The sequence below is a fragment of the Catharus ustulatus genome, chromosome 6 (assembly GCF_009819885.2).
Source record: "Catharus ustulatus isolate bCatUst1 chromosome 6, bCatUst1.pri.v2, whole genome shotgun sequence".
Lineage (NCBI taxonomy): Eukaryota > Metazoa > Chordata > Aves > Passeriformes > Turdidae > Catharus > Catharus ustulatus.
The window spans coordinates 28,079,403-28,367,760 of NC_046226.1; the positions used below are offsets into that span (position 1 = coordinate 28,079,403).

At 37.2% G+C, this 288,358-nt stretch overlaps 1 protein-coding gene across 4 annotated transcripts; it reads left to right on the forward strand.

The window, feature by feature from the left end:
- The first annotated feature begins 88,767 nt into the window (after positions 1 to 88,767).
- On the forward strand, positions 88,768 to 214,158 carry PRKD1 (protein kinase D1). Of its 4 annotated transcripts, none has more exons than XM_033063450.1 (19): positions 88,768 to 89,020; positions 153,056 to 153,194; positions 170,446 to 170,577; positions 171,269 to 171,429; positions 174,614 to 174,637; positions 183,155 to 183,365; positions 186,042 to 186,119; positions 189,030 to 189,234; positions 191,617 to 191,740; positions 192,506 to 192,583; positions 193,141 to 193,420; positions 195,706 to 195,758; positions 196,840 to 196,912; positions 197,890 to 197,996; positions 198,417 to 198,578; positions 199,902 to 200,000; positions 201,770 to 202,037; positions 211,262 to 211,347; positions 213,188 to 214,158. In XM_033063450.1, exons 2-19 carry the CDS (start codon positions 153,080 to 153,082, stop codon positions 213,404 to 213,406), a joined length of 2,475 nt encoding a protein of 824 aa, XP_032919341.1. In that variant the 5' UTR covers positions 88,768 to 89,020; positions 153,056 to 153,079; the 3' UTR covers positions 213,407 to 214,158. The 4 variants fall into 4 exon arrangements, with proteins under 4 accessions (XP_032919341.1, XP_032919336.1, XP_032919337.1 ...); XM_033063445.1 differs by lacking the exon at positions 88,768 to 89,020 and adding an exon at positions 89,307 to 89,744; XM_033063449.1 differs by lacking the exon at positions 88,768 to 89,020 and adding an exon at positions 114,040 to 114,103.
- Positions 214,159 to 288,358: the final 74,200 nt, after the last annotated feature.

Below are 288,358 nucleotides of genomic sequence, written 5' to 3' on the forward strand. Positions count from 1 at the left end.
TATTTACTACTGAGTGTTATACATTATACAGGTATTGTCACCCAAAGTTTGTGCACAGAACTAGAGTTTGAAAATTTAAATGAGAAATTTGAGAATGTTTTTGAGATAATTTTGTCAGAAGATATCTCCTTCCATAGAAAGAATGTACATTCAGCATCTTAGAATAACCCAGGTTGGAAGGTATCTCTGGAGATCTTGCATTCCAGTCTTCTATGCAAAGCAGGGTCAACTTTGATGTCAGAGACAAATTCCAAGGTAAATTTCCAGTTGAATTTTTAAATACATGCAAACATGGACATGTCACAACTTCTCTACCAACTTTGTATCCAATAAAAAAAGTAACATTGATCTTACCAATGTTCTCCTCCTCAGCTCAACGACTAGAAAGAAAAAAGAAGCACTTCTCTGACAATGGACAGCTCTCTGTGGACATAAAATTATTTTTCTTACAAGTTACTATTTTGGAATCTCCCCTGATACAGGAAATATATCTTTAGCAATTACTGAAAAGTGAAAATAGAAATGATGGTTAAAAATGGGTTATAGCTGCTGCAGATTTTAAGCTGTGTCATATCAGAAATAGCTGTCCCTTGGTAAATCTCTGAAAGGAGATTGGAAATTAGGTTATAGACTCTTAAAAATGCACAGAATTTAATAGTCCAAATTTTGTCTTTTTTTTCCTTATTCTATATTCTCTAGGCTACAGATTACTTACTCTATGAAAATCAACCCTGTATCAACATCAAATAGGTCCTTTGTCCCTTCATCGTCCCCACTGTAAAATGAACTAGAGGAGCTCATCCCCCTGGGTAAAAGTGATTTAACACACGTGCTAACATAATGAGCACTTTTTCTCATCAGTTAAAAAACTGAAAATTATTCAATACAAACACTTTGAAAAAGTCCACAGAAATGACAGTTTTTATGTCTTGTTTTCTTCAAATTTGATGGAAATGTAACTGTGGAAGACTCTTCACCTTCTTACTGAAAATTAACAACTGTAAATTAAATTAATTCCTAAATAGATACCCTGATATTCCTCTTCAGCCTCATATGACTGTTCCAAACCGCTCTTTTAGATCACACTTGTGTTCCAGTAATGATGTATATTGTACGTATAATTTAAAATGGGATCTTTAATAAATACATTTAAATATCTTCCTTTGCACTTTACTTGCACTGTTCTACTGCATCTCTTTACAAGCACTTTATAGAAAACATTTAAAATCACACTGTACAAGAATTGTCAATCATGTAAATTATCATTGGTTTTAATTTGAAAAATGTTGGTGGTGGACTCTGAGTCATTTTCTGTATCATCAGTAGAGATAAAATTAAAGGGAATGAAGCAGACTCATGAACAAAATTTAGCAAGAGCTATAAAGAAACAGGAACTACTCTTAGATATACTGCAATATTGAAATGCAAAATATCCAGGTAATTGAATCACACAAAACTGTAACCTTATAGTTATAGTCAAAACTTAGAATCATGTGGATATATATCAAAGACTGAATATGTGGTTGCTATTAAAGTCCAAAGGAGTGAGAAACTCCATCATATTTCTGATTACAATTTTTAAAATTAAAAATTGCAAAAAAATAATTCCAAACTAATCAATTAGGAGAAAAGAAGGAAACCAAAGGTTGTTACTTACAAAAATTTCGAACTGTAAGCTTGAGCAAAGTTTCCCTCTATGCACAACTTTCAGAAATATGCAAACATAATTAATCCAAAGTAGGTTTCAAGCATGAAGAAAATGATAAACCTCTAACATATCTGTGTAGATTTGCTCTAGATTGGTCACAGTCTCTACAGATGAAGAAAAATTAGGATGACTATCAAACAGTAGCAGGAAAACCAACAGTGTTCTAACTTTTATTTTCAACATATGCTTGTAAAATGACAGTAAATTTTAGAGGAAAAGACAAAACATGATACCTTGCAAAACATGATTCTTTATCCTGTATAAAAGCCAAATTGGTTTAATAAACATTCATTGCTTCAAGAACAGAATTTAAAAATAAAGAAAATATATTCACACACTACCCAAGAACAAACTTAAAAAATGCTATCCTAGATTATTGGTGGTGATATCAGTAATCCTGTCTATATTTTTTCCTGTAAATGGCAGACTAAAACCCCAAACATTTTTGCATTCTTTTAAAGATTTTGTAGCGCTTGAAAATTGACAGACTACAACCCATCTTGAATTTTGGTGATTACGAATGAAGGCAATGCACTATTGTATTGGCTAAGCTGATATAAGAAAGGATACAATTACAGAAATTTGACTTCAGATTCTATAAACCATTGCTAGACAGTTACTGAGTACAGTGGCTGTGTGACACTGTACTAAAGACTGAGGCTGGCTCTAAGATAAGCCAAGAAATGAAAAGAAAATATTAAAGGGAATCTGGCTACCAAAATTATTCCATCTAGTACCTTTGAGAAAGGCACAACTCAAAAAAGGGTGTACTAGGACACAAGTCATCAGAGAGAAAATGCTAAGCAATATTAGGAAAAAAGGTAGTGGAGGAAAAAGTGAAGTGAAATCCAATTCAATAACAGCAGTGTTTCAGTGCTCAAACATCTGTGGAAAGGTATAGCTTCATTAAAAGGATTAAATGGTTAAATGGTTTGGGCTGAGAAGCCAAGTAACAAATGCTTGGCTTTCTGGAGTACTGCCAAGAAAATGCACTTCTTAGAACAATTACCAGGCTTGTCCTAGAACAGTGTGTTTATTAAAGGATCAAGTATATTGTCATAATTCAGATTTTTAAAGTATGCATAGGCAGTAATTCCAAAATGGATAAGATTACCAAAGAAATAATGGTAGCTGTTCTTTCTCCTAAAGAGTATTGGGATTAAGAAATGCAATTGGGCCTCAGTGATGGTGTCTGTTCAGGAATGAATCTGATGCATAAGATCAAGGAAAGCATCTGGGGCTGCAGAAATGTCCTTGCCTTTAATTTCAGACCATAGTCTAACTACAGTAAATTCACGAATACAAGCCACACTGAATATAAGCCGCATCTCTGGGTGTTGGCAAATATTTCGGTTTTTGTCCATAGATAAGCCGCACACGAATATAAGCCGCTCTGTCGTTCGCAGCGAGGACCCGCGCGCAATTAGTAACAGAACCGCGGGAGGGTGGGGTTTACTGGCTGAGCTAAGGCTGTGCAGGCTCGGCCCGCTAGGGGTCGCTGACGGGGCCAGGTGGCCCAGCCCGGTGCTGCAGCTCGGGGCCGGCCGCCGCTGCCACTGGGTTCGGTCACCCCGGGTCGGCGCTGCCCCGCGGTGGCAGGCAAGGACGGAGCTTCCCCCGCTCCTACGGCAGCGGCGGCAGGCGGGGACGGAGCTTTCCCGTGCCCGTGGCACCGGCGGCGGGCGCGGACAAAGCACCCCGCCTCCTCCCCGAGCCGCGGCAATGGCGGCGCGCACTTCCCGCCCCCCCCCGGGCCGCGGCAATGGCGGTGCGGAGCTCCCGTCGGCTCCCGGAGCCGCGGCAATGGCGGCGCGGGGCTCCCGCCGGCTCCCCGAGACGCGGCAATGGCGGCGTGCACTTCCCCCCCCCTCCCCGGGCCGCGGCAATGGCTGCGCAGGGCTCCCGTCGGCTCCCGGAGCCGCGGCAATGGCGGCGCCCCCCCCCCCGTCGGCTCCCCGGGCCGCGACAATGGTGGCGCGGCCCCCCCGAGCCGCGGCAATGGCGGCGCCCCCCCCCGTCGGCTCCCCAGGCCGCGGCAATGGCGGCACCCCCCCCCCCCTCCTCCCCTGGGCTGCGGCAGAGGAGGGAAGAGAGCTCTCCCGCCTCTCTCCCCACCCCCCATGCTGCCTGCAGGGAGCCAGGGCAACACGGTAACACTGTAACAATTGCGAAATGCCGGCTTTTACTGGCCGGTGCTTGGCTCGGCACTCTGGCTGGCACATCTGGGGTTGTAAATGTCAGAAAATTATTAATATATTAGCCGCACCCGACTATTAGCCGCACTTCCGGGTTTCCACCAAAATTTTTGTCAAATTGCTGCGGCTTGTATTCGTGAAATTACTGTACTAAGATATTTTCATTGACTGTCATCTATATTGCTGCTAAAATTTTCTGGTGAAGTCAAGCTTTTAATTTAACTTTAATGACTCTATGATTAATATGCTTGTAATGATCTTGCTCTTGTGCTAATAAAAGTAGAGTAGCACATAATACTGGGAAGAATGAAGGTCGTGTAGAAGAACCTGGCATTCTTCCACAAGAGGGAAAAATGATAATGTGGGTACCAATATCATACTTTGAAACTAGATTCAAATTATTTCTAAGGTGAAAATGATCTCATACTAATTTCTGAAAGTTCTTATCACAAACCCACTACTCAGCTGGCATGAGTTCTTGTTGACAAACCTGGGACTGACTAAAAGAGATAGCACAACTATCCTAGCAAAACTGGTACTGAAAAGTATTGGCAGGATGAGGAAGCCTGCCTACAACTGTCTGGAGTCAGTACTTCTCTTCATTTTAATATCACAATATCCTAGCATGATTATCTAACCTAAAGAAAATCCCATATAACTTTGTAGTAGCACAACCCAAATGAGTAAAACTGAAAATATGCCAACCTACTATTAATAACTGACAGTCTTGGATAGCAACTGCTGTTAATAGTTTCTCAGATTGTTTTGGGAGGAAGACAGCATGTCACCAAGCTTCTAGGTAAGGCTAGTTTACAAGACAAGCTAAACAGAAGGCTTTCTGTAGAAGCAATACACAACGTTGTCATTACAAAAGCTTCATGTTTGGCAGAACAATCATTCTCCCCTTTGATCCTGGGATCTGTAAGACCCTGCAATTTTCAGCTAATAATGGCACAAGATCAAGGTCAATAGTATTTTTTTAAGATAACATTTTTTTAACAAAAGGATAGAAGCACAGAAACAGCCAGGCAGCAGTTGCACATGTGGCATTCATGTTTTGTAATAATTTCAGTTTGAATCCTGCCAATATCGCTTCATCTCAAGCCACTTGCTGGGACACTGAGCACATCCATCCTCTCCTGTAGGCGTTATTTCTACCCAACAAAGAGACTGTGCTTGGCTCCAGAGACTGTTAGTCTTCAGTTTCATGGGCACAAAAACAATTCAAAACGTACTATGAATAGTGAATAGGAAAAAAACAAACTCTTAGCTGTCAGTAGCAGGCACAGCATCATGGAGGGCCTCTCCATCAGTAGATAGCTGTCTTGTAAAAATAATCCTTGGCAGAAACAGGATTTGGAGCACGTATAAGAAAGGAAATTTTCTAGAAAGATTCCATGATTTTCTAGAGATTATCCTAAGATTTTTTTTGACTAATCTCCAATCATTTTTTATATGCTCACTTAAGACTTACAAAATTTCATAGAATTTCTACCAGAAGCTTTGGTGGTACAACAGTTACCATCATAAACATTTATAAAACACAAGGTAGTATTTCTGAATAGGAAAGCACACTAGATAAACCCAGCTTCTGTTCTTAAAAAAAAAAAAGTGTTTGTGTGAAGAAACATAGATTTTTTAAAAAGTCTGCAATAAAAATGCAGTTGCATAAAAAAGAGTGGGAAAATAATTCGGAAGATACTATAACTACACTTTTTTTCTTCACATTTGTATAGGACAGAGTTCATGCCTAATTCTCTTGTGACTGATACTGCTGTAATACAGCTGCAGAACATTGTGTGTCATGGAAGATGTGGAGTTTCACATACACACATCACTCAAGTGTTCACTGCGTGCATCAGATATCCTGGTTTTTTTTCTGAGATCACGTGTAATTTAAGAACTGTTTTTAGCCTCAAGAGAGCAGTCTGCATGTTCCCCATACCTACGGCCAGCATGTGGTATGATACCCTTCTGGGAGCTCACACAGCACAGGTAGGAAGAGGAGCAGCCTCTGCAGCACCCTGAGACAAGGTGACAAGTCTTGATCCTGTGACAAGTCTTGGTGGCCCTGAGGAGACTCCTCTGCCTTCTCCACATATCCCTCCTCCCGTGGGCCAGGGGTTCTGCTCAGACACAGGTCTGTGCTCTCACTCCTGGAGGCTGGGAGGTACCTGGCCCCAATTATCCTCACCAGCCTCATCCTGACCTGTGGATTGCCATCCTGGCTTGACCTTGCCTTGCCTTGTTAGCAGGCATGGCCTGGCCTCTGGCTGTCCACTGTGCCACTGTGGGTCTGGGCTCTGCCACCCGGGCCTGTGTTGTTGGGGTGGGACCTCCAATACACCTCTGAAACCATAGAAAACAAACAAACTGTTAAAAAAGTGCAGTTTCAGCAGTTCAGGGATGTTTTTATATTTAAGAGCCACCACATAGCACCTGCTCCTTCTAGTAAGTATAATGAACTGGAGCAGCAGGTTGTACTACCCAGAGACAAAATATTCCTTTGTCTGATGTGAAGCTTAACATAAATTCTGAAGAAAGATTTCTCTCTCTCCAAAAAACAGCATGGCAGAGGAAATATTCTTCAGTTTTAACAGAAGCTTGTCTTCAGCTTTATTACATGTATTTCACTGTATTCCCAGTAAGAGCACACAGAAGAAAAGCACCTGAAAAGAAGCCATGTAGTGACATGTGGTGGACTATGTCTCCAGAATACATGATGAGTGTCAGCTTAGGTGCAGGCTGTGCACTGAGGCATTAATGAAAACCCCATCACTTCAAGATCAACATTGTGCCTTTGCTTGTACTCAACATTTGGTAAATTGAGAGGACAACCATGACATCCCATGAACTATTGCAGCAACAGACGTCCTAAGTATGGCACTCTCAGTAAAATCTGGATACAAAGGACTGAGATAGTGTTCAGCACTGTAGAAAAGAAAAGGTTGAATGTTTGTTTAAATTTATTCTCATGTCCAAAAATAATATGTTGTCAGCATACACTTCATCAATATGCATATCCTTCTACAGAAGAAATCGTTCCAGGGACATTTGGACAATATTTATCTTGATGAAAGATTACTCAGTCAAAAACCTGATATTACTTTTGTGCTCAGTTATACAATGCAGTATACTCAATACAACAATGGACCATTATCCCTTGTTTTCTAAAAGATGCCTTGAACTGCAGATAGAAACTTACATCTCATTATAGCCTTTGCTATGTTAATGCAAAAATCCAAAACACTGTTGCCTCTGCTGGAAGGTGGATTTTTCATTTTTACACTTTGTTATATACTCCTAAAATCCAAACCTTTTTTGGTTTAAAGGACCTCAACTGATGTGGTTGGCAGATTACACCTAAGCTCCTATCGATGAAAGTGTACATATCATATATCCAAATACCATGCACTTGTGTCCCATTTACACTGAATTTACTTCTAGATTTTAAGTTTCTTCCCATGCCTCTCTCTGATTACTCAAATTGCTGAGTAGTTAACAGTGAGCTGAACTGTTCCAATAATAATTGTCCTTTACTTCTAGTCCATGATAAAACTTGTGAACAAGAGGATCTTAAAATCACTCAGTCAATAATTCTGTGATATTGGTTTGAGTATTCTATTGTGTTTAGTCAATTCCTTTGGCATGCAAACCAGGAAATCAAAATGACATGTCTACACAGAGTATTAGAGTGCAACTCCTGAAGATCTGGGTTTTTACAGCATATAGGAAGTGAGCTTTCTTCTCCTGCAGGTATCATCACTGAATGGTGAGAACCTTATTCCATTTTTGGTAGAAATTAGGTGTAGTTATCAGATGGAGATTACTTAAAAAACCCTTTAATATATTAGTCCTCTTTAATTGGCATAAACCATTGCTCTGGGTTAAGCTGGCATACCAATGCATAAATTATAAAGAAGAGGAATTATGTATAGCCAATCTCATCTGTAAGTACTGAATTTGATTCCTCTTGTTAAGAATATCTGAGTCACTCAAGTAGACGTATTTGATGGGCATGTGATCTAATTGTGTTACTGCTAAACCTCAAACAGTTGCTATTACAAGCAAATTAGCAAGAGACCTTTGGATAATTCTACCACTCAAATCAAAACCTCAGTCAATTAGCCGTTTTAATAAATAACAGTTCCCTAAAATGAGACCAGAAAAAGAGACTAAATAAATATGTAAAAACCCTAGAAGGTGAAAATTTTAACAATTTTCCAAAGGTCAGGAAGGAAGTTAGGATCCAAATTAGATTAGAGGTTTGGTTTTTCTACTCTTTTATCTTTATTCAGGCATATTAAAACCTAAATTAAATTTTTTCATTGTGATCACAGGGCATATCTTTGTAAAGAATTCAGTTCTGCTCCATGTCTTGAGAATCAGGAGAGCAGCTTAGAGCAAACAGTTTCATCAGAAGAAATCACCAGGTAACTGGAGGCTTTTGGCTTTTTGCCACCCTTTAGTTATCCTGACTGTCATGAAATAGGAATTGGTGCTCTAAACAGGAACAGTTTCCTTCTCCACAGCATTAGTGCTTGTCTATGCAGAGAATGCACATTATCACATCCATGCAAATATAGTAGCTCTCTCTGTCCCTTGCTTTGATTTTGCCCATGTTGTTCCAGCAATTTGCACCATGTTATTTGTTGTAGGTCTTGAATTCAGTCCAGCCAACAGGTTGTTAATGGGGCAAACTAACTATATATTCCATTGCTCTGGAGTGTGTCTAAGCGAGATTCATGTCTAAGCATGATTCTAAGCAAATCTTTTGGGGGATATGATGCTGCATATAAATATACTGTTTTTTAAGGGGAAGGTATGTAGAATAGTTTGAAGAATGACTTAAAATATCATACCAGCCTGTTAAAAAAAAAGTAAATTAGAGATGAGATAAAATATGCCTTGCAATTGTGCAAGTGATAGAATTGATGATACTGTATAGTACAGGTTCTCATGATTTGGAATTGAATCCATATGAAGCTCCCTCATATGCAGAGAAGAAACAACACTTATCCCAGTGTTGCTGCTGAATAATGCATTTCATACTTGTATTTAAAAATCTACATTTAAAATACTGACTTGGCTGACAAAAAATGCCCAGCATAGAGTGACTCCATTTCAGCAAGAGAGCTCTGTAAATACAGACTAAATAGGGGGATCATGTCATAAATCACTGCACATATGGTTACTGGCACCGGCAATTTATAGGAATTAACTCACCTGATAACCTAATTCTGCTTCTGTTAAAGACAACGGTAAACTCCTTCTGTCTAACATAGAAACAGAACTGAACTTGAAATATGCTGAAGAATTGATAGCTCTACACTCTACAAATTATAATGCTGCACCTCATTTCTTCTTATTTGAACATGTTTTAACACTGTGATTAAATAGATTGAATTAAATAAAAATATTTTTAACAAAATAGTCACAAACTTAGTGGTCTTTTCACCTGAATATATATTTGTGTACCCTCACTTATCACATATAAATGCTCAGTCTTTAGTCATAACAGTTTATCTGCATATGTAGAATATTATTCATAATGTATGTTTCATTCATATTACAACATAAACAAGATACATATCGAAGAATTAAATTAATTTAAAGTTCCAGTTTCACATACTTTTATTACAGCTGATTTAAATCTATAAAGAGCTACCTATTAAAAAGTCTTCAGTAGGTTCTATAAAAAGAAGTTAAATTTATGATATTTAGTATTACACATTATACAGTTCCTTTATTTTTTTGCTCACTTGATCATGCTGTGAAAAATTCATGAATATTTAGCTATTAAATGAAATGCAAAATTTTCATTACCATTTTATTGAAAACTTGACATCTTAAAATACCATACATACCATTAGTATTCTAGTGCATTGTCACCTTATTGAAAAATGCTGCTAAAAAACAATACCACCATTCAGAGAAAAAAAAATTGTCCGCCCAAGGCTATTAACTATAGTTCTACACATACATTAGTGACAAATAAGTGAAGCAGCCAATGCTCACAAAAGATGTCACTAAAATGCTAGGAAACAACTGTAACCATAGAAACCATCTCACACTGCAATCTGAACATCTTTTGTCAGTGTTTGACTAGAAATGAGATGCTTAAAATCATTAGGCTATCAAAAAATCTGAAGTCTCTTCATTGAAATTTACATATTTAAATATTTTGAAACCTGCAAAAACTTCAACATGATACTTTCATAAAATATTGTTTCAGCTCTTAGTCCTCAACTATCACTTTTGATATAATAACAAGTATTATAGAGAAAATTACTCCCTCCCCCAAAGTCTCCCCCAGCAGACCCTATCTTTACTACATATACCATAGAAGAAGACAACCTAAGCATCTAAGAAACCCCAAAACAACCCACCATGAAAAACTGAGATGAAAAGTAAGGACAATTTACCCAACTCTCCTTAATCAAAAATGTTCATAGGCATGGCATTTGCTATCTCTACCTACTGCTTTGATATTTTTTAAAATATCATCATAAACACCATCCCTACCCCGCCTCTCCCTTTAACAGAATTAGAGATATGGTATAACCTTCATGATATTATGCATAAAATTTTCTGCATTCAACAAAGTATTTGAATGACAAATTTTTTCATCTGACTTTCAAAAGTCCGAGAACTTTTGAAGATTAAATATCTCTGCATTATGCTAAAGGCTTATTATTAACTAATGAAAATGACCTATACAAACTGGCCTTCAGAATAATAAAAATGGCCTATACTTCTGGGCTATAATGCAATAGTACAGCCCAGCCTTTCTACAGTGACTAATCCTGACTGATCCTATGTTGGGCTGGGTGAGATGTAGGAAGGCAACCTTAGTTCATTTTGCAGTTGAAATCAGTGTTGCAATAAATCTGTGATAGTCTGAAAATCCACTGTAAAGAAAAAAAACAGGAGCAAAAATGGTGATTAGTCCTTTAATACAACAAATTTCAGTGGTACAAAGGGCAGCTAATAATGGACATGCTATTACTTACAAGGAAGTCTTGCGGATATTTAAGAGAAAAAAAATTTCCAATTGTGTATGTTCATTAATTTAACTCTTATGAACTATGAAATTTTGGGAGATTACAGAGAGAAAATAGTTATTGGCAAATCAGAGGACTGAAATAACTTGTACAGTTTCCTTCCATTATCTTTGCAATAGGTCCTTAACTTTCAATATGTGTGTATGGGCTGTACTACTAAACCAAGTCTCTGTTATGTAACGTGTTGCTCAATTTCTGTTGTTTTTCATGGCTTTAAGTAAAGTTCAATGGCCTTATTAAAAGGCTGTGAGTTGCTCCTTTAAAGCACTATTTGCCAATGTATTGTGATTGAACTCTTGTAAAGGAATGTGGAGAATTTAAAATTCCACCTCTTCTCACCACCCCCATCCTTTGTGGCAGAAAAGGTCGGATTTCAAGGTCATCAATCTCATGCTTTTGAAAGTACTACAAGACACGTTAGAACTGGCAAGAATGTATTTCTTCTGGTTGGCAAACAAAGGTAGTACAATTTACAAACTAGGAATCTACTATTTTTATCAGTAAACTAGGTTGCAAGTGAAAAAAGGCAGAAGAGGAAGAAATTAAGAAATACATTTATACATTTTTACAAAGTGTTTTTATTATATTTGTTTTACCAATAAGCTTCACAGAATTAAACAGACAAGAACTGATATATCTTAAATGATATCTAACTCATTCTGTAATTAGTGATTGATTGACTTAACATATATCTCAGGAGGTTGTGTATACATAGATATTATCCTGCAGAATTTAAAGAAATAACAATAATAGAAATTGTAAGATTATATTTTCTGGAGGGAATACCATATGCGTAAGTACAAAGGTAAAAATATTCTTAATAGGTTTTCTGAAAAAGAATGTCTTACGGTACTTTAATGCCGATGAAGTAATCCTTTTGGGATGAAGTACTGCATGCAACTACCCAGTCATATTCATCTATAGTTATAACGAGTTTTAATTTCTGAACCCAAGCTTGTCCTACAACTTATCCACATGTATATTTAAAGTACCTGTTAATACTACACTGTTTCTTTCAGTTCATTGTCTTATCACACAAAGATGTTCTAAGATTAATGCCTTGCAGAAGAAAGAGGAAAAATTATGACCAAGTATCACAACTGTTCTTGTAGTTCTAGTAGTCTTTACTGGTTCTGATATTCTGATGGTGAAATAGCAAGTATCTTGATTTTACCAAATCACATTCAAAATTGTTTCTTTGGGTGCCTGATTCGTTTGTCAAACATGTTTTTCTACTTAATATATTTTACTGAAAAATTCCTTAAGTAGGAACCATTTGGCTTTTCCTCACTAGTAAGTCTTGGTTTAGGTTTATCAATATATAAGGATAACACACACACCATAAGAAAGTGACATATATCACTATATAAATTCATAGATAATACAAATATATATTATTAACAAAGTCATCAACTTCCTCAATGCTGACAAAAAAATTGACAACTTATTACCTTCAAAATCGTTAGCATTACAGGGGTATCCACACATCCAAAACTGGAAGCTAGCTAGTTCTATATCCAGGGCTTGTGTCATCTGCATTAATTCTTCTTTTGTTAACTAACTCAAAAGTTTTTCTGCCCTGAAAAATGTTGACACAAAATTATGGAAGAGCAGGTCTGTTCCATTGGCAGAAGAAGGTCTTTGTCTGATTCACAGACATATGTTGTTACTTCCTTTCATATCTGATAAGAGTCCCAAGAAAAATAAAATCGTATTTAGGCAATCTCTATATTTATCAGGACCTTCCTGTGGCTAACAGAAAAGTATTTATTGATTATACTGATTATACTGATTTTACCAAGGAGAGCAATTTTAAAAACTGAAACGGTAATTTCACGATTATAAGCCGCACCATTTTGACTAAAATTTTGGTCCAAACCCGGAAGTGAGGCTTATAATCAGGTATGGTCAATATATGGATGAAGTTCAGAAATTTTCCAACCCGGAAGTGCCAGCCCACAGCAGCCCTGAGCCGAGCCGGAGCCCGCCCAGCCCTGGCGGCGGGGCAGCGATGAGCTGAGCCCGCACGGCCCCAAGCCCAGCCAGTAAACCCTGCGTTCCCACGATTCTGTTACTAATTGGCAACTTTGTGAAAGTCGCACACGGATCCTCACTGCGAACGAAAGTGCGGCTTATAATCCAGTGCGGCTTATATATGGACAAAGCACGAAATGTTGCCGACACCCCGACGTGCAGCTTATAATCAGGTGTGACTTATAATTGTGAAATTACTGTAAATTGTGCTTCTTGCTATTTTGACCTACCTTGAATCATACTTTGTCACCTATACTAATATTTTTCATCAAAGTGAATTCTGTGGTCAGTCAATCACTCGAGAAGGAGGTATTAGTTGCTAGCTATTTTTCTTAAATATCAGTGTGTCAGCACTAAAGTATTTTTCCTGGGTATTTAGTATAAGGTTGTAAATAATCTTCAGTGTTGCTAGGTCCCTACAACTCCCTTTTTTGACTGCAAAGTGCAACAGTATACCATCTTCTCACAGTTCTGGATTATTACACATTTTTGATCTAGTAATGTAGTAGATACACCTTGCCTGATGTGATACATACAGTGGTTTCCTGTTTGTTTTCAGGTACAATCTAATAATTTATTTGCTAAGTTACTTTATAATTATTATTCAGTAACAAGGTACTCAACCATTGGCTTTGGTTATATGACTTTTCTTTGGGCAGAAATTAAAATCTGTTGAGTTAACATGAAGCAGTTCAATGTTATGGTTTGACCTTGGCTGTAGACCAGACGCTCACCAAGCCTCTCTATCATTCCACTTTCTCAGCTGTACAGGGGAAATAAAGGTGGAAGACAACTCGTAGGTTGAGACAAGCAGTTTACTAAAGCGAAAACTAAAGGCTGCATTTTACAAAGAGAAAAAAATTCTCTACTTGCCATTGACAAGTCCTGTTTGGCCACTTCCCAGGAAGCAGGGCTTCAGGCTGTGTGGTGGCTACCCTGGAATGTTAACATCATAAATAACAAATGCTCCTTGCTTACTCCATCTTTTCTTAGCTTTTATGTCTGAGTTGGTGTCATGTGGCTTGGAGTATCCCTTTGGTTAACTTGTTCAGCTGGCCTGGTTGTGCCCTCGCCAAGGATCTTGTCCACCCCCAGCCTACTGCTGAGAGGCAGCGTTGATGGTGGCCAGGGACCCTCACCAGTAGCTAAAACACCGTTTTATTGTCAACACCTTTCTTACTACCAATGCAAAGTACAGCACTGTAAGGGCTGTTGTGGGGAAAGTTAATTGGACTCTAGCACATGTCCAGGCTCACTTATTTTCAGTAAAGGTCATCTCCTATTGCTGTTGTCAGAGACAGAGTACTCTTCCAGATGGCCAAACTTACTAGCCCAGCCCAAGCAGGGCATGTCTTGGTTATGTCTTGATGAATTGGAGGCCTCCTGTCTTGGCTCATAAGGCTCATTTTAAAGTCCATTTACTTATTTATTTATTTATTCATTCACTCAAGTTTGGCTAAAACAGATTGAACATTAGCAAGAATGTCATGGGTTTATTGGATTCAGTTATGCATCTGTAATGCATTATTTACTTCATTTATACTCTTGAATATTCAGTAATCTAAATGATAATTCAGTTCTTTCAGCAACTGATCAATGACATTGTATCATAATAGTAAATTCTGTATACCCATGACTGTCAAATAATATGTGGATTTCTATTCATATAAATATTTCATATTTCAAGATTTTCCAGCAAAATGTAACAATAGATTTTTTTCAGTAAAATTGATGCTAGCATGCCTAATATTTTAATATAAAGAGGTATTATTTACAGATCAGTTACTTAATTTTATTTCTTTATTCATTGCTTTGATTTGAAAAAATAAATTAGATCAAAAATTCATACTATCTTAATACTTTTTTATTTATATTTGCAATAAATATTTCACATGTTTCTGTATTAATATGAAATGAAACATTTTACTTAAAGATTAATGCTATCTTGATAGATTATGTATACAGTAACAGTTCAGATCTGTGCATACTCATAATTGTTTGATGTTTTGGACTTCAGACTTCATATGCTGTTGTATAATTAAATGACAACATTATAATATACCTGACAACTACACAGACCTGAAACAGTGTTTCCCAGCCTTTGTGGGTGGGCCTGTCTTGACATTCGCAATCATGAGCCACATTTGTAGACACAGTTGTTGGTAAACCGGAAGAACACGTATACCCCTCATTTTCTGTGATAGGAAACTTGTAGGAATGCTGTCTGATGTACAGCAAAGGTTGCTGTGAATTCTGTGCATGTCAATCTTTTTAATTGCTGTCACTCTTCTGCTCCGTACTACCACGCTCACACTTCAGACTTTTTTTATTTGATTAGGATAGAATGGCATTATCCAGACACCAAACATTTCAGACATGTACCGTTATTTCCAAAGTAAGGAGAGAAGACTTTAGGTAAAATCTCAATACAATCATGCACATAGCTAGACATTAGACTGTGTAGAAGCAACCTATATTGCAAGTAAACGGACTCCACACAGTCCATGAAAGAAGCAAATTCCCATTTTTACCAAGCATTTTTTGAAACATACACATCAACCACAAGTTGCAGAAAGGCGATTGTAGTAGGTGATGAAGTAGGGAGTTTGGCTACACTGAATATCCACCTTTCAACCCTTTTATATTTAATATTTTTTTATTGTTGACACTCAACAGTTGAGCTAAGCAAACCATACCCTTACCTTTATTTACAAAATCAATCTAGTTTTTAGGATGAAGGAAAATACAAGGTTTGAATTTTTTTCAGGTTTTCCTATGCCACCATTAGTGCAGTATCTTCACTCAGAATTAAAAACAATAGCTATGCCTAATGGCTTCATATAACCACAGGCATATTCTTAATATCTTAATAGTGGCAATTTCTGATTTGAAACCCAAAGTGTTTGTAAATATCCATTATTTATACCTTTACAGTCTATCAAGTGAGTTTACACCCAGCATTTGTGCTCCTTGACTTACATGTACTGGTGCTTATGCTAAATAGGTTAAAATATTTATATAATACTTCATTATTAACAGTCTTTTTTCAAGACAATTACATCAGCAAATTTTGTTACTCATGCTTGTATAGCGACTGAACTTTCACAGTGCATCTTCAGACAGCATGCCAGGTTACCTTGGTGGTTAACATGGTGGAGTCAAACTAGAAAATAATGAAATGGTATTCCAGGACTCAGCAATATAGCATATTGCTTACACGCAGAAAATGTTCATAATTTCATTTTTAATGACATAAGATTGCATTCTGATATAGATATTACATTCAGCACACCACTGAATAGACAAAGATATTTCATACAATTTATAAATGATAATCATATTTCAGTTTCAGCTGTTGTTATTATCCATAATAATGGGTTCAAAGTTTGCCTACAAGTATAAGGAAAAATACTGAAACCCAAGAGTATTATCTGAGATTTTCCCTGAAAGCTATTTTCACTGATTTTTTTGATGACATACAACCTGTTTCACATTAGGTATCAATATGCTTTCACTTCTGTAGTAAATCAGGAGCAGGCATATGTATAATCTCTACTGTAAGTTTGCTGATTTTGGCTAGAGTAGAGTTAATTTTCTTTGCAGTGTTTAGTGTGGGGCTAGGTTTTGGATCTGTGATGACCGAAGGGATATTCCAGACCGTGTGAAATCCTGTTCAGTACATAAAATGGTAGGAAGAAGCTGGAAGAGCGGAGCATTTGGAGACATGGTGTTTGTCTTCCCAAGTCACTGTTACATGTGATGGGGCCCTGTTCTCCCAGAGATGGCTGAACACCTGCCTGCCCATGGGAAGCAGGGAATTAATTCCTTGCTTTGGTTTGCTTGTGCGTGCAGTTTTTGCTTCCCCTGTTAAAGTGTCTTTTATCTCAGCCCATGAGTTTTTTAGGTTTAACCCTTCTGATTTTCTCCCCAGTCCCACTGGTGAGGGAGTGAGCGGGCAGCTCACTGTGGCTTCTGGGTAGAGTTAAACCACCAATTCAGGACTTGAGTCTGGCACTCTCATGTGATCATCCATATTGTCTAACAGTTTGTTGTGGTTTTGGCCTGGATCAGCTGGCATTCTGTTTGCCAGGAGCAAGCATGGTGTATGATCTGGGCAGGGAACATTTGGTGAAGATTTTAGCCAGTGGCCTAGGTAGAAAACTGCTGTCTCTGGTATGGCATGTTCCAGGTAGGTTTAAAAATCCCTGTGTTACCAACCAAACCAAATGAAACCAAATGAAATGAAACTAAACCAAACCAACCTGACTGATTAATCTATTTGCAAAGGTTGAAGTGTTACAATGGTTGGGGACCTCAAGATGTGAGTGATCTTTTGTGTTTCTGGGTGTTCAGCAGAACATTTGAAATTTAGATTATTTAAGGCTTATGAAGTAATGAGAGGAGATGAAGAAATGAGTGGGAGATGAAGCAAAGTTCTTAAATGTTGGAGGTGCTGTTTAAATATATTTGGGGAATCTCATCCTAAATGTTTTTACTATGCACATAGTCTGAAGGACCCCATGGCTGAATGCCAGGAAGTACTTGGAATGGTATTTTCAGAAACAGTGAGGCATAATGACAAATAGACCACTGCAAATGTAGTTTCAGCATCTGATAGAGACCTTCAAATTACACCACAAGTATACTCGAATTCATTATTTTTTTTATAAGTGCTCTGGATCCAGCCCTCCTGCTACCAGTTTAAAAAGCGGTTTCTCAAAGTGAAATCGAATTCCATCATTAGGGGACAGATTGTTCTAGCAAGCTGGATTAGAGCAGCATCAGCATGAATTTCAAAAACTTGCATGGAGCTATAAATATAATGTGCAATATTTTTGCAATATCTAATGTGTTTTGGTCTAATGTTGAACATGCCCCATTGTTAAAGCCAGCTGTGTTCTTTCACTTTTCATTCCGATAAAGCTATGATAAAGGCTGTCAAAGCAAACCCTGCAGCACCAGCCTTTCTTGATAAAAGTTCTGTGTACACAGTACACAGTAATCTCAAGATGGAACTTTGTTTCAAACCAGAACAAAATCTTCAGCTAATTATAAGTGAACTATATTAAGCACAAAAGGCAATTTCAATTTATACTGAACAAAGTTGCATTTTACTCTTTCAAAATGCATTTGCCGAGGTTTCTGGAATTAATTGAAAATTCATTTTGCTTAATTTTCTAAGGTTATTTCTTTTATTGCTTTAAAGCAGACTGTGTAATACTGTAACATCTAAATCTCCCCCAAAGAAGATTAGTGGGGCTTTTTCTTTGTGTTAATTTGTATTTAAAGCTTTGGAATAAGAAATGAATCATTCTTTTCATTCCTTACATCACATTAGTGCAGCAATCACTAAACTAAGAGTCTTATTATGAACACATTCAAAGCACTTGGAGGAAAATTGCCAACAGAAGTTCTACACAAAAATAGGTCTGCTGTTTAAACAGAAGAGGATTAAAAAACAAATTGTAGTTTATAGGTGACTGGCATAGAGTAAAAAAAAAAATAAATTGTGCACTTCTACTTGTTTTGACTTTCCTGTATATGGTATAAAGAAAACATGTGATTTTAAAAATTTTTTTTATTCTCTTAGCTATTTTTTTGGGGCAGGATTTCATGGAAATGCCATAGAATTGGCTCTTCTCCTTTTCCTGAAAGATTTATAACCAGTGGGTAATTCTCATATCCCTTTGTAATACAGGATTTTTCTGGACCCAGGCAAAGACATAAGGGTTAAAATGTCCTACATATATTGCCTTGGCTCTTCATTGTCAAAAAACCTTTGATTGGCTATGGTTTTTTGCCTCAGAGATGTCAACAGTAAAATCTATGAGCCAGAATTCAATTCACATTTTTGGTGGGATTGATCATGTCAACAAGAAGGACATTGTTAACTCCTTACAGAAACTGTAGGGTGGCATGTGGCTTTCTCCCTGAATGCAGAACTAATTTGCCAGTCACCCAGAACTTCATGAAGTAGCATCAACCCAGGATGTGAGCAGGGTTTTCCTCGAGCCTCTTGAGACTCGAACTGAGTTCTTCATATTCCCTGGTTTGTTTACTGTGGGTAGGAGCTGCTCTAATCCAGCAGCTAGCTTTCTGAAGCCCAGGTACAGGAGGCAATGTTGATGAGCAATTCAAAGTTCCAGACATTTCCTCTTGCCTTTCAGATTGAAGGAAAATCTGGGAAGAAACATTTTGAAACTAAGTTAGGAAAAAAGCAAAAAGACTGAAGGAGCAAAGGAAATTTATTTTAAATGCATCACATCATCATTGCAGTTTCATCTGCCTACTCTGGGGTCTGCAGTACTTCTAAAAAAATAGGCTTACTTTCAGTGAGGAACTGCTGAACAGAATTCAGAGGCTGGCAGAAGTGACTCAGAGACAGCTCAAGTCTTCTCAGCAGTGGTAACTGATTTTAGTTCCCTAATGCTAAAGATGAAACTATCTCTGAGGCTATAAGATAGGATAAGAGGCATAGAGAATAGTGATTTGTCTTTCTACTATTAAAGGACTATTGTTTAATTTTGATGATTACTTCATGTTCAGGGGCTAATGTACAGCCATATTGAGATCATCAGAATATGCAGGTAGGAGGCAGAGATCAATAGGCTGGTTTGGTACTTTTGGCAAATGTGAACCAGAATGTGGAACCTGTTACTTGAGCCAATGTGGTGTCCTAGGAAAATCTGAAATACCTAAATCTACCTCTGGTTTGGCATTTCCAGTACATTGTTACAAGAGCTATCAATTGTGTGAGAAAAGAGAGGAGTAAGAATCAGGTAGGACCCAGGGCAAGCAGGGACCAGCTTCTCCCCTCAGATCCCCTGAGATGCATGGAACTCAGACCCAGAAAGCAAACAAGATGTATGAACCTGTGGTTAACCTTACCGTGGTATACTGCAGACTTGCTGTGTGCCTGGTGAGCTGCGTAGGAAGCAACGCTCTACCTGACAGGACTTTCATTTCAAAATAAAGTCATCAGGTGTTAGGACACTTCCTGTTACAGAAGACTGGGACCACAGGAAGGTTCTTGCTGTGTTCAGAAGTTGTCAACCCGAGATACATGAGTCTTCTCCATTGGTTTGATGGTTAGAAATGGCCAGACCAATACAGGCTGATTTTTATCCCTGTAGTAATTCACTATTTGGTAAATGTTGCAAGTGTCACACACCAGTGGTATGTCATTAATTCTATTTGGTCATGACCAAAGTCTGGACAGTTGTGTCTTATGAATTGTCATATTTAGTCCTCTTCCTTCAGTTTCAGTGTGTAAAGTTACAGATTTATGGGTCAATGCTTTTCTGATCAGGTTGTCATTTTCCATTTTATTTCAATATTTCAATGGCATAGCACAATGCTGAAAGAGGCTGAATCTGGCAAGCTGGTAGTCTCAGGTAATTCATGACCTCGACAGATACCTGTTTGTAGGCAAGCCTGAGATCAGCAAGTATGATATTTTTCAGCTGTATTTCTGGTTATCAGACGTATATCAGGAAAAAAAGGATTTTAAACCTTCTTTCAGAATAAGGAAAAAAGTAAAATCAGAGAGTACCTTGGGTGAATCCTATCTTTGATAGAATATGATATAATCTTAGAGCTTTGACCTTGTAGTGGAATTAGATAGAAAAATATTAATTGGGATTTTAAGGTTTCTTTTGCAACCTTGTACTTGACAAGGGTACCTTCTAGAGCATTTTGTGACAGATGGTTTTGGTATCTTTATTACATCAGAATGATGAAGGCGATGAGGATGAGTCTGGACAATAGAACAAATTTCTGTATTAATTTAAAGGGTTTTTATTTTGGCATTTAGGTTTAAGCAAGCAGTAAAAAACAGAACGTGACCTCAGATACACCAGAAAGGTCATTTTTAATTTCTATGACCATTTCCAAGTAGGGCAGTGTGCCCAGAGGTTCCCAAGGAAGCATGGACATTGCTGAGAAGGAAGATTTACTAAAAGCCAGATTCAATTTTATATGTGACAACAACCAGAGAACCTTGTTGGTCCTTTAGTCAACTAGTGCTTTTGTGGTTCTCATCTTGCACATTCTTTTCTTGTATGGCATGACAGCACAGCAGGGACTCTGTCCCACTTAGATGGTGGATTCAGTACATTCTCACACAGGCAGTGAAGCACACTTAGGGAGGTAAGAGTTAATGAAGAAGAACCAGTATTTTTGTCAAAGATGTTGAAGGTATATAAGTCTGATCTTTAGGTGTTCCAGACTGTGTCCAGGTAGATGTCTCCACTCTTAGGGATGGCATGCCACGTTACAAACCTCTAGGGGATGACAGCATTCATCTTGCTGAGCAGGTTAATTCACCTAAGCTTTGGTTGCATTGAACAGGAATTTTGGATATGTACCAGGACAATGAAGGAAAAAAAAATAGTTGAAACTGTCAAACTGAGGGAGGAAACATACTGGTAGATTTTTAAAGACCCTTGCTATTTAATTCAACTCTGCTGGCATTTATAAATGCCTAAACAACAGTTGAAAGAAAAATATTTTTGTTGCATTCTTCACATTCTCTGATGCTGAAAGAAGGGTTCATGGTTTGGTTCTATAGAGAATGTTATAGTCTCTTCTTAATCGGTACAATAATATATTTAAAACAAAAAGTAGTCATGCTGATATCACTTTAACTATTCACATACTAAATTTCATGCAGGTATCAAGGCAGTTTGGGTTACAGCATTCAACAAAGAGTTTATCTTTAAAACCCAGCTCTGTAAACCCTGTGGTTTTATAAGTACAGTAATTTCACGACCATAAGGCGCACCGGACTATAAGGCGCACCTCCAGGAGCCGGCAAATTCCGCAACTTTGTACATTATATAAGGCACACCGGACTATAAGGCGCACTTTTTTTTTGCCGCAAAGATCCGTGCTCCGCTCAACAAAGTAACTAATTAGTGACAGAAGCCCACAATCGTGGAGTTTACTGGCAGGTGCTCAATTTGCAAACATTTTTCACAGATTGGTGTAGCCTTTAAAGGCAGCCCCAAGCGCCCTCCCCGTGCATGGGGCCCGGCACTCCTACCCACCCCCAGTTGGTGAGGTGGGGCTCAGGGTGGCCACAGCTCACACCTCAGGGTTGCCGTGGTTCAGGGTGGCTCAGGGTCATCCGCGGCTCGGGGCGGCGCGGCGCTACCTACTCCCTCTCTCCCTGTGCGGCTCCTGCTGGCTGGGGGCTGCCCGCTCCCTCTCTCCCTGTGTGGCTGCCGCTGGTCTGGGGCTGGGCGGTCCCACTCAGCCCCCATGGCTGCCGGGGGCTAGGACCGGGGGCTGGGTGGTCCCGCCCCCCCTCGAGGCTCGGTGCTCCCATGGCACCACTGCTCCTCACGGCTCGGCTCACGGCTCGCGCTTTTTCTTTGCCGCAAGGAGCTGCACCACGTGCAACAAAGTAATGAATTACTGGCAGGTGTTCAATTTACAAACATTTTTCACAGACTGGTGTAGCCTTTAAACGCAGCCCCAGGGTGCCCTCCCCGTGCCGCAAGCCCCTGCACCCCCTGCCCGCCCCCGGCAGCGGCTGGCGCAGCTTGCAGCTCCTGGCTACCACCGCATGACCTCGGGTCCCGGCTTCCCTGCCTGGCAGCTGCAGCTGCCGCAGGCCCAGGACTCCCGCCCGGCGCTGGCTGGCACAGCTTGGCTTCTTCTTCCCCCTGTGCCTGGGCCAAGGCTGGCGCTGCTCGGCTTCTTGTTCCTCCCGCGCCCAGCGCAGCCCGACTTCTTCCCCCCGCATCGGGGTTGGGGCCAGCGGCAGCTCCCGCCCTCCCGCGCAGCTCCTGCCGGCTGCGGTTGGCCGTTCCCGTCCCCCCTCGCGACTCGGCGCTCCCGCGCACCACCCCCCCATTGCGGCTCACACTTCCGGGTTGGCAAGTTTCACAACTTTGTACATTATATAAGGTGCACCGGACTATAAGGCGCACTTCCGGGTTCGGGGAGCATTTTAGTCAAATGGGTGCGCCTTATAGTCGTGAAATTACTGTAGTATACTATATTACAAGCTTCAACTGACATATTCATCACCAGGTCCCTCCTCCCCTCTCCTCCCTCCAAACCCCCCATTTCCCCCCAGGATTAATTTAAAAAACAAAACACGAATGATAAAGTTTCAGGGTTTTTTGATGTAAAGATATTCTTAGGTCCTAAATTCTTTGCATTTCATTTTTGGAAAATTCTTCCGTAGTACACAGGTAGTAGACATTGAGTTGTGCAATTGTATTTTGAAGGTACTCTATGGAGTTTGTCCTCATTAAAAAGATGGTGAAGGGAATGTAGAACTCCATTTTAATTTTATTTGTGTTTGATTTCTTAGGGAGTAGGATGCCTTAATGTGTTTAATGCAAAATTGGTATATGTTCTCTCAATCTTAAAACACCTAAAATGGACAAGATAATCTTCTGCATCTATCTGCCCACATTTATCTGTATACTCATCATATATTTGTTAACTGCATGCTGCTTTGTGGTTGACTTGGTTTATGTCTTTTAAGTAATTTTTTTTGTCTGTTTAATTTTTAAAATAAATTTAATTAAGGAGGATGCTCCTGTCTTATTATCTTCAAAGGAAAAATAGGAGATAGTTTAGCAAAACACATATTGTAAGACTTGTGAAATCTGTGGATGCCATATCTCTTTCCTTAGGTTCTGAGAAGAAAAGTTGTCTCCCTGCAATTTGGCAGAATAGGACAAAGAGTTGGAATACCATAGCAAAACCCTAACAGAAATGAGAGAGGACACACACACACACACACACACTCTTACACACATGAAATTGCTCTTGTGATCCTCTTAACAGTGAGTTATTGCTACAAATTTATCATTGTTCCAAAGTGCATATTAAGATCAACAATATTGCTTCTCTACATACTACCAGTGAATTTTTCTGTCTCAAAAATCAAAAAGAATACTGAATTGCATGTGGCCATAGGTGCTATTGAAAATGAACTGGGAAAGATTCAGAATAGATGCCCTTCTTTGGATGCTGCATTTTTTAAATATTTGGGGATACATTTGATTACAGGTTGAGATCCGCAACTCATTGGTGTATGCTTAATTTTAAGCACATGGATAATTTCACTCATTACAATGGAATAATTCAAATATTTACTAAAATTATTTTGCTGAAATGGTAAAATTAATAAATTGAACTATACATGTGAGATAAAAGAACCTTTGCCAATTTCTTCTTTTCCTACTTTAGTTCTACCTCTAGTTTCAAGGTGTTCCAAACAAAATGTTGTTCATGGTTTCTCAAGGTTCTTAAGTTTACTGAAAATGGGATATTATGTTCTAACTTCTTTACCTATTTAAAAACAAAATCTAATTATATGAAGCTTTTCTTCTTAAGGAAATTCTTTTTGTGAAGTTGAAAATATATTCCTTTCTCCCAGGAAATAAGAATCATCTTTATCTCTGAAGGCACTAGTGTTGCCATCTTCTTTCACTTACATATTCCTTCACTTGAGAGAAAATACACATTTCATTTTTCTCTCCAGCTGTTTCACTTCTGTTCGTGTTTTCTTTGAATGTATAAGGAAAATATCATAACTGTAGCTTCCCATTGCATGTAATCTAATTTGAGCCTGATGACACATTTTATTAAGACTTCTAGATGATTGCTTAGATCTTAAAAGACATTTATATTTTTATTTAATCTGTAGAAGTCATAAATGCTAATCATCAATTTGAACACCTAATCTTTAGCCTTGCTATGTAAAAAATGTGTTCTTTAGATAAATCTTGCTTCAAATACTCCATTACATCTTTCCGAAAGGTTACAAAAAGAGTGTTATGCAAAGCAATAAAGCAAATAAATATTATCTGCAATATATTTAAAACACTTAGGTCGGTCGTACCACTTTTAAATATGGAAGGTACAAATTCACGAAGGGAGTCATAGTAAGATAAATAAGTAGTAGTAAAATTATGGCTTATGATTCAGTAAGATACGGCTTAAAACTGGAGATGCAATTGTCCATCCAGGTGAGGAAGCTCATGTTAAAAGTCACTTCATGGAACAAATGTGCACATACAAATCTTTGACAAGAGAAGAAGCACACAAAACCAATCGGGTCCATGAAGAGCAAATAAAAACCATGGAAAAACAATCTGCCAGTCATCCCACTTTGACAACAGACTTCTCCTTTTAACCTTTCATTGTTCCCATTTAGATGAAAATCTACTGTATTTCCAGGTCTATAGTGAATGGTTAGTGCATATATGCATAAAGGACTTACTATTTCCATCGCGAGTCAAATATGTCATGAATAGATCAAATCCACAGCATGTGCACAGTAAATTCCACAGTGGTTGAGCTGAATTTTTCCCAGGATGCCTCAAATACACAGTTCATTTACGCAGCAAGTTCACCTTGGTGCATCTCTATATGAATGAATTCCTGCATAGGAGAATGGAGCTTCCCTCTGTCCTTTCCTCACCTCAATCCCACAACTTTAATACTTGGCACATCAAGAATCCTGCCTTGGTTGGAATCTTTGGAAGTTTTAAGCTCCATGAGTGGTGCCATGACACAAGCAGAAGCAGCACCACAATTTATTGTAACTTGAGACCCTGTATGGTTTGATGCAGCTCCTCCCAAGCCTTACATTCAGGGTCGGGAAATCTGGAGAGATGTTGTGGCACCATACAGCAGGAAAACTGAATATGTGGCACCCAACATTCGCCCTCCTTTCATCCTAGAATTCTCAGACAGTTTTCTACTAAGCAGATGGGACAGGCACTCTTTCTCCAGATACAACGTATGTATGGCACCTTACCAGTGAGAAACAGGAAAATTAAGAAGTTTATGCCTCTCAAAAGTTGTAACTTTTGGAAGCTGAAGATAAAAATTATTTTCTTGGCTAATCTTTCTCATAAGCTGACAGTTTCACGGTATTTAGTCTAGAGAAATATATTAATTCAAACAGCCCAAATGCATAAGGCCACAATGCTGCTAGCTGAGTGACAAAATCCATGGGAAGGTGGCTAAGGCTAATCAGCCAAATAAAAATAGAAAATAAGTAGGTTAATCATAAGAAAAGTTCCCTGTCAAAATGATACACTCTTCAGTGGAGTGGTTTCCTGAGGGAAATGATGGAAATGCCATCAAAAGGCAATTTTTAAACTGAAGTTGACAAAAAATGTGCTTCAGGAAAAATCCTGTATGTATCCTATGCCAAAGAAATGTGCAGAGTATATTTTTATTTCTTAGATTTCTCGGATTCAACACTATGTTTATGCTATGTAATAGAAAAAAGCATTGTTTTCAAGATGTAAGCTGACTATGCAAACCCAAACAAAATTATTTTCATCATTCTTAGATAGTATTTCCATATCATCCCTAATGGCAAGATTTTGTTTAAAATAATGGCAGTATATTCTAGTGCTTTTTGTCTTAATGATATAGATTTAATATACATACTTGACTCTTAAATTAAGCTTAATTTCTAGTCTTTTCCAAATAAGAGTCCTAGTTTTCTTACTTTAACTTACTTTTTTTAAATCTCAAAAACCTTTAATTCCACAACATACATTATGACATGACTCCAATAGTTTGAAATCTATTATAATCAATAATATCGTGCAAAGTTCTTTTTCTCAGACAAATTCAGAGCCAAATAAAAGGCAGATCAAAGACACCACAGCACGTGTCCCAGCACAGGAGGGTGAATTTTCTGTCTCAGACTGTGTTGAAAGACCTCACTACAGAAAAGCTGAACCGAAATTATTCAGGAGAGATTATCTTGCTTCTCTCCATCTTGTTGATGTTTCCTATATATTTTCTTTTTCATTTGTTATTTAAAAATTATATGTGCTCTAATGGAAATAAAAACTCAATGTCATTAAATTGTCAACTTCATGGGAGATTTCTGAGACTCTGCTTAATTCTCCACAATTCATTGCTATTCTGTGAAGTGGAATAACACTTCAAGATCTTTGGTGATGAAGGTAATTTGAGTTTTCAGAAAATTCCCATAGTTTCCCTTGTTGGACGCTGAAAAAGATTAATGCAATCCCAGACTGTTTTTCAGGTATGTTATAAATCTCTGCTCAATCAGTTCTGCTGCAGTGTCAGGAGAATGTCTGTCACAGAAAAATATCTGCTGCAGAACAGTTCATAAAAATGAAAACCTTTTCATTTTGCAATGCAGTATTGCAGAAACAAAATGGCAATTTCTTCATATTTAACAGACACTGTTTTACAAGTATGCTGAATAACAAACAAATCTCCAGAGAGCCAAGTACAACATTCAGGAATACATTTGAGAAGAGGCCAAGATATGCATTTTTAGAAAATTGCTATGTAGGTAACCAGCTACAGTAGTTGTTACAGACAGGATGATGCCTGACACTAAAAGGCTTAATTTTGTTAAGCAAAGGAAAGGCTTATTTGTTCACGTTCCTATCAACCTGTTCTGCATTACAGTAGTTTGTGTGTTTTAAGGAGATTTTCTCCAGGGAATTGCCTTACTCTGTAAAGAGTGGAAAGAGAGGAAGGAAAATGGAGCAAAAAAAAGGCTCTTCCTCACATGAATAATCTGCCTGGTGTGAGGCGGAATTGCGTTAATCCTGTGAATTTTAAAATCCTGGATATTTTTCATCTTCTTCTGGGAAGTAGAGAAGTATGAGACCCAAATCCAGAATCATAACTTAATGAACAAAGCATCAAATGTGAGCAACAACCTACTTTAGGTTGGTGGTTAGAAATAAAAATTACTTAAATCTGATGTAATGTAGATTGTAATTTTTTGTTGTTGTTAGAGTTAGACCTGAACATTGCTGATATAAAGTGATGCAATTTTTTGTTGTTGTTAGAGTTAGACCTGAACATTGCTCATATAAAGTGATGCCTATAAATCACTTTTAAAAATGGTTTAAAAATAGTTTTAAAAATGTTTATTGATAAGGTACAGCCACGGGAAGCGCAGCCCCCACTAGATGTCACTGCAGGCTGCGGTGACAGAGCCCCACCGGCAGCTGCTGCCCCGGGAAAGGAGCGAAATATCAGCAGTGACATAAACACTACTGCAGTTTAGGACTGGGAAAATAATACTTTGCAAGTGCTAAGCATTAGGAAAGGACACACAATTCTTTATTCGGGATATTAGGAGGTGTTTGGGTAAATATAGAAGAAATCTGAGGGTTTTTTCTATGAAAAAATATAGTTTTTTAGGATTAGTTTACAAATTAATGAAGAACTGAATAAATGGAGGACGATATATATTGAAAAATACTTAATATTTTTCCAAACTGGACATTCAAACGGCAAAGTTTATCTCAGCGGTCTACAAATATAATCAAAATAGTTTTGCAGGCATGTTGTTCATCAATATATCAATTAATTACTTAACCTTCTCTAATGTTGCTTCAAAAGTTATTTAAATTACTATTTGAGCAGCATTCTGCACTTTTATTACAAACCATCCTGCACTTTTATTACAAATGCAACATTTTTCTGGATAGTGTTTTCATGAAAGCAATCAAATTTAGAATTTTTCATGCTGAGAGTTAATTCTGCTTTATTCTTTCACCAAGCTATGGTACATTTGTGGAATGTATCTTTGTACAGGAAAAGGCTGCACTAGGGGTAAGCAAACACAACACTCCATATGTGTACAGAGAGGAACCAAAGAGAGGACAGTGATGATTCATGGCATAGAGAGAAAAGTGGAAGATTTTTTTCCTTCTGAACACATTGGGAACACTTAAACTTATGCATTCATGTGTGCTTAAACATGTCTGGACTAAATGTAGCCAGTAAATGTAAGGGGCAGAGTGGGATATGAAAATGTACCAGTAGCATGACAGCAAAATGTGTGTACATGAAGGAAGGATATACTGGAATAAGGGAAAGAGGAAGCTGTTAAGAATTATTGTAGGGATACTCGAAAAAAAGGAACTCAGACAAGTATATCTTGGAAGATTAATAGAATCCTAGAAGCATTTAGGTTTGAAAAGACCCTTAAGGTCATTGAGTCCAACATTAATGTGTACTAAGGTACACTAAGTCATGCCCCTAAGCACAACATCCACATGTCTTTTAAATACTTCCACACACAGGGACTCCACCCCTTCCTTGGACACCCTGTTCCAATGCTTGACACAGCTTTAGGGGATGATACACTTCCTAATATCCATTTGAAACTTCCTCTGGTGCAACTTGAGACCATTTCCTCTTGTCCTATCGCTTGCTAGTTGGGATACCAAGACTCATCTCACTACCACCTCCTTTCAGGTAGTTGTAAAGAGCAATAAGGTCCCTCCTGAGCCTTCTTTTCTCCAGGCTAAACAATCCCTATTTCTTCAAGTGCTCCTCATACGACTGTGTACCTCAGCTTTTCATAGCTGGAATGTCATGTATGGTTTGAGTTCTTTGAATAAAAGCAGTACTTAAGATCTAGTACAATGGACAGACTTCTGTGCCAGAATTTTATGGAAATCATAGTTAATGGTTTGCCATGTAAAACAATGCAAAAAATATTGGTTTAAATTACTTCTGTGTCAGCATGGTCATGTGTTTGGGGTTGCATCATAGTAATACAAAGTGTGTAATTCTTTAATATGACTTCTTCTAGGCATTTATTTTAATAAGATACCACATCATTCAATGGTAATTGCCATCACTTTCTCCCCTCACTCATTATATGATTTTTTACTAAAGTCTATTTAGAGACAATGCCAGTTTAAATTAAAATGATCATCTATAAGAATCCAGGACTATGTGTCCTGTGTAAATGTAAGCAAATGCTAATTAGGGGTGTTGCTAAGAAATATTTCCAAATATTCTAACAACTGTACATGGTATCCATTACAATTAATAGGAGCTGCACATGCATACTGAAGAGAGATAAAATAACAAGTATTTAAATAATTTAACTTGACTCCTTACAGGAATCCTCTAAGTATGGAGAAGAATATTAAATAGGGAGAACACCGGATCATAGAATCACAGAATCAATCAACTTTGGAAGAGACCTTTAAGATCATCAAGTCCAAAAGTCCACCCAGCACTACCACTGTAAGCCTTAAACCACTAAAGCATCACCCAGTGCCAGATCCAGATTCCACTTAAATACCTCTAAGGATGGTGCCTTCACCCGTTTCAATGCATAACCCATTTCAATGTCTGATCATCCTAATGAAATTTTTTTCCCAATATCTAATCTGAATCTTCTCTGTCCTCTTAAGGTTGACTCTGGTCCTTTCACTGCAGACAGGGCAGGAGAGACCAGCCTCACCTCTCAACAGCGTCCTTTCAGTTGTAAAAACTGATGAGATTCCCCCTGAGCCGCCTTGAGACTGAAAAAGCCATTCCTCATGAATCTCTAGTCCTTTCATGAGCCTTGTTGCCTTTTAATTTCAGCTGGTTTTAGTAAGGTTTTCTAGCAGTTGGGACAGTGCATCTTGGATAAATGTGCAGCTGTGCTAAAGTTAATGTGTTGAAAAAGAATTGCAAAGTGAGCCCTGGAGGAGACATGAAAATGTTTCCAGTGCCTCTAAAACATGCATGTTGTTTACATTTTGCAGCAGCAAAATACACTACAAGATGCAAAGATTTCAGTGGCATGGGACCTCCCACATTAGGAGCTGTTCTCCAGCTCTAGGATTGCTAACAACCATTTGAAAGGCAAGATGACACCATGGGTATATGGACAAGCCAACCCGCCACTTGGCATCCAAGCTTTCATTTTTAACAAGTCTTTAGAAAAAAACAGTTGTGAAGGAAACTGAGAAAGCGTGCCTCAGTATAAATCACAGAACAATGCCTTTCCGAGTTAGCACAGAGGTGAAGCAATAGCTGTGATATGTGAAGAGCCCATATTTATTTAGTACAGAAAACAAGCCTTGGAATTATTGTAAATGACACTGACTCTCAGAGATGAGCTGTTATTGTTCAGACTCCTGCAGCTGTTCCATCTAACAGTTTCCAATTAGAATGAAATTACTCATAATCAAAACATGGGCCAAAGTAAACTGAAATCCCCAACTTCCAATATAACATGAAAAGAGAGTGAAGGAAACAGAAATACATTAAAAAACCCTACCATAGAAAGCCATAGAAAGCAATTCACTTCATCACACAAAACAAACCAATCTATCTTTTCTGCAAAGAGGACTGAGTTCAATTATGGCATTCTCATAGACTTTCAGTACAACTAGTTCTGCCTCTAGATGCTTGGCCACACACGGCCAATGTGAGAAATATTAATTTAGCTTATTCATTTGCTATTTTAAGCTGTTCCTTCATACCTCAGACTCAGAGGTAGTAGATGGATGGAGTCATCCTGTAGGCTACATTCAGTGAACCGTTCCCCTGTTATAAGAAGGAGAATGAACTCCACAATCAGATATAACTAGAGAGTGCATATGGCAATTCATGTCATTCCTTTCCTTTTAATTACTATTATTACTATTACTATTTATGAATAATTGTAACGAAACTTTGCGTGTTGCAGATGGAAGCAGAGTCTTCTTGAATCTATGAGTGCAGAAGGCTATTGGAATAATACAGTTGCTTCAGACTGCTGAAGAGGTTGCTCTTCTTAACATTGCTAGTATACTGACATTCCCAATAAAACCACAAAAAATATGTACCAGAACATGTGAAAAATTCTTTGCTCATTCTCTGGTTTTCACACTTGTCAGTAGCAGGATTCAATATCCTGAATTGCTGCATGTTATTTCATTACAAAAGCAGAAAGCAAAAGTTGAAGTGCATCAGCAGAGTTGGGAGGTCTTGCTAGGTACATAAAGTCTCTCAGGGAGAACTTTAGGAAGCTGGAGAGAGAATTTGTACTTAGGTGGTGTGCTGCTTAAATCCCTAGTTATTTCATACTTCCTAGCAGCGTAGAAGATAGGCTTACCTTTTTTTTTTTCAGTTTATGTGTCATTTCACTTTAAAATTACACCTTGCAATATTAGAAGAAGAAATATTAAATATAATGTCTGCTTTCTAGCATTGTTAGAGAAGCTAGAATTAGAGATAGCTCTGGAGTCTATTGAATTACACTCAGCTTGACAAACAGAAGCGTTTCCAAGGTTATGTCCGGTTAAAAAAAGTGTGAGCCATGTTCCCTGGGAGACTTGTCCAATATGTAATTACCATAACTGAGGGCTTAAATCAAGAGAAAGTGACTACATTACTATTCTGCATGGGTATGCCAGAATTTTTTTCCTACTTTAGGCAGGTTCTAATTAACAATGTTAGAATTTGTAAGTAATACTAACTGCTGTGGGTTAAAATTGTATTTCTCCCCTCAGATATCAAAACAACTTAATAATAAGGGAGAATTTTAAATGTAATTCAAGACTTTAAGACCATATTTACCCCTTCTTAGTAGAAAGGATGGAAGTCATCTTTAAAAACTGGCAAAATGCTACAGAGCTCACCTAGGAAAAAAGTGTTTAATCAAAGAGAAGAAAAGCTTCCTGTAGCATTGTATATACCCTCTGAAAGACATCCTCAAGCAACTACTCAATTCAGACTTGACAGGTGATATGATTTGTGGGAAGGACTACACGATGGCTGCGTGCTTTACTTTTTGCCATGCAGGTACAGCACCTTTGTCCAACAAGACAATAAACATGGGAATTCCATAACTACTAAGTTGAGAGGGGAAATACTCCAAAATGAAAAAGACACTTTTGCAAAGGACATAGGCTGCCTTTTTTACTGTTTTGTTTTGCCTTCTGTCTGCCTGAGAAAAAAGCAGAGATGGGAGTCTGTTAAATTTTTTGAGCTTGTGTCAATAGGTATGAACAATAAAATTCTTGAAAAATAGAACCTGTGTGTGCGTTATTGATGCAAACAGTAATACATCATCTGTTCTCCTGGCTTTACTATATGAGATGTTGTTTGTATTGGGGCTGCTGTTCTAAACAACTCTCCAAGAAGGCAACCATAATAATATGCATCCAAGAAAAACATTACCAAACTTATCAGTAAGTAAATAAAGTAGATTTATGTATCCTGTTACAAAAAAGAATCTCATCTAGTAAGACATTTTACTGATTTTCTCTGTCATCATTTTTTCCATGGGTTGATGTATGCAATATCAACTTCTGGCTGAACTTAAAGAATCTTTATGCATGGCATTATACGATGTTATATTAAAAACCTGCTTTAATTCTTACTTTCTATGGAAGCAGCATAAGCTCAAAAAAAGTTTATTTCCTCAGTGAAAGGACAATGAGTTCATGCTACAAGTTTTTTATCAAGTTTTGATGACCTGAATTGTGTTGACATCCAGAAGAGATGCATTTGACCATGTGAAAAATTATTTTTTATTATAGTTTAATATAACCTACATTTAAAATAATCAAGGTATCCTGAAGAAAATGTCCAGCATTCAATGGAATAAACATATCATGAAATGTATGACCAGCTGGATCACAGGTTGGGCACAAAGGGTTGCAGTGAATGGGGTGGCATCAGACTGATGACCTGTCACTAAAGGGGCTCTGCAGGGCTCTATCCTCAGCCTCGTGCTCTTCAACATCTTCATAAGTGACTTGGCACAGGACTGGAAAGCGTACTGTGCAAGTCTGCCACTAATACAAAACTGGGAGGGGCTGTTGACTCTCTTGAAGGCAGGGACACTCTGCAGAGAGACCTCAACAAGGACAGGAGAGCTGGGCAATCACCAACCATACAAAGTTCAAGAAGGGAAAGTGCTGGATTCTGCACCTGGGACAGGGCAATTCAGAACAGGAAATGAGAGGCTGGAGACCAGTGCCATGGAAAGGGTTCTGGTCAGTGGCAAGTTGAATGCGAGCCAGCAGAGCCCTGGCAGCCAGGAGGGCCAACCCTGTCCTGGGGTTCATCAGGTACAGCATCACAGCCAGGCAAGGGAGGGGATTGTCCTGCTCTGCTCTGAGCTGGGGCAGCCTCACCTCCAGTGCTGGGGCCAGTTTTGGGTGATGCAATGCAAGAAAGATATAAAATTATTGGAGAGTGTCCAAAGGAGGGCAACAAATATGAAGAACCTTGAGGAAAAGCCATATGAGGAATGACTGAGGTCACTGGGTCTGTTAAGCCTAAGAAAAGGAGATGGAGGTGAGACCTCGCTGCAGTTACAACTTCCTCATGAGGGGAAGAGGAGGGGCAGACACTGATCTCTGTGTGGTGACCAGTGATAGAACCTGAAGGAATGGTGAAGTTGTGTCAGGGGAGGTTTAGGTTGGATATTAGGGAAAGGTTCTTCACCCAGAGGGTGGTTGGGCACTGGAACAGGCTCTTCAGGGAAGTGGTCACAGCACCAGCCTGACAGAACTCAAAATGTATTTGGACAATACTCTCAAGCACATGGTATGACTCTTGGGGCTGTGCTGTTGGACAGGGCTGGGAGTCAATTTTCATAATCCTTGTGCATCCCTTTCAGCTCAGCATATCTGTTATTCTGTAATTAAAAACCTGTATTGCTCTATTTGTTTAACCATGTAATTATTTAAGTTATTCTGAATCCATTTTCTTCTAAATTCTTAGTTAGTGCAAGAATGTTAAGAGAAATGTCATTAAAATGCCAGGACATGTACCGGCAGAGTAGTCATTGCTTCTTGCCTAATACCAGTTTGTCTTTTTGCTAACTTTTAGGAAAATCAGAAAATATCTATGTCAAGCATCGGCAGTCAGCAGATAATGAATGTCTGTCATGTTCTGATAATCTTCCTTCCTTGGTAAATCAACTTTTATGTTCACATAATACTCATATAATGCTCAAATAATACAGTCTATACTCTCTCCTGAAGGAGTCTGTGTCATTTAAATGAAAAACATGGAGTAGTTCAAAACATGACATCAGAAAAAAGTCTTACAAACAGAGGCATTTGAGTTCTTTCTCTCCAAAGATGCACAATATACTGAAGCATTATTTCATTAACTGTATATGGTAGTGACATGGAATCAGACTTCCAGAAAAGACTAAAAAAAGGAATTAAAACTTGCAATTCAGATCAACCTATGTAAAAGGAAGGAATAAATCAAGAATCTACCTGTCAAGAGGACTTTTTCAGAAGGTAAGTGGGAACTGAGGATGAGATTATGGAAGGCCAGAGGCAGAGGTACAAGAGGCACTTGAATCAGAGCTATTCCAGACCTTGTAAGTGCATGTTGAGCAACTGAAGGGCTTCACTTATACTGCTAATGGATGGTCCATTACCAGTTAGACTTACAGTCAGTTGCAGATAAACTGCTCTCAGCTTCTGAAGAGATTCAGTGTAATCAGTTTCCCAGTCAGCTTTCTCTAGGTGGCCTATTTATTCCTTACTTGGTGACACAAATTTGCTTGAGCATATCAGATTATGTCACATGGACTGTTGTCTTTGCAGGTAACTAAATAGAAAGTATTTACTGAAATTCTCTCACAGGCCATGCAATGCAATCTTTCTCTGGACAAACTGAAGGGAGGGTAGCACATGAGTGATGCATCCTTGTCCATACAAGGCTTAAACTAAGACATGAGAAATGGTGGTAATGTAGTGTAGTTATTGTGTAAATTGGTGCAAGTTTTCACTAGAACAACTGGTGCATCCAAAGTATCCCTTCTCCAGGCAGTGAGACAAAGGGACAGTTCACTTCAGTGGGTATTTAGCAGGTTCACTAGGTACATTCAGCATTATAGTCTATTATTTTTTAAACTGTACCAAAACTCTCCGAGCACATGAAGGACGAGAAGATAATAGGAAAAAAAAGACATTTCCTAGAACACAAAAGACCCTCTGTACTTTTTTGCCTGCAACAGTACTTGACAAACGCTGTGAGAGAATGGATTTCTTTAGTTGAAGAAATCTAACCATTTGATAGAGTATTTCACAAAATTTATAAAGTTTATATTATGGGGAAGGGAAGGGAAGGGAAGGGAAGGGAAGGGAAGGGAAGGGAAGGGAAGGGAAGGGAAGGGAAGGGAAGGGAAGGGAAGGGAAGGGAAGGGAAGGGAAGGGAAGGGAAGGGAAGGGAAGGGAAGGGAAGGGAAGGGAAGGGAAGGGAAGGGAAGGGAAGGGAAGGGAAGGGAAGGGAAGGGAAGGGAAGGGAAGGGAAGGGAAGGGAATGACATTCATGAGATTGAATAGAAGAGTTGTCTTGGTAAAGATTCCCCTCTCTTGTTCCCCTGCTGAGAGTCCTGACAGGGAAAAAATCACAATTCTTGAAAGATAATATATCCTTTCAAAAATTTTAGAGACATGAAATTGTTCTTGCTCACATATCTTTTGCATTACTCTTCGCACAAATATCTATATACTTTTATGGATATTTAAGAAGTTGTTTGTACTTTGTAAGAATGTCCTAAAGCTTTTTAATATTCCTGTTGTTCTCCCTAAGCTATTTGGCTGCTACCATTTTGATGTTGGTGCATTTTAATGTTTCTGCTTCTGTTCAGCTTGCAAACATTTTGAGGAAAGCAGTCCTGATGAGGGAAGCTATACACTAGTAAATGTCAAGTATTTATAAAAAAGTGGCTCTCCAACTTTAATTATATTTCAAAATTAGATGCTAGTGTGTAAGATCTCTGAAAAAAAGCAAAACTTTTTTCACTGGTGTATTTTGGGATGCTGCTTTTGTGTCACAGGAGTAGTTTTGAGCCAGCTCTCATACTCTCATCTATCTAAACTACCTGTATTTCATGTAGCCAAAATAAATGCCAGGTCTTCTCAATTAACCAACATTTTCCCAACTCCCCAGCAATACTGCTGCCCACTAGGAAGTGGCCTTGTTATTCTACAAAGTTTTTTTTTTTTTTTTTTTTTTTTCAGAAGATGAAGGGTAGATATTTTTTGTATATGTTTATACATTAAATATGTTCTAGTGTGCTATCCACATGGTGCATAAATTTTCTGTGGGAATGCAATGTAGATTCAAGTGCCATTTCTTATCCCTCTCAGACCTCACAATGCATCAGACCATTAAGTTAAGGAGAGCATTCCTTTCTATACTAAGCACACTTATTGATTCCACATTAAAAAAAAAAAAATTGTATTGGAAATCTAGATTGTAAAGATGATGATTAAGCTTTTAAAAATTAAAATGTCTGTGCAGCACTTCCTGTTGCTCTCAAAATTACTTATAGTCCTATTCTCTTCTAGAAGAATTGTTTCATAGATGAATGTCATCAAAAGGCTACGCTCTATACTATTTTAAGCTAAGTGCTTCCCTTTCTAGCATTTTTCCCATAAATTTCAAAATTAAATGACAGGTAGTGTTTTGATGTGGAAAGTAGTCCCAATTCATGTCATTCCTTATCCCATTAGTTTTTTCAAGTACAAGTATCCTACCAAGATGAAAAATTAATTAGTCTTACCTAGAGTACTTAGGCAGAGGTAAAATATCCTATCAGGACTAAAAATATCAGTAGTGACTATTACACTCCTATCAAATCTCTGTGGCAGCAGCTCCCAAAGTAGGTGCATAATACACAAGCCATTTTTCTCAAAGCAGAAGTAAAAGCTGTTCATAGTGATGGTTTTTAGTAACTACAACTACTGCCTGCTTACACAAAAAAAATTACAGAGTTATTCTCCAAAGTCTCTCCTTAGTGTGAAGGAAGTATTTGTAGTTATATGATTGTAGAGACTATTTCATTTTAAAAATAATGTTTAGAATTGTCACATGTTTCTTTATATAAATTATTAGAAAATAATTTGCACTTTAAGTATAAGAAAACCATTTACAATATTCACGATTATAAGCCGCAACATTTTGACTAAAATTTTGGTCCGAACCTGAAGTGTGGCTTATAATCAGGTGCAGCTTATATATGGACAAAGAACAAAAAGTTGCTGTTCTAGTTTGGAGAACAGGTGTCTGCTGAGAAAGGCAGGAACTTCTCTTTGAAATGATGAATGTAAACCCCCTCCCTCCAAATTATTATAATTTTGGAATTGAGGGGCTCTCAGGCAAAAATACGGGAATTAGGAATAACAGTTCTTTTCTAGGGAAATTAAATCAGAAATATAGTACTACAAAGAAACAAACTCCAAACCCTGACAAAGTCAGAGTACAACCTGACACCCTGTCAGGCAGGGTGTTGGTAGCAGTCCCATTAAATGGTGGCTGCATCCTCCTGCAGTGACAGATGTGATTCAGTTGGAGCAGTGCTCCTGTAGAAGGTGCAGTTTCCCTCCAGAGGTCCAGTGGTGATGTGGAGAAATCCAGTCTTCCTCTGGAGTCCAGTGGAGAAAGGGGCTCCCTTAGTGTCCCAAAACCTCTGTTTTTTTTCTTGGTAAGAAATGTTGGGCTCTTCCCCCTGGCTGGAGCAACTTCCAATGGGATTAAGCAATTTTATCAGTTACACAGGTGGACTCAATGGGCCATTAGCAGAAAATGACTCTGGAGGAAGGATGGGTTGTGAAAAGATAAAGAACAATGCCCTGCCTGGTTTCAATGGATGGCCCATTAGCAGAATATCTGCCCCAGAGATAAGGATCACTGCCCCCACCCTCAGGAGATGATGTAGAATAGATACCTTTTATCACACTCTATATTGTAACCCAAGATAGTTGCCAATACCCGGACGTGCGGCTTATAATCAGGTGTGGCTTATAATCGTAAAACAACTGTACTTATGCATATAAAATACCATATTAGTAGTAGATCATTATATTAATTGGGAAACTATCTGGTAATCTAGCACACTTCAGTGATTCCTTTACAAATCTGTTAAATGCAAAGAAAATTTTCCAAATTTTCCTAAGGAGATTTCGTAGACCATCCTAATGAAAATATTTTTGGTTTTACCTTTAGGGAGGTCATGGAAGAAACTCCAATTTAGGTGCTAAAACTGCAAGAGAGAATGTCACTGAATGATACACAGAGAGAAAAAAAAAGGGCTGTCTTTTTAGTAGAACAATTACGAGATTTCATTTTAGATAAGTACTTCATAAAACTTAAAATAGTGGGTTAGCTCCATACCTTTAGTGTCCCAGAAGATGTCTGTGAAACAGCTAGTGGATTCAAAGACACCAGTAGTATTGCATACCTGACATGCCAAAGAGGGAAAAAAAGAACATGTAAATTTGATCCAAATTACTAAATTTAGCTTCTTTGTGAGTAAATCAAGATGACAAGGTAATGTCATTTCATTAAAGAAGGTCACTGTTTCATTGTTTTGACAGGTTTAATTCAACCTACAGTAATCTGATCAGCCTTCAGAGTGTAGAAAGTCTGAACCTGACTTGGCTTTATCTGTTTTGGCACTTAAGCTGTTTATTAATTAGTAATGTGAACTTTGAAAATTTAAGGCAGTTTTCATCATATGCTAACAAGCAATCTCACATCATAGTGTCTCTTTGTCAATACTAGCTTCATATTCTACATCCACAACTTTTCCAAGTATTTTGAAATGCCACCCTAGGTTCTTAATCCTTCTCCAAATTAATGTTTTTGTCGCACTAGAACTTGCAATGAACAGAAAAAATGAATAATTAGCAGTTTTTGTCATTGTTGACAAACTAATAATGCTCAAAAACAAAGAGGCTTCTAGCAGTAGGGTAAGTCCATTAAGTTTTCAAAATCAATACAATTAAAAGGAACTGAAAGTCACACAAAATGCATTGCCTCAAAGTCCTCTTGTATTAAGTTTATAATGAATTTACATTGTGGTTTGCACTTTTTCCCATTTACATATTGCATCTTAACTGCAAAATCTCTACCTGTCCTTTAACTCCGCACAGAAGTAAAACTGTGAGAATGTAGCTGCCTTCTAAGAGGGTTCCTGTTACTGTAACATATTGCTGTATTTAGATGATTGCATCCATGTAGACAGGTCATCTTGTCTTTCATAACTGTTGTGTAAGCAGATACATGAAAAACTTTCAGAGAGCTCCTCCTCCAAACCGAAAATGTAAAAACATTAGGTTTTTTAACAGGAAAATGAAGATTTTTGTTAAGTGGTTGATAGAGAATACAGAGCAGCATAGGAAATGAAAGTCTGTTTAAGTAAGGTTTGTTCAGGTTATAGCCAAGAAATCTTTTACTTTGTTCAGTCTTATGACAGGCACACTCCATAGAACAGCCATTCACAGTGATGACAGTTGTGCCCTGACAATGACAAGGTTTTGGTAATAGATTTGCAACTCAGACTATTTCTAAAAAATTTGGTTGGAATAGCCACTTCCTTTAAAGTATTTAAGCCAAACATAAAAGTAATTTATCCGACATGACTTTTCTGTGTCTGAAAATCATCAGTAGTTATGATCCTCCTGAATGCTGTTGCATGGACAGTCACCAAGCTGCTGATCCAGCCTGTGGATCCCTTGTGCTTCTAAAATGAGTGAACACTCAAGATCCTGAATTTGGGGCTTTCCCATCAGATATGGCCACAGTTGCAAAACCATGTCTTGTGCAGGACAGTGTAAACCCCAAAACTGTCCAGAAGCTTAACATGCTCCCTTAACAGAATCTCTACATGCCAGATATTATTTTATGGTAGATGGTTGAAGAAGCTAGCATCACAAAGATGAAAAAATCAATAATATAAAGCTTTAGAAAGGGAGAAAAAAATTTTTTTAGTCATGCAAGTAGAGAAGAGTAGATCTAGGACCTACTGTACCAGGTTACCTATGCCACACAGAGATTTCAGAACTATGCTCTTTTATTCTTACTATTCTGTCCAATCAAATTTTTCATTTGTCAGTAAATGCTTTCCTTTATAAAGTTTTTCTTCTGGTACTTTGTATTACCAGACCATGCCTTGTGATTTCTAACAGTAGTGGGGCAATGCCACTGTGTCACTTATGGTTTCTACTGCCTATTCAGAGCAGGATGGCAATCCAGCAGATACATCCTCTCACCTTAATCTCTTGGACGACCCAGGCACAAGTAAATATACTTAAAGCTACAGTCTTTCAGATGCTTTTTAAAGAGAAAATGAAAGTCAAATTCCAAACCAAGCTTAAGATTTACTGGCTGAAAAGAACATGTGTACAGAGTTAATCATAGTTCAGCAAAAGAAACAAATTACTCTGATCTGTAGCCACTTTCAAATCATGTTTAAGTGATAGTGGCATTAAGTTGTTTAGAGTTACAAATTAAATTAGTTTAATTAGTATAACTTATTTTTAGAGGCAAAATTAATTGATTTTTGGGGAAAAAAAAGAAAAAAAGGATTAAATTTCAAAGTTGTTGTCAGGTGTTTGTTATCTCTTCTAAAACATTTCATACTCTGAAATGAACTAATGTCGGGTTAATCTATAACATAAAGGAAAACAGAAGCGTGAAACAAACTATTGGAATTTTCAATGAATATAGGACAAGAATACAGAACGACAATATAATTTTTCCATATTTCACTGTATTGGATATCAGGCATTTTCCTTTAAAATCTTGTGAAAGAAGTGCTTACCAGGTGTAAAATTTCATGTAGATCGACTCTTCTTTCTAGAAGTATGAGAGGCAAATTTTTAATCAAACATTCCTGACATACCTTTATAAATTAACCCCTTCATCTTGTTTTTTGAATATTAAGTCCCAGAAAACGCTTGTTCTGTTATATTTTATATAAATGACATTTGTTACTTAGACTGACTGTATTGTATTTATGATGTTATTTTTTAAAATGGGTTCAAACCCGTGGGTTTAAAGTCTTTCAGACATGCCAAGACTTAAACAACAGAGTGCTGCCTGTATTCTCTTGACCTGAATCACATTAGCATCACTGATTATCTTACAAAAAGAAAAAACTAGAAAGATGAGGCAAGGCACTCCTCTGAATAAAAATAATACAGCCTGCCCCCTGAATTCCAATATCCTTTGTTCAGATTTCTTATTTGTTACACAAAGAACTTAGCTTAGAAAAAATCAGTTTGTTATTTTCAAATAGTAAAAAGTTCCTTAAGATCTACATTCTGTTCCATTTTTCAGATAAGACTAAGACAAAAACCAAGGTTCACCAGAACAAGTCTTTTCCAGCCAAATAGAACCATCGCTTTTAAGAACTGACTGAAGTGGTTCCATCTGCATTGAGAGCTGCACCTGAAGCCTGTGTTGGAGGTTTTATCCTGCCAACATTTTTATGCTGATTACTTCTTTAAAACTTGAGAGTCATTTCGCCAGCAGCACCTGGAATAATTGCAGAGTGACTGAAGGCACTGTTAAGTGTGCCAGTCACTGTTCCGCTAATAATTCTCCAGAATCAACACGAAACAACAGCACATGACCTTTTGCTTCACTGCAACCCTGATTTTGTATCCCTCTTACTTGACTTGTTTGTTGCTGCTTACAACAATGACAACAAAAGAAAGACCAATCCAAACTAGATTATTTTTTCATGAGAAGCAACTATATTCATTAAAATGAAGAATGAGAGAAAATGCTGCTAAATCCAAAAGGATTTTTATCAAAATAGATGACTACTTATTGTCTGAAAATACCTTTTACATCGACTTGCACCAATTGTGCTTTAGCTCTTCTGCTGAACTGCCAGTTAGTAAAAGGTGTAACTTTCTTCTAAACAGGGAAAATAAAAAGTGTAATAATGTCTAAAAAGTTCAGGACAATCACTTGATACAAAGAAGTTCTAAGCAGGGGTGCACTGGAATAATTTGTAAACGTGTTTATCATCAGAGAAATGTGCGTCAGTGAAAAATGCTTTAAATTTAAAAAGATAATTTTAAAATATACATGAATACATATAATATTAAAAGACATAATTTATGCATATATAATTTCTACAGGAAAATGAAGGATGAGATTTTCCATAAGGATTCCCATACCCAGATAGACACCCTAAATTCTAGTCTTCTCTTTTCTTTGCATTACACCTCTTTTGTCAGATCACATTTTTCATTCTGTTTCTGGAAGCCTTTTGTTTTCTCTGATGCAGGATGAAATAGTTTTACAAATCTCAGAAGTATCTGAAAGATAAAAGTTTGATTTTCTGTAAGGTCTTGATTTAAAACAGTATTACAGAAACTGCCAAGAAAAACACCTGTGATGACCAGAGAAAGAAATTATGACAGCTATTGGTCCCTAGTCTGTAGGTCTAGCTGTATTTTAATGGAAATAAGGGCAAAGGGTTTGGGGATCAGGATAATATAACTGATATTAGATCAAGATATAATTGAATGCTATCCAAGAGAATGGTTTCCACCTATTCTCTTATTTGTAATGGGACTCAGTGGCTTCAGAGCATGTATAGCATACAATTCTACTGCAAGTGCAGGATAATTAAATTAGGAAAATGTAAATTTTGTAGAATGTTTGGGTTTTTTTTTTTTACCTTGTTTATAAATCCTCACCTTGTTTTTAAATCTTCATTTAAAATGATGATTCAGAGTAGTGCAGTTACCACAACCATAATTAAGTGATCTTTCTTTGCTTTACCTGACGGCCCAAATGTAAAGAAGACACAAATACTCTGCACAACCATGAATCCTGGGAGCCTTGGCAGTCTCATATTTCCACCACTATAGTTCGAAATACCTTCTTGCTCCTGTTTTGAAATGACCGCTTCCTGGTGTTCTTCCATTTTCTTTTCACTCGCCATAAGGTCCATAAGGTCCTTTGGAAGAATCCTGTCCCAGCTACTCCTGAAGTATTCCTGGTGCCTAACTGATAAGTAGCTATGGTGGTACAAGCAGCCGCTGCTAGGTGGGTCCTCCTTTCCAGCTAGGGAAAGGCGTCACTCAATGTGTCACTACAAAGGCACCTCAGGCACACACACCCCAATCCTGGAGCTAGTTGTGAAAACATGTAAATGTACCCATGGAAGTCTGCTTTAATGCTCTGTTAATGCTCCTGGCTTCCCAAGCCTTGGACCAGCAGGATTAAGCCCAGAACTAACAGATGTGTGTGCCAGTGAGTTGAATGAATGGTGATGGTGTTTGACGTTGTACAGAGAAACTCTCATATATTAAGGGACAGGTACTTTCTCAGTTTCATATGTTCTTACAGAAACATCTTGGAAATTGCAGCTACTATTTTTTATCCTATTATTACCAATTATTTAAATCAAGTTTACAAGGTCCATGAAATATGCTGTAGTTTAGGAACTTCTGCTCCAGTGCTTGCATTTTTTAGCTTTCTGGGAAACAAGTCAGATCTTCCAGATCAATATTTGTTTCCTCTTTGAATGCTTTCTCTCTCAGCAACAACAAAAAGTGTCCTGTGTGAAAAATGCTTCTAGTTATGTGTGGTGGCAAAACTCTCCTGAGCCAAACAGGCAGTAAAAGGAAGAAAGTCTGAGTTTCACTGCTAAAAATGGGGAGAGCAAATGAATAGCCTTTTGACCAACATGAACAGACTCAGCATAAATTCTAAAGCAAGTCAAAAAACAGAGGAAGATGTATTCAGAACAACAGGGGACAAATGTTTACAGCTTAGTTAATATGTGAGACTGGAGGTAAGAAAAGGGAAGCTCATACCCCCTACCTGCCCCTCTGAGCCTAAAGCACACCTTCCCATCTGGAAACTCCTATGCAGGCCACTTGGATGGGACATACAGGCTGTGTTTGGTATAGGGTTGTTTTCTTTAAAATCTCCCTGTACAATAAGTTAGTGTTTTCTCTTTTTCCTAATGCACCATGTACACCTCTAAAAATTCTCATATAACTGTTTTGTCACACTGCTACCAAGACCATAAAGCTTCTCCTTCATAATTAAGTATTTTAAATCTACTATATAAACAAGGTTACTGTTAGAAGAAAACAGGATGAATAGCAAGGCATGCATTTTCTTTCTTAGTGCATCAAGTACAATATTTATATATTCATGTAGCTGCCTGGTTTGAGAGGCTGCCATAAATGGGCTGAAGATTCTTATGAGAGGCAGTCATTGAAGGAAGTTATAGAAGCTCCTCCATCTTCCAAGAACAACCTCCCAATTAACTGCTTCAACATGAAATTGTGGAATTCTTAACGTGATAATACCAAGAAGCACAACATTTGGTGAAGATATTTTGATATGAACAGAGCTGGTAGCAGTAATACAGCAATAATTGCTAGCTCATTTACGGCCTATTTAGCTCGTGCAGTGAACCAGATGAGAACAGCTAATGAGCACAGCTTCTTGCTGTAATTAGTAGAACAGTAGTGGCTCGCAGATGATTTACAGTTTGCAAAAGTCAGTGTATTTACTGAAAAGCTTGTGTTCTCTGTGAAGCTGTGCCATATGATGAACTGAGGATGCCATGCTTTACTTTCTAATAAGCCTTAAGATTTGGTTTAGAAAAATTTCAGAATTCATCTAAATCTAACAGAAGTACAGCACTGAAGATTTCTGTGTGCTGTCTCTTAGTCTGCAGTCTAGTCTATCAGAACATATTTTGCCAGTTGATGTATTTTCTTTAATTTCTTTTGTTGCAGAAATATTTTTTTTTTAAATGGTACAATTCTTGCCCTACTGGCAGAGCAAAGACCATTTTACGTTGTGGTAAATCACAGATATATGTACTGTGCAAAGCTAGAATTTAAATAGGTTAAAAAAGGGACAATAAAATATGAGAGGAAAATGTTTGCAAAAGATCAATACTGATATTTATAGACCCCAAATTAAAAAAATAAGTATTTTTAAGAAAGAAAATTCTCTTCCTTTCCTTGACTATTGAATGGAGTGCTTATAGACAAGAATGCAAGTAGAAATGTCAGACAACTACACCCAAATGATATCTACTAAATCTATGCAGAAATATTAAATATTCTTATGAAATGTCCAGCTCAATGTTTCAGATTCATAGAACTCAGCCAGAACCAAGACCAATCTTGGGTTTCTAGAGTTTTATCTTCACTATTATTTTTAACAATGTGAATGCTTGAGTGCTACTTTTGTTCTTGAAGGATAGTGACTGAAACTGTGAAACTACTAAAACCTAGTAAAACCATAGCAGAGGCTTTCCTTTTGCAAAAATCTGTACACCTAAAAATCACACCTCTAAGAGCAACCAACAATAATGCAGGATGATGGTGTACAAACACATACTAATTTAACAAACACATGAATAAACTTTTTAATTAAAGAACAACATAACTTTTAAGTAAAATGTACTTCTATTTCAAAGCACAATCAAGGCAATGACAACTCAGTAAATTATATTCAAAATTACTGGTCAAGTTGAAAGGAAACAGAAGTAATCCTGTTTTAAATTTCAAACACAAGCAAATGGTCTTTTAAACATCTCAAATTCAGACTGTCATAAGCACTTCATAATAGTATGCTTTACTGATGATAGTTTGTCATTCATTTAAGTGTCCAATTATTGTGTCTTATATACAACATGAAAACCTCGGGTCCTTCCTGAGGGTTTCTGAGTCTTCATCAATGCGTTCTGTCCACACTGTTGCACTGTAAGGACTGCTTGTCACATTTCTCATGCTGACCTATTTGCTTTATCTTGCAGGTACTACTTAATTATTTAATGAGTTGGAGTAAAGGAATTCAAATGAAGACATTTGACATACTAGGAACATACCAGGTTCACTACCTTAATCAATTATACTTAATAGCTCAATGAAATTTTAGCAGTGGTGAAAAGATCCCTCCATCCATATGACGCTGATAACATCCCTAAGTTAAATCCAGTTGCTCTTGTAAGTCAGTGAAATGGGTTTGAATACCTTTATGAAGGGAGAGCAGAATATACTTTGACTTCTGCCTGAATGAGGAGAATGGGGAGGTCAGGCAAGATGAGCTCCAGAGGTCTCTTTCAACTTCTACCATTCTGTGATTCTCAGCTTATGTATTGTTGGGGTTTATTATTATTTTTATTTTATTATTTTATTTTTTAGCATGTTGCAAAACAAGAAAAAGTACTAATTTGTAAAGGTCTGACATGCAACATATAAATTGTCCACTTGCTGGTTGGACAATTTAAATTCAACTGTGTAAGAAAATGCACAAAAATAGACTAAGCAAAATTAAGAAGTGTTTATTCTCATATTCTCTTTACACTTCCTACTCACTCTTTTTCACTACTTCTTTCATGTTTTCATTGTATTGCATGTTGGATGAAAATTCTGAAACATGAAAAAATGTCCTTAAAATGTTTAGCAACAACCCTTCAGCAAAATAAGTAGAAAGCAATGCAAGGTCCACACAGGATAGAGACACATTATCAGTCCCCATTTGTATGCTAATAAAGATCTGCTTCATATAATATGGCACCTGTCCATTTCTAGTTGGAAAGTGTTTTCAGCAAATTTAGCAATATTTGATGCAGAGATGTTGAATACTTTGGCTGGTGAAACAGCCATAGAATCATAGAGATTTGTCCTGCTTTTAAATATTTGATCTTACACCAGTTTAATTTACTTGTCTATACTCCCTAATCACCATGGTTTCTTTCTTACTTTTGTATCATTTAAGAAGAGGAACAGAATGTTTGCCTTTCTCTGTACATTTATTTCCTAGTCCTGTTTGGAATCTTGGGTTCCTTTGTGACTCCATAATGAAAAAAGCTGTCATGGTCAAAATGCAGAAATCTCCCTTTTAGCCTCTGCAAACAACCCTCTCAGTTCCAAACACTACTAAAAATTTTGGCAGAGTGTGACTAGTCTGTCTTGTTTGACTTAGTGCACCCAGAAGCATTGATTATGTGCTTAAAGGTAAACAAGGGAGAACAGTAATTTTGTAGGAAATCTGCAAAATGCAGCTTCCTGTTTACCAGCAAACCCCCTAGATCTTCTCTGGGTTTGTTTTGCCAGTTTTTCTTTTTCTGTCATGTCTTTACATTTATCTTCAGGAGTGTATTCACTAGAAAGTGAATAAAAATGTTCTCCTTATACACACAGACTTTAAGGACTTTTCTTTGTAGGGTTATATGAACAGAGATTTTTTACAGATATAGCCACTGCCTGGATTCAAGTGCAATTGTATGTGCTTGGTGCAAGTCACTTGGCTTTTACCACCCTGCCCTTTACCACAAAACTACAAGTAAATATAGCAAAACTGAGGAGTTAGACTTTCTCAGGAAATGATGTTTAAGAGATTAATAAAATTATTTTCTCTGGGTTTTTTTTCCAACCTTATGCAGGGTTACTGTTCAGGAAAATCAGAAGAAAAAATTACAGTCTGGCATTTACTGGAAAAGTAAATACTATCACATGTACGTCCTATAATTATATTGTATGCTTTTTTCCCAAATATACAGTTATTAAAAGGAAAAAGGCTTTAAATGCTGATAAACTCTGCCTTGAATAACTTTGACATACATAGGTGAACCTTACATTTATTTTACCCAGAGGACAGTCTAGATTACATAGTATAATATCATATTTAAGGATTATTTACCTATAAGTTAATACAAACCTACGGGAGTAGGACGCAAAATAAAATGTAATAAGGTAAAAATTTTTTCCTTGGAACTTCCAAATTTGTGAACACAAAAAAAAGCTTTGTCTTTATGCACTCTGTTTGGCAGAATTCTTTGTTCCAGCAACAGTCACCGACACTTCCCCAAACTTTCTGTTATCAGTATGTTCACACTTCTGTAAATGACAAATCACAGCACAGTGACATCATGCTCGGGGCATCCACTAGGAATTCAGACTGGGACAATGTGAGAAGACAGTTGTGAGGATGCTTGCTTGCCTGTTTTTATTCTACAAACCCCCCTTCAGCCAGTACTCTTTTCCCCTTCAGATCAATGAACTGATAGTAGCACACAACAGGCACACGTCCAAACCCACTCCTGGTCTGAGCCAACCAGTTCAGACTCTTCCCATTGTTGACACTGACTGCTCAGAGCTGGCCTGGACTGCTCAGACTGGCCTGGACTCAGCAGCAGGCTCTGCTTGGAACCCCAGTTGCTGTACAGGTCCAGGCAGAAGCAAATAAAGAGGACTAGAAACTTTGGTCTGAAGCAGTATAACTGGTGTGTCAACATTGCTTTGATCCATGTCATTTAGTTTTCTGCATTTAACAAAACCTCTTATGCCTCAAATATTATATGAGAGACAGAAAATAATCATCTAATCCATCAGGGTATTATATCACAAATGACATTTCACATGGAGTTTTCATTTATATTAGGACATAATTTTGAAATAATTGTAGGATTGTTTTCCAATTCACCACTAAAATGTAAGTATATTGTCAAAAAGTACAACAGTTTAAAAAAAAATTAATGCCTATTCAAACTATTATTTTTTTTCTGAACATTTAAGTGATGTGTAATACCTCTCATATTGTCAAACTGTTATATATGATAAAATTTAAGAGTAGTATTGAATGTAACTCTTAAATATCTTTAAATAGATCTCTTTAAATACCAGTATGTCCATTATTTGGACTATTTTAAACTATATGTGAAAAGATTTATGTAATCCATAGTTAGAGCTGTACAATCAGAATTCAATTACATATATTGAATATAAAATTTCAAATAATTGCACTTTTAAAATCTTGATATAATTGCTGAATATGAAATGACAACTAAATGACTATAACATTTGTATATATATTTTGATTTTCAATGCTATAGCTTTAAATTAAAAATTCATTTTAAAGAAATTTCTACAAGGAAACAGCAGGTCTTTAAAGGCAAGAAAATATTTTCTTCACACTTTGGAAGCTGAATACAATTTGAATATTATAGAACTTATGTTTTTCAGATGTTATTTAGGCAATGGTTTTTGAAGAAATGGGAAGGGGCAATAAAAAATATTCTATATACAGGAGTATCACTACCAACTCCTAAAATTCAGACTTTCATCTATGTAATTAAAGTAGGCAAGAAGAGTACTTGCTTTTTACAAAAAGTTCTTTCCCAGAGGGCAAGAGTCTCTCACAAAGCAGTTTCTATAAATTCCTTGGTCTTTCTATCATAATCATTGAAATAGATCCTGTAGAGTTAAGTAGGTATGTGTGTATACAGTATTTCACGATTATACTTAAAGACTTAATTTAATTGACCCATTTTTTTGGGAATTAAAAAAAAAAATCTCTGGAATTCAAAGTATTATTTAAAAAATATGATGGAAGCTAGGAGTCAACATTCACTGCAAGTGAAGGACCATAGTTCTCTACCTATAAGATATAAAATCAGACAAGTCTGCTACTAGAGCACTGTTACTGCTTTTTAACATATTTAGTACAGTAATTTCACGATTATAAGCAAATTTTCATTCTTTGTCCATATATAAGCTGCACCTGATTATAAGCCGCACGTCTGGCTGTCTGCAACTGTCTTGGGTTACAATACAGAGTGTGATAAAAGGTATCTATTCTATCATCATCTGTTGAGGGTGGGGGCAGTGATCCTTATCTCAACAGCAGATATTCTGCTAATGGGCCATCCATTGAAACCAGGTGGGGCATTGTTCTTTATCTTTTCACACCCCATCCTTCCTCCAGCCAGTCATTTTCTGCTAATGGCCCATTGAGTCCCACTGTGGGACTGATAAAATTACTGCATCCCATTGGAAGTTGCTCCAGCCAGGGGGAAGAGCCCAACATTTCTTACCAAGAAAAAAACAGAGGTTTTGGGACACTAAGGGAACCCCTTTCTCCACTGGACTCCAGAGGAAAACTGGATTTCTCCACATCACCACTGGACCTCCGGAGGGAAACTGCACCTTCTGCAGGAGCACTGCTTCAACTGAATCACATCTGTCACTGCAGGAGAACTGCAACCACCATTTAATGGGACTGCTACCAACACCCTGCCTGACGGGGTGTCAGGTTGTACTCTGACTTTGTCAGGGTTTGGAGTTTGTTTCTTTGTAGTACTATATTTCTATTTTAATTTCCCTAGTAAAGAACTGTTATTCCTAATTCCCAGATCTTTGCCTGAAAGCCCCTTGATTTCAAAATTATAATAATTTGGAGGGAAGGGGTTTACATTCTCCATTTCAGAGAAGTTCCTGCCTTTCTCAGCAGACACCTGTCCTCCAAACTAAAACAGCAAATTTTCCTTCTTTGTCCGTATATAAGCTGCACCTGATTATAAGCCGCACTTCCGGGTTTGGATGAAAATTTTAGTCAAAATGGTGCGGCTTATAATCGTGAAATAACTTACAATCTATCATATTGTGAAAATTATCTACTATAAAATTAGAAAAAAAGGATTAAATATATTATGTGAATGCTAAATTTCATGTCTGCATACTATTCTTCTTGGTCATGATCAAGGAAGTTTCTGCTATGAATGATATGTCCTTTTTGGATTTTCTTAGATCATTATTTTATTTGGGCAAAGTATTCTTAAGATCTTGCAATTCAGTCATTTTAAGAGAGATGAATGAATTATGGCTTGAAAAAAAATATTTTTTTTAAGTTGTGTCATTAGATGCACTTGTTCAGATGGAAGTTTTTCCTCCTAAAAATGTGCTTGCTAACACCTGGATTTCAAATCTAAATAGAGATACCCAAATCCTAAAATTGGTACCTTTGGTATTTCTGTTGGAAACAAAAGCAAAGAAAGAAGCTGGCAGAACTTTAAGAAAAAGCTTTCATGCCTGGAGTTGCAGAATAATGTGCATAATGATTTCTCCAGTGTTGCACAGTGTGCATCTTTGAGAATACATGAGTCCACCCAACTTAAAGTCACACACGCACCGCAAAACAAGTAATGAATAATGAGATGGTGAAACTGAACTGTCACTGAGGTTGTAATTCTCTGTGTCTCATTTTTGCTTCAGTGACTCTTTTCTTTTAGCCTGAGACACAAGCAGAACAAACAATTAGTGCAATAATTGATGATCTGTGCCTTCAAACCTTGTGGTGGCCATGCTCATGTTTTATAAGTCTACTAATGCAAACAGCTCTTCCTTGTGATTAGCATGCTGCCTCTTGTTCAATGATAGTACTTGGGAGGTACACCTGTGTCAGACAAAAGATTTTTATCTGCACTTTTTGGTCAGTGAATAAACTATCTTTTGTTCCTTTCTGGTTTTAGATTCCAATAACACTTATATCTGCAATTGGTGAAATGATTACATATGTAGCTCATCTTCTAGAACCTTACCTTGCCTTTTTATTGGGCTGAGTTTTACTTGAGATATTGTAAAATAATGCTGCAAGTATAAAAAAACCTCCAAGTTTATGGATCTGGTTTTGATTTCCTTGATTATTGAAACATTGATATTTCTTGAGTCTGATTTTATCTAGTAAACTTCCATTTATTATTTAAAAAATTCCTAGCTTCTTTAAAAGCCAGCAAAAATCAAAGATCTGTAATCTTATTCTTCATCATTAAGTTACAGGGTAGGATAAAATGAAATTATATGAAAGAAGAGTAATTAAGCTGATAAACAGCATGCTGTCTTTGCAAGAGAATATCTTTCATAGTATATTCAATTCCTTGATTTAGAGACTCGGATCAGATAGGAATAAGTTTGGAAAAAAGTTTTATTATGGTCTAAAACCATTCCACAATAAATAAAAATGTAATTGATGGTATGCACAGAACTATTCACCATTGATTTTAAGCCTCTCCAGCACATACACCTTTCCCTAAGGCTGCTTGTCAATACTTCTATACTTACTTGTTTTCCTGTTTTACCTAATAGACAAAATAAACCTTAATTATGGCCCATATTGTCAAATAAGGAAATTAAATCGCCCTTAGAATCTTATTAAAATCTTCCTGAATCTATAAAATAAAATAATGATACTCACAGGAACCTGTTTCACATGGATGAGTTTTGATCGTTTTGTGTATGATTAATCTAAAAGAAAAGTAAAGAAGAAAAAAACCCTGTCTGTTTGCAATAATGGGAAAATCTCCCTACTGAAGCAAATCCTTTAAAAATTATTAATTTATTCATTTGCAGATATCCAATTTTTTCATACTTCTGTACATGTAGAAAGACAGCAAAAAGTTTAAAGGACCAACAACTGAGATTCTGTAGTATCCCATTTTCAATTCTGCAAAATTTCATACTTATAGAAAGTGCCACAGATTTGAATATTCTGTATTAATGGTGCTAATACAGGCAATTCATATATTTAGAGCTCTCAACACTTGTGTCAAAACACAACACACAGTGCTAACAAAGCACTCTGCAGTTCCTGGGTAGACAACACTAAGTACAGTTATCCACTGTAGGTGCAGTGACTTCAGATCTGTGACTTTTGGATAACAGGGGATCCTTGCTGGAGGTTAATTTTCTTCCTTCTATCATCTACCACTCAGAACTTCATCTTCCTTTATCTACTTGCACACCATAAATTCCAATTCTTTGCTGTCCTTGTTCAGCATGACTTATAAGACTGTTCTAAAGGTAAGCTGCTATGTATTCGGAGAAGCTAATATGTTCTAAAAATTATCAGACTACTGATTCATGAAATGGCAGCTATCTGAGATAAGATTTATAGCCACATTAAGGCCAACTCTGACATGAAATCCACCCACAGAAAAATAGATGTGCCATGAGTGGGAAACACAGCATAAAAATGTTACTTGTAACATTTTGATGGTCTTCCTATTGATAGGTAAAATCTTATGCAGCATCATATTAAAATAATGAGGAAACTTGAGGGGAAATTCAGGAAACAGAAAACTAGATGTCTGAACTAAATCTGAACTTATCTTTCAAATGTTGTTAGAAAGTTTGTTATTTATACATGAAACAAGAACATTATACAAGATAAGGTTTACACAGCAATGTCTACTGTGATATCCAAGATCTTGCTGAGTGCTTACAGTTGCTTCAGAACTCAGTTAAACACTTGAACTTCTATTGCTTTTATTCTTTTCAATGTTGTTTCTTTTCAGTGAATTTATCTATTACCACCTTCAGAACATTTACAGTAATTTCACAACTATAAGGTGCACCCTTTTGACTAAAATTTTTCCCGGAACCCAGAAGTGCGCCTTATAGTCCGGTGCGCCTTATCTGATGGACAAAGTTAAAAAAATTTTCCTACCCGGAAGTGAGAGCTGCAAGCCACGGGGGGAGCCGGCAGGGCCATGGCTGCCAGGTGGAGGCGGGTGGAGTGGCGGAGGGCACGCCCCGGCCCCGTGGAGGCGGAGCTGCCCCTCCAGAGGCACCCCCCGGCCCCGTGGAGGCGGAGCCGCCCCTACACAGGCACCCCCTGGCCCCGTGCAGGCGGGACGGCCCCTCCAGAGGCACGCCCTGGCCCCGTGCAGGCGGCACGGAGGGGTGGCGGCCATAGCCTGGCCCCGCCGGATACAGGCAGGCCTGGGGGCCCGCAGTGCCCCTCCTGCCGGGTACAGGCAGGTCCCGGGGCCAATGGCTGCCGGGTGGAGGCGGGGCCTCTTCCAGCAATCGCGCGGAGGGAGTTGGGGACGGACCCTCGCTGCAAAAAAAAGTGCACCCTGTAGTCCGGTGCGCCTTATCTGATCTACAAAGTTGCGAATTTTGCCGACTCCCGGGGGTACGCCTTATAGTCCGGTGCGCCTTATGGTCATGAAATTACTGTAGTCTTCTTTTTTTCACATAGCTAAATATTTTTCTATATAAATTGATGTAGAAAAATTCCCATTGTTCAGTTTAACCAGAAAATCAGATCATTTATGCCCTGATGCATTTCCAACTCAAGTTGCTCTCATTTTTTATCTGATTTACATCCCTATTAAAAAGAAGGGTTTGTGATTCAGAACTGTAAATTAAGTTTCATTAGATTGACTCTGGTCAAAAAATCTCAAAAGATTTTTGACTATAGATGGTCAGCCAGATAAACAATTCACATACTCTTACTCATAAAGACTAACAATATTTGATTTATTAAAATTTTTAAAAAGTCTGTGCAGGATTCAAATGCAAATCCAGCATATTGCTACACATAACTATGTATGATCTTACTGGGTTCATACTGGCTGTGATATGAAGGACACTATGTAAACAATAGATAAACAAATGTGTCAGCTTAATGTAATGTCAGAGGATCTGCTGTTATCTGTGATTCACAACAGCAAACATGGAACACAGTCTATACAGCTTCAGAGAATTCTGTGATTATTTATAATAACATATACTCATTATCAAGCTTGCAGTGTGTTTAGTTTGGTCTCTGAGCTTTTGTTTTGGCAGATTCACTTTGGTCGCATCATTTTGAAATCCTAGCTCAAATTTTCTCAGTTCCAGCTACTGTTCCCATTGTGTATGCCTTGAAGAGGAGAAAAAGTAGGTGACAAAAAAAAGGAAAATTGAACAGATCTCAAGATGTGACATTTTGAATTCAGAGAACATTTTTAAGCACAAAGTTTTGAAAAAACTTTCTAATGCTGTTTCAAGGCCAAGGTGAGATTAATATCTTTCTGTTGATAAACTGAAAGGATCCTTGGAATCCATTGGACCTAAAGCTTCTTACACTGATTGAATTTTAACCTCTCTATTAATATTTGACAGATGCAAATATTTGATAGAATAGATGTCATTTTATTGGGTTTGGTGTGTGACTGCAGAAGAGTACTCAACAAAAAATCCCATCAGCAAACTCTAACTGCATCATCATAAAATTTTGCTACAAACATGAAATGTCTTAAGATTTTTTCATATTTATTATATCTAAGAATACAGTGCATCCAAATTACATTTTTCACTCCTTTGTGGAGAAGTTTACTTTAAAAAATATTTTAGATAGAGCAAGCACAAAACAAAAACTTGTAGAGATTGGTTGCAGAGTGGACATCATTTACTAGTTTGTTAGTCCTCTTATTCACAGACACATCATATTTAACATCAATCAGAACATTCAAATTACATAGCAAGACGGTAACACTCTGCACCTTTTTCTGAAAATTTACTTTAAATATTTTTCGTTATGCATATGAAACACTAAAAGACAACATAAGAGGCAGGTGATGAGTTTTCATGTTTTGCCCAGTGGTCAAATTTACAGTAGTTTCACGAATACAAGCCGCACGGATTATAAGCCGCACTTCCGGTACCTCGACAATGTTGCTGTCTTTGTCAATAGATAAGCCACACCCCGAATATTAGCCGCACTTTCGTTCATCGCGAGAATCCGTGCGCAGCTTTCACAAATTGGCCAATTAGTAACAGGATCGCGGCATAGCGGGCTTTACTGGCTCGGGGCGGGGCCAGGAAGGCTCGGTCCGCTCATGGTTGCCGACGGGGCCGGGTAGCCCAGCTCAGCGCCACGGCTCGGCGGGGCTGGCCGGGTGGTGCTGCCGCCGCCGCTGGGCTCGCTGGCCCCCCTCTCCCGTCAGCACCGCCCCGCTGCCGCGTTTCCTAGCCCTGCCGGCGGGCTGCCGCCGCTGCCGCCCGGCTCGCCGGCCGCGCCACGCCGCGTTCCCTAGCCCTGTCGGTGGGCTGCCGCCGCCCGGCTTGCCGGCCGCGCCGCGCCGCGTTCCCTAGCCCTGCCCGCCGCCGCCCGGCTCGCCGGCCACGCCGCGCCGCGTTCCCTAGCCCTGCCCGCCGCCGCCCGGCTCGCCGGCCGCGCCGCGCCGCGTTCCCTAGCCCTGCCGGCGGGCTGCCGCCGCCGCCGCCGGGCTCGCCGGCCGCCCCCTCCCATCTGCACCGCCGCCGCGTTTCCTCGCCCTGGCCGGCACTGCAGGCCCCCGCACCGCCGGGCTCCCCCATGCTGCTGGCCCCGATTCTGCTGGGCTTCCCCTGCTGCCAGGCAGCCCCACCCGCCGGCCTTCCTGCTTCTGCCATGCTCCCCTGCACTGCTAGCCCCAGTTCTCCCGGGCTCCCCCGCCCTACTGACCCGGCTCTGCCGCCCCCCTGCCCCGCCCTGCTGGCTCAGGCTCTGCCGCCTGCCCCCCACACTGCTGGCCCCGCCTCTGCCAGGCTTTCCCACCTCAGCCGGGGCCGGCCGGGCTCCAGCTTGGCTTGGGGCTGCCGCGGGCTCTCACTTCCGTGTTGGCAGCTTTTAGAATTTTGTTAATGTATTAGCCGCCCCGGAATATTAGCCGCACTTCCGGGTTTCCACCAAAATTTTGGTCAAATTGGTGCGGCTTGTATTCGTGAAATTACTGTACAAAGACCTATCTATGACACTGCTTGTTGCACATCTTTAAATTACTTCCTGAGCAAGCCAGCACATAGTATTTAGTGTTTCCATGAAATTTTATCCTGCACTACATCCAAAGCAGTGTGGCCAGCAGGGTGAGGGAGGGAATTCTGCCCCTCCACTCTGCTCTGGGGGCCCCAGCATAAGAAGATTTGGACCCATGGCAGTGGATCCAGAGGAGGGCCACAAGAATGATCAGAGGGCTGGAGCACCTCTGCTATGGGGAAAAGGTGAGAAAGGTGGGGTTGTTCAACCAGGAGAAGAGAGAGGGCTGGGGACACCCCTGCAGCACATTTTCAATGTTTAAATGGGGCTTCTAAGAAAAATGGGGAGTGTCCTTTTAGCAGGGACTACAGACTGATAGGACAAGGAGTAATGCTTCTAAAATAGACCACAGATTTAGAAGTAATTATTTTTAATATGAGGGTGGTGAAGCACTGGCATGGGTTGCCCAGAGATGTGGCAGATGCCCCATTCCAGGGAGAATCCAAGATCAGGTTTGACATAGCTTTGAGCAATGTGATCCAGTTGAATATGACCCTGCTCATTGCAGGTGGGTTGGACTAGATGATCTTTAGAGGTTCCTTTCAATCTAAATTATTATATAATTCTATGATTCTACAAACTGGAGCTGTTTTAATGGTGCTGACCTAAGAGAGTTTCATGTCTTGCCTGAAAAGAAATACCTCAGAAAACCTCAAAAAATTCTAGTTCTTGGCTCACCTGGCAGATTAAAATTTTGTAGAATAACCACAAATAAAGTAAAAAGACAGCAAGTGGAAACTAGAATAATTTCTATTTCAACTTCTATTCCATATTTTTCTATGAAAGACAGTCCCATGTCTTCTGGCAGGCCCACTATGGTGGTTAGCAATTTTTAATAAAGGGGTACCTTTAATTTTTACATTTCAGATTGATTTAGCACCGAGAGATAATGTTGGCCATTTGACAGATGTTTTCTAACTGCAAACCAAAAAATTTTAACTGCAAAGAGAGCATAGAGGCACAACATAAATCACAACAAGGAAGAGAATTACATCTTTTCCTGAAGGACAGTGCATGTGCTGAATGCCTAATTCCACCAGAAAACATCCCTTTAAACCTTGCAGAGCAAGAATGATTCACTTGCTGGAGTGGTACCTGCTGCTCCTTCTCAGCTCTGCCCTCGTGCTGCAACAGCAACAGCTGGGCGCATGAGGAAGGTGAGCCAGGCACACAGGGCAGGATTTGTGTCACACTGTTTGGTTTTGAATTTCTTACAGGTCCCACCTAGCAAGTGTGAGTCCTCTGTGCAAAACTAGTTCTAACAATCTAATAAAGCGTGGTTTTATAAAGCTGAGCATTCCAGTGGGCTGAAGGGTTTAAAGTAAATGTGTGACAGACTATCCAGACCAGAGTCTGTTTAGGGTCCTGTCACAAGTTGCACAGTTGAAGCTGTAAAAGTAAACAATGAACAGGCAAGGTGTCACTGGTGTCCCAAGTAACAATTTCTTAAGGAGATGGTAAGTAAATCTTCACAGAATGTTTAGCATATATGTGCAGTTTCCTGATTTTAATGTCTTTTTCAAGCAGTCAACTTAGATATAGATATTTATATAATTATATTTATTTAGTAAGTTCAAGGGCATCTTAATTGGCTAAAAGGGAAGGAAGGGAGAAGGTAATCAAGTGAGGAAGGGTTCCATGATGTCTGATCCTATGTTTTCCTTTTTTCCAATAATCCTTAGTGTGACAGTGTCACATTAGAGACTTATCATTTAGCTGCTGAAATGCACAGGCACTGGAAACAACACATAAAGTACATCTCAATATTAATTATTAAAAAAACCCAGGAGTTTACAAGTATAGTTACTTTAATCAGTTTAGTGAGAAGGTGTTAAAAAATTTAATTTATCTGTTTGTGCACCCTTGTTCCTACAGTACTTTGAAAGTGAACATCTTTCTTGGCAAATTATCCACTAGAATTTGGAATAAAAAAGTATTTAAAGTGATATTTGAAGTAAGGACTCAGATTCCTTGGTTACACTTTTATTACCACTTGTCTTCTCCAATTTTGTTTTCCTGCTTTACATGTATTGTAAAAAGAAGCTGTGATGCTAGTCAACAAAATTAAAAACATTTCCCATCTTTTGTAATAAATTTGTCCAGTAAGAGGTGTGCAATGAAAATTGATCACTTAATCACTGTGTGATCTAAACACTGTGCATTCTTGGTCATGTTTGCAGCTGATACACCTGAAAATGGATGGATATCCATTATTTATGTTCTCATCTGGGTAAATGGGTGTATCCATTTCAGTGCCATGCCCAAATCTGAATTTAGGAATTCTAGCAGTCATTACAAAGAAAGTACGAAATGTCTCAGAAAAAAAAGGAAAATCCCTGAACCCCCTAAAATTGCATAGAATAGACTATTTCAGTTGGAAGGGTTCTACAGCATCATCTAGCCCACATCCTGACCAGATCAGGACTCACAGCTAAAGGGGATTGCCTGAATGTCTCAACTACTGACTGACTTGGGGCATCAACCATGTCTGGGGAGCCTCTTTCAGTGTCTGACTACTCTCTTGATACAGTAATGATTTCTGTTATCCACTCCAAACCTCCCTTGGCTCGGTTTTAAATCATTCTCACATTTCCTGTCTCTGGATCTTTGGGAGAAGAGATCAGTGCCTCACTCTCCGCTTCCCCTCCTGAGGAAGTTGAAGAGAGCTAAAAGGCGGTACTTTTCCCCTCACTTCCTAAGCTTTCTTCAGAGCCTTTCTCTAATACTTTTGCTCAGGTGGGTGGAATTCCAAGAGTGAATGACAGGTCTCTCCTGCATGGAAGAAACATTTGATAAATATATCTTCTGCATCTTTCACCATATGAGCAATTAATAGTGTTAGCATCTAACTAATCAAAATCAGAGTTCACAGACTACCACATTCATTTATATGGGGGAAACCTAAGACTTCTTGCAGTGTTATTGTTTCAGATAGATTAGGACAAGAATGCTAAAAGTTCTCTAAGGGGATAGTTGTGTTTCCTGTGAGCTACAGATGAATTCAGGTTTCTTCTCAATTCCTTGTGAAACACTTCATGATATCAGCAATAAGCCTGGTGATTAAGGAAAATATCAGACTGATTTTTTGGTATTACCTTTGTGCAGTGCCTTTATATGACATGCAAGATCCCTGTGAGAAAAGAGTTAATTTTAAAAGTTACAGTTTTATTTTTTCTTTTCCTGCTATTATATTTTCTCAATTAGTTAATATTTGTTTCTGTCCTAATTCATTCCTTCCTTCTATATTTTATTCAATGAAAAAGTCTTCATATTTCTCAACAGTTTTGCCTCCTTTCCTTCTGTGGTATGTACATGAAAATAATCACTCCTAAGACAGTGAATATGGTTGCTAACAGAACATCATCGGGCTTTAGAGCTAAATATCACAATGAGGTTAATGACAGATGGGAAATGCTCATACATTGCAGTCATGGATTCAGTCTGTCTGCAAACACAGTTTGCATTGCTTTATGTTTTGCTTTGAAAGAACCTCAACAGCTTGGGTTTCTTTTTAAGGTTAAGGTTAAAACCTATGAAATCTGAATATACCATTGCGTCAATACTGAAGCAAAGCAAAGCACGTATGTCCTGTTGTATGGGTGTCTGATTTTCCTCAGCTGAAAGCTGAAGCCAGAGATGTAGATTGTTTTTTGGTTTTGTTATTGATTTTTGAGGGGGTTTTTTTCACAGACAGTAATAGCCAAAAATTCTTGGTTTACCACATTCGTGTCAGATATATAACACTCCTATTTTTCTGAAAAACTGTCATTTTGCATCAGAGGGAGACCTGTCCTCCATTAAAATTCTTAATCTATAATGTCTAGGGGGAGATGTCAGGTGTCCTGCCTAGCAGCAGGAGGGCAGGTCCTCAGGGATGGCTTTGGCACTCCTGCATCCAGAGTCATCCATATCCCTTGGCCCAGCCTGCCTAAGAAGGACTTTATGCCAGGCATGGAAGAGTAATCACACTGCCTTCCAGGTCACCTTCACATAGGTAATATTTTTTCCTGTGCTCTCTTCAGATACCCCTTCACCTCTGTCTCTATTGTCCCAGACATTCCTTGCCTAGGTGAGAATGGTTTCTCTTGCACTTTCCTTGTTCTGTCAGTAGGTCTTACAGTAGGCAGCCTAATAATGCCAAATCCCGCATTTTACTATAAATGCAGGACTATAAGATATATAGACTACATATAGTCTTAAATCATTCAGACCTCAAGCTTTTCTACTATCAGGAAGTGGAGTTAAAAAACCCCAAACTGATACACTAATCTTGGAAGTGTTTGATGACACTATATGCCTGTTAACACATGATGTACTGCACTGCTGTTCAGAGAGCAATGTGTGTGACACACAACAGATGCCCCATAGCCAATCCTCAGTAAACTTTGCAAATGTCTGAGTGACTGCCTGAGTCCAGTTATATCTATTGCTTTGCAGCCCTAGAGATGAGTTAGCAAAAGAGGTCCAAGGTGACATAGCAGCTACAGGCAAGTATGCATGGGCTTAAGTCAGAAGGCAGAGCCTTGATATCAGTGTTTCTATTCCTGTAGATGTCTAATAGACTGCAGGAAAATAGAGCTCTAGTGAGTACTGATGAGATGAAGAGGAAAAGAAGAAGACAACCTGCCTCCTTTAGTAAACTGTTAAAAGTTCTTCCTTGCTGGGGCTGATGGAGATTTATTTTTATAATATTACACAAGGAATGGGCATTTGGGTTTAATACTCTTAGAAATATAATAAGATCTCTCCAAACCCATACAGTGAGATCCTTTAAGGGTAGCTAGCATCTCTTACATTCTTGGTGCACATAGAGGGGTTAAGAAATCAGCATATTCTATGGCCACAAGGATCACATGGGTAGGATTTCCCTCAAGAGAAATATTTAGTTCATCCCAGAAGGGAGCTTGCATGCACATTAACATCTCTGCAGCATGAACAATAGTAGATTAGGACCCTGGCAATAAACAGGGAGTGGGCCAATATGACAGTGTAAACATATCTTTTGCATCTGCAACGTTCAGTAACATTCCACAATTCTTCTCTTCCATCTTGTCCAAATGAGCTTCTTTTGGCTTTAAGCCATTTCTCCATGATAATGTCAATGGCTTTAGCAATGCTAAACAGGCTGTGCCTGTTATCTTCACATCTTTTTTTTTTCTTTTTTGCATTTTTTCATTGTTACAGCTGCTCAGCCAAACCATCAACAATTTATTTCCCACAAACTAAATTGAGCCAATAACATTGTAATCCAGTATAAACAGAGAAGCAGTTGATTCCAATTAGGCAAAAGTTTTAGTATTTCCAGGCTTGCAGCCAGTTTGTGGTTTATGAAATTTAACTAAGTTACAGCTTAATCAGTTTGCTACAAAAAAAAAAAAAAAAAAAAGAAACAACAAACCAACAAAAAAACTCCAAGCCCACCCCCAACCAACTACTAAATTTCTAGCCAACAATATCCTGATGATCTTGGTGATGATTTTTTGCAACAGCCATACCCAATCACTGACAGTAGGGAACAGCACAAATAAGAACTTTACCATTCCACAGGTGAACCAAGTTACATAACAGCAAGAAGCAGGAACAAAGTCACAAAATTTCTGTCTTGCTGTTACTTTACAGTTACCTAAATGTGGAAAAGAAAGCAGCCAGGTAGACAATTCTCACACAAATATGGTCTAAAGCTGGTGCTGTAGTTAAGATAATGAATACATTTAGAAAGCTATGGTAATCATTCTAGTCCTGAAAGACAGTAAAATTAGAGCTGGAAAATCTGAGAAAAAAATATAATAGTCTAAGTGGTTTAGAATCAACATACAAACATGTAAATGAAGGTTTAATGTTAATGAAGTTAGGAAAGACTGAATAACTCCTGATGATACTCTTGAAGAATTACACTGTATACTCTAATGTTTACACTATTGCAGAATACCAACAATGTTTTTCAGACTGAAATACGGGCAATGCTGTTGGCATAATAACTGGATAACAATTAAAAAGCATGGGGTTTATACTCATGCAAAATTCATCACTATAATGTTGCTAATAGAGCAAAATCGAAATGAAAGTCGTCCTCCTTCATAGCTATTTTTTTGCAGCACTATTCTGACAATTATAAAAAGATGCACTGAAATATGCTGTGCAAAGTTTAGATGGACTACTCCGACAACCACAACAATGTGTAGAATTTGAGAATAGTGAAGTCCAGTCAACCCATCTTTCTTTTTTTATTTTTTTTTTCCTAGTTGTGCATTTGGAACAGATGGCCCAGAGAGAATGTGGTATCTCCCTCACTGGAGTTATTCAAGAACTGCCTGGAGACAATCCTGTGTCATGTGCACTAGGATGACCCTGCTTGTGGACCCAGAGAATTAGGAGTGGACCCACTCTGATTCTGTGGTTTGTCCAATGCTTAATATTTCTGTCTTTCTGTTCAAGGTAATCTCCAAAAGACACAGAGAGGTTGGACCCAAAGAGGAACTTGACACTTAGTGACATTTAAGGAGATTTGCAAAATGCAAACACTAAATGAGACCTTAAAGCCCAAAAAAAGATTTGTGACAGCAATAATGTTGTCCTGCTTTACTCAGTGGATGGTCAGGACTTTCATTTATCAGAGAGCCCTGTGAGATCAGAATTTGCATCTAAGCAGCTTTCTCTTCTGTTATTCTGTGCACATGCAGAATATCTACTGAGATTGTAAGATATTTTGGGTCAAGCTTTCATAGTTTTACCTGTGCTGCAATCTCATTGTCTTGAAGTACCTACAGAAGGGTTATCATACATCAGTGACCCACACTGCTTTTAAATAAATTTCCTCCAGCTCTCCAGATTCAATGTGAAAGAACAGGGAAGAAAACAGCTTAAATTTATAGGAAATGCTCGTATGAATTATTGTTTTAATCCCATTCAGAGCCCCATTGAAATAGATTGCCACATTCAGCAAGAACACCTACAGAAGTCACTTTTTCAACTACTGTAATGTAATATCTAATTTATCTAGCTGAAATGCCTGGGGCAAGGGTTAATTTAGGGCTTCCTCATTCTTCCATAAAAGATGTTATGAAAGTATCTATACTTTAATTTAAAGTTTGTGTCTGTGTAATTGTTTCAACAGTGCACTAACAAATCTAAATGCAGTTTGAGTAAATGTTGTAAACCTAAACACAGCAGCTGTCAAATCTCTTAACATCTGTAAAGCTTCTTTTAAACACTGGGAAACCTGCTCTCTCTCATGATTAACTCCTTGTTGGGTCATGTAACATAGCATGGATACACCAACTGGTGGGATGTTTTTGATTTCAGGAGTTATTTTCCCACGTTATTTGTAAACATGCTTTTTTTCCTTTTGTGAGGCTGTAACCTAGCAGGAGTAGTAGTGTACACATTTTATTTTCTGAGAGAAATTAAAACCGTGCTTCTAATATATGTTTTTCCTTATTTAACATTATATATAATCACAATAGTTCTAAATGTTCAGAAAGAACCAGGAAATATATGGAAATAATAAACGGGATGGTACCAGTTTATTAATATTATTTTTACTAAGGCTTTCGATAAAATTACTGTTTATTTCCAAACAAAAATCTGTGTACCTTGAGAAACAGAAAATCAGAATCCTTTTTGGCACAGTAAGTCAACACCAGAGTCAATAGCTTTGTTCTTCATTTATAGAGATCTACCTCTCAACAGTGAATTATGAGACAATATAATAAATCTACATCAAACTGTCTTTACTTTTATACAAACTGAGTCTTACTGTGTCAGTCTTGTCAACACTGCTGAATATTAATGGGAATAAAGTTAATTGCTGGGTGTATAAAGGTCTGATGCAGTCAAAGTGAAAAAAAGCACCTAACAGAAATCTGTCAATTTTGACAAGCTGTAATTTATTTCTACTTCCTGATATGTGCTGACACGTTTCAAACCTTACTCTAGTCTTTACCATAAATTGCAATTATTATAATTCACAGTGACATTTGACACAGAGGTTGGGACCTAGTTTACCATACATAAAAGAGTTTACATTTCAGGGAATTTACTTGTAAACTCCAGCATATATTTCTCATTGTAAATCCAATTGTTTCCATTCACACGGAACATGCACAGTAAATTTTGTGACTTGCATGGCTTAAGAAAAGAAGTAACACATTGCTTTTGCTGAAATATAAAGTGTTTACGACAAAATATTTACAGATATTTAAAAACTAAGATTTAATTTCTATGTGACTTTGCAGTTATTAGTAAGTTTATAATATTAGACACTGGTGACATATAAGCCTGATGGATTTTTTGAGTATTTTTATAACCAACCAACATTGATGATAATAAATGCTGTTAGTGGTACCATCAACAGCATAATGGAAGCTAACTCAGTTTAGTCCCTGAACTTTTGCTCCTCTCTTTCTCAGTAGAGTTTATAAGAAAGGTGTAGATGAGTATTCTGTTCTTGGACAGAAGAAAAATTCCCAAGATGACTGAGTTTATGCTGAATGTGTCTACATCTATAAACCTAGTTTTGAAATGTGGGTTTATTATGAACCTCATCATTTTTAACGCTTAATAACTGTAACTTGCAAATACAAAGATCTCTGTTTAAAATTTTTTCAATTTATAAAAGATCACAAAGATTGTAAAGGTCATCATATGATGCAGGCTATAAGAAGAAATGTGCTACCTCTAAAACATCAGCCTCTTCAAAAGCTTTAAAATTCTTCAGAAGAAAAGGTAATTTTAATAGTAGCACCTGTGAGTTATGATTGCTGCATTCACTTAATTAACTGCACAGCTTTATTTATCTTGACTGTACATTTGCCTTCTCAGGCCAATAGTTTGTCACCAAGCAACTATCAATGTTCTTCCTGCCATAAAAGTACCTTTGAAGAGAAACACAATTTGCATTTTCGCAAAAGCTCCAAATTCCAATTTAATTCACCGAGATCAGAGTTAGTATTTTCTTCCTGCTTCCCAAGACAATTGTGCTAACAGTCTAGAGACATTTAGAGAACCATAAACAGACAAAACAACAACAACAACAAAAAAAATAATAGTAGTAATAATAATTATTTCACAGGGAATAACAGAAAGACACCTGTGTAAGATATCCACTTATCTTCTCCCAACAGGGGACATTTTCAGCTGCTTCTAAACCATTAGCTGGGTTTACTGAGAAACTAGGAGAGACATCCACAGCATCACACCAGGGAAATCATATATGGAGGACTAGATTAAGCTGAGACTTTGAATTCTTTTTTTCTTAGCAAGACTTTGGGCTTTCTGTGGATTCCTATTATGGCAGAGCACAGAATAGTAAGCTGAAACTCTTACTAACATGAGTCTATTTACATAGATAGTGTTTATATACATAGATAAATGATAGATGTCAAGGAATGGTGTTAGAGGAGAGAGGAGTAGGAATGTTTTCTATAAATAACATGGACTAAATCTAGAAAAGTTTAGGGTCACCAGAGGAAGGGAGAAGTGAAGAATAGTTTACAATATTTCAGATATAATTACTGATATGATTTTTTTTCAGAAAAAACTGTAAAGGGAAGATTTATGAAGCTAATATTGTTTGAGTCGTACACATGCTTGTTAGCCCGAACCCCTTCTGTCTTCCTTTCCTTTTGCAACCATTTGTTTTTCATCAATACAAGAAAACAGAAAAAATAAATGTTTTAAGTACTCCAATTCTCTACAAACATTTAATTATATACAGGAAGAGGGTCTTGATTTGTTTCCATGATAAAGAATACTAGTTTTTGACAGAAATATAATGGAATAACACTGTGGTGAAATCATGTTGCCTTAGTGGCCATCTCTATTTTGCATTTCTCTGTGAATTTTATTTAAAATACTGAAACTGCCTTACAATGAAGGCCTTTCAATGCTTTTTCCCCCCATCTTTTTCTATATGGTGCTAGAACTAATAAGATTTAAAAGTTGCATATTGAAGAGGTTAGTGGTTTACATCATTATTTTTAGACACATAGGTAACATAAGATGAAAGAAATACTGTAAAAACAACATCAGGAGAAAACCCATGTATGAAAATTCAGATTCATATATGAGTTTTTAAAAGTGATTAGGTATTCCAGGGAGAATTCTCCATTTTGTTATTTGCTGTACTACACTAGAACATCAAGTTTACCAAACATATGAAAAGCTGTGACTTGGGTCAGTATATGAGAACAGGAATATCTAAAATATTTTCTTTTTTGTTTTTATAGAATAATAAACGTTTAAACATGGAAAATATTAACCCTGCAATTTAGAACTGTAGTAAATCTTTAGTGCAAGTTACATTATTACCTCCCCATGATGATGGTGTCATTCTGAGTATCCACTGTGCCAAGATCCCATTTAACCGTGTGACCAGGCCAAGATTTCTACAACCTTTACCAAAGATATCTCTGAAACCATTCCCTTACGACAAACAAGCAAAAGCAGTACATTCCAGGATTAATACATTTCACATACTCTCTCTTTCTGAATGATTTCACTTGAACATGCCTATATTTACTGAAATCCAGATTGATTAGAATGGAAGTCCCTGATGTATTGTTCTTCTTAGCTAAAAGGATCTGGATGAAACATTTAGAACTGATCCTGGTTTAGTTGCCATGATCTAAAATCATTCCAGCAGACACTTGTAATAAATCCCTGTATATAACAAAGCTAGTTATGGCAGCTACTTTTCTAGAATTCACGATCTTATCCCACTGCCTACTGAGCATGTCAGAATAAAAAATAATGATAAATTATATGTTTGTAGAGCAATAGTGTGTCAAAATTTGGACTGATGTAGCACATGACACTTCTGTTCTTCACTGGCTGGCCCTTCCAGCCACGGTTTTGAAACATGCTTATTACAATAAGGTAAAAGTTCCACCTTTTTTGATCCTGAAAAACGGTGTTTCTAAGAATTAAATCTTATTACTGCCAAGAACTTATATTAGTCATAATTTCTTAGCACTTAGGGAATTAAGCAAAGAATTCATCATTTGTCCACGGGATCAAATCTACTATACATAAACACTGCCAAAAGACATACATATGAACCGCAAGATTTTTTTTTTTTTTTTTTTTTTTCTAGACATGCTAGGAAATGTTATGCTTTTAATGACGACCTGGCTTATTTTCCGGCTCATCTTTTTGTTAAGGCAGAACTGAAAGCAAAAGCCTTGGAAGTAGTTAGAAAACCAGCGTAATCACCAAGATACCATTATCCTGTATCTTGCAGCTTTTATACTTGCACTTCTCGAAGCTATGGACAGGAAATTACTCGTGATACCTGAGCTGCATAAAGAAGATTGAGTCTGGGCTGTTAATGATCTTTTCCCTCTGTTTAGGCGTTTCTCTATAAAAGCTCACATGTAGCTCAGATGCTGTGTGTCTATATATTATTCCTAGATACCCAACAAAATACAGAGATGGAAAATGTCCTTCATCTTATATACACTACTGCTGAAAGAAATCTTATTTCTGTATTGAATGGAGTTTTTTTGAAGAAGGAATTGGTTTTCTAGAACACCAGATACAACTTGCAGAAAAATATTAGGTTCCACTCTATTTTTTGGTTGTGACACACATTACTAGATTCTTTAAATGAATAATCAAATCAAATGAAACAGAAATTTTGGCTAGCAATTAAGGTGGTGAAAATAAGAATATAGACAAGTAAATTTTTATTCAAAACATAGTTATCCAGGTAGTATTTTTATGCTTAATTTTTAAAAAATAATTTAGACAGAAATTAAATGTATAAGATAAAAGATCACTACTTCTTATTTGGCTAAAGAGGCAAAGCATTTTTAAAATTTTTGTTTGTAAGTTCCATGTAGAACTTTTTACCACAAACTTCACCCAGAAACTCCAGAGAGATAGGAAAAATATCATTATCACTGATAGTACAAAGCTGGAGCTTACAAAAGATTAACTGGTGTGCTCAAAGTCACACAAAATAATGGGTGGGCTGGAAGATCAGGTTGGGCATGCAGGTTTCATGTTGCGACCAACCATAACCATCTCACCAATTTATGACTTTGGAATGCTTACAGAATTCTTTAGGGAACATTTGAAAAGTAGCATTTCTAATTTGTTGGAGTTTTGTTGGGTTTTGTTTTCTTTTTCTCTTTAATTTGACCAATCTCTGTTTTAAGTATCTTTTTGTATTTTCTTAACTTTCAGAGGAGTTTTCAGATCTTCAGTCAAGGATGAGGAAGGAAGTCATGCAGTGCAGGTAGCAGACTTCTCAGCAGTGTGCCCTTAAGGCTCCTCCAGGTATTTCGATTTATGAAATAGTGGGATCATATATTCCAGCAAATACAGAGTTCATTCTAGTAGAACACCTTGATGAATAAATAAATTTTCAAGTTTTAATTTCCTCTACTAAAAAAGACACCAATAATCTCTAATTTCTATCCTGTGAGGGTTTAACATGGAAAACCTATGTAAAAAGAAAAAAAAAAATGTGAATTATCACAAACTGAAATGGTTATAGGAAATCCTGTCAAACTGCCCCAAATTCTTTCTCAAGAAAGCAAGATTAACATTGATGATCTTCATGCTGTTTTGATAATTACATTAAGTAATAACAATATTTATTCAGGAAATTTTGGCAGACAACTCCTAGAAATAAAATAAAATAAAATAAAATAAAATAAAATAAAATAAAAATTTCACCTACAGTAAACTCGAAATCAGTTGTTTGTTTTTTTTTAATTAATAGGCTAAGTAACTTAGCAAAACCCATTGAGAATTACAGTGTTATAGGTAGACAGCATAAAACCAAAACTGTGCTTTTTTCTACTGATTTTTTTTCCTGGAATCCAACCCCAAAGAACAACCTAGAATATTGAAAGAAAAGGAAAAAAAACTATTTGCAGACACACAGTTTAACTTAGTTAAGTTAATTTTAGTTCAGAAGAAATAAAAATTTGCATGCATGAAGTTAATGGAAGCATTTTGTTTTGCTTCTTCTCTGATTTCAGTAAATCTAACTGGTAAGACCCTTGCATGCTTGGAAACATCTCACACAGTAGGTCTCCATGATGAAAAAAGTAACTTCAGACAATTATAGAACAAAGTGATTACAGAACCTTTACAGAGTATTTGTGGGGAATCACTTGAATAGGTAGTGATGAACCCTTTCTCTAGTAGGTGGCAGAAATGCACATTTGTGGAGAAGCCAATAGTACAGAAACCTGCCTGGCATAAAGTAAAAGAGCAGCTCTGATTGGGAAATGTAGAATGAGCATATGTCTGCTCCACTCAAATATTAAACTTGGGATGAAATTTTCCTTAAAAAAGAAAACCGTACTTTAATATTTCCTCTTTTGCTGTGGCCTATCCACATGACTCCTTTGAATAATGTGCGAAACATCCCTCAGGCACCATTTAACCCATCTAAATGCAGAAAGATGAATTTGGAATACTATCAAAGCACAAATAGAATAAAGGAACCATTCTGTTTCAGCAGCAGCACAAGAGACATGTTTTTCATTATGCATGTGAAGTGTTTAATTTAAACTGGTAATGGTTAACCAGGTCTGGCCTTGAGCTATGGAGATCTGGGCAAAACATCCATAAACAAAATCCCTTCTATTGACCTTCAATGTTTTCTTCTCCAAAGTTAAAGAGAGAGAGAAAAAGTATTTCTGGAAAATATGAAGATCGCTTATGTGATCTATCTTTCTCCCAGAACGTGCAGATGAAAAAGATACAAAGTGCACAGTTCATACTGAGAAGCCTAACAGCCTTAGGGTTACCTGCACTAAATTTGTAAGGAATACCTTACAGTGGAGTTTGGAGTTAGAGGTCATCAGGGGAGCATACACAAAGCATTCATGGAAAAGGTACCTCAGACGTCTATGACTTACAGATGTTTAGATGCATGTGGTTAGCTTTGCACACAGGAATCCCAGCCTCTCTCAGATTGAGGGAGTTTGCCACTATTCAAGAGGGGGTTTGTATATTTTATTAATAAACTGCACTATTAAAATGCATTTATAGTTCACAATAACTGAGTTTATTTTAATAAACAAGCAAATATTACTTCAATAAGAAAATAAATAATATAGAATCCAGGCCCCGTATATGCTTCCAAAATTAAACTAGCATATATACAGTTCAAACAGAAGGCAAAAGTTCAAGATCTTCTTTGCCTAAAGCATTTATATTTTCCAGTGAGAGTAACTATTGTCCAACTCTGTCTGTTAATGGCACACAGAATTCAATATCTTCTATCCCAGTGTAAGAAAGAAGAAATTTAATTTTCAAGAGACTGAAAATTAATTTTACTGTTTAATCATTCTTTCTCTAATAAAGTGATAAACTATACTGATACAGGCAATAAAACTAAAAGAAAGCAAACATGGAAGAATAAACATACATAATTTCCTTCCTTAGCAACAGTTCTAGAAAAGCATGGTAATTTTAGTAATAAATTATTCAGAATGCAATACTCTCAGAGTACCTTAATAATGGAAAATAAAAGTGAGCATTACCCAAAATTAAATAGTATTCGGTATTATAGTCTTATAAAAGAACCTTCCCAGGGCTGAAAAGGTTTATTTCCATAAAAATCTTTTAGGAATTCAGCAAACTTCCTCAATGACAACTGGTGACCTTCTTGTTTTCCTTTCAGGTCTGTCATGGTTTGTTTAACTACAATTTAAAAAATGTAAATAGACAATTATTTCTCTTCCTTTTTGCAGTTTTATCTGATGGAAACTCAGCTTACCTAACATTTGATATTAAACTTTGTTGTTAATATGCAGGCAAAATACTGTTTTGCATATCAAAAAGGACCTTGGGAAGTCTTATTTCTTGGAAGCTGTAACTAATCTTTTTTTTCTTTGTGTTTCAAGTAGTTTGCAATTAGTAAACCAAATCAAATGGTGTTTTAGTCACTGTCCCAAATCCAATGGCAACAAAAGACTAATACACATCTTTACATTTTAATGACATCTGATTTTTAAGCAGCCTGAGTAATCATGTGGAAAGAAATTACTGTGATTTTTGGGACTGGAACTAAAAGTCAAGAGATGAAAATGGACCTAATGTAATCTGCTAGTCTCTTAAAAGCGAGACCTGCATCAGAATAAAATACTTTCATAACAACAACTCCACTTGCTTATGTAAGTGTATTTTAAAATACTGTAACAGTTCTTTTCAAAAGCAGTTTTAAAATAAGTGTCTGAAAATTATTTTCCCACATTTAGTTGTACACATTGCACATATAATGAAGTGTATGGTCATGTGGAATGGGTCAGGAAAGAAAGCAAAGTTTTTTCTTACACTTGATTCTTAGTATTTGTTTAGATGAATTTAATTAATTAACAATCTGTAAATTTGAGGACTTGAAAACTTGAGTTAAATTTTAAGACTTCTATTTCTAATTAAAGCAATAAATGAGATAATGCATGTTTAGGTTAATTTAATTTTTTTTTACTGGAAAAAAGCCAAGTAATAGAGTAGTAGAATGATGCATGTATTGGCTGCACAGCTAGCATGATACAACTTAAATGCATTGTCCTCGTACTTCCAGTAGATGGCAGGTATAGTACTTCAAACTTTTAAAAAGTCATAAAACTAACTTTTTTAAACAATAAGATGCCATTATCTCGGAAATTTTACTTAGAATACAACCCTTTCCATATGCGTGTATTTTTACATTTAATATCATAATGGAAGATACGCCAAGATGAAAATAAATGTTTAATACAAACACATTAAGTACTGAAAACAAATTATAAATTAATAAAAATAAAACACACTGAACAACATCCATAGAGTACTGGAATGCACAGAATAATATTCATAATATAATAAAAGCTACAAATGGCAATCTGAAATAGGAACTTAAAAAACTTTGTATTTATTTTTCCTTTTCATAAATCTCCCTCTTTCTAAAGCAATGGTTGTATCTTTTTCTATAATGGAGCTTCGAATTTTCTGTTATGTGCCACTGCAAAACTAAGAACCATGTTATGACAGTCAAGCATTTATAAATTCAGAGATTCAAGCAGTAAGGTTGTTGGTTAGACCACGATAAACAAACACATGAAAAGATTACTTCTTTACTGCAAGAACGAGTTATAAAGTCCTGCTTAAAGGAGAGGAGTTCCTCTTCTCTCGAAGTACAGAACAGCTAATATTCAGTTACAGATTAGGGACCCTTAATTTTCTTTCCATTGTTCAGTGTATGACTCCATGCCTTGTTTGCACATTGCTACAACTTCAAACTACTCTGAAGTCTATCTTATTAAGTAAGTGCTTTTTTGCATGCTACTCGGCTTAATAGTGTCATCAATGCCCTTTTCTTCACCGAGTTTTGGTTAGTCGGCTTTCTGATATCACCTCTGTTTTACAAACAGGGATTCTTTGATATTAAGGTCAAAAGTATTTGGAAATGTTAATTGGATTGTTTGTGATGGTTTTTGGTAGTGGTGGTACATGTAAAACATTATAATAGTACAAGTATGCCAAAAAGATATTTCATTAATTTCTTTTCAGTCATGAGTGCAAGGTGAATGCAAACCAAAATAATTCCACACCTAGTGAGAATTTCTGAGATGGAAAGGAAAAGAATAATAAAACACACAAACTGCCATTAAAATCATAATCTAAATAGAATTTTCCAGGCAGGTTTCCCCATTATCATAACGAAACCATGTCTTGTGTTATTTCTATTCCATGCCTCATTACATCTTTCACACAAAAGAGAACAGTACCTACTTTTTAGTCCTTTTCTGCAGTTGTCCACTGTTTGGTCACACAGCACTGAAAGAAGAACTAGAGTAATACCAGCAGCATGTTTACTGCCCTTGGTTTCTCATCTCAGACTCACTACATGAATATTAATTATGCTGCCTATTTCCTGCCTTGGACCTCATGTCCCCCAGCCACCTCTCATGAAATTACAGACAGTTTATCTTTGTGCTCTTCTGTCCTCTAACCAATATTGGCATTCATTGCTTTGCCTGTTTGTTTTCTTTCCACTCAACCTTCTCCCTGGCTTCTTATGTCCAACTATTTGCCAGGCTATTTCACTTCTTCCTCCATGTCCCAAGTCAGGTCAAAATATCTTCTGTAGTACTTATCTCTCCTCCCACCTTCCCTGAAAACAATGTACTGGTATCTTTTTTCAATATTTCCATGTAATCCAATTTCACTTTGTTTTTGTTTCAGCAATTCATTGCCCATCTTCAACATCCCACAGTTTAGGTACCTGTGTCCTTTCTCCTGCCTTTACTGGAGTTTCTTCTACACTCAGGAGCTTGGAGTCCCTTCAGTTCTAACACAGCAGACCTGAATGAGATGCTTTCCTTATTTCTTTTGCCTGAAAATCACAAAACAAGGCATTACACCATATAATGAAATAAACATGTAACAAATGATCATGAACGCATCAATACCTGTTGTGCTCTTCAGTCCAGAGCCTAATATTGACTCTCTAATTGAAGAAGCTTGTACAAGGAAACCTGGCTTTTGTCATGTACTCTAATTTTGCCTGCTCATTTCCACAGTGAAGATGGCAAAAGTCCAATCTTGTCAGTAATAAGAGGTGTAAGAGACGTAAGCAATGATGGAATCAACAATTATGAAACAACTAGCGAGCACGTACAAAGTGACATTCCCTAAAATCCTGTTACTTTAACAATTTTCCTATTTAAGATATGGGAAGACTTTTAAAATGAGTAAAATGCTGCCAAATCTCCTCTTCTGTCTATAAATATGTGAGTTGCAAAGTTTTTCATGGAAAAGATCAGGAAAGTTTTTTTCCCCGGCTTCGCTCTTGGAAATCATGCAATTAGTTTTAACTGAATTATGAAATAAAACAAATTCTCATGCAGGTGCCAAAGACTTCAGTGGAATAAATTAAATAAAGTTGTTTGACACAGATAACAGAGAAGTAACCTTAATAAAAAATAGAAAACCTTGATGATAACCAGGTCTGCATTTAATATGTGTTTATAGAAAGCACAAGGTAGCCACAGTTTACAAAAAATCCCCACTTCTCATACCTTTCCCAGTGTTTCATCTGCACTCTGCGTGTTTCCTGCCTTGGCCATTGCACTGAGATCATAACTTGGATCACAGGAGTTGTTTTGATTTGAGTAGGAAAGTGACTTCTAGAGAAGAAAATTATTACTTTAATGCAACCTTATTTATTTATCAAGAGTACAAAAATTTTTCCTTTGTACTTAGGAGTTACAATCTCTGTCTGGGCTGCTATGCCCCAGTTAAGAATCAGAACAAAAAGCTGCTTCCAAGCTTGGAATTCTGCAGCATCTCATTTTTTGTGATACATTTTGCTGTCCCATCACACACACAGATATAACATACAATATAATCTCTTAATTAATCCACCTTCAGATATATTTTTTAAAAACATTGAGACGTTTACTCTAACTATATCAAAAAATATAGGTGCCAATTATACATCCACTGCAACTGCTGAAGTCCTCAGACAGTAGCCACTTCTACAAGAATGTGAAACCAATACTAGCTTTTTAAAAGTGGAACTTCTTTAGATAAAAAAGTGAGTTTTCACATATCATAAAAAATTCTAGCTAATCAATTTTTATTTAAATGGGCTACTGCATATACATGTTCCATACAGGCTATGCAAAATACCAAAAGGACACCATTCAAATGTGAAAAGGATTGTATATTTTTGGATAATAAAGATGCTCAATGATGATAAAAGGACATGATTTTTCATTAGAACTAAGTAGTAGTATTAACCTCAGCCATCTTCCATATTTTTGGTCACTTGACTTCACTTGGGAAAAAATAATCTGTCCCTGAAAATATAGGAAAAAAAAGTGAGAAATAAAAGAACAAAAGACTTCAGGAAGTAGGCCAAAACAATGTTCGCTACCTAATAATATTGCAAGACTTTGTCAGCCTGATTCAGTCCAGAGGCTTGAATCTATTCCCTGTGAACATATTACTGTTAAAAAAAGAGAGAATGGAGCTTTAACATGGCACTCTGTAGTCAGTTTATTTCACAAGTGTTGAAGGCTAGTTGAGAAAGTGGAAAATTTTTGAAGATCTTGTCACATGCTCTAAATATGTCAAACAGATCTAGAACTAAAGCTTTGAATACGTATTTAGGGATAACACTATACAACAATAACTTTTTTTTTTACACTCCTCTTGCAGCATGGTAGCAGTCAATGTATCCTGAATGCTTTTTCCTTTGTTTGATTATCAGCTGCAAAATATTTTTGAGGAAATAATTTCCATCACATTTTTATTCTCTTTCATATTACCATACAGCAGGACCAAAACACAGAAAATAGTAAAATTCTCCTGTAATGCAAATCTACAATATGTCACTAGCATATAAAGCAGTAAGCCCCACAGAAGATACACAGTAACACATGACAAAGACAAAAGCAAAAGAGAACAGGAATATCTGAAGCCAAACTAATTTATGCCATATCCTGTGTACTTCAATGTAAATATACTGCCATGTAAATTTTTAGTAAATACCATGACATGCTAAAATTAATGACAATTGAAAAAACCTCTCCACCTAACAATGAAAAAACCCAGAAATCACCTTGTTTGTGCAGTTTCAATAAACTGCAATGGGATACTGTTTAGTGTTACAAGCAATCTAGGGATTAAAAAAAACAACAAATAACCACAACCCCTAAAAAAACAGACACAAAAGCCAAAACCTAAGTAACCCACAAATCATGGTAGTCAGTATTTTAGTCTTTTTACTGAAAAAAATGCACAGTTTTACTATCTTATTTCCCCTGAAATATTGAGTTCAGTCTTTTGTCACCTGCTCTGTCAGCAGAGTATAACAAAGATATTTTTCCCCCTCAAACAAAGATCATCAACTGAAATGTTCCAGGCTGCTACACGTGTGGTAGAAATGGGCCTGGCCTTATCATTTTATCTCCCTGTTCTGTGACAAATGCAGCAGAGAGTATCACTACCTCTAGAAGCCCTGCCCAGATAGATCTGTAAAGCAGCCCAGGGTTTCTTGTTTACATGTAGATGTCAAAAACAAGTTTCCTGTTCTCTAGAGGTTTAGGCCAAAAATCTAATCACAAACACATGCATGGAAGTGGTAGCCATCAGTCTTAGGAAATTAGGTCATTGAATTATAATGAAAAAAGGTTCTGAAGTGGACATTTACTGGAATTTTCAAAATCATATTGAAAAACAGCAGCTAGCTTTCTCTGAAACGGAGAGTGTGACCAGACTAACAAGGCCATTTTGAAAGCACTATTTTTTTAAAAAAGCATGAATGAATGCTGGCAGAAATTCCCCAAACAATGATTGCCGAATGCAGGACTGGAGAATGTGTTTATTCAACGTGCCTGTATAGACAATGGAGAGAGACAAGAAGTCCCAGAGGCTAAGTTAGTGAATAAAACAGAGAATGTGCCTCTCTCACTACTGACTATATAAGGCACCAAAAATAATTCACTTGTAGGAGACTTTTCTAAGTGCATTGAAGAGCATCTCTCTTCAAAGAGGTATTAATCTGATCTAATGGACAAATGGATCTCTAATTTGGTGAGTTCAAAAAGTTAAAAAGGAAGGATGTAAAGTTGTTCAGTAGTAGCGTGGACCAGGATTTTGGATAACTGTTCAATAGCACTGAAACAGAGAAGGAGCACTTAATCAAAATATCAGGCACAAACCAACTTCATGTGCATGGCCTTAGAGATCTGGGATCTTATCAATTCGATTGTTTCTGAAGTCACTGTCAAACTTTTCCAGAACAGAGATGCTTTAATGAGGGAGTAAAGAGAAATAATAATTTTCTTGATATTACGAAGACTGAAATATTACATGTGAGCAACAAATGAGGACAAATATTTTCAGTCCTGCAAGGTTTCAATGTTTTTGTCATATGAACAAAAAGATAGCAGAATAAAGAAAAGAAGCATATGGAAAGTGGGGTGAGCTGACCTTAGGCAGACACCAGATGCCCACCAAAGCTTCTCCATTACTTCCCTCCTCAGGTGCACAGAAAAGAGAGACTATAAGGGAAGGCTTGTAGGTAAAGATAAAGACAGTCAGAGACAGTGACTATCAAAGGCAAAACAGACTCGACTTAGGAAATTAGTGCCTACTTTGGCCACATCCATCTGTTTCAGAGTGGGCCCCTCCATGATCCACAGCCTGACTCACCATGGTCTTCATCACGGGCTGCAGAGGGGTCTCTGTTTTGGTGCTTGGGGCACCTTTTCCAGCTTCTTCACTCATCTGGATCTCTGCAGGGATGTTCTTCCCACATAGTCTCACTCCTCTCTTTTGACTTTTGTGGGTGTTGTGCAGGTTTTTTCCCCCATTATTAACTATATTTTCACAAAGGTGCTTCCACCATCGCTGCTGGGCTCGGCCTTGGCCGAGGGTCTGTCCTGGAGCTGCCATCCCTTCCTCTACCAGGCCCCCACAGCAGCAGTGCCTGTAGACTCCTCTACCAAAACCCTGCCACACAAACCCAACATGAAGGCATGAGGTTACAATCACCACAGACGATTCTGGCCATGCATTTTTTCTTTGAGAATAGAAAGCCTATTTACCTTAACCATCACATCACCATGGATTTTGCTGTGAAACACACGTAACTATCTCCTCTGTACTGAGTAACACTGTTCTAACTTAGGGAAGTGATCATGTTAAAAAGGCTTGGAACAAATGAAAGAGAAAATAATAGTCTTAATTCTGAATTAATTGCTTGCAAACTAAAGTCAATGAAACTATTTCTCTTCTTACACTGAAGTGCAGTTAATTATCTGTAGGTCATAGTACTCTGACATAAACGTGGAATCTGCAGGTTTTGCACATAAACTAGCCTATTAATTTTGTCTTCACCTCACTGCAACTAATTGAATTTTCAAATTTTCCACGATAACTATATCCAGCTGACATTACATCAAGGTAATTCTTGCTGTGAGCCATGCTAACAATTTTTCCTGTGTTTGTTATAGAGTCTCAAGTGTCACAGACTGGAATGTGACAGTTGAATATTTCTATTACAATGATCTTTCAGTCCACATGTTTCAATGCTGGCTTTTTAATTATGCTTCAGACCTGGGCCAGATCACAATTTATATCTTTTCTTTTGGTCAGGGCATAGTCAAAAAGAATCAAATATATCTCTACTCTTTTAGTTAAGAACTGCATGTAAGATTATGAGCAAGTGAGTGTTGCCAAACAGATGATTGATATGCCTTCATTATCATTTCTTCTTATTTCTAACCACCATTTCCCCCAAGGCAGAACAATACCAGCATCATGGAGATTTTTGATGCAAAGCAACCCATGTAATAACCTTCAATCAGGAAATATGGTGGGTTTTAATTTTGTTCTGTATCTCTGTAGTTTAATTCACTGCAAGTGAAGTGCTGAATTTACAGAACAAACTGCCAGACAAATGCTACCCTCAGTAGGCTGTTCTTTGCAATATGTTTATTTGAATTAGAAAGGTTAACTGCATCCAGAAAGAATGTTTAGAACTTTTGAAATCTTTAGTATCAAAAGTGTACAATGTACATAAACACCAGAATCTCATATGAGAAATATCATGTTGGTATAAAATCTACAGTTTTCAAGTGTAGAATATTTACAAGATCTCAAAGAAGTACGATTTTTTTCCCTCTACAGAAAGATCTTTTTCTGTGGAAATGTCTTTAAGCAGACCACAGTTAAGTACAGGCTATTCTTTAGCCAAGATCACCTAATGGCTCTTTACAAACTACTTTTTAAACATCTGTTTAACATGAAAAGACATTAAAATTTGCTATTCATTCTTGTTTAAGTGTGATACCTAAGATAAACCTTAACTGAATGAATTTATTGTAAGTTATATTTCATGTGCATATGACTGTGATTGTTGAAGATTATGTCTGCAAACATTTTTGTCATTAAAAATACATAGTACTGTGCAAAAAGAATAAGTATGCACATCAATGAAAACTTATTTAAAGTTTAAAATAAATTTAAGAAATATTTTTGAAATCCCTAATATTTATGTAGCACTTACAATTTAGTGAGACCTAAAAAGAAAATACAATTCTGTAGACTCAGCTAAAACTTTGAAACTGCATTTTCAAAATGGTAATAAAACCCTGCCTCTCTTCTGCAAATAACAATCCATTGGATAATGTTTGTGAACATCATGTGATTCCTATCCCTCCAAACATTTGTTATTGTGTCCCTGAAAGGAATAAGGGAAGTGGTCTCAGACCTTTACAATGAAACACTTCTGTGACAACAGCTGAACTTTCTCCCACGAAGAATAAACTTTTGACGAAGCATTCTGGCGGAAATGTTGAACATCTATCTTCATGAACAGTATACAGAATAAATAATCAAAGTGATATTATTACAAGAAGCACTTTGTGAGTGTTAACTAGAGAATTCAGAGTTTAATCCAGCTTCTTACCATATATTCAACATAAAGATTTAATTTAATCTAGTGCTATAGATGAAAATTTAAATATGCCAGACTCAGGAAATATAAAATTGAGGTTCTCACAGCCATTGGCATTGAGCCCCTTTGTAGAGGCATTGAATTTTATTAGATCAATGCCGTAAGGATATGCTGCTGGCAACAATGCAGTTAAGTGACAGGTGCTGTGAAAAACATAACATTCAACCCAGCTTCCCCACACTTTTCATATACTCTTGAATTAACATAAATATTTGTAATGAATATAATATATGGCATTCCACACTGAATTATTTTGGCTTTTGGAAAAACAGATAATTTTTCATTGGAAAGTACCTCTGTAATCTACCAACTACTGACTCAATTTAATGAGGTGCTATATACTAAATGTACTTCAAATCTTCATTAATAGCTGATATTTTCAGTTCCTGGTCTGTATGGGTTCTCTACTGCAAAATGCCTAAAAAGGTAACGTATTCTAAACTTTAATCGAAACCCATGAGGAGGTGGGATTTGGGTTGATGGAAATGAGAAAAAAAATGTTTTCTGATAATTTGCTTCTCTCTTTTTTCTTCAAGGTCCCTAGAATTTCTAGCAGAGCTTTGTACCTGTGTGCTTCGTATTTGCTTACTTTGAGATACCATGTTGCTGGTTGAGGATTAACATAGTTTATGAAATATAACTGAATGTATTAAAGTGTTGTGGTGAATACAGAGAAGGAACCTTATGATGAGAAACAGTTGTAAGGGTCTGCAGTGCCCAAAAATCAATCATCCTAATATTAAAGATGTGAGTCACTGAAAAAATATAATTAACTACTTCCTACCCCATATCACCTGAGATTAAGTCAAAGTAATACAGACCGGCTGTTTCATGATCCCCTGACCCCAAATGTCATTGCTGTAATTAATATGGACCAGCCAAACGGGACCACCTAGAATCCTGATGAACCAAGCTTTAGACAAATGTCCGTTCTTTGCTACATCTGTGACGACTTTCACATCTCAGCCTTTTAAAGAAGGAAGATACAGAATTATCTAAAACTATTATTTCAGCAAATTTCTTAAATCAGATTTATTATAAAACTCCAACTTGTAATACATGTATGCAGACATTTATAAAGAGCTGCCTTCGATGCTGTGTGCTCAAGGCTGAATAAAAAGCAGCAGCTGAAGTTTTGTCCCAACATACACACATGCATGCACAGTCTCCTCAGAGGAGGAGAGCATCTTCTTTCTTTCTAGGCAGGAGGCAGGTAAGGGGGCAAGTGGTTATTGAGCTAATTTGATACCGGTCATACCTAAATTCAATTCCCTGCTCTATTACAGAACAATGGGGTCCATAATTTATGAGAAATTTTCTCAGCTGTAAAGCTCAGAGCACTGGTATGAGATTCAGTTTTAAATAAATTAATTTACATCTCTGTAACTGCAAAAGTAGAACTCTTACATGTATACTATGTCTTAATCATGAGTGCATATCTTTGTATTCATAAAGTATCATGAATTAAAAATACGCTCCATTCCATGGCACTCAGTATAGAAATAATGGTCTTGCTCTGATTTGCAAAGCTGCTGTAAAAACATACTTCAGAACAAGTGGTGTATTCACATGGCATAGGATGAACATATAGAACTCATGTTTGGAAGATATCCTCATACAAATTTGTCTACTTTCCTAGTGGGGAACTCTAAGGGGAAAAATGAAAAAAAAAAGTGACTTATTTCTATGTTTGATTTCCATGTGCAGTTATTTTTAAATAGATTTTTTTTTTTAAAAACCCTTTATTCTGGATCATATAAACCATGATCAAGATCAATTACGCATTTTTTTATAATTCTTGTGTTTGTCTATCTTTATTTCTAATTTCACATTGCTACATTCTTTTGTATCCCCAAAAAACATTAAATTTAAGCATAATCAAACACAGTTAGAAATCTGTCCGAAATGTCTTTCTACTCTATCTTATGATTTCCTTGTTTATTTAACCCAGGGTGACAATTCTGCAGCATTGTGTAGATCTTCATGTTGAGATGTTTGTCTATTATGACAGGAAAAAGATACACTTTTTTCTCCCTGTGACTAAGCCTAAATCATGCTTTAAATGAAAGAGCCTTTTATTACTTGAAGAAGTTCACCAGCTAAGTCTTTTTTACATTTAGTTGCTTTCTTTATGTTGGAGCAAGATACGAGAACTGAGGTTTTGTCTTCTGCGTGTATTGAGTTCCATGAGGTTATCCTAAACAAACATGTGATGCAATTGGTGTAAGAGTGAACTTCCATCATTTACAAACTTTTCGCATTCATACAGAATGTAGTGTGTTTACGAGTCTTTTATTAGTTGATAATAAAAATGAAATGAAATATTTCTTAATTTGAACCCCAAACTGAAAAGCTATGATAAGGTAAAGCTAACACTGCAAGGCAGTGACTGTAAATGAAAGAAAAATATAGTTTTAGCCATCGTAAAACAGAGTCTGCTCAATTGTTAGGATCAAATTTTTAAATCTGAACATTTTCAAGTAAGAAACTATGATGTACAACAGTAGTACTCCTTGCAATATGTTTTTTTCTATGAATCTTCTTTCTTTACATTTTTACCTTCCTCTCTCCTGCAGTTTCCTTGTGATCCCCTGCACCATTCCATTCCTTCATTCTCCTCTGGTTTAAAATACTAGGTTCCCCCATAATGTTATTCTTAGCTCTGGCTTTTCAGTGTCATGCAGTGAAACCAAAGCAGCAGCAGTAACCAACATCAATAAATATTAAAAGATCAATGATAATTTAGGTAAGAAATCTATTGATTCTCTGTTCCTATACGCAGTCTCTCTTAACTCATTAAATCATCATAAGTGAGGAAACTTGCACTTAAGAACACAGGAGCAGTATCTGTCGATTGTCTTATACCTTTGTCTCAACAATCCCACCTGTTTTACCTGGACCTGTGTGTGGTCTTATTATTCATGCAACAATCATTATATAATTTAGGTTAACCACAATTAAATTTATTCATATTATATTGGACAAAAATGTTGTTGTTCTAAATATAAAAATATCAAACCCCATAAAAGTATGTTAAAACTAGTCATAGAGAAACTAATCAACATGACAAGCTCAGTTAGCATCTTTTAAAATATCAGAGCAGAAATTCAGTAATCATTTCAGACATATCTAGCAGTTAGATAAATTTCTAGCTCAATTTTAAAACTGCTTGTAAAACTCTGTCCTTTCTGTACCATGAGACATTGCTTACCTCACAAATAAGACTCTGTTACCCTTACTTTCTCTTGGCCACTCTGCTGGTTCTCTACTTTGGCTCTATGAGCTTTGGACACAGCTGTTGATGGATAGTTAACAGACTCTTTCCTCAGGCTGTATCCACTCACAGAAATACTATGACAATGACACCTATCCCTACAGGTCAAAATCATGCATCAATTACAGAATACATATCTGATTCTGCGGTGCCAGTATTTTCATTCCCAGGACCTGATGAAGGTCCCTTTTGAATGGATGAAGAACTTCAATGATAATGCAAGGAGACTTGGACAGTAGCCACAAAAATATTAGTGTTGAGTAACAATATAATACCCTCTTGATGTGTAAAAGAACAAAGATTGTAAATTGGTTATGTTTCTATGTACTAATTAGAGAATAGTACTTCAAGAAATTTGCTATCATAATAAAAAAATAACTAAAATACTGTATAACTGATTTTCAATAGCATACATCTTTAACTAATGGGATTAATAGCATACATCTTTAACTAATGGGATTATCAATCTAGTTTCAAGAAAATTACCAAAATGCAGCAAACACACTAGCTGCTTATTGAAAATTATGCCCAGCTAAAAAGTGAAAATTATGCAATCATTTCTGAAGTGGAAATACAAATTATATACTATTAGAAAGTACATAGCTCTTGGATCCAGAGATTTCACGTCACTGTAGAATTGTAAAATGGTAGCATTCAGGACTGTTTAATGAAATGTAAAATATTTCACTTGATCTGTGAATAAGCCTGTGCTGTGTCTTCCTTTAAGCACAATGACTACCTCACTTCAGTATCCCCAGAATGGGAAGAGTTTCAGGCAGCAATGACCATCTTGTTCCAGGCATACTGTGCTCCTAAGAACCAGAGAGCCAGTGAGGACAATTTGTACAAATATGCACAAACAATGCCAAGATGGTCATGCTTATCTGAATGCATCAGTTATTCTATCATCAAGCCATAGCAAACATCCTCACTTCACACCTTGGGATAAACAGAGCCTGCTCTATGCCAGAAGTTTTCAAGTATCATGAGGTCAGTTTGGTGTACAGAGAATAAAGAAAACCAAAGAAACATTTTCCCTCTCAGAGCAGCACACTTCTTGCTCAAAAAAACCCAGAAGATGCAGATACTTGACATAAAAATGCTTTATCCTGCAATATCTCAGATTCTATTTTTATGTTATCTACCTTTTCTATGACCAGTTTGGTTCCGACTGGCAAAACTGTTTGCTGACTATGGAAGCCTATCACTGGGCAGAGTTTTCCTTCCATTTCCAAGACATAAGAAGAGACAAAAATCAGAATTTTTTGTGAGCCGTGTATAAAAAATGCTACATTGAGTTGTATCAGATTTTTTAAACTTGAATTTTAAATTATTAGGCTTAGTGCTTTAAAATGTTTTGTCCCAATTATCTTCAACATCTAGCAGAAAGTCATGGAAGGTAACACTCCTTCTCTTTTAGAAATGATGAAGCATTTTCAATGATTGGAAACATTCTTTTTTTAAAAACAACAGAACCAAAACAACAAACAAAAAGTTTGGGAGATCTACTGTATTCACAACAACCATTTAGATCTTGAAATGTTATAATTTTCTCATGGACATAAGCAGCTTATCGGGAAATCCCTGAGCAGTTGTACAGCTAACATCTGCTTTTTCTCTCCAAATAAATACCCAGGAGCTTATCTGTGAAGCTATGCTGTCACTGTTTCAGATATCAGCTCCATTTGGCTTACCAGTTCAGCCCTAACACAATACCAATCCCAGATTCATTTGCATTTCCAGTCCTAGTATCCTTTTACTTTCCATCACAATCTACACATTTCTTCCCAAATTTTATTCCATTGTATTTACCAGTCAGTTTTTCTCCTTTTTCCCTTGGTTAATTAGTTTTCAGTGCTTTGCTTTTGTTTCAGGAGAGAAATTACAGGTGCATGCCGACCACTTTAAACATAATTTCAGCATCTGAAAACAGGAGGAAAAAAAAACCTTTTCATTTTTGTAGACTTGTCTTTAATAAAGCATTTTGTTGCTTAATAAGAATGCAAATAATACAGACTGTATTCAACTGCAGAAACAGGATATGTTCACTTATTCTTATCATAAACAGAATTGGCTGCATATTCAGTCTTAAAATCTAAGTCTATATAGAGAATATGTAAACCACCTCTAGACATGAGAGCTACACCTTGTAAAATTTGTGGTTTTTGCTCTAGCATAGAGATGTATGAGTAGATTGGGAATGCATAAGATGAATGAAACTGAAAAATTTTAGGGTCAGAATGCAAAAATGGGTATTGGTCCGATTCACCAACAGTGTCTTTGCCTACTTTAATATTTGATCTTTTGTTGCACACTGAAGAGATAAAGCAAACAAGAATGAAAAATTTTTATCTTCAGTAGTGGCTTGGTAATAAACTCTCCCACGGGTTTCTGCTTTATGTTGAACTGCTTATGGAGTCCAGCAGAAGTGTACGTGTGAAAGCGACCTAAGGCTCAAAAGGATTTATGCCAAATCACTCTCTTCCTAGACAGAAGATGCTTTCCTTCCGAGAAAAGATACATTTCTTACATGGGAGAAAGAAAAATTATCATTTTTACATCTTTGAATTCATGTGGTCTGTCTTTTCTGGATCCCATTAGGAACATAACAAACAGCTAAAGGCAGATTATCTTCCTCTCTGACCTTGGGAAACCAAAGAAGTTACCACACTATTGAGCCCAAAAAGCTTGTGAGTAAACACTCAGTCTAAACTTGCAAACATCAGAAAAGGTTCCCTGTCACTTTCATGGTTTATTTATTCTAATGACTACTTGTTTTCACAGTGAAATTTTGAACTTTATTTTCAGTTGCGCTTTCTATCCAGTTTCCAGTGACTACTTCTTTTTACGCTTTAGTTGCTTTTTCCTATTATTTTCTCCTTGCTAAGATATACTTATTGAGCATGTTGCCAAGCAATCTATTTTTCAAAATACTGATCATAGAATGAGATAAGATATTCCACTATCTGCCTCACAAAACCAGCACTAAACATCTCATTGTAGTAACCTGTGTCCTACTCTTTTTGTAAACATACAAGAACTAAATTTCAGGTCAACAACTTTAACGTAGAAACTACCACCACCTAGGTAAAAAAAAAAACTGACTTACAGAATATTCTGCATTGATCTTTGTTGGTTGATTTTTTTTTAATTAAAACATATGTGCCATAAAATCACTTCTGTTGAAAAGACTGAAGATAAATGAACCGTTCAAAAAAAGGACCAGTTACAACATGGACAAAGAAAGGAATAAAAACTTCATGAAGGGGATGGTACTCACTCCTGATGAATAGAACAGAAAACCACGTATGCAATGCAGAAAGCTGAAAGAATATCACAGATTCAGAAACACATCGAAGTGGAGGGTCAACTATACAGTGTATGAGAACATACAAAGACCACTATTCACCCTTCATAGTCTGGCAATGTAGAGCAATTAGAAATAACATTACAGCAACTATACCTTCAGGGCAGCTTGGAGATGCTTTCATAATGTGAAATAGTGACAATAGTGATATCCTCTGCTAACTGCCCTGTTCCTGTACATAGCCAGATGCATAAAGTCATGTGTGGCAAATTCGTTTTTCCCCTGCAAGTTCAAGGTGGCAGTTCATGCACTGCTGAATTGAACTGTACAGGTGCAGCAAAACCTAACCTTGCAGTGGTTTTTCCACCTGTGCATGCACAGATTAGCAACCAGGCATGCACTCTGTCTGTATGAGGCCAGATACTGCTGTGAATGATTTTTTCCCTTCCCTGACATCAGCACAACAATTCCCTGATCTGGAAGGATCATGAAACAGATGACATTTCAGTAAGTACAACAAACCAGGCTGTACTCAGGATCACATCATGTGGTTCCACTGAATCCTTTTATAAATGGCATTTGTATGACTGGCTGACACAGCACAGAAGAAATCCTGCCCTCATCTATTCTGACTACAAATGTGTATTCAACACAGTAGACCCACTAAACAAACAACTCAGCAACCTGCAACTTTTAAAAAATACTGTCATGTTTCTTCTTGAAAAAAAAAGTTGTAACTGTACAGAGGATGTGGAGTTGCAGGTAAGTCATGACATACAAGCTCTATCACTTAATTTCACGTACATGAGAAATCCAAGGGCATGTAGTTCTCAATATTGTTACTGTTACCTCTGCTCTGGTTATCTGAGGAATTGCAAAAGAGCTGTGTCATGAATGAGTGGTTTAGGTTGCTCAAAGAATCGCCAAACACATCAGCAAAAGTAGGTTTGATATGAATTTGTAAAAGCACAACTCTAAGTCTAATGGCAAGGTTCACTATATCCCTTACTGTACGGATGAAATATACAAAAGAAAATTGATACAGAATTGAGCTTGTCTAGAAGAAACAAAAGTGTAAGGGAGACTCCCATTGAATGCTTCAGGTATTCTTTATATCCTTTAAGATAAGAGCCATTGACCATGTCCGAATCGAAGATTCAAACTAGCCCTCATTGGGCATAAGCTCTCATTGGGAGTTTAGGAAGCAGAGGGTCCACTCTGGACCTCAGATTCAACAATGAAGCAGGGCTGTAGGATTTTCTTATATGTTTTTTCCCCCATTGACTCCTGTATAACTCCTGTATAGAAAAGCTGGCTCGGCCATGGGGTCATGGGAAGCCTGCAGTACTTCCCAGGCTGGAAATAAGCGCACAACAATAAAATGGGTCCAACAAAGCCAGAATCAAAACAAAACATGTAAATTTTGGCCAAAAAAAAAGCAATTTGCAAAGAAACAAATTGCAAATCTGATCACCTACTGAATTTTCAAACACAAATGTAGTATTTTTAAACACACTACCTGTAGTAGTTCAAACAAACCTACAGGTACCACATATATCTAGTTTAAGAGTATTTCCGTTGGTGTTTAAAACATTTACGGCTCACACTTCCACTGCTTTTGCACATCTTCAAGAGGAGGTGTATCAGACTAAATGTTGCCCGACCATGGATGCTGCTTGCGCAAACGGGTGGGGTTCGCACCGATCCCAAGAGATGGGAAGATTAATTTATCCTGGTTTGGGGTGGCAAGGTGCTCCTACTTAACACAGACTGAAACTAGAAGCTGGTTTAGAAAAGAGGTAGGTGCAACCTGTTCCTTGCTTCTTCCCAAAACCAGGAGGACGCTGGAAGCGGCGGCACGGTGCGATGGAGTTGAGGCCAGGCAGGAGAGCCGCAGTCAGACGGGAGCTCCCGCTTCCCTGGCACTGCTTTCCTTCCTCGGGGGCAGCTGCCGCCCTGCCGGGAGAGGCCACCGTGCTGCCTGCCAGCAAGGCAAATCGCCGACTCTCCTCGGGCTGTGCCTCCACCTGCCTCTTGAGGTACTGCCCAGCGGGGATCACGGGGGAAAGGAGGCTCACTGAGAGCTCTGGGCCAGGTGGGGAGACCAGAGCGGGCTTAGCTAAGCTCTGCCGTTCGGAACCAGCCGACGCCGCTGCGCTCGCTGCCGCCAGGGCCACTCGGCAGGACGCGGCGAGCGGCTCGGCTCGGCTCGGCCCGGCCCGGCCCGGCCCGGCTGGGCGCGGGCCCGTCCCGGCGGAGGGCGCGGCCCGTCCCGCCCCCGCGCCGCGCACGGCGCCAACAGCCCGAGCGGCGGCACCACCTCGGCGGCGCTGGGCTGGGCTCCCCCCGCGCGTCTTTCTCGCCGCCTTTTCCTGTCTGCATCCTCCCCGGTCCTCCCCCCATCCCCCTCGCCATTTTCACCCGGGAGGAGCTCGGCGGGACTTTCCTGAAACTTCGCGGGGAAACTCTCCCGGCGCCTCCGGGGCGGCCGCAAACTTTTCGCGGCGGCGCCCGACTCTGCCCCTCCGTCCCTGACTCCCCGGCTCCGGCGGCGGCTCCGGCGGGAAGTTTGCGATGAGCGCCCCTCCGCTGATCCGGCCGCCCAGCCCGCTGCCGCCGCCGGGGGCTGCTGCCGGCGGCGGCGTCGCCTTCCACCTCCAGATCGGGCTGAGCCGGGAGCCGGTGCTGCTGCTGCAGGACTCCTCGGGGGACTTCAGCCTCGCCCACGTCCGGGAAATGGCTTGCTCCATCGTAGACCAGAAGGTAAGAAGGCCCCGAAGCGAGCCCCCTCCCGCCACCCCGGACCCGCTGCCCGCGGGCGCTGTTGTTGGCTGTGAACTTTCCTTTCCCGGCGGCTCTGCTCCGGGATAAACGAAACCCATCCCAACTTCCCTGCCGCCGGCCCTGCTTCCTTCCCCTGGCCAGTCTCTCTGCCGTGCCCCCCACGACCCCTCTGCGGAGGAGGTTCTGTGCGGGATGCTCGCATGGGAGCTCGACTTTTATTTTGCTGGTAGGGGACGTAAGCGGCCGTGCGGAGTAAAAGCCGTTATTAAAAACAAACTCCGGCCGGATCTATCCGCTGCTTTTTAATGCTGCGGAAGGGAGGGCGCGGGGGGCAGAAAGCTGTCAGCTGTGATGGCAGCGCGGCGCCCCGGGGCAGTTCACTCTGTCCCGGCCTGTGCTGGGAAAGGAAAGTTTCCACTGAAAAAAAAAAAAAAAAAAAACGAACAGTAACAAGGAAAAGCCAACCCCGACAGCCCAGGATTCAAAGCGGCGCGCTGCGCTTCGCACGCCTTTCCTTGTGCCGGGCAGAGCGGCCGGCCGGGCTGGGGCCCCGCGGTGCCGGACGGTGCCGGCCGTAGGGGCGGGAGCGGCGCCGGGCAGCGGGGAGGGCTGGGGGCGGTGCCCCCCGAGCGGGCAGGGGACAGGCGCTGGGGGCCGTGCCCCCCGAGCGGGCAGGGGGCCGCGGCTCGGGGGGAGCTGGGTCAGCCCGGGCTGGGGGCTGCTGCGGGTCCCTGTGCCGGCGGGGGAGCTCCGGTGCTCCGGGGGCGGCACTCGGCGCAGCCCCTCCGCAGCGGCACCATCGTCAGGACGGGTCACCTGCGCTGCGCTAGAACTCGCGCTGTACGCGGAAATCCACCGGGCTCCTGTCTGACCCACCGCTGCCTCTGCCTTTTGTGATCCCTGTTCTGACGATCGTGTTGGAAAATAAAGTTTTGCTTTATCCGTGTTTGTTGTGCGAAAGGCCCGGTTAAAAGTAACATAGTGCTTGCAAAGGAGAAAAAAGCTGTCCTAAATATTTAGGGTAATTATAATGGAAAAAACATTGTCTTCCTCTTCCCCTTGTTTTTACTGAAGTAAAATAACTTCAGACAGGAATTTTTATTTGTGTTTCTTTTGTTGTTGTTGTTTTTTGAGTTGATAGCTTTGCCTTACATCTCTTCATAGGATATCAAACTGAACTTTACTGTATAGTGGAACTTGTCTTTTGTTGAAGGGCAACTAATTGAAGTTGAACTAATTGTTGAAATATTTTCAAAGAAAGTATAAATTGTGCATCCTCATTTCTAAATTTTGCATTCTTTGTAGTTTAAGAAATGGCTACCTGCTTTTTAAAATTAAATTTTGGAGAAATTTCACATTACTGTACTTGTTTTTAAAGCTAGGCCAGCACTTGTCACTTGGTCACATACATGTTTGAAACAGCTTAAATGCTTTCTGTGTTTCACCATTCAGAAGTTATTGTGCTAGCAGTAATGGAAAAGCTAAGATTGCTGTATGCGTTTCTGTTTACTCTTCTTGACTAGTTTATTAATTAATGGGCTTACCGTAAGCTTAATTTTTAATCTCATTTCCTAACAATGTACCATTGTGCAAAGAAAGTAAGTGTGCTGGCCTGTGGTCAAGCTGTCAAATTTACTTGAGTGAGTACTGACATAAAAATTTTGAATGCTAGTTTGTTGCAGTTTCTTAATTGCATGAAAGAAAGCATCATGTAGCTGCTTCTCTGCAGGGCACACTTGAATGAGGAATTATCTTCTAGTCACAGTTTCTCAGAGCTAAAATATCTGCTTTCCTACGACTGTTGAGAGGGAAGTGGCTCAAAGAAAGGGAAAACTGTAAGAAAGATAGGCTTTGGTTTATTTTTTTTAATTTTCTTTTCTTGTTGAATGGTGGCCTCTACCACCTCCACCCTGCAGAGCAATTTGTATGTTATTTATTCCTTAGAGTCTCCATTTTCAGCTTAAGACTGCAAGTGTGTCTATGTACATGATTTTACTAGCATGCATTGTTTCACTAAACCTGATGGAATTGTTTGTGTATTCAGAGTTACTTGGCTTTCTGGCAGAGACTTTAAAAAAAATGATGTGATATCTAGAACTGTTACAAGGTAACTATTTGTGTGTTGTAGGTTCGTGATTTTATCTTTTCCTGAAATGATTTGCAGTGGTGTCTACACTTGATTTTATAACAAAGATGTATTTGGTTATCACAGTCAAGCAGGAGGCTACACTGAGAAGAATTTTACATTGAGATTTCATGCTATTTTTGAGGTTTCTCTGGGTGTGTAGAGTAGCGGTCAACCAGGTAACAATTTCCTTCCAAACTTCCTATTTGCTCTGGACTGTTGAAGTGGTATCTAAGGATGAGAAATTGTGGCTTTGTTTTACTTAGTGGTTGTCATCTTAGACTGCTAAAATCAACACTGTGTCTGTGGTGTGCTGTTAAATATTTAAGCAGACCTCTTGCACACTGCTTTATTTTTGGGATTGCGCTGACTTTTCTTCAGTATCAGAGTCAGATGATCGGTTTATAGGCAGCCTCTTCCATGGTAATGTGGGCATACCTGATTGGAGATGACAAGGCCCTTACTCTGCACAGGTTTATACACTTAATTTTTTCCTGCTCAAAATTTATCTAAAGTTGGAATGAACTTCTCAAAGTGTGCACAGTGGAGCACATGTAGGCCTGAGTAGAATGCTACTACATAGTGTATGTGTGTATATAGATGATTTTGAATATGTGTATACATTCCCTATTTCTCTATCTTTATATGATGGTTATGCATATAAATAATATACATGTGGGTTCAAATGTATAAAACTTAATGCTATGTATAATTTAGAAGTTTTTATTTCCTTATAAACATGTGTTTGCATTTACTTACATTAGAGTACTTTAACTTTTGCACTTCAGATGCTGTTTAGGTTTTTAATTTTGGTAGAGAGTATAATTATATTGATGATTTAATGTACATGATGTGAAAAATGGAATGAGCAAATTGTAGCTTTTTCTCTATTTTCCATGAGAGGCATTCTTTCAGAATTTTTATCCTGGAATAACTCCTTTATGCATCTGAAGATGCACTGGTACATTTCATGTTTTCTGGCATAAATTCAAAGTCATTTTAATCTGTTAGGAGCTGTTCTGAAGACAGCAAAATTTGATTCCTTTGAGTTTGTGTGTTTTGTTCGTCTTGTGTAGAGCCAGTGACATGAAAACCTTGAGACTTGTCAATGTGGGGTTATTCTTTCTTCAGTTAAAATGGATCTTTAGCATTTAAATTATGATATAGTTGACAGGAAATGAGGATCAACTTTAAAATATGTGCCAGTGTTTGACTTCTAGGCTGACTCCCCCACAAGAGCAGTGGGAAGATATTGTAAAATACAATCTTTGTTTTGTGAAGACAAATACAATGTATTATTGTCCTTTTTTGAGTTAGTTGCACACAATAAAACCACTTCTCCAGGACAAAAGTGTAATCCAAAGTGCACTTTAATTATATGGAATTGCCATATTACCCAAGACTTTCTATACTAAAAAGACAAAGAAAATAATCTTTATACAACTTTTTAATGCAAATTCATGCAAGTTTAATTCAAAGGGGATATTATTATTTGTATTTTGTGTTTATTGAAATTCTTTGTTATAGCTCACCTATCATGAGCTGGGGTACTGTAATGGCATTGCCAAGTTTTGGAAACTTTGAGTTCTCAAGTAAATACATGAGGCAGTGTTATTTGACTTGAGAATGTGTATTTTATAAAATAGCTCTTAGGTCAGCCATTAAGATCATATGCTGGCTAGACCTTCAGCACTTAAAGATTTAGAAGTTGTGAGGAGTACAAAAATCATAAATACTAGAAAAAAAATTGATCAGAGACAAAGGAAATAAGATTTGAGCTGCACAGGCTGTATAGTTCAGACTGATTTATGAAAGTAGTGTTGCAGATGATTCAGTGGTTTGAATAATTCTGAAATTTTAAAGTAGGAAAAAAGAATACAGTAATTTCATGAATACAAACCGCACTGAGTATAAGCCGCATCGCTGGGTGTTGGCAAACATTTCGTTCTTTGTCTATAAATAAACCGCGCCTGAGTATAAGCAGGGAGGACCCGTGTGCAACGAAGTTGCCAAATAGTAACAGAATCGTGGCATGGCGGAGTTTACTGGCTCGGCTTGGGCCGTGAGGGCTCGGGGCTGCCGACAGGGCTGGGTGGCCCAGCTCGGCGCTGCCGCTCAGAGCCAGCCACCGCTGCCGTTGGGCTCGGTCACCCCGGCCCGGCGCTGCCCCGCGGCGGCAGGGGGGGCACAGAGCCCGCCGGCACCTGCGGCGGCGGTGGGAGGCGGGGATGGAGCCTGCCTACTCCTGCGGCGGCGGCATGCGGGGACGGGAGCACCCTGAGCCGCAGGGCCAGCAGCACGGAGCCCCCTGCCTCCCCCCGGGCTGCAGGGCCAGCAGGAGAGAACTGCCCCGCCTTCCCCACCCCCTGTGCTGCCTGCATGGAGCAGCTCCACCCGCCGTGCAACAGAGTAACCAATTTGCAACAACCGCGTAAATGCAGGGTTTTACTGGCAGGATGCTCGACTTTGCAGTTTGCACTGACTCGGTTTGCACTCCCGGAGTTGAAAATGTCAGAAAATTATTCACATATTGGCCGCCCCTGAGTATAAGCCGTATTTCCGGTGTGGGAGCAAAATTTTGGTCAAAATGGTGCGACTTGTATTCATGAAATAACTGTAATAAAGGGAGAGGCCATTTTGGAAAGGACAAAAAGAAAAATACTTGGTTCAAGTAGCATACTGCAACTAGAATACTGTGCCCAGATTCATCTTTATGTAAGGTTTTCTGGTGTTAAATTAGGAGAATTGCTACAAATCCAATCAAATCAAGAGCCGTTTTAAGATTATTCCTGAGAATTGAACCAAACACATTCAGGAACAGGTATGCATCCACTTTTACTTCTAGTTGTCATAAGGCAAATCTAACTTAAATAAATGGAAAAGGAAAACAAAAATTAACTCAGTTTTGTTTTCTCCGGCTGGGATCTCTTGTGGTCTGAGAAAAGAAAGGAGAAAACCTTTTCCAGAGGTTGATGTGAAAATATATTTATCTTTTTCTGCAATGCTTTTAAACAGTCATAGAAAACATATGGGGTTTGTTTATATGAATGATGGGGGTTTTGTTAGTGGGTGTTTTTTGTTTGGGTGAGTTTTTGTTTGTTTTTCCCCCAAACCTACACTTCTGAAATAAACAAGAGCCTGGTGGCAATGAAGTCAATTTATTTAGAGTTGGATAGAGACTTGGTATATGTGAGGTACTCTGAGATTTTTAGCTTCAGGGTAAACAGGGAAACTGTCAGGTTTTTACCATGCTGACCAAGAGTCATATATCTTCATTCAAGCATAAAAATATAAACATTTCTTGTATTCACAGCACTACTGCTGTAGTCACAGTCTTTATATGTTCTGGAAAATTATTGCAGATGTGGTGTTTATTTGTGATAGTTAAATTCTCATGATGTCTTTTACTGGTGTACACCGGTTACAAAGAGTTAATTTTTTTTTTCCCATGGAGTGAGTTTTTCTTAACACCAAATGCTTTCCTCTGCCTGTGTTGTGGAAGTACCAAGTTGTTAAATTGAATTTGAGAAATGCAAGGTGCCTTGTTATGCGCATAAACATTTTCCAAACTCGGGAGACTTTTGATGTTTACAGTTTAATCTTTATTGACTTTACATTTATTGTTCCCCATCCTGGAAACTGTAAGTCGGTGTATGTAACATTAGTTTGTAGCTTAGTTAAAGTTACTTTTGTATCCTATCTGAGAAGACGCTAGAACTTCAGTGAAAGGGAGTCAGTCTGAATTAGTTTAAAGAAACCAGGGTTTTAAAGAAATGTTAACTCTGTTATGCAATCCATCATGCATCCAGATAAGGAAAATGGGTCTGATACCACAAACCTGTGTAGAACATTTGAGAATTTCCTAGCTAATGATTAAAGACTATTGAATGCATTGTCATAGAATAAAAATTAAGATAGAGCTCTAGATAGAGCTTGTAACCAAAGCAGTTCACATCTTACTTTTTAAAGGAATTACAGAAGGAATGTGTTCTTGTTATTTCCATTGATGCTTTCCCCAGGAAATACATAATTTCCGTAATGATTTAAAGAAAGTAGAGGATGAATAGGCTTATTAAATGCTTCTCTCAATGCTGATGAGATTCAGCTCTGTTGACAGAGAAATGATGGAATTTATTGAATGAAGTTGCAACATTTCTCAGACAGAGGTGCCATGTGGAAATAGTGTGGCATGTGCTCAGTGAATTTGAAATACCCAGGGTCTGACTGTCCCATAGAAGAATTACTGAGTGTAAACCACACGATGACCTGAGAATGCACAGAAAGCCCAGTGTGTCCTGAAAGTGTGGTAGGTTTGAGACCTCTGCTGTGGGTTGTGTGAAACACCCTGGCATGTGCCAATTCTCTGTAAGGATTTCTGCAGACTTTGACCATAGGTGTTTCCCTGTGAATTCTGGAAATCTCTCACAAACATCTGAAACTAACTTGTTCTTCTTACCTAGGTTTTCTTTTCCCTCCTCTGTATTTGGAGAAATCTGCCTGTATTGTTACCATACTGTGGTTACTTGCAAGTAAACAAACATGCTTAGTGAAGTCTACATGTTGTTATTTTTGCTTTTTTATTTTTACTGTATTTTGTATATGAAACTATTTCAGCTAAAAACTTCCTGCCAAATGTGTATTTGCTTTTTTTTTAGTCATTATGCTAGCAATTATTTTAAGAACATCTATGGAATTTTTAAGATTAAAAAAAATAGAATTAAAAATTGCAATAGAGACAGCTCTTAGTTTGAATGTACTCAGTGTATATCTCAACCAACTTGTGATAAGCACATGCATTGTTTGTAGATGTTTTAAAATTACAGTTGTGTAGGTCATCTCTGGCTTCTTGACAGGTTGACATCAGACATGTTTATGTTGATGTTGTGTAATATGGTTGCAGTTACATAGTTACAATCAAACATATAATTAAAATGTCTCTTTCAAGTATTTATCCAAGGTATAGGTGAACTGTCCTCTAAGATACTTGATTAATCTTCCCTGTAGAGCAGTGTGACTGTATATACAGTACATCTTTAAGTATCTCTTTAGTCAATGCTAGAAGTTGACTTATATACGTCTCTTGCTGCTTGGAGGAGGACGTCCCTTTCTTCTGGAGCTGCTACATGCCTTTTGCATACTGTCAAATTGTCATTTGTAAAGACTGCCTTATGGTGTGTTCTGGGAAAATGATTAGTGGTTGGAAGGCACCTGAATGATCACAGAATCACAGAATGGGTAAGGGTGCTCAGAATTGGCTTCTGTGCTGCAAATGCACATTGGCAGCTCCTGTTGAACTTTCTGGCCCACAAATATCCTGAAGTGTTTCTCCCCAGGGCTAGTCTTGATCCTTTCTCCACTCAGACTGTACTTGTGCTGGGATTGCCTCAACCCAGGTGCAGGACCTTGCCCTTAGCATCGTTGAATTTCCTGAGGTTTGCACAAGTCCCCATCTCAAGCCTGTCAGGGACTCTCTGGATGGCATCCCTTCCCTCCAGCTTGTCCACTGCACCATACAGCTTAGTGCCAGCAGCAGCTTGCTGAGGGTGCTCTCAGTCCCACTGTCCGTGTCACCAACAAAGATGTTAAAAATGCTCATCTCAGTACCACCCCCTGAGGAATATCACTCCTCACTGCTTTCTGTTGGATATTGAGCTGTCATCCCGACTGAGTGCAACCATCCAGCCAGATTTTGTCTACTGAGAAGTCTGTCCATTAAATCCACATCTCTTCACCTTACAGACAAGGATGTCATGCAGGGCAGTGTCAACTGCTTTGCACAAGTCCATGTGTATAATGTCCTCTGCTCTTTCCTCACTGCTATTTTTTTTTCCTTACTGCTGCTGTAACCTCATTGTAGAAGGTCACCAAATTTCTCAGATATGATTTGCCTTTAGTGTCACAAATCAAGTTGTTATTTTCCGTGTACCTTAGCACAGTGTCCAAGAGGAGCTGCTCCATGATTTTGCCAGGCATTGAGGTGAGAAAATAGTTATTTCATTTTTCTGTATCATACTGGAGTGTCACTTTTGCAGGGTTAATTGAAGAGGTTCTGCTAGAAAGACTACCTAAATTTTGTTATCTCACTTGCTACACAAGATCCTGCTCTACTCTGATATCCCCTTTGTTTGCATTTTCCTGGCTTGTGGTTTTGGTATGAACATCCAGGATTGTGCAGACCCAAACAGATTTCTTTCACAGCCTTTCAACATTTTTATTCTTAATATACTTTTAGTACTACTAAATGAGCTCTTGCTTTATGAGACTTCTCTTTCTTTTAAAATATTTCTATCCAGGAAATAGTCTAAAATAATGGCAGAATTGTTTCACTCAAAAACCGTGTTTATGATTAAAATAAATTGTGCATATCAGCTTTTGATCTTTTAAAGTATAAAATACTGGCATGTGCACTTCAAGTCAGCTACTTCATGAAGCAGATTTTTGCTTTCTAAATGCTCTTCTAGTTTTATCTGCTGAAACAACATGTGAGGTTGTAAGTGTAGTGTATCACGTTGTGTTGAGATAATACTGTGGATATATTGCAGTGATTTATGCATAGACATAAAGTTAGGCATAAATTCCAATGTATATCTCTTTTGTCTACTTTCTCTTCCTCCACCTATTTGTGGCTTCCTTTTTCTTGTTCCTTGTATGTGTTTTGTTCTTCAGCTGAGGAAAACTCAGAAATAAGCTTTCACTTCTCCAACTGTACAATGTGTATATTCCTGTTGCTTGTGCTATGTATTACTTACATAGCCTGTTGTGTGTGCCTCTTCTGCAGTCAGAACCACATCAGAAACAGTGTTATGATGTTCAGGATAAAACATAGGCAATCATTTTGATAAAAAATTATCAATATTTTTTCTTTTTTTAATTTAGAAACATGAATGTACATCATCTAATCTGGTTTTTGGCTGTTTCCTAAGAGAAGAAAAGAGGTGTTTAGAGACTTATTACTAGTGGGCATAAAAAGGTCTTCTCTATGTGACTTTAGGCACAAGATATATACTAAGATCTACTAAGAGAAGCTGCAAACCATGACCACAGTTGCCAGCTCTGAACCTCTACCTTCAATATTTTGAAAGAGCTGCATTTGAACATGTCCTGTGTAGTCTGAAAGCATGTTCTATTTCTTTCTTCAAATTATTTTTTAAAAAGTCAACCTTGAGAAATAATTTTCCCCAAGTGTTAGAAATAGTTTTTGTCAACAGCTTGTCAGATGAAAAAGCACAGGCAAGACACAGCTGGGTCTGGGAGACACATTCTGGCTATGAGGCAGTTTGCCTGAAAGATACTTGTCCTTAAAAATGTCAACTTTACCTGTTGCCTGATCTTTCCTCCTGAGAAATCCCTTTACATAAAAGTAGAAATTACTAATGTATGTATGTAGACCACAGTGGTCAAGCATACCCTGCTCTCCCTCTTGGCAGCACTGTATGTCCTTATGTAATTTATGGGTGCTAGGCTAAGGACTGTATTCAGGCAAAACATTTCTGAAAGACCTATAGAACCTGGGGCCACAAAGGCTTAAACTTCTTAAATTGTGTTATTAATCCATGGTGTGAGGGTCTGTGCCATGAAGGAAACCTCACTGATAAGGAGAAGACAGTATGAGTTATGTTTTCAGTTTAGCTGTAATAATTTTCCCATTTTGCCCTGAAGTTCAGCCCCCTTCTGCCTCAGCTTTTAAGGGCTGGGTTACAGGTTTGCTGTCTGTTTAGGTGACAGGACTCCAGGTGTGCTGACCATGCTGTTTAATGTTGTAAGTGCTGTTCTTACCTCTGCCACCCAAAGTCAACTACATCTAGGAAAGTGTGAAACTGGCATACCAGAATAATAAAAGCACACTTATTGTAGATATCTGAAAGGTTGAACTCCTGCCTTTGTTCTCTTATTTTTACTATACTTACCTCTAAATAGAAGGAATGCAGCAAAATATGTAGAATATGAGTAGGAGTCTGTTCAATTCCAAACCCACACAGTTTTCACTGCATTTTTTCCTGAAGACTTGGCTGCCCTACACTTAAAAAAAAACAAAGTTAAGTGAAAATTGAAACAATCTGGTCAAAGTCCGTGTGTGCTTGTGTAGGGATGGAAGGAATTAAGTTAGAGGAAAAGATCTCTTGATTTTAGACTATGTGATTTCCTGATTTCTGGAGGAAAATTAGACATTGCAGTCTGTATGTTATCCTTCTCATGTAAGAGTAGGTCTGCAGACCATTTTGTCACAATGCAAATTGTCATAGCAGCATGAGTTCAGGTAACTGTAACAGACTGTAAGGCAGAAAATATAGTAAAATCAAAGAGTTTGGAAAATAAAAATACTTGTCCTCTACATCTAGAAATGTCTCTCTAGTGTGTCTTTAATCTATGTCTATGATCATGTATCATGCCATGTGAATTGATTGTTGATTGACATGTTTTTCAAACCTTACAAAGAAATGCTAGTGTCCCAACTTCCAATTCTTAAACTAGCTTAAATGGTCATCCAATGTAAACCTCCTCTTTCTTTCCTTTGACTACTTTTATTTACTTTTAGCAGCTCTCACAGAACTGTAGGGTGGGTTCTGAGCTGTATTCTGGTGCTGTGCAGAATTGGTTCTTGATGTGAACTCTAAAGAAGAACTTACAGAGCTGATAGAGCTGAACTCTTCCAGCTGGTGACAGAGGCCGAAACTAAGAACTGAGAGCTGTGGTTTGAAAGAGATTCAGATTGGACATTAGGTAAAAAATTCTTTGATAGGAGAGTAGTGCAGTATTGCAACAGGTACCCAGATAGATGGTAGAGACTTCATCCTTTGTTTTTGGACTCAGGTAAACAAAACCTTGTGTCGGTGGTAGTTAAGCTGTAGGAGACAAGTCAGACTGGATAGCTTGCAGAGGTTCTGATGTTTCTGTGATTCTCAGAGTATGCAGTGAATCTTTGTTTATACTTGTCCATTTCTTACATTAATGCCTAATAGATATTAGGCAGCCTGTAGTGTAATGGAACCTTATTATATATTGCTATATTTTTCTGTACAGGGAAGAAGTCCCTTCCTTCAGTACTTTGCAGTCAAGGTGTATTGGACAGCTGGTGATTACACCATGTCTTAAACTGCATTGAGTGATATCTCAGCATATTAACCCAGCAGTTTATTGGCTGTGTCTTTGAAAAAAGAAACTATTGTGAGAAGTCCATCTTAGGGGGTGGTAAAAATACCACATTAGGGAAATTTATTCCTTAGGGAAAATTGTTAATAAAAACCACACCAACCCTTTCCTTATGAAATAAAGACCTCAAATCTTATCTTACAGGTTAGACATAAAAAATAGAGGAATGACCCGCTGAGTTATGTATTGTCCTGGAAGGGTGATGGGTTGGTCTGTGCAGAGATTAAAGGAAGGAGATACAATGAAGCAACACACATCTGCTGCAAAACTTGTTTCAGCTGGAACAATGCAACTTTTCAAGGAAGATGATACACGGCTTGAGAAGTGAACTGATGAGCGCGTGTTTGGTTTATCTGTCTTTGCAGGGAGGGCACGTGCATGTTAGGGAAGTTTTGCAGGGTGAAAGATGCATTATTTAGACCTCACCTTGCTCTTAGTGCTTAGCAGGAATACCAAGGTAACAGCCGAGCTAAAATTGATGTTTGTTGTATTACTTCTTATTTTAACTCCTCTTTGACCTGGGCTCGTTTTTCCTGTGCTTCTTAACAGGCTCTTGCTGACTGGTGATATTATGTAATTTAAGCATCTAAAGTTAATATCCTGGACCGGTGCGCGGTTCTTGGAGTGGTGATTGTCACAGTAACAAGGCAACTTTCTTATAGGAGCAAGAAAGAGCATTTATTGAAAGAAATAATGGATTTAAATAGTGTACATAGTAGAAAACAATTTACAGACGTTTTATTGGACAGAGGAGAAGGCACCTCATTAGAAACCTAGTCCGTGAGGCTACTCACGTACACCGCAGGTGTTATATCTTTGTTTTGGGTTTGTGTCCTTGAAGAGCATGAGAGCCAGGCTCGAGCAGCCTGAGAAAGAATCCTGGCTGCTTTCTTGGTTCTCAGGCCAACAGACTGGTAGGCAGTTGAGTAAACTAAGGGCACACAGTCCAAGCTAAAATTTGGATGCTGATTTTTTAGCATATTTCAATGTGCTGTGCATTCACAGTTAGCACATGTGTGCAATTATATGTTTAAATTGAAGAACATTAACAATGCTTGGTAATATTCAGAGCACTGTTTCATATTGCAGTCACATAATTTTGTTAAATACCTTGGTTTACTCAGAAGAAAATGATTTATGTTATTAAAAAAGGGAAAAATAAATTCGTGTCAGTTTTACTAATAGTTGAGCAAGTCTCATTTTTTGGGTATAATATAGCAACGAGAGTAAAAATCCTTTTGAAGACTGTTTTAAAGCTACTGAAAATCATACCTGTTTGTTTAAAGGTGGCCTAAGAATAAAAAATTTCATCTCATCAATTTAGAAGGTCAGTAAATATCTACTTCCTTATTCAAGAGGTAAATAGTCAGTATGTAAAAACTTGGTAGAATATATGTGGAGATGCCTCAGGAAAAGATCTGAGGGGAATAAAACTTGTTTGTTGTTCTCACTGATATACTCTCTATATCTCCAGTTGCTGGTGTGTGAAGATACATTATTCATTTAAGAAACCATATTTTTATACTCTTAACTGAATTTTTGAGTAATAATGCCACCATTTCCTCTATTTAGCAGTACAAGAGAGAGGAACTTTCCAAAAGAACAACTCATACCTTAACTTTGATCTTTTGAATAGGGACTCATTAAAATCTTTCACTAGTGGGATTGTTATCCCCTATCAATATTGCTATTGATTGTTATCCCCTTCTTTTCCTTACGTGTTTCAAACAAAAATGGGTGGTGATTGTCAAATGCATGTTGAGAACATGCTTCAATGAGTACAGGTAAACAATAGGATAAGTTAAAAAAATATTGAAACTCTACCTTACGATAACCACACTTATAAATCTTAACTGTTTCCTTTTAACCCAAGAAAGGTGCTATTTTTTTTATTCCAAAGTTTGCATTCAGATTCTTAATAAATGATGATGATCAACTCTGTGACAATTTGAAAATACGAGAAACTTTAAATTAGATTAATCTGTATTTTTGTTCTTTCTCTGGATGTCAGTGGGGGAATGGGCATGTATGACAGGTGAATTGAGTGGACTTTATTGAAAGAACTTACGTTTAATAAAAAACCAGTAATAGCAAAGAAAACTTGGTTCTGTTTTTTTCAAAGAGGTTAACATCTGGATAGAACAAGGGGCCAAGTAACCTTACTGAAGGTAGGCTGCCTTGGACTTCAGGCTTTTAGTTTTGAGAGAAATCATTTTAACAGGCTTAAGCATAGAAAAATTTGTCAAAATTCACAAACTGTTGTGAGACAAATACATTGGAAATCAAGCTTTATTACTACCAGGTTAAACGGATGCAAATCATTGGACATCCTTGGATTTAGTTTTGCCTTCTAATATGTCTCAGCAGATAACACTAAAGAAGCTTGTTAGTAGGTTCTCTAGTTCTATGTAAATTCTTAATAGAATAATTAATGTGCTTTCCTAAATTAGTTGTTTATTGTAAAGGCCTTTCATCACATTATTGTACAACTAGGGGACTGTGCTGCTGTTGACCCAACACTACATGTTTACTCAGCTTACAGAACTGTCTCTATGGATAGTACAGTTGTAAAGATGAAATATAACTTCTTGCAGGCTTCAATAGCTTTTTTGAGCTTTCCTGTGATACCCGGAGTGTTTGAAAGTTTAATTCTGAAATCAATTTAGACTTATTAAAGATACAGAAAGAGTAGTCCTTCGAGTTAATAAACAATCTGAAAGTTCTGTTAAAGATCTAAGTTATTGATCTGTTGTAGGCAATATTCTCAGTTTTTGCTGTCTTGCTTTTTGACTTCCCCCTTTCCCCGTCTATTCTCCAGTGTATTTGGTATCCACCCTCTGTCTGCTAAGTTTGCTTACTTGGGCTGTGTATGATGTTAAGGATTTCTGAGTGGTCTTTGTCATTTAAGGGGCTGCCAAGTGCAAATGAGTCTGGTGCACTCAGCCCAAGAAGGCTCTTGGTATCAATTGGGTGGAGAAAGGTAGATAAAATGGCCATTGGAGATTTCCTTGATTAGGTGTTTTACTGTAAGTGAACAGGATATAGGTAACTGTTGTCTCATTTAGGTAATGATCAACTGATTATGTTTGTTAAATACAAAAAGAAGCCATAAAGCCTTTGAATACATACATTGAAGTAAATTGTCATGGTGAGGGGAGGAAGTTTTTTGATTTTTTTTTTTTGGTTGAATTTTTGCTCAGGAAATAAAAAGCAAGACACACTTGGTCTTGTGATCCTTGTGTAATATGTATATATCTGCTCTGTGTCTTCAATGATGTGCCAGTTTGTAGTACAGCCAGGTGAGTTGCTATTGTTACAAGCCAAATTTCAGCTAGCAGCTCTAGAAACAGGGGCATGAGTTGGAAGTGGTTGTTTGTCTTAGTAGATATTTGTTTTCTTCTGACAGGGGAAAAAAAAATCTTTCCACCACTTTACCTGTATTTATTTTCACATTTCTGTTTCCTTGTGCGCAGACTTGATTATGTTGCACAGTTTCAAAACACTGTTTATCTTCTGCCCTCTGATTTCTGCAACTACATTGATGTGTCTCAGCTGTCTTGTCTTCTGCCAAATCCCTAGCTAATGACAAAATGGTGCTTTAAAAATTAATCAGAGTGTTTCTGGGGGAAATGAAAGAGTGATCTGCATGTAATCACTTCATCCAAAGAGAAGAAAAATAGTCAAACACATAAATTAATAGTACATTGAAAAGCTTAAGACTTAGAAGTCACTGCTGCATCTTTTTAAAGTTTTTTTAAAAGTTCCTACAGCTTCTCAATTTTATTTTTCAACCCATTTTGAAAATGTATTACTACAAGTGAATCAAATGTGACTCATAAATCTGAAGGCATATTGGATGTAGTCATGTTAGAGTATTCAAAAATGTCTTCAAATTCAAATACTGAATTTCAAAGTGTTCATAAAACTGCATAGCATCTGGTTTTCAAAGCAGAATGCTCTCATTTTCCACTTTTTTTGGTCCTTCTTAAAGACTTGAAAATGAATTATATATTTTTATTTCTTATCAGCAAGTACCAACTTGCTACAGGTGCTTGTTATTTGAACAAACTAGTTCTAATAAATTACTAGTTTGTCTTGTGTTATTTTTCCTACCATGTGTTTGCATTTTTTTCAAGTGTCATGATGGCTGTGCTGACCCCTCTTCTTAATACAAATAATAATAATAAAGTATCTATTTCACTGTAACTGAAAGAAAAGCTGAAAGAGTTAAGAAAATATGATGAATTTTATATTTTTCCACATGTTTCCACTGATTGGTTTTATATATAGATTTGAGTGAAGGTATGGATCATCTCAAACAATAGATTATCTTGTCTGGATTATGTGGAAATCAGTTGTGTTTTCCCTGAAGAAACCCTGCACTTTATAGTTTTTTCAGTAAAATCTGGCAGAACTTTTTGCATATGTGAAAATTTTGCATACTTTTTCAATGATATTTTATGCAATCTCTCTAAAGGCTTTTTAAAAATAGATTTAATGTAGTTAGGATGCATCAACAGAAATCCATACATATGAAAACTATAATTATTGTAATTGTGATCCCTGTTCCCCAAAATCAAGAAAGTGAAAATCAGTTTAATGAACCTGAGGGCTACGTGAACATGTTTGAGTGACAACTTCATATCCATCAGTAATATTCTCTGTAGGAGCTGTTAAGTGAATGGGATGGTTGTTGAACAATGCTTATTCAGGCAGCTTGACATCTACAGCCTAAAACTGTCTCTCAGTATCCTAACTGTCTCCTTTTTCTTATTGGGCAAGATTTCAGAAAAGTGCAGCCTTGACTTTTGCTAAAATATTTAGGATGTCTCCAAGATCAGTTAGACTGACTTTGCAATAAGGTAGCAGGTGCCGATATGTTGCATATGGTAAGGCATACTGTGTTTCAGTTGTAAACTGAAAAATTTTTGTGTTTGTGAGGTTGCTTCTCAAAAGGCTGGAAAATCCTTCTGGTTGAAAGCAGCAAACTGGAGTGATTTTCCAGAATCTTCTGACCTAAACTGATCAGTATGTCAAAAAGTGCAGAAAATTGCTATGCTTTAATAAGATAAGTTGGTTCATGTTTCACATTTATTGGGCACTTTATGATATAGCAGTGGAATATAAATTTAAAATTATAAATTAAATTTATAAATTGGTCATATTTTTTGTGCTTATAGTTGTAAACCTGAGCAAAAACTAGATACTCTGAAGTTATCTTCAATTTGAGCATTTTGTTTTTGATATTAGTATGCATGAATGCTTATGAAAGAGTGTGCAACTGAATGGGTGTGCTCTTGCTCATATACTAAACCTAATTTGTTTGGTCTTTGTCTCATGAGATGTGGAGGGAATCTGAAGTAGAGTTCTAATAATTTCTGATTGCATCTGTTTTTTTTTCTCTCTCACCAATTAAAAATGGAATTACAGTTTGTGTGACCTGCTTGGGATGATCGTGAAGCGAAAGCTGTGTTGTCGTGACATGAGAAATCAGTTGAGTCAGCAATGACCAATGCAATTAGAATAGGTAACTTAATTTGGAAAGGAGGGAGCAAGATGAGAAAAAATGGCTGCAAATGTGTTTATGTTTTGGGAATATTTATGACTAAGAGCAAGGGCAATATTTTTTGAACTACAGAAACTACAAAAATATAGGTCTAGGTTAGATGTTTTGGAACATTTTGATTTGTCTTTATGGAGAAGGGATTGTAGAAGAAGAATTCTGCAACAAAATTAAAGATTCAGCTTGCCAAATTATTTTAGTTCAAAAAACCTTTACAACTCAATCTGAGGAGCATAACTGAAGAGTATCAGTTACATTTTTATTCCTAGCTTTTTGTTAAGAGGATGTAATTTTTTCCCCATAGACAAGCATAAATATTACATTTCATGAAATGTACAATGTATAATTAAACTCAGAAATAGTGTACTAAAAAACATACAAGGAAATGCTGTGCACAATTTTAGTCCAGAATGAATCTTATGTTTTAATCCTGACTGTGTTTTTTGAAGGAGAACAAATTGGATTTAAATTGATTTGGGTAATGCTGCACTTTTACCTTGGTTAGAGTTTGAAGCTGTAAAACTTTAGTGTGATTTGACTTTGCATCTTAAAAATATAATTATATTTAAAGTGAGACTTAATCTGAATATAAATATAGTAATGTCCTTAATGTTCTCTGTAGCTGCCACAGATTTTCTGTTTCTGTCAGGATGAGGATAGTCACCTGCATTCCTTAAAGTAAATTAAGCAACAATAAAATAAATACTTGAGCCTGGGTGGAAGTGGTCATTTAGATCTGTTCTCGAAGCCTTGAGAAATAGTTGCCTGTGAACCTTTTAATTTGCCATACACTTCCAGTGTTAGGTTGTTTTGTGTTTGTTTTTCCATCAACTGTTTGCACATGCATGATTCTTGCATAGCTCGCTGAATGTCAGCCAGCACTCGAGGGCACTTGAGATTGTGTATCTACAAAAGGAATCTGTTTCCTGGGGAACCTGAAGTTTTTCCTTCTTTTACTTTTAGGATTCTTTTTGTGCAAGCCCAACAATTCTTTCATGTAGAAATACTTAGATACTGGTTTTAGGAGATGCAAGTAATATGTGAGTGAGCTCTTACTAGACAGTGCATGTGCTACTGTAGCTGCAAGAAACAATTATTGGAAGAAACAAATTTTCAGAGCCTCTCCCCAGAATCAGATGATTGAATAGGATTTTTAGAATGAAAACTAAGGAACAAAAACATAGTGGAATTTACTGACTGAAATAATGCATGAAGAAGTATAGCCATTTTAAAAAAAGTAATATCTATTAACTTTTTTTTTAACCTGGGAATAAGATAATCTATAAAATATGCAAACCTTTGAAAAAGTAGAAGACAATTAGGGTAGAGCTGTAAAACTATTGACATCTGGTTCTTTATGCAAGATCTGTATCTGGAACCACTTACATGCTGTGTTCTAATTTAGTTGCAATAGTGGAGCAGGAAATCATGTTTGTACAGTTCACTGCACAAATACATTGAAGTAGTGAGTATCTAGTAGATTTAAAGCGATAGGTCCATGCTGGATGTTTCACTGGTAAAGAAAGCAATTCCCATTTCTTTCTTTGTTTCTTTTTTTTTCTTTTTTAATGAACAGAAGATGAGCAGAATTGTCTCTAGAAGAAAAGCAGTATCATGAACCTCAGTACTTAACTAAAACAAAACTTGAAACACTCACAGGAATGCAGATGTGTGAAAATTTTAGGGCTGTGGCCCTGGAGTTGAACTGAGACTGAATAATGAAGACGGTCAGCATGAAAACATAGAATCATAGAATGTTAAGAGGTTAGAAGAGACCTTAAAGATGATCTGGTCCCACCCTGCTGTCATGAGCAGAGACACTTGCCACTAGACGAAGTTTTCAAGGCCTTATCCACTCTGGCCTTAAGCACTGCTGGGGTTGGAGCATCCCCAGCCTCCCTGGGCAACCTGTGGGTTGTCTAACCACCCTCACAGTGAAAAATGTCTCTCTAATATCACACTCAAGTTTCCCCTCTTTCCGTGTGTACCCATTGCTCCTTGTCCTGTCACTACAGTTCCTGATGAAGAGTCCCTCCCCAGCTTTCCTGTAGGTCCCATTGAGATACTGAAAGGTTGCTGTGAGGTCTACACACAACTTTCTCTTTTCCAGTCTGATTTTTTGCAAATTTTGAAGTGTATCTGGTGAATAAGACAGAGGAAAAACTGGGAAAAGGAAGAGATAATGGCATAGTTTATAAAGTTGAGTGCCATTTTTTGTATTTGCATTTATCCCCATAGCTGCTGCTAAATTTCTTTGTGGAGCTAGTCAAGTAACTAATACTGCACTGTTGCTTTCTGTCTGCTCAATCCATGAGACATGCCTTGCTTAAGTGTCAGAGCTTGCACTTGCTACTTTAAGAAGTGCTTTGTTTTGAATGAATTAAACATGATGTAAAAAATACAGACTTATTTTGGGCATAGGGAAGGAGCAAAAGGGAAGAAAAAGCCACAACACTGTCTTCTCAATTATCCTCCATCACTCTTCAGCTCTGTAACCGTGTATATATTTACATAAGTGTATGAAAAAGTGTTTTCCCTCAGTGTTCAAGCTGTGGCTCTAACCACATCCCTTCCTTATATTTTGCAACACAGAGGGTGTGTCACCTTCATTTCTCGGTTTGCATTTGCTACGTATAATGGGAAGTACTTTGGAAGGCACACAAAAGTGAAAGATCAAACTGGGCACAGGCAGCTACTTTCAGCTTACTCTTCCTTGGATTAAGTTCCTGACAATTCACAGACCTAGTCATATTTCTCATTTCATGTACCTGTTATCACAGCAATATTTTTAAAAATATTAATATACTCTAGCAAACAGTATCATGCAAAAGTAATTGAGAAATTTTTTAATTGTTATTTAAAAAATGATCAGCATCTTCAAATAAGTTCCTCCGTACTGTATCCAAACAGTAAGGGGAAAACATACCAATTAATCCCAGGCACAGATTGATGGAGGCATCACAAGTAGTATAATTATAAGTGTAGTGACTCAATAGTATGGTCCTGCAGAGCAGATGGAGTTTTCATAGACAGCCTTAATTTTGGCACTTTGAATTTTAAAATGTCTGGCTTTGCAAACTTAAACATCTTTTTGTGTATATTCAGATGTATATACTGTTATACTGATTTAGAAACACACAAAGGAAATGGAACTTATTTGTACCAATGTCTATGTGCTTTATCACTAGATTTGAAAAACTGAAATACTCCTTACAGTTTGCCAATTGACCTAATAATCTAGAGAAATATGTGTAATGTTTTTGTTTTTATCCTGCAGCTGGTCATACCATCGTATTCAGTGATGAAATATTCTGTGTTTAGGAAATATCTGCAAATGCTTCATATTCACTTCTGAGGTAGTATTGTAGTTAAATATTTTTGCCAAACTAGTTTTGGGTGAGTTGTTTAGGTGATCAGACTTTCTGTTTCTCTTTTACTGGGTCATCTGTTGAACAGTATAACAGAAGAAAATCAGTGCCAGAAAAGAGACTTTCTGATCAAGTCGTATGGTTCTTATGAATTGCACTATTTGTACATTTGTCAGATTCATACTCAGAAACAGTTCTAATTTGTAGTTAGGTTCTCTAATAAAGAAGTATATTGTATGCATTTAGTTTAAGAGCACTAGTATCTTAAATGAATGTATTGTATATAAAATTTTCTCCTAGTGTATGGTATCTAATGCTAATGAGCAGCATAGTAGATTGAATCCAGCCTCATAATCTTAGGTCAAGTCCATCCGTCACTCATTCCAGTGACTTGGAACTACATGGTGCAATTAATTTTACTACTTCTAGGCAATTAGAAGGCTGTCCCTTTTGCAAATCTGTGCAGGCCTTGGAAGTTTCTCTAATATGGATTCCCTGAGGCAGGTACTTTCTGTACTAGGAATAAGGTTTAAAAAATTGCCTGCCTCATGAAGGATGTTAAATATGGATGCTATTACTGACATTCTTCTACTTAAAACGGAACATGTGCAGTAGGAATTCTGTTTCCTTTCTCCTCAGTTGCCTCCACTTATTTTTGCTTAAGGGAGGAACATAGGAAATGGATTGAAATGACCATTGCATTTGTAGCTCTGGTGGTGAACAATTAAAATGTTTCTTTTGGGTTTTTAAATTTTATAAAATGATACTTGGTTTTTCTTCTGGTCTCCATGCTGCACTAGTGTGCCTCTTGGACATAAGTCTTTCTGTCAGAAATCTTCTGAGTCAGACGAGCAGTTTGTCTACCCCAGTTACACTGGTCTCCAACAGTAATAGGAGAAGCTCATTAAGGAGGAATCTCATGCCTGGTCCCCTCTTATGACCTTATTTCTCATGCTGCCCACCTATCCCAGGTCCCTGTCATTTATTAGTGATTTTTAGAAAGCATGTCCATTCTTATTTCAGGATCAGCTTTAGATCTGTGGTTCATTTATTTGTGTAATTGTTTTTGATGCAGTTGATACTTCTGCTTCCACACTTTTTTCATACAAATTCCAGAAGATCCCTATATGATCTGAAAGATCTAAGCTCTAAAAGAACTTAGAAATTTTCTGTGAGTCTTGTGTGCTCTCTGTGTAACAAACCTGAGACATTTCTTGCTAGAGTGATATTTCCAGTTAGAGGGAAAGGGTTGTCAATACTTGTCGGATGGAACATTCTGAGAATTGTGTGTGTAAACCTTGTTCTCCCATTTTCTCATATCTCATAATCCTCTTACATACTTTGCACTCTATTCTGGGAGTACCCCAGAGGGTTTTGGAACTATGGGCCTGAATAAAGCAAATGGTCAACACTGCCAGATCATTTGGTGTGATATGTCACAAATGTGCCTTGCACCCTGTTTCATCAGTTCCTTGCAGGTATTCAAGAGTCCTATGTATGGTTTTAATGTGGGGAAAAGTGCAGTCTTGTCTTGTGGTGGCATTACTGGTAGGGTATGAGGATAGTCACATGAGTCTGAGGAGTAGAGAAGTCTGCTTAGGTTGATTTAGTCTGAGCTAACTGGGCAGTTATGAAGCAAGATTAAATTATCTTAGCCACATTTGATGCTGTAACTGTCTTTTTAGCTCATCTCAATTGCAAAGTAAAACATGTTGTTTAAACCATAATGGAAGCGTCAATCATTTGTTCATCCATCGATCAAAATTAATTATGACTTGGGGTCTTTGGTGCTGAGTTGAATATGCAAGAATACTAGATTGTTCCGTGTTTGTTTTTCCAGGAAGCCTGAAAAACTCAATACATGTGATGCCTCACTGTGATAGTGTATATGGAAGCCTTCTGTATGTTTACCATAATTGTTGCTTCTGAACAGGTTACTAAAAATCTACTTACATTTTTGGCTAGGTGGGAGTGCCATACAGGAAAACAACAGTTTCCAATTTGATATTTGTCATGCCTTTTTTTCTGAGATTTGTTCTTCCTTTTATTTTAATTTCTCCTGGTTTTAAATTAAATGTTTCTTTAAATTTTGGAGTTTCCTTATGCATTTCTATGGTGTCCTAATTCAGAAAAATATGTAGAAAGAGATATAACTGAATGTATACACTAGCAAACATGCTTGCTTTAAAAATATATTTATTAATGTAGGTAAAGAATAGAGACTGAATTGTTCAGGAAGAAAAATTTCTGGGTGAAACAATAATTGGCAGCATTTTTTGTACCTTGATGTATTTCAGGATTGTATTATTTTTGCAACTCAGTTGATCTCCTGTCAAAAAAATAGTGACTTGGACAATTACAGCTTTTTCAGATGAGGAAATAAAAGGAATGTCTCTGCTGCAGTAACATAGAGATTTGCCTTCTGAAGACCAGTGTGGATATATGCTGCTCACAAGGTGGTAGGATGACTGTACACTGGAATTTGCACTGGACAGGCTATTAAGATTTTTATGCATTTTTCTTTTCCCTCATCTCCCCAAGAGAGACCACCAATTAATTTTTACATCTGTCTTATCAGGCTGTGTACTCTGTGACATGTGCTGTAGAGATATGGTTCTACAGCTGAAAAAGACAATCTGTCAGGTTGGTTTGGTTTTCAGCTGTTTGACTACTTGCTATGTATGTAAAAAACAGTAAGTGGAAATAGAAGTAGAGCATATGAATTTTCATTATCCTGAAATAAAAGCCTCTACTCAAACACTGCTTTTTAGAAAAAGAAAAAAAAATTATGATTTAGCCTACTGATAAAGTGGCTTTTGTTTTTTCACGGGGTAGATTAGATTCTTTCTTTATGTATTTAATGTGGAATTAATGTCATAAGATGACCTTCCAGCTTTTGAATCACTACTTACTTGAAAAAAAATTGTTCCTAAGAAGTTTGGCTATGTAGCAACAAGGCGTTTCAGTATGAAATTACTGTATTTTTTGGGGAGGCGAGTATTGCATATTACTGGGATCAAAACATACGTTATTTTGTCCTGAATCTCTTTAAAATGTTTTGGTTTCCAATTTTTTTTCTCTTCTCTCCTTTAGTAAAGAAAGCTTATTTGACGTACTGTCCTTTTTGAAAATCCTTAGGAAATTTCCTTAATTGTCTTCTAAAGATTTCACTTAAACAAAGAAGGGAATGTACATACACTTGTTTTGTATGTGTCTGGCTAATGTGTTTCAAAGTGTGCCTAAAACTTGTAAAAATTTTAAAATGGAAGCCTTTCTTCCTGAAGTCTTTGATCTCTGTTTTGACACACTACTGCAGATAGAACTGACCTTACATGTGGACTGTGGTGTGAAATGTGGCATGCAAGTGCCAACATTAAGTTACTATTACTTTCAATATTTTGTCTGTGTTGTGAAAATTTTACTCTTTGACATTTTCATGTAAGTGACATTACATCACTCCGTGCCATGTATTTATTCATGTTTGGAAAGGACAATTACATTTCTGTCTTTCTTCAGTTGTGTACTTTGAGATCAATGGGCAAAGCTTACAGCAGCATTACTAGTAATACTATTAGTAATTAGCTATTAAAAAAAATTCTATTCAGAATAAGAATAGGTGATTAATAAGGTGTGTAGAAACAACAGTGCTATGAGGGCAAAGTTTATATGTTCAGTTAATCATTATATATGGAAAATGGGTGTTTTAAAGATGTATATTTAATAATTCTAGTAGGAATACAATTTCTTATGGTGCATATCAGGGAAAAAAAACTTCAAATTTTAGCTCATATCAGTTCTGAAATCATAAAAGGGAAGACTGATGCTTTAGGCTTTACTATAAAGAAGTAACATTTCTGTTTAGATTTTGGAATGCTAAGCTGTATCTTTGTGCTACCCTGTCTCTTTTTTGTCATAGGTCGTGTACTTGACTCCTTGCATTCATATTCTTTCAGTGATGCACATTTAGTGTTTTTGTAAATTCAACTGGGGGCCAATGTCACTGCTTCTGCTTGTTTCACAGGGGGTATTGCTAAGCAACATGTGTACAAACAACAGTCTTTGCTTTCATTTTATTTCTTTCCTGTCCCACTTCAGCCCCCCACTCCACTAAATAGTGACACAAGTTTGAAAGGTATGTATTAGCTTGTCAGGCAAAACAGTAGTTTTAGTTCATAGTTCTGAAAAATGAAAGATGCAGTAGATACTGAGGATTTTGGATGTTGGATGTTATTCAGTTTTTCTACTTAAATATTGATCGCATTCCCAGCAATTACTTTATTGTCCTTGCAATCTTTCTTTTTTTCTTCCTTCTGGAAGTAATAACTCCTTAGGATATTTTTACACATCCTTAGCCATATTTACTGAGGAAAATAGTTTTGAAATACTGTTGCTCTCATGTATGCGCCTGTTATATTCTACCTGTACACGGTATGGATAAATTGTAGATGTGTGTGTCTATTTTCAATATTGCTGGGGACATTTTATTTCACTGTCTAGATTCCTGACGTTTAAATGGTAGAACATGATACAAATGTGTATGTGTGTGTATAAAGAGACAGGATTTCCTATAAGAAGATTTTATAGCATATGGCATTTTACATTCATATATAGCAAATTAGATTCTGGTGAGAGAATTGAGGAGAGGAACCTCAATAGTCAACTGAGTTGAAAAACAACTTAGAGTCAATGGAGTTCAGAAAAAAAATGGAAGTAAAGAGCACATTTTCTTGCCTGAGCTATCACTTAAAGGCAAAACTCAGGAAGGAGATATATTCAAAGATATTTTATCAATTTCATTTTTATTTTCTGGGCAATAATTTTATTTTTCAGTGTTAATTGTACTTGCATAGTAAAAAGAATGTCTAAGATTCCCCTCGACTGTGTGGACTTCCCTGCTTACATTTTGCTAGGTTCTTACATGGTGGTGTGTTCTGACCACCTGATCTTATTTTTTCTTGGTTTTCTAGAAGGAACAGTTTTTAAATTTCTGAAGATGAGCAATCATTGCTAGTTCTGCTAGATTTGGACTAAGAGCAGTTAAGTGTATTGTTTACTGATGGCTTGCTTTGCAACTATACTGGATTTTAAATCTGGTATTCAAAATCTGAACTGCTTTCTCAGATTTTACCATTAAAATTATCTTACAGCTAAACGTATCTTACATACAGCTAAACGTGATCAATAGTAAATTTAGAGTAATTTCCCGATTACAAGCCACACTGACTATAAGCCACATCTTCGGGTGTTGGCAAACATTTTGTTCATTGTCCATACACAAGCTGCACCCAATTGTAAGCCGCTCTGTCGTTCGCAGTGAGGACCCGTGTGCAACAAAGTTGCCAAATAGTAACAGAATCGCAGCATGGCGGGGTTTACTGGCTCGGCTCGGGCCGTGCAGGCTTGGGCCACTCAGGGCTGCCAAGGGGGCCAGGTGACCCAGCTCGGTGCTGCCACTCGGCGGGGCCGCTCGGGGCCAGCCGCCGCCGCTGCTGGGCTCGCTCACCCCGGCCCGGTGCTGCACCGCAGTGGCAGAGGGGCACGGAGCCCGCCGGCACCCGCGACAGTGGTGGGAGGCGGGGATGGAGCCCGTGTCACCCACTGTGGTGGCAGGCGGGGACGGGAGCCCCACACCTCCCCCCGGACGCGGGGCCAGCAGGAGAGAGCTCCTTGTCTCTCCCCCAGGCTGCGCTACCCGAAGCAGGGAGTCCCCTGCCTTCTCCCCCCCCACCGCTGGCTGCACGGAGCCTGACTCCACCCACTGCACAACACAGTAACCAATTTGTAACAGTCGTGAAATCCTGGGTTTTACTGGCAGGTTGCTCGACTCAGTTTGCACTTCCAGGGTTGTAAATGTCAGAAAATTATTCATATATTAGCCGCTCCTGAGTGTAAGCCGCATTTCTGGTGTAGGAGCAAAATTTTAGTTAAAACGGTGCGGCTTGTAATCGTGAAATTACTGTATTTTATTTACAGTTTCTAGTTTTATTGGAAGACTGATGGTAGCCTTGTTCCCATTTTGCCTTTCTTTTTTGATTTTCATTTTTGAGGAGAAAAAGGATGTCTTTCCCAGAATGTTTGATTATACAAAGGTGAACTCCATTATTCTTCTCATTTGATATTCATAAATTTGCATATTAATGTTTTCAGTGGAGACTAAATATGCTAATTTCACAGCTTCTTAGCAGATCTTAATCATGAAGATATTTGTATGTTTAAAAAGAAAAGAGGTAAACTGCCAACATTGCTTCATAAAATTAGGTTAGAGGTCAATCTGAAAATCATGACTGCTGCAGGAGCCTTGTCTCCATAGGGACTAGAACCAGCTGTCACTGAAATTGAAGTTAACTGTATGATTTGTCTTCTGGATTGGTTGATTCCCCTGTCTTCTACTATAGTTTATGTAAACAGTTAAGCAAACGTTCAGTCAGCAAGTCGGTCAACAGGTCTTCCAATTTTTTCTGTGTATGTTCTTCAAAAATACGTTGGTACATGTAGTAAATATAGGTAGCTTCTTTACATTATATTGTTATTAGATTGATAAGGACTTCAATGTTTTTGTCAATTGTAAAATGGAGTTAACCTGATAAAAGCCAAGAAGTAGTGGTTTAGAATTGATACAAGTCAGATAAACTAAAAAGATGTTGATAAGATTTTCAAAACTTCTCTTATGAATGAAAAACTGAGTGTAAAGTTAATTCTTTCCATGTCTGCAGAGATAAGACTGTAATGTCAAGCTGCAGTAATCTAAAATACATTAAAATTATAGTACAATTAACAGGTTTGCTGTCCTGGTAGCACTGTAGGACGTTCTACTGTCGGGTCGGGAGGATATTTGAGATACATCTAAAATAATTGGGCTCCTCTGCACGATTTCACGATTATAAGCTGCACCTGATTATAAGCCGCATGTCTGGGTGTCAGCAACTGTCTTGGGTTACAATACAGAGTGTGATAAAAGGTATCTATTCTATCGCCATCTGTTGAGGGTGGGGACAGTGATCCTTATCTCTGTGGCAGATATTCTGCTAATGGGCCATCCATTGAAACCAGGCGGGGCATTGTTCTTTATCTTTTCACAACTCATCCTTCCTCCAGCGAGTAATTTTCTGCTAATGGCCCATTGAGTCCCACTGTGTGACTGATAAAATTACTGCATCCCATTGGAAGTTGCTCCAGCCAGGGGGAAGAGCCCAACACTTCTTACCAAGATAAAAACAGAGGTTTTGGGACACTAAGGGAGCCCCTTTTTCCACTGGATTCCAGAGGAAAACCAGATTTCTCCACATCACCACCGGACCTTTAGAGGGAAACTGCACCTTCTACAGTAGCACTGCTCCAACTGGATCACATCTGTCACTGCAGGAGAACAGCAACCACCATTTAATGGGACTGCTACCAACACCCTACCTGACGGGATGTCAGGTTGTACTCTATGACTTTGTCAGGGTTTGGAGTTTGTTTCTTTGTAGTGCTGTATTTCTATTTTAATTTCCCTAGAAAAGAACTGTTATTCCTAATTCCCATATCTTTACCTGAAAGCCCCTTGATATAAAAATTGTGGTAATTTGGAGGGAAGGGGTTTACATTCTCCATTCCAAAGAGAAGCTCCTGCATTTCTCAGCAGACACCTGTCCTCCAAACTAAAACAGCAACTTTTCTTTCTTTGTCCATATATAAGCCACGCCTGATTATAAGCTGCACTTCTGGGTTCGGACCAAAATTTTAGTCAAAATGTTGCGGCTTATAATCGTGAAATTACTGTAAGTTTCAGAAAACAATTTAGCGTACCTCTGTTAGGATTTACCTTAATGACCTGTATTATCTCTAGTATAGTCACCCTCCTGGGCAACTGGTGATGGTGGGACTGAGTCCTATCAAATGACTGGGAAATCTTTAAAATGTATTGAAGTTTTCCAATAGTATTAGATCACAGAGCAGTTTAATTTGAACTGTTTGCAGAACATTATTTCTAACACTTGCTGGATATCGTTTGTGTCACATTATCATTGTATTTAAACTTGATTAATAAGTCTTCTGACTTAATTTTCTTATACGGTATGGTAAATGCTGAATAATTATGTCTGTAAATTCATGCAGTTTAGAGTTTATTCATTGCATTTCGTAGTCAAATTTTACAATTGTCATTCAAATGTCCTCATTTAAATGAGATATGCATCTCATGAGGCTGTCCCAATAAGAAAAATTTAAATAAAATGTATATTGTCTTGTCATTATGATCTCTGTGAAGAGATTTTTCTCTTCAGCTGCGTTTCAGTGTTAACCCAATTCTTCATCATGATTCCAGTAACATTGTTGTTTCAAAGGGACAAAATGTTTATTATATGTTTTTTCTTTAAAATGTACAGCAACCTTAAAACAATAATCTATAATATGTTTTAAGCACTGTTATTATTGTAATAATTAGTTGAACCTTGACTGTAGACTGATGTCTGGAAATTAATATTTTGGTGCCCCTTAAATGGTTCATTGCAAAAAGACATTACGAAGGCCAACTGATACCATACAATCTCTTGGAACTAAATTCATATTTAAAAATCACATTTCTTAAACAGTGTCTTAACAGGAATAATTTGGTAACCTTTAGTAAGTAGATTTGAGGTGAATCTCCTTTTTCAGACCAGACTTCACATAAGACTAAGTAAAATCAATACTTTAAAAAAAATGCATTCAGCAGAAATAAGTGCGACATATACTGTTTCAAACCATTTCTATGAACAGACTAAGATAGATTTTTATTCTCTAATCATATGTTTAGGGTTGGCTATTTAGCAGATTTTTAGCTTTCCAGATGCTCAAACAATACACTCTTAAATACAGTATCCATAGATTATCTCCAGAATGCAGTAGATTAGCTATTTTAAGATTTGAATTGTGACTAAAAGCTGAGAAAAAGCAACAGCAGTTGCAGTTGCAAATGTGTTGTCTCCATTAGCTCATTTAAAATGTATTTATCAGGGAAAGAGACAAAGTAGGCTGTGTCTGCATGTAACACTGTTACTTCATTAATATTTTACATACATATGTGTCTGTCTATAAATAAAACCTTTATGTGAATTCTGTCAACAGCAAAGAGTATCCAAATGAGAGGCCGGTTTTGTTTGTTTATTTCCCTAGGAGGGCAGTACAAGTTGTGATCACCAAGGACTGATTAGCAAATTTTGGACAATAATGAACATAGTTAAATTTTAAGTAGAGCTTCTTTCTGTTTGTTTAGATACACAGAATTTTACAGTATTGGCAGATAGGTTATTTTGCTGCCAATTGGGACAGTATTTTTAATTTGCCTTAATTCAGTAATTGTAACTTACAAAAATATTTTTTTATTGAATCCTTTGTAACATGTAATTTTTAATACTTAAAGTTAAGGATAAAATCTTTCATTTAAAATAATTTGGTTTAAATGTTTTTCTTATTATTTTCTAAACTGTACTTGCTGGATCTATGTCTTGTTGGGTAACCTGACTTAGCCAGCTTAAGGCAAATCAAGTTTGAAGCTCTGCTTCTTAAAATATTTAGGTTGAAGAAATATTTGTTAATTAAATGGGTTTTCTGATGAAAATAATTTGCTTCCAAACCAGTAAGCTGCACAGATACTTTAATGAGTCAACAAAGAGTTGTAATAAGCTCTCTACACAGAGTAAAGCCAACCCAAATCTATTTTTAATAACTTATGTTGCTAAAAGTCTGTAGAGCTTGATTTCAATTATAGGAGCTATCTATACTCCGGTTGAGTATGTTATCAAATACTTTTTTAAAATGAGAAATGACCGACCATTCAGTAGTTGTTTAGTTTTCTGACTTATCTCGGTGTAGTAAAAATTGTATCTCAGTGTACCTCTCCTCCCTGATACATGGTAAAAAGAGTCTCCTTTTGTTAATTTAGCCTTTCTGAATTCAAGTAGACTTTGGGCAGGCTCCTGCAGAACGTGCTGGTTCCAGTTCTTTTCAAATTGATGGAGGACAGTTGCAGGCAGAAAAGAGCCAGTATATGTAAACCCAAAAGCGCTGAGTGGCATTGTTATTGCCCTGCTCTAGTGACAAAGATGACATGAAAAATTGCTTTATTTGGTCATTTGTTTTAACCAATAATCTTATTTCAGAACCACTACTGGTTGGTTGTTAGCAGTATTGACAATGTGTTGTGTATGTTCCTTTTTTTTCCCCTGATGGTTAGATTTTAATGTCATACTGTCGTAGAACAACCCAGGTTTGAAGGGATCTTGAGCGATCATCTGGCCCAACATTTTGTGGGAAAGGCAGCCTAGGTGACATTTTCTGGCATCCTCTCCAATCACATCTCAAGAGCCTCCAGTGATGGGAACTCATGTTCCTGGGGAGGTTGTTCCAGTGGGTTGATGCTGGCTTGATGCTAGGCACTCACCAAAGCCACTCACTTGCTTCCACAAACTGGACAGAGGAGACAAAATTTAATGAATGGGTCATGAGTTAAGGTCTGGGAGAAAGGTCATTCATCAAATACCGTAATGAGCAAAACAGGCTTAACTTTGTGATATACATTAAATTTATTGCACTAACAGGATACTGAGAAGTAAAAGAAATCCTTAAAAACACCTTCCCCCACCCTTTGCTGCTTCCCAGCTCTACCTCTTGTCCCTGTGGCACATGGAGGCACAGAATGGTCAGTTCATCACTTGAGGCTTCTCCTGCTGCTCAGGGAGAGGAGTCATTCCCCTGCTGCCCTGTGGGGTCCCTCCCACAGGAGACACTCTTCCATGTTCTTCTCCAATGTGAATCCATCTCATGAGGAGCTGCTGCAATGTGAGTCCATCCCATGGCAGCAGTCACCCTCAAACTTCTGTGCCGTGAGTCACTCTTGCACAGGATTCAGTCCTTGAAGGATAGGCTGCTCCGGCATGAGAGCAGGGCCCCTCTATCCATGGATCTCCCATGAGCTAACAACCTCCTCTCAAACATCCACCCGCTCCAGTGTGGGGCTCCTCTTCCACAGGCTGCAGGCTGATCTCTGCATCAATATTGTCCTCTATGGGAACAGCCAGTTTTCACCATGGTCTGCACCACAGGCTCCAGAGGAATCTCTGCTCCTTCTCCACTGATCTTGGGCTCTGCATGTTCTGCCCATATATTCTCGCTCTTCTCTGACTGGAAATAAAACTGCAACATTTGTTATGATTTCTTCTTAAATGTGTTACCATAAATGGAGGCATTGCCATAATTTTGAAGTGGCGCAGCCTTGGCCAGTGGTGTCCCTATCTTCAGGGCCATCAGGGATTGTCTCTGCTGGACATAAAGGAAGCTTCTGGCAGCTTTTCACAGAAGCTACAGCTTCTTTGTAGCCCCCCAGTTCCAAAAACCAGGCCATGTAATCCCAATAGAGTTTGACTGCTTTCACTGTAGAGAACATTTAGATTGAGGTGTAACATTTCTTCATGCAGCTTCTGCCTGTTGCACATATCTTTCTGCATGGGCTCCTTGTGAAGAGGGAAGTTTCTGTCCTCATTGTGCCCACCCTTTAAGTACTCAATTATGAGTATGAAATGGTTAGTACTGTTACTATTTTTGCCTCTATTGGAGAATTTTCACCCAAGTATCTGGGACACTGCAAAATATAAATTAAGAAAAATAAATCTCTAAGCAAGAAGAGTATGACAGTTAAGACATTTTTTGCACTTCTTCCAAATTTAAAATTTTAAAATTGTGTAATATCAGCATCCTGAAAGTTAAGCTTCACTGTTTCTTGAGCAGTCCAGCTGCAGTTACTGGAAACAATGGTACAGATACATCAGATTTGTATTGTCAACCTGTAAGTCAAGTGTCTTATTACTAGCTGTATCTCACATCCAGTGCTGACTGTGAGTTAAATGCACAGAGGAGTTGGGGCCAGCGAAGTGTCAGTGGAGCACTGATAACCATCTGAAGAGTATTAAAAAACAAAGATTGTGTCATTTTTTCCATACCTCACATTCTCTAATAGGAAAACATTTTTTGCTCTCTGTTTTTGCTCAGAATAACACTGTAAGCACTGCTGGGGCTATACCACCATTCCTGTTGCAGATAACTCACTTGAAATGCGCATGGATTGATTAAACTGCTGAAGTGCCCTGAGCGCTGACTCCCAGCTGTGCTTGTTCTGATTGCTGCTCGTGGTGTGTGCTGGGAACTTTGCTCATGGAGAACTGGCAGGCATTTGGTATAATCCTGCTCAATACTAATTGTGTAATAAAACTGGTAATAGAGAAAAATGGGCTTAATATTCTCAGGTATTAATGGCCTTCTGAAAGAAAAGGAAAAACCTGGCATTACTGCATAATTCAGTGTGGAGTAGTTCACTTTTAATATACTTTCTATATATAAATGCTAGCTGTATAACTAATAGCAGAAACTAGATAGTTCACTGAATCCTGTTGTCATGGCTGAGTTTTTCCTCAATTTTCCTTATCAAGGCTAATTTTTAGATCTCATGAGGTTTTCTCTTTTTAATTTACTGGGCTGATCTTTTTTGCATTCTTGTTGACTGAAGAATACTGAAGGCAACATGACAGCGATTTCTGAAGGAGGTGCATTAGTTATTTTTAATCATAATCATACTATGAAATTGGAAATTACAGAAGGAATCCTATTATAGATTATCATATTTTATTATTAAGGTGCAAACGATGTTGCTGCTATTTAAGATGAGCAGATGATTCAGTGATACCAGATCATCACATTGTGAGACTTAGGAGGCAAAAAGACCATAGTAAAGCTATTGTGCTAATTGTTGGAGTTACTAAACTTGATCTGCTGGTGACTGAGCTCTTAATCTTGAACGTAATGAATACTTAGCACTAAACAACTATGTATTATTTATTCAAATCTTTCATCCAGAAAACTAGATCATTTTCTGTGCTGATGGCAGAAGAGTGACTGTGAGTATAATCCATGAGCTAGATAGTAGAAGCAGAGTCAAAGAATAAATATCCTTAAATAGACAAAGAATTGGATTCACTAGTTCACAGTAATTGATTACAAGTATGTACTTGTTGTATAAGTACTGATTCTGACAATTAATTGGTGTGAGATGTGAGTGAAGAAACCAAGACTGGTCCTCTTTTTTTTTTATGGTATTTTCTAAAATTTGTACATGTGATTTAGTTCCAGTTAAGAATTTTCTGGCTTCTTATGTTTTTTAATACAGAAATATTTTGTATTTTGCTCTGCAAATAGAGAAGTTTTATGGAAACTACTAGGCTTTTTTTCTTTTAGAAAATCTAGCTATTGGTTAGTGTCACTGTTTGGAAATGTAAAAGATTTCTCACCAACACTGTGTTGGATTTTTCACTTAAACAAGCTTCTCAGTGTTATTACTGAATGAGTAGTAAATTTACAATCTAAAATCCATTAACTAGTGCATGATTTTATTTTTACCTCTACATGCATTTAACATTGAAGTTAAGGTAGTTAAAATTAGTGTTATATTAAAGAACTGTTTAGCCAACCCTCTTGCTAGTAAATGACTGGCAGTAATAGTTCCACTGTCTTTATTAGTGTTTAAGAGAATTAGATTTCAAATAAAGTTAGTAATGAGAAGTTAGTAATGAAGCCCTAGGTTTCTCTGGTAATGATCATATATGACTTAAAATTATTTTGCTTAAAAATGGGTTTGAGACTAGCAGCAGTTCAATAAAATTGCTTGCAGTTTCCTGATTAGTCGATGAACTTTTGGAGATCACATTTAGTAGTGTCTCTAGCAGGCCTAAAACTGCAGAAATGAAAGACGGCTCTTATTTCACTAAAGCTTTGCTGTCGTACCTTTCAACTTTCGAGCCTGCCAGTGTGTGTGATAGAAGGCATCAGAATGTGTGAAAAATGACCCAAATGCAGAACTGTTATTTGCAGTTATCAATACAAACTGTTATTGTGCCATAATTGACAGATGGTTTTGCACTCTAATATCTGTTTTTAAGGATATTTTTACACTGATTTAGACAGAGTTGTGTTGCGGGTTGTGGGGGTTTTGTGTGGTTTTTTTTTTTATTTTTGGTGTGCATTTTTTTTGTTGTTGTTGCTTTTGTGGAGGGAAGGGTTTGGCTTATTTGTTTTGTTCTTTTTTTTCTCCCTAACACAGCAGATACAAAACCCAGGAATTAATGGGACTCGGCAAGAAGGAATTGCGCTGTAAAAAAACTGGGGGCATATGGTAAAAAATCAGAATTTGTTGTTTGAGTTGGGGAGCATTATGGCCAAAACCCATTCTGAACCCCCCTTAAAGTGCTGGTGAATAGCTGTTGGATGTTCTAATTTGAAAGATATATTTTTCTTTCTGTAAAACTCTGTAAGATCTGAAATGTATTTTGCTGCAGAGAGAAAAAATACTTGAGAATTTGTGAAGCTAGATAAAATGAGAGCTGATTTGTTTCTAGTTCCTTGGCAAGCACATTTTGCTAAAGCAGTGACAAAGTCTACTGTTAAAGTGACTTCACTCAGTTCTTCCCTCCTGTCCAGTCATTTACTTGGAGTGAACAAATGGTAATTGTAGCTTTGCTTGAACACTGGCATTAAAATTAATGTGTTCTTAGAAAGTTCTTAAGTTCTTATTTTCATACAGGTCACATCTTGTTTCTCTTAGGTGTTTTTTCAATTTCAAACCTAGTGTCAGGACCAAATATGGATTTCTCCAATTAGGTGTAATTTCTACTTGAATCTTCTCAGAACATTAAGCTATATATTTTAAAACTAAATTAATTATTTTCTTGATTGAAAATCAACAGTTTACTTGCTTGAGAACAGCAGTAACCAGATGTTTGTACTATAGAAAAGAATTGTAGTTAATAAGAAGGTGGATGCCAGGGATTTGCTGGCCTATCATGAATATTGCAGTGTTTTAGTGGAGGGTGTTGTTTTTTGGGAAAAAAACCACACACACACACATATATATATAAATAATATATATAAAGAACCACATGGTCTGCAATTATGTTCTGTTGCAGAGAATTTTGTAATTTACACTGTGCTCCTTGGATAGATTGGATGATCTTTCTGGCTTATGTTTTAACTGCTTATGGATAAGAAGTTAATGTGAGCAGTAGAACAATGCTTCTCCAACACTATAAAATTTCCATGGATCCTTTACTGGTGTTTATTACAGCAGAATTCTCCTATAGGAAGAATATAAGTGACCGTCTTGAAACATCATCAACCTCCCTATCAGCAAGGTTTTCTTCTAATGATTACTTCTGCAAAGTAGAAATGCAGGAAGTTGTGTTGGCTGTGGGAGCTGTGATGTTGCTGTGGCTCTTGATTGAAATGGTGATGGAATTAAAGAACCTACTGATAGTCTGAGGACCTACCTGCATCTGGAGCTTGGTGTTTCCACCTGAAATGTGGAGGTTTTTTTGGGTATTTTTTGTGGAGAACAGAAGAAAGTTGATCTTAAGAGACATTCAAGTGAGGTAAAATGATACTGTCCAGGCCAGGGAGGCAACTGTTTGAAAGAAATCTGAGAGGAGAATTTGAAACAGAAAGGAAGAGTCGTGTAAGATGAGAAAAAGATGGCAAGGGATGTTAAGCTAGTGTACAACTACAGGAAGTACAAACAAATGGACTCTGAAATGTTTTCTTTTTGTCTATGAAACAAGCCATATTAGGTATTGTGGAAAAGACAAAGCCCACAAAGAAACCCCAGAAGCAGAGTGAGATAAGAGGCATGAAGGCAGACCAAATACTGACTTGTCACCATTTCTTCATACTGCACATGCCTGCAACTCTTCTTTCCCTAATGTGGGCTTCTTGTATAATTGCTGGTCCAAAGTTGTTTATATGCAGAACTCTCCTCAGGACTTATGTGTATCTGTAGAGCCATTTCTGGTGTTTAAAAATCCACAAAATTAATTTTTGAATACACCTATCCATCTGTCCAAATTCCAGGTCTGCAGCTTTGCTTACTCCCAGTGGGTTTTAGGGGTTTTCCTCAGCAAATGTTAGTGTGTATTGGTGATAACTGCATGGAATGTGTTCACAGCAGCCACCTTGGAGCCTGTTTGAAATTAAAGTAATTTCACGATTATAAGCCGCACCATTTTGACTAAAATTTTGGTCTGAACCCGAAGTGCGGCTTATAATCAGGTGCGGCTTATATATGGACAAAGAACGAAAAGTTGCTGTTTTAGTTTGGAGGACATGTGTCTGCTGAGAAAGGCAGGAGCTTCTCTTTAAAATGGAGAATGTAAACCCCTTCCCTCCAAATTATTATAATTTTGAAATCAAGGGGCTTTCAGGCAAAGATATGGGAATTAGGAATAACAGTTCTTTTCTAGGGAAATTAAAATGGAAATACAGTACTACAAAGAAACAAACTCCAAACCCTGACAAAGTCAGAGTACAACCTGACACCCCATCAGGCAGGGTGTTGGCAGCAGTCCATTAAATGGTGGTTGCAGTCCTCTTACAGTGACAGATGTGATTCAGTTGGAGCAGTGCTCCTGTAGAAGGTGCAGCTTCCCTCTGGAGGTCCAGTGGTGATGTGGAGAAATCTGGTTTTCCTCTGGAGTCCAGTGGAGAAAGGGACAACCTTAGTGTCCCAAAACCTCTGTTTTTGTCTTGGTATGGGCTCTTCCCCCTGGCTGGAGCAACTTCCAATGGGATGAAGTAATTTTATCAGTGCCACAGTGGGACTCAATGGGCCATTAGCAGAAAATGACTCGCTGGAGGAAGGATGGGTTGTGAAAAGATAAAGAACAATGCCCTGCCTGGTTTCAGTGGATAACCCATTAGCAGAATATCTGCCATGGAGATAAGGATCACTGCCCCCACCCTCAACAGATGGTGATAGAATAGATATCTTTTATCACACTGTGTATTGTAACGTGCGGCTTATAATCAGGTGCGGCTTATGTATGGACAAAGAATGAAAAGTTACCAACACCCGGAAGTGCGGCTTATAATCAGTGCGACTTATAATCGTGAAATCACTGTATTTGGATGCATTTCCTGAAATTAGGTAAAAAACTGTCACCCAATATGTTTAGCGTTTCTTCATACGTGCATGCATATAAATATATATATATATTGGGGGTGTGTGTGTTTTTTCTCTTGGTGTTTTTTTTCCCTTTAACCCATTGAAGATCTAATGCTTGGAGCTGTTACAGGAGGTTGCTTTGTCTCCTGTCTGTTGCTATAAATATTTCTGTCATAATCTTAACAACAATCTGTAATGATATAAAATTTGCCAGTTTGCAAAAGTATTCTCAGAGCTACATTTACGGCCTAACAATGAGTTTGGTATTAAAAGAATAAAGAATGAGCACCAGAAATAGCTTGTTTGTGATCTAGTATCACTTCCTACCCTTGCATGCATGGATTTTTTTTATACTGTGGGTTGGTTTTTTTTTTCCTTCTCTGTTTTATATACCTTCTGGGGAACTACTGGAACCTTTGTACAGGGATTAAAAAAGTGATAAAAGCAAGTGTCAAATATGTTGGTGCTTTATGTAAACCAGAATTTTAATATGATGAACAGCAACACCTAGCCTTTAGGCATGAATGTTCAGCTGCTGAGAGCTTCAGCATTAGGTACTAATGTGGGCATTCATCCCCACTGCCCCTTGCTGTAGTAATTCCCTGTAATTTATTTACTTTATCAAAGACACCAACTCTAATCTGACAGCATTTGCAATCTGCCAAAGTGTAAAACTGTCACAAGATGCATTTACATATATAGCAGAATCTGCATAGCTGTACAGGAGGTGAAAATAAGTCGATATAAACCTGTGTCAGTGAAGATGGGATTTTGTGTACAAAATCTGGCAAAACAGTTTATCAAATTTTGAGCTGTCCTTGGTGCCAGATGAGAAATGGGAAATTTTATAAGGAAAAAAAGGACAAAATTTTGTATCAGTTTATTATAGGACAAAGTGCAAAGTACAAACTCAAGTATTGAAAGCTCGCAGTACATGGATATTAATCACTGCCTAGAACACATTGCTAAATTATAATTCTTTCAGAAGCTAGCTATTTTTCAAGGTGACCATGCGTTTCCTTCAAAGCTTTAACTTTATTTTCAGGTTTGATATCTTGATGTAGTTCTTGAAATGCTCAAAAAAAGATAAAAATAAAGCAAGTAAAAAATCCAAAACAATATTATGAAATGTGAGGACCAGACTAATGGTGTTGATTTTTGTTTTGGGTGTCTTTTTTTTTTTCTTTTAATTATGCTTAGTTTTGTGAGTTTTTTGTTGGTTTTTCTTTCTATTTTTTGGGGTTTTTTTTGTTTTTTGGGGGTTTTTTTTGTTTTCTGCTGTCTTCTCTAAAGATGAAATTTGGATTTCTGTCACATGCACAGATAAATGAGTCTTAGCAGCAGATTACCTCAAAATAAAGATTTGTACTATGAGCTGTTGTGCTTACTTCTTATATATGTTTCTTTTGTAAAATAATATACTGGGACAAAAAAGGTGAGGATGTCTGAAGTGTTATGCCCCTTTTTGCAATAGAGGAGTTAAAGTAAGGGCAACTTCCATGATGTGCCAAATCACAGGCAGTTTGTTACCTTTCCAGCTGTTTGTTATTTGCTCCGCATGGATCACCACAGATGGAAGAGATATGCTCTGGATTTTAGTGCTCCTTCTCTGCTTGCGTTTGGGAAGATGCTACCCTTTGATATTAGTTTATATCCTCCTGAAATATTCCAGTGATACTGACAATATGGGATGGCGTAATGAAGATAACTGAAATTTAAACCTCAGGAAACTAAGAAATGAAACATTATTTTATGTATCTATATATATAGCATGGTCTATACTGTTGTTGGAATACAGTGCAGGAGCTTTGGCAGAGCAGCTGGTGGGCAAGGCACATGGCAGCACAGTCCTGGGTGATCCCAGCAGGGAGGCAGATGCAGGGATTGCTCACCATGTGATAGAAGCTGTGTAGAGGAGCACTGTTCTGTAAACTGTGTTATTACATCTGCCAGGAGCAGCTCTGGCTGATTGCTGATGAGCTGGTAATGGACTAATAAGAATGAAAATGTTGGGGAAGATAGAAGTAGCCTGAAGCTGCAGTTTGGACAATGAAGGCGAGGAACAGGTTGCCTATCACAGATGTAAAATCGTGCAATAAAATGCTTCAGATATTAAAATACAAGGCATGTCTGTGAATCCTCTGTCTGGTAACATTAGCAAGTATAAAATGAATGTTGCACTGTGGGACTATAAATACACATCTATTGTGCTAAATTATCCTGGATGGAGTAGTAACGTGGAATTGCATAGCATCACATAGCTTTTTAAATGCAAACTTGTGAAAATTGTAACTAATAGAATCATCATTAGTTTCTAAAATTACTATTTCTATTAAAAGATGTTGAATTCACTGACTTTTTTTGCTCAAAATGTAGCTGTTTTTGCTAGATAAAATTGTGAGTTGTTGCAGAAAGTAGAGTGTCAGGAAACTGAAACTTTGGAAAACAGGAGATGAAGCATTAACCACCATGCTGATATGGGAAGGTCAAACCCTTAATTTAACCACAGTTAGCTTTACTTAGAAGGTGGAAATAAATATACTTTATATTGTAATGAGAATTCATGTAGATTTGTTCCAGACTCACTAATTAAGTACCACTTGAAATTAATGATTGTTTTATGCTGAAAGCATATTTGTATTTTTTTCTTTTTGTTGTGGCAAGGGATAGTGCAACATGAATATTTATTATAACTTTTCGAGTTATTTAACATTTTACGCAGTACTTCTTAATTAGTGCTTCTTTTAGCAGTTTGTTTTTCCCATATAAATTTTAGAGCAGGAATGTGAGGTGAGATTTTTATTATGATACTAAAATTGAGCAAAAATTTTATTCCTTGTCCCCCCTGAGAAAACAATGGGGAGTTATGCGCTTCATTTTTTTACTTTGGTTTGTTTTAATGTTTATAGATTACATACACAATTTTTTTAGTAGATGTCAGACCATGAAATAACTGAATAACACATCCCGTATTCACACTTTCAAGTTAGTAGTATTTAACCTTTCAATTTGCAATACTTTTCATTACAAGAGACATTTAATGACATATGCATTACTCATGGGGATTTTGAATGTATATTCTTCAGATGTACTCTGTCTTTGCATAAAAGCGCTCAGAAATTGCTCTTAATTTTTCAATAACAGATATCTAAGGAGTGGAATGATTGATCATAAAACATTCCTGTTTAATGGCCACCTTAAATTTAGTAAACCTGAAAATTTAGGTAAATTATAGATTTGGTAGTGTAATATACTATAGTTTTTTTTCAAGACTGCTATGGAGAAAATACATGTTTTGATCTCTATCCATTATTAAAATCTGTATTACAGGTGAGATATGTAACCTATATAATTGATACAAAAAAAGAGTAATAAAAGCTTTCCTCAGCTACCAATACAAAACAGAAATGTTATAGTGGAATGATGACTTACAGTGAAATCTAGTATTATGCAGGTATGTCTTTGTCTTGTCTTAGCAAAATGAATGTTAAAAAGATGATAGATTTTTATTTTAAAATTCTGCTGCATTGGTTTTGGTGGTTCAACAGGTAATTCAATTTGTTTGTCCATTCCATCATGCTTAGTGTTCTCTTTTTGTATCTCAGCCATGCTATTAAAAAATGCCTCTGGTTAGTGCCAAGCAGCATAAGTCCCTGTGGAGACTTACATATATTACAGAAGGTTATGAAGACTTTCTTTGGTGTAATTACATGAAAAACAAGTGGTCTGACTGTCTGAGTATTTATCATTTCAGTGAGTCTTTATGGTGGGCACTAGGTGGGTGTGACAGGTGAGAAAGGACTGGAGTACCAAGATCTGTACTGAACTGATGCTGTGGTCTCAGGCAGCTACTGGATGGGTCATCAGCAAAATACTCTGCCCAGAAACACAGACAGTGCCTTCCCATGAACTTTACCCTTCTCCTTCCCCCAGTCTTTGATGAGGTGTGAGTGCTGGTCCGTTTAGTTACAAAGATGTGGCAAACAAGAGACATCAGAAAGCGCCATCAGTGTGATGTTTTTATGGAGCAGAAAAAGAATAACCAGAGTTAATGCCTTCCTCCAGTATTCTGTGGCTAAAGAACCCTTACTTTTCCTTTTTCTCAAGCTGAAGCTGCAGGCTGCAGCCTGTCTCCTAAGCAGGACTCTGCTGCTGCTCCATCTTTCTGCTCTTAAGGAAAATTGTTTGAACTTTCTGGCTTGGACTTCTTGACATTTATATTTCTGTTCAATGTAAATTTTTATGTTGATGTGTAAAGTAAGACCTAAGTGTTGGCATACCAAGAAGACGCCAGTGTCTTGGGGGGTTGGACTATGCGTTGTGCTCTGGATTGTAGTGGTTTGCCAAAGGAAATACTAGTCCTCTGCCAATGGGATCTCTTTCATCCCTCTCTTAATTTTTACAAATGCTAAGCCTAAATTTATTTTATTTTGTGTATACAAGCATGCATTCAGATGTAAATACATACATATGTGTATATATAACAATGTTTAAACTTTTGTCATCCACAAGAGAGGACTGGGGAGAGTGATGTTAAAACTTGCCACATATATTCCGCTGGGAATGATTGCTGTTGGAAAGTCTGTTGGGTGCAATCATGTAGCCAGTCAGCTTAATTAGTCAGTTCTTAATAATTTTTTTTTTACTTTCCCTATAACTCTTTGTGCCTGATGGCACTTAAATTATTGGATGTAGTGTCAGAGAACTCTGCTCTTCAATGGCACACATCCACTGATGGTGTTAGCTGCTGGAGAGATGTTAATTTGTTTCTGTGGTAACCCTGTTCTGAGGAGCAGGAGAAAGAACAGGGAGGACTTTGTATAACAATGGCTTCTGGTTTCCTTGTGGTGCTAACTATGTACAAATGCCAGTGAAAAATGAATATTCCTTAAGCCACCATGGATGTTCTAGAGATCATCATATTCATTTAAAAAAGAAATGGGAGATTTGGCTTTCTAGAAATACAAACTCAATTTTGGTTTTAGTTTCTTAGACTGAAATGCAACATTACTTTGCCTTTTGTTTGCTTCAAGGCTGAAGTTCCCATGGGGAGGAATTTCTGGCAGTAAGTGATTAGGTATTGTGTCAGGTAGCTTTAGCAGGCAAAGAAATACACTGTTTATTCAGAGGGCAATCAAAAGTTATGTGATGTTACTGCAGCCTCTTCAGCTTGAGGTGCTTAAAACTCAAAGTATTAACTGAATTCCCACAGAGAAGTGTAAACCCCTCAAAGATTGATACCCCTTATTGTTTCTCAAGCTGTGACAAAATGCTGCTTGTTGTTTCTGTTGTTGGTATTGCTAAGCATGTCTGCATTCATTGTGGTGTAAATACAGAATGTGGTTGTGCTACTGTAGCCACTTTCTTTAAGTTTGATTTCACTGTTTTCAAAGGTATAACTAGGATGGTGTTAATGCAGAAAACTGCCTTTAAAAAAATAAACAGTAGATCATTCTTTAACAGTGTGTACACTTCTCAAGTATAAGGTTAAGACCTGATTCTGCAGATACATGTGACTAAATGCAGTGATGCAGCTTTGAGTCTCTTTAGATTACAGTTGATAAGTATGTGGGGGAGTTGTCAGTAGACTTGATGGAGATGAAAGATACAAGGTTATGAAAAAAACTAGATAGGAATAAATGCTTTTAAAATACTAAATAAGTGTATGTTTTAGAATTTTAAATTATTAAAATTGTATTCAAATCAAAAGAAACTATAAAACTATGAAAGTTGTATAAGCTGTTAATAATTCTCATATGAAGAATGCACAAACCGTTAATCAGAATTTTGTAACAGTTACCCATTGGTATGGGCAATTGCAATATCCAGCCCACAAAAAAAACCATAATTTCACACTAGAAGAGAATAAAACTTAAATCAGGAAGTAATGACAATTTAAATGATATTTGAAGTACCACAGAAGGAATGGAGAGAGTGGTAACAATTGCGCTTTGTCGGAAATAAGTACTTAAGCCTGGTGAAGATAGCGCCTCTGTTTTAATGACTGAAGGCTTTCCAAAGTATTAGGGAAGATTTATGTAGTTTCATTATAAAATTAAAAAGAAGGACAGAAAATACGGTCTTTGACTTCTGTGTTGGAAGCGGTAACATTTTTGTGTGTGCATTAACTGATATATTTGGATATATGGCAGCCCTTCATTAGGGCTAAAACAACTAAGTGACTGTACAACTAATTACAACTGAGAACATCTGCTCTGAATTTTTGTTAGTTGCAGTAATTTCACGACTATAAGGTGCACCCTTTTGACTAAAATTTCAGCCCAAACCCGGAAGTGCGCCTTATAGTCCGGTGCACCTTATATGATCTGCAAAGTTGCGACACTTGCCAACCCGGAAGTAGGAGCCGCAGTGGGGGGGCTGTGCTGCGGGAGCGCCGAGTCGCGAGGGGAGCAGGCGGGCGCAACCGGCAGGAGCCGCTCGGGGAGGGAGGGAGCCGGCACCGACCACTGCATGGGGAAGGAGGGAGCTGCCGCTGCTGGCCCAGCGCGGGCAGCGCAGAGGAGGAGGCAGGGAGCAGCTGCCGCCACTAGCATGGCACAGGCGGTGCGGAGGAGGAGGCAGGGAGCAGCGGCCACCGCCGACACGGCGTGGGCAATACAGAGGAGGAGGGAGAGAGCAGCCACCGCCGCCAACACGGCGTGGGCGACACAGAGGAGGAGGGAGAGAGCAGCCACCGCCGCCAACACGGCACAGGCGGTGCGGAGAAGGAGGGAGAGCAGCCACTGCCGCCGACACGGTGCAGGCGGTGTGGAGGAGGAGCTGCACCAGCCAGTGCCGGGGGGGAGTGTGGGGGCCCGCGGCGCGGGGAGGGCACCTGGGGCTGCGTTTAAAGGCTACGCCAGTCTGTGAAAAATGTTTGCAAACTGCCAGTAATTCATTACTTTGTTGCACACGGCTCAACTACTCGCTGCAAAAAAAAAGTGTGAGCCGTGAGCCCAGGCGCAAGGGGGGGCAGGAGCGACCAGCTCTCAGTTCCAGCCCCCAGCAGCCGCGTGGGCTGAGAGGCACCCCCCAGCCCCTGCCGGCTGTGCGGGCTGAGAGGGACCAACCAGCCCCCAGCCAGCCGCAGCTGCACAGGGAGAGAGGGGGCGGGCAGCGCTGCGTGGCCCCGAGCCGCGGACAGTCCCAAGCCACCCTGAACCGCAGCAACCCCGAGGTATGAGCCATGGCCTCCCTGAACCGCCGCGGCCACCCTGAGCCCTGCCTTCGCCAGCCGGGGGCGGGCAGGAATGCCGGGCCCCGCGCACGGGGAGGGCACTTGGGGCTGCGTTTAAAGGCTACACCAATCTGTGAAAAATGTTTCCAATTTGAGCACGTGCCAGTAAACTCCACTATTGGATTCCGTTACTAAGTAGTTACTTTGTTGCAAGCGGCACGGATCTTCACGGCAAAAAAAAAGTGTGCCTTATAGTCTGGTGCGCCTAATGGTTGTGAAATTATTGTATGTTAATCCAGTTTTCAGTGAAAAGAAGGTTCGAACCTGTGGACAGAGAGAAATATTAGCAAAGGGAGTGCCGGTAAGTTTATCAGCCTGTATAGAAAAACAGGGCAAGACAAGTGGTTATTGCTTGTACAACAGTAAGAACTGTTTCAAGTCCTACATCATCACGACTGCAGCACTGATTTATTTTTCTTCACTTCTTTCTGCCAGTAGCTCATTTATCAGCACTGGTAAATCAGTCTGGTTTGGCATTCCAGTTCACCTGTGAGATGGCACTTCAGAAATAAATCATCTGTGTACAAAAACTCGCTTGAACATTACTATTAACAGAAGTAGCTTGTTATAAAAAGGCCTAACAAAATTTTCATTCAGTATATAGATATCAAAACAACAGAGAGAATATAATATATATATTTTATATATATATATATATTACTATAATGTAATGCAACTAGGTATATAGAAAAAGGTTATAAAAGTTCTCAGGTCAATAGGTAAGAATTTCTAGGCTGATGAAAGTAGAATTAATGAGTTTGGGTTTATATTTTTATTAATTGTTAAGAAGTTTCCAGAGGAAAGCTGCATTTTTTTGAATTACTTATCATACATATTAAAGTATTTGAACATTAGCAAAAGTTAATGCTTTCTACATTATTTCTTTGTCATAAGCCAGTATAAAACGTGAAAATTTAACTCTGGGAGATTTCAGTAGATTTCAGCTTTAATATTGGCATGGTTCAAAAGATTTTCCATTGCTTCAGCAGCTTATTCTTTATGCCTGCTTCTAAGAGGATAAAACTGATTAACAGATTTAGTAATAATTTAGTATTTTGGTAAGATTAATAACAATGTGGATGTCTTGGGGATTTTTGGGGTTTTTCCTTCTTAAACTTTAAATAGGATTCTATGACTGGCAAGGATCTCCTGTGCTACCATCTGACAGTCGTATCATTTCACTTTTGTTGTAAAATTGTCAAACTTGACTTTTAAGAAGATTTGGGTTTCTGCCCCTGGGGCTTTACTGGGAAAAACTCTCCAAAAGATGAATTTCTTTGGAGCTATGGGATTCTTTTTAAATATGCAGCCTGGTTCTCTTGCTAGTCACCTGATACTCACTTTTGTTGGTTGTATCTTGGGTTTTCTTGTTATTTTCCTTCTGTTCTAGATCAGTACCTGTGGGAGCTTGTCTTACTTTCTTTTTCAAGTTCATGGAGACAGATTTACCAAGCAAAACTTTGTCTCACCCCAGAAGATACATTATGTATTTCTGTAATACTATTAATTTAATCTTCTTTCCAAATAATCTGTTTGACATTTTATTTATTAAATTATTGGCAGTGGAGTTTAAGGATTATGCATCATACCTACATTGAATTCTACCAGTGCTTTTTACTAGAGCATGAATAGATTGCTCTACTGAATATACTTGTAGTCAAAGGTACGGATTTTTGTTTTCTGGGACACACCTCCATTCTCATACTTAGCTTCTATAAGCCTTGTTAAGTGCAACACTGTACTTCATGGTAACTTTGTGAGTTAACAATATTAAAGTTGGACTATGTATCCTCATCTGGCATATTTTAAGAGAGGTGTTGCTTTCTGGGCTTGGCTTTGCTATTAATAAACACAAATACTTTTATTTCAGTAGAAATCGTCTTTGTTAATTGACTTATAAAGTCTGTTTCAAACCATTCTTTTATGATTCCATTTCTGTTGAAGATGAGGTCAATCAGCCATTTTTTAACAGTAAGTTTCTGCTGGATATGAGGCAGAATGCTAATGTCTAACTCAATAAGGGATTGTGAACACAAAAGTTGTTTCTGAAGGAGTTTATGATGTGTTCAAAAGAGGATTAAAGAGGTTATTTGACATAACCTGACTCTTTTTTGAGTTGCCAGTCTAAATCAGAATTTTATAACTTCTGTTTGTCGTGATAGAAGGGGCAACAGTGTCTCTGCAATGTGCTGGTGACACATGTGAAATACATGAGATGACAGCAATAATCTAGTGATGCTGAGCTTTCCACTGCATTTCGCAAATTATACAAATTATGAAACTTAAAAAACCTTAATGGTAGAAATGAAAATTACATATGGCATGTATCAGAAGTCAGGGTACTGGTGCTGGAAGTCTTTGGATTTAGTCCATAAGTACGTCTGTCCCAGTTTCTAGCCTAACATTTTATTTCCTTTTGATCAGCCTGTAACACCATTGGATTGTCTTGTACTTTTCTGTCTCATTCATTCCTATGATGTTTGCTACACCTTGTAGCTGCTAGTAGCTGTACAAAAGATACCACTGCCTGGTCAGGTCTGGTGAACGAGGATTTTATCAGTCTATTAAAAAAACAATCAAAGAGTATTTTTGCATCTTATTACTGAAAAGATAGATTAGCTCATGCAGTAGGTAGTGATGTGTAAAGGAAATCACTAATACTTTAAAAAGAGTAACCATGGCATAAATGAAACAGATAAATCAAAGTATCAGCCTTAGAAGTCTTTGATATAATATAGTTGTGGATAAAAATGTGAAACACATGCCCTTTTACACTCTCAAGCCTTGCAAAGAACCCCTGTTGGATGACAGAGTCTGAAATGTTTCTTTCTGCTCTTCTTTAGGTGTAGTAGAGGGGTAGTTGTTGAATATGAGATTAAGATCTTTCTTCATTGGAATTCTGAAATCACTGTTCAATTTTGTTCAATTAATTTTCTCCTCTTATCACACTCATCACACTGGCATTGACCAAACTTAGTGTTCTTGTTATTTAAATTCATCTTCAATATTCCTGTGTTTTTCTTGTTCCTCTAAGGAAGTTAAGTGTAAGTTAAACAATCAGAATCAATTAGTGAAAATAGTCTATGTAGCAAGTTTGCTTTTTTTTTTAAATTAGGGAAAAAGCTCTTTGAGCTGATTACTGCTCAAGCCACTGTAAAGAGATGCTTCTATGAAGACATAAATTCACCTTTTTTAATAAAGAACAATTAATGGTTAAAAGACCTAGATTTTAAAATTTTCTCATTTAATTTCATTTTGAACATTTATCGTTTTGCTGTATACATTTTTTATTTATTTCGAAATCTCAAGGGAATACATCCATGTAAAATGATGCTGATACACGGTGACTTATTTAGCCATTGTGGTTGGCAGGCGTGGGACCCTGTGGTTTAGTGGCTTCTTATATCTTTGTGCAGGCACAGACTTTTGAGGAAGGAGAAGGGGGCAGGGCAAGGTATATTTGTTTCCTCATGATTATGTTTTTATTCAAAAAGAGCTGATAAGTTTTGTTTTTTTACTAATTTCCTTCTTTGCTATTTTGAAATTTTCTTCAAGACCCTGTTTCAGAGATGACTGCTGTATTTGAAATACAGGATTGGGTGTCTCTTTGAAATGCCATTCTGTTTAGAAAGAACACCTACCATTTAAGTAAAATTATAGTGCTCTGAAAGCAAAAAAATAGTCTTTTGTCACTCCTGTATATTTATGCATATTTCATTTTAAACAAAGAGAATTTTTTTCCAGCTTGGCAGAAGTAACCATTGGCAATTTTTTTAAAATTTTTTTTTTTACTTTTTTAAAATGCCAGTGTGAACACTTCTCTTTCTGTTTCATAATTTATCTTAACAGCATAGATCATCCTCTTTTTTTTTTTTTTTTTTTTTTTGCTTCAGCTTTTCATAAACACAACCCGTTCCATTCAGGATTGGATGATTCCATTGTTTTGGTTGTGTGGGCTTTTGGGTGAAATTAAATTCTTTTCTCTTGGATCCAGCTGTAGTTCAGGGGAAGGGAGGAGGAGGAGGCTGATGTGATGTGGGGAAGTTGGCATGGACTCTTTGGTTGTTATACCGAGTAGGCAGACTAGCTATGAGTGCTTTGGCCAGCTTTGTTTTTTTCATGAGACAACACTGCAAAGTGGTCACTTTCCTCCACTTACATGGTTATAAAATCTTTAGAACAAAAAAATGAAACTGGACTGTATTTAGGGTAAGATTTAGCAAAATATAGGTAAGTTTGCAAATTGGAAACATTCTGAGTAATGGTGAGGTGTGATGTTATTGCACTAAAGAACGTTAAACATTCTGTCTTCTTCCCTTTACAAGTAAATAAAAATATACAGTTGCAAAGAATATTTCTAGACTACTCAAACCTTGCAAATCTGTATTTTCAGCTGTATCACTATAAATATTCGGTTATTACAACTTTCTCTGTAATGTACTTTTTCTGAGTGGTGTATTTTTTTGCATGTTGAGGGAGATTATCTGCACAGACTTCCACAGGCTGCAAACAGAACTTCTTGCTGCAACCAGGTTTGTGGCTGCGAGCTGAGATGATCTTCGATCTCTAATCAGAAAAGTCCAAAGAAGGACCAGTGGGTGGGAAGGGAGGAAATGGTCAGAAAACAAGAAACACAGTGTACATGTGCATGTAATTTAAATATGCACCTGCTCATGGTGCCACGTCTGTGCATGTAAAATTGTTTCTGGCCTAGAAACTTGGTCTATATTCAGATTTGGCTTTACATAACAATACAGACCTTTTTTTTTTTTTTTAATTTCTTTTTGCTACTTCTTAATTTTTGTTCTATTTACGGGGTTTTGAGTGTGAATAATAAAAACCCCTTTCTCCTCCATGCATAATTGTCAATGGTAGAAATGATGATGCTGGTGAATCTTTTGGTGTGAAAAATGTGATCAAATATACATAGAACCTTTGCTTATATGCATCCATTTAATGGACAGGTTTGACTTCTTTTAGCTTTCTTACTACCTTTTAAGTTTTTAGTGTGGTACAGATGACAAATTCTCAGTAAAGTGATAAGAAATGAATGAATGAATGAATGAATGAATTAATTAATTAATCTAGTTCCTAAAGGTCAATTTTCACTTAAATGCTTTTCAAAATCATGGCCTCAGTTGTTATTTTACCCTGCTGAAAATTCCAGAAAGTCAAGCTGGTTTGTCAGTGCATCATATCCAGTTTCAAGTGCTCGTTTACTTTATTGGAGCATAGTAATTAATGACCAATGTATGCTTCTAATGGTACATTGCATAAAGTGAATCAAAGGTGACACAACCCATGAAGCATTCTTCAGTGACTGCTTTAGGGTTTTGAAATGTCATTTGTTGTTACTGAAGCCATACATGTTGGCAGTTCAACTCAGCATGGTGGATCACTGCAGTCAGATCAGTGCTTATTTGAAATGTTTGTAGCTTTACTCTCATGCAGTTGTGCACGTGCTGGTTTTAAAGGCAAAAAATAATTGAGGTGAAATTACCTGCTGATAATATGTTATTAGTTGAGTAGAAGTATTTGTTGGTATGAGGGGAAAAAAAGAGGAGCCATTCACAAAGCAAGAATATTACCTCTACAGTACTTTGGTAAATATTGCAAGGACAACTCCCCCTCAAATTTTCTTTATGCAGGTACAGAGGAGCTAATACAATGAAACAGATCTGTTTGTCATAACAGCACATCCATCCATTATTTCGTGGTGTGATTATGCATACTAAGAACACTGCCGCTTATAAAGAATCAAAACAGTTGAACAAGTCATGGGAGACTACTTAGATTTATACTTCTAAGTGATAATTAAAATGTTTTTATGATAACAGTGACCCCTTCAGTGCTTGAGGAGGGAGTAAAGTATTGGAACTGGTTGGCATGAAGGGTGTTAGCATGTGGCAGTGGGTGTTTGTGTATGGAGCACCTTGAATGTTCAGCATTGGGTGTGGGAAACACTGGTGGGTTTCACACATAAAGAATGTAGAGCAGAAGCACCCAGCTGCAGCTGGGCTGGCTTGGTTTGGACTCTGGCATATTGTCAGAATCCGTGGGCCAGGAGTCTCCTTTTGAGAGGCACTGAGAATTTGTGACTTGCTGCCATGAAGTAAAATGCATGTGGTCAGAACTAAGTGCATTAACCACCACTGTTTTTGAATTTTAAAAATGCGTTACTTTTTTTTTTTTTTTTAACATGTCACTTTACTTGTTGTCCCTTCTGCAGGGATGGGGAAGAAAATACGAAAATTCAGACAACAAAACTCAGAATGTTTTTTTTGTCTTGCCAGGAAAAATGTGTGTCTCAACTATGCAAAGAAAATTCAAGCAGCTTAACTGAATTACTAGATTTCAAAGTGGTGGTGCTTGAAACTAGCTGTGTTGGTCCCTCTGTTTTCCTTTCATTAGAAGTTAGTCTCCTAATGTTTTCACTCACATTTGTATGGTCACACAGCTTACAGAACATACAGGTGTCTGCCCCCTTTGACTGTGAACATTACTGCCCATCTTCCTGCCTCTGATCTGTTCCAAAAGACTAAGGTGGCCCATGAGCACCTTATCTTGTATATTCCTTTTTGGTGTATGAGAGAGATCTTGATCACTCAGCTGCTAGCAATACAATCCCCTGCTCCCTGCAGACTTCTAGTTGCTAGGATCTTTGTATATTAAGTGTCTGCTGTCTTTTCACCCTGGCTGGCTGGGTGCCAAATGGCTGAGACCTCAGGCAAATAAGATTATTTTACAATTACTCGTTTGTTTTTAGAACTTAGAAGGGTTTCTTTATATGTTAAATGAAGGTCTAAAAAGTTTTCTTAGTTTGTGACAGCTGCTTTTTCCTTGGCAGAAGCAGAAATTTGACTTTGCTTGTAGTGCTCTTCAAGTATTGTGGTTAATGCCAAAGACTTCAATTTCTCTATAAAAGGCAGGAAGCCATAGTTTCCTTGCTCTAAGTGATATATTTGAAATACGGTATTCTGTATGAAAATACCCTGTGAACCAGGAGCTTCAAGGAGCTGATTTGCCTTTTTGTTCTCAGTTTTCGTTTCTTCTCTGCATAATTTTTAAGTTTGGACTTTAAGCATGAAAAAAGGAAAATCTTTATTTTATGGCCTTGTTTTAGCAATTCTTAGGAAGACGACTGTAAAAGAAGATAAAAGAAGCTTTCTTAATAAGTTCTAGCATCAATTATGGAACATAGTTCTGCAGCTGAAAATTGTAACACTGATAAATGAATGAAAAGTGCATTAAAAAGACTTTTTTAAAATAGAGTTTTCAGGAAGGCAGGAGCCAACACTTGAAATTAAATATTCAGAGACATGATTAAGTCAATATCTTTTCACAGAAGCATTTACAATTTTTTTAGCAGCAGGAGAACTTAAATCTCATCAAAAACAATAGGGAGGAACCTACCTAAAGTCCAAAATCAGAGGGGAAGAGGTGTGAGAAAAATTCCAGTCTTTTGATCTACCTGAGAACAATACTGTCAAATATCTTCTCCATTATAGCAAAAGAGGTGAAATTTAATAAGTGTGAAATTCTGTACTGGAAAAATTAAGTAATAAAGTAGGGCAATATGGAAGTGAATATTTGAACAAACAAACCCGTGCAGGAGTTTAGGGTTGACAGTGCGTTCATTTCATGTTTTAGATACACGATTTCAAAGATGCACGTCCCAGACACATTAAACTCTTAGACAACTTTTGTCTTGATGTTTAAAAATATTCTTGAGGCAGATAGGTCTGACTGAAATTAAACTGTCAAATAATCTGTCAGTATGAGTTGGATGGGGGTGGACATGCATTCACCCACGCTGAGATGCAAATACTTCCCTTGTGAAATGAGGCAGCTATTTAGGAGCTCTACACAACCATTCAGGATAAAAAAATGGGGAAGTATTTATCCAGTTGAACTTAGAATGGGAATTTTAGATAATCAGAAAGGGAAGTCACAGGAATGTGACTTGCAGAAAGGAACATTAAACCGTAGGAATGTATTTTACATAGTTTTCTTACTTTGCACTGGAAGTTGGGGTTTTTTCATGTCTTCCAGGAGAGTTGTAGATACAGGCTTTCAAAGATCTGAAAGGATTTCTTCCTATTTCAAGTCAGAATCAGCTCTGCACCCTTCTTTGTCCAACCTGTTCTGCACAAGCTCCCTCCAAAAGACATTGATGGTGTTTAAACTACCCTTTTCTCTTAATATTGAACTTTAATTCACTTTATATACACTTATTACTGCCTATCTAGAGGCAGAAGTAAGGACTTCTGTTTCCCTTCTGTCTGTCTTCTTTCACCTAGTCATTGGTTAGCTCTTTCAATCTTGCCTTTTGTAGCACATTCTGCAATTTTTTTTTTTGCTGCTGTCTTTGGATGCACAAAACTTGACCGTGTGTGTTACATTTGAGGTGTTGTCAATGCCAAAATGAGTGTCAGGATAATTTCGGATACCTGTTAGATTCAATACCTCTTTTGATGTCCTAAGACTGAAAGAAAAAGATGTTCTGAGAAGAGACCCAAGAAATCTGTTAGCCTTCTCTAATTTAGCCTGTCAGTGAATGTTGTTGCAGAATATGACATTATGGAAATTTTTTCTAATATTTTTTGTATAGGAAAACCATAGGAGTTATCTGAATTAATTCCTTTTTAAATAGAGTGTCTCTTAGAAACAAAAATGTGGAAACATCACAGTCATATTTGTTTTTCACTGAGCACTTGTTTTAGATACTTAAATTAAGCGAGAAAAAAAGTTGGACCAGCAAAATAATTGTTGTGTAATTTAATTCTACTTAGCCTCAGCTGCTAGAAATTGGAACTTGCAGTTTCTTTGTCTGCTAGGCAGATGAATCAATAGAAAATCAGATTTCACTTTCTAGTACTGATGCTTATCAAAAATGATCAAATCCTGACCTGCCTTTAGAAATTAAGCAGTTTAATCCCCTGCTGCCAAGGACAGGAGAGTATGTCTTCCAGTTCCTTAATTATTCTATTAGTCCTCCCTGAATCCTTTTGCCAATGGCCTAGTTTTTCAAATTTTAGATGCTAGAATACTTCTGGTTTGTTTATATCACTGCCAAAAGCAGAATTAGTAAACCCATATGCTTTTGATATTCTCCTATTTATGGCAAAAACTATGCACTAGTAGTACATGTTCATATAGTGATCTAGTACACTGGCTAAATTTCATTGTTGCTTTTCAGAATATAGTCCCTTTTACATCAAAGCAGTTTATATTCCATGTTTCCATATATCTGAAATAATATTTTGCAAAGTCTGAATCCCTGTTGCTGTTATGCTTGCATTTTCCTCATTACATTATCAAGTTATCTGGTTCTGCCATAAGCCAAGGTAGTTAAATAGTAATACTGTCCTTCATGTTTTCTTTTGCTCTATTATTTTGAGAAGCCTACAGCTCTGTGTCCCTTTATCAAGAGCAGCAAATAAGTTTTCTTCATCTTGATTACTCCAGAACCCAACCACTGACATTTCAGCTATTTCAGTTTTGATTTTTTGGACTTGACAATATGTGTGCAGCTTTTGTGAGTCCTCTTCAGCATCCATATCAACTGATGTTAGAATACAAAGTGTTGAAACATTAATATTCAATATCTTTTTCCCAAATGGAAAAGTGATTGATAAATCTTTGTGGGTGGTAGGATTGTTAAAGTTCTTTTTGTTCCTAAAGTATTAGCAGAACTTTAAGGGTGCTTTAAGTCTGCTGACGGAGCTATTTCCACATTACTTAGGGCTTCTTCCTTGGTTTTCTACAACTCTAATGTTTCTATCTGTGCTATCAAGTTTCTGTTTTGAACATTATAATTCTGTATGTATAGGGGACATACTCTAAAAGCTCCTTTTTGTGACCTGACAATTTCTGTGTTTAATGTAGTTATTTTTTTGAAAGCAATAAAAAAATTAATTATCCTTAAGGTTTATTCATATACTTTGTTTTCTTCATTTTGTATGTTTCTAGATTCACAGAAGGCTTAGACATATGTTGAATCTTTATGCCTCTGTGCTGTGTGTTCCTGCAGTGAGTACATGCAATTAAAGGAAACACTGGATGCAAATGGTCCCATTAGAGAAAACAGAAACTTTGTTGTCTTCTGCCTATGATCCCATTCTCCTTTCTGTGGTTTCCATTTCTTTACTGACCGTGTCTTCGCATCATGATTAGGAGTGCATTCAAAAAGTTGTAGACTCCACCTTGAAACTTCAAGGTAGGAAGGCTTGGAACACAAATGGCCTCTTCCAAGTGATTCTCTCTCTAGATGCCTATATATAGGTTCTGTATTATTATATAAAAGCTACCATTTTTTGTCATGTTAAAAAAAAGAAAAATCATGTTGTTTTCCAATCCCTAAACAGGTGTTTGGCAAGGGAAATCCTTTTGGGTGTTTTGGACAATGAAATTCAGACTTCCTATGACATGGAACTTATTATTATTCAGAACTACAAAACAATACTAAATGTGCATAAACCAATAATTTACAGGCACTTTTGTCCTAATGTTTTTCTTATGTGTAGCTCTCATGGACAGCTTCCTCTTAGTGTTTTGGAATGAGGAATTAGTGTGCATAACATGGCATTATGAGTTGTTTATTTTAAGTTAGTCATTTGATGCCCAATACAGACCTGGTTCTAGACCTGGTGTGTTCCTGCTAAACTGGTGTCCAACATGAGTGCCCTCAGCCTTCTGCTAGAATTCCCTCCTGATTATATTCCTTACAGAATTAGGGAGCCCTGTAATTCTCTTACTTGGTGGTGTCACTTTATGCTTTATTAATAAGGATCCTGGTTATTAATAAATGGAAGTAAAACTGACAACTAAGTAGCAAACTAATTATTAATACTAAAATTGCAACCAAGATCGTTAAGCATCACATTCAGTATGAGAAAGCCCTTTACAAGTATTTTTCAAATTACTCTTAGTGTATTTTTCTGAAATATAGAATTAATTTTGGGGATGGATGAAAGAGGAAATAATTTTCAGATTCTCTCTTAATGTTTTACTTAATGTGAGAGAATTCTGCTTTTTCAGGAGTAAACAATATACTCTTACATTCATTAGATCTTTTGAGATCTCTTACCTCAGAAGCAGAAGCTTGACTGCATGTAAGCACTCTGTGTTGTGCAATCTGTAAAAAGATCAAAGACATCTGTGTAGTCTATTAGTGAGGTATGTAATTGGTGACCGAGTCTCCTGAATTGATGTGATGCATCAATGATGCTGAAATGCATCTCATGGTAGACTCTCACAGAAATGGGGGTTTGGGCTTTGTTTTGGTTTTGGTTGTTTTATTAATAATGTATGGAATTGCCTCTTGAACTAGTTTCCTTTCACCTTTTATAAATTAGGAATCTGTTTTCCTAGCTGTAGTATATAGTATAGAACTACTATAGTAGTAGTATAGTAAGTATAGTATAGTAAGACTACAGCTTCAGCAGCAGCAAACACTTGTGAGCAAGGGGCTCTTTAGATGTTTTTATATTAAAGGAACTAGAAAAAAACCCTTTAATTTTGTTAGTGATTCATCATCCTTTTTTTTGCCTGATTGTTGAAGGGCATGAAAGTTTCTGCTCCATTTCTCAACCTCCTTGGTGAGAAATGCAATCTGTTCATGAAGTATCTACATAAATGGATGCCTGTCAACAATCTGGCACTTGTTGTCACGTTCTTCTCCTAAACATTTCACGAGAAGTTCCATAATTCTACACTGGGGTGGACAGTGTTGAGCTGCACAGAGAACGTGTACAGGAACTGTGGGAACCTTTCTGCTGGGGTCACCTGTTGTCTTAGAGAAATGTGGCATTAATGGATCAACGTAGATCTCAAACTCTCAGTAGGAAGCAACTGAGAATACAGACACTCCAAGTGGTCTCCCTCAGTGCTTCTGCCCACGAAAATTTTCAATTCAATAATGCAGTATATGCAGATGTGGTAGTTGTGGTATTACTTTTGCCACCAACAGGGTGCAAAGACCAGTTCATATTCTGAGTCTCATTGCAATTTAAGTACTATTACTTTTCTAAATGTTTCTGTTGAATTAACCTCTTAATCTACATGATAGAGCATCAGCTATACAAGTGTGCTTTGATTTCATGGCACATTAACTTTTAGAATTTTTATGTGACAAAATTGAGTGTTTTCTCAATTTCTGAGTTATTGAACGTATTCTTTCTTTACAGCTTCTTAACTCTGCATTGTCTTCATTGCATTGGAAGTTGTAATAGAGTATTCACAAAATTCTGAGGAAATAATAGTAAAAAAATTAGTCTTAGAGAGCACACATTATATTTGTGAGACAAAGGCTATTTTAAATTAAGGTAGTCTTTGTATAGTATTGATGGAAATCAACTTCCAGCACATAATCAACATATTTTTGGTAGCCCATTCCATCTGGCAATTCAGAATAAGATCCTTCCATAGAGGTTTCAGTGAAAAAAAAATGCAATATTTTTAATGGAAATGGAGCTAGTTTTATTTGTATCTCGTGATAGAACAAATAGAGTTACAGTAATTACGCTTAAGTTCTCTTTGTTTGAGAGAAAAGTGTTATTATTTTAGATTTTTCATGTTCATTTTATGTTCAGTTGCCATAGTTGATGATCCCAGCCAGTAGCCATTTGCCAGACACAATTCAGGAACAGTGAGAGTAGACTCAGGTCTGGTTGCCTTGAACTGGGAGTTTTTAAAATCCATTCAGTTCTCTGCATGGAAGTAGCAAGAGTGATGTGGTCTATGCTCTGTATTTTTGGTAGCGAGCAATTTGAGCGACAAGAAGGCAAGCTGACATGCAGTGGCAGGAGGCATAGGTAGCAAGAGAACCTGTTTGTTTGAAGAAATACAAAGGAAACAACTCCTACCCTGGATGGCCACAGGAAATCATCTGTACTAAAAAGGCTGATGAATAGGTTGTTCAGAGTTCAGGCTTTCTCCAGAAAAGCCATATTTCTATGTTTCTGTGTATCACCATGGCCATACTTTTTGTTTTTCATGGATAGTTCTGTGAAGGAGCTCAGCCATGTTTTAATTCTGTGGATCTTCATTGTTCCACAGCCAGTCCAAATCAGTGTGTGGACAGCATACTCTGGTCCTGATCTAAGAGAGATGAAGGAAACTGATTTTCTGCAGCAGATCACTGCTGCAAACATAGATAGTGAAATACTTGTATTTATTATCCAAAATGTTGCTTACATCATAAAGCAGTCAATAAGAAGTTTGCTGCTTTCTGATGGACCATTTGGAAACTGCTTACTCACTGCTATTCCACAAGTAACAAGTCCTTTATAAAATATGTATGTGCATCAAGCATTGTAAATGTAAAGGGAATAGTGAATACTGTAAGTAAGGAATGATGCTACCCACAGTAAAGCATTAAGAAGCTTAACTGATGTTAGGAATGTATGAAATGGTGATAACTCTCTGAGGTTGTATCTAAAAATATATTTATAAATAAACTGAAATGAGAATACAGGCTCAAGCATTGGCCCAAAATCACATAAACTTTTCAGTTGTTTAATTGAATGCTTCCTGATACAGTTTGATCTGTGCCAAATCACATTCTTTCACATGATGCCCAGACATTGGGTCCCATCATGTGTAAGAAGAGACTGTTTAAATTAAGGAGTGGCAGTGTCATCTCCTTGCTTCTGGGGAAAGAGGTCATCTGTGTGGCAGTGAACCATTTCAGTGCCACTTAGCTGTGGATCCAGAAAATGGTTTCTGACTGGTTTAGACTATATTCTCAGTAACATGTCTGTTTCATTTAGCAGTTAGATTGGAAGCAAATTGCTATTACATTTTTTAGGAATGCAAAGGCAAAAAGGGAGCAAGGACCTCTATTGCTGTTACCATTCACCACTTTAACCCTTGTAAATCTGGCTCTTGGCTATCCTCAAAGGTCATGAGACAATCAAGGTCTTCCCAGTGTCACTCTTCTATGTGTATTTTCCTTGCTCTTGTCATCTCTTCCTTGCCTTTCAAGATTTTTTCAGTTGCCTCTTTACCTTTCCAAATAAAGATATTTGTTCATCTATCATTTGTCTGTTTTTCTGAACCTGTGACAAATGGGTTTGACCTGAGCCTGTCCTGGGTAGTACTGCAACATAGGCAACATCTAGGTAATTGGTTCTACTCGTGATATTTTCTGACCCTTTTCTTTCCTATAACTGAAGACTGATTGCCTGGAAAAAATAAAAAAGAAGGAAAGAAAGGAAAGGAAATAGTTTGTTGCCCATCCTTGCTGTTTGTCTGCCTGGCAAGTGCAAATGCAGTTACTGGAAAGGTCTAGGGTGAGTCAGCATTTCTGAGATATCTTAAGCACAGAATGTGACATCCTGCATTGAAGTGGAGATGCCAGCACTGCTGGAGCAAGCTCCACCTCCTGTTTGTACTCAGGTGTTGCTACATATATTCTACATGGCCGTAGTGCAAACTCTTCTTTAAACTCCAGCATTTGTCTAACTTTGTAGTAATTGTAGTAATTGTCTACAAGAAGACAGTAGAAAGACTTTGAATGGTGTTTCTTACCACAAAACCATGAAGTCTTGTGGTATTTTCTTTATGCATAAGACTATTATTTTCATGATAGCATTGATAAATAGAGATTTTTAAAAATCTCGAGTTCTGCAAGTGAGTTAATAATGACTACCACAGCTAAGTAAAAATGTAGGCAGTCCTCTTGATGAAACATTGGCTTTTCAGTGTCATGATTTTGCTGTGTTCTGACCTTTGTAGAGAAATTCTGACTTCTAAAATTAAAATGCACTCTTATTTAAAGAATATAAAAGAATAATGTTCCATTTTGGTTAATGTGATTGTTTCAAAAGTTTTGTGCATTTATATTTTTATACTAAAACAGTAGTATTGATGTAAGACTATTTATTTACTTATTTATTTATGCACATGTTAGGGTCAGGTCAACAGTCTTGTTTAGGTTTGGTCAAGGTTATTTGTGTTGTAGCCAGTTAAGTTAACAAACATTCAGTGTGACTCAGCTTCTCCACATGCTGTGAAGACATTGTTTAGCCCACTGACCTTATGTGTGCTGGATCATTATCTTTGTGCTGTAAAAGACTTCCAGGTTTTATCAAAGTTCTTGTTGCAGGTGCTGTTATGGCAATCACTAAGGACTTCTAAAACCCTATCTAATTTAGAAGAAAAAAAAACAGTCATCACTAAAAAAGACAATTAAATTTAATTTTAAGGAAAACTTCAGTGATGACTGAAAAAATTTTAAAAACCCAATTCTCATGACTTCTTAGAATAAAACCACAGAAACTAACCCTTAGAGAAGATGTGCAAAATTCTAGTGATATACAAAAAGACAGAAACAGGAAGATGAATTTTTTTCTTTTTCACTCTTAGCAGTGACAATCCATCTGCCAGTATTTTACAATTTTATTATGTTTAAAGAAGTATCTTTGCAAAATTATCACAGCAACAGAGTTTTTGACTCTTGGACAATATTACTAATTGCAATGAAACATCATCATTGTTTAGAGTATATTTTTACCAGTTCTTCCAGGTCAAGTTCTTCAGATGTGAGAAATTTATTTCTCATGTGGTTTTCATTTGTCAATGAAAATTATTACTATGCTAATCTTTCAAATATATAATTATTAAACCAAACTGGTGAAGAGTTGTCTCACCTCACAGAGTCTTATGTTTCTTTGAAGTTAATTTCCATTCTAAGTTGTGGTTTACCTGAAAAGAAGGAGGCTGAGTAGGTTGTCCATTCAGATAACTGTGTATATGATTTGTAATTATTAATTAATATTTGAAAGCTTTGCAATTCAGTTTGGAAATATGTTAGCATTTAGATACATCAGGTCTTGCAAAGTTTCATTCTCTAATAATAAAACCATTCAATTGTCCCAATAAATATATATAGCTAATAATAATAAATATATATAACTAATATTTTCTTTTGTTAGCTTCTCTTTGATCCTTGGTTTGAGAACAACTGTTAACATGAGCACTGTTATGGATGTACATAGTTCAGCTCATATTTGCATGTGGAGGGACCAGTGTCATTGAAATTACTGGCTAATGCGATGGATAGTGAGTAAAATAAATTATTGAATACTTGTAATTAGACGTTCTAGTTATTGAAATTTGAGTCTGCATTTTTTTTTTTGGAGTATCACTTGAAGGCTTTTTAATTGAAAATCCAGAATTTGCATAATCACTTGTCTTCTATATGGTTCTTGGTATAATATTGTGGTGGATTTTCTTGAGATATTTCCAGTTGCTAAGGGTAAAAACACCTAAGTGCTTGCTTCTGTTTTCTATCTGTTGAGGAAAGATTAGTGCTGAAGGCTCCTTTTGTCCTGTATTTTATGGATGATATTCTGTCAAAGTGCCCACAATCTGGGAAATAAAAAATTATTACTTGAGCTCCTGATCAGCAGTCTTTTTCATCTGTAAACATAATTTCATTTTGTGTTTCTTTAAAGTCTTATGGTAAATAATCGTGATGTAATCTTTTTAGAAAATGAAAGAAATTTTGGTGTGCTTATTACAGGTGTCTTCAAAAGCTGCTACAATATCATATAGGATATGTTCTAGATGAATGTTTAGATGACTTTTTTTTTTGTAATGCTCAATTTTTGGAATAAAAGTCTCTTATTTGCCTCATGCAGTTTCACTTGTTAGTAAATTTATTTTTTCACTTGTATCTACTCATATTTTGTTTCTCCTTATTAGTGGAAAGGGATTGGTTAAAACAAAGGGGGAGAACTAATTTTAGAGTGTTTCCCTATACATTTTCTTAAATCAGGACAATGGGGTATCTAACAAATATCCTTAAGACTTGAGTTGATTTAGAAATCTTGCTAAATTTTAAATCTGGAGCCAAGAATTGCTGGTAAGTGCTCCTGTTAAAAAGCTGATATTTTTATTTCTAAAAAGGGGGAGGCAGGACACGTTTGAAATACATAGCTAAACTGTGGCAGTTGAGCAAGTTATTATGCTGTAAGGATCATTTATCCAGTTTCACTTGTAAAATAAAGCACCTTTGACTGAACCACACTGCAAGACCATTAAAGTGATTCATTTTGCCTCACACTTGGAGAAGGCAAAAAGGTGTTTATGGACAGCTTTGATGTCTTAATGGCTACTGATGCCTTGTTAAGCAGCCAGAAATACATCCTGTTTCTGAATGCCATGTAAGCAATCTTCCACTCCTGATTCTTACCGATGTACTCTTATTTCCTCATTATGGCAGTTATAATGGCCATTTAACTCTGGTAATTCTGCTTTAAGCAGATATTATACTGAAACAAGACCGCCTATCAATATTGGGGAATTTAGCTCCAGTACCATAGTTTCCCTATTTTGTCTCATGTTTAGCAGAACTGAATGCTGTTTATGGTGGTGTAATAACAAGCATTGTGGCTTCTTTTTGTTTACTTTGGTCTGTGCATATCAGCATTATTGTTGGCAGGAATAAGCGTAGCTGGGGGAATTTTTGTCACTGTGGCAACAGTTGGTCCTTATACAATGTTTGAAGAATCACACCATCAAAATGACTATTTTGATATGAGAACAGAGTGTCTGGGGAAAACTAATTCAAACAGAAGATATTTCTTGTATGTAATTTAGCAAAGAATGCTGTGATTGAATTTACTTTTTTCTACAGATTATGCCTCATGATACATATATTTCTACATGCATACACAGTATGTGTAATATTGCAAATGGGTTTTTTTAGGTAGAAAAAGTAGAGTTATTTGAAAAGAGCAAATGGAGTGGGATTATAAAGAGAGCAAACAATTTAAGTCATAATGGCTTTAGAGGGAAGTGCCTGTGGTATTTCTGAAATCCAGTGAAATGAAAAAATCTTTCAGTTTTTAAAAAGGATCAGCAGTTCCGTTTTTGAAGAATAATATTTCACTGCCTCTATTAAAAAAAATGTTTATAAGCGCCACTGTGTTTGTGTATAACCTCTCTGGCTCTACTTATTGTTGGTTTATTTCATTGCATGTTACCAAAACACGGAGTAGTGCATTGATGTAAAATTGAGTGGATTCCTTTGGTAACATAGAAAGGGTTTCTTGGTTGTGTTTTCAGAACAAAGTCTTAGTTCTTTAGGCCGGGAGCATGAAAAAAAGCACTAATTCTTTTGCTGCAGTAAACAAACAAAAAAAAAAAAAAAAGAAAGAAGGAAAAAAGTTACCTCAGAATTTTTAAAAACCTTTTTTAGTTTAAACAGGATTTAATCTGATTTTGAAGCTCAAATTTCTCTGCATTGAGACAAATGATTATGGTTAAATTTTGAAATACTGTTTTGAAACATTGTTTTATGTGCCTGGTAACTTCTGTCTCAAAAAATAGATGTTTCATTTTGAGTTATCATTTAAGTATTGCGTCTTGGGCGGAGCTGAAATATATTTATTTTGGCTTCAAAGCATATTTTGGGCAGACATCTGGGGAGAGATTATAGAATCATGGAATAATATAGACTGGAAGGGCACTCCAAAGGACATCTAGTCCAAACACCTGTTCCAGGTCTAATTAAATCATCTTACTCAGTAACTTGTGTGAGGGGAAAGTTACAGCAATGGTGCAAGATACATTTACTTCAGTCTCATTTCCTCGTGGATACTTCATTGTTCACAGGAAGAGAAAAGCAAATGAGCATACTTGCTTGGGGGAAGAAACATTTTCAGACTATAGTGATAAATATTTTCATAGATGAAAAAATACATATCCTGTTTGATACTAGTTTGAGAAGTGATCTTGTCTGCGCTCAAAATCTCATTATACAATTATTGTGTTTTACAGTTTTGTATTTTACAGTTATGTGTTTTACAGCATAGTAAATTCTCCTGGGTTTGTGTTTCCAGTTTCCTGAATGTGGTTTTTATGGAATGTACGACAAAATCTTGCTCTTCCGCCATGACCCTACCTCTGAAAACATTCTCCAGTTGGTGAAATCAGCTGCAGATATCCAAGAAGGAGACCTAGTTGAAGTTGTCTTATCAGGTAACTAAAAAACAATTAAAATTATAGTCATTCTTTTGCAAATGAAAATATCCAGTCGTTTTCTCCCAGTTTTTGACCCAACCAAAGTTTCCTTTTTCTTGATTCCTTTCTCAGATGTATTTTTTACTTTACCTTTTACTTTTTTTCAACCTTACTTTTTAATTTTTTTACTTGACTTTTCACTTTTACTTTTTTTTTCCTGTTGTCTTGTATATTTTGTAACTACCCCTTTCATCCATATTGCTAATTGAGCAACAGGTTAATGTTAATAATTTTTTTGCTTTATGTAGAGTGCTATAAAAATGCCCCCTGGAAATAGAGTACAGTAATTTCAAAACTATAAGGCGCACCCTTTTGACTGAATTTTGGTCTGAACCCAGAAGTATGCCTTATAATCTGGTGTGCCTTATATATGGACAAAGTTCAGAAATTTGCCAACCCGGAAGTGGGAGCCGCAGCCACCCCGAGCCACCCCTGCCCCGGCGCCATGGGAGCCCCGGGCTGCACCCCAGGTTCCCGCGGTGCCGGGGCTGCCGCGGCTCAGGGTGGCCGTGGCTCCCTCTTCCGGGTTGGCTCAGGGTGGCCCGTGGCTCCCATGGTGCCTCGGCATGGGGCTCCCTGGAGTGTGGGGGCAACATGGGGCTCCCAGATTGCTGGGGTGGCATGGGCTGCCGCCATTGCAGTGCGGCTCAGGCTTACAGCATCGCAGCGCGGCTGGGGCTTTACGGCATTGTGACACGGCTCGGGCTTACGGCATCTCGCACAGCTCGGGCTGACAGCATCACGGCGCGGCTCGAAGCGCGGGGGCAGTGCGGGCTCCCGGCACCGCGGGGCAGCATGGGCTCCCAACATCGCGGCATGGCTCAGGCTGCCGGCACCGTGGCGCGGCGCTGGCTCCCAGCGCCGCAGGGTGGCTCAGACTGCTGGCACCACCGAGCGGCACAGCTCCAGGCACCACAGGGTGGCACGGGCTCCCGGCGCTGCCGAGCGGCAGAGGCACCTGGCACCGGCAGCAGCCCCGAGCAGGGCTGAGCCCATCCAGCCCTGAGCAGAGCCAGTAAACCCCGCAATCGTGCAATTCCATTACTAATTTGTTACTTTGTTGCGTGCGGCGCAGATCCTCGCTGCAAAAAAAAAGTGCGCCTTATAGTCCGGTGCGCCTTATATAATGTACAAAGTTGCGAAATTTGCCAACTCCTGGAGGTGCACCTTATAATCCGGTGCTCCTTATAGTTGTGAAATTACTGTAATTGCTTTTTAAAAGCCCTGCATAATTATGCTTGCCAATACTGCTCCGACTCTTTACATGATTTATTTTTTTAAATTATGAGAGGGAAGGGGGAGCACAATTATGTGACTTAAATATATAGTCCGTCTGAGGGTGTCATTAGGTGTCAATAGAACTTGTCAAAAGCATAGATGTAAGAAGGTGTGAGCTATGTGACTAGGAATGGTGCAGAGTTTGCATGGGTGTGCAGTAGAGTGGATGCTGGAACCATAAACATGTAAAGGTGTTATTTGGCAAGTAAAACTTGGATGGTGGTTGAAGGGCTGAATTGTTGCAGTTGGAACATGCAGTTAGAGCATACGGAAAGATACTTTAAAGTACGGATATGTGTATGCCATACTAAAGTAAATATTACAACTGTAGAAGAGTGCAGGATTAGTGAAGAGAAAGGCCAAGTCCTAATGGATGCTGACAAGAGTGAAAGTAAGAGCTAGGTCACATAATCTTACCCAAATGATCTTTTAAACATATTCTTCTTGTAAAGGACCCTATTCCATATTTTTTTATTAGAATAGGAAAAAACAAAATAAGGAATAATGCATGTCATTCCTGCAAGTCAGCATTCATCTTTTCCATATCAGGAAACAAGTTTTTCACTTTCAAAAAGATGCCAATAATCTGAACTTAATATTTCCCACAGAACATAATCACTCTGCATCAGTGATTGTGATGCAGTCAAAAAAGTTAACAAGGACTTCAGTGCTTTATTTGGTATATTGTTTATAGGCTTTTGAAGTGTAGATCACATATCTTCTAGTTTGTCAAAATTAGGCAAGTAACTGTTTAAATCTTCAGGAGCAAAGGACAGCAAAGGAAAGTTCTGTGTCATGGCCTTACTGATGGCATCTGATGAAAACCTTCAGTTAGATGCCTCAAATTAAACATGTTTCCTCAATAAACACTTGGAAACATTAGTGTCCTCTCCCAAATGATCTTAAACTAAATGCAGCAATTCATTTTTGCAGACAATTCCCATGTCATGTAAAGGGGGGCAAGTACCCAGTTCTGCAACACTGAAAATGAGAAAGAAGTGTAGAAACAATCTGTAATGTTTAGGGAATTATCCAAACTAATTCAGGCAGTTTTTTAATCGAAAAATATTCAGACACGGTTTAAAATTATTACGGATTTTGGCAATAGTGCATATCAAAGTAGCTGTAGATGGGTTATCTCCTTTTTAATTAAAGGACAAAGTCTAAATACAGGGCCATAAGAAGTGTTTTTCAGAATGTTTAATAATATGCATTGAAAATTTATTTTGAAGGGATTAAAAAAACCTGGAAACAGAAGAGATTGGCCTTCAGAACTACAGTGTGTGATATTGAGTGCTTGAGTGGTTGAAGGACAAATGAAATACAGTATGTGTTCAGATGCATATATTGAATTGATTGAAGTGTTTTATTTCTAGCCTCATTGTAAAGAACTAAACAGGATATACATTCTAAAGTTCTGTAAATTCAGGGTTTGTTATGGTAGTTAGTTTTGAATGTCATGTCCAAAAGAGGCAATAGAACACATTGTTACTGCAATGGCTTTGCTGCTGAAAAATCCTTGTGCTTTGGGTCAGCGTCCCCTGAGGCACTGATATCTGATGGCAAAAGCTGTCCTGATCGACTGCATTCATTTTTTATTGCTCAGGTCAATACTGGTCAGAGTAGAGAAAGCTGAACTGTGAGTCCCTGTATTCAGGGTTATACAGTCAGTAGTATGCATTTTCTACTTTTCATTGTGGTTTACTTAAAACTTTATTAAAAATCTGGTTGACCCATGCTTTTTTGTTTTTTTGGTTTTTTTTCCTACTGCACTTATGTTCTTGGCAGTTTAAGGATTAGTAAATGTGATTGTTTTCTGGTTTAGAACTTATATTACAAGTTCATGAAAGAGCTGAAAATTATCTACAGAAACTTACAGGGGAGAGGTGTTGATTACTGTAGCTGAAGCACCTTAGTCTGTTTTAATAAAGAAAATTGTACCTGCAATATAACTGAACACACAATATAACTGAAACAGTTTGTGCTGGAGCAAATTATTTCTGGTGAAACAAGAAACATTTACTCAACTCATATTGCAGCACCTGCTGTGGTTTTGTATTCCTAATGAACATGATTACTTGCATTTTGCGTTGATGCTATACAATATAGTATTTTAATGGTCTGCAAGAATCATGCAATGTGCTGACCAAATGTTGTGTGTCTGTCTGCTGGCTCGTCCGGAGGAGATAAGCACAGGCTGTAGCAGTCACTCACATGAATTGTGGTTCAGTGCCAGTATAGATTCTGGCGTTTTGGAACTGAAAGGTCAAACATTATTATAAGAGTGGAAGAAAAAGTGTATGTTGAGTGTATGAGATTCGGTTAGCTGCACACTAAAAGAGGAAAAAGGAACCTTTATTATGAATGTAGTAGCCCTAATAAATACAGGTTTAGTTTTACTTCTATTGTTTTCTTCCTTTTATTTTATGTATTTTTTAAAATATCTGTTTGAACACTTCCTTTATGGGATTCTGATAGTGTTTGTATAGGAATATGGGAACACTTCAGAAATGTGTTAGAACTGAAAATTTGTATGTTGAATACATTTGGTTTATTAGGCTGCACTCCCAGGCATTAATTGAACAGTATCACTAATACCCTTCTGGCAGTAACATATAACTCACCATGTTTATGTTTTCTTAACTGTATATTTTCTATTTATTTTTTCTTCAAAATATTGGAAAGTTAATCTTGCCTTCAGATGCACAAAGGAGGAAGATTCTTTACTACTTCTGTGGAAGTCTTTGCTAATGTGTTCATTGAGTCCAATATATTCTTAGTTCTATTGCATTTCAGACTGAAAAGGATCTGAATCTTTGGAGAAAGGGTTTTATCAAAGTATATTTGTAGAAAGGCCTCCTTTTATTAGAATACCATTAAAAATTAATGGGCAAGCCAAAGTCAGGAAGCAAGGTACAGAAGTTGCAGTCAAAGGTACAGCCAAAGATGGCTGGAAATGAGTAGTCAGTCATTCACAAACACTGAAAAGAATATAAACCAGAAATTAGATCTTTTTAGATTTAGTCTTAATTTAGTCTTACTGTTTGCTCAAGAAAAGGAAGCATGTTTTTGTAAAGTGAATTTAAGCTAAAAAATGTCCTTCAATCTTGATGGGATTAAGTGGTATATGCTGAAATTTTCAACTGGACCTCTGAAAAATTAACTTTCATGTTCCACTCATGAAATAAAGGATGCAAATGTTAATTACCAAAATAACATAATGTAAAATTCATAATAAATTTGAACAGAATTCAAATTTATTTTTGCTGTGATAAACTCTCTTCTTTAAGTTAACTCATAGATTTTTGTAGATCTTCAGTGTTTTGACTAGCTTATAAAAATAATTTATTTCAACTGCAATTTATTGATGCCAATGAATTGATATTAATTATAGGTGCTGTCCTTCATACCCTTTCTTTGCAGAGAAGTTAAATAGTTAAAAAGTTTTTACTTTAAGTTGTTACATGAGAACTGTAAAGTAGATGACTTAGCTGCTTTCTCAAATGAATGATGTGTTGAAGATATTATTTAACGTGGTCTGTAGATGCAACTGCCATCCTTCATCTGTGTATCTGTGACTTTTTTCAAAATAACTCTATTTGTTGTTTTTCCCTTAAAGGGAGACACAGATTCTATAGAACAAGCTGACAGATGAGAATTGTTGTGATTTTGTACATCGGTATTCTCTTTTTGAGTTCTGTTTTTTAAGGACTTCAAAGGAACAATTACTTGAGATGTCTCTAGACATGTTTTTGTCAGTGTAGTTTGTCTTCTCTACCTTGTTCATGAAGTTTATTAAAAACTGCTGTGTAAATTTGCCAAGTCTATTCATGATATAGAAGCCAAAAAATTGCTTATTTACAGTCTTAATTTGGTTTGTTTAGAAGAACAGATTTGTTTAGAAAAATTCTATCTTGTTTTTGCTGGGCAAAGTTACATTGAGATGCAAGAGGTTTTTGTCTGCTGCTGGAAAGCAGACTGTGAAATGTTAGCATCTTGTGTGAATTAGTGGAATGTACTTTGTCTGCTTGCTGTGAGCAGTTGTGCTCAACTTGGCAGGATTCCTGAAGCAAGAAAGTCAAATAGCAGCTATTTTACGTTCCCTTGCTGTGCTGATGAGGGCAGGAATTGATCCACTGCTTTTGTTAAGAAGCTGTTTCTGTTGTAATATCACATAGATGGTAGATCACCTGGTTGTTAGATGGGAATCTTTTATTTTGATTCAGTACAGTTTATACTGCCTATGGTAAAATATACTGGGCTGAATAAAACCTGTGGATAGCTATACAATTACAGTAAATGCCATTTATCAACACGAAACTGGATTGTACTGCTAGTTCAACTTGAGATGAAACACTCTGATGTTATATCTCTGAACATAATGTTACAGTACTTACATAGTTGGTCACAGTTTGTGATTTTGCTTTGTTGTGATTGAAGAGCGTCCTTCTCTTGCTGCCTTCATGTCTATGTTAACATGCTGGTTTTTGGTGTCTTGAGAAATACAGATATCTTTATTCTAAGATTAAATCCTTAACAATTATTCTTCCTCTATGTCCTTTCAATTTTCTCTAGCTGTCATTTTTTCTTATTTCTGTAGAGATAAGGCTCATTTGTGATTAGTTAAAGTTGATTGAATTTGTGTCCCTTACTGTTCATTAGTCTAACATAGTTCTTGAGTCATGAATTCAGGTAGATGACTGTGAAGTTCTCAGGACTGAAAGATCCTTTTTCCTTTTTTTTGTTTATGTTTGCCTCATTTTCTTTTTCTCCATGTATAACTGTGTTGTTACTTTCTGGACAGTGCCCATGTGTGAGAGGTCACTGTTCCACTGCTACCTAATAGATCAAGCATCCAACCTTATGCATCCCTTAATTGTCTGATTTTTTTGAGAGAATACATTTTTGGGTTTTGTGCTCTTTAATGAAATTGTTGGTTCATTTGAGATTTCACTTGTTTTTCCAGATTTAATGCAAACACTTTCAGTCCAAATGCTCATGAAGAAACTATGCCTTCACAGGGTAAATGCTCAAATGGACAAATAATCTGTTTATGACTTAGGAAGCAAAGGGTAGAAGTGCATGCTGTTTTCACAGTGGAAGCAAGTTACCAGCAGGGTACTTAAGTCTGTGCTGTTAAATACATTCATGAACGATCTGGAAAGCATTACTAGTAAGTGTCAGGTGTAGCAACAGAACAGAAAATGGCTTGTAATGTCACTGCCCTTGTGTCATCTACCTTTGTCACCTCTGCTTCAGAGAATGCTGATGTTGCTTTGAGAACTCCTCTTTCAAGGACAGGATTCCAGGTGTAGTAGATTTTTGTCTGATCCAGTAATTCTCATGCTTTTGTATTCCTATCACATGATTTCACTGAAAAGAGACATATTTCATGTCAACCATTTTAACACGCTCTCCTCAATGAAACTGTACAGCCAGCTTTCTGAGAAAGATGATTGAAACTGATTAGCTACATTAATTGCAGTTAATGAATTGTAAAATGCCTATCAACTTCCTCGGTGGACCAAATTAAATCTTGATTTTGTTTGTATATTATATTTATTTCTAAAACTCTGGAGTTTAAAAAAAAAAAAACTTATTCTCCTTAAAGTATTCTTAGTTCAGTGAGGCATTATTTTGACCTTTCTTATTAATTTTTACTTAGTTTTCTTAGTAAGAGACTTATCATATTTACCCTTTAAAGAAAGATTTTTTCATACTATAATTTTGACTGAGTTTAATACAATCCACTTAGTAACAGTAAATCAATATGTTATTTATATAAGATTTATACTTCAGCAACCCCCACATCAGCTGATCCTTTCTCAAAAGACTTGAAGTAATAAATGAATCTTGGAGTCTTCAGTATGTTGTCCAATATTTTAAAGGATATTTGTGTGCACTTGAGCCTTTAAAGATAGAGTGGTAAAGTCCAAATTTCTTTTTGTGCACTTCATCACTGAAAATCTTCAAGTATCTAACTTCAATATGTGTATTTATTCATTTAAAATTTACATATGTAGCTGAAGTTATAATATTTTCTTTCTGTACCCTAATGGATTGTCTTTTGCACACCCATGGGCTTGTGCATCTCACTTTGGAGACCACTGCTATAGGTTCAATTGAAGTTGTATATTAGGAAAAACAAAATCTCTTTATGAAATTTTTCTTTTAATATTTGAGTAAGAAAATTTCAACTACATTTTTTCTCCTTTTCACAGTTCTTCGTATTCTGCCAATTGTTTTTGCTACTAACACAGATTTTGATTATAAAACTGCCACCATTCAAAGAATTCTCTTTTCCTCCCCTTTCATCAAATAATTGCCTCACTAGCTACAAATGTAATGGGGAGCAAGCCTTGCTTCCACTAGGTAGAAAACTCTTTGATTTGTTACACAGGGTTTTGTTTGATTGATTTAAGATTCTTTGACCAGTATGTGCTTGATGAAACGTTTGTGTCAGTGTGTTTGTTAAATGGTAGTTGTGGTCTTGAATAGAGAGTAGCTATAAATGATCCAGCACATTGAAAAGTAAAGGGTAGCCCACTTGGAATAGCTTGCCCATCAGACAACTTATCTTCATGGTAAACAGTGTATTCTACCCTGCTCAGATGTATGTCAGGAAAAAAATCTACTGTTTGGAGAATATCTCTGCTTTTTTTTAGTCTTTCTGAAGTTTTCTCAGTAACTTTGTGCTTCAGTAGGCTTCAAAGGAAATATGGCTTATGTAAAAAAATGTATCTTTCAATAGTGCTATTAAACTCATTGAGTTTATTTCCATTGACTGGCTTTGATTTTGAAAGAACAAATAGAAATATACATTCTCATAGTAATTTCCAATAAATTATGTTTGCAGCCCTTTGTGGTAAGATACACATCTTCTTTTAGGAAGTGCTTGAGGTTTGTAGCTAAAAGAGGTCTGAGCACAAACAAGCAAACCTGCTTTCCTTGGGGAATATAGCAATTTGAAATGGCAGCTAAGGAGAAGGATACTCAGGAACTGCCACAGATTGCAGTCTGCAGGTTTTTATATCTCGATGGTAGTGTGACTCAAGCCTGGAGGTATTGTCATTCCAGCTGAAATCTGGCTCACTCTGACTTTTAAAGAGGCCCCAAGAATGTTTCTGTTAAACATAGTTAAGATGTGACTTGTTGCCAGAAGGAAGGTTGGAGAGTTTTCCTGCTTCTTAGGACATGAAGACTCCTCTCACTGTAGCTTGGTAGTGCAGAAGGTTATTCTGCAGCACTCATGTTTGTTTCCTGTTTTTTTTGCTTCCTCCTCTTCTTGAGTCCAGTAAACTCTTACTCATTTCCTCTCCAAACAAAACAATTCCAGTGTTTTAATCTCTACTTATATGTGACTCTCTTCCATGCCTCTAGTGGTTTTCCTCATCTGTCACAGCTGTTCACAGCAGCTGAACACAGAATGTCATATGGGGAATATTAGTATCACCATTTCCTAGTGTTAATTTCTAGTTATTTATGGGCATGGGTGAAATATTGGGTAAACATGTTGTGACTACAACACTTCTGTTGCCTTTAGTGAGCAACTAAATATTTTGCTTATGTAATTTTGACCTTCTGATCTACCTGGCCAGGCACTGGAAATGTTTCTATTATGAGTCATTACTGAATTTTTGTAAACAATTTTAAAAAATCAACCACAATTCAGAAACATAATGAATTTATTTCTTCCAGGTTATGTCATCTTCTGCATTTCTTTAGCATTTTTAATTTCCTTTCTCCCTTTTCTAATGTTATCCTATAAAGATTCAAGTGGGGCTGAGAAAACTGAGTGGTTATATACAGTCATGCTCCTGTTCCATATCTCTGATTGTCTCATCAAAGATCTGAGACCATAAGAAAGCATTATTAATCAGACAGACACTAAAGCATATTCCAGAAGTGGTCATACTGGGGTTCATTGTTTCCTCACCATCCAGAGGCTTCAGGTGAGGCTGTCTGGCATGTAGTTCCCTTGGGTCCTTTTTCTCAACCTTCTCGAAGGTGGAAATGACACTTGCTTTCCTCCAGAATTTGGGCATTTCTCCCAGTCACCATGATCATTCACAGATTGTTGAGAGTGCCTCGCAAGGACATCAGCCAGTTCCCTCAGTACTGCTGGGTGCCTCCCATCAGGGCCTGTGGACATCCTATGCAAAAAAAGCCCAAAACAACCCACCTGTATGTTCTGAAATAGTATCTATTTATGAATTCTTGGGGTACTTCTAAAAGATACCTAAACTTTTGCAGATAGGTAACAGAATAATTTGTTAAAAATAATTTAACGTGTGCAGAGGTGGTTCCTTCATGGTTCCTTCATTCCTTACTGAATTCAACATAAGATTGAACTTTTAATTCCATTATACTTCTGGCCAGTAGCATTTATTCATATAACAGAAAAAAATGTTAACCTTTTATGAAAGAAACTTGTGGGGATTAAATGTGTTTTACAAGTGGTATTAATTATTTTTGAGCACCTTGTTTTTTGAATTTTTTTTTCAGAATCCTTGGAAAGACCTGAGAAGATCATTAAAAAAATTCAGAGAAGATAAAAATGTAAAGGACTCACAGTATTTACTTTAATATACTAATTTAGATCAATCAGAACATGAAAAAGGAGCAAGAGCCTTTTTTTTTCATTTGGGGCTGCTTCTTAGTGCCAGTAGTCAGAATCAATTTTGAATACTGCATCAATAGCTCCAGTAAACCTGCAGAGTATTTTTTTCCCCATGCTAAATTGATACTTTTACAGTGTTTTGTGATTAACAGGGCTGGAAGCTGTGAAGTGTTATTGGTTTTTTTTTTCCTCTTGGGTGAAAATTGGATAAATTCATGATGAAAGAATTGTGTGAAGGGATTTCAAATTAATTTAAACCTACTGACCTATGTAGTTTGGAAAATATTTGAAATTTTGGAATCATTCACAAATAAATAGAAGTACATAAAATTTGAACTTTAAAAATTCAGAGTGTACAGATGAATCAAGCACATTGACTCATAAATGTTAATCTTTTATTATCATTTCTTAAAATTCTGAGCTAGCACTGGACAAATGCTTGCAAATGGTTTATTGTCCCTTTCAGTTTATTGCTTAAATCTCACTTCACTGATGAGACAGTGTAAACAGCAGCCCATAGTGAGTCTGGATACTGGGATTTAAGAAGGAAGGAGATGAGAGCCTTACTTGGATGCCTCCCACGCTGGCTCATTTGCTGCCTTCTCAGCCCTACATTTGCCAGCTTCCCACTGCTCTTCTCTTCTCAGGAAGGAGGCAGCTGCTGGCCAAGGAAGGCTGGGCACAAAGTATTGTTTGTTCGTGCTGTACCACCACTTGCAGCTACCAACCTTGACCATCACTGATCAAAATGCGTGGAGGTTCTCTGGCCTCCATCTCTCTCTGATCTCTGGGATCTTCCCCTGTTTCGAGCATCTTACCTTTATCCAGGGTTTTCACCATAGCCCTTCCAGCCCCACTTCTTTCTGACATTACTGTTTCTTTTTGGGGACCTTGCTCTTCCTTCTGCTTGGCTTTCTGGATACCCAAACTCATGTTTCCAAATTAAACAGTCCAGATGCAGCAGCACAATATGTTATCAGCCTTGTAGGAGGTGATTCAGTTTCCTGTGTCTCTGTCACTGGAGGATTGAGGAGATGCAGCTTTTGATTAGTCTGGATATTATGAAGACATTGCAACTAGCCTGCACCAGTTGCATTTAGCAGTAGCAGGCTTCTGCTCAAGAGTTCCATATACAGTTCTGAAAATGTATCTCTCCTTCTGTCCCCACCTCCTACCCGTCAAGTTAGCATTCCTAATTAGAAATGATTTTATCTAAAGCATTGGGATAAAGCAATAATAGGTAAAGAAAACAAAATTTACTACATTAGAAGGATTTTCCCTGTATGTAAAATTTAGAGTGCCAAAGTACTCACATTCGTATCCAGAAAACTTAATGGATTCAAATTTTCCATATCAAAATTTCCCTGCTTCAAAGCAGAACAAATAAAGAAACAGAATTATTATAAATGTGCACATGTATAGATTTTAGGAAGTGACTATTTCTAGTCAGTATTAAGGTCCTGATAATTTTAGTTTTGTTTTCAATTCTGATTTTGGGATGGAGATCAGATATGGAGTCTTTGGTCTGTATGAACTGCCAGAACTCTGCTAACTTTAATGAAACTGTGTAAACTCAAACTGTATTTGATTGCCAGGATTGAAAAGAATAAAATGGTTTCCTTTTTCTTAGTCTAGCTGAGCTGTTCTCAGTTAATTGTTATTTTTTAACCAGTGCTTGAAGTTTAGTAGTGTTTACTTGTGAGTTATATTAATTTTTTAAGTGATGGATGCCAGCACTTCATGTAAGTAAGGGCTCAAGTTACAAATGCCTGTGGGAGCTCAACAGAATACATTACTCTTAACTGCATTCCGAGTGGGAGAAGGTAGCAGGAGAATGCCTGCTTTTCATAGCTGCTAGATATTGCTAGTCTTGTGATTGATGGCTTCTGCCATGAGAGGCATGGATGCAAGATGACAGTGCCCATTATGTGGGCACTCATTATTACTCATAATAGCAGGATCTCACCTCTGCTTGTAGTTCAAAGCCCTTTTGGACTTGGAACACAAATGATGAAGTAAACAATTGCCTCTTTCTGAAAGCAAGACCTTGCCTCCCTAATTTGAAATGTCTTCATGTTTTACTTTCCAGCTGTGCTGAAGGATAGATCTTGCTACTGAGCCTAGAACAAGGAGTACTAGCCATTAACAGCCAAGTCATTAATAGACCTGATGAAATAGTCTTGTCAAAACTGCTGCAGTTTCATTGTCTGTTTTTTGGTGATACTGGGAAAGCTTAAATAGATGATGACAAGGTAGTCTGAGTTAGCAGTGCCATATTAAGAACATAATATTGCGAACTTTTCTGCAGAGTAATTAAGCTTTCTAGGATGTGCTTACAGCCATATTTGGAGGTCCCTCATTTTTTACAGTACAATTTTACATACAGCCACAAAATTGTCTTCACCCCACCAGTACTCTGTCAAAGCAAAAGGGTAGCCTGATTACAGAAGGTTTTTGTTACCAAGAAAAACCTCCATTTAATTTGGAAAAAAGTATACATATCTTTCTCTTAATCAGCAGGGTAGTAGGGTTTTTTTTGTTTTTTCCCAGTGAATAGCAGGAATATTCTAAAAGTTAAAGGTTTGAACGTTAATGGCTGTATGAAAGGCTTCCTAAACATGTAATTTTAAAAAAGTTGACTGACTAGATGGTAGGAAGAAGTTTAAAAGGAGGACCTAATTTATAAATCACTTCCTAAGGCAAAACTACTCATGGGAGATTTGGATTTCAGGTTTGCTTCTACAGAGAAAATTATATATACAGTAATTTCACGAATACAAGCCGCACCAATTTGACCAAAATTTTGGTGGAAACCCGGAAGTGCGGCCAATATTCCGGGGCGGCTAATACATTAACAAAATTCTAAAAGCTGCCAACACGGAAGTGAGAGCCCGCGGCAGCCCCAAGCCAAGCTGGAGCCCGGCCGGCCCCGGCTGAGGTGGGAAAGCCTGGCAGAGGCGGGGCCAGCAGTGTGGGGGCGGGCGGCTGAGCCTGAGCCAGCAGGGCGGGGCAGGGGGGGCGGCAGAGCCCGGGCCAGCAGGGCGGGGGAGCCCGGGAGAACTGGGGCTAGCAGTGCAGGGGAGCATGGCAGAAGCAGGAAGGCCGGCAGGTGGGGCTGCCTGGCAGTGGGGGAAACCCAGCAGAATCGGGGCCAGCAGCGTGGGGGAGCCCGGCGGTGCGGGGGCCTGCAGTGCCGGCCAGGGCGAGGAAACGCGGCGGCAGTGCAGATGGGAGGGGGCGGCCGGCGAGCCTGGCAGCGGCGGCAGTGCCTGGCCCGCCGGCAGGGCGACTACGTTAACGCAGCGGCGACGCGGCCGGCATGCCTGCCAGCGGCGGCAGTGCCTGGCCCGCCGGCAGGGCGACTACGTTAACGCAGCGGCGACGCGGCCGGCATGCCTACCAGCGGCGGCAGTGCCTGGCCCGCCGGCAGGGCGACTACGTTAACGCAGCGGCGACGCGGCCGGCATGCCTGCCAGCGGCAGCAGTGCCTGGCCCGCCGGCAGGGCGACTACGTTAACGCAGCGGCGACGCGGCCGGCATGCCTGCCAGCGGCGGCAGTGCCTGGCCCGCCGGCAGGGCGACTACGTTAACGCAACGGCGACGCAACCGGCATGCCTGCCAGCGGCGGCAGTGCCTGGCCCGCCGGCAGGGCGACTACGTTAACGCAGCGGCGACGCGGCCGGCATGCCTGCCAGCGGCGGCAGTGCCTGGCCTGCCGGCAGGGCGACTACGTTAACGCAGCGGCGACGCGGCCGGCATGCCTGCCAGCGGCGGCAGCGCCTGGCCCGCCGGCAGGGCGACTACGTTAACGCAGCAGCGACGCGGCCGGCATGCCTGCCAGCGGCGGCAGCGCCTGGCCCGCCGGCAGGGCGACTACGTTAACGCAGCGGCGACGCGGCCGGCATGCCTGCCAGCGGCGGCAGTGCCTGGCCCGCCAGCAGGGCGAGTACGTAAACGCAGCGGCGGGGCGGTGCTGACGGGAGAGGGGGACCAGTGAGCCCGGCGGCGGCTGCAGCACCACCCGGCCGGCCCCGTCAGCAACCATGAGCGGACCGAGCCTGCCTGGCCCCGCCCCGAGCCAGTAAAGCCCGCTATGCCGCGATCCTGTTACTAATTGGCCAATTTGTGAAAGCTGCGCACGGATTCTCGCGACGAACGAAAGTGCGGCTAATATTCGGGGTGCGGCTTATCTATTGACAAAGACAGCAACATTGTCGAGGCACCGGGGGTGCGGCTTATAATCCGTGCGGCTTGTATTCGTGAAACTACTGTACTTACCACAATCCCCAGGTTTTTAAAGCTATTTTAAGGTAATATATTTCTAATCCACTATCTAAATTATTAAACTGATTGAAGTTAACTGAGTTACTGACATTTTGTTTTAGGCTATTTGTGATTTTGGTGCACTATTCATGCTATTTGTAAAATTACCCAGTAAATCAATGTAAAACTTCTCTCCAGTCTTCCAATTTAGTAAATGTCATTGATGCAAAAGAGAACTTAAATACAGGCATAACATTAGGTTATTCAATGTAATTGTCGTGAACTTAGATACATAAATCCTTTACTAGATTGAGATTTAGGCTGTTTTTATTGTGCATATCCATTGTTTTAATAGTTGTTTGGTTATTACTTGAATAGTAGAAACAGCCTCAGGAAAGTATTTTTATAAACAAAAAGTTTGTGTCTCTAAAATTCTCATATATGTTATTAAAATTCATCACTATCATGTCTTGAGGGTGTTAACAGTAGGGTCTTCTTTGTCTTCTCCTTGGACAGAAGTGCACACTCACTGAGTTCCTTGTTTCCATCAGTTTCTTGATTTTAGTTGGAAGCTTCTTGAACCAGTTGGAAACTGGTAGGGCGTAGTGTTCCAGTTTTGGTATGTATCCTTGAAAAGGCTCCTACATACATACATATATATCTTTTCCATGATCATTGCATTTTCAAAGAATCAGAGATGTTAATCACAATATTCTTCATAATGCTGTAGGTAAATATGCCATGCAAAATCCATGAACAAAAGTCTGGAACAGAAGAGCTGAGGCTCGAAACTGTAGATGGAAAATCTGAATGAGACAAGTAGAGAGATGGAAAGGCTTAGTGATGTGTTTATAGCTGAGTTGCTGAGGAGACGTTGTAGCATGTTGTAGTGTGTTGTGTGGCTGGAGTTTCCAAAATGCTGAAGACCATGTCTTCACATATATATCATGATTTCATAGACCAGGCACGAGAAAAGGAAGTGTTACCAAGGTTCAGTATGATTTGCATCTATAATTTGATCTCATCCAGCTGCTGACCTATCACAGTTCAGTTGGTACCCATATGTGGTAGGACCATACAGGTGTCTGCTGCCTGGCTGTGACAACTTTTCCTCCTGTGGTCGCATGCTGGTGATATTAGAGGCCCTGAAAAACAAATCATTCTTGAATTTCACAGATCAGTGATCTACTGGGAAGGTGGTATCTGAATTCCTGTCTTCAACATGAAATTAAAGAGGGAAGTTAACATGCCTGTATTTTGTTCTCTTTGTACAAGTGAAGTATACAAATGTATATTTGTATTTTAATAATATCAAAATGGATTTTAAAGCTTTGAGTGCTTGTCCATTCCAACATACTCTTTGATCTGGTTGGAAGTGCAGAAAAATATCTGGCAATGTGCAGAAAAAGATGGTTCACTCTAAGTCCTAAAGTAAAATCATAAGAAATCTGTTCAATATCTAACGTGTTCCGAAGGGAGGGTGTCAAGAAGCTGGAGCCAGGTTTACGGTGGTGCTGAGCAATAGGACAAGAAGCAGTGGGCAAAAACTGATGCACAGGAAGCTCCACCTGAATGTGAGGAAGAACTTCTTTACTGTGCAGGTAACCTACCACTGGATTGTTCTAGTAAAAACATTTCTGAAAAGTGAAATTTGATATGATTGGAATCATTGGATCCTCCTTTCATTTCTAAATACTTTTGTTAACAGATCTCAAGACTGGTTGAGACTAGGAAACTAATTTTTACTGTGGACAGTTTTGAAAAAGAGTAGCAGTTTTTTGCAGAGAAGCAACTGAGACCAGGGCATAAGTCTTTATTGGTACCCTCTTCTAGTTAGCTAAAAATGTTTTCTTGATCAGTATGCAGATTCTTGGTTCTCTTTTCATTAGTAGACAAGGAACAAGCCAGGGTATTTAGATCTCTTAGGAATTCCTTTGAATATAACCATTAAAAAACAGGGCTGTGGAGGGTTGTTTTGGTTTGGAGTGGCTTTTTTTTTTCTTAGTTGCAAATCAGGAATCTTTTTCTGTTGAAAGACAAAGTATTTCTGTTAAGTGCCTACATACCTATTGCATTCATCCTACTATCTTTGAAGACTAAATACACAAATAACTTCTCTAATTGGCAGTGTGAATGAGATCAAATGTTTGCATATGTGATTAATGTTTAATAACATTTGACAGATATTTCTTTAGACTATTTGATATATGTTTAAGATATTTAATAAGAAAAGGAAAATATTTCATTTAAGTCTGTTTTTTAAAAGTGTTGTGGTACTGGTTGTCTCTGTATTATAAATAGTTTTTAAAACATTTTAATTGGTTATTTTTATAGTTTGCACTAGTGCCTTTAATTAGCCTCTCTAACTTTTGCAGCTCTTACAGTAGTTGCAGGCTCATATCACCTTATAAGGATTTTGTACTTCAAGAAATGCATAACCATCTTCCAGGCTACCCTGAAGGTTTTTTTCTTTATTAAAATTTGGGTATATCATGACGAGCTCTAATGTATGTTTTTAACTTGCGAGATCAGGTCACGAATCCCTACTGAATTAATTACACCAAGTGATCAGCAGAAGCAGACTATTTTAGATACACTTTTGTTTACATGTCAAAAAAACCTTGCAGTATTTCTTTATTGGATATATCCAGTATATTTTATGTAAGCACACCTTCAAGGTGCAGTAAGTCATGCCTGTAAAAGAGTATTTTGAAACATTTCTGACATTTGATTGAACTCTGACAATTTTGGTAAATGTTGATATGCTATTATACTCCTGTGTTTGATTGCAAAAATATTGTCAGAGATGTCATTGCTGCAGGCTTGTAAATGCAGCTTTATGCTTTTTCCAGTGGTCATTGTAGTATGAAAGGATATCATCACTCTTTTTATCTTCAATATATTATGCAGTGAACAATTCCAAGTTCAAGGTTCAACTTCATAGTGGCCAAAAGTTTTGCTTTGTTCTGTGATGAAGTACCACGTAAGTGAAGAACAGTAGTTATGTTACTAATTCTATTAATTTTTTTTATGATGTTACTGTTACAGCTTCTGCTACATTTGAAGACTTTCAAATCCGACCCCATGCTCTGTTTGTTCACTCCTATCGGGCTCCAGCCTTTTGTGACCATTGTGGAGAGATGCTCTGGGGGCTGGTGCGCCAGGGACTCAAATGTGAAGGTAAACTGCACTGAAATGCAATTTTTCAGTCTAAAGAAGAGACTTCTCCATTCTACTTCTGTGTGTTGTATCTAATACTGCTTTAAAATTGGTTAGAGACAGTAAGAACTATCAAAGTAGTTAACTGATTAAAGAGCTTAACTTTTTGAGTGCTCTGAGGCATCTTAGGTATCACTCTGTAACCTTGAGTGTAAAAAAATTTCGTTGATATGTATTTTTAAGAAAAGGCTACATGTCTTACTCTTCCCTTACAATTCTTATTGAGCCTGTGTCATTTTGTATCACTGTAATTCTGATTATTTAACTAAAGTTACTGTCAATCCATAAGAGTTTGTAATAGCCAAGTTTTCTCATTTTGCCACACCTATTTGACTTCTTGTTGACTGAATCCAACAGGATATACTATTTGCAGTGAGACTTCCTTGCCTCCCAAGTGCTGGTAATAGAAATTTCCTGTACTTTGAGACCACAGATTTTCAAAAAGAGAAAAACCATGGTTATAGATGTATCTATTTCAAGCTGATAACGTTATGTCTCTAAAAATTTGCTAGAATAGAAAAGCAGAGTAGAGGGAAAAGTTTAATCAAAATTAAGTCTAATGTTGAATTTGTGTTGTTTTTGAAAAATCCAAACTTATTTGCTTTTTTGAGTAGTAAGCCATAATCAGATGGTTTTAAATTTCTCTTTTCAGGATGTGGTCTGAACTACCATAAGAGATGTGCATTTAAAATTCCTAACAACTGCAGTGGAGTACGGAAAAGACGTCTGTCAAATGTATCCCTAACAGGACTCAGCACCATTCGAACAGTTTCTGCAGAACCCTCACCCAGCGTGACAGATGAAGCCCTTCTGGTATGGGATTCCCTAGCTGTAGAGGCCATGGGAGGAGCTGAGAAATGATGACATTTCATGCTGTAGAATCTGGTTTTGCCTGTTACAGACTACAGAGGAGGGTGGTATGTAAATTATAAAGTAAGGGAAGGCATCTTGACGTAAAAGGGAGGTCACCAGCTTAAGGTATGTGGGTTTAAGGTATGTGTCACTTCTGATACTCCCAGGAGTCTCCTCCTTTGTGAAGAATTACAGTAATTTCATGACTATAAGGTGCACCCTTTTGACTAAAATTTTGACCCAAACCCGGAAGTACGCTTTATAGTCCGGTGCACCTTATATAATGTACAAAGTTCGGAAATTTGCCAACACAGAAGTGTGAGCTGCGAGCCGTGGGGGGAGCTGGCATGGCCATGGCAGCCCGGTGAAGGCGGGGCCGCGGTTCCATGGCAGCCGAGTGGAGGCGGGACTGGGGGCCTGCAACGCCCCTCCTGCTGGGTACAGCCGGGCCCAGGGCCCCATGGCTGCCGGGTTGAGGCGGGGCCTCGGCCAGCAACCGCGCGGGGGGAGCTGGGGGCTGTTCCTCGCTGCAAAAATAAAGTGCACCCTATAGTCCGGTGCACCTAATATAATGTATAAAGTTGCAAAATTTGCCGGCTCCCAGAGGTGCGCCTTATAGTCCAGTGTGCCTTATGGTCGTGAAATTACTGTAGGTTATTTTTAAGATCTAAAACTGCCACCCATGCTAACATAAGTAGTTGGATCTTGGAGAATTTCTTCTGGAACTAGATGTAGAATTTCTTCTGTATCGGACCATTATTTCCCTTGGCTTATTAAATAGGAAAGATTTGCCTCATTCGGACACTGACCTAGACACCACAGCATTAAACTGGGTATCTGTCACAGACAAGTCTGTAGTTAATTAGTTGGAACCTGTGTGTTTAGCAGATTTCTGGGTGTTCAGAAGAAAGTAGGAGAAATCTCCATTAGATCCTTAAATGGCTCTTTGTGGTGAATGTATTTATATGTATGTATGTATATGTGTAGATGCATATATAGATGTACAGTATACACAAAAGCATGTGAATATATGATATACTTGTATAGTCATTAATATATTAGTTTTCTGAAATGAAAGCAACTCTTCTGAGAACAAAATGTTGATTGGAGTAAATTACAATTATACCTATTTTTTATTTTTAGCATGTTTGTTCTTTTTAGCACCCACAGTCATAATATACTTGAATAGCTGAGATTTTACACAGTGTATAAATCAGTCCACTCCTAAGTGAAGGTTTTGAAAACCTTAAGGTTTAAAAGAGAGGAAAGAATTTATAAGTACACACAACAATTATCATGTTTTCCTCTCAATTAGAATATTAAACTTATTAAACTTGACATACTAAAAGGACACTATTACAAATTATGTAGACATGGTGTTAGATGCAGTACCATCTACGAACCATAATTATGTACTTATGCTACTGATTATCATTAGTCTAAAGCTACTTAGAAATTAAGGTTAACATTATGAATCTGTATTTTTAATTGAAAAGCTGCATAAATGAGTAAGGTGCTTAAGTTCTGCAAACTACAGCAACAAATGTTTATGGATTAATCATAATTCTCAGCAGGGTGTTTCAGAAATTACTTAGAGCAAGACAAAAAATTTTGAGAAAGGCTGGCCCTAATTCTGTTTTTTTTTTTTTTTTAATTTGGGTTAAAAAAATTGTATGAGTGAGCATTCCTGGTATACCCTCTATAAATATTCTGCACTGCACTGTACTATTAAAATGTAGCAAAAATTTTTCAATTTGAAAACAAATTATGTGACTGTTGTTTGCTGACACATTCTTATACAAAATACCTGTTTTGCAAAGCTGTATATTTCAGAACATTTGAAAGCATTGAAATTGCCATTGAAGGAATGCAGTAAGTGTTATCTATACTGCAGGCTGTACTACTCTGAGAGGTTGTAAACATTGGTGCCCCTGTGTTGATGATTCAGAATATCACACATGCTCACACATACCTGCACACCCAAAGAAAATACATTTACAGTAGGTAAAGGGAATGGCCTAGAGAAATCAAATAGCTTTCTTACCTCATTTTTATTTCATGAAATCATTGTATCATTTACCAGATTTTTGGAAATGCTCTCACACGTGGTTTCTATATGTCTTTTGTTCTGTTTAGTTTTTTTCCTTGGAATGTATTCCCATCCTTGCCCTCCCTTCCCCATCCCCCCAGCTTTTTTTAAGTGGCATAAGCTTTGTCAATTCTCATGTACCAGATCTGTCCTTTGGACTCAATTTTTCTGCAGTGCTTGTGAGATAAGTTTTATGACAGTTTATATGGTGATGCCAATCAAACCATGCACTTTGGAATGTCTTTCATTTTTTCTACAGTCTGTGTGAATATACTGAAAAACATAACCTTGTTCATAAAACTGTATCATTCATTACTAATATTTACGTGTTACTTGCATCACCACTAAAAAATTACAACCTCCGTTGTATCTATCAGTTCTTCAAATAGGACTAAAATAATCATATTTTTACCCCTAATTACCATGTAAAGTCAGAGCAGTTGAGAGAGAATAATTCCTGGTGATCTTTGATAGATGTAATTATCAAACTCAGTTGTTTCCTCTTTTTCTGTTGATGTTGTGTGCACCTGATAGGAGACACAGCATGTAAACCTGCCTTCTGGAAAAATGACACTTATAAAGTGAATAAGTTATGCCCTGTCTTATGAAATTTTGTCGTTTAAAAATCTTTGAGGCAGGATAATGTAGAATTGTGTAAAATGTACCTATACTTTAATTATCCTTGTATAGGGAACCACCATGCCCAAAACAGTTTCAGTTTGAGTATAAATGTTTTCATTAGCCAATAAAACATTTCATGTGAGCTTAAAATTGAATGGGGACTTTAGTTTACTACAGTTTTAAAACTCTACTTCCAAAGAATAAAATCTTCTTTTGATTCTTAACTTAGATATGTAAAACTCATCAACAGAAATGCTAAAAACAAAGTAGAACTAGGCAAATACACATGCAGTTCTTAAGCATTAATTCTGTAATAACGAATGAGGGTATAATATGATCCTACATTCATGCTTGCTTCTAAAATAACATTATTTTCTGTCTTTTTCCCCGATTATTTCTTTGTTCTGTTTTTTCTTCTTTCCAACTACCTGTCAGTCTCCTGTCAGCCCTGGCTATGAGGTATGTACTGAATTTACTCCCTACCATGCTACATCCTCTTTTATGATTATCAGAAAGAATTTGAAGGCATGCAGGAATTAAATCAGATCTGTAAAGTCCAGATTCCAAAGTGAAGGTCATAATTCTAATACTAAACAATAAAATTAGTGAACGTTAAAATGTTTCAACGCAAAAATGACTTTTTCATTTCTTAGACATTAAAGAGGTCATTGGTAAGACTGAAGCCCTATTTTAAACTGGTAGTAACACATGGGAAAAAAAATTTAACTTCACTTTCAGGACTTGGGAATTTGCTGGAGTAATGTAGAAAACCAACATTTTATTTTTAAGTTGAACAAACTGTGCATTCAAGTGCTCACTAGCAGTAAAGTTCTGACACCATACTACCATTGGGGTAACTCTTTCTTTCACACTATGGTTGAATTAAAAAAACCTCAAACAGTCTAGGATTCTATATTTCTGTGGAAATAGCCATGAACAGTGTATAAATAAGTTACAGTTCTATATAAAAAGAATGTCAAGTCTAAAAAAAAAAAAATTTAGTGGGTGATTCATGTCAAAGACTGCTCTCTTTGACTTTCACTACGGATTTGCTAAAGAAGTTTGGTTTGTGTTTAAAGTTTCAAAAGCTTTTGAAACTAAGAAGTATTGGCATCTTTCCCTTGCAGCATGTATTTGGGATGCAACCAGAAAAGAGCAGGCTTTGCAAATGTTAGAAATACTACATTTTAGAAATATGACATAGTTAGTCTGAGAAATATTTTGTTATGCTAAAATGAAGATTTCCACGGCCAGGCATCTATTTCTTTGAAAGAAACAACTTCATTTCCTATAATCATAGAATGGTTTAGATTGGAAGGGACCTTAAAAATCATATAGTTCCAACTCCCTACAATGGTTAGGGTCATCTTCCACTACACTGGTTGCTTAAAGCCCCACTGAAAACTTCCAGGGATGAGGTTTTTATTTCTTCCTAAAACACATACGTTCTTACTGTGTGCCCCAGAATTCCAGCTCCACACAATATCCATAAACCACAGTTTTTGTAATATCTACGATAATTATATTCTAAATACAGTGCTGTCTGATAAATGATGAGTCCACCAATCTGGATGATGGTGAGTTACCTTAAAGTAGCAGTGGTTAAAGGTAGGCATGGAAAAAAATGGTATTTAGGGAGGAAAAAAAAAATTGAAAAGAAAATGTCTTAGCTATCTATGGTTTTGCTTCAAAATATACTAATATGACACAAAAGAATTATATTTCTATTTTTTAATACATGTTTCCATTATTTTGGGAAGTTGTATTTATTTTCTAGAAGTATTGAATATAGTAAGGTCATTTTATAAACACACTTGAAGTGATTTCTCAGAGAAAGTCTAGCTGAACTTTGCTTTTAAAATAGGAGTGATATGTCTCATGGGGCATAGGTAAGTGGAATGTTACATATTATCTTTGCTTTTTGATGAAGAACCAGGAATTACAGTTATTTTTTACTAAATAATTTTAAATTTAAAATGCAAATAATTTTGGTTGAAAAGACTATTTATGTGTCACTGACAGAATACAAAGCACCAGGTGTTGCTTGCCTCTGTAGATTAGTTATAAGCAGAGCTGGCTTGAGGCTTTCTAGCTATATATAGAAGAGTGATTCTGCAGAACTAGGACACTAGATGCTCTGGGAGGGAATTGTCTTGAGTCGTAGGTGGCCATTTTCTCTTTCTTCCCTCATGTCCAACACTTAATACAGATGCCCTTTTGTTTTAGCCCATTGAAATAAGGAGTCCTTTTTTCCAGTGACTCAGAAATAGCCACTAAGAAGCCTTTGTTTTCCACACTCCTACAGAAGATGCATCTCCTTTTCCCAGTTCCAGTCCCTATAAAGTCTTGTATGCCTCCCCAGGTCACTGAACTGGAAGAAAAAGGCCCTTGAGGGAAGAAATAAAGAAGAGCTGGGGTGTTGCAGCTGAGAGCATCTTAGTGCCTTAAACCACTTCTAATTACAAGTTCTTTTCTAATGGCTGAAGTAGAGTTCATTAAACCTAAGATCCTCAAAGGCAAAGTTAATATTTTTTTTTAAGGCACTCAAGTTAACTGTGAATTAATACCATTCTGTTATGTTTTGTTCTTGTCAATCTCAAGTTATGTTTCCATGCTCCAGCGATACACACATTCCTCTCTGTCTGAATGGGAGCTTCCTTTCAGTGTGCCCATATGTTTAGTAAAAATCCCTATGCTGTTTTGGATAGAGCTCCTGGAGTTTGCTCCAAAGTCTAAAGTTTATTTAAAAATAATAGAAGGTGAAATAGAGGCTTTGAGTAATTAAATGGATCCTGAGTAATTTGCACATTGATCCAGAGCCAGATCCACCGGGTGACTATAGGGTCATGCACTGAACAGAACTAAGGATTGAGAACTCAGAGAATCTGACACTGAAAGTTGAATATTTAAGTAGGAATTTGAGTTAATCAGAAGATTAATAAATCTTCTATGAATTTTTAGTTTTCTTGCCTTTTTACAATAACTTAAAATAGTTAAACATACTAAAGGTCAAAATAAAAAAGTGTTTCAAATGTAGTTTTCTTATTTCTCAAAGTGTTGCATATATGTGATATTCAAAGTTCATCTGAACCCCATATTCAATCATTTTAGGACACAGAAGGAAAATTTGGACTGGCTTACTTTACACACTGCTGTGCCATAAAATAATAGTAGTCCCAGTACTACCTGCCAGGCACTAAATGCTGTAGAATTGATTTGTTGTAACCAATGCAAACTACATTAGTGCTTTTCTGACCTAGTTTGCCCAATATGAGTGTGTCTGTAAAATGCTGGAAAAAAGGATTTGTGCTGTGTAAGTCTTACTATGGCTGCTGGTGCTAGCAAATCCAAAAAGAAAGAGCTTTTGTTTTGGGAATTCCATGGTTCTGAGGAGTCAGCATAGTCCCACAATGCCTGCTGAAACCCAGTAATCTTCTGTTGCCACTTTCCAAAATAAGGCAGGTTACAGACAGAGCATTCAAACCACTGTCTGCTGCTATTGATGTCTGAGTAAAACAGCAAACATAATAATAGCCATCTGTGGATAGTTTAATATTAACAGCTTGTACTGAAGTCAGTTCTTTGATGTGTTTACACATGTGAAAGTGAAATGTTTTTCAGACCATAGCTATCTAACTGTGGTGCTTGTAGGATTAAATCACACACTTGACTTAAAGAGAAGAGTGCACGAAGCCTTGAAAGACAACGCGGTTGATTGCAGTCTAAGTGTGGTATTTCAGTATATTTAACTGAAGATTTGTTTTTTTTTTAATTCACTTAATTACAGTCACATAGTTTAATTTGTAAAAGAAAGTCAACATTTGCATTGCATTAAAAACAGAGTTCCTGTGGTTACATAGTTATCTAGCACCTCACTTGACAGTAGCTTCCTCTGCCTTTAATATAGGAAGGAAATGCATGTTTCAACAAGTCTGCTTCAACACTAAAAATGAAACTTCATGCAAACACTTACTGCTGTTTGGTTTTTTAAAACAGACATCATTTTTCTCTGTTGTCCAAGTAAATAAAAAACCCTAGATAATAGTTTATTCTTTTGTAGAGGCAAACACTTCAAAATTGTAGGAATACTTTTGTTATTTCTGATTGAATATCTCCGTGTAAACTACAGGAATAATATTGCAACACTTCTTAGATACTGAGCCTGCAAAAGGTTAGCATTTCTTTCTGTAAGTTTTGAAAAAAAATATATATTTAGGAGAGTATAGGTTGTGTAACCTGTTCTCTTCTGCGAGAAGGTTACTGAGTTGAGCATGTTTCCACAGGCATGATTGCCAAAATGGAAGTATTTGCTTTCTGGCTCTTACAGAACATGAAGCTTTTTGGTAAAGTTTTGTCAGAATCCCTGGGACATTTTTAGGGGGATTGTCAAAACCTTTTAAAAGAAATAAGACAAACAACAATCTCTTTCATGTTTTAGACTAGCCCATGCAGCTGGGTTGCAGAACTGGTCCTTGTCTTTGTTCCCAAGGACCTCTGTGTCCAAGCAGTCAGCTTTTATTGCTTCCCATCAGTCCCTTCAGCATCTCCCAACAGTTTCTTTGATTTCTGTGCCTAGAAGGAATAGATGGGAATGCTACAAGACAGTCAAACTCATCCAGGTAATAAGAACAGCTGAATCCATTGGTGGGGAATCAGTATTTATTTCGGTTTCTTAATTGCATTTTGCAGTGTATTTGGTCTGGGTAGAACAGGCAGAAAAGATCTGCTGAGCAATTTTTACCTTTGGGGGACTGTCTTCTTCCTGCAATAACTGTACAATGATTTTATGCTTCTTGCTAATGTAGACAAATTGTTGCGTCTTCTAATAGCTTTCAACAAAGCTCACCAGAACTCACCTGAGGGGCTTCAGAATGTTCCAAAAATTCAAAGAAATTGAACAAGAAGAAGCAAGGCATAGTTAAATAAAATGCTCCGTGTTGGGGAAAAGATTGGCACATTTCTTTCTTGGAGTTTAAAAAACCAAACCATTTATTTTTTCCCCGAAGTAAGACTTAGCAAACTGGATTCTATTAGATATTCTCATTATTAAAACATAATTAAAGTATCTGGATGTGATCAGTGTCACTGACTTACTTGGACAGTCCAGTATTCAGTTTATGCACACATTTCTTGGTGTTTGTTGTCGTTTGGAAAATCATACTCTTGAACTGTTAAAGTATAGATTACCTTGCTGGGATGATTGTTCTAAAGGACTGTTTAGTATTTGGAACTGTGCAGGCTGTTAGTTTCCATGGTGTAATCTGGTTAAGCAGTCATTTCCTGGGAAGTTTCCAGACTTGCTGAGTCAGTAGTCTGGCTGACTACCAGGAAAAACTCGTTTATCTTTCTAACAAACCAGGCAAGCCAGCTGAAGGAGAAGGTGCTTTGTGGAGGAGATTCTTGCTTTTCCAGTGAAAATAGTATAGTTCTTGGTTTCCTATGCTTTCAGGGGCTTAAAATTGTGGCATCTGTCTGATGCTGGGAGTGCTGAAAGTTTGAGTAGAAGGATCTTGACAGGACTTTTGGATGATATTGGGAGAAGAAGCTTATCTGACAAGAGGGAGGAGGTACTCCTAATCTGTCAGTCATCAGAGGGTGTGGAAGATGCTCCAGTTGCTGCTGCCATGAGCTACCTGCCAGCAGCTTCCCTTCCCCTGCTACCTTTGAGCAGGACCCAGGGGGCACATTGCCTCTGGCTGGAAAAGGGAGGGAGTGGAGTCAGGCAGATCAGAGCTGGGCATGCAGGAGATCCATTAATTCTGGTGTCTTTCTAGCATGGGGGAAGGTGAAACTCGACTTTACCTCTTGACCTGAAGGCACTGTAAGTTGAGAACTGCTGGTGCCTTACGTGGCATGCCATGCTGCTGGCATGTAGCAGCCCAGCACTTGTGAAATGGCAAAGAAAAGTGAAATACATTTCTCTATTAACTGGACCTGAAGATTGATATGTTACAGTAGTTTAGTTGGTTTAGTATCCATTACTGCTTGTTAACTGTCTGTTCAGGAACACAACTTGGCAGCCATGTGAAATGAGACTTGCAGTAAATATTTCAGAAATTATAACTGTGCATTGAGTAATAAAAATTCTGAGAAAAAAACCCTAGCGATCAGCAGATCAGAAGCTTTATTAATGGTAACTCTGTTTGATCAAGGCTGATGGTGTGATGAGTAACTGTTAGAGTTATCCCAGAAACAATCAACTCAATGTAGAGCATCTAGAATCCACTTTTTGTTCAACCTGACATTTTCTCAGAAACATACACTAGCACATTAAATCTGAAAAGTTTGCCATCAATCTGAGAAAAAAATACAGCAAATAATTTGTCCCACACTTGTACTGTACCCCACCTGAGAGTTGATTGGACATCTAGGTCAGAACCAAAGCTGCAGGGAAGACTGTCTCTCTCTGTTAATCATCGCTGCCCAAGATTAGTCTCAGTACATTTCTATAACACTACTGAAGTTTCCAAAACCTGCAAGGCATTTGGTGAGGAAAACTGCCAAACCAGCTTTCTAAAATGATTTAAGCATGAAGTTACCTAGGTATAAATAATTTGGACTTTGTTTTTAGTAGTATTTGGTTGCCAAAATAATTTTTGATTAGGTGATAATTTGGAAAATGAAGGCAAAGAGTGCTCATAGAAAATAGGTTTAATTTAGATGTTATTAGTCAGGGTGCTAAGAGAGATGACAGCATTAGGAGGTATTTGGATCACTTTTACTGCAGAAAAGAGTAAGATTGTCGAGAAATAGCTCTAATGATAAGGATGGTAAACTGAAATACTAGTTTGTTGCAGTAACATAATGAAAGCAAGCACTAGAACTCTTTCCCTAACATATTCTCGCTCCTTTTCAGTTAAACTTTATTTTAAGACACTAGCATCACTACCTGCAAAATGCCCACCAAATGTCCAGATTCAAGAAAGAGAGAGCAAAATTTTTTAACAAATGTGTTTTGAGTAGTTATTTGAATTAAGACACGCCCTGTAGGAATTATTTTATTGAAAAAGAAATTACTTACATTAGATTGTAGTATGCTACAAGTAAAGCTTTTCCTGTGGGCACTGAAGAGCAAACTCAGGGCTAGGTCTCTGGTCATAGGGTAGGGTTGAGGCTGTAACTTGTGAGGCACTGAACTAGGACTATGAAGTAACATCAGTCTGGACTAAAATTGTTTCTATTCTACACAGACATAAAACTGAGAGAACTGCATTTCTATTTCTCATTGCTCCTTGTGACCTTTACCTCATCCTCAAACACTGGGGGCTGTAATTTCCAGGTGGCTCTCACTAGCTGAGCAATGCAGTCTGTGCAGAATATGTGGCTCATTTTTCTGTCCTGATGGTCTTCTTCCTTCATTTTACAAGTCCGTTCATAGGACTTAGTGCAATCTGCCTTAGAAATATTACGCAAATTTTATTAGTAGTTAACAAAAATAAATTTTATCTTACATTGTTTGGAGTTTTTTAACATGCATGAGTGCTTTGCAGAGCATGTGCATTTTAACCTCAGGAAGTAATAAACCCATAATATCAGCGTGTGTACTCGGACTTTTTCCACTTTTGTTTGTGATAAAGAAATGACAGATGCTTTTTCATGTTTCTTTTAATCTAGTTTCTTTGTGGTGATCATATGTACCTGGCTCATGCAATGTATTTTGCATATTTTTCCTTTATTTGAAAGGACTGCATTAGTACGCAGTGTGAATCTTTATGCCTCTTGGAAAAGACACCTAGTTCTACAATATAATCAAAGAATTTAGCTTCATGGCAAGAAATCTATATAATCTATATGAACTTTGTAAGGAAGAATTTTTTTTTTCCCTCCATGGCAAATACACTGTGAAGGCAATGCCTAGAACTAATTACTTAGGTTCTTCTTCCATTAAAATGACTTTTCAATTCCTCTTTACTCCAAAAGTCTCAGACAGAAGCATACAAAAATGTATTTTTCTATATTTGGGGACTGGAAAATAGTAATCAGATAGAAGAATTTCTATAGCATTATGTATTTGAATCTAGCAGTGTTTAAAGTTAATGTCTACCTGAAGCTTCAGCTACTACAGTTTTTGAACAGTGCAGGCTTACTCTCAGTGATTTGTTTTCTAACCTTCAGTTATCAGATTTTTTGCAGATGATGGTGAGAAGGTGCTGAGTTTTAAATAATCAAGCTGCATTTTCTCACTTTTTTTCTCCTTTCAATGTTAATTGTGGGTGTAGTTTGGTTGTTTCCTACGGCCAAGTATTAGGAGAATTTCTGGGTTAATTATCATATGTACATCTAAATTAATTTAGTAAAGAAAATAAGGTACCTTTTTTCTTCCAGAAATTCTTTGGATTTCATGTCCTAGACTGTGCCTCTCTCATCAGATACATACATACATACATATATATATATATATAAGAAAAATCAGGTATTTAAAGGGGGGGTGGGTATGTATATATACACACACACCTTTAAATACCTATTGTGATATATTGTGCATAATCTAAATGTGGTAAGGTTACTGATAGCAAAAATTGGGAATAAAAGGGATAGAAATCACTTATAGTTTTTGTATTGTTAGCCTACATGCACATAGAATAATGTAATAATTTTCTTAATGTTTAAACAAAAAACGCAGCCTTTAAAAGTTACTTTTGGTGTAAAACAGAAAGCAAGAAGTAAAAATTATTTTTAGCAGAATGCAAAATGTTTTTCTGAGAAGTTTTAATGAGCATTTTAATTTTGATTAATTTTTTTTCTGTTTCTGTCACAGTGTGAAGTACATGATAGTAGTGTTGGCAAAGGTGTTGTTCAGTACCATTAAAATTTTTCAAAAGTAGTCTGAGAGGGGCATGATGCACCTTCTATTAGTGTTTACAGGCCCTTATGTGACTTTTTATGCCATATGACATTGTTATTTAAGTAAGGGAATATGTGAATATGATATTCTATTAAAAATTAATACAAAACTCCTTTTTATGTATTTTACAGCAAAAGACACCATCAGAATCATACACTGGGCGAGAGAAGAGGTCAAATTCACAGTCCTACATTGGACGACCTATTCAACTGGACAAGATTTTACTGTCAAAGGTTAAAGTGCCTCATACTTTTGTTATCCACTCCTATACACGTCCAACAGTTTGCCAGTACTGCAAGAAGCTTCTCAAAGGGCTTTTTAGACAGGGTTTGCAGTGCAAAGGTAAGTAAATGTTCTTCAAGAACAGAAAAAACTAAGCATAATAAAATTAATAAATTAGTGTTTGAATGGTTGCTGTATAGCCTTATTCATGATTTCCTCACTAAACTGTCTATGTGTAGGCACGTGTACAATTACACTGGATTAAGCTGCAGTAAAAATTACAGTAATTGGTACTCTGTAGGAGCTGGCTGTGAGGTTGTTCATTCTTACCCTTTGGTACATGTGCAGTAGCTCACATTTTTCATTCAGGTGTAAATGATCTTGTATTTGGCATAGGTGAACCTGTGCTTACAGCAGAATAGTTAACATAATGGACTATATTCTTATCTTCATTGTTTTCAACCTACAAAGTCCTGTGTGTGAATTGAAGCATGTGCCTGAGCCTCAGCAGCTCAGAGTTTTGGGGAAGTTGTAATGGAAGTAAAATAAGATGGGTTTAGATGAGAATTTAAACCCACATTTTTTCAGTGTGATTAATGTGCTCTCAAGTCTCATGGCATTGTATACCTTAGTAGGTGCTGAAGTGAGTCAGGCCCCTTGGATCATAGCCTAGATTGCTGGCTCACCTGAGCCAGCCTAAGCCTGTCAATACAAAGCATTGTGCATGCTATGGGGTTGGAATGTTGCATGATGGATGCTGAAAATTGCCTTTCTTCTATTGCAATAAATAATAACTATCACTATACTTTGTGTTACTTCTTTAAACCCTGCGAAAATTCAGTGCTGCATTCATTTAACTTAAGGTGTGATTCTGATACAATTTAACTAAAGCAAAATATCTATCAAAGCATCACCTGTTTCAGTTCATTTTGAATCCTGGTGACCTAAGCACATATTAACCTACAGTAATTTCACGAATACAAGCCGCACCAATTTGACCAAAATTTTGGTGGAAACCCGGAAGTGCGGCCAATATTCCGGGGCGGCTAATACATTAACAAAATTCTAAAAGCTGCCAACACGGAAGTGAGAGCCCGCGGCAGCCCCAAGCCAAGCTGGAGCCCGGCCGGCCCCGGCTGAGGTGGGAAAGCCTGGCAGAGGCGGGGCCAGCAGTGCGGGGGGCGGGCAGCTGAGCCTGAGCCAGCAGGGCGGGGCAGGGGGGGCGGCAGAGCCTGGGCCAGCATGGCGGGGGAGTCGGCAGAAGCGGGGCTGGCAGTGCACGGGAGCCCGACTGCATAGGGGAAGATAGCAGAAGCAGGAAGCCCGGCGGCGCGGGGCTACCCGGCGGCGGAGAAAAGCCCCGTAGAAGCAGGGCTGGCAGTGCACGGGAGCCACATTGCATAGGATAGGATAGTAGAAGCAGGAAGCCCGGCGGCGCAGGGCTGCCCGGCGGCGGGGAAAAGCCCCGTAGAAGCAGGGCTGGCAGTGCACGGGAGCCCAGGGGAACCGGGGCTAGCAGCGTGGGGGAGCCCGGCGGTGCGGCGGCCAGCAGTGCCGGCCAGGGCGAGCCAACATGGCAGCGGCGGTGCAGACGGGAGAGGGGAGCCAGGGAGTCTGGCAGCGGCGGCGGCAGCAGCACCGCCCGCAGGGCAAGCAAACGCAGCAGTGGCAGTGCAGACGGGAGCAGGGAGCCTGGCGGCGGCGGCGGCAGCAACACCGCCCGGCCGGCCCAGCCAAGCCGTAGCACCGAGCCGGGCCATCCACCCCTATCGGCAACCATGAGCGGGCCGAGCCTGCCTGGCCCCGCCCCGAGCCAGTAAAACCCGCTATGCCGCGATCCTGTTACTAATTGGCCAATTTGTGAAAGCTGCGCACGGATTCTCGCTACGAATGAAAGTGCGGCTAATATTCGGGGTGCGGCTTATCTATTGACAAAGACAGCAACATTGTCGAGGCACCGGGGGTGCGGCTTATAATCCGTGCGGCTTGTATTCGTGAAACTACTGTAATTAATTTTTTTTTTAAATGAAAATTTATCTGTAGTTTGGCACTACTGCTGTACCTCTAGTTGGTTTTTGGATCAGTCTTAAATAATTACAGGGATATGGACAACCTTAGTATATTTTTAACTTCCTGACTCTTTGGTTTTCCTGGTGTGTTAGTAACTTACAGCTTGTAGTTTAAGTAAATTGTGTTCATAAGCCAAAAGAAAACAATTCCCATGACATGTAATGAAGTGCTACTAACACATATGAGAAAAGTAAAAAAAACCCAAAAACTTGAAAAATAGGGAAAGGACTGAAAGAGCTTGCAGTTGCAAGCTGTCTAGAAGTTGCCTTGAAATGTAAAAACCAAATATTTTCTCACTTAAAATTGTTGGCTAGGCTTCTCCTGTTTCAATTTTCAGTTGTCAGTATTTCCTGTGTAGTCAGTCTCTTAAATTGTGCCTGATACACTGCAACCCATTCTGCTTCTTTCACTGGAAAAGCAACTCTGGCTTTGGAGCCAAGCAGTTGTGTCTCCTCATCACTCCCCTAGATGAGTTGAGCACCACTTTGGCTGCTGTAGTGCTGCTCCACCCAGCTACCCTTGGAAAGGCTTTTTCTCCCCTCAGAAACATGTTTCCAGCATCTTCATCCTGTCCTTCCACTGACAGGCTAGTGCACACTCTCTGAACATAGGACTTGTATTAATGAAGTGATAGGGCTTAACATCTATAGGCTGGATAGCAGGAAAAAATATAATTGTGTCCCAGAAAAAGAAATAATTTGGCTGTATCCCTTTTTCACTGATCAGACTGTAGATTCAACTGTCACAAACGCTGTGCTCCTAAAGTGCCAAATAACTGCCTGGGGGAAGTTGCCATTAATGGAGGTAAGTTGCATTAACAATTGTTCCTGTCATTGTTTAAACCATCAGTTAAATAAAGGAGAAATGTAAAACTGTGGCGTGCGCAAACACACATTTTTCCATTGCTTGGGAGTGGCCTTTCCTCTGCAATATTTCTGTTGTATGTTGAAGATGAAGTGCAGGAGGAATGCTGCCAGTAGCTCGTACACCATCAGTTCGGACTGTGCTTCTTCCAAACAGGCAGCACTGGCAGACAGGCTGAGCTCTCCCGCAGAGGTGATGTCAGGAGCAAAATAGCCCTGTGATAAAGCCTGGGAAATGCAGAATGCCAGAAGAAAGCCAAAAGCCACACATGAAAAGTTGGCACTCACCTGTCAGCTAGAAGCACAACATTTTCTTTTAATGTGAGGGGAGAAAAAAGTGATTATGGATGGTCTTCCTGAGAAGGAAAAACGTACCTAGAAGAACTAGGAATGCCCTTCAGAAAAAAATTCCACCATTTCCTGATGGCATAAAACCAATCATACTAGTTGCCACCAATCAAGTCTTGCATATCTGCTGGTTTTCCCATGCATGTGCTGCTGGTTTTGTGTTGAGTATAAGGGTGTATGGGCAGGCTTGACAGACGGTACTGGAGGAAAAAAGGAGTGGTTGTAGCTGAGTTGTTGATCGCCTTGAAAATGTCACTTTCCTGTGTGATGAGGGAATGAGAAGTGTGGTGAAGTGCTCAGTTTCTAATGCATATTACTGTGTTAAGTTGTCAGCCTAAACTGCTGCTGAGGTTAATAAAGTATTACCTTATCATGCATTCTTTTCCTGTTAAATCAGTGGTCTACTTTATTGAAGATATACCAAGAAATTCCAAAACTGGGAATGTTAACTAGTATTTTTCACAGTATTTCTCATTGTAGTGTTACTGTATCACTATGAAGTTTTTATGTTTAATAAAATAATGTTTAATAGGAAAATAACTAGAGATACTAAGTATTCCACTTGAAATGTGATAAGCTCCATGATTTTCTGGAAGGTAGATGATGTCTCCCTACTGAATGTCCTGTCTGATGCACATCTCGCTGGACTCTTGGAGTCACTATTATTATTATTTTTTTTAATCTTGCACCATTTATACCTCACTTAGCTGTTAATCATCCCACAACACAAGTATTTCTTCAGGAGTGCAAGTAATGTTGCCAATGGAAATGTATGGTTTGGTTTTCAAAATCTAAAATATACACCATGAGATGTTAATTCCATTGATGGGATTATTAAGTTTTCCCTGAGATTTGCAGTCAGAGAAAGTAACTAAATCCGTTTATAAATTATAACCTTTTTCCTGCATAGATGCAGTTTTAGAGAGTAGTGATTGATCTAAATTGCTGTGAAATGACAGAAAGGAACATAAACTTTGTTTCTGCACAACTGAACTAAATGAACAAAATTTACATTTGTTTCTGAATTACTCCTCCAAAAACTCCCTCTTTCCATCTGAGGCAGCTGTATTTCATCCCTCCAACACTCCCCCTGTGCCCTCTCCTCACCCTGCTTCACAAACAACACACTGCTTTTGTTTGGACTTTCCTCCTGACACGTGAATCTGATGCTGGGCTAATGGGAAGTGATAGTTTGTCTCAGGAAAGCTTGGGCAGAGTCACTTGGGGTGAGAACACATTTTCTGGGCTTCCTCCAAGTATATTCCTTGTAGGTTGCAATCCTAAAATTTATAGAACTTGGCTTTTATACACCAAATAATATTCATAGTATGATATACATAGAATCCTTGTAGAACTCTGAATTGTGTCTCCTGAATGATTGATAGAGAGTCCCTGGGATTATCAAAGGCAATTTTATCTTGTATCTCATTTGTATTTTCACAGTAATTTGGTTCACATTACATTCAAACTTAATAAACAAAATACAGTATCTGTCATTTTGTCCATCTGCTGTGTGATGCATCTCCCCTAAAATAGTAGGTGAAAGAAGAGCTGAAGCAATGAAATTCCAAGTATAGTGTCATTAGTAAATGCATTATATACTAAATGTAAGGAGTTATTTTTAACTGATTGTAGGTTTATTAAAAATAGAGATTTTAAAAGTGTTGTAGGAATAGCAAAGAGAGGGCTTTGCACTATGAAGTATCATTCATGACTGAATAACTGCTAGAAATGAAATATGTGTCTCTTAATCACACATCAGTTATTTATATCCAAATATCTTAAGACTACTGTACATGAAAACAAACTTTTCAGATGTGCACTTCTAATTTCAGTGAAATGCCATCAATTCCAAACATTCTGTTGTCAGACAATTCAGTGTGCTTTTTCTTGTGTTATGTTGCCTACACTGGCTGTCAAGAATCTTCCTCCACACAATTAGGCAAAATTTGTTGGGAGAAACTATTTGGTGTGTTCCATGTGATTTTAACCTTACTTCAATTTTCTGAAATACTGCAACATCCCAGAAAAACTGGTGTTGTCTTTACCCTCTGACTGGAGTAATCATTTTATATTCCAAGTAAATCCATTCACAAGCAACAGTGCAACAAAAAGTTGTTTCATACTCTGATCTTGCTTAGGCATATCTAATTGGGAAACTGGAAAGTTTAATATAAATATAAGCTGGACGATGCTATAAATGTTATGCCATAGTCAAACAGTTAAACCCTAAGTCTTTGGTTTTGGTGCTTGTTTAATATTTCTTTTCTAATGGCAAAGACCATTTTTTCAGTGGTATTGATTTTTGTGCTACTTTGTGCAGGCTTCACAGAAAACACTGCTCCTGTGCAAAGGAATATATAGTTCACATTATAAGTGTCTACTTATATTGTCTAGACTTCCAAAGAGTACTTGAGGTTTTTTGGAAGCTTGAAATGTGCCAGGGTGGTGTTGTTGAAGTATTGCATGTTTTTTGATAATAACTTGAGAAATTATATTCCAGACCTTCTTAGTCCTGGGGCTGAGTCTGATGTGGTGATGGAAGAAGGGAGCGATGACAATGACAGTGAAAGAAACAGTGGCTTTATAGATGACATGGAAGAATCTATGGCTCATGATTCAGAGATGTCAATGGCAGGATGCCATAGTGACAATGGAGAAATGCAGGATACTGATCTGGATCATGATGAATCTAACAGGATGATCAGGTGAGCTGGGTAGTGGGTGTACCTTCCTTGTTCCTTTGTATTTATTTGTATGTATCATGTCTAGGGCTCAAGGGGGAATCTACATGGTCACTATTCTCTCTCATTTAGAACGGGGAATGATGGTGAAATGTTGAGCATTGGAAAGTGCAGTGAGAATGCTTCACTGATGCATTAGTCATTTAAAAGAAGCATTATTGTCAGGTTGAAGTAGCATTTGAAAACTTAGGCAAAAGTAGTTCTTACAGGTCTGTTCTCGTAAGAAGGTGATATGAAACTATTTGTGCATAAGCACTAGTAAAATATTGGTTTATTTATTGTTTATTTACTTTCCAAGGCATTCTTTCCCTGGTTTAACAGTACAATGTCTGGTCATTTAAATAAATAAACAAAATGTGTAAGTGGCTATGGTATAACCAGATCTAGATTAATTGTTTGTTTTTTTAGATGCCTTTATTAAAAAGGAGTGATTGACAAACTTAAAGTAGTAATTTGAAGCAAGTTACAAAATAGATTAGTGCTTTGAAATGACTGTTCAGGAAGGAAAACAGGAACTGAGTTGTACAACGTACCTCAGAAGTGAATTAAGAGAAGAAACATTATTCACTTATTGGAACTGTCTGAATAGTATGGGAAAAGTAGGATTATTAACCTAAAATAAATTAAGGTAATTTCAGCTGTAATTTTCTTGATACAATGGATCTATACTTTTAAGGGATCTATACCTTATAAAGTATTTTTATTCCACAGGTCTGTTTGACCTGCAATTTCCTCTCTTATTTTGCTTGTAGGGAGTCTCTCTCAGTAATATGTTCCCCTTATGTCTATGCTACTGTCATGCATCTGTTGCACTAATAAAAAACAATCCATTTCAATATGCAGTTTTACTTCATGCAGCAGTGTACTACTGTCATGTTTATCTGCATAGGTATGATGTGTATGATATATAGACACCTTGTATCATTGTAATATGAGCCTGTGCTTAGATCACAAAGTCATTGTCACAGAACATTTTAAATTTCCAGGTTTTATTAAGCAGACAGCATTGCAAGTTTTCAGAATAAAAATACCCAATGCCAAATACTAATAAAACATTATTAACTGTGGTACATGTTTTACTTATGTAAGGGACATTCCTGTTATTTCCAGTAATACCTCTCTGAAGTTATTTCTAAGGGTAGTTTCCGTATCCATGGATATTTTTCAAATGATCCATAAAAGATAAATAAAAAGTAAACCTTTTGTCAGTACAGACAAGAATAGCTAAATGGGAGATGCCTAAATTATTTTTAGGCAGAAAAGAGATGTTAGCTATATGTTACATACCTAATTAAACTTTCAGACAGCACTTTTTGCATTTTGATGGGAAACTACCAATTCATGAAACTTATTTCCAGGATGCATAATAGTGAAGCAGGGCCATCTGCAGACATCTACAGTTACAACAACTTTGAGAACTTAACATTTTATTCTTTTCCTAAACACTATCAGCCTTTTTTTGTTGGAGTTGTTGCACCAATAGCTTTGCTAGTATAGTACAAGAGCACTGTTGTGCTCTGTTTTCACATACAATGCTGCATCACTATTTAAATTTCTGCCAGAAATAACCAAGTATTCGTGTTTAGGACTGAACAGATTGAGTCCGTATTCCATTAGACAGAATCTACTTTAGGAGTTATTAACTCTAGCAGCAAGGATGATTGGCTAGGTTGCTTCTGGTTACTATCAGACTGTACCTGGTGGTGCTATCAGGCATGCTGTCACATTCTCACAGCTTCCCAGCTTACTGAGTGTTAGCTGAACAATAGAACATTGCAATAGGGTTTCAGCTTAAGTCTTTTAGGATAGAGTAGCTTAAATCTCTTTAGAGGTTCCAGCAGATTCTGTGCTGTGCCTGGCCAGGGTGCGTGCAGCTGGGCACCTGACTCTGTAAACTGTCATCACTCCATTGTGTGTTTGAACCCAAGCAAGATTATAGGACAGTAATCTGATGGACAGTGTCTGCACAGGTTATGAGAGGTTCAAGATCAAGTACTGCTCTGAATCATACATAGCACAAGCTTGAGCAGTGGCTCCCACAGCCTAGCTAAGGCCCTAGTGGTTTGCCCATTTTCTTAGCTCATCTTTAGAAATATTTTTGGAAGAGTGTGTGTAAGCCTTCAGAAGGTCTCTGACATTCTCTTGATGTAGCATTACAGTCTTTTTTCTTCATAATCTTGCAATGATAAAACAAAATATTGTACAAACCGGGTCTGCTAACGATGATAAAAATAAATGTGGATATTTTATCTGTGTGTGTATACATGAATTCTGATTTTAAAGACTTTTTTTCTTTTTGTCCAAAGTTATCTTCTTTTTAAAAGCGTTTAATGATTTATTCTTAAGCCCTTCAACCAGCAACAATATTCCATTAATGAGAGTGGTACAGTCTGTGAAGCACACAAAAAGGAGAAGTAGCACAGTAATGAAGGAGGGTTGGATGGTTCACTATACAAGCAAGGACACACTGGTAAGAATTAGTTACAGAAAACCTGTCTTCCAGTACATGTTACATTATAGAATAGAATCAAATTCTAACAATACTCTGGTAATTTACAGTCACTCCTGTAAGGCATTTTTTGCAATTTTTATGATTCCTAAAGTCACAATTCTTATCATAACTAAGACTGGCACTGCTAGTAAGAACAGAAGACAGTTATAACATGCAAAAACTATCTGACTATGCCTATTGTATTATCATAGGCAGCCAAATGTAAAATCATTCTTAAGGAAGTGAAACATAATGTTAATGTTTGAAAAGTAGCTTTACTTTCCAGCTGCACTCTACCCAATACCGTACTGCCAGTTGAATTGAGACTTTTGTAAAGTATACTTAGTGTAGAAAAGCCTATTTTCATTCAACCTGCTAAAACATTAATAAAGCCTTCAGTATGTGACCTTCAAAAGTGAACTGGGGTGTTACAAGGGATACAAAAAGAAATTTCAATTGCTTTAGGATCATATATATCAGCAAATTGTGCTGAATGTAATGCAGACATCAGAATGACATTTTAAATTTTTTAAACTTGTACAATTTTGACAGAGCTATTCCTGAAACAGCAGAGCATAATAAGAGGTCTATAAATTCTAAATTAAATTATAAAGTCTTTATTAAAATCTTGTAATAGTAATTGGGTCTTTATTATTCACAGTATAGCTCTTCAAACTAAAGAAACATTTTGGTAGTGTTTTTGTGACATGAACATTTCATTAATTTACTTGTTTTTCATTGTAGAGAAAGCGACACTACTGGAGGCTGGACAGCAAATGCATTACACTTTTTCAAAATGATACTGGAAGCAAATATTACAAAGTAAGGAATATTTTTCAATCTCTTTCTCGCAGAATACAAGGACTAAATTGCTAAATAGATGCTTCCTGAAAGTACAATAATAGTATAACTTCTATCTAGATTTCAGGGGTTTTTTTATTTTTTCATTATTTAAGCTGTGTGTGTGTTCTGCATTTCACAAACAAGTCTGATCAGAAAGGTAGCAGCTAACAAGGACCTATAAAATGTGTGTTGTGGAAATGATAAGTTTTTATATGAAAAGTCAACAAGGTTTTATTTTCTAATGGAGTTCTCTTGATATACGGATGACCCTGCTTTTTTTCTGAATGTACCTCAGTACTCTGGTAAGTTCAGTTAAATAATTAAACTTCTATTTAGTCTTGGAGAGAAACACAGTATTTTACCATCAACAGTCATCTGTGTCACAGAGTTTCAGGTTACAAGAGCCTTTTTGTTTGTACAAGAAGTATGTGGTAAAAGGCAATAACTGATATCATAAACTAATCAAATAAAGCTCATGCTGAAGTTTTATGTGTTGATAATCTACACAGAAAGTAAAATATTTTTTTTCATTTTAGGAAATCCCATTGTCTGAAATTTTGTCTCTGGAACCTGCAAAAACTTTCACTTTGCTGCCTCAAGGAGCCAATCCTCATTGCTTTGAAATAAGCACAGCAAATATAGTCTATTATGTTGGAGAAAACATAGACAACCTCTCCAGCGTCCCACTGAATAACAGCGTTATCTGCAGTGGTGTTGGCATTGATGTGGCACGAATGTGGGAGATGGCAATACAGCATGCCCTGATGCCTGTCATCCCTAAAGGGGCATCAACTGGGTCAGGACCCAGCCTGCACAGTAAGTCTATTCATTTCTTCCATTTCTCATAAGGAGAATCACATCTCAAATGACATTGCTCAGTCTTCTGCACACACTGAAAGCATGTATTGCACAGGGCTATTCTGTCATGGCTTGTCACTTGATTTCCATATGATTTTAAACCCCACAGTTTCTCATCCATGTGTTTTCAGTTTATAATAGGATATCTATATTGATATACAAGATGCAGATATTTTAATAAGCAAATAGTTATGAAATTAGTAAGCCTTCTAATTCAAATTTGCCTTACTAGTGAGAAATAGCCTCCCTGTGCAGAAGGATGTAGTTTTCTGAGCTCCAGTTCAGAACTGTTAGATTTTTTTTCCCCATCCTAACTCTAATTTATGTTTCTAGCTGAGTGCACAAGCAGCTCTTCACTCATTGAGTAACTGCAGCATAGATTATATGCTCCCTTTCATATTAGGCTGTACAGCTTCCTCAAACACTGTCCCATGCTGAGATGAAAAGAGCTCAAATGTGAAGAACAGCTATTCTAAGCACAACAAGGCATGTGTGTTATCCAGGACCAAAAGGACTGAATGTATCTTAGCTTCCAGTTTGCATACTTTTGTGTAATTCTCTAGCAAAGGTGACAAAAGTTTATGTAAACCAAGTATGAGACCTAAATCTTTATTGGGTACAGATAATAAAGTAGTGCAGAGCAAACAATTCCCCACTGCTAGCTGTCTGCTGCTGTGGTTGTTTTCTACTTCTGTTCAGCCTAGTCAGTGTAAAGAGAGTTTGGATATGTCTACATAATTTGGATTAGACCTTCTGTTGCAATATGCACCCACTTTAGCACTTGACATCTGGAAGCTATTAATGCAGCACGAAATGCTAATGAGACCACAAGCCCTTTGGAAACCAAGTGATACAACAGGCCGTGGCATTGCATCTCCAGGCACAACAGCTCACAAATCAGATTAGATCAGCAATGTCCTTTGCTTTCTCAACTGGAATCTGGTATAAAATAGTGTCAAATTCTGGATATCATTTCCTTCAGACTAGTTGCCTAGTGCCCCTGGTTTGAGTCCAGTGTAGATAAACAAATCACCTAAAATACTGGACTGGGCATGACAGCTGTCTTATCTCCCTCTTGGGAAGTTTAAAAAAATTCTTTACCAGTTAGTAATTATCTTTGGGTTATATGTGCAAAAGTTAAGGTGGTCTGAGACCTTTAGAACAGTTTCTTGTGGACAATGACAACAACCTTCTTTCTTTTGCTCAAAGTCTAAGACTTTGTCTGTCTTTGTCCGCGCTTTTTTTTCATGTAGACACATCAGTACATAATATTTGAAAACAAATTGGCAATTATTAAAAACCTCTCCATAACTGAAACATTCTATGCCAAAAGCAGTTGTTCTAAGAAAGGGGAATAAGCCATGTGAGGCAGAAGTTACTTGTGTTACTGCAACTAGGATTAGTGCTGATGGGTAGTAGCAAATGTCTTCAGTGTGTAATGCAGGCCCTACAGTAGGGAACACTGGTTTCAAAATTTTTACTTTAACAAATGGAAAGTCATTTGATTGTACACAGAAGTGGCAGACAGAAGTGACAGTGCTCCAAAGGAGCATGGTTTCCTTTCCAAAGTACTGTCTTTGTGTAATGCAGTTAGCAGTAGGCATATTCTGAATTTCCCCTCAGTATGTTTGTAGTTCAAATGCTTATGATATGCGTATAACATCCTAAGCTCTGAATTGTTAGAAGCTGGATCTAGTGTTTATTGTATTAAAATGCAGGTGCAAGGTTTTGTTTCCATTATGTCTGTTTTAATTTTTAATGTCTGTTATGCCACGTGAAATGTGTATTACTTGTAACAGTATGCAGTCTAATTTGAATGTATTTGCCTTCATCTGAATAGCATCAAACATTGTAGGTGACTAAATAAATCAAAACTATAATTAAACCTACTAAATAAAACCAGTTTAGTTGCAGTTGTTACTTGGGTGAGATACAAAGCTTCAAAATATAATGGGTAAAAACAATAAGAAGCTTATAAATGGGAATTATGAGACTTCACTATTAAAAAATTATTAATGAATTGTATAAATCTAGATTTTACCTACAGTGCAAAACTGTTCAATTACTATGCTTGTGGGCTGGTGTATAATTTTGTATTAGCTGGTAGACACACAGACTGACCTAATTGGTCCAACTTCTAGAGCTTTCAGTAGATACTGATGTAATATGAATGTCATTTCCTATTACTACATGTTTGAACTAAAAGCACAGCAATCTAAAGTATATTTTGCTTTCTTCCTCAGGGGATATATCCATCAGTATTTCTGTGTCAAACTGCCAAGTCCAAGAAAATGTGGTGAGTATTCTCTGGATGCTGGTGCTAGACATGCTATGATTAGGCTGGCAAAGTCATTGATCTGCTTGTCAAGAGGAGTGTTAGGGGAGTTCCTATCAGCCATTTCTCACTTCCTTTGAAGAAATTAACAAACAATTAGCTTTTTTAACCTTTGACAAAAACCATCTTTGTGGCACCTTTTCTCGAGATGCAAGAATTATATATGGGTAATTTCCCAGGCTTTAAATGTGGGTCTATGTTGGATATTAATTACCAAATGGAAAAGCGAGGTGTAGGAATTACTAGTTCATGGAATTTGGCAACTGTACTTTGTAAAACTGACCACAAACTTTGATAAATATACCATTTCCTGTCATGTCTGAGAGATCAGATATTCTCTGTTGTATGAAGATGAAACTCTATCCGAAGGAAGAGTTGCATGTATCATAACACACACATAGAGAATTCTGGGTTTCTTTTACTCTAGGTCAGTTAGACACAGATCATGTGGTCAAGTTAAGCAGTCACACTGCTTGCTTTCTATCTCATGGCAAGTGGAAAAAATAGATATTCCTTGCAGCCAGCTAAAGCTTTGGGACAGCTCTGGTAGTTGTCAGAAAAAGATTGCAAACAGATTGCCTGCTAGGAATGTGTCCATTTGTTTCCTAACAAAAAGTAAGACAGCCTTTATTATGAATTAGACACTCTTTTACTCTTTGTTGTATATGCTGCTGGTTAGATATCAGGAAAATAAAACTGAGCTGCAAGGTTTGATATTCGTTTGAGTCTCCCAAATGCATCTGCTAACAGCTTGTGCTTTAGCCTGTGTTACAGCACTGAGAAATAGTGAGACTTGAGACTACCTCTCTGGCACTAATGGAATATTTTACCCCTCTCAGTCAACCTGTTGAAGATTCACCAGCTTTTACAGCAATTACAGTTACTATGGCTTGTAAGAGAACACACCTGAACTGTTTGGCAGAGACTGTATTTTAAAATGAACTGTACTAAAAGAATGCTACTTCCCACTAGAAAAAGCAAATGAAATATGAATTTTCTTTCCATATTCTTAGGGCTTAATGTCTGTTGTTTATATAAACAGGATATTAGCACTGTATACCAGATCTTCCCAGATGAAGTATTGGGATCAGGACAGTTTGGAATTGTTTATGGAGGTAAGGCGTTGGTGTGTGGTACAATTATGCTTAAGACGAAAGTTTACTTGAATGGGGAAAGTATTTGGACTCTGAAATGTTTTGTTGCATAAAATTAGCTGTCTGTTGCTTCATTTAAGCAGTATACATTCAACAAAATATATGTTTATGTTTTGTGCTGATGAAATCTTTTTGTAGATTGATGTTTTCTGACCAGTAGTGGGTCAGTGTATATCAATAGCTTCATATTCTCTGGAAGTTCTAATGAAGCAAGCACAGAATTACAGAAAACTGTTTTTTGAGAACTGTAATGGATGAAAAAATATTATTCTCCCTTCTGTGTTTCTCTACATATCCATTGGGGCATTTTTTGTTTCTTCAGTAGCTTGTTAGAATTTGTTTTTTTTATTTTCTTACTAATTTTTCCTTCTCTATTTTCTCCTTTTTTTGGCAGTTTTTTAGGGGTGTATTTAGGTACAGCTGTTGTTTGAGACTCTGTAAAGTGAGAACTAACAACAAATTTCTCACAGAGGTATCTCTGACTCTGATAAACCTGGGATATGCACTGACATGCCCAAAGGCCATCACATATTTCATTATTTGCTAGTGTGGAGCTGCCAGTGAAGGACTAAGCCTACAACCAACCAGTGGCACAGAAAGCAGCTGCAGCTTACATATATATGTATATATATATATGTATATATTAGAAAATTAACTTTACATCTATACTATAGAGCTAACTTTCTCATGTTTGTGTCTTACACATAAGGCATGTGAGTCAGCTTTATATGCTTGTCAGGCTTTGTAAGGCAGTAGTAAAGAAAAGTTCTGTTGTGAAAGGGTAGAAAGAAGAGAAATGAGAAAAACTTCTAATGTCTAACCTACAGACCAGCTCTGAGAATTACTTGGTTATGGCCATTTGTACAACCCATGAAAAGGGAACACTTTTCATAATTAATCACATTAATTGATAGAGAGCTTTTGTTTTACTAATGCAGGAAAGCATCGCAAAACTGGAAGAGATGTTGCCATTAAAATAATTGATAAACTAAGATTTCCAACTAAACAGGAAAGTCAGCTTCGTAATGAGGTTGCCATTTTACAGGTACTTTTCTATTATTTTTTACTGTATTAATTCCATTATTTATTTTTATAAATACCAGATAATAACATAGTGATTTTAATTTATAATCACTAGTGCTTTTGCAAAAATATTAGTATTTTTGCAGTTTATTTTCCATAAAAAGCCAAAACCAAATGTATCAGCAATGTCACAGTGGGAGTTACAATTTCTGCAGTTTTAAGCACCAGGTGCAATAGGGAAAATTTATGTTAAACTAATTTAAAATTCATACTTTCACCTGTATTGCCTCTAGAAATTTTGTCCCTGTTCCCTGTTTACACAGTTTAAATTATTAAATATTGAAACATTATCTGGTTTAGGTGGGGGTCTGAAGTATGGATATGTAATGATAAAAGCTACTGATCATATTGAGAAATCTAATGCTGTATTTATCTTTAATAGAATCTTCATCATCCTGGGGTTGTAAATCTGGAATGTATGTTTGAGACGCCAGAAAGAGTCTTTGTTGTTATGGAAAAACTCCATGGAGACATGCTGGAGATGATCTTGTCAAGTGAAAAGGGCAGATTGCCAGAGAGAATAACTAAGTTTTTAATTTCTCAGGTAAGAGGTTAATTATAGACCTAGAAGGAGATTTGAGGTCAATTATTATCACTGTTTCTTATGTTTTCCTTTTGACATAATTTACCTGTCTGGTTTATGGAAATCTGAGTAAAACAGGGGTGGTGAACCAGCTTTCTTTATATTACTGTACTTTATCTGATAGATAGTAAACCATTAAGAGGACTTAAAACTAGACACTTGTAGAGTTGTTGGCTGGATGGAGGGGACATCAGGCTACAATTCCTCATATGATGGAAGAATTAAGCATGAGAAAGGAAAGCACTAAAGGCAAACTGTTGAAGAACTACAAGAAGAAATTGGAGCCTTTTGAACTGCCCGATATCAAACCAGTGCAGTTCATACTATGCATTGCTAAACCTGTTCTCTGTGCTGAGATTGGATCTCAGTGCTACCTGTGTCTGAGTCTGGATTCCATTATTACTTCTGTTAACAATTTGATATGGGATTTATTTGAGCTTCCTGTTGTTATATTCCTGTAATATTATCATGCTGCTTCTTTGGCTGCCCGAAATACTGGTTTAAATTTAGATACACACAACAGTAGTGAGCAACCTCACAGTCAGAGAAGACCATGTTTTGGCAATCAGGAAAAAAAGTAGCAGGAGCAACAGTATTATGGTATTTATTATAAATTCCTTATTTGGGGTAGAACTTAACAGGTTTCCTAGTTTCCAGGCTTTAATGGGCAAAACTACTTCCAGCTTTAGAATTTGATTTATTCTGTTCACAGATTCATTCAGCCTCTCCACCATTTGCTGCTCTAATTCAGTGGCAAATTCTGTCAGCCCCTGACCAAGCACAAGGAATTGAATCAAAGCCTCACAAAAAGGATGGATATCTATTACACTGTCACTATATGTGTATGTAACAGTAGAAAAATAAATACAACCCTCTCCATTCTTTCTCTCATCAAGAAAACACTTCAATTGGATCATATAATATTACTGTGAAATATTTTTATTTGAATCTAGATATGAAAGGTCATTCTGCAAGTGTTACTAAATTCAAAGATTTCATTCACAAAAAAGTAAACAAATACTTAGAACCCAGTTTTTAAAAGGTGTTTATAATGTCAACTCTTGGAGAGGGAAGAATCATATTCAATGCAGTGAAACATCAAGAAAATTTGAGGCACAGAATTTTGGGTTTTTGTTGAGTTTTTCTTTTTCATCATTGACGTTCTTTTAAAAGGTACATTCTTGTTGGCTTGTTTTTCTTCACACCAATCCCTGCTCCTCTGGTCACTGATACTGTTCAAACAATATAAAACAAGCAACCAAAATTTGATTTGTTTATTCACAGATCCTTGTTGCTTTAAGACATCTTCATTTCAAAAATATTGTTCACTGTGACCTCAAACCAGAAAATGTGTTATTGGCATCAGCTGATCCTTTCCCTCAGGCAAGTAGAAAATGCCCTTTCTTAAGAAAAATTGTTCTAATTAATAACTGTTAGCAGTGTTTATGTAGACAAGAAAATGATTAGTGACATGTCTGAACAGAATTTTTAGGTAAGAAAAAGTTGATCACTTATTCAAACCACTTTATAAAGAAGTTATGTTTGAAAATCTTTGACTCTTGTCATTTGTCTAAAATATATTGAAATAGCTTTTCAAGTGTGACATAGCTACTTGTGTGATCATTTCTAATTTGCTCACCATTACAGCACAAATTACTTGGCTGATTGATTTGCTCCATAAAGAAAGTTATTTTTCTGAAAGTTCGGGTAGTGCTCATGAAGAACAAGAACTTCTTCTTTAATTTTTTGAATTTAATTGCCATGTAGATCACAGGATATTTAAATATACATTCTGACTGGTTATATTTCTCATTAAAAGGTATTTTTATCAGCTTCTGTTACCTTTAGTTTACAGAGTTCATCTATAATCTCCCTCAATTGCCCATATTTAAAATGAGTACTATTGATAATTTTTAAATAATATCAATATCAATAATTGGAAGGGAAGGATCTATACTGAGTTGTTTTAAGTGAGAATTTTCAAGCCGCTTACTCTGTTACTTTGTAGAACTCAGACAAGGAAGTTTGCAGAGAGGCAGAGTATAGCTAGATCCACAGTAAAATACAAGTGAAAGTTAAGAACTAAATTTTGTCAAGTTGCTTGAAAAAGCCATAGGTAAAACAATTTTTCTGTAATAAAATTTGTATTATGAATGAATAAGTATTATTATATATTACTACTTTCATCAGGAACCTGAGCTGTTAAGCCTGTCCACAACTGTGTTTTATTCATGGAAGGAAGGAACAGAAGAGATACTATGGACTGGTATTCTGGTCTACTGTTTTAGTGGAATAAGAATATTCCTCTCAAAGAGAAGTTTAAAAAAGAAAATATAGTAATTTCACGACTATAAGGCGCACCGGATTATGAGGCGCACCTCTGGGAATTGGCAAATTTCGCAACTTTGTACATTATATAAGGCGCACTGGACTATAAGGCGCACTTCTGGGTTCCGGGGAAAAATTTAGTCAAAAGGGTGCGCCTTATAGTCATGAAATTACTGTAGTAACGGAATCCCGCAATCGTGGAGTTTACTGGCACGTGCTCAATTTGCAAACATTTTTCACAGATTGGTGTAGTCTTTAAACACAGCCCCAAGCGTCCTCCCCGTGCGCAGGCTCCGGCACTCCCGCCCATCCCCGGCTGGCGAGGCAGGGCTCGGGGCAGCTCAGGGCTGCCGCGGCTCGGGGCAGCCACAGCTCACACCTCGGGGTTGCTGCAGTTCAGGGCGGCTCAGGGCCGCCGTGGCTTGGGGCGGCGGGGGGCCGCATGCTCCCTCCCTCCCCATGCGGCTCCTGCTGGCCGGGGCCTGCCCCCGGCCGCCTGGTCCCACCCACCCCACACGGCTCCTGCTGGCCGGAGGCTGCCCGGTTCCGCCCATCCCGGGCAGCTCGGCTCATGGTTCGCACTTCCAGGTTGGCAAATTTCGCAACTTTGTACATTATGTAAGGCACACCGGACTATAAGGTGTACTTCCGGGTTCGGACCAAAATTTTAGTCAAAACGGTGCACCTTATAGTCGTGAAATTACTGTACCCTTGAAGGAACAGAGGAGATGCATCTTGCAACTAATTGATGATAAAAGTTCCTCAACTATGTATTTGATAATAAAAATAAAGTGTGTCTTACTATGGCATTTTTCATTAAACAGGTGAAACTTTGTGATTTTGGCTTTGCCCGAATCATTGGAGAGAAATCATTTAGGCGTTCAGTTGTAGGAACACCAGCCTACCTTGCTCCAGAAGTTCTGAGAAACAAAGGCTATAACAGATCTCTGGATATGTGGTCAGTGGGTGTCATCATTTATGTGAGCCTCAGTGGTACCTTTCCATTCAATGAAGATGAAGACATACATGACCAAATTCAGAATGCTGCTTTCATGTACCCACCTAATCCATGGAAGGAGATTTCTCTTGAAGGTAATACCTGTTTGTGGCTGTTCTTATATAAGTGCTAAAAAGAGTACATATATTTCGCTTTTATATTATTTTCCTGTACATAACAGAATTAAAAAGAAAAAATCAGTAATGTATTGTGTCTGTTTCGTGCTATCATCTGCTTTAGACATTTCCTGCAGAACATGTATAGACTGCATATGGCATCATCTTCTCACATGGGATCTCTCCAGGAGGTGTTGAAGGAGGCACATAACCACCTACAGATGAGATTGCTATAGAATCTGTGGGGAGCTTTAGCTCCTGTAATTGGTCTTGTGTATATTCTTTTTATGTACCTCTTCATTCAGCTCTGCAGTCTGTTTCTTGTTCTACTTGTTCCAGTAATTGAGTTTGGTTTCAATAGGATGCTGTACTCTGATATCTTCGTGTGGAAAAGAAAAAAGTGAACAATTCCATAGATATGATTTCAGGAACAGTGTGAGAAAATGTCATACAAGGGGGAAAAAGCTTAGAGATAACTGTGAGACCTTTGAAACTCGAGTGCTGGTCAATGGCATCAAAGGCTTTTGATAAAATACAGAAGAACAATGTGACTAGTTCACTAGGTACATCTTTAAAGAAATCAGTTCTATTAAAAACGTCTCTAAACACAACTAAGTAGGGCATTTTAAAAAATAGCCACTTCTGGTTTCTCTAACATTTTCACATACATAGCATTTTAGGCAACTTGATTTTCTTTGGGATTTTTTCTTTAGTCCAGAATTCTGCAGGATTGTAAGTCTTAAAGCAAAGAAACATTGTAAGCATCAGATTCTTATATCCTTTTCTGAATTGTAATATATGCCAAACTGAATTACAATATTAGCATTTAAAATTTTTTATATTTACAGTACCGTTTTTCTGGGTTTTAGGTGATGTGTTTAACATACCTGTTAAGCAAATTTTAAAGCAGTGTGCCTACTATAATATGCTTACTATAAATGCTTACTATAATATATATTACAGTCATGTGAGATTCTCTTCTGAAAATGCTCTGAGAGCATTGTTTGTTATTTTATCTCAGTGGCAGATGAAGTTTGAAATCTGTTGGAGAAAAAAAAAAAGCTATAAATCTGCACAATTACACACTGAAGTTCTCCTGAACCTCCACACACTTTGATATGTAAGCTGACAGAATCTGTTGGCAGCAATGCTTTATCTGTCGCTAGAGATAAGCAAACAGCAATCAACACAGGGGAAGCTGCAAGAAATTGTCTCCCACAAGTTTCTACTGTGGTAGACAGAAGATCAATTTTTACACTCAGAGGTGAAGATTCAGTAGAGCACCTACAGAAAACTCACCTACTTGAGTGTTACCTCTCCATTTGTAGAATCACAGCCTTCATTAAGAGTTGATGAATACCAGCCTGCAAGCATGCAGAAGGCAGGAAAACACACTTTAACAAATTACTAAATTAAAATCTGCTTATACATTGTGATTTTATTACATATTTTGGATTGCTAGATGATAAGCCACTCTATTGTGCTAAATGAAAACCTGGAAAATGTCTGACAAGATTCCATTACATCTAACACAGGCAGCTGAAGTCTGGATTGCTGTCCAAGTATTACTTGAAAAGGCTGGTTTTTAGGGCTCCAATTTGAACTCAAATTCCATATTGCTTAGGGAAAATAAAGGAATGTTTTTCTCATGTCCTGCTCCACTCTCCTGCGCAGCTTGTGAGAAGGCAGTGCCCCTGTGGTCTTGGTGGCTCCGTCCAGTTTCTGTTACCTCTGACAGTGCAGTGTGGTTAAAATGCAAACCTATCCTAACACATCTAATCTGAATTACAGTTCTGAACAGTGCTATCTTAATTAATGCTGCAAATGATTGGATCATTTAGGGGAGAGACACAGACTATTTTAAAGATTTTATGAAGGAACTTCTGCATGCCTATTGCAAAGATTGCTGCTGAGCAGTTAAACCTTTTGTGTTTTGTCCGTGACTGTGTCTCAGAGCCAAATTAAAATTTCTTGCAACTGTAGTTATTCCAGTGTTCTCTTCAGGCCATGCTCATGTAAAAATTTGAGGAATAGCTAAACTTAGTTATTGCCATTTTCTATTTTTATTACAGAGAGGAAAAAGCATGTATTTCTTTGAATTTAGTAGATAGTGTAGCAATTTGAGTGACTTACACTGTGTTTAGCATCACTTTGGTTTTAGTGCACACTTCATGCATTTCCTGATACTTGCTAAAGAACAGCATATTAATTTGTGAGCTGGAAGGCAGAGGGTAGCAGAACTTTAAAAGAAAAAAACTGAGACTGATCATATGTAAATAATGTGTCTGGAAAAGTAACAACAGTGATAAAGTAGCCTAAATGTTCCCATTATGTATTACTTAGTCAATTACTGGTCTTTAAGTAGAATTGGCTTTTAAAGTTTTAAATTGCACTGATGAGGTGATAGATTCATAAAAAACACATGGCCCATAACAGTTTAAACTGCATGGTAATATAAATAATATACTTAAAGTCTAACAGATTCAGAGGAAAAGCACATGGAGATAAGTTGTATTTTGGGGGAAAAGTGTGTCGTATTGTTCAATATTCTGGTCTGAGTTTTTCTTTATAGTTACTTTTCTGTAGTGTTTTCTAGCAGTTCTTAAAATAAAAATCTCCAGTCACAAGCCAAGACAAAAGACAGGAGCTTTTTGAGGATAATATGTGCGTAATTTAAGTCACCATCAACTGTTGTCTTCTCTGCCAGTCATTTATATGGTCTGTCATTCACGGAGTCCTCTCTTTCCATAATGTGTCTGATGTTGTAACTCCTGGATTAATTTTGTCAACTCTTCCTGATGAGAAACTTAGCTTTTCTTGTGTAATGCTTTGTCCTTCCTTTTCTCCATTAAAATGTAACTTGCAAAAACTAAGGCGTTTTAATTTTGTAGGTCTCAGATTTCTCCAAAGGGAATTCTGATTTTTACCTAAGTGGCTGCATTTTTCTGTGCTTTTCCAGTAACTCTTCACTCTTTTGAAAGAACACATCTCAAAACTTGAGTCTGTTTTTGGATGTCTAAATAGGATTGAAACACTTTACTGGAGATAAGTAGTTTTTATAGTTTATGGTTTGGTGTGTTTTAGAAAATCAAATTTTGTCAGAACCATTCAGCATTTCATTACCCAGTCTGTTTCTGCTCTGTGTCCAATGTTTGTCAAGCCATGCTACATTTCTAAATTCACTGCATTGCTGTATGACAGTCAGAACATAATTCAGTCCTAATTGCTGCATTTTACTAGATACAGTTATAGAGGAATCTACTTGCAGAATTCTTACCTATTTTATAACTTTAAATTTCACATGCCTCAAATATGGAACCTGTTTTCAACAGCTTTACTGTTTGTTTCCAGCTTTGACCTTCGAGTCTATCAAATTTGCATCATCTCAAGAAATTTATTTTTATTTAGCTACATGTTGCCAGAAAAAAATACTGCTAAATATAAAGATAGAACTCCATGGTGGAGTTCTACCTGCTAGTATATTTTATGTACTATGTCTTCACTGTGGTAGCTATTCTTTTGAACTATGGTCCTAAAATGTGCTATGTCAGGATTGGAATTATTCATGGTGTGTTTCATTCTGCTGTTGTATTTTCATACAACATTGTATTTATAATATTTTTTCATCAGCTACTACCAGCACAGCTGTTACTACTAGCCTGATGGGCTATGTGATGTGTACATCATTGGTTAGGTGCTTTGCATTGCTTACTATTATTAAAATAATTTGGGAACAAACAATGCAATTCCTATCATCCATTAAATTTGATCATGGTGTCCCTCTTACAATGCTTTGTAGTCATAAATAAATACCAGTCATAAATAAATACCACGGCTGCCTTTGAGCCAGTATTCATTTATACTTGTTACAGCATAATGTGAATAGAAACTCTGAGTGCTTCACACATTAATGAGAAAGTCACATGAATGAGTGAGCATTGAGTACAAGGAGGTCAATGCATGTTATAGCTCAAAGATGCTCTCTGCCTCTGTAAATGTTTAGCTAGCTGTTGAAATGGAGGTCTTGGCTCTACTTACACCTTTGCTAGGATAAATTAATATTGGGAAACCTCTCTGAGGCTACAGCTTAGAATTGCCAAGGATTTCTTTTGAGACTACATCTGAATCTATGTCCCTGGAAATCTCAGCCAGCTGAAGATCATTTTCTGCTAAAATAACTGTATGTACAGTAGAGCATTTGTAAACAAAGCTGTATTGACCAGCAGCAGAAAAGGGATTTGTGTGTATGAAAAAATTATAATAATGATCACCTCTAATCAATTAACCTATTCTTAGAAAAATCCAGGGCCTAGGAAGTCCTGGAGCTCCTATATTAGGAAGCAGCTTAAATTTGTACAAATGATGGCAGTAATAGTAGGTAGTATTCTAAGTGTACTTTAAAAATTCTGAATCAATTATAAAGTTATCATTAACAGGACTGCTTTTTAAAATATCCTTTTGGGAATTTCTTGTTTATAACTTACTTAAAAATTTTAAATCTGTAGGGAAGGACTAAATTAATGGTATGTTTGTAATAGGTTTTTCAGATATTTTGTAAAGTTTTGCATTTATATGCAGGTCACGTCCTAATTGAGTTAAAGCAGTCATTCCTGTTAAAAGTAATTATTGTGTTAATTTGATACTTAGAGTGAAAATTGTGACTTTGTCTGTACTAGAATTAATTATTTACCATATTAATAAATTTGCATAAGCAGTATAGGGTAATCGACCTCCTGACTTTAGATGTAGGTTCTTTCCAGTGAATTGAAGCTAAAGAGGCATCTTTCCTAAAATCAAAGGGACACAGAGCTTTCTAAAGTTTGGATTTGTATTTTTCTGTTGGGGATTCTGCTGAATGATCACCTGTCTAAAAGGCCAGTACTCATTCTGCTGGAGTAGTTGGCTAGTTTATTCCCTCTAACAAAGTCTCTAGCTCCTGGAGCTTTGTATGTCCTCAGCTGACTGCTTATCATGGAAGGTAAACAGGAGCCCATAAAAACGTTAGAAAAAGCACTTCCATAATCCTTCCAGAACTTTCACTCAGGTTGCCTTCTGGGTGATAACCTGGTGCATTCCCATAGGTGACCATAGGTGGTCTTTCTTAATGCTCTGAATTTATTTATTGATTTTACAGAGGAACACTATAAAATTTTATAAAGCTCCTAAAATGTCTGATAACCCTTTCCACATGTCTTTTAAGCTTCTTAATTCCAGCACTCATAATATCATTATTAACCTTTCTAGATCCTTCTTTGCTTTACACTGCACTGTTGTTTTATTGCCCTGCCTGTATCTATCACTTGCACCTTGGCTTCTGTTATTCAGGCAGAACTCTTACATGTTCAAAAAGTGGCATTTCTTGAATTGCATAAAAAGTAAAAATAGTATAAAAGTATTACTGCTAAAGATCAAAAGGAACAAATACACTTTGCTGTTGAAACTCGTGTTTTCTTCCTTCACTTAAGTTTGAAAATGTTGAGTTACAAAGCAAATTAAATTGTATCAGATCATTTGAGTTTCTGCTTCATGTATACTTCTAGAAGTCATGTTGCATTTCTGCTTATTTATTTGTTTGTTCTTATCTCTTAAGAGGCAAGAGATAGGCAAAACTTTCTTGGCAAAAAGAACCCTAGATGAAAAATTAAAAATAAACAGCAAAACTGGTTACAGAGACAGCAGTATTCCAGTAGTGAACAAGCAGACTATCTGTGTAAACTGTTCTCAACTGCTCGATACTGACAATTGTAACCATCCAGGAAATCTGCCTTTTCACTCTCATCATAGTTTTCTTCCCTGTCTTTTTTTGTGCACCTTCTCTAGTGATTTTTTTCTAGACCAGTGCCTTTCTGGTCTGTTCAACAAGCCATTGGCAATTTCCCCCAAGAGTACAAAGAAATCTGTTATTACATGTAATACATCCTTGTCCTGAAGTGAAAAAAAGGGGCAAAGGGGCCCCTCATCCTGTAACTTGAGGGAGGTTGAATAGCTAAATATGATTTCATCACTTGTAAGGCTCACAGTCATATCTGCTTCCAGTGGGTTGCACTGAAGGAATGTAACAGAGACATTTTCAATCCTCAGTGGCAAGAGGAACATTCAGTAGTACTTGACAGTTGCCAAGGCACAGGCTGGGATATGTGCACCTACACCACAGCAGTTACCAGGACAATCAACCCTTTCATCAAGTTCTTGACCTATTTTCCAAACTGAGATTCATAGAAAATGATTGAAAAATGAACTCTGAAGATCATACACACCCAAATATCACTGAAAATAATAAAGAAATGGTAGCCCTACTAAATTCATATTCAGCACTGGCTTGCGTACCAAAAGACAGACAGAAGTCTTACTGTAATTCTGCTGAAATTAAGGGTAAGTTGACAATATTGCAGAAGATGCTGATGTTTGTGATACTCAGATATACTGCAGTGGGTGAGGGACTATGCTTTCCTCTTTGAAACATCAGATAAAAATAATGGTCACTACCTTTTGATAGGTGACATCAAAACTGTCTGTATGACTGACTTACCTCTTCCCCATAGCTTGGAACTTGAGATTGTCTCTTATGAATAAAGAGGAAGAAGATTAACCCCACTATTTTGGAAAACAAATGAGTTTCAAGAATGATGCTATCTCTCAGTAATGGTCCTACTGGACATCCACTGACTTTCTTATCCCACATACAGTTCACCAGCATTTTGAGAGGCAGCAAAATAAACACAATTTAGAGAACTGAGCATTGACTGTACTTGATGCTAAAAGAGACAGTAGGTAAGAATCTGTTTGTCCACAACAGAAAAGTGAAATTAGGACCATCTGTTCCAGGAAAAAAGAATGGCTCGGAGCCTCTGGCAGTGCTTTCTTTGTCAAAAGTCCTGAGATTTATTTTCTGTTCCATGATTGCTTTGATCTCCAAGACAGTATTCATCACCAGGAAGTCTGGGCTGCTTTAGTGATAGTCTCCTATTGCTAAGAATAGGTTTGTCTGTCAAAGTAACTGCATAAATTCAGATAGACTGCTCTGTGCATTCCCATTTTCCTGGACATTGTTTTCATTGTGCTCTGCCCCATGGCAGGAACGCACATAAAGCCCTAGGTGGCAAATTGAGCCTGCAGAGAAATGTCTCTGTTAAAAAATAAAGGCTTTTCCATGTTGTTGTAGAAAATACAACCTCAGAGATAATTGCTTTAAAGAATTCTGTCCCATCTCATACTCTTAAAACAGACAAGATGATTATTCAGCTCCTTTAATACCCAGCTGGCAACAATATCCATCTGATGTGTTTCAGACCCAGTGCCCTTCAGTGATGCCGTGTGTCTGTGTTACTTTCAAGACCATCTTTCCCTGTCACCATGATATAAACAGAGAAATAAAGATGTAAACCAGCATACTTTGGACATACCAAGGGATAATGTGTCGAAATGGAAAAACTGTAGGAATATTATCATTCCTTGTAGCTAGTCAGTTATTCTGGAATAACAGTAACTTTCCACTGGAACACACGCTGAACATTTAGCACCACCTAATAGGATTTAACCTTTCATTATAGCCTCTTTTTCTTTTTCTTTTTCTTTTTCTTTTTCTTTTTCTTTTTCTTTTTCTTTTTCTTTTTCTTTTGTTGTTCTTTGTTTTTTTGTTTGGGTTTTTTTTTGTTTTGTTTTTGTTTTTTTGTTTTTTTTGTAATTGCATCCAAAGCTCATCAATCTCATTCCAGAGATTTTTCCAAATGGGTCACTCATTGCAGTTCCATGCACTGGTCATTGACTCATGGGCCTCATCCCTTCAGGCACCACAGCACACATACCTACGGGATAAAAGAGTTGGATTTGTTGTGCCTGGAGAAGAGAAGGTTGCAGGGGAGACCATGTAGAACCTTCAACTACCTAAAGGAGGATAAAAGAGAGCTGAAGAGTGACCTTTTACAAGGGTGTGTAGTGATAGGACATAGTTAATTGCTTTAAACTGAAAGAGGGTAGGTTTAGGTTGGTTATTAGGAAGGGCTTGCATATTAGGAAGAATTTCTTAACTGTGAGGGTGATGATACAGTGGGACAGGTTGCTCAGAGAAGTTGTGCCCCATCTGTGGAAGTGTTCAAGATCAAGTTGGACAGGGCTTTGAGCCATCCTGTCTAGTAGAAGGTCTCCCTGCCCATGCTAGGAGAGTTGGATCTTTAAGTACCTTTCCAACCTTTCCTACCTAAATCCATTCTGTGATTCTGTGAACCTCAGTGAGTCATTGACTCCGAAACCATAGAACTCATCAAATTTTTAAAAGAAGCCCTCTCATTTTTCTGAAACTGACAACTGTTGACTAGCAATTAGAAGCAATGCTGAGTTCAAAAGAATAGTATTGCAGGAGTTGGTGACTCACAAAACCTGATTTCTCTACTCAGGGACTGGAAAGGTGCTGCTGTCAGCTGAATGTGACACTGAAAGTCTCAGAAGAATACATCCATATATGTTGTTTACTGTGGTATCTGAAGAATACTGCTCTTGGGAGGAAAATATTAAAACTGGAAGATTTGGAGATGAGGGAATATTTTCACTCAAAGTGACCTTGTACCTTGCTGCTAAGAATGTCAGTGTGGGAAAACTCCATTTATTATACCTACTGCTGCTCATCCTCTGCCTCTTTTGAGAAGCAGAATTCCCATGTAGAGATGACACACTCTCACAGCAGGCTTGAGCCTTGTGCTGGGAGAGGTGGCTGAGGCACAGCCTTGATATGACCTGTGGTGCCCTGAGCCCTTTGATCTATCGGGGCAGGCAGCACCGCCCTTCTGCCAGGGTGAGCTGAGCCTAACAGAGCTGTGTCCCCGTGTCTGTCAGCCCAGCAGTGCTGGTGGGGTGATGGAATAACCTGCTCCTTGCATTTCAGCTATGCCCTGGTGGTTATCTTGGTTGCCATTATGTGTCAAATCACACAACTATAGACCTTGCATGAGTTTTGTTTCTCTTGAGAAGGATTCAAGTGAGAATTATTTTCAGGCAACTGTTCAGTAAAATAGTTGTAATCCCATTAGGAAGGGTTGCGTGGATGCCTTCAAGTACATCAGCATTTACTGCAATTAGTAAAAAGCTGAAGTAAGAAGGGATAACTGCCCACTTTTTACAACTACCATGTCTATGTAGCTCTCTGTTTGCATGTCCTAGTTGAGACAAATACACTTAAACTAACATTTTCCAATATTATTTCTTTTCAGCTATCGATCTCATAAACAATTTGTTGCAAGTGAAAATGAGAAAGCGCTACAGTGTGGACAAAACATTAAGCCACCCGTGGTTACAGGTATTTCTACAAATTTCATGTTTTTACTTTTGCATTTAGACTCTAAACATGTAACAAATCTTCATCATTAAGCACAGTAGAATCTAAGGAAACCTACAGACCTGAAGATGTTTTTAGATCCTTGGAGCCTTGTGCGTATTCAGTGATTTACCTTTGGTTTCTAATTAATTTCTGAAGTATTCGATTCCAATATTAAACAGTCTTATGCTTTTAAAATACATTACAAAAATATCATATTTGTCTGTTGAGAAAATTATGTATTAAAAAAAACTCCTGGGGACAGCCCAGGGCAGGGCATTGGGTCCCTCCCTGGAGATGAGGACAAGCTGAGGCTGGACAGATGCATGGGCCTGTTTGATCTCCCAAGGGAGCTTTGTTTGCATCTTGGAAAGTAATCATGGCACAGACATGACATAGACCAGATGCATAATCCCCAATCCCAAAAAATTCTTTTTCAAAACAGAAAACTGAGTCCAACTGTGGTATCTTATAGCTGATACTCAAAGTAGATGGTGACCTTCTGGTACAGGAGGAAAAGGTGCACCCCACCTTTCTTAGGGCCATTTATCTGGAGCTTGCTTTCTTCCTCTCAGATTTTCTGTCCCTCACTAGTTTTTTTCCTCCAAGACTGTTCTTCTCTGTGGCAACCATTGCAGAATGCATTTGCTTGAGTCTTTGGGGAGCAGAAGTGTCTGGGCTAAGGTCAGCAGCAAGGATGCTGGCTGTCTCACGTGACAGGACAGGGTCCTTCTCCTCTATATCCACTTTTATTGCTTCTGTAGTAGTGAGTGGAAGTGAACTAAGATGAGGCAGTTCAGCAGCAGCTCTAGCACCAGGGATGGGATGAGACCTCTGTCTAGAAAAGTCCTACCCTGCAAGCCAAGGAAAGGTAAGAGTGGTTATTCTTCCTTACAGGGCAGTGAGACTTAGTGGTGTTCTATGAGAGGATGACTCTAAGAGAAGGGCCAAAGTATATGAGATACTAAAGATGAAAGCTTTATGCATTTACTGTGTTTGGGCTTTCTGATGCTTTGGTTATATGGTTAGGATTGTGTCTTAGGCTGGGACAACATGAAGGAGAAAAAAGAAAACTTCATGCAGGATCATGAGGAGAGATTAGTCTCATGAGGCTAGGATTGGTTCTATTACTGCAGCTTTCTGCGTGCTTTGGGTGGGAACAAGAAAAGAAATTATTAAACTTACATACTTTGGACAGATGAGAGGCTGCAGTGCGTGATGGTCTAGACAGCATGAGACTCTAACTTCCAGCCTTGTATTTGACTGTCAACATGGAGTTCCAAACTAATGTTCCTACCCTAATGTTTACATGTATATGTTTCTTTGAGCAAACCAGCAATTTCCCGAGTTCAGAAAAGGAGTTTTTTCTAGCCCAAGCTGAATTTATGTTCTGCATCATTATACTGAGATGCAGATGCAACTGTCTTGACTGATACAGATCACTAGAATGTACTTGTATGATTTAAAGATATATCTTCTTCCTTATTCATCTTGTGACTAGAGTGAGGAATTGCTTTACCACCATGCCTCAGTTAGATATTATGGCAGTCTGTATATATCTGTACATTTTGCAAAACAAAACAACCTGTAACATCTCAATACTATATACTTGTGACAATTTGATAAAATTAATTTATCTAAAAACCCTCTGGGGATGAAATTTATATCTTTAGGCAGATTTCACATTTATATGTTTCCATTCTAGAGCAATAGGGATGACCCTTAGATAGCCAAGTAAATAGCACTTTGAGTGTTATTGATAGCAGAAGGGAATATAATTTATTTTAGGAAATGTAGAAGTAATACTGTTATTCTTTTTCAGGACTACCAAACCTGGTTAGATTTAAGGGAACTGGAATGTAAAATGGGGGAACGTTACATCACCCATGAAAGTGATGACTCCCGGTGGGAACAGTATTCAGAAGAACATGGATTGCAGTATCCAGCACACCTTATCAGTCCAAGTGCTAACCATAACGAAAACACCAAGCTAGAAGAAACAGAAATGAAAGCCCTCAGTGAGCGTGTCAGCATCCTTTAAGTTGCATCCCCTATAATCTGTCAAAACACTGTGGAATTAATAAATACATACGGTCAGGTTTAACGTTTGCCTTGCAGAACTGCCATTATTTTCTGTCAGATGGGAACAAAGCTGTTATGCTGTTACACTGTTGATATATCTGAGTTGCCAAGACAAATCAACAGAAACATTTTTGTGTGACCAACTGTGTTGTATTTACAAAAGTTCCCAGAAACACTAAACTTGTTATTGTGAATGATTCATGTTGTATTTAATGTATTAAAACCTGTCTCCACGGTGCCTTTTCAAACTAGCGTTTTTCTTACTTGAGCCTCATTTTGGTAAGAGAGAACTTTCCCGTGAAGATCTCGGGGGTTTTTTGTGCATCGTTAGTATTGTAATTGTAAGCAAACTCTTGAAGAGTAGATTAACTGCTGTTCTGTGAACAACTTCTACCATTTGAATAAAAGCTTTATTTAGTGTTCTAAAAATAGAAAAGGCAAAAAATAATGATTTGCATAGAATTGTACAGTTTCAAATCAGATAACCTGTGTGTATTTGTGTGTTTGTGTATGTAGATACACATGCACACAGTATAACTTGCTCTTAAGCCTAAATGCCTTAGTAAAATATAAACTGCAGCATGTCAGTTGTATTTCCCCTTTTCTTAAAATATTCTTCTCTATTATGAATATTCTCTAATATGTACATTCAGAAGCTAAATAACGTGTTGACTTTGTGTATGTTTTCAATAAAAGCCTTGTTAAAATAGATTCATTGATGAAACTTTCTGTTTAAAGTAATCCTGGAGTGGCATCAGAAGTATGTAGAAAAAAATAATCATTAAGAAAACAGTGTGGAGGTAGGTGGGAAAATGCTGCTGGATAACCTCTGCACCTATCACACACATTTTATAAGAACCTAATCAGACTGATTTTGTTCAGTCAGTTTTGAAACACACTGAGGGAGTGGGGAAGTTAAGGATGCATTAAAGGAATTTTAGTTTTTTTGAGAAATGTGCTGCTTGTGCTTTTTTACTGAGTTCCGCTGAACTGACAAGGTATTGGAGATCTTTCTTGCTCTTCCCCTGAAAACTTTAGAGATACAAGCTGTCATTTCTAACAATTGCTTAGACTACCAATGCTAAGCCATTTACTTTTAACAGTGAGAGACATTCAGGCTGCACTATAAAAACACATGACAGAGTAACTCACTGAAAAGCTGAAATTTATTCTACGCCATGGTCTATCTTGGAAAAAAAAAAGTTAATACATAGGTATTGAAGACTGAGGTTAAAAATTTAAAGATCCATTGGATGAGAAGCAGAAGTATGCAAAGATGAGAGCTTTGGACCTTTACATATGGTAAAGATCCACTGCTCAAATATTGGCTTTATGTTACAGTCAGGAGCTCTTTATTAGATAAATCCATTCTTTCATTGAAGAAGAGCTTTCTCCTGAGAAAATTTTTGCCAAATACATAACATCACTAAAGCCAGAAGAATTTTTCCTTGGTATTTTGCACTTCTGCTGGATAGTTAGTGTGTACTATAGAGGAAATGAAGAAAAGGCACCTCTATTCATACAGAAGAAAAATTATATTCTAGGAAATTAAAATCTATTGTGAAAAATTATTTATAAGTCTCTTCTCCTTCCTCCCCACCTTCTTTCCCTACTCCCACTTCCAAAAAATCCAAAACCTTTTTCCGCTTAAAGTCTGTCATAATCACGGCCTTTTGGCATGTTCTGAAGCAGCTCTTGTTGGGCAAAGTCAAATGTGTCAGCTATTCTGCCATGCTGTATTTTCTGCCATATCTATATTTTCTGTCAGGATGTTCCTACGAGACTGAAAATTGGCTAATCATTGGCCATTGTTTATTTTTCTTTCACCTTAAGCTTAGTCATCAATTGACTGTAAACTAAACATTAAAATAGACTTGGGCTGTGTATCAAATTTTCTGTCAGTAAAAGTGTATGTGCTTGAGTATATCTAAAAGTAAGTCCACTTATAGGTGCACTGATGGACTCACGGATAGAGAGAGATTATAGATATTCCATTCTATGAGGACTCCAGGTCAAGTCAAATAAACTAACTTTTCTAAAAGGAAGTTAGGAGAATTGCCAGAATCATATAGACTTTGTTCAGATGCTGATATCATGACTGCTCATAAGGAGCCTGGATATCACAGAAGTGCCTTAATTTTGTTGTTCCTTGGTATTAACTAGTAACAAATTTAGAGCTCTGCTTTCATAATGATCAATTTAGGTGAGCTGGGATTTTATTAGTGACTTGGTTTCATTTACAATTAGTGTACTAACTCTTGAGCAAAGGTAGTTTTCAACAACACAGATAAATTCTCAGAAATACCAAATAGCATACTGGCGCACTCTTCTTAAACACGGACTAGTGTAGAAACTAAGTGAGGAAGCAAACCAACTTCCAACAGCATGTCTAAGAAGCTGGGTGACAAAAATAAAAACTGCGACTTTCAGTGAAGGAAAGTTCTACTGAGTACTTCTAAACCCCATTGCCTGCTGAATTCTTTCATAGCAATGCTTAGCATGCACATGAGTTTGCTAAGCACAGACCTATGTTAATAAACCTTTTCAATCTCATGGAGCACTTTCAATAAACTGTTTGCCAATGGAGCAGAGACAAAAGCATAAATCAATTTCTATCCTAAGAAACCTTCTGAGTAGTTACTAAACATGGTTTCCAAGGAACTCTTATTACTGAGGGCACATTTCACTTTTCTTCCTCTCCACACCTGTTTTGTTTTTGTGGGGGTTTTTGAGTGCTGAAGCTTGCTTCATCACTTTAAGAAACTTGTGCAAATATTCAATGTTTTTCAAAAAATAATCTGCCATCAGCCAATATAATACATTAAAATTTTCCCTGCTGCTGTTCAAAAATACTACACTCTGAAATTCGAACTGTTTGCATTTCAGGCAGACAGATGAATTCACTGATTCCTGAGTTGTAGCCTAAATGGAAACTTGCTCTTCCAGACACATCAGCATCAAAGTATACTGAAGCAAATCTGGGGTTCTGTTGTCCTGTATAATTTTCCTTTGTATTTTTTTTACTCAGGAAAATGGAATGGTAAGCTACTCTGTAGTAATATTTCCATGGCCTTTACCATTTTCCATTAGGCCAACAGTTCCTGCACATGCAACATGGAAACAAAGACAACAGTGGTTATACTGCATATAAGTGTTGATCTGAGGATCTGTTGATGGTATTTCCTTTTCAGCTACACCATATCCTACGCATATCAAGCACATGTGTACATCTAATCATATACCTGAAGACATTGTGCCAAAACTTAGCTGTGGAGTGCAGAGAAGTATCCAACACATTCTTGGAAGTCAGAATTTCTGATTTATATTACGTTGCCATTTTCACTTCAATCCTTGGTAAGTCAGAAACAGTTTATCCAGTATATCGTCCAGTTTAACTAAAACAAGGTGAGCAAAAGCATGTACTTTTACAATTTGTACGGCTCAAGTGTCATGCAGCTGCTCAGGCACATGTCACCATCCATCCATCCATCCATCCACCCATCCATCCATCCATCCATCCACATCTTCACATCATAGGACAGAAAGGAATTCCCATCAGTATGCCTTTTTCTCCCATCAGACATGTATCAGACCTCCTCATTCTCATCTTAGCAGGATCTCTTCAAAACCAATTGGATATTATACTTTCCGTGTTTTTCATCCTCCCTCCTCTTATCCTTCTATACCTCACTCCTGAAAAGCCTTTCTAGAGTCTCACCTCGCCAGGGGTTAGAAAATAGCAAATCCTGTTCTCATGTCAAGTCAATAGCTATCTGTTTTTTGTCTTAATAACAGTCTTTTTTGTTTGAAAGATTATTTGTTTTACATTATTGGATAAACCAACACCTCTTCTGCAACCTGAATTTATCCTGAACAATGAAGTCCATAGATGTGAAAGGGAAAATGCTAACAAGCTGATACAGATACATCCTTTCAAATAAGGGAGAAAGGAAAAGAAAAAAAACCTACTAGACAAATTTTAAGAATTAATCACTAAGTAGGCTAACCCCCATATACTACTTCAGTCCGTAAGGCTGGGTGAAAGATCAGAGTTGGGTACTTACGGATTATGGTTCAGTATTATTCAGCTGGGCGTACCAAAATATTGGCACCCTGGAACAGCTCTACTTCATACAGATAGTCCAGAGACTAGTGCCTGTAGTTGTTTAGCACCAGAGACTTATCTGAATTTACCTCTTTCATAGAGAAGCAAGTTTTTTTTCCCCTAGAAAAATAAGTCATAATGTATGTAACAAGGGAAGTCAAGAACCTACTGCACTGGGCACCTTCTGCCTCACCAGACCTGTGGGATCTGAACTAAAATCTCTTATTCTTGGGGTTTCCCATGCATATACCAGGTGGGAAAGAACCAAATTAAATGCAAACCAGAGGAACTCTCTTGGTAGATCAAGCACTTTCCAGTGGTGACAAATTTGACATGTGAGTCAGATGCAGTTTCACCTTGCTTTTTGCTTACCTTGTTTCTAGCAACTGGAGTGAGTCAATGCTGAAATCAGAGTCTACTGGGTGAGCTAATATTTTTTTGTGCTTCTTGATGGATCACTGCTTTATTTCAGTGAAGAACAGGGAGCACACAGAAGAGTAAAGTATTTTCTACCTTTTTAAGCACATCTACAAACTTGAATATCAGCTGCTCACAAATAAGAATTTAACAAAAGTCTACTTCTGCTTCAGACTGCAAACTTGCTCTTTTGAAAGGCTCCATGAAATGAAATGTTTTGTACAGGCGTCTAAGCACTAAAGCCTTAAACTAAAGGAATCTATCTCTTCTGTGAGTCTGGAGAACCTGAGGCCTCACTCTGCAGAAGTCTGCCAGGCAGGGTGCCAACCAGGGGAGCTACAAGGAAAACAGGCACGATGAAAATGTGCCTTTAAGGCAAATGCCGAAATCTGTAAGCATGTGTGTGCTGCCAAAGTTTGACAAAAATTGGCAGATTCTGTTGAAGTATTTCTATGAAGACAAACTATTTTTCAATATGAATCTATGATACATTTGCCAAATATAACTTAAATAGTTTTCTGAATAACTTCCAAAATGAATAGTGACTTATTGGTAATGACCTCTGACTTAATGGGGACTGTTTTTACAGAGAGTCCTAGTAACTACCCTGTGAAAAGCAAGTAGATGTTGTGGTTCCTCTGTTGACTTAGGCATATAACAACATGAGTTATTTGAACAGTTAGGTCACTGATTTTAATACATGGAAACTTAACTGACATATTCTTTAAAAAAATTAAAATTGACTTGAGGGACCTGGCTCACATTCACCAAGTAAACAGTTGCAGCAGTTTAAGATGTTACTGTCTCAGCCTCCAGCTGTTTGTTACTGGCCTTATAACAGAGCAAAAATAGAATATTTAAACTCTTCTGGCTGACACTCAGAAGAATCTAAGCACAGTTTTTATCTTGATGTTTAAGTTAATTTGTCCAATTGTGAATTAGAGCTGTGATGCTTCATTCTGCCAACTCTGTCATCTGGAAAAGGGGCAGGAAGAAAAGTGAGAGCATTCTGCTGCTGCAGCTGAGTTTGCCAGAAGTCACAGGTCAGAGTATTTAACTGTATTTCTCAAAAGTGAATTTTGCTTGCAAGCATGGATCCCCAAGGGTTTCTAGGTGTTTCAGGCTTCCTTATTTCTTCTGAAATAGGATTTACGGTCTTCAGAGACTAATTAGGCACTGTTGAGATTTCTAAGCTTGTCACTTTTGCTCATGGCATTGTATCTCTATGCTCACCACAGATGGCCACTGAATGTTATGAATAGGAATCTTAATAAAAACAAGAATTTAGGTGATTTTAAAAGCCCATGCTCAAGTAAAATATATGTATCCACAGGCTTTACTCTGTCATCTGCCAAATGGAAATACAATCAAGAATATATATGGTAGTAAGTGGTGAAAAGTTGAAGTAGGCATTTGGCTCACAGCTCCAGACTGAAAAACCCCTAATAGGTAAAATGAGACCTACTAGAAAAACCTAATGGTCATAGTTCATCTTAGGGCAATAAGGAGATCGAAATAAGGAGCACTTTCAATGTTCCTGGGTTGAACTTAACTTCACCTTTATCCTAATGGGAAGTTTTGCACATCAAAGTTCCATCTGGAAAGTGTGCCAGTTCAAGATTAACTGCTTTGACTCTGATGATAATGGCCTTTTCATATTCATTGTGGTCTGAAAACAGACCTCTCTTGGCTAAAAAATGCAGATGTATGTGTATGCATATACACTAGCATTAAAGTTGGAAGAGTTCCTACTAAACAAACAAACAGCCATCAGAAAGTACTTATTTAAAGCCCAAATACCCCTTCTCCTTCTCAGAGCTCAGTAAAACATGAAGGAAAAATTCCATGGACTATTGCTTTGAAGATCACTACATCTCAGGAAATTCAGAGAAAGTTTTAGGATTAGGGAGCTGAATTCATATGTAGAGATTGGGAAGACAACAAAGCAAAGCTTCTAGGTATCCAGTATACCTGTTCCCCTTTTTGCAACAATTGAGATGCACAATATTTTTACATATTCTAAAAATTTATGGCTATTAGCCCCTTGCCTGTGAAAAAGAATACAACTGTTTGAGCTTCACAGCTGGGGTAACACAGGTTTGCATGCATGAACTGGCTTGCTCTAAACAAGCTCACATAAATAAAAAATCAGTCTCAGTACAAGAGTACCTACACAGACAGATATTAACTTGACATATCTTAGTCTTCTTATGGATTACTGACACTTGGAAAATGCAATATTCAAAAATATGCAGGAATGTACAATATTCTCAGTCAGGTCCTCATTATGTTTCTATGTATAACTACATTTGTAGATGGCAAACTGACAAAGAAAGTAAATGAATGACTTGGGCACAGAGACCAGTAACCTTGAACAAAGCCAATAAAAGGCAGACATAAAGTCTCACATTTCCAGTTAATTTAGATGCATCCAAAGACCCTTAGATGAGATGTTCTGTGGGATATACTGTGTCCATAAAATGTGAATTATAATCCATTTACAAAAAATCTGCTGGTCACACATTTGAAATACTTGTAAATACACAGACTTGCTGTAACTACAACCACAGTTGCCTTAGAGGTCACAGTGTCTGTAGCTGACTGCAGAATAAAAGCACAGCCCTTGAAGTCCTAATGACAGGCACTAGTTAGTCATGGCAGATCCATGTACTTCCAGCCTTGTTTAGCACAAGTTTCTCAGCACATTGCTAACAAAGTAATGTGACATAGTAGAATACAGGTTCACAGTATGTTAGATTAAACTTCACCTGTGCATATCCTGTCCCTGTGGAAAATATGGAGCTCCAGGTAGTAAAGAATGCACACAGAAACAGACTTGTCTGTCAATGATTGGTGACAGCAGAAAAACCCTTCACAGTGCTATATGAAAGAGAAGCATGGTTGCATGACATTATTTACTCTTCTGAGCAAGAGGACAGAGGTGTTACCTACAGTACTAGAAATATAATTTCTTATGTGTCTTGTTTTCCATCCTTCTGGTCAAAACTGACCTTGTTTGTCCCTGGAAGCAACTTGTGACTGGGCTCCAGTTCCTGGGGCAGGGAGTGCCCTCTGGCCCTCCTTTAAATGCCTCAGGGCTTTGCCCTTGCTCAAGCCCTTGCAGCACATTTTTCATCTCACAGAGGCACTGTCTCCACACTTACTGTAGATCTGCTACAAGCTTTTGCTTGTGAGGAGGCTCAGGCAGCTTTTGGACCAAAGGAAAGAGATTCTCTTCCAGCTCTTCCACTCTTATAGCAGAGAGCATACAAAGATAATAGCTTCATGACGCTGAGATGGAGACAACAGAGTATAGGCAAGGTACTGCAGAGGATGAAGGACTAGTATTATAAATGCTGCAATATTCTTCATGCTTAGTAACTCTCCTATCACACATATTTAAAATCTTGATCCACATATTCCCTGTCTAATTTGTTTTGAGCACACTTATTAATGTATTCATAGCCTTAAGGGTGATGAAATTAATTTATTACTCTCAATAATACTCTCTTAATATTTGTGGTCTTTTGTTGGCTAAGCTGGGACTTTTACCAGTAAAATTATATTGGCACAACTTCTAAAGTAGATGTATTTACATGAGCACAAAAGTATAACTATAGTGGTTAAATCCCTACTCATACAAAAACAGATAGACAATATTATCACATGAACTAAATTCTCATAAGTAGCCCAACTTTACTGTTCAGACAAAGCCTTAGCCTCCTCTTTCAAATCTCTTTGCCAAGTAGCTGTCATCATTTTATGATGCAAACAACCATGCATTTGCCTGAAACCACCAAAGCAGTCATTTTGGAGCCAAGTGGGTAATACCACAATTCTAGATTGAACTCAAACCAGTGATCAAAGACAAAAAATGCCAGGGCATTGCCAATTTCCTGAGCCATCCAGTAACCATTTGCTTATGTTGTCTGATTTGCATGACAATTGTAAAATAAGAGGCTGGGCGATTTTACTCCGTTAGCAGTTTATTTTTATACTTTGGTGGTTTGAGGTGTATTTATTTTTTTTTTTTTTAGTAGATACGTACGAACAACTTTTTCCCGAGCGGGTGCGGAGCGCGGCGATGCCGCGGGCGGTGCCCGGGTCCGTGCGTGCCTCGCCACCTCCTGGCCAGCCCCGGCACCGCCCGCCCCGCGCCCGGCAGAGCCTCGGGCACGCAGGGCTGGGTCAGTGCCAGCCCGCCGCGAGGTCTGGGACGTGAAAACGCAGCAATTCACCTTCGGGTAGGTACTAAGCCTCCTTCTGTCTGGTGCCAGAATGTTTTGGAGTTTCCGCTGCTTCTAATTACTCCGTGTGTCGGAGCAATAAGGTTCCCCCTGCCTTCCATTTGCATAAAAAAAGCTGTAAATTCTTTTTAAATATAGAAACAGGCGCCAACAGCTAGAAATGGATATAGTACTTCTGGCAGCTCCTAGCCAGCAGAGGTCACGGAGCAGTGCAGCAGTGCAGCCACTTCCAACTAAATTATAAAATAACGCTGCATAGGAAGACAGCTGAATGTCCCGCTTTCAGTTCAAAAGCATTTAATTCATAAGACAATAGTAAGATACATTCATTGAAATGATTAGTGGTTTAATTGATAATTAATGTTAGACAAAGAGTGGCTGTGAAGTAAAAAATCTTTGCTTGCATAAAAAAAATCTTTAAGCTATTTGAATATAAAAAAGATCCTGAAAGATCTTTAGAAAAGTTGGGCAAAGAGAAAAAATGTATTCATGAGTAAAAATAATTCTGGTTTAATTTCTTCCAGAGAAGGCAAACACAATATTTTTATCTCTAGATCAAAGTGAATTTTCTTTGAAATAAAGAAGCATATTCAGAAAAGCAAGTTAAAAACCACAGCTACACCATAATGAGATACACTTGGGAATATAGAAAGAGAGGCAGGGTATTCAACTACCTACAAGTAAATGGGAGCTGATTATTGCTCTTAGACTTCTTTTACCTGGTGACTTTTTAACTTCTTTACCTGGTTACTTTTACTCTTCCTGTTCAGTCCCATATCAAGCTTTCAAGCTCTCTGGTATCTGGCATCTAATATATATTGAAAATGTTGACAGTTTACTTTGTTATTTACCATTCTGATTGTAATGTCTCCATAAGTGTGTTTGAAGTCTTCAGCTGTTTTTTGCACGACTAGATACCCAGCTGTATTGAGTACTTCAAAGTGTAGCTCACATCTGTCTATCATTAGAACATGGGAAAACATGGGCAAATAGGTGGCAAATTAAAATGCAAGACTGCTTTCCTCCAGTCAAAAAGACTGAGGTTTTGGCTAATTAAACTTTGGAGTATGATAACACTGTTCAAGGACAGGATAGAGTAAGTTTAGTGCTGGCTTCTGAGCATAGAAATGTGAAGAAAAACAAATATTACATCAAAATGGAATCTTCAACAAAAAAGTCTTACCCAGAATGCATCTTTATTCCTGCTTGTAAGTGGAGGTTACCACTCATTCAGGAGGCAATGTTTCTGCAAAGGTAGCTAACCTGTCATCCTACAGAAATTTGTGTATCAAATCTAAGGGCAGTAAAAGCAAAATTCACCTTCACTAAGAATTTTTCCAGTTACAGACATATCACAAGTTACCAACTGTATGGTTCTGAACTTTATAGCATATAAGCCCCTTGCAAACTTTATTTTATTGATCTTTACAGAAGTCACATGAAGATCATAAACTACCATCACTCCTGTTACATATTCTTTCTGCTTGTTAAAAGCATTGCGATGCATCTCAGTTAAGCATCTTTTTTCACCACAACAGCCTAGTCTGGCAGAACCAGGACAGAAAGAGAACTAGAAAAAAAAACAAACTTACAGTATCTTTGCCACAATGCAACCATATTAATCCTTCTGTGTCAGTGAAAGAAATTGCTGACTGAAGTTCAGAAAAGCAGTTTTCCCCAGTGTAGTATTATGGAATTAGATCCTTTAATGTACATTTCACTTATTCCACTGTGACATCTTAGTGTTTCTGAGTTCAACCACACTTTATTTCTTAGATCTGAAAAGTGAGCCCTTGTAAGGCTCTGGACACAGCATTCAAACATTACTAGTCACACACAAAATTTGAAGACATATTTCTTATCGACTTAGGCATGCCATCAGTCTCTTCCAATGTACAGTTCCTGTGCTTGTCAAATATTGTTAACTCAGTCTGAATTGCACCATTGCTTCCTCAAAATGTGGTGGCCTAGGACCTGCATTAGTATGCAGGCTCATTGCTTTCTGTCAGCATCATCTCACTTGATTTTATATTGTTTGATACTTATGAAAGAAATAAATGAAAGCAACTTGAGCAGGGAAAAAATAATGTTTTCCAGAAGCACTGGGTCTATATCTTGATAACTCTATTCTAAAATACACTGTTAATAAAAGCTTGTTTCCTATTTGAATATTCCTTATTAAATAAGAAAACAGACATTAACAGACAAAGCAATCTAGGTTACTCTGCCTCTTCAGGGGTATGGTGTTAAAATAGAAAGTGTAAGAAATTTGTGGGGGCAAGGATTAGCAAATTGCTACCAGGAGATGGCACCATTAACAAAATAATTTGAGTGCCACATGAAAGTTGCTCTCGACCACCTCTATGTCTGAATGCTTAGGCAATTCCAGATGTTGTCTGAGTGTGATCCTGCATATCATTTATCCAGGCAATCCTTGCATGCCTATGGTCCCAGGCATGGTGAAAGGGTCCTGCACACTGCAACACTGATGACTCTTTTGCTCCTGCTGGCAGATCAGGACTTACCAAGAGGCTAGGAGATACTGGGCAGCATTTTCCTCTCTGATAAGTATATACTGATTTGGAAATAGGATTGAGAGGATGTAGGAGCATAATATATATCCATATGTAATGGGTTGGGGGACATTATCTATCTATTTTTAAATTTTATTTTATTCTGCCAGAAATAGGTTGCTACTAACTCACACGAAGACCTGCATGTAGTGTCAGACAAGGACTGATGTGAAGTGGACTAGGTCCAATCACAGCTGCAAGAGCCAAATGCAAATATTTAAACACTCCTTCCCAGAGGCTGAAGGTATGACATTCTGTGCCATCCTTCCAACATCTCTAAAGAATAGGATTAAATTATTTTATTTTTACAAGCCTGCAGGGAATCCGACTTAAAATGACAAGAATTTAAGGAAAGCCTTTTCCCAAACCCTTACCCTACCCAGCTCTGAGAGCATCCCTGTGGTCGAATTGCTTCTGTGAAAGGTGAAGGAAAGATATTGGTTGATGGCAACAGTGTCAGAATTTCACCTGTTAACTGCAGACAAACTGGAGCTTTGCACTCACACAGCTTGCAGGATCGAATCCCCGATGTGACAGGAAGCAAAATATTTGCCATGTGTTTCATTTCAGTTCTAAGCACTTCAGGTTTTGAATCGTCTTGGTTAAGTAATTGATGTTTGAATGCCCTGTCTCCTGCTTGGTATTTTAAAATAAACCTTGCTACAGCACAGATTATGAATCAAAACAGCTGCTGAAGCTGAAAGTGTACTTAAGCAGCAAGATGGCTCTTTGGGAATCATGGTAACTAGTCTTACATATATTACTTCAGCATCTAGGGAGCTAAATTTCATGTACTTTCATTTTAAAAAATCATTATATAGATCTAGTGTTTACAGATTTTTTTTTAATGTCTACCCCATCACTTCCTGCCAAAAACCAATGTACTAAAAAAATCCCTTGTTATCAAAATCTATTGTCAAATGTGTGCTTTTTGTATGCCACAGCATATGAGATTATTAATAAATCTTTTGTCTTCTGCAAATACAACCAGAAGCCATAAAAATTCAATTTTTACAAGCATTCCAGTAAACTGTTGCAAGACAGTTGAATTCTGTCATAGAAGCCCCTCCAGGCATGGTTAAAACACCTACATTATCACTTGTTCATTGGTTGCATGGTGAACTTGTAGAGAGCTGAATAAAGAAAAGAAAACGAGGGCTCAAAATTTGACTTTCTAATGAGGTTAGGTCAGGAGCTGTGTGTGTGTTTCACTGTAGAGAAACCAGGTCATGAAAACATGCGGGGATAATCAATTTCTGTATTAGAAATTGTGATGAAAATGCTGTTGTAAGACTGGATATAATCTTCTTGAAGCATGCAAGTGCCCATGTAAAATCTAGGTACAAAAACTTCACTCCCCTACTAAAACAGAGAGATTTTCCCTTCTTCTCAGCCCTGGTGAGGCCATGTCTGGAGTACTGTGTCCAGCTCTGGGCTCCCCAGATCAAGAAAGACATTGAGCTCCTGGAGAGGGTCTGGAAGGGACAGCAAAAAGCTATTAAGGGCCCAGAACATCCTTGTTATGAAGAAAAGCTGAGGGGGCTGGGCCTGTTCATCCTGCAGGAGAGAATGCCAATAAAAGATCTTATCAATGCATCAATGCATAGGAATATCTTCTTAAGAGCAGGTGTCAAAAGAATTGGGCCAGATCCTTTGCAGTGGTGCCCAGCAACAGAGCAAGGCACAACAGGCACAAACTGAAACACAGGAAGTTCTGTCTGAACATAAGGAAAAACTTCTTTATATTGAGGGTACAGAGCACTGGAACAGATTGTCCAGAGATGATGTGCAACCTCCTTCTCTGGACATATTCAAAATCTGTCTGGAGGTGGTCCTGTGCAACCTGTTCTGTGTGAATTTGCTCTAGCAGAAGGATTGGACTAAATGACCTCCAGAGCTTCCTTTCAGCCTCAGCCATGCTATAATTTGGTGAAATCAGAAATTATAGAAGCCATTGCTCAAAACACACAAAATCAATCAGAAGGTATAACACAAGGAGCGTAATTATTGAAAATAAACACAAGGCATTGAAAACAAATTAATGTAGAGACCATCAGGAGTCCAGAAGGCAAAATTATGGTATGGTGTTATTTTATTCATCAAAAAAACAGCCTAAATGAAGTAAAACTAGTGTAATAATGTCAAAAATTAAAGAACTGTGTCAAAATCCAACAGCTGGATAAACAAATGGAATTATGAACAAAAATGTTCTCACCTTGTTGTTAGCTACATTGAAAAGGGAAATAAAAAATTGTACATGGTCTCAGTAATCAGCCAGAACTCAGAATGCATTTTTCATTCAAGCCAAAAGCAGCACACAGAATGGTACCTGGCTGCTTGGAGTCATTAAAAAATATTATAGTATTAATCAACCTTTCTACTGCACAATGATGAACTACAGCATCCTTTGTCTTTCCTAACTCACAGTCTTCTGCTGTAGCTTACTAAAACTTGCTCTCTGAGCTTCAGCAAACCCTCCAAACCACACATTCTGGGAAGCTCTAATAAGCTATGTTCTCGAAAAAGCTATATTTAGTGCAAAATATACCTTACTGCACACATTCATGGAAAAGACAATGGAGTCAGAGTTGTCTGTACATGCACTGGGTTTATTTGCATTTCTGCTTGCAGTTCAGCATATAGGGAATAACAGTCAACAGCATTTGAGAAAATGTGTTGGGTTTTTTTTCTTGCCTATCACTTTTAGCTGAATTATTCTTTTACTATTACCTCAATTTAAATTAATCAGGGAGGGTACAAGTTACAGAGTTGAAAGCAGGATGAGTTTTAATTCTTCATTTCTACTGGCCATTCATCTGAATGTCATGAGGGAATCCAGCCACTGAATGCCTGAATGTTTGGAGTCTCTGGAACTGATGGGAAGCCTGAGCACTGCCCTTTAACCTTCTGGCCTCTTGGCTTACTCTTAGATTCCCTCAGAAAAGCTAAACCTTGCTGTTCAACTTCCTATCCCAGCAGTAAATTCAAACTCCATTGTTACCTAAAATCCTAGAACCTCTCTGAAAAGTGAGCTCTCTGCTTTACAATTTAACCCTTCAAGCACCGAATCAATGATGCAATCAACTTTCACTGTAGCAAAAGTTTTGCCCTCCTTTTTTAAAACTGGATTGGTTTTTACTTAATACAATGGAGGAGATTATAAAATTCTGGAAAAAGAACAAATATCCAACACCTTTATTTCATCTGTCCTGATTTATGAAAATCTTGGAAATTCATCTGTCTTCAGGAAATGGGGAAAGACTCTATGTCTTTCCTCAGCAGAAGGCCTCATCCGCTCAGAGCTTCTCATTCCACCTGCTGCAATTTGCAAGCGAACTGCTATCAAGCAGGGGTTCCACTGCTAGAGCAACTAGAGCTTATAGCTGCAGGTCTTGTGTCTGCAGTCCCTAGAATAAAAGTAGAAGAGTGAAAGTAGAGAAACATAGATTTGAAAACAAGGTAGATTTTGCAATCTGATGTGATTATGTTTACATTCTGGAGACTATGCATTGATGTGCATTTTTCCAAGGAGAATATGGAATTAATAAAACACTCCATCAAAGCAGCAAATAATTATAACTAGACAAGTCAAGTTGAATATTGTGTTGCATACTAAAAAAGCTGGAAGGGTTGTGAAGCAACTAGGGCAACCTTGCTGTGCAGAGACTTCACTGTGTTAGCCTGAGGTAAGGTGCAAGAGAGAGGCAGTAGTCTGCAGGAAGTGCAAAAACAAGGAGGAAGATTCTCAATGAGAAATCCAGAAAACAGCGAGACAAAAGAACAAGGACAAGGCTAATAGAGACAATTGGAATTTCTTTTTTTAACTCCAGAAAAAATGATACATATGGCCACTCAAATTTCTTCCACGTGATAGATGTAGAATATCTTCCTAGTTACCTTCCCTATCAAGTGAAAAACCTTTTGACTGAATATTGTAGAAGCAACTTCAAGCCCTCCATCCTCCCCCTGCCTCCACATCCTCATTGAGAGGCTGGAAGTTGGTATAGTACCTATGGAAAAACTATTTTCCATGAACTTCAGGCATTAACTTCTGTCTGATTAATTTTTCTGTTCTCATGTTTCTGTTCTAGAGTTGATTAGAGGAGAAAAAGATAAATATTCCATGTGCTGGAACAGAACTGCACTTCTCACTGATCTTCAGGTCTGAAAAAGAAGTCATCTGTGCCCTCAGTCATCCCCCAAGCTGAAAGCGCTTACATCCAAGAGCTTCAGTGTAAAATATCAACTAACCAACAAACAGGCATCCAAACAATAGATTTATTTGTCAACAGTGGACTATTTTTCAATTACTTCTTAGTCTCTGTAGTCCTGGCCAAAACCTGATTTGGAGACCAATCTAACAGTCATGAAAGGCTCACCAACAGCAGTGCAAGTTGTACCTGAAAACCATTGAGGTACACATTGATTCCAGGCTTTACATAGACACACCTTGAGGCTCATTTCCTTGTACTCCAGACATTTACCAAAAAGCCTACTAAGCTCAGTTTCTCTCAAATTTTAGTGAATTGTCACATTTACTAGTGTTACTCCTTGCTTATATTTTGATGTACAGTAATTTCACAATTATAAGCCGCACCATTTTGACTAAAATTTTGGTCTGAACCCGAAGTGCGGCTTATAATCAGGTGTGGCTTATATATGGACAAAGAACAAAAAGTTACTGTTTTAGTTTGGAGGACAGATGTCTGCTGAGAAAGGCAGGAACTTCTCTTTGAAATGAAGAATGTAAACCCCCTCCCTCCAAATTATTATAATTTTGAAATCAAGGGGCTTTCAGGCAAAGATATGGGAATTAGGAATAATAGTTCTTTACTAGGGAAATTAAAATAGAAATACAGTACTACAAAGAAACAAACTCCAAACCCTGACAAAGTCAGAGTACAACCTGACACCCTGTCAGGTAGGGTGTTGGTAGCAGTCCCATTCCATGGTGGTTGCAGTCGTCTTGCAGTGACAGATGTGGTTCAGTTGAAGCAGTGGCTCTGTAGAAGGTGCAGTTTCCCTCTAAAGGTCCAGTGGTGATGTGGAGAAATCCAGTTTTCCTCTGGAGTCCAGTGGAGAAAGGGGCTCCCTTAGTGTCCCAAAACCTCTGTTTTTATTTTGGTAAGAAATGTTGGGCTCTTCCCCCTGGCAGGAGCAACTTCCAATGGGATGCAGTAATTTTATCAGTCCCACAGTGGGACTCAATGGGCCATTAGCAGAAAATGACTCGCTGGGGGAAGGATGGGTTGTGAAAAGATAAAGAACAATGCCCCGCCTGGTTTCAATGGATGGGCCATTAGCAGAATATCTCCCACAGAGATAAGGATCACTGCCCCCACCCTCAACAGATGGTGATAGAATAGACACCTTTTATCACACTCTGTATTGTAACCCAAGACAGTTGCCGACAGCCAGACATGTGGCTTATAATCAGGTGCGGCTTATATATGGACAAAGAACGAAAGGTTGCCGACACCCGAAGTGCGGTTTATAATCAGTTGTGGCTTATAATTGTGAAATTACTGTAAATTTTAATCTGGATTGCAAAATTTTAGGTCCGTCTGCCCATACAAGGTTACAAAACCCCGTGACTTTAAACAGAGCTGCCAAAAACTAACAGAACTGGGATATGTTGAAGGCTTTCCTTTCTCCTTCCTGCCCAATTCACTGCGAGAAAGTGATGACTTTTTGAAAAGCAGACCACCAACATCTAGAACTCTGGAATCACAGGTCGAATCTCAGCAGGGCTCACTCAACTCTTCATCCTTCCAAAGTACCTAATGTAAGTAAACATGGAGCATCAGGTTGAAACCTTGAAAGAGGAGCACCTGCCAGCACTAATTTAAAATATCTCCTAGAGTTCAGCCATAGGCAAGTACTCTGATGGTGGTCCTGGGCAAAATTTCCCTTCCAAATTTGACAGTCTTCTCCCTTGTAGGAGTCTGTATGAATATAGCTCTTGGAAGCTGTAAATAAAAGTGATCAAATATCTAACATTTGAACAGTTTTTTATGCAGAATTTTGTTTTCAAGTGTCAAGAGTACCCTTCCAGAGGAAAAAAAAAGTTGAATCACAAACAAAAAAAACCAGACCAAAACAAATAAAAAAATCTATCAGAGTTTAACAAACTTACATTTCTCAGATAGATTAGAAAATAATCAGTTTTCATTTCCAAGAAAAAAAGTTGAGACCTAAAACCCTACAGTTTTTACAAGCAGTATGTCATGCTAGTTTTAGGTGTAGTTAGATTTTCTCTGATTGCTTTAATCAAAGTAGGCAAGCTAGTTCATTAAAAGAGGCAAGATCATGAAAAGCATATATTGTACATCTGATAAATATCTTAAGTATAAACAAATTAATTTTTAGGAAAAAAATCTTCCCTGAAAGTGTGGTTGAGCATTGTAATAGGTTACCTGGGGGAGTGCTGGAGTTACTACGTCTGGAAGTATCCAAAAAATGTGTAGATGTGTCAGTAAAGGACTTGGTTTTGTGGTACAGTCAGCAGCGTTAATGGTTGGGCTAGATGATCTTGGACATCTTTTCCACTCTTAGAGATTCTATGACATAATTATTTCACAGTTATTTGAAATGAGTATGACAAGACACACCTTTCTAGCCAGTGTTGTAGTGGAACAATAAAATGTCATGTTTTCCCAAAGTTTAGAATTAGATAAATTAGAGGTTAGAAAAATAAAATTATTTTATTATAGCAGATCCAAGTTATCAGAATTGCTGACCTAGGGTAGACAGTTCAGATACACTAAGATCTGAACAGCTTCCAGAGAAGTGATGTATTCTTGTTTTCACAAGGTTCCACAGCTGGATTTTTTTTTTCAAAGTACAAAGAAAGGCATAGAAAAGAAAAACAAAACCACTGGGATAATCAATCTTCTAAAACTGGATTAAAATCACTAAAGCAATCAAAGAAATTGTAATTGAATCAGTGTTTACCAATAATTTTGCTATATTGTACCTTGAATTTAATTTCTATCCTTTACCTAGAAAGCTCTCTTCTTTTTTCCCATGTTTTGTCCATACCCAACATTTCTTGCTTCTCCTGGCTTTTTATCCCTCAGTATGAGGCCTAAAAGCTCCTTTAAACCTCAAAGGAACAATGTGTACATTACTTCCACGTCATTTAATTGACAAAATTAAAATGAATATTTAGACTTAAATAATCAAATTGTACCCAAGATATCTTAGGAATATATGAGTGATGTAGAGTTCTAGGAAAGGGAGGCAAGGTGAGGTAAGGCAAGTGGAGGAAGGCATGGAAAGGTAAGGCAAGGCAAGGCAAGGCAAGGATATTATTTTACAACTTTAAGATCTGAATGTCCACCTTTCCTAAAAGGTGTGTTATTATTTATTGTTGATATTGTATTAATATTATCACCTTTTATCCACAAGTTAGGATCAAAATGTGCAAATAATATGTTAGTCTCAGGGTAGCTAGTCAGCAGAAAAATATTTTTTTTCTGGAAGAGTTAGAAACCCATATAATAATAGGACTGTTTTAAGTTCCCTCTGTACATTTTCTTTAGATTTGAAACACCTTGTGTGCAGCTATTCTGTGATGGAGGCTATGGTCTGATTCTCACTATGTTTATGATATTTCCATGACTCCAGAGATTTTATAGAGATGGGAGAAATCCATGCAATGCATAACAAACTACCATCTTTCCCACTCTTGTATGAACACAATTTGTTTTTACCACTTTACCCTAGGAATTAAAAGCTAAATAAATCAATAAAACTCATTACAGACAGAATTTTGATAACTACAGTCATTAGCATATCTGAGTTTGTTCTGTGTATTAGCACCACCAGTGCTAGGCTGAGTAGCAAAGAGCACCTGTCAAAACAAAGGAGCTTCACGCCTCACGAGTTTAAGCCCCAGGTAAGAAACTCGGCCTTGTGGATAGGCTGAAAAGAAGATGTTGCAACCTGAAACGAAATAGACTTGTAAGAGAGAAAATGAGATCCCTCTGGGTGCCAATAGTCCTCTGTTTGCCATGATTAAATCCTCTTTGTTTCATTACATACATCAGTGGAGAAACAAACAATGAGATCAAGATAAGGAGCTTGCAACACATCTTTCTCTCTTTTTCCCTCTCCATCAAAATTGCCACCTTTTTCCTTGGACATGCTTAAAGGGACTGCCTTGCTCAAATAAAATTGATGAGACCTCTGAGCAGGTGTACTAGACAGCTTTTGGCTTTAAAAAAGTGTGAAGCACTTATGTCAATGACCTGATCAAATGATAAGCATGCTGGCTTCCTTTGCTCTCTAATTAATTTTCTCTCTTGAAGAGAATACCTAGCATTACATGATGGCTAAGCTAAATCTTTAAGTCTTAACACCAACTGAAAGTCAATGAAATAATGCTTTTCTAGGAAAATAAACTATTGTAGAGTAAATGCACCTCACCAGAATTAGAAGAGTATTGTAATTCTCCAGCTTGGACCTAATGTTTGTTTCATCATTGTCTTAAGTATTGTTAAAACAACATAGAGTTTCATTGTTAATGTCACACAGAGTTTCTTTGTCTAAACATAACAAAGATGCTCGCAGCATAGTGGCTCCATAAAGCTGGCAGGAACTGGAGTCTGATAGACATACATTTTAATTATTTGAATCAGTAACTTAATTCAGAGACATTTATTACCATGTACTGTGTTGTAAAGTAGTTACAAATAGCTACAGCTTCTGCACAAACACTGATTTCTCCCTGTAGAAGTGGTATAGTCCAGTGAGGGAGTGACCAGATCAAGTAATGAGTGTACACTGAAATAATAATCAACCCTTTGCGCTTTACTTTTATTGAAGCTGAAGGAGTTAGCATCAATACTGTTCGATGGTAATATACATCCTATAATGCTGAAGTGCAAAGCTGAATGCTAAAAATGAGTGTTTCTTTACCAGAGGTTGATTGTGAAAGAATAGAGTTAACAAGCAATCTGTACTTAGGGATATTATCTTTTTGTTTCATGAAGTTAAAGTAGTTTGCAAAGCTTCCTCGTCCTTAACCTGTTTATATTCTGCAAATGATATGTATGTACTACTTCTGTTAGTAAAAATATATACAGGACAGACATCATTGCTGAATTAGTGTAGAACTAATTGCAGTAACAGTTTGTGTTATTGAAGTTAAACTGATACTCAGCTTAGGTATCCTCGATGAGGTGAGATAAGGGTTCGCTCAGGTGCAGATACACAATACAGTTGAAAAAAAGAGAAGCTAGGCTAGTCTGATAATTACACTTTTTGTGTTGATGACTTCCTCTCCATGGAAGAATAGGATTCCACAAATGAAGTATGCCTTACTGTGTTTATTTACCCACACACAGACACACACCCCCACAAGCACCTGGATATAAACAGTTCTTGCTTTCAGACTATGGAGCCTTTTCTTACTTTGGCCTCAGCCTGTCGTTACTGTTTGCTGACTCTAAGGAGCTTAGGTCATTGAATATTATTTGTAGAAACACCACCACCAACAGAAGATCATGCTGCAGAGTTAAAAGAAATATACAGATGAAAGAATATGAATTTAAAGGGGGGCTCAAAACTTAGATGAGGATAAGTAAGAAGAAAATTGTCAGTGGACTAAGCTAAGCAAACTATCATTCTTTCATTACTTTAAATGTCCAAATCTGAAATTGCATGTTTGTATTTGATGACAAATAAATTTGTAAATCAAGATTTTCTTGTGCCCTCAACATAGCACAAAAATCTTAAACTTCGAAAACCCACCTACAGTTATGATTTTTAAACTAGTATAACATAAAGGACAAGGTTGTGGTGATCCTCCTAGTGTTACTTTATATAATTTCTCTGATTCACTGGAACAGCTACTGCTGAAATAAGTTTCACTGTGAGAAAAAGTAGGACATTCATGCTGAATCCAGTGGGATGTGGCACTTTCTCTTCCTTGGTGTGTTTTGCAGTCTACCAAGGGACTAGAATTTCAATAGTTTTTGGCATCAAATATTTGGAATTTCAGCTTTGTATTTCAGTTCTCATAGAACCCTGAACTGACCCAATCTTAGACAATTCAAGTTTTACCACCGCAATGACTTAGATAGCAGAAAACCACTTAGGACCACGCCATCATCCAGCTGTATACTGCTGTGTTGAGGTGTAAAGATAAGAGTATTCAAGTAAAAGAAATACAACATAGTTATATATTTTTATTATTATTATTATTAGTATTAGAGGGGTTTTTTAAACCTTCAAAGGGAAAGATTAGTTGCTATGAATTGTTAAACTGGAAATACTAATCACACTGTTGTTGCCACAGTCAGTCACACTCAGAAGTGACACTTGATCTCTTTGTAAAGGCATAAAATAAGAAAAATTTAGATTCTCTCTCCTTAACAGCAGCCCCTAGTGCTGTCCTGCTATAGACACTCCCAAGACATTAGGCAAAAAAGAAAAAATACTTCTGTGGGCATAAACTAGTAATAACTTTTTCAGTTAGGGAAACTGGTTTTAGTATGGCAGCCAACACCAAACCACTCTGATGAGAATCTAATGGATTGTTTTATTCCCACAGGATGATCCAACAAACAGGTGTATCTATTTCTTTTGCATGATCCTGAATGGTCAAGGAAGCTTCATTATTCATTTTACAATTCCTGTTTGTTTGACTTTATCTACTCTAGGAATAACCCATTATAGAAGCAAGCACTTCTATTTCCCCATGAAGGTGTTGGTATTAATAAGTACCTGAGAAGACAAAGCTTATGTAAAACATGGCATGAGAAAAAATGTTTTTAAAAATGATAAGAATATCAATCACTTTAAAGTAGAAAAGGACCTCAATATTTGCATTTGTAACAGGAAAAAGTTATGGGTTTCTTGCTTTGGTTTTTTTGGGTTTTTTTTTCCTTTGAGAAGAAAGATGCAGAAAAGGGCACTGCATTAGCTAAATATTGTACCTTGGAACATCAGTCATTTTCTACTCAATAATACTGAAAGGGTCTAATTTATAAGTTTTTCCATTTCTCTGTTATGCTGGTTTGTAAGTTCTGACATTGCTACTGGTATGTTAATGAGAAGCTAGTGTTCCATTAAGAGTAAACCATATGCTCTACCGCATACTGTGAAAGAGAAAGCATATAATGTGACTGTTGCCTTAGTAACACATTAATTCATTTTGTCAGTGTTGGCACAGATCATTTCATTTATAAGAAAACAAGTATAATAGCTTACCACATCTATAATATTTACAGTGTTTCTGTTACAAAACAGTGACAAAATGAGTTTAAAAAATAGAGTTGGGATAGTATTATTAAAATATGGCATTTGTGGTAAAAATGTTCCCATACAAATTAAAAATAAGATTGGTGTAAATTTCTTTTCACATTATAGCACCAAACTGTTTGGTTTTTTTGCATATTTGTATTCCACTAATAATATGCATAAAAATATAGCCCATGAAAAGCCACAAGTACATTAGCAGTTTTTAATGAATGCTAAAGAAAATATTTCATACAACAGTTCTGTTAAGTTACAGCCATTAAAACCTAATTGTATGTTAGTGTGTTACTCATAACAAAGCTAAACTTTTATCTCTTTTATCTGGTCTTCCAGATGTTTCTTAGAATTTTAACACTGCTAAAATGCTGTAATTAAAGTATCCTGTTCCCTTAAGTGATCATACCTTAAATTTTATTAATTGAAGACATAAGTACATGTGAATATGTGTGTGTGTGTGTATGTGTGTGTTAAGACATAAATGATACTTAATGTGAATTGAGGGACTGCAAACATTTGATAAGGAAAAGAAATGTAGAGAGAGGAAAGGTAACTCCTCTCACTATAGTCTGCACGTCCAGAATGGTCTCAGCTCAACTTCTTGTTCCTAGATCATTGTACATCTGTAAATGCTTGTTTTTAACAACAAACCTTTTACATCTGGAATGCACACTGAGAACCTTATACTAAAATAAACAGCATTATATTTTTGATACCACTGTCATGAAAAAGTTATTTTTCTGGTGCAATTACTCTCTGTTGCATGTCCTGACGAAGCAGTTAATAAGTCATCATCAATGTTTACAGCTCTTCAGTTATTTTGACTAATGCACACATCCTATAAAGTTCAATGCAATTCAAGTTCTTGTCACAGTATAGATAGTGGGGCAATTTGCTGTCTCAAAAATAAAGAAGAAATGTGTTTGGACCATATCTAGCAAATCTGTATTGCTGTGGATGTTTTTTAAAAGGATTTAGTTAAACACAATTATGAAACTTTCTAATTTATCTCACAAATTATTTCCATCAAATCTTATTTAGTCTTCTGAACAACTTTGGAAAAGTTAAAAGGAAAAATTTATGGTAATATAATGAACAATAATTTTCATCTGGAATACAGTCATGGGAAAGAATCAGAGTCATAGAAAAAAATTTTGTAATACTATATCTCATTTTTGTAGTTACTAAATATTTTATTCTATTTATTGAAAAATAAAAATAAATCTTGTAAGTCTGAAATAAGACTTTTTTACTTGAAGGCACTTTAGCCATTAAAATGCATTCGTCACCAGTATAACCAAATTCCATTTCTAGACCAAGGTCTTAATATTTTTAGATTAATATTGTGAAATTCAAAGATTAATGAATATGATTTCTCATATTAGATGGTTCTCAAATAATATAGGTGGTATACCTAATAATCTCCAGATACAGCAAATAAACCAGCTATAATTATAAAGAACTAATAGAGTGGCTCAAATCTCTTGCTAGATACATGTCCAGTTCTGGATTATTGGTAGCTTTTTATAGATGTCTGCTAACATCCAGCATGTTGTTAACTTGGTTGAGGAAATCAAGTTTTACATTTTCTTAGCTTCTAAAATGAAATTCCATGCTGGAAGCTAGATGCTGTACTGATATAAGATCACATGGTAACACAGAACACTTCGTATTTCTAAAGACCATATCTAAGAAGGAAAAACAAGAAGGAGAAAAACTTGTGAGCATGAGGGTTGCAGAACTTTTATGGGAGCTATGCAGCACATTTGATCCAAAGGCTGTGTAGCATACTCAGATTTTCTTTCATCTCACGATCAGACATCACATCACCAGTATGACAGGAGAATCAAATCAATAATCTCTTCATGTATATACAGAAAGTATGAAATAAGGAAAGAGTGGTGACTTACAGAATAGATAAATACATTCTTTACCTACTGTAGAGTGCAATATCAATTACTTTCTAAAGTTCTCAGGACTTTGAACTTTTTGAATACTTTGGCTCTGGCTGATTTCTGACTACTTAATAAAGCAAACTCAATATACCTAATTCAGTGTTTATCATGTTCTTCTTTTTACCTAAGTAAAAGACATTTTTCATTATCACACAGAATGGTGTATCCTCTCTTCAGATGATTTTGCATGTTTCACAACTGCTATGGAGAAATAAGATGATTAAGTATGATTAGAAACATATGTACTAAATACATATTATACTAAACAGCTACCATAATCTTTCTCTGTGAAAGTCATTATGTTAATGTATATGAAAGCTTAAATCAATGAATGAAAGTTTTCCAGCTACACCATATCACCGCTAATGCAAGGTGTCAATGTTGATTACTGTTTCATAAAAATCATAGTTATGGGACTTTCTGTAACAGTTATTGTTGTCATTCTCTTTGTACAAACCAAACCGACTAACTTGGAACATTTGTATAAAGGGTTCTAAAGATAAAGACTATTTTTCAAAAGTAGCTACTGAAGTTTAGGACATAAACTATGTGTATTAGCACATCATTGAGGAAACCTGTTCTCAAGACATGTGCTTTTCTGAGCACGCATTTTTAACAAGCAAAGACATCCAGGTGTGTCTACACTAAATCAAATGTTAGACTCTTATCTGAACCCAGACATGGGGTAAACTTTGCTCTGATTTCTTCAACAACATGGACATGAAAGATCTCTTCCATTTCTGCTGGACATCTCACGTTACTTAGCAGTCCTTTAAAGGCGAGTTAAGGACAATTTTTGTGTCCTACTTCTCTGAAGGAAACGTGGCTGGGTAAGTAGATGGAACAATGCCTTCTGCTGAGTTGCTGATGCTAAATCAGCATTTAAATCCATTTTAAAATATTGGAGAGTTTTGAAAATCTCTGTCGAAATTCTAATTTTATGTTTCTCATTTATTCAGTAGCAAGCAGAATTTCGACCTGTGGAACACGGCAAATTCAGAGTCATGCCAAAAGGTTTATATACTAGTGCGTGTTTAAGTGGTTGCACCAAGGTGCTCTCTCCAAAATTACAGTCTGCCCCTTAGACACAGTCACTGCTTACCAACACATCTACTTTTGACTGCTGGTTCTTTTTTTAAGCATTCTGGTCCTGACACTGTGTATAACACTATACACTTACTCTATGTGTGTATGAAAGACCTGGGCTAATGTTTCAGCATTCCTGATGGAGCACAAAGAACAGCCTGGAAAAACAAAGAAAAGCCAAGTTTTGTATTGGATTCTCCAGGGAAATATGCAAAACCTAGTTTTTCTCTAGTAACTGACCTGAGTACTGGCAAATACCATTTGACAGCTGAAATGCAAACAAATTATTTAAAATTCTTTAAAACTAAGGTACAAGTTATTATACTACCCAATAATTATTGCCTTAATTTTTGGACATGTGGCAAGCAACATTCACAGTAACAAAACTCAGGTGGCTTCCTGCAGCTTTGGCCTCACTATAATATGCCATTTCACTTATGAAGCACATTGTGAACAAACTGTGGTGTTCTGCTGTATTGACACTGTCCCTGCATGCTGGAGGGACAGTACAAACAGCTATAGCAGCTACTGTAAGACACTCTGTTCCTTAAAAGCAACTCATTTATTTTCAATCTGTCTCTACCATTGCTTTTGTCCAGAGCTCATCTAGTTAAGCACAGCTTATGAAAAACAATTAGTAAAGAAATGGAAAAGCTCTCAGAAAGGATAAAGAATCTTAAGTGCAACATATAGTGTTAGAATGTTTAAAAGCTATCGTCCTTTTGTCAGTGGCAAATTTTTTAGTTTGTGACAACCTTGCAATATGTCCAGGATAGCACGTAAACACAGTAGAGCTAGTTGTATCTGGCACACAAGCATTCTAACTTGCTTCTGACAGCCAGATCACCAGAAGCTTATTTAGATTTAGGGGGTGGTGGTGATGAGTCTTTGCCAGTTGTAGAAATAGTAGCCTAACAACTTGTAATACATATAATTACTCTCCATATCCCCTGGTCAGCATATCTTCTGATATGTAAATTAGATGGAGCAAGCAGATGTATAACCTAGGAAGCATTCCAGATTCATCTTGATAAAAGTATGGTATTCATACTGGGCAGGGTTCCTTTGTCTGTAACAATGACACACCAAAAATACATGCAATGTAAAAATAAAGCTATTGATCATTTCCAGGGGTACAGTCTACATGGAATATTTTTATTCCACCTGCCATATCTAATAAGCAGCATTATTTCCTAGCATCACACTAAGGTAAATATGTGACAAAAACACAGGAAGAGATGATAGAACCTGCAAATACCTTATAAAGACATTTCTACAATTTGTGAATTTACCTAAAAATGAGAAACTAGGGAAAGATGAAGTTGAAAGTGGTAAAATTCATGGCTAAAGGAGCTGCTTTTACGTGCCTTTGAAAGATTTAGAGAGCTCTCTACCTGCCTACCTACCTACATACCTACCTACCTACCTGCCTATTACAATTGCCTCCTGCACAAACACTGAATCAGAGAATCTTAGGATGGTTTGGGTTGGAAGGGACCTTAAAGATCATCCAGTTCCACCTATCTCAATGTCCCAAGCCCTGACACTAGGTAACACAGAGAGTCCTAAAGAAAATTATTTTTTATTTCTTGGGGAAAGGAACAGCCATGGAGCACTTAAACCACCTATTTTCTTCTTTTCAATCAATACCTAAGGCTTACTGAACCTTTTTGGTATTTGAACTAACTTCTAAAAATAGTGGAAGTTAACTCACGCTACCTATGTTACCACTTGTACTTAGAACGGTATAGGCACAGTTTTAGGGGGTTGGGTCTTTTTTTGTTTGGGGGGGATTTTTGTTTTGCACTGGGTTTTTTGTCTCTCATGACAGTGCTTATGCTTTTGAAGCAAACTAGTTTTCTGGACATATTTAGATTTAGGAACACTGAGTATAGTAAATCCTGTATTTTAGGAAACATCATGATTTGGCATATTGTCACACACAGGAAACATCAAACCTTTTTCTTAAGATTAACTTGTTGACACAGCTAAGATATCTTTATAAGACATGATTTTCACTGTTTAATGATGCATTTGAAATAATGTAGCAAATCAAATCTCTACTCAATGTGACTGTGGAGTGCTGTTATTCTCTAGTTATATTATCTGAGCATTGTAAAAGAGGAGCATTTCTTTGCTAACTCATGGAGAAACAATGGGTTTTTTGTTCTTGGCCAGATTCCCCAAAGAGATTTGAATTTCAAGGTATGACTTTTTCTTTGTTTATATATTTATTCCATCATAATAGAGTGTATTATTGTAATAGGGTTAAGGTTATCATAAATTTGAAATTATTTTTCAATTCAGATATTTTGGATCAAACCAACTACTATAAAAGCATTCCACGAACTCATTGCTGGAATGTTTCTGGATGCACTCTGGCTATCTTGTTCTAGGCTCAGCAAATTCACTGCATTTAATATTGTTTTAAATTACATGTCTAATGCTCATTGGGAAAAATATTAAATGAGGATAGAGTAACCTGATTTTCTTCTTTCTTAGTTTCTATTAGGGCACGCAGTGTTTGTTTAGAATTCTTCTAATGCAAGGATAAAATGTGTCTGTATTTATTGACCTGATCCATTCTACTGAATGTCCCAGTGAGTGGTGGGAACTGACACAGAAAATTGCATCTTTTCTTACCAGACCATCAGGTGGGTAGTGGCATATTTTCCTTACTTTTTCAACTTCTAAAATCTTAGTTTTCTTAATTACTGACAGTTCTGAGCTATTGCCTTCATTTTGTGCATCTTCAGACTAACCAGAAAAGATTACCTTGACCTTCTCTTAGAAGTATTTCCAGAACTGTCTTGAATGAGATATAAGATAGAGGAAACCTTCTGAGGAAAATTTTTAATTGAGTGAGCAAATTAAATAGTTTGCAGTGCATATTTATAAGCTAGAGAGTTTTCTACTGTTTCTATAAGCTTCATAAGTGAAAATTTCAAATATTTATTGATATTAGCTTGATAAAATCCAGGAGATGAAGTATGGACACTCTGTAAGAACAAACTATAACTTTAGATACTCTCAATGCACAGGTGATGAAACAGGATAAAATTCAGTAATTTTGTCACAACCTAAAGTACAAGGATCTAGAATACACATGGAAATTTATTAGGTAGAGAAATAACTAATAGGCTCTAATATATGAAAATAATTTTGTCGTTTACCTGAAATTTTGAGGAAAGCACTTTCAGTTCAACTTACTAGTCTGACCTTTATATAAATCTTTCTATAGTTCAAAAAATGTTTTAATATTTATTTTATGGACAATTTTTCTGATTTCTAAATTCTCAGCATTGCTTTCTCTTTGATCTGTTGGCTGCATATCTATTTTTCAAATTGCTCTTTAAATAAATGAAGGTTTTCTATCATATCTTTCTTATGAACAGCATTTTAAATCCATGGGAACTGAGAGTTGCATCAGGTCAGTATTGCTATTTCTTCCCTTAAAGCCTCAGGCTTGACAAGCCAAACAAAAATTAAAGAAAGTTTTCTATGCACAGAATTATAATCTCTAAAATTTTTGTTTGCTTATTTTCTGTTATGATCTCAACATTAGTTGGTTGAACTACCGTGTTCGTGATTGAAAAAAGTAACATCAAAGGAAAAACTGGTTGCAGTTTTTGAGATAGTCACCAGAGGGCATTTATGGACTAAGTCAAGATAAATTTCTGCATTCACTGTGGGAATGCTGAGAAGTGTTCTGAATGACACCATATTGCTATCAAAACTAAATCACTACTTTTATAAATGGAAAGATTTGATTTAAAATGAGATCTTAATTACAAAGAAGAAAGAAAGAGAGATGACCAATATAATTTTTGGCTTCTCTGAAATTATTTGACTGCATTATAGATGTCAGATAACATGAATATTCACACTACCATACAAATAAATTTAGCAGGAAAAGGAGAAAAGGGAAAGAAAAACCCCATTGTTTTTCTTTTCTTCATCATTTTACAAATATGTAGTTGGAGGAAGAAGATAGTTCTTTTTAAGACTACTACAATGGAAAAAAAATGTAGAGCATTGTTGTTTTTTTAAGAGATCGATTAATCTTTTATGTTGGAAGACATGCTAATTATTATTAAATAGCTGCCTTTCAGAGAATACAATAATAAATAGTCTAATAAAATGATGAACAACTTTGAGGAAATAGTTAGAGATCAGATATTAAAAGCTGTTGTGACATTCAAAATGTAGGGGCAGGTCCAGAATATAAATTTACTTAAATCATGATAAATTCATTATTAACCAATTTTGATTATCAGCTTCTGTGAATATGTAAAATTCTGTATTTCATGTATGACTATATTTCACAATGAAATAATATCTTCAGCAGTGCCTTCTTTATCAAGAAGAATGTATTTTTGGCCCAGTTCTTCCAAAACAGAGGTCTTGTCAGTATGAAAAGTATAATAAAACAGAACTGAAATCCTTAAGAGACATGCATTAGGCAGGAAACCGTATAAAAAGTACAGTTCAGCTTTGATAGTGTAATACCCTGGAAACTCAAGTCTTATTTTTCAATAGAGAAGTAAGTAAATGGAAAGAAAATGCAGCGTGAAAAATATTTGTAAAATAAAGAGAAAAGTTCTGAAGATCAGTTAAAAAGAAAAGTTCTCTTTTTTGGGGATATGTGCAGTCCCCTGAGTTCTAAGTTAGTAGGATTCAGTGAATATTATTTTAGAAAACACCTGTTTTAAATTTCATATTGTTGTTCTAGCTTTATCATCTGACTTTTATTCTAAAGAGATCAGAGGCATTGTTAAAAATAAATTTGACTCTAAACCTTTTGGAGAGAATTACCCTATATTTAGTAACAAACCAATCATGCTTTTTTTGGTAAGGTGGGTATATTGCATGCTCTTTCTTTTCCACACTTTTTTTCCCCTTTAAGAAAGGCTATGCATTGTTTATATGTTGCTTATTTCAAAGCAGCATTTTCATATGTATTTGTAAGCCAATGCTTTCAGATTGTAACTCAGAGCAAGTTCAGAATATTTCCATGCCCTCCATTTGTATGGTACAATCACACTAGAGTAGTCCATGCCATTGCACCATGCTTTCAGTCACTTTTCATCCTTTGAGAGTGAATACAGATATGCCTCCGAAGGTTCTGCATTGACTAAAATATTTTTACTTAAATAGCGTAAATCAGATTTTTCGAGGTAAAAAAAAATTCCACAGTAAATATATTGACTGTGTAATAGTAAATAATCAAAATCATATACTTGAAATACTCTAATTGCAGCTGGAACCTACATTTGTATGTCTCAGAGAAGTTTAGAGTTAACTCATTTAATGGCTCAAAATTCACTAGAATCCTCCTGTCGCGGCACTGCATGAAGTATCTCCAAATAAAGGGTTACTGCTGGCAATGTCTTGCTCTTCTATGTCACCCTGAAGGTTCAGGCATTTTGAATTATATTTTCAGTAGCAAAAGGGGAGGTAAGTGGCTACCTTGGTGGTTTTACTCCAAGTTGACTATAGACCAGATCATCAACAGTGCTGCTTTTTAAGCTGGAATAATGAATTACATGGTTAACCCATACCTTCTGTATTGCACAAAACAACCCAATTCACTGACTGACATTGACATTACTGGCAGCAGCAAAGATACATGAATTCTGAAGTGTCTTCTTGATAACCATCATTTCAGTGGTAAAGATTTCATTTGAAATATATTTAATTTACTCGTATTGAAAGTATCCTCCCAGAGGCTGGGTCTTTAATAATGCAACTATATTCAACAGATAAATAAATTAAATTTTTTAAAAAAAAAAACATGTTAAAGTTGATCTTTCTTTGGCTGCATAATCTTTCAGAGCTGTGAATTATATAGTAGTCTCTTACCTAGTTCTCTGAAAGCAGTGTGACACCTCATGGAAATCTGCATTATACATGCTAACTGCTTTGGAGTAACGAGTTTAGGAATATTATAGATTTATCTACATCTATATTCATATGTATATGTATGTGCATATATGTATGCCAACGCATGGGAGCATTGCCTCTGTATAAATATATACTGACAATTGTCAATTTGCATTTTTTCTTTCTTCGTTGTATATATACAAGAGGTCAATTTACAGACTTCAGATATAGCCGTGAAATTTTTTTCAGAATTTTAATAACAATCATGATTCTTTATATATGACCAAATTTTTATAAAGTTATCATAGTCCTAGAATACTTGTGCCACAAGGAGCTAATCACACTCCTAAAGGACCTTGAACACATGCAGTCTTCAGGTATATCACTTCATAAACAAAATTCAGGTATCATCAATGTCAGAGGAGAAACTCAGTGAATAATTTTTTTCTCTGTGATATAAAAGAGCTTCTAACCAGGCTAGCATGTTCAGAAAGAAAAGGCAGAGTCTGAAATTTGCCATGGAAAGAAATGTGACTACAATCAGGAAGAAGGGACTGAGAAGACAGAATGTCACACTCTAAGAGAAAGGGAGAGATCTAATCAGAATTATATGGAAGACAATGGAAAAAGAGAATGTGGAGGAAAGAAAACAAACAACCAGTGACCTCTAGGACTCAAGAAAACAATTTTAGTGAGACACAGGACAGGGCAGAATTTCTTCAATCCACTGCATTGCAACAAAACAATCATCACACTCATTTTCACGTGGAAATGTAGTATATAAACTATCTAAGGTTATCTTAGCTACCTATTAACCTAACTGAACAGACATAAGAGGAAAATGAATAAAAAATATGTTGGATTACTAAAAGAGGAACAAGAATGACTTGGACTGAGAACAAATTGTTAAGATAACAGACTACCCGTTTTTCCTGGGATATGAGCAGGATCTGATGCTACTTAGTATTTTCATTAATAACACTGACCCCAAAAAAAGTTGTTTTGAAATTTTCTAATGTCAAGAGAGAGATTCATCATCAAAATGTTCCACGGGACAGCATCAAGAGACTAAGGAGTGAAATTGGAGAAGTGTGAGGAGACATACGTGATAAAACATTATCTGGAAAAATCAGAGGAAGAGAAGCATGTATATTTAATTGATTCATGCTCATTGCCAAAGGATAGATAAAAAAGCAATGACAATCCTCTAGTTTACCAACTTTGGAATAACCAAGTATTTCCAGAAAAGCCAGGTACCTGCTAATGCACAAGAAACTGGTAGGATCATTTTACTGTTTTATATAGCTGTGGTCATCCATAGTCACCGGAGATAAGCTCATACTGAAGCTGGTGAAGAGAGCTACTGGAATGATTAGAGGTGGATTTTACAGGAAGGGATTAATGAAGATTGTCTTGGTTAGTGTAGAGAGATGAAGTACAGAGAGATGTCCTAAACAGTTGAGGAATATGTGTGAATATCAAGAACACCCTGCCTGCAGTGCAGTCAAGCTGCTCAGCCAGCTTTAGGGCCTGGTAAATGTGCACATATCTACTGCTTGTTTGTGTGGTGGTGTTGTGATGGACAAAGTGATGCTGAAGCTCCTTTCCAGGATTAGCAGAACTGAACACAAACCAGCACAAATGGAGACAGAGCCTGTATAGGCCTGTAGGTGAAAATTGTTTGTTCATTTTGTGTTTACTAGATGTGCAACTGCATGGAATTATACAGTATGGTTAAAAACCAGAGTGTTCAGATACAAAATAAACCTTTTTCTCATCTAAACTCTTCACTTAGAGGAAACTGTATACTCTAAGTCATGGCATTTGTTTCTAGTCAGACACGCTCTAATCCCTGTGATTATGGCATTCCATCACCTTCATTAGAGATTCATGGTGGAATAAAAGAAATTTCACTGTAAGAAGTGCTAAATGCAGATTTTTATTTATATTGATTGAAATAAATATTTTTTAAATATTTTTTAAAATAATAGTGAAGAAGCATGAACAGAAAGAATTTTTGGATGCTGTAATTTATGACTTCATAGCTGACAGATTGGCTGACAAAGACTGATGATGCTATGGATAATAGATCTGTTCCCATCTGTGGGGAGAGAAACACTTTGAATGGCAGCTTTGGAACCTCTCTGCTAGACAAAGGTAGCAGCAGAATGCTAGAAATATCTGAGGTTGAAGTGGAGAGATGAGCAATTGAAAGCTTTAAGAGGAGTTATTGTCTTTCCAGATTAGGAAAATAACAGTTTTTGGTATTTTTTCCCCCCTGTCTATGAAAAGCAAATATAAATTGAATCTAGAGAATTTTGAGTCCACTGATTTGTTTCACAGGGATTCTCACCCAGTTGGTTAAAATGAGAACAGCATATCCATGAATGAATTCAAACTCACAAAGGCACTAAATGCTTGTAACTAATTGCATGAGCTAAAAGGTATTGACAATTAGACCACTGTTTATGAGCACAAGGCCTCTGAAGATTGTCATCAAGCACATAGGTTTCTGTTCTGTGTTCTGTTGCAGAAGTTGCAGTGATGTGTGAGGAGATATACCAGACATTCTGCCATTGTTGCTGCTGAGATGATCCTCTCCTGTAAACAGGCATTTATGGACAGCAGTTTCTCAAACACACACCCATGATTGCTGAAACTTCTTGGCAGTCACTCTGAGTGTGGCACTCAACTGACCTAACATCTGCTCTGCAAACAGCTGTCCAGAGAGCCTTCTGTTGTCATCTGTATTCTTTTTCATAGCAGTGGAGAAAGGAAGAAAGCCTATTGCCCCTAGCTAGCTGCTGTTTTCTCTGCTGGAGATTGCCACCCCACCGGGGGAGTCGGTCAGTGAAATGGAGCTTTGCATTGCACATCCCAACACATGTACATCAATAGCCACCAATGGGTTAATGCAGCACGTTGTGGTTTGGACAGTAGGCATACATACTAGATTCTCTTCCACCTCTTCTACATTGGAAACAATTAGCAAAGAAACAAGATAACTGTGGACTGAAACAACACAGCACAAGAGAATGGTTAAAAATATTTGTCTGGTAATAATGACTCTAATGTAAAAAAAACTTGCTAGCTCCCACTCTTCATATAGTTATTAGGATTTTAAAGTATACTGATGAGTGAAAATATGGGTGTAGAAGGACATATTTCTCAAGTTTCTAAAAATAACTAAATAATGAATAAGTTCATTATTTTGAAAATGTCATTATTTCCCTCTGAATCAATTGCAGATTGGAAAATAGATTTTTTTTTTTTATTTTGCTGTTGTTGAAAACAAATAATACCTTTTTCATGAGTATTTTGCCCAGTTCTAATGTTTCAGAAGCAGTGTTGGATGCTCAAAGCATTTGTCATATAAAATAACACTGCTTCAACTTTCAAGCCTGCAATGATAATAATTAATACTTTCTATCAGTACTTTATATTCATTGCAAGTACCAGTAACATTAGTGACATTGTTAAAAGTTCCTCATCTGAATGCTGCTGAGATAGATGAAATGCATGATTTTGGATAATAATGCAGTATCATTTAAACCTGGATTTACTTGCCACCATTTTTCCTGGCTTCTACATTAAATGGTGCTTTGTTGAGATTATTTTGGGACCCAAAATGTTAACTATTCATTGGAATGCACTGTACAAACTTAGAAACATGATGAATAGTATTTTAAGCGTAAGCATTTTAAACATATCTGATCTGTGTTTAAATGTCAGAACAAAGCATATTACAGGAAAAACACCTACAAATGCAAAAATGCAATAAAGCCACAAAATATGGGTTAAAAATTTCCATATTTGATCTGGGTAGCAAATTATAGAGAGAGCAAAAACCCCCTACGCATAACCAAAGCTGCCAATTCTGGATCTTTCAAAAAGCAAGGGCAGGATACCAAGTACATGATTCTGCCTTGTGCCAAGCAAGCATCTATGAAAATGTCACCTTTATGCAAGTGAAACACAAAACGAGTAGAATTTGCCCTTAAATGTGAGGGGGAAAGTGTTCTGAAAATAAACAAATTGCTTTTTACTGCTAATTAAAACATGAATCAATAAATATTTTCAAAGTTAAATAATACTGTTCCTCTCAAGCTGAGCACCAATCTGCTGGGCTCCAGCCAGGAGAGAATCTTTTCTAGCATAGTTACAAACAACTGATGAGTGGAGCTGAAAACAGAAACATGAATACAACTCTCACAGTAATTCAAACAAAACTGCATGACTTTTAACATATCATTTAAAGGTTCTTTACTCTTTCCACCTTTTTGTATAGTGGTCAGCACATTGCTGGTGAGATAATGACCTGCAACGAGCAGTCAGATTATGGGAATTAAGATGTCAGTTTCAAAATAAACACCAGTTGGTTCAACAAAGCCTGCAGCTAGGATTATGTCAGGACTAGGAAGACATTTAAAACCCAATTGAAACAGACTTACTGTTTCTGAACAGAAAACATGCTGTAGCATCCTGTTTTACTGTACACTTACAAAACTGCTGTTGCTGACTCCCTGAAACTGATTTCTTGGCTAGGAAGGTGGTCAAGACAAAGTCTTTACTTTGGGTGCGGAGTCTGATCAGATTCTTATTTCTTGTCCTCTTGTACTTGATATCCTTGGTTTTCCTACAACAGTTTTCCACAAGTGAGTCTGTGATCTCAGAAAGAGATCCCCAGTTAATATCATCTACTCTTTTTGCTTTGCATATTGATAATGGGATAACATTCCCAGCAGAGAAGTGTAGCAGGGACAAGAGTCACTTGAATTATAGAAATGTAGCTACTAAGATTTCAGAATTAACTCATGATGCTTACTGACTTCTCCGGAGTTAAACCATGTCCTGTTTGTTAATTACATAAGAATTTAACTTAATCTGGGATTACTGAAAATTCTATGAAAAAGTTTGTACCGAACATGATTAGACAGCTCTACAAGTTTCTTTTTCTTCTCTCTTGCACCTACTTTGAACATAACAAACAAATTAAAATCCCCCAACCCTCCTATGCCCAACTAATCTTTTTAAAGGGTGAAAAAGGTCTCTATACCTGAAGTGGGGGAAGTTTTAAGAAAAAGTACATACCAGTTACATAGCATTAAAAAAAAGTTTATATTATCCTTTAAGCAGCACTATAATATTAAGAAGGCAAATATTTTTAATTAATATTTTCTTTCTATTCTGGGATACATTTGATAAATTTCTAATCAAATAAATGTTTATCACCTGTGAAAACGTGATGTAATATCCCTAGAAACTGCCAGTTGCCACAGACATTGTAGCCAAAACCCTGAGTAAGGAGGTTCAGTTTAAATGCAGATTCCTTGAGTTGCAGGTCATGAGCTAAAGTGTTAGGTCTTACAAACATATGCACACTCAACCCCTTTGTGCCTCTAAACCCCAAAAGGTAGTTGTATACAGCTATCCTGAAAAAATTTATCACGTATTTTATGTCCATTAGAGCTTAGACTAAACAACCTCAAGTAGTGGACACAGTACATTAAATTTCCATGAAAAATATTCAACAGAACAATCTGACCGAATTATACCTCCAACAGTCTTCTGAGGCACTGCTGATATTGTTTTAAATATCTGGATTTTATAACAAGCCTATTGATTTAGGACTACCTACAGTACTTGAAACTTTAGTAAATCAGTTGGAGATATTTCAAAGTCTTATCAGGGAATGAAGGTTTCAATCCTATTCAGCAACACTGGACAGATTTCTAGCAAGTATAGAAAGAAGAACACTGTTCTGGCCAAGGATTGACCTATGGCTATGTCTGATTCTCTGCAATCAAAAGGAATGTTCTGGATTCTTACTCTGCATCCCAGCCTTCCGCTCAGTCACTCTGTCTCAGTTGGCTGTCTCAGTTTTGCTTGTCTACAGCTCTGCTACTCCTTTGTGGGTAGCGTGGGGGTATATATATGTATATTGCACATATATTTTGAAGCACTTGGATGGTGGGTTTTGCAGCATTTGGATGATGAGTGCTAAAACATACTGAGCAATATGTGAAGTCAGGTGGTAGGGAAATATCAAGAACAGAGAGTGGCAATGATAGTAGTGTTGGTGGTGGTGGGGCGATGGCACAGCACAAGCTTAGGGACCCTGGGCCAACTCATGGTTCTGAGTGTGTTTCTGGAGGAGCACAACCTCTGCTTTGGTGTGGTTATCAACACGGGATAGGGGAAAGCCATAGGGAGCACTGTGGGAGGTATAATAGATGGGACAGCACGTGTCCTGCCAAAATATTGGAAAGTCCACTCTCTGGTAATTTGAATGTGATTAAGTAAGGTTGAGATTCAAATAATCTATTGTTTAGTGAACCAAAAGATTATGCTTGCTTTCACACTGCAGTAATTTACATTGTCTTTGTGAGAAATTGTAGCAGAATGCAAAAAGGTTGCATTATGCAAGCAAAAATAAAGAACAGCAGAATTTATAGCAAATAAGATTGTTAAATCCTGCACTAGTGAAAATTTCAGAGTTGCTGTAGCTGTTGCATGGCAGTAGTAGGAGTAGGCTGAAGATGATAATTTTAAGAATACAGATATATTATTAGAAAGAGCATTGCTCTGCTTACAGCTGCATTGCTTCAAACATACTTAATGGTGCACTTTACTTTCTTTTTTGTTTAAGCATAGGGCAATAGCATATAGGTAAATAAGCCTACCTCTTACTCTTCCTTTTTCTTTACTCTTAAATGTGCTACATGCATGCATGGACTGGAATACAAGGCATTACCTCACTTCCTACGTAATGCACAGGGGATACTTTACAGTTCCTAAAAGACGGTTCCTTGCCTGATATTAGTACTTTACCTTTCAAACCCCTATTTTCTTTTACACATCACTTGTTGTCACTCCTTTAAAATAGGGAGAAGATGAGTAATGTGATGGATTAAGTGAAAGCTGGAAAAGGAAGGCCAGACTAATTTTCGTGCTTTTTAGAATATTCACATGAAACTTTAAACAGTAAAGAAACAGTCCTTCTGAACTCACAGGAGTATGATGTAAACATATATAAAGGGAAGATTTCAAAAAGTCTATTCTACTACAGTGGGTCATATTTGTTCAGCATACAGAGACTGAGGTATAGAATAATAGCCTTGAGGTTTTAAAAAGAGGTAAAAAGAAAATCAAAATGTTGTAATGCTAAAATTGTAGTAGTTTCAGCACTGTTATTTTGGCCCCTTTATCCATGTATCATGATTTTGGTTCTTTACTTGACCCTATCTATTTTTGTACAGTCTCCACCTCTTTTGATGAATGATTAGTTATTCAGTATTTGACTAGTTATTTAAAGAGTGATCTCCCTTTTTTTGATATTCACCACAGATTTGTTCTTCTGTATTTTTATATGCTTACTGTGCATCTGAATGCTATAAAAAATTTAATTATTTTATCTCCACAAAGTTCTGTGAAGATAGATGGTGTTATTATCCCTGCTCTGTAAGTGACAACGTGGGTATTAAACAATTATTAGTTTAACTGAAAAAGATGTGGCTACTCCAGAAGAAATTGAATAGGATCATGTAGTGAGTGGCTGAATCACTATTTGCATTTATATCAAAGTATTAATTGCAACATTTAGGAAATAGAGCATCTTTAGTTGTTTTGATTCATTAGCTGAGAAAACAAACATCTCATGTCTAGAGCAGTTTCTAACTTTAAAAATAAAGGACTTTTATGTCAAAAAGAAGACTTTTGAATCTATGGAATTTCTGATATCAAACATCAACACTGTAGCTACTCTTTATGTGAAAATCCTGGTCCATGTATGAGATTATTAACATCATAACTACTTTTTAACTGAAGAAGAGTGAGGCTCTCTGGACAACTGTTTTTAACCCTGACTGTAGAACATAATGATCAGTTGCCTCTGCCTCTGTCCCATTGCTTTCTTCGTCCTTGCCTTTTCCTGCTCATGCCCAATCCACTTCTCCCTTCAGCACTGCCTCCGCAAGTATCTGGTGTCATCACGCAGACCCTATTCCATAATGTCCATAAATGTGTTGCTTAAGCTTCTGCTACTTTCTCTGTTTTTGGGCTATATTTCTGTATTTTTTGAGCAAATGTTTGCTTTGGTCAGGTTGTACCTACCTTGGCCAACCAAAAGGGACAATATGTGGAGATCTGGAAGGCCAGGTTCTTTTCTCAGATTGGAGATGAAGTGCCCAGAGAGAAGAACTCTGATTAGGTGTAAACTTGGATTTTTTTCACAGTCTTGTAGCAGTGTGAATTTTAAGCAAATTTCAACAGGTAGCTTAAATGTACGTGAGGTGCTATGTACTGGAGCATCTGAACAAATGAACTACAGTTAATTTTTTAATATAAACCAAATTCTGCAGAGGTGTGTTTGGCTTGTGATGGTTTTTTTCCATCTACTATTTTTAGAAACAGCAGCTATTTTTTAAATTATTTTTATTTTTTTAGTGTATGTATACATGTTCATGTATGCACACACAAATAATTAAATATAAATAGCTCAAAGTAAAACACTGAAATATCAAATCCCAGGTAGAAATCTAGGTAGGGTTCGGTATGTTTGCTAAATTTTTGCTAAGCTATAACATACTGAAAAGGTAGTTCTTTTAATGGAAAAGAATTGAACAACTTTAGTTTTGGGAGTACTACCTGGGACAATGAACCATACAACTTAAGATCCTACATGGAAATTCCAGGAGTAAAATCCTCTGAGAATTCCCAGTCTTCTTTATTTGTATGCCTGAGTAGCCCTTCTCCTTGCAAAAAATAACAGTGGACATGCAGATATTTTTTTAAGGCATGGGCTTGTTTATCACATTGGAAATTTCACTGTCTTGCATCACATGTTATCAGTCTATCTATATCCCATCTTCAATGCCAGCATTTTCTGATAAATTCTTTTGAAATTATAAACACATTTTAATTAACATTTCCTGCACATTAATTTACTTTGGAACAGATTTAAAAAGAAAGTATTTTGATTGTAATTTTCTATCTTCATTTCTATTTCTTCAATGACAATTACACATTTTATTTAAAATATTTATCTGTCAAACCAAACACCTTCCTGTCTATTGACTTGATTGATATCTTTTATTATTGTTAAGGCTTAAACATTCTGGGGATGAAGAAATATTTAAGAAAATTAATGGATTAATGTGTTTGCCAAGAAGTGTTCACATCACATTTTTCCAAGAAAATTAGCAGGGTACTGGGCATCTAGAAATCATCTGCCTAAGAAAAAGAAAAGAGTACCAAATGAAGCATTTTCTTCATGGCCTGTTTTCCATTGAAGTGTTCCCACTTATAAAAGAGTGTTCAAAGAAACTCTTTATTTTTTAATTTAAAACTACTTTTCAAATTAATCCCTTTACCTCTCTTGATATCTTTCTGACAACCTCCTAATCTCCTCAAACTGTTGGTTAAAAAGTGCACCACTAAATCAGCCTGTCATCAATTTTGTCTCTCACCACAGTGACTCAAAGAGTTGCATCAGCTCGATCATTTAAAGAAACCACAACTTTTTAAAAGAACATCTGCTGCTGTAATTTATAATGTATAACATAATCTGACATCCAAATTTGACAGAGTTTGGTAATGTCTTCCAATAACGGGTTGTGAGAGATTCTGTCCTGGGATGCTGCAAACAAAGAGGCAATAAATTATTAAGAGATGCAGCTACCCATCTAATAAGAAAAAGAAAAATAATCATCTCTACTTTGAATACTGACAAATATGATGCCATGCAGACTCCTTTTTAAACAGCCTGTTTTAATTTTAAGTATGTGCTGGTTTCTCAGGACATAATTTCCTGAGATTAGTGAATATGAATGAAAGTGCTAAGTGCTGACAATTTGAATTCTCACTTCTTTTAACACTCAAGTGCTAAATATTGCCCAAACTTTTGCTAAAATGTTAAGTATCTATCTTTTTTTTCACTGGTAAATTACCATTGATTTGAAGATCTGACAGCTACAGCCATAGTATAGTAGGAAGAACAGTTAGTGTATAGAAGAGGTAAATTCCAAATCATGATGAGAAAAAACCATCCAATTTTCATGAGGGAGCAGAGATTTCTGAGAACAAGAGAGTAAGGCAATGTGGGCTCAGTCTAGGCAGAAGCATCCACAGAGCGGAAGTAGGGTGGGTGTTGAGCAGCAGACTGCAGAAACAATAGCATTTCCAGGGACAAATTCCCACTAAATGTCTGTCATTAAATCAGTTACTTTTGTAACTGGAATTCATTGAATTGTTTCATGTCTACGTGCTGCGTGTGCGGGTACTGTAAGGAGATGAAATTGGGATGGGAAGTCTGTAGGAGATCTGCAGGGATAAAGTGTATTAGATAAATACTAGTTGCATTTAGAGAACTGCTATTAGTACCATCTGGCAATGAAAATATTGGTTGCTATCATGCAATTGCACTGGAACATGGGTATCTTTTTTTGCTAGCTTCCTGTAAGTGGTCTGCTATGAAAAGTCGCTTTCGATGCACATGAGCAATAATGAAAAGGAGGAAAGGGACTGGTGGAAAGCAGGTTCATATTTTTTAATGGAAAAGTTATCCACTCAGCAACAAAGGTGGTGAAGTTCCCAGTTTGAAAGTACTTTACAATCAGAGGTCTCATCAAGAGAGTCATTTTCAAAAAAGCACCACACTCCCTCATTGCAAATGAATAAAAAGCTGAGAAAACAAGCAGAGAATAAAGCTACTCTCAGCCTGGGGTTGGCTCCGTAGTGCGGCCTAAATCAATCCCCATCCTTTTTTATGCAGAGTGCACTTACATGCTGATGTGATGGCACAGATTTGTACAAGAGGTCCCAGGTTTGGTAACTCAAAAGAGGCTTAAACAGTTCTTAAAATACTTTAAAGGAGAAGGCATGTTGTCTGCAGTAAATACAAATGTATACTGCAATTAGAAATCAACATTTCTTGCCATTAGAAATAAAATATTATTTCTGGTTTTCATCCTGTATTGATTTTAAAGAAATTGTATTCTCTTACAGAATCTCCAGATCATTACTCATTTTTATCTTTGTAGCATAAGACACTGTAGAAATAAGTGGTGTCTTACCAATGTGAGCTATGCAGCAGATTGTGCAATCTTCATTTTTCAGGACTTTGTACCCTTAGTACACACTGTCAATAATCCAGCACTATGATTACATTAAATTAAAATTATATAAAAATATTTTGTGTGAAACTAGAAAGTTTTGGTTCCTTTCATTTGCCTACTCTCGCCTGAGTCTTTTAGGGCTTCCAGCACTTCACCAAAACACTTTTTTTTTTTAAATGACAGTTTAGTGTCTCTTATATTTAAATGTCTCCAAAATTATGCTTGAAGAAAAATACAAAATATTGCGAAGACTGTAACAAATGGAAAAAGTGTCATCACAACTATATGAGTCTATTTTAATTTGCATTTCTGCACATAATTTTAAAAGAAAGTTATCTTTTCAAAATACAAAATAGATGGCCAATGCCCTAACTAACCATGAAGCGGATCTACACTGATGAATACTCTGAATTATCAATCTGCATGTCATGTAATGGGACCTGACTGATAAGTTTATAGGAATAAAAAGCAGTTGTACCAGGTGGGATGTGAAACTGAGCACATCACATTACATCAATATCCTAAAATTTTCCATCTAAACAGGATGTGGAAAACTGGCCTATCAATTAACAGATAGGAAGTCTAATAAAATATTTTAAAGGATTCTAGAAGATCCATAATTTAAAATATCCATCTTTTAAATGTGGCAGTACAGTACCATAACATGACACTCCTACATCATGATTTTGATGATGTATAAAACAGATAATGACAAACATCAGCTGCACTGCATGTGTTCCTCATGATGTTCATAAACCTTAGTTTAGGAATGCACATATTCAGGAACTGGCAGAAACTGTGTAAACTAGCAGAGATTATTGTACCACGAAATAGAATAAACTTTGTTTTCTGCTCATGTACTTCTGCTACTAGAACTAAAAGAAAAGATGCATATATTTTTCAAATAGTCTGCTATCTGTTTGGAAGTTGCAGCAGATCCCCTTATCAGGAAATATATTCATATTTTAAGAGTGAATTTTGGTGAATCTAATTTGTGGTTACTAGTTACCAGATTAAGTAATAACATCATTTTTATGTTCACCATTACCAAGAAAAACAAAGAAAAACCCCACAAAAAAACCCTTTACCATAAAATCTACCATTTATTTACCATTTATCTACCTGCTTTCGACAAAGACCAAATCACCAAATTTAAACACGATATTTGGAACTCTTTAAGAACTTCATGTTCACAGATGTCATTATGAGGACTGTAAATTTCAATCCTAATTTGTACCTCTATGAATCTATCTGTCTACTCTATTGAAACACGGTAATTTAGAAAAGAATGAAGAACAGGCAGTGAAGATCTGTTGCTTGAATCTCATTACCTGTCACTTCTTGCTTCACTAACGTGGCCCATTTTGAAGATCATGCTGCCTTTTTATACTTGCTGGATATCCATTCCTTAGACCTCATTTGCTTGGGTGGTTCAAGCTGTCAAATGCTCAGAGTGTATGGCAGCAATTTTGCAAATTCCCTGAAGCGCTTAGCCCCTATTTCATCTTTTATACAGATGACTATTCCTGCTTACCTACAAAAGCTTTCTATTCAAGAAGAGATTTCTTTTTCAGTCACACTGTTTAAAATCCTACAATCTCAACTGACTCTGGCTTAATGTAATTAGCAGAATCTGATTATTTACATAGTTTTTGATGTGTCTTGTAGTACAGAATATTTATGGTAGAAAAAATACTATCATAATTTTGATAAGAGTAATATTTTTTACTTTTATATTCATAATTGTAACTCTAAGAAATGCAATCTGTGTATGGACATAAAAGGATATCTATTTGAAATTTTCTTACAGAAGCTATTGCTTCTGCACAACATGTTTCCAAAACTTTTTCAGAAAAATGGTCTATTGAAAAAGGAGCAAATATTTCTAAGTTAGTAGTAAACTAATATCTGGCCTGGATCATACCAGAGAACGTACAAATGAATTAAAGGCATGCAACTGGAATTTCACCTTTCTTTGAAATGTCAGATATGGATTATTGAGGGGTAATATTTGTGGGTCAGTGACTCATTTTCAATTCTTGAATGACTGAATTTTGGTAGAAAGATTCAGAGTTTAAATTGTCAAGATTAACAAGACCTCATTCCTTTATGAAAACAAGGACTATATGTCCATCTCTGGAATACACTTATTCCCAGTCAATGTCTCATATGACCTACTTGTGATACTCTGCTTGTGATATACCTGCCAAGGTTCTCTAAAGTCTTGACATAGGTGCCTATGAAAGACTGAGATTTACAGATCAGGCTCTCACTCTTGACTGACTCTCAAATCATCCCTTTCTCTTTTATCTTACTGTATCTCTAGACGCTAAAATATTTCTGATGCATTATATTGTAATGGTTAATATATTTAACCAGAAGATAGAGAATATAGGTTCTGGGCTCCTATATTTAAACCTGCATGTGGCAACAAAGCAGTCTTAGGAAGGACATAATTTAGTCCTTACTGCTTCAGGTTCAGGCACTGAGCTGCAGAGAATCCAGAGATAAAGGGACACATTAATTCTCCTGTGATGAATATTCCCAACTAGAATAGTCTGGTTAACCCAATTCTAAAAAATCCACCTGAAATGTTGCATATTTTTTCAGATACAGACATGAGCCTTTTTCATCATTATTGCACTGGGTTTTGAGAACATTGTTCTACACTCCTACTATGTAGGAATTTTGAAGGAGAATTGGTAACCATTGTTTTGGGATAATTCCAAATTTACACTCTTCGCCATACAAAAGGATGAAGTTCACCACTGGGTGAGAAATCATAATGGATTTCTCCGACCCATTAATCTGTATTGGTTTCTGTGAGCTTATATGAGTTTGAGCATGTTTTCAGGGAAAAACATACTTCTTTTAATTTCAGTATGAAATCTTGTATTCTGTCTAGTATCTCCAAAGAACAGTTATCTTTTAAGAGAGCCTTAATAAATGAGTGGGGCAACATTTACAAAGTACCATTTGTTCATTCTGCAGCAATCCTCACACTGTCTGTTAAATGAAATTGGCCTTCACTTCTGTTTCTGAATGTGATGAATGGCATCATTCAATAATATATGTTTGTCAAGTTGCAATCTTGTGCAGTGTTAAGTGAGGTTCAGCCTGCATAAAAAATATATTCTCTAATAAAAATAATTTAAAAATAAAATAAAATAAATAAATAAGAGGAAAAAACCCCATAAAATAAACAAGACAGGAAATCACATGGAAAAACTTTGATGCCACTATACATGCTATCAAAATTATAGGGATGACATTAGTCATTGGGAATATTGTTTCAAATTGAGTTTGCTGTGCACAAACTGGTAGAGAAAATTGTACCTTGGGGTTTAAATTTTAAAAAAATATCCTTACACATTTAAAATTCTTTTTCTACTCATGAAAATAGACATTTCAAGGCATGAATGGAAAGGCAAATATTATGTATGTACTTTAAGTTCTAAATAAAAAGATTCAGGGCACACATGCACAAATGCCTGCTTCTGGATGAGGAACCTGTTCTCTTCACATTTTTCAGGAGAGATGTAAAATTGTACTTTCTAATGTAACAGCAATTTTGGTAGGGTTTTTTCTTTCTTAATAAAAGAAAATTGACAGGTCTTATACTATCCAGAAATTCCACGTTGAATCTAATTTTTCAAAAATATTTAAATAAGGTTGTGGTCTTCCTTTGTGAGTAATGAGAATCCATCAATACTAATCACAACTGTTTAAAGCACATTCATTGTAAAGTACAAAAATTTTAAAAAGACAATTAATGACATATTGAGTGGATCAAGTTTTATTTGTGCTAAGCCTACTCTCTCAGGAGCATTTTCTATTAACATTGCTTTCTACAAGTGATAGAAGTTTTAACCTTGGTGTAGCAGATAAGCCATTGATCTGTCAGCAGACTTTTCCCTACCTCCCACGGTATAGCGCTTCAAAAGTTTGTTTGGAAATGAAACCAAATTCTATGTTTCCTCTACAGATGGTTGACCTCTTTCAGTTAGTGGCTGCATTACTCATTTAAACAATTATACAGGTCAGAATGGTGTAATCTAAATTATTTAGTCTCTGAGTGTTTTTCAGACACCACTGACAGTCCGAGAGGATCCAGCTGCTGGTTGTACCTGGATTTGAACTCCAGAAGATAACAGAGCTTTGGTTAAGAGTTTTCGTCACCATACATTGTTTCATCTTGGAAAACACATACCAAAAGAAAACTGCTCCTAAGGGACTGCAACTGCACAGGTATCAAAACATGCCAACAGCAAGACTAACATTTCCCAGACCAAATGTTCACAACAGTTTCTACTTTATCTGAATAAAAATACCTGTATGTTCCTCCAGCATGCAAATCTTAAAAATACCTTTTCTTGTTTGTCCCCCACAGGGAGCAATTCAAGTCTACCAAACAGTCTAGCAAAATATTATGATAACCTTTTCTATCCTAATTTGTACTGGAGGCTGTGTGTGTGCTAGGATCAACATTAATTACTGTATAACATTTCAGCTGTGTAGTTCATAGAAATGTCAGGGAGTTAGCTAAAGGGGATGTGGGGTCCTGATATCAGCAGGGGGTAAGTGGCCTCAACCATTGTGCAGCATGTGGATGATGGGAATTTACAAAAATAGAATCCATAACTGAGGTGTTAAAGCTAACTAACCCCAATAAAAAGTTCTTTTTCACCAAGAAAACCATCACATAGATAAAGTGTTCGCAAGCAATTACTTGCATTTTCTAATAAAATCTAGGTTAATAAAGTCTGGAATCCAACAGTTAGCAAAACAGACTGTAATAATGATTCCACATAATAATTGATCTACTTTGTTAAAGTTAATATATCAGTTTGAATTAATGCATTTTAAATTCAGATTCCTTTTGCAGCTTGAATCCAAACTAATTACAGGTTTTAAATTGTCACTAGTAGGAGCTCAGCCAAGGCATATTTCCTCTCTTCTTTAGTTGCACCCTGAGAATTCATGAATCAATTTTTTTCTGGGTCATGACTTCGCCCCGCCAGGAGCAGAGAAAACCCTTCAGTGTGAAGAAAATTTAATGGCAGAGATCCCAGTACAGGCAGAATTTGCACGCAAATGGCTAGGAAGTAAATGGCAGGGGAACTTTCCAATGTATGAGAAAGAAACCTTAAAATCATTTATAGTAATCCAAACGGCAGTGGATTAAATAAATAGTTTTAAGCACAGCAGTATCCATGTCTGTCTTGGCAATTTAGGATTGTTGGATGATTTAAGAGAGGGCTGCTTTTGCAAGCCTTTTTTTTAAACAGTAGAGGTCACCTTAGTACAAGTCTCTTCTAAAAAAACAGACCACAACAACAATAAAAAACCCTTTTCTACCCTGATAAATTATGCACTTACAAGTACTCACAACTTCCTTCCAATGTTTTATATAAACTTTAAAAAAAAAAAACAAAACCAAGATTATATTGTCATTTTAATTTCCTTATATTTTGTTATAGGGATTATTCAATATGAAAAGAGGATTTTTTTCTAGGCACATTTACAGTTTTAATCAGTGATCTACACATACAATTCATTCAAATATCTGAAAATTGGTTTGTGTTTTAAGCTTTACAATTATATAAAGATCTGTCAGGACTACATATTTTTTGTCTTTTATATTTACCATCGGGAAAAATGTGACAAAGTAATTTGTTTCTTGGGAGGAGATACTCAGACATAAATTGCATCTATCAAAATTCACTCATCTTCATTAAAAAAAGAAAAAAAGCATTCAGAAGCCTGACAAATCAACAAAAGATTTAGTAAATTAGCATAAAATATATCCAGCTTAATACAAATTGACAAAGCTCTTTCTACAGTATTTGTTTTCATGGCATGGCTACCTTTTATCAGCGTTGCACCTAACATCACCTTGGAAACTGCTTTGTGGAAAAGCTTTACCAGACACTGAGAATGAAAGCAGAAAATCATTTGTTAACTACTTAGAAGATTCTATACATAGTGAAGGAATTTTTATAATAATTTAGGAGCAATCAGAAGGAAATGCTTTGCAAAAGAAAATCTGTCTTTTTAAAGAGATTAAAGGAATTTTGAGAAACGGCACACAATATCTTCTTGCCGTGCATACAAATATATTCTTAAATATTAAAGTAGTATTTTGTTTACACTACTAGTATTGCCAGATTTAAATGGTGTAAAGAAACTGTTTTGGCAATCTTCTCTACCAGATAAGATTATTTTAAAATGCACATTAAAAATCCTACTTAATATCTCGAGATTATTATCTTTATACATTATCACTTCAGAAATGAAATGTCTGGGACATTCTTAAATGCTATTTTACTTCTAAATCACTCTATTAGATTTCCTGCTTGACTGATTTGTGAAGAAAACATTACATATATATTTTTTTCTGATTACCAAACAGCATTAGACACAAAAGTCTACTTGAAACTAGTTTACAGTTTAAAAACAGGTCTAATAACAGGTGAATGCTGAAAAATATGCAAACAAAATGGCAGACATGAATGACTTCATTTAAGGCATAATTGCTTCTCATCAACCCAAGAAATCATGCAGAAACAGTCCCTGTTTCAGCCAGCCAGGGAGAGACTGGAGAAATCACTCAGGCATGGATTCTAAATGGAAGGTCCACTCCTGGGTCTCAGCCAGGGAACTGCTCCACACACAGATCCAAGCCTAGGGACAATAGTCCTTAGAATCACAGTTCATCATAACAGATAATTATACAGCAAGTAAAACAATAAGGTATTTTGGCCTTTCAATAGATAGACTAATTGTGGACTAGGGAGTTCTGCCTGGGAGGCATAAAACACACCCCTCTGTGAGTCATTTTATTGTGGTGAGGAGTGGCATGAATTTTGTGGAAAGGGATTTTAGGAACTGGTGAGTTCCATATGTTGTTTTTTGCTGTATGTCTCGGGCACATAGCCAGAGTTTCCACGCACACAGCTAGAAGCTTTTTTTTTTTTTAAATTCTTCCCACTTGCCCATTTAAATGTTTTAAGGAACATTATATTTTTTTTCCCTCAGCAAAGTCGGTAACCGCAATTATTTTCCTCTTTTAAGCATAATAACATTTCAACTTGGATAAGGTGGAAAGAACTATATTGGTCTTTTCAAAGGGAAAATATGTTAAGATTACATATTTTATATATGGTTTTCATATCAATGAATTCATAACACTGGGTTAAAATATTCTCTGAAACTATTGTGTACCATTTGTTTTCTGGATTGTTTGTAGAGACAAAAAATGAAGAAGGAAATACATGTAGTTCAAGACAGAGCAGCTTTTGAATCTTTTTAAATGTGTCATTCTGTTTTATGTTCAGCCAGTTCTTTTTCTTCTCCTTAAAAAGATGACAAGCAAGCAAACTCTTTTCTAGCAAATAAAAGTGTTAGTTCTTGGATGCCATGCAAAGAGTGCAAATGCATAAGAAGGCTGACCTCCTGCACTAGGAAACAAGTACTCTATCTCTGCAATTTGTGCAGCCCCACTGCCAGCCAATTAACTCGAAGTTGAGTTTTGACTCAAACTCATGACCCTTCAATCCCCACAGTCATGTGTTACATCTGGTATCATTGAATTAGTCCTTCCATTTTGGCTTGCTTTTTTTTTTTTTTTAACCGTCCACTTTCTTTCTGCCAATTTTTTTCTAACCACTAATGATGATTCAAGAAGCTTTCTACAGTATCTGCATATTTGTTTGTTTTTGAGTAGAGCTCCCTTGGAAAAAATCTGGCATACATTTTTTTTTTCTAAGAATACCATTCAATTCTGCATTTCATGATACCCTTTTTTCCTGTTCTGTACTATAATGGTGACCATTACATCATGTACCCTGAGGGCTGTGCTTAAAAAGAGAAAGGATGGTGAAATTAGCAAAAATAAAAGGAGCTCCCTGACTTGAATTCACAAACTGTGCTTGTTTTTGTTAAACAGAACAAAATCTGCGGTGACGGTAGCAAGTTCAATAACGTGTAGTGCATACGTTTTTCTCTCAGCTAGAAAGCACCTTCCTTAAGAAACGCTTTTAAAATATTCTATGTAAACTACTGAAGATACTCATATTAACTAGTACTCCCCAAGCTGTGAGTACATTTCTTGTTTTATTTTTAGTGTTTTTTAATGGAATACAATTTATTATCTGGGACCTGTTTGCCTCCCAATTATTTGTAAAATTTTGTTCTAAAAATTCTAATTAAATGAAAAGGAGAAGTTGATTTTTTCACTTTTTCAGAAGTCAGACCTGAAGAATTAGAGAGTTGAAAGTACATTTAGACATTTTTTATTCAGTATTGCTTTTCTTAGAATCTCTGTTATGCTAGCAAAATACAGTGAATGGTAGCTGCGGTCGGTAAATACAGATAATTCCAATGGAGAACATGTAATCAGTCTTTAAGGGTTTCATGCATTCTTATTTTTCCTCATCATGTCTAGACTGGATTTTCTCACTCAGCTATTGTATGTGCACTGCTTCATCCTTATGTCAGTATATCTCCATGTAAGTCTTCTGCTTGCCTTTTGAAACTAGTTGAATGTATCATCCCTCATATATATACGCACACGTGTGCATGTGCATGTGTGTATGTATGTGTGTGTATGCGTATCCAAAATAAACTGAAAAAAATCATACCCATGTTAACAGAAAAACTACATAAGTGTGGTAAAAGTGGTCATATTTCAAATGCTTTTGTGCACATAAAATATTTTTGTGGTTACTGTATGAAAGTACGATAACATCACTGTATTGTATATAGCAAGCATTATAACCATGACTGAAAAATACATGCATTATTATTGAATGATGTGATATTTAAATATAAAAGCAGTTGAGTGCCCTATCAGTTTCCTCTTAATATTTTGCTGGTATGAATGTTTTTCTGACTTCTAAATCACACATTTGCTAAAATGAGCTCTGCTAGATATCAGTTTGAACACAGGCACAATGTGTCTCAGTCAGATTCATAAAACAGATAGCTGAACTAGAGTTTGACTTTTGACATCAACAATCTGACTTCAATATTTCTCCACAAAAAGAGACTTCTGACTCTCGTCGCTGTTTCAGTGTGATGGATAGCTTTTCAGCTGCTGACAGCAGTGAATGTAATAAATGTAATCATCCACACTGGGGGCTGAATATTTCTATTTTTTAAGTTTTCTGTCTTGTGCATTACAAATGACAAAGTAACACCTGCACTATTACAGTCTCTCCTTTTCTACAAAACCTAAATACGAAAATATTATTATAACTTGTCTATGTAGTAGAACTCTAGTGCTAAATAAGCTTTTAATTACCTACATTTGTGGGGTTTTTTTCTCCAAGAAACACTTGCAGAAACAGAGCTTAATTTTAGCTCTGTTTGACTTCTCTGATCATCTGGGTTTTCATTGTCATTGCTTCTTAATAATTTAATGTCATATATAATGACATAAAACCAGAGAAAACCACAGAAGCTGCCAATCTGAACTGATCTAAGTGTTCACTAGCAAAAGCACAGAAAAGCCTGATTTGTTTGTGCCAACAACATTCAGCGTGGTCTGTAACTGGGCTAGTGTTCCTTTGCTATTTAATTTTCAAATAGTCTTTCAGTGTACAGTGTAGCTGCTTAATCAGAGTGTTTTATCTACCACAATTAACAAAATGAGTGAATGTATATATTGGCAATACATAAAAAAAGTATTAAATTTATGTTTACCATTTTGTCAGCTAAACATTTTACCATCCTGTTTTTTCCACTCGCTTCATCTATAAGCAACTATTATTATGTTTGCTACTGAAAGTGTAGAGCTGAAACACATGCCTAATTCAAAATTAGTTCTAAACTTTCATTAAAAAGCTTTGCAGAGAAATATCTTTTGTTAATGGAAAACTTATTTGGAAGCATATAAAGCCACAGTTTGCATTTTCCCCAGTCTCTGAAAGCAGTGACTTATTTTACTTTACATCTAATTAAAAGTTTATGGAGATGCAATGGATTTTTGTGCAAATTAGAATTAATTAGAGTTATTAAGAAGCCATGAAAAGAAGGATTTGAGAAATAGTGAGAAATATTATTTAAACCCTAATGGAATTCAGTGAAACCCACAGGTCTATTACAGGTCCCTGATTTGCCAGGATCACTGCAGGGAATCTAACATTAATAAGCACACTGGTAATTAAATCATTTGTTACTTTGTCTGTAATGTTGTAATGTTTCACTGATACTCTGTCAGAGCTCTTTGTGCAGATCAGAGCTAATCAAAGGTAATCAATTTTCAGCATTTGAAAAATCTGTAAATGATTATACATTCATCAGATCATTTAGTGGAGTGCAAGGAAAGTGCAATGCAATTAATCTTCCTGCATGAGGAGGAATTACCACCACAGAATTCAACAGTTATAATTAATTTCATTGTCTTGCTGTGAATTTTGATTGCTTTTCTTTGGACTGTATAGTACAAATGATGATTCATTGCAAAGTATTTGCAAAGCAAACACACCAGTGTGCTATGCAAATTAAAGTAGCTGTATAACAGATAGGTTTCAAACTTCCTATTTACTCAGGGTTGTTGAGTACTAATTTGCCAAATAATTGCTTGTTAACTTTATACACTCTTCCTCTGAATATTGAGATTGGTAACCAATATAAATAGAAAGCACATGCTGTTTGATATCTCATGTTTGAAATACTAGTTAGCACTTAAACTTGTACTCAACTAGAAAAAACAAAATTTGCAACATCTTTTTCTGAAACCATTAATTCTACCTTCTTTAATATTTTATTTTAGTTTTTGTCAGTGTGAAGTTCACTGAAAGGCAAAAGTGAGAATTTTATGGCTTTTCCACAAACAGTCATATAAGCTTAAATAAGAACATTTTTTGACCGTTATTGCTTTAATACTAATTTTCCTCCATTCACATTGCTAACTATCAAGTAACTTTTTCAGGATATTATCAGTATGCACATTTCTAGAAAATTGGTCTCGATGCCAAATACCAGTGTCAAAACCAAACGTTGTGCTCAAGGTTCCCATTCCAAACCTGCGCCTACTTGAAGGAACTGTAGTGCTGAGCAGACACATTAGCTGCTGTAAATTCAGCCATAGGTCTGGAATTTAATTTTAGACTTTTGTATAAAACTAGAGGCTATAATCAATAATTTGCATGATTTGCTCATTGTTAGCAAAATATTAACAGAGAGATGTTCAGATTTGAGAAATTTAATTCTAAAAGTGCCAACTGATTTCAAAAAGTATTGAATTAAGCTTTGCAAACAGAAATATGGGAGTAAGGGTTTAGGAAGAGTGGTAAGAATGTGTAGCTGCAAGCTATATATTTAATATGTCCATTGATTTTTAAGTAATTTCAATTTTATTTTAAAAGCTGTAGTACTTGATGAATATTAGGAATTATCAGCAGATATCTGGTTATTCATTACTGGCAGCATTACATGTTAAGTGTGCTTAATTTATAATCAGCTGGAAGTTTTTAACGGAAAAAGGTAAAACACTAAAATACTGCATTATTTGGCTCTGTACAAATAAGGTTTGGTAATAGTAATGTATAGTATACGTATGTCTATGCATGTATATATGATTATGCAGCATATATACAATAAATATTCTTTGAAAGCCAATTCTTCCATTGCTGTCTTTATGACAACATCATGAATAACACATGATTTATTTAAATTTAAACACATGATATTAGAAAAAGGAGCGACATTTCAAAGAGAACATGAAGATGGAATGACAGTCTCCTTTCAATAATAAATAGTAAAATTTAAACATTGTGGAGCTAATTAGTGTAAGATACTAACAGAAGACAGAATGAGAGATGTTCAGAATTGAAAAGTGCCAAAATGTGAAGCTGTAAATCCTGATTTTCTCAGTGCTTCTGAGGGCCCTGGAAAATTTTTAGAATGAATGTAGACAGAAGTTTGAGACATTCAAACTCATCTCTTCATTTCAACCTCCTTGGCCATGACTGAGTCAATAGGCTGAGTCTGACTCAATGCTTGCAGTCCACAGCTGAAATTACAGATATTTAAATCTAGATATGAAGTAAATATAATTTTTAGAATTTAATGCTGAACTGGAAAAGATTCTGATACTTATAATCTGTTCTGATAGCTCTCCACAACTCATAAAGGTTTTTTACCTATTGCATCTTTTCATGTATGAATGAAAACTTAAACAAAGACAAATCTTCACATTTAGAGAACAGTGCATTGCACATATGCAAGGAGTCCATGATGTTTTCAGAAATGTCTATTTTCTATATGTCATCAATAGTTTCATCATCTAAAAACCATTGACATGCACATCTCAAAAAGAAAAACTGTTCTTGATGGATATTTGGTTTACAGTGGCTTCATATCTTTCAGTGAAAATTCCAAAATTGTACTGGGAATCTTAGAAAAATGACCTTTTCCATGTTACAACAAAAGTATTTTCTGGCATTTGAACTGGTTTGGCCATCCTCACAGAAGCATTCAACAAAGACTTATTCATGACAACTGCAGGAAGAAACTACTGAGAACAAAATATTTATGTGCTTATCAACAAGAATTTTCATTTGTATCTGAACAGAGGCTGAGAGGTTAAGATCAAAGGCACATTCTTCAACTTGTCAGTTTGTTTATCTTACAGCCACAAACTCTTCCATATTTTACTAGGGATGAATCAAGGGCAATCAGCATGTATTATTCAATTTGGACTGGAGGTCCACAGACCTTGTATTTCTTTAGTCCGCATTTGTTCCAGGCAATGATCTCCCTGTAATGAAGGGCCTGAAAAACATGATTTGCTCAGGTAAAATGAGGAAAAAGCAATAAAAAATGTAATGTCTCCCAAACCTACACATGCATATTCTATATTCCTGTATACAGGTACAGATGCTTTTCTCCTCATCTTCTTATAAGAGATACACTGATCCTTCATTAAAATTCTTTATTTTCTCTGTATGGAAGACTTCAAATGCAGTTCAGATCTACACACAATGAAGAATATTGTCAATTTAATAGGGCCTTGAGACATCCCCAAAATGTACACTGACCTCTCATTGGCCCCATTCAGTTCACTTTTCTTTGTCATCATAACCTCTGTAAACATCATGGAAACCTGCAGCTATGTTCTCATTCTATGCTCCAAGCAGTTTAGCTTGTCTGAATTGCACTATGTTCACTTTTTGTAAGCAAAGTATCCCATATTTAAGTTCATTTTTTTTATTATTATTTTGCTTTTTTTTTTACTTCTTTCAATGATCTTTTATTGTCTAAAGTCTAGATTTCTGCCGAGTTTGTGAACTGCACTTGTCAGAGTATTGCCCACAACTCTGGGTTCCTTTGTTGAAGTTGTAGAAATAAAATGAATAGTATAAAAGCTTGATGGCATCTGTGGATAGGAAACTCATTAAAAGCCTCAGCCTTCTGTTTTATTTCTAACCACATTGCCCTGTGGGATTTCAAGGTCTTGCAGGATGAAACCAGCAGGACTCATTACTTCTAAAACAGTGTTTAGAGTTCTATTGGTGGTGGAATGTTCTGCCAGTCAGGTAAAAAACCTAGGCCTTTATCCTTCCTGGGACAATACCAGGCAGCTCAGAAACTTCTTGGAAAAGTCATGCCTTTGAATGCAACTGCAGGTGTTGCTCCTCAAAGACTGTTGGTACCCTCCTATGCACCCTTCAAAGGAATAATAGAAAATTCACTTTGGGATTCAAATGGAGTCTAAGAAAATTTGAAATAATAGGAACAAACTTTTGAGACTTCCTACATTTTTCCCACGAACCTATGGACCATGACTAATACCCTGAGGGCAAAAAAACATCCTTTTTCCCTCTTACACAGGCATAGAATTCATGGTGTCAGATAAATAAGCTTCATGACCTCACCTTGTTTAAGGCTACCATTCAATTAATAGCAAAGACTACTCACCACAGTGAGAAAAGAGTGTGGCATTCTGATTGCTCACATTCATTAGAAATGGTGCTAAATTTATATTAAAAAGAACAGTACAAAATTTTATGAACTCTCATCAAAAAACAGATTAAAAACATTTAAACAAAAGTAACTAGCATTAGTTTGAACAAATTGATGGCTCACATTTTCTGCTCAATTAGATGAAATCATGAGAATAATTTTAATATATGATAAAAAAAGTAAGGACCTTGTAAGTGTGGAAGTAATTTATCCTCCTAAAGTATCTTCACAGCTGTGTTAAGTAGAATTATTTTTAGAGATTTTCCAAATAATTTATATGTAATATCTGAAAATTTCAATAATTTTGAAAAATGCAGTAATAATTAATAAATTTTGTACACTGGCAAATATCTGTATTTATAAATATAAATTATATATTATATAAATAGTATATTTAGTTAAATGTTATATAATACTTATAAAAAACTTATTCATTAAAAAGTATATCTCTTATCTACATATTGAAATGCTATTTAAAAATTCAATTCTGCAGTTATATAAAACAATGTGAATTATCTAAAATGCAAAGAATTACACATGCAAAACTTAAGTGATAATTGATATCTTATGAACTTTAAAAATCTGAGCAAATGTATTTTGAAGAAAAATTGTTTAAGCAACAAACTTTATGGATAATCAAGTTACATAAGGATCAAAATCATGTCATTCATAAAACAGCGTGATAGGATGACACTTGGAAGGGCAGAAAAGAGCTGAACAGCAGAATGTCTGTCTTGCATCTAAGAATTAGATTCTTTCAAGAATAAGAGTAATGTCAAATACCTGCATTACCAACATAGCAACTGTAGAGATTTCCTTTTTTGAACAAGTTTGCCAGCAATATACTTATTACCACACTATCTAATGAATAAGTACCAGTATTTAAACATTTAATGTCTCAGGAAATAAAAAGAAAGAGACTCTTTTTTTTTCCCCCATCAACTTCTGAGATGATTTTGCAAAAAAAAAAAAAAATACTAAAACCAAAAATGAAAAAGAAAAAATAAAAAAGAAAAAGAAAAAACAAAACAAAACAAAACACACCAGTGGTATAGCAGTTTCTCTTTTTGTTTTAATTTTATTTTTCTAAGCCTATGTCAACTCCAGGAGTTCTCCTATACTATCTCACTATTTTGAATTTCTAAAGCATTCTTTTTCTGTAAAAAACATCAGTGAAAGTTCAATCTGTAAATTGCAAACTTTTCTCTTTATGATTTAGAGTTGCATACTCTAAACGCAAGTGGGTCTAAATGGGTCATATCCTGTGAGGTTTATTTACTTAGAACATGAAGTTCTTTCTTTTGCTTATATTTACATGAGTAATAGAAAACTATAGCATCATTTCTGGGGGTAAATGAGGGGACTGAAGACTATTGGATGAAAACAAATGATGGCCCTCAAAAGAAGATACAGTTGGGAGCTTTGTGTAATTGTTTCTGCATTACTGCTTCCACAGGACCAGCTGAAGAGATTACCAACCCCAGCCAACCCCCAACTGTTTGTTGCCATCCTCTTGCCAGACAACACTGCCTTGCCAGACCCACTGGTTAAATTACTTGTGTGATCACCACCTAATTTATTTCAAAGTGACTTGGTTAGCAAAGCAGGCAAGCAGAAATGATCTATTATTTCAATGGTTTATGCTGGCTCATTTTCATCTTAATAGCCTGGAAAGCAATCTCAACGGCAGCTCAGCCAGGAAAACTAAGGATGGCAGCTACTGAAAGCAGTCTGAGGTTGGTGAAATTCAGAAACTGAAAGAGAAAATATGCTCACAATATGCAGGTTTAAACCAAGGTCCAGCAAAATATTTAGGCACCTCTGCACTTACAACACCTGGATCACCCTACTGCTTTAAATGGGGCTACTAATAAACTTATGTTACTTATGACAATTATGTTCTTTTTGAAAAACATATGTCAGAGGATGATATTTATTTCATGTAATCTTATATATGAAAATTAAGAATCTTGTTTGCATAAATCTTCTAAGGTTTATCTGTATTCAATGGGAGAACCACCTCCAGAAGGGTAATTCCCCAGCTATCTGAGAAAGGAGCTGTCAGCTGCCTTCTGAAGATGTTCACCACAGAGGATAATCACTCCTTAGGTTGGAATATGCAGCCATCTCCTAAGGTGCTGAAGGGAGGCAAACTGAAGTGTATCCTATCTGTACCTCACTCAGTGGGTCTGACAACCACAGCATTGTTAGTTCTGGAAAACATCCTTAAATGGGACAATCATATTTACTAATACCATCACACCCTTAGCATCCATTTTGGGGAAAAAAATATAAAGTATCTAGTGTTCATTTACTAGTAGAAGTCAGTATTTCATAAATATTACATACACACACATATATATATATTACTGGCATCACTTATTAGTTTAACTTCCTTTACACTGGTAGGTTCCCTGGTTTCAAGTAAACTTTTAGATTGTAATTAACTCTCTCACTAATGTAACTGTCATGCAAAATCCATAACTTTCTTGCATAGATGTACATAACATCTATAACATCCACAACTACCTGCATAGATGTATGCAAATTAGCTACATATATGTCTTTATATATGGAGTCACATGAAAATAGACATTTTTAAAAATATAGAAATGGTATGAAATGCTTGGAGTATAGTAAAAATTTTACAGTCTCAGTTTGAAATCTGCTGTCCATATTTATTTAAAAATAACTTGCCAGAAAAGATTCTAACTTTCTACGGCCTTTAGTAGCCTTCCTTGACAGTCAGCATACAAAAGTTAAAAGATTCTTTTTCATCTCAGAAACTCCTTTCACAATTTTAAATCAATCTAAACTTATATAGTACAATTCTCCTAGGTCCTTTAGTCACTTGCAGCTCAAATCCAGTTGGTTGTCAAGTACTCAGGTGAAGGTGTATATTGAAAGCTTTTTAATGACTAATGGAAAATGTTCTAACAACAGATTAAAACTAAACAAGGATGACTTCATGAAATCATGCCTCTTTTGACTATGCTAATTTGATTTCACACAATGACAGAATCAGAGAATGGGTTGAGAGGGACCGCAGTGGGTCATCTGGTCCAATCTCCCTGCTGGAGCAGCGACATCCTAGAGCACATGGCACAGGATTGTTCCAGATAGTTCTTGAATATCTCTAGTGTGGGAGACTCCACCATCTCTCTGGGAAATATCTTCCAGTGTCAGCCACTTGCACATGTGGAAATTCCTGAGCATCAGTCTGCTTGTGGCCTCTTTTCCTATTGCTTGGCACCACCAAGAAGAGCCTGGATCCACCCTCCTGAAACCCTCCCTTCATATACTGATAGACATTTATTAGGTCCCCTCTCTGCTGTCTCTTCTCAAGGCTGAACAGGCCCGGCTCCCTCAGCCTATTCTCATAAGGGAGATGCTCCAGTATTTCAATTATCTTCATAGCCTCCACTGGACCCACTCCAGGAGCTCCTTGATTCTCTTTTACTGAAGAGCCCAGAACTGGACACAGCATTGAGTGGCCTCAACAGGGCTGAATGGAGGAGCTGACCACCTCTTTGGACCATCTGCCGATGTTTTTCCCAATGCACCCCAGGATACCACTGGCTTTCTTGCCCCACCACAGCACACTGCTGGCTCATGGACATCTTGTTGTGCATCAGGACCCAAGGTCCTTCCCTGCAATGCTATTTTCTAGCAGCTCAGCCTCCAACTTGTGCTGGTGCCTGGGGTTGCTCCTTCCCAGGGGCAGGACACTGCACTTGCTCTTGTTGAATCTCAGACAATTCTCTGCCCATCTCTCCAGCCTGTTGAGGCGCTTCTACAGGGCTGCACAGCCCTCCAGGGTATCAGCCACTCCTCCCAGATTGGTGCCACCAGTGAACTTGCTGAGGAGGGATCTGAACCTTCGTCCAAGGCATTGATGAATAAGGTAGACAATACTGAACCAAGTACTGAACATTGATTTGACCCTTTCAAAATGATTTCTTGCACATCCTCCAGATCAAGGGTAAGAGCTGTGCAGAGGAAGATAACTTTTCTGACAGTGGTTGTTTACTCACTAGTAGTACTATCTGCACTAGTGGTACTATGGTATCCAGTGTTTAAGGCAGAATAAAACTTCATTGTTCCATCATAAAAATTACCAGACTGAAGCAGGGGGTTGAAAAGTGACCACAAGAGCCTTTACTTTTACACAAAGCTGAGCAGCCTCAGAGACTAATTACCAAACTGTAGGAATGTGTACAGTCAGAAGAAAAGGATGATACTTTGTGAGTGTGTTTTAAACAGAAATTGGAAATAGAAAAATGCACATGCCAAAAGTGAAAACAACAACAAAGTAGTGAGACTGGTGTGGTGCTTACACTAGCAAGAAGGAAGTGTTTTTCCTTCTTGACGGGTTAAAGCAAAATTTGAAAATGTATTTTATAATAGTATTTTTCCTCATTCATCAAATAGAGAGTTTTAATGTATCAATACATGATGTAAGATATAATTCTAAAACCTTTCCTATGCTTTAGGAACCCAGATTCTATGGAAGCTGCCATATGGGGGAAAACCATTAGTGGGGAATACAGTTACACTAAAAATTCACAAAATACAGAGTGTTTTAGAACATAAGCCATAGGAGAAGTTCAGTTACTGAAAATATATATCTCTGTGGTGCAGTCTCATCCTAAATGGATGATGATCCTTGCTCCAGGCTGCAAGTTTTCTGCAGTCAGCTGTGGATGTGATAGGACTTGCTTTCACACAATCGTTTTGTCTTATCTGTAAGCATCCCTCACTCGGACAACTTGAGAGGCATTAAGGGTGTGTGCAGATGAACGAGTTACCCTCTGAACTTACGTTTCTCATACTCTGCAAGAACTGCCTGTAACACACTTTTATGCTGCATTGTACCACTCAGAAAGAATACAAATATGGAGTAGATGACAGGAAAATAGCTCATAGCACCTTACATTGCTGATAAGGTGTTTTTTCATCTTTCCATAGCTAAGGTTTCCTGGTATCTCCTTCTTAAGGCCGGTTGCTCTTACTCTGTTGTGGTTTGCCGGTCGCAAAGTAAAAAGTAAACATTTTTTTCTTGCTTATAGTGAGCAAAAAAGTTCAAGTTGACCAACTTGGACTTGGGGGTTTTTATGCCTCTACAGTCCTGAAATATTTTACAATGATCTTTCTCAATTAATCAATCCAGTGTTGTGTATATGTATATATAGATATAGAGAGAGAACTTTTCAAAATATTGATTTGGTGTTATCCCTATACTGTGCAATTACAAAAAAGTTACTCCTTTGCTGAGTTACTCCTGCCCAGATAGTCAAATTAAAAAACACAGTTCTGTTAGAAATTACAGAGAACAAAAAGAGAGCATGTTGGAATGTTCTAAATCATGCTGCTTAGTGGATTGATACACACAATTAAACAATTCAGGTCAGAAGTGCTCACGACTATCTTGTTGACAGTAAGCTACCACACAATAATTTATGGAATGTTTTCCATCATCTCCAACCAACTATAAAAAATTACTTCCATCCTGATGGATGATGGCCTTAATTATCTCCTATCAAACTTATGCCATGCAATATGCCTATGTTTGAAATAAATTAATTTTACTAATATGTTAAGCTTCAATACACGTTGCTTAATATCCTGAGAGGGCCAGAGCTGTCATCTGGCCCTGCGTCAGTTTCTTCTAAGGTGCTGCATTAACCCACACCAACCTCACTTGTTTCCTGAGTTGCTGCTACACTCTCCTTGTTGGAGTCACTGATTTACTGTGTTTTTACAAGGGCTGAACTGATTCAACTCCCTTAACAAAGGTAGCAAGTCATGTTTGATACCTCACAGGTAATGCTGTAAATTGGTTTGAGCAGTAGGTATAAAACTTCCAGAGTGCAAAGAAAATCTGCTTTCAAGTGTTAACAAAGCTTTCTTTTTATTCAGAACTAAACCTACACACTTTTATTGCAGCTCGAGCTGCTACATTTTAGGAACAACTTTATCTTTTTTATTCCTTGTTTACACCAGAAGCAGGAGAAATCATGGTCTGGAGGAAAATAGCAATAAAAATCAAATCTGTGCTAAATTAGTTTTATATAGCTGCAAATATAGACTTGTCTGATGGGGAATTTTGGCATTTTAGAATGTCCTGAAAAGAAGTATGTGCCTCTTTCAGTTGTTTTTTTGAAAGCAGAACTGAACTTTGAGTGTTTCTTCTTCTTGTCACATTTATTAATCATTAAAGTTTCTGACATGTTTTCTTATTGTTGTTTAATAGTAATGTCAGTGTTAAACCATAATATAGGTGTATACATCTGTTGTTTACTCTGAGATGACTAACTACCATATATAAAAATTCATATTAAAAATAAGTGATAACATACCAATGAAATAATGATTTTTAAAAGCCCTCTGCCTTTGAAATACATTAATATATTTAAATAAGAACAGAGATCACAGTTCCATATCCTACCACTGTCACACAGAGAAATAAACAAAATCAAGTTGGAGAACAGACCTGCATACCATACGGCTCAAGGACTTCGTGCAGCCTGCAGGCCATCTTTCCTAGCATGCCAACTACTTAACAGCAATGTGTACTGTTAGAAAAAGCAGGGTGTGCATCCTGGCTGGGCTTTTAACCAACCCCATAGCTCAAAGCAATGGATGGAATGTGTATCCCCTGGCCAGGTGGATGGGTGGACATTATTTATAGAAAAGGAGAGGCAAGAGACAATGGACAGTCATGATAATAAGATAAACTCAACAATAGCAAGGAAGGTTCTTCACTGTAGTACAGAATGGACCTTGTCTTAATAGAACAGATTCCAGTCATCTACATATGTGGTTCAGTAATTTCAGAATTACACCCATCCTTGCCTCCATAATGCAACATCTGGATTGAGTCTAGCAAACTCTCTGAATGAATCCTTGTGTCTGCATATTAAAATTTTAGACCATCAAGGAAAATAATATCACGTATATATACCATGTAAGTGTTCCATGCCTAAGTTTAATGTAAAATTTCAGGACACCTAAAATCCCCTGCACCCACAACTTGCTAATAACTTTCCTTGTCATCCTTGGTTTTATTATTACATATGACATTTTACTATCTTATTCACTTTTTTTATAGTTGTGATATTCTTGAAAAAAAATTTAAACTTTTTGAAATCATAGTAGTACTTCAAAAAGCAGATGAACTGTATGAGCAAGTATACTCTTCCCAAATGTGGCTATCTCAGGCTGCTGAGGAATTAGATTTCCATCTCAAAGGCAGTTATCTTGACATAACAGATTACTGCTGCCAAAAGAAAAAAAGCGGTATTTTCCTGTCCTCTCATACTTCTCTCCCTCTTTCTGCCACTTTTAGTGGTAGTGAGCAGTTAAATATCATGTCTCACAGAAATTGAGCCCAAGAACATGAATATACCTCTGAAGGTGGCTCCTTGGGAGTGCTCCTGAAAGCATTCTCTGTTGGAAATCTCAGACAGAAGCTTTCTCACACAGAAGTTTCTGTCTCCATGGCCCTGAATGCCACATTTTCAGGAAGGACATAAAATCAGCTGGGTAAGTGAAAGAGAACAATGCACCTCATGTATTTCATGTGGGGTAAGCAAATGACATATGCTTTCTTCCTTCCATTTCAGCATTTCTGTCTTCTATAAACATTTTCATTCATGTTGTCTGCTTTGGCTGTCATGAGTAAATGCTTATATTTGCACATGACCACAAAATTTAATTGTGAATTACTCTACACACGCGAAAAAGGCAAATGCTTAAACTGGGAGGCTGGATGTCATAAATTTCCCAGCCCTCTTTTTTTGACTGCCACATGAAGGCCCCATTGAGGCCAGGAGGGACAAAACTGGCCACCAGAACAAGAGCTTTCTGGTCTGCAGTGAGATATCAGGAAACACTCATCTTGAATGTCTTGAGAAACACATCATAGTGTCAAGTTACAGTATGCTAATGACGGAAAAGTCTCCTCACTAACAAAAATAATTAGAATAATCTAAATTGCATTTAGATTAAGTCTGAGGTTGGTTATCACGCCAACAAAATGTGTGATCCTTCAGGAGAGATATGGGCAGAACACAGAATTGCTGAAATTAATCAAGAGACTTTAACTATAATTGCTATATATTCTGCATGTGACAGAAAAATCATAAATAAAAATCCAAATTAGCTATTTCCATTCTTCAGTGTTTAAACAAAAATTTAGACTGACAGAACTTGGTATTTCTCTGCCAATGTGACTTTACATAAGTTTTTTTGTTTGCTTTTCACTAACTCACTGTTATCTTGATTGATAATGAAAGCACCAGAAAAAAGAAATACTTTTCAGTTCCTTCTTTTTTGCTTATATTGCAATCAATTGTAATCCCCCTCTGAAGTGCTTTTTTTAAAATAAAGTATTTAACAATAACAAAATAGAATTACAGATGCATTCATATATCCTAAAAGACACCAGTACAATGTAGCACTGATATTCTATTTGCATTTTAGATTGTTTGAAAATGTCTCTACAGTTACCTTGTAAAACTCATACCATATGTGTTATTAGTCTAACACTGTTCTCTCATTTGAACTACAAGTAGATACTGTCAGATACTAGACTGGTGAAAATATCTTCAGTGATTATGAGCTGAGTGTTTCTTAGAAGCTGTTTTTCCAAGCAAAATTTGTGCTGATATATCTCTAAGTATTTAAAAATTATACATCTGATTCAGAAAAGACTATATAGTGTTCAAATGTGCACAAGAGAAGTTTGCCTTTTTATCTTATTTGCATATATCTCATAAGTATGCCTAGAAAATATTACTTATTTACATTCATGTTGTTACTTCTGTATAAAGGGTGCAGACTCCAAAAGGACATGTTTCTCCAGTATAACAGGATGTATTTGTTTATTTCTGCACAGTGTTTGTGCCACTGCAGTTAAATTTGCAGCCTACATTTTGAGGATATACCACTCAGTTTGAAGTTATGATGTTGATTTTCTTATCCATGTTTTTCCCCTTGAAGCAAGATGAAAAATGTTCCAGCAAAAGCATAAGAAAGCTATTTTAAGATCTTTGAAGAAAAATTAATATGTTGCGATGATGATATTTCATCTTAATCTGGCATCGCCCAGACTTGTCTCTTTCAAGGAAGGGAGGACATCTGGAAATGAGTGAAAGCCACAATAAAATAAGATTTTTTTACTGAAACTGAAATATGATGGCATAGTTGTTTCTTGACAGTTATATATTCAATGAGTAGAAATAAGTGGTATGATAAAGGTGCATGATTTATTGCTATATACAATTACATGAGATACACAATATTGAAAATTTACAGGGAAGTGAACTGATACTTTAGAAATAAAAATATTAAATACTCATGGATATTCATAGCCTAAAAGCAAGGAAAAAAACACTTCTAAGTAGCTAGGGAGAAATTCAGTGAACAGGGATAACACTGTAAATTAATATGTTTTCTTTCGTGTGATTCTGGTTCTCATATAAAAAATTCATAAAATATATGAAGGGGAGAAACAATTTTGGTTTGATATTTGAGTTTCATAATCTTGGCCTCTCAATGCAAAACATGTGTCTGACTTAATTTCCACTTATTTGGGCAATGCAATTAAATATGTACATATATATAAAATCTCATGTGAAACACATTTATAATTCTGGACACCAATATTCAGAAAAGGCAAATTCAAAGTGAAAAGGAGCAAGGACACATTAGTAGGAGGAACAGATGACTGGTAAGGTGATTCAGAGCATTGAAAGACCTTGCTGGTTTGTCAAACCAAGCCAAGTAAAAGTTAAAAACAAAATAATTTCTATTTGTAGATTCTTCAGCCAGGTATCAGAGGAAAGGATGAACTATTTAAGGAATACTGGCAAAAAGGCAATCATATATAAACTATCCCTAAGTAAATTCAGGCTACAAAAATGTAATATTTATAAACCTCTGTGTGTTGGGTTGGCATGGCCAGCTTTTGGTAGCACAGAGAGCTACAAGGGTGGCTTCTGTGGGAAGTTGCCAGAAGCTTCCACCATGTCCTGCAGAGCCAATGCCAGGTGGCTCCAGGATGGCCTGGTTGCTCACCGAGGCTGAGTCAATCAGGAATGGCGGTAACACTTCTGTGATAACATATTTAAGAAAAAAAAAGGAGTCATTGTACAGATGTAATTGTGGCCAGAGAAGAGCAGCATGAGAACATGTGGGAGGAACAGCTCTGCAGACACCAAGGTGGAGAAGGGGCAGGAAGTGCTGGAGCTGAGATTCCCCTGCAGCCCACGGAGGACCATGGGGATGCAGAGATCCACCTGCAACCCATGGAGGAGACCCAAACTGGAGCAGATGGATGCTCAAAAGAAGGCTGCAAACCTGTTGGAGCAGGCTCTGCCTGAAGGACTGCATCCCATGGAAGAGTGACCCACACTGCAGCAGTTTGCGGAGAACTGTTGCCCATGGGGTGGACTCACATTGCAAAGGTTCCTGGAGGACTGTCACCTATGGGAGGAACCCCACACTGGAGCACGGGAAGAACTCCTCTTCCTGAGCAGCAGGAACAGGGAAAGATGAGTTGACTGTAAAACCCCACTCCTCATCTCTCTGCACTACTGGCAAGGAGGAGGAAGAGCTTGGGAGGAAGAGAGGGGTGAGGAAGAGGTATATTGTAAGATTTATTTTACTTCTCATTATCCTGCTCTGATTTTGTCAGTCGTAAAATTCAACAGAATTCCCCAAGCTGAGTCTCTTTTGTCCATGACAATATTTGCTGAATGATCTCTCTCCTTCACATATCTCAAACTATGAACCTTAGTTATATTTTTTCTTCCCCATCCAGTTGAGAAGGTGAATGATAGAGTGGCTTTGGTGCATGCCTGGCGTTCAGCCAGGGTCAACCCACTAAATTTACTGAATTGATGTTCCAGACATCTCGGGATGTCACTACAAAATAACATGAAAAATAGGAATTAATAATTTAAAATAAATCTTAAATGCTTCCAGTGTGAATTTCATGCACCAGTGTTTTCTACAATGATTGAAAACATCTTTTCAGCAGCAGTTATATAACATGGCTCTCAATCACCTATGCAGAGTTTTGGATGACAAATTGAAACATTCCTCTGCAGCTTTTACAATCTCTCATTATTGCAAATATTTTTTTAATCTGTCCTACATCTTCCAAAATCAGGTTCCTATTTTCCTGAAAAGCCAACTGTTAGAATATAACACTTTTTTGGCAATAATACAGATAAGATCTGTTGTCTGCATAAAATATTAACTAACCATAAATTAGCATCAGATAAAATAATTCTGCTACTTAATATTGGAAAAGCGACATCCCAATCAATACAAGCAACCGAGTTACATTTCAAGCTGCATTTGCTCATATGTGATAGCAGTCACCTATGCCTGTTGTCTAGGAATTAGTTATTGCAAAGGCCTGTTCTGACAACACTTCACCCTCCTAACCCTTTCCCCTTAGGTCTCCTCTTTTAAAAAGTTGCAAATACTTCAGAAAAAGATTTTTTTAGAAGTCTCAATCTCACTTCTGTGCTGCAAAAACTGTGGGAAAGTAAGGAAGCCTTGGTTTGAGTAACACCATCTAAAACCTATGTCAAGAAAGAGGTCAGAGTGAAGAATTGGTGTTAGACATGCACTGCCACGGCCTCTCCCTTGGGTCTTAAGAGACAGAGGGAGGAGAACCCCCAGTACAGATCACTGACCATATGGCTGTGAAAATTGGCTGAATATTTTCTTAGTGTAGTCCTTGAAACACTTTGCAAAGTATCTGGTCTTGACATGCCTGTCTCATTGGTTGACAGGGGTAAATGAAACCATGCAGATGTTAACCAGCCCAGTTTCTCATTATACCTATGAACACCCTGGTTTACTCTGAGTCAGTTAATACTATCCCTAACTCATTTTGATCTAAGCTACTTTTAAAAGTAAATTATATTTATTCATTATTGCTGTATCTTTTTTCATTCAACATTTCACAGAAACCTCTTGCCTTTATTCTTAGATATATTATCTTGATAATATCTCTAGCACATTTGAAATTAAAAACTCACACTCTTTCTCTGGCATTTGCATCATTATCTCTTCATCCTTAAATGTACGCTATGCAACTAGAAGTAGAAACCAAACAAATTCTGTCTTAGTATCAAACATCGAGCATAAATCAAGCACACAGTCATTGAAGCAGAATATCTGTTCAATCCAGTCAAGGGAGACAAAATACATTTTCACCCTAATAAAAATTTTTAAGTGAAAATTGTTCAATTTTCAGAAACAGAATCAAACTCCAGATATTTGTCTCTGATCAGGGAATTAAATGATTTGGATTGAAATTATTTTATTTTTTGTAATTATTTTTTAAAAAAGTTTTTTGTATTTCTTTAATGTTTCTACTAACAGATTGTCTTATGGAAATTATTTTATGTTCAAGTCTTTCAGATTGGCTAAATTCCACAAAAGCTTAGAGATCCACTGTAGGTATAGGCTCAAATATAGGACTCTGGCAGAGAATTGGTATGTTATATGGAAAAGAAAAATCTTTTATTACCCAAACTATTCAGGTGGAATATTTCAGATTGTCTAAGGCTGAAATGGCAATGCATAAATAAACTATTAACACAAAATTTCAAATTGAAACCTACGGAAATGTTGATATTCCATCTTTTTATTTTAATACTGAATTTTTTACATTTCCATTACTATAGGAATTCAATAGTAGCAAGTTCTACAATCCACATACCTGTGAATGCAGGATTTGGGGTATATATTTCTAAATATTTATGCAGGCATTTTATGGCTGATGCTGGACAGGTCTCTTAATATTTTGATAATTTCTCACATATTTCTATCAGAATTTTAATAATCCTTTGTTATCTGCGCTAGTGTGTTATTATGCTCAGATATATTCAAGGTTTCAACGTAGCTCTACTTTCCCTCTGTAGATTCTACTCAGAGATTTATCTACCTTCATGCCCTACCAACCTTGCAAATTCTCCTCAAAAGTGCCTCATAAGTCTCCTCAATACCAGCCCAAGTTAATTCCTCTCCTATGCCGGCATTCCATTTCCACTGTCATCTCTGTCAGAGAGTAGATTCATGAACAGGAGCACCAGATTCATGTTACAAATGAAACACAAAAGATTCTGCCACTTTCCTACAGCAGACTTCTGAAGGATGCAATAGATCTCAGTGTTGGGAAGATTTTCTTTAATAATCCATATTGCTGTTTTATTTGATATCCATTGACTAAACAATCAATTTGACCCCAATATCAAGTATTTCTGTCCCTGAATAACTACATCCAGTTACCAACTCCTTGATATTTCTTCTAGTTCAAGTGACATTATTTCTTGACAAAAAGGCAATCAGTGTTATGGAAGGTGATGAAAAGTGAAAAAGAGGGTTGTTCCCTACTGAAAAAGACAAGTTATTTTAAATTGCAAGGAAAACATAATTATAGATAATTACCACAGATTACATTTTCTACATACATGCACTAATTAAATCACCTATTAGATGATTATATTTTTTATAGATTTTTTACTTTCTATTTGGCATTACATATGATAAATCAAATACCCAATAAATGAAAAATGACAGCATCTATCAAAATTACCCTCAGAATCATTTAATTCTTGATAAATATGATAAGAAAATTCCCAGAGTATTGAGAAAGAAAAGTAATAGTCTTTATCTGCCTCCAGTCAACTGTGAAGTTAACTTAATAAACACAGAAGTTTTAGTTCTAAATATATTTTATTATTCATTACTATGACCTTGTGGCTGATAGAAAACAGTTCATGTCATTCCTGTATTACTCTATGTCAGGTCTTAATAATTGTTCAAAACACGTATGGAAGGGCAAAAAAATAGAGGAGAAAAAAATAGAGTCTTTACTTATCATGTGTGGAATCACTATTATTTATTTAAACAATGTAAAAGCCATAGAAACTGAATTTAGAATGTATTCCACAGCAGACTAAATTAGCAAACCTACAGGGAACATAGCCTTGTACCTTTTACAGAATTTCAAGGTTTGTACCCAGAGATGGAGGAAAGATAATGTCTCATACATTCCCCTATCAATTTTTGCTAAATTCACTGGCATGTAATGGCTAAAATGAAGCATTCTAAACCATCAGAAGCCTCTTGAGATAAACATTTTCCTCACATATCAACATCCCATCACAGGTGCACATTTTTAGTTATCTCCTTTGACTAGTTTGGTGATCAGCTTGTTGACTTAAAACAATGGTACTTCTGCAGGCAACTTGGGAAAGAAAAATAATTAATTCTACCCATTTATCAACACTTTCCTCTTAAAACAACAATTCTTAAAGCAAAAGGAAATAACCATCTTCTCTACTTCTCTTCCATCAAGACTCTTCAAAACTTCCCTAATATTATAGATTGTTTTGACTGAATCTGCAAAATTGTCAGTCTCACTCTGGTACTTTCTACTTTAAGTCCCTTTCTACATGCTTATTGCAATAGTGTTTTTCAAGCTCAAGCTGGTTTTGGATTAAATCCCTAATTTCTCACTTCCGAAAGTAACACTAATGATTTCTCCTATCTGGCTAATGACAATTTAGCACTGTCACCATGTGAGATATTGTATCCTTGTTGTCCTGTTTCTGCCAAAATTTTATCATAATAAACGCAATAGAATAAGAGGCTTCTTTTTATGTTGGCGTACCTAACAGCTGTGTATTTTGATCATAGAACTGATTCTTCAAAGCCTCCAACTTTTTCACAAAAGCAATCTAGTTTTAATTAAAATTTTTGCAGAGAAACTTGCTATAATACTAACCGAGAGTCATGCTAAATCCCATGTTTTGAATTTTTTTGAACTTTTTGATCTTGAATTGTTGACGAATCCCCTGGGGTTCCTAGCTCTAGACACTGGGTTACTTTGGAATTACACCTAGTGTAACTTAGCAAAATCAGGAGCAAGCATATATATCACCAGGAGCTGGAGACTGAAAGTTTTGCAGTTAAATTGTAAATATGCTTCTTCTGTCATTTCTCCTAAGAAGTAGTTTCCTGTTTGCATTGTCCTGAGTCCCAAAATTTGGATCCAAACACCAGTCTGTACTGTGGTACAAATTCTAGCGCTCAAAGAAAGAATATTCAAGCAGTTACCCCTGGGGTAGAAGGGATAAGGACAGACAGTCCTGTGTCAGCTTGTAGTGGCAACTCCTCTCATTTGTTCTAACACCTACAAATTTAACTAGATGAGATTGTGGCAGCTCTATTTCCTGCCTTACTGGGCACTGAACAAAAGGAGCAGTGGCATCCATTTAGTGGTGCCTCTGGCACAAGTCTAACACAGAGACCACACATCACTTTGTCTGAAAGTGATGAGGCAAAAGATGGCAGAGAAGATATCCTGTCTGCATTAGTGGTGTGGAAGCCAAGAAAAAAGCGTTACAGCAAACAGTAACTTTGCCTAGTTGTGGATTAACTCTGGTAGTCACTGCTGGTAATAGCATGTCTAATGTCCCCTACTCCTCAACTTGTTTTAGTCTAATAACGTCAGTCATTTCTTTCACCAGAGAATTTCAAGCCCAGTATCATCCATGTCACCTGTATTACACATTCCTGTTTCATCCCCAGCTTGGACTAAGATCTCAGTATGACTTTTAGCTTTATTTTACACACAGCTATGATTGTGTCAACCCATTCCCAGAATACCATTATTGAATATCATCACAATTTGTTTCTCCAGATTCCTTCCATAAGGACTACACAGGGGGAAAAAACCCCTCTCACTAGCAGGCATAATTAATTTTGTGTTTGTTTTTAAAATAATCAGCTAATTAGTGGTGTGACACAGTTCATTTGTGACTTTAAAAATATTTATGATTCTTTATGATTTGATTCTATGCTTTGTAGGAAAATAGCTTCACAGTGTTTAGAGTGTAAAGCATTGCCAATTTTCTTAAAAATATTTGGACTGCTGAACTAAACCTGCCTTAATAACTGTCAGTTCATGATACAGATCAGTCTTGGACATAGGAAGAGTCAGAGAAGAGAGTTACCCTAGGAGCATCTTATTCTTCTGGATATGTTTGGTAAGTTTGAAAAACGTTAAAACATGTCCTGGAAGTTCTCTTTTTGTTGGAGAAGAAACCAAATCTGGACTGTGAAAATGAAGCTCCAGAAAAGGTCATCAAAATGCAGGTGCTTTAGCATTATTTCTAGTATCAGATAATATTTGCCACCAAAATAGTGGTGGCAAATCTGCTATATACTCAAATCACAGCAACATTTAAAAATACTTTAAAAAATAGATATCCTCCAACACTTTCCTTCTACAGACATAAGTACTTAATCCAGCATGAATGGTGACATAAACTTTAATTTATGTCCTTGTAAAGCTACTCCTCAAAAGAGATGAGTACCACTTTCAAATAAAATATAATAAAATAAAATCAAACAACCCAAACAAAAAACCCTACTGTCATTATAATACCTGCAGAGTGATACCACTAACAGACCTGGCTGTTTGTTTCTAAGGAAGAACAGCTGTGCAACAGACTGTCTGAACAGTTCCTATTACAGAATGCAACATGGATCACTGACACAAAGGAAGCACTACACCAGCTGGCTTTCTGTCTTAGAGCATTTCTATTCCTAGATGATTTACCTGTTCTCAGCCCTGTCACCTCAACACTTCTACTACCCAATTAAAAAATGATGATTCTGGATTGTCTCTGCTATAAATTAGATATGTTTTTGTTCAGATCAAACTGGTTACTTTTTTTTAAGTTTTGAAATACATGACTTATTTTTAAACTTATAAAAGCTGCTTGATTATTTATTTGTGGTCTATTTTGTTCTCTTGTAGAGTTTAGATATGAAAAATTCTTTTCAAATGTATTCATATGCAGTGATCTACATTTCCTAATCATAATCATGTCAGCAAAAGTGGAGCTGCTCTTAGGATAACATTTTAGTCTAGAAAATGATTTCCCTTTAAAATGGATTCAATGGACATGATATAAAAAGAAGATGCAAAATTACACACAACAGTTTGCATAATCAAAACAGATATGTTTTATATTCAGGCAAGATTTCTTTTTGCTACATTAAATGGAAGAAAATAGACCTTTTGGAATTCTGCAAGTATGCTATGGCTATAAATGCAGTAGCAGTGGAATTCCAGTAGGATTATGAAGAGGATGTACTGAACTTAAAAAAAGAAATCAACCAAGATAAAGAAGAACAGTATAAAAGGATAAATGTTTTTTTTAAAACTAACAATAGTCCATTTATTTCAAATAGCAACTATATTTTCTACTTCAGAACTAAAGTTAAATTTATGAAAGCTTGAAATGTGGAGGTGTATTCTTTTGTGTAGGAAATTTACTGGTCCTCTTTTAAATAAATGTAGTTCAAATGACATGTGATGAGTGCAGAGCTTCATTCAATAAATAATACCCAAGGTATATTCATATCTACATTCAGAACAAAACTTGCTCATGTTATGGAATAAGGCTTGAAGGACTCTGCAGGTGTCTCCTAGAGACACTGTTGCTCTGGAGCAGACAGATTTCAAATTACCATTTTACTTCCTTAATGAAAAATAATCTTGATCCAACACATGAAAATAATATGTCACAAATGGCTACAGAAAGTACTGGATTTTTTTTTTTCAAAGATGATATAAGGATACGTTCGTGATAATCGTGTGAAGGTTACTGAATGAAAAATAAACCACTTAATATTTTATGGGTAGAATTAATTGGTGTTAAAACTAGAAACAACATTTTTTCTATCCCATAAAATTTTACAAGATTTCAGTTATTTTTCTTCTCATGCCATAGGAGCAGATCAGAACTTTCTTTATGAGAAGGAAGAAAGGGAATAGCTGATAACCTCCAGCTGCTATACAGAGGACCCAGGTCGGAGCTCCTTATCTACTTTTCTTCCAGTGCTTGGCCAGTCTGTAAACGTTTTATGTGTCTCTTAAACAATGTACTAGAATTCCATTGAGCATGTTAATTACTGGAGGAGAAATGATGGCAGGGAAAGAAGAAAATAGATGCAAAGCTTAGCAACCAAACATTGACCATGTGACTGGAAAATGACACTGTTCCTGAGAAACAAGTTTTCCTGACTACTATGCATATTTTATGTATTCTTTTCAATATAACAGTCAAAAACCCAATTTCACTTGGATGAAGATGACACTGACTTTCACTTCTCAGTAAAAGTAACTGGGACACCAGAGGAATTTTTGATTTAATATGAACTTTTCCTCCTAAGTGACATCTTTTTATAGGTGGAA

Coding starts and splice junctions, on each gene's coding strand:
- PRKD1 (XM_033063445.1), top strand. CDS start 89,556: ATGAGCGCCCCTCCGCTGATCCGGCCGCCCAGCCCGCTGCCGCCGCCG. Junction 193,421..195,705: donor GTCAGGACCCAGCCTGCACA/GTAAGTCTATTC, acceptor TTTCTTCCTCAG/GGGATATATCCATCAGTATT. Junction 195,759..196,839: donor GCCAAGTCCAAGAAAATGTG/GTGAGTATTCTC, acceptor TTATATAAACAG/GATATTAGCACTGTATACCA.